Source organism: Bombina bombina, chromosome 2 (genome assembly GCF_027579735.1).
Source record: "Bombina bombina isolate aBomBom1 chromosome 2, aBomBom1.pri, whole genome shotgun sequence".
NCBI lineage: Eukaryota > Metazoa > Chordata > Amphibia > Anura > Bombinatoridae > Bombina > Bombina bombina.
Genome location: NC_069500.1, coordinates 597,240,177 through 597,516,360, shown reverse-complemented (window position 1 = coordinate 597,516,360; position 276,184 = coordinate 597,240,177). Strand labels below are relative to the sequence as shown.

The 276,184-nt window shown below is 40.9% G+C and overlaps 1 protein-coding gene across 1 annotated transcript; it reads left to right on the top strand.

The window, feature by feature from the left end:
- Positions 1-67,992: 67,992 nt before the first annotated feature.
- On the top strand, positions 67,993-248,668 carry C2H9orf85 (chromosome 2 C9orf85 homolog). Its single transcript, XM_053702506.1, has 4 exons — positions 67,993-68,119; positions 108,187-108,293; positions 188,155-188,268; positions 247,592-248,668. Exons 1-4 carry the CDS (start codon positions 68,015-68,017, stop codon positions 247,782-247,784), a joined length of 519 nt encoding a protein of 172 aa, XP_053558481.1. The 5' UTR covers positions 67,993-68,014; the 3' UTR covers positions 247,785-248,668.
- The last annotated feature ends 27,516 nt before the right edge of the window (positions 248,669-276,184 follow it).

Below are 276,184 nucleotides of genomic sequence, written 5' to 3'. Positions count from 1 at the left end.
TGCATCACTAGGTTTAAAAAATAGCAGATAAAATGTGAAAAAAAAGTGTTTTGTTTTTTTTACACGCCTGACTAATAGTATGTAATTTTATTTTTCTAAGCTTTATCATCAAAACATGAGTGGATAGATATTTGTAGTAGGGTAACCTCTCTGAAATAACCAAAAATTAACATTACACTGTTCCCCCCCCCCCCACACTGTTTTATTGCAGGCATGTCAATTTGATAAATTATCAAAAACAGCATCTTAAAATTTACTGTACTGTTATCAGCAATTAAAAAGTTCTAGCCAACTAAGAAATTAAAATGGGGTACACAAAGCACACATTTGCAGAAAGCACACCCCTTGGTGCATCAAATGAGGGGCTACAAGTATTTCTACCATGAACTTGGGGTGCACAGCAATTAATGGAATAAATTGAAAGGTTATTTCAAGATTGCCATGTCTGCAATTAAACAGTTCTAGCCACTTGGAAAATTAAAATATGGTACACAAAGCACACGTTTGTAGCAAGTACACCCTTTGGCGCATCAAATGAGGGGCTACATGTATCTCTAGCACATAATTGAGATATATATATATATTTTTAGCAAAGAGCCATATTCCACTTATTACATTGTCTAGCAATACATATGGCCCCTCAATTGATGCGGCTTGGTGTGTACTTTCTAGAAATATTTAGTTTATATACCATATGTATCATCAGTGAAGGAATCAGTGTCTGAGTTCATAGAGAACTCAGCTGCCTAATCAGCACTGAGACGCTTAACCAGAATTTTCTTCACAAAATAGATATTTTTGAAGGAATGATGTCACTAGAAAAACATAATTTCTGTAAGAACTTACCTGATAAATTCATTTCTTTCATATTAGCAAGAGTCCATGAGCTAGTGACGTATGGGATATACATTCCTACCAGGAGGGGCAAAGTTTCCCAAAACTTAAAATGCCTATAAATACACCTCTCACCACACCCACAATTTAGTTTAACGAATAGCCAAGAAGTGGGGTGATAAGAAAGGAGCGAATGCATCAAAAATAAGGAATTGGAATAATTGGCTAATATGAAAGAAATGAATTTATCAGGTAAGTTCTTACGTAAATTATGTTTTCTTTCATGTAATTAGCAAGAGTCCATGAGCTAGTGACGTATGGGATAGCAGATACCCAAGATGTGGAACTTCCACGCAAGAGTCACTAGAGAGGGAGGGATAAAATAAAGACAGCCAATTCCGCTGTAAAATTAATCCACTACCCAAATCAAAAGTTTCAATTTTTATAATGAAGAAAACTGAAGTTTTAAGCAGAAGAATCAAACTGAAACAGCTGCCTGAAGTACTATTCTACCAAAAACTGCTTCTGAAGAAGAGAAAACCTCAAAATGGTAGAATTTAGTAAAAGTATGCAAAGAAGACCAAGTCGTTGCTTTGCAAATCTGATCAACAGAAGCTTCATTCTTAAAAGTCCAGGAAGTAGAAACTGACCTAGTAGAATGAGCCGTAATCCTCTGAGGCGGGGAATAACCCGACTCCACATAAGCAAGATGAATCAAAAAGCTTTAACCAAGATGCCAAAGAAATGGCAGAAGCCTTCTGACCTTTCCTAAAACCAGAAAAGATAACAAATAGACTAGAAGTCTTTCTGAAATCTGAATAGCTTCAACATAATTTCAAAACTCTTACCACATCCATAGAATGTAAGAATCTCTCCAAAGAATTCTTAGTATTAGGACACAAGGAAGGGACAATAATTCCTCTACTAATGTTGTTAAAATTCACAACTTTAGGTAAAAATTGAAAAGAAGACAGCAAAACCACCTTATCCTGATGAAACATCAGAAAAAGGAGACTCACAAGAAAGAGCAGATAATTAAAAAACTGTTCTAGCTGAAGAGATGTCTAAAGGAACAATACTTTCCATGAAAGTAATTTAAATGTCCAAAGAAAGCATATGCTCAAACGGAAGAGCCTGTAAAGCCCTCAGAACCAAATTAAGACTCCAAGGAGGAGAAATTGGCTTAAATGACTGACTTGATACGACCCAAAGCCTGAACAAAACAATGAATAACAGAAAAATTAGCAATTTTTCCTATGAAAACAGCACAGAAAAAGCAGAGATTTATCCTTGCAAGGAACTTGCAGACAAAAACCCTTATCTAAACCATCCTGAAGAAAACCATAAAAACCTATGAATTTTAAAAGAATGCCAAGAGAATTTATGAAAAGAGCATCAAGAGATGTAAATCTTTCAAAATAGATAATAAATCTTACTAGACACAGATTTACGAGCCTGCAACATAGTATTAATCACTGAGTCAAAGAACTTCTATGACTAAGTACTAAGCGTTAAAACTCCATACCATCAAATTAATAATTTGAGTTCCTGATGGAAAAATGAATGTTAAGATATAAGGTCTGGCCATAATGGAAGTGACCAAGATTGGCAACTGGACAGCCGAACAAGAACCATATACCAAAACCTGTGCGGCCATGCTGGAGCCACAAGCAACACAAAAAATTGCTCCCTGATGATTTTGAAAATCACTCTAAAAAGAATAACCAGAGGCGAAAAAATATAGGCAGATTGATAACTCCAAGGAAGTGTCAATGCATACACTGCTTCCGCCAGAGGATCCCCGGACCTGAATAGGCCCCTGGGAAGTTCCTTGTTTAGATGAGATGCCATCAGATCTGTTTCTGGAAGCCCACATATCTGAACAATTTGAAAAAACACATCTAGGTAAAGACCATTCTCCCGGATGTAAAGCTTGATTGACAGAGATAATCCGTTTCCCAATTGTCTATACCTGGGAAATGGACCACAGAAATTAGACAGGAGCTGGATTTAGTCCAAGCAAGTATCCGAGATACTTCTTTCACAGCCTAAGGACTGAGAGTCACACCCTGATGATTGACATACGCCACAGTTGTGACATTGTCTGTCTGAAAAACAATAACGTCTCTCTCTTCAAAAAGAAGCCAAAACTGAAGAACTCTGAAAAATGCACGGAGTTCCAAAATATCGATTGGTAATCTCGCCTCCTGAGATTTCCAAACCCCTTGTGCTGACAGAGATCCCCAGACAGCCTTCCAACCTAAAAGACTCGCATCTGAAGTGATCATGGTCCAGGTTGAATGAACCGAAGAGACCCGTAGAACTATATGATGGTGATCTAACCACCAAATCAAAGATAGTTGAACATTGGGATTCAAAGATATAAAAAGTGAAATCCTAGAATCCCTGCACCTTTAATTCAGTATAAAAAACTGGAAAGGTTTCTTATGAAATTATGAAATGAATCTTATGAAATTATGAAAATGAGCAAAGGGAATTGAATCCAATGCTGCAGCCATAATACCAAAAACTTCCATGCATATAGCAACTGAAGGAAATAGAGACTGAAGGTTCCGACAAACGGAACCCAATAAAATTGTCACTTGTCTGCTAGAGACAAAGACATTGACACAATCTATCTGGTAACCTAAAAAAGGTGACCATTGTCTGAGGAATCAAAGAGCTTTAGATAAAAAGATAGTCTAACCATGTCTTGAAGAAACAACTAAAGTTGAATCGTATGAGATTCCTCAGAACGAAAAGACTGAGCCAGTACCACGAGACCGTCCAAATAAGGAAACACTGAGAACCTTGAAAAGATTTTTAGAGCTGTCGCTAGACCAGAAGGAAAAGCAACAAATTGGTAATGCTTGTCAAAAAAAGAGAATCTCAGAAAATGAAAACAGAAAATGAAGATATGCATCTATTATATCTATTGTAAACAAATAATGCCCTCACTGACCAAAAAGGCAGAATATACCATATAAACTCCATTCTAAAAGATGGTATACTTATATGACAATTCAAAAAGATTTTCTATCTTTGAAATAATGAATAGTTTTGAATAAAAACCCCAAATCCTGTTCCTAAAAAGGAACTGGTATAAATACCCCAGAAAACTCCAGGTCTGAGCAGCGCCTTGAGCCCCAACGGTGACCAGCCGCGCTTCACAAGTACCCAATGCACCTAAATGCAAATTTGGGGAGCTGACTTTGATTTTAAAAATGGCTTAAATTGAATGAAGAAAACTTCCAATTATAAACATGTTACTTGGGGAAGAATTTAGAATTCCGTTCCTTAGTAAGAAAAAAAAGCTTAATATTTAGCCTTAGAACTCAATCTTGCAGCCCAGAGTAACAGTTGAAGAATTGAATCCAATTGTGAACCAAATAATTGATTACCTTGGAAAAAAAGAAATATGGAATTTAGAAATCAAATTAGCATTCCAAGATTGAAATCATAAAGTTCTTCTAGCTAAAATAGCTAAAGACATAGATTAAACCTCATTTGCGAAAATATATATATAAAAAAAAAAAAAAAAAAATGATGACACAAATGAAATTAGCATGTTGATCAACTTAACAATGCTAAACAAATCATAATCCGATACTTGTTGCACTAAAGTATCCAACCAGAAATCTGAAGCAATATCAGCCAAATAAATTACAGGTCTAAGAAAAGTACCTGAAAATAAATAATTTTCCTTAAATAAGATACAAGTTTGCCAAGGAAAAAAAAAAAAAAAATAAAAAAAAATAAATAAAAATAAAATAAAAATAATATCTGTTATTGGAATAGTAGTATGTTAGCAAGAGTAGAGATAGTCCCATTAACTTGGGGGATCTTCCTCAAAACTTAAAACTAACTGCCGGCAAAGGATACAATTAAAAACCTTAAAGAAGGAATAAAAGAAATTCCCGGCCTATTCCATTCCCTAGTATCAGGAACTGGAAAAAAAATATCTGAAGAAACCACAGAAGGTTAATAAGTAGAATTTAAATGTTAGCTAGTCTTAATAAAAAGAACTAGTTACTTCAATATCCAAAATAATCAACACCTTTTCAACAAAAAACAAATGTACTCTATTTAAAAATAAAAAAGTAGATTTGTTAGTGTCAATATCTGATGAAGAATATTCTGAATGAAAAAATACACCATCAGAGAAGGATAATTCAGTATGTTGTTAGTCATTTGAAACTTCAACTAATTGAGAAGTTTAGAAAAGACATAAAAAAACAGAATTTATACTTACCTGATAAATTACTTTCTCTTACGGTGTATCCAGTCCACGGATTCATCCTTACTTGTGGGATATTCTCATTCCCTACAGGAAGTGGCAAATAGAGCACACAGCAGAGCTGTCCATATAGCTCCCCCTCAGGCTCCGCCCCCCCAGTCATTCGACCGACGGTTAGGAGAAAAAGGAGAAACCATAGGGTGCAGTGGTGACTGTAGTTTTAAACGAAACATTTTTTATCCAGAATTAAATGCCAGGGCGGGCCGTGGACTGGATACACCGTAAGAGAAAGTAATTTATCAGGTAAGCATAAATTCTGTTTTCTCTTGCAAGGTGTATCCAGTCCACGGATTCATCCTTACTTGTGGGATACCAATGCCAAAGCTTTAGGACACGGATGAAGGGAGGGAACAAGTCAGGTAACCTAAACGGAAGGCACCACTGCTTGCAAAACCTCTCTCCCAAAAATAGCCTCCGAAGAAGCAAAAGTATCGAATTTGTAAAATTTGGCAAAAGTATGCAGTGAAGACCAAGTTGCTGCCTTACAAATCTGTTCAACAGAAGCCTCATTCTTGAAAGCCCATGTGGAAGCCACAGCTCTGGTGGAATGAGCTGTAATTCGTTCAGGAGGCTGCTGTCCAGCAGTCTCATAAGCCAATCGGATGATGCTTTTCAGCCAGAAGGAAAGAGGTAGCAGTCGCTTCTGACCTCTCCTCTTACCAGAATAGACAACAAACAAGGATGATGTTTGTCTAAAATTCTATTTAAAAGCAACTAAAGATTTCAAAGCACGAACCACATCAAGATTGTGTAATAGTCGTTCCTTCTTAGAAACTGGATTAGGACACAGAGAAGGAACAATGATTTCCTGGTTAATATTCTTATTAGAAACCACTTTCGGAAGAAAACCAGGTTTGGTACGCAAAACAACCTTGTCTGCATGGAACACCAGATAGGGTGAATTATACTGCAAAGCAGACAATTCTGAAACTCTTCGAGCAGAAGAAATAGCTACCAAAAACAAAACTTTCCAAGATAATAACTTAATATCTATGGAATGTAAAGGTTCAAACGGAACCCCTTGAAGAACTGAAAGTACTAAATTAAGACTCCATGGAGGAGCCACAGGTTTATAGACAGGCTTAATTCTGACTAAAGCCTGTGCAAACGCTTGAACGTCTGTTACTTCTGCCAGACGCTTGTGTAACAGGATAGACAGAGCAGATATCTGTCCCTTTAAGGAACTAGCTGACAAACCTTTCTCCAATCCTTCTTGGAGAAAAGACAATATCCTGGGAATCCCTTGGGATTCACACCAACAAAGATATTTCCGCCATATCTTATGGTAAATCTTCTTGGTGACAGGCTTTCTAGCCTGGATCAGAGTATCTATAACCTATTCAGAGAACACACGCTTAGATAGAATTAAGCGGTCAATCTCCAAGCAATCAGTTGCAGAGAAACTAGATTTGGATGCTTGAATGGACCCTGAATTAGAAGATCCTGCCTCGATGGCATTGTCCAAGGTGGAACAGATGACATGTCCACTACGTCTGCATACCAAGTCCTGCGTGGCCACGCAGGCGCTATCAGAATTACCGAAGCCTTCTCCTGTTTGATTCTGGCTACCAGCCGAGGGAGAAGGGGAAACGGTGGAAAGACATAAGCCAGATTGAAGGACCAAGGCGCTACTAGAGCATCTATCAGTGCCGCCTTGGGGTCCCTGGAACTGGACTCGTAAAGAGGAAGTTTGGTGTTCTGATGGGACGCCATCAGATCCAATTCTGGAATGCCCCATAGCTGGGTCAACTGAGCAAAAACCTCCGGGTGGAGTTCCCACTCCCCCGGGTGAAAAGTCTGACTTAGAAAATCCGCTTCCCAGTTGTGAATTGCAGATAGGTGGCAGGAGTAATCCTCTGCCCATTTGATGATCTTGGTTACTTCCTTCATCGCTAGGGAGCTCTTTGTTCCTCCCTGATGATTGATGAACGCTACAGTCGTGATGTTGTCCGACTGAAATCTGATGAATTTGGCCGCCGCTAGTTGAGGCCATGCCTGGAGCGTGTTTAATATCGCTCTCAGTTCCAAAATGTTTATCAGAAGAGAGACTCTTCCCGAGACCATAGGCCCTGAGCTTTCAGGGAGTCCCAGACCGCACCCCAGCCTAACAGACTGGCATCGGTCGTGACAATGATCCACTCCGGTCTGCTGAAGCACATTCCCTGAAACGGGTGATCCTGAGACAACCACCAGAGAAGAGAATCTCTGGTTTTCTGGTCCAGTTGTATTTGAGGAGATAAATCTGCATAATCCCCATTCCACTGTTTGCAGTGGTCTGAGATGAATTCGGGCAAAAGGCACCACGTCCATTGCCGCAACCATTAATCCGATTACCTCCATGCACTGAGCTACAGAAGGCCGAGGAATGGAATGAAGAACTCGGCAAGTAGTTAAAAGCTTTAACTTCCTGACCTCCGTCAGAAATATTTTCATTTCTACCGAGTCTATTAGTGTTCCCAGGAAGGGAACCCTTGTGAACGGGGACAGAGAACTTTTTTCAACGTTCACCTTCCACCCGTGAGACCTTAGAAAGGCCAGAACAATGTTCGTATGAGCCTTGGCTCTGTGAAAAGACGCCTGTATTAAGATGTCGTCTAGGTAAGGTGCTACTGCAATGCCCCGTGGTCTTAGTACCGCTAGGAGGGACCCTAGCACCTTTGTAAAAATTCTGGGAGCAGTGGCCAACCCGAAAGGAAGGGCCACGAACTGGTAATGCTTGTCCAGAAAAGCGAACCTTAGGAACTGATGGTGATCTTTGTGGATAGGAATATGCAGGTACGCATCCTTTAGATCCACGGTAGTCATATATTGACCTTCCTGGATCATCGGCAAAATTGTCCGGATGGTCTCCATCTTGAATGATGGAACTCTGAGGAATTTGTTTAGAATTTTTAGATCCAGGATTGGCCTGAAAGTTCCTTCCTTTTTGGGAACTACAAACAGGTTTGAGTAAAAACCCAGTCCTTGTTCTGCAATTTGAACTGGATATATCACTCCCATCTTTAGTAGATCTTCTACACAGCGTAAGAACGCCTGTTTCTTTGTCTGGTCTGAAGACAAACGAGAAATGTGGAACCTTCCCCTTGGAGGAGAGTCCTTGAATTCTAGAGGATATCCCTGAGCAACGATTTCTAATGCCCAGGGATCTGGGACATCTCTTGCCCAAGCCTGAGCAAAGAGAGAGAGTCTGCCCCCTACCAGATCCAGTCCCGTATCGGGGGCCACCCCTTCATGCTGTCTTAGTAGCAGCAGCAGGCTTCTTGGCCTGTTTACCTGTGTTCCAGCCCTGCAAGGGTTTCCAGGTTGCTTTGGGCTGTGAAGAGTAACCCTCTTGCTTTGCGTTTGCAGAGGTTGAAGCAGGGCCGCTCCTGAAGTTGCGAAAGAAGCGAAAATTAGCCTTGTTTTTTGGCCTTAAGCGGTCCATCTTGCGGGAGGGCATGGCCCTTTCCCCAAGTGATATCCGAAATAATTTCTTTCAACTCGGGGCCGAAAAGGGTCTTTCCCTTGAAAGGAATATTTAGTAATTTTGTTTTGGACGACACGTCAGCCGACCATGATTTGAGCCAAAGCGCTCTCCGCGCCATAATGACAAAACCAGAATTGTTTTGCCGCTAACTTAGCTAATTGTAAAGCGGCATCTGTGATAAAAGAATTAGCCAGCTTTAGGGAATGAATTCTATCCATGACTTCGTCATATGAAGTCTCCCTCTGGAGCGACTCCTCCAGCGCCTCAAACCAAAAAGCTGCTGCAGTAGTTACAGGAATAAAGCAGGCAATCGGTTGAAGAAATATTTTCTTTAGTTAACCTTCTAATTTTTTATCCATAGGATCTTCGAAAGCACAACTGTCTTATATTGGTATGGTTGTGCGCTTGGCTAGTGTTGAAACATTTTCTTAAAGATGGGGGGGGAACAAAAGGTACACCTGGTCTCTCCCACTCCCTAGTTACAATATCCTCCACCCTCTTCGGGATCGGAAACGCATCAGTGTATACAGGGACTTCTAGAAACTTGTCCATTTTACATAATTTTTCTGGGACCACCATGGGGTCGCAATCATCCAGCGTAGCTAAAACCTCCTTAAGCAGTACGCAGAGGTGTTCCAGCTTAAATTTAAACGCTAAGGAATCTGATTCTGCCCGCTGAGAAACCTTTCCTGTGTCAGAAATTTCTCCCTCGGACAGCACATCCCTCACTGCCACTTCAGAGTGTTGTGAGGGTACAACGCATAAATCATCCAAAGCTTCTGATTGCTCATCCTCTGTTCTTAAAAATGAGCTATCACGCTTTTTAGGAAAAACTGGCAGTTTGGATAGAAAAGCCGCAAGGGAATTATCCATGACTGCTGCCAATTGTTGTAATGTAATAGGGGCCAATGCGCTAGAGGTACTAGGCATCGCTTGCGCGGGTGTAACTGGTGTCGACACATGGGGAGAGGAAGGTGGACTATCCTTATTACCTTCCGTTAAAGAATCATCTTGTGCAACATTTTTAAGTGTCACTGCATGGTCTTTAAAATGCTTAGATACCTTAGCACACTTTAAACACAAATGTAAAGGGGGTTCCGCCATGGCTATTAAACACATAGAACAACGTCTAACATGTCAGAGCCTACAGATAGACTTAGACAGCACTCAAATACAGAAAAATACAATTTTAGAAAAAAACAGTACTGTGCCTTTTAGTAAAAAAGTGTGCGCTTTTTATTATTTAATCTAAAAAAATAACCCAATCTTTATGAAATTTTCACCATATGATCCTAATGCTTTGAAATGATTGCACAGTGAATTTCAATTTAATTAACCCCTTAATGGCCAAACCGGAGCAAAGTAAAGCTGGCAACCGGTTAGCAAACTACAGCACCATGCCACAGCAATCTGCTGTGGCCCTACCTTCCTTGGGGATTAGTTTTGATCAAAAAATAGAATTTATGTTTACCTGATAAATTTCTTTCTCCAACGGTGTGTCCGGTCCACGGCGTCATCCTTACTTGTGGGATATTCTCCTCCCCAACAGGAAACGGCAAAGAGCCCAGCAAAGCTGGTCACATGATCCCTCCTAGGCTCCGCCTTCCCCAGTCATTCGACCGACGTAAAGGAGGAATATTTGCATAGGAGAAACCATATGATACCGTGGTGACTGTAGTTAAAGAAAATAAATTATCAGACCTGATTAAAAAAAAACCAGGGCGGGCCGTGGACCGGACACACCGTTGGAGAAAGTAATTTATCAGGTAAACATAAATTCTGTTTTCTCCAACATAGGTGTGTCCGGTCCACGGCGTCATCCTTACTTGTGGGAACCAATACCAAAGCTTTAGGACACGGATGAAGGGAGGGAGCAAATCAGGTCACCTAGATGGAAGGCACCACGGCTTGCAAAACCTTTCTCCCAAAAATAGCCTCAGAAGAAGCAAAAGTATCAAACTTGTAAAATTTAGTAAAAGTGTGCAGTGAAGACCAAGTCGCTGCCCTACATATCTGATCAACAGAAGCCTCGTTCTTGAAGGCCCATGTGGAAGCCACAGCCCTAGTGGAATGAGCTGTGATTCTTTCAGGAGGCTGCCGTCCGGCAGTCTCGTAAGCCAATCTGATGATGCTTTTAATCCAAAAAGAGAGAGAGGTAGAAGTTGCTTTTTGACCTCTCCTTTTACCAGAATAAACAACAAACAAGGACGATGTTTGTCTAAAATCCTTTGTAGCATCTAAATAGAATTTTAGAGCGCGAACAACATCCAAATTGTGCAACAAACGTTCCTTCTTTGAAACTGGATTCGGACACAAAGAAGGCACGACTAATCTCCTGGTTAATGTTTTTGTTAGAAACAACCTTCGGAAGAAAACCAGGTTTAGTACGTAAAACCACCTTATCTGCATGGAACACCAGATAAGGAGGAGAACACTGCAGAGCAGATAATTCTGAAACTCTTCTAGCAGAAGAAATTGCAACCAAAAACAAAACTTTCCAAGATAATAACTTAATATCAACGGAATGTAAGGGTTCAAACGGAACCCCCTGAAGAACTGAAAGAACTAAATTGAGACTCCAAGGAGGAGTCAAAGGTTTGTAAACAGGCTTGATTCTAACCAGAGCCTGAACAAAGGCTTGAACATCTGGCACAGCTGCCAGCTTTTTGTGAAGTAATACCGACAAGGCAGAAATCTGTCCCTTCAGGAACTTGCAGATAATCCTTTCTCCAAACCTTCTTGAAGGAAGGATAGAATCCTAGGAATCTTAACCTTGTCCCAAGGGAATCCTTTAGATTCACACCAACAGATATATTTTTTCCAAATTTTGTGGTAAATCTTTCTAGTCACAGGCTTTCTGGCCTGAACAAGAGTATCGATGACAGAATCTGAGAACCCTCGCTTCGATAAGATCAAGCGTTCAATCTCCAAGCAGTCAGCTGGAGTGAGAACCAGGTTCGGATGTTCGAACGGACCTTGAACAAGAAGGTCTCGTCTCAAAGGTAGCTTCCAAGGTGGAGCCGATGACATATTCACCAGGTCTGCATACCAAGTCCTGCGTGGCCACGCAGGAGCTATCAAGATCACCGATGCTCTCTCCTGATTGATCCTGGCTACCAGCCTGGGGATGAGAGGAAACGGCGGGAATAATTAAGCTAGTTTGAAGGTCCAAGGTGCTACTAGTGCATCTACTAGAGTCGCCTTGGGATCCCTGGATCTGGACCCGTAGCAAGGAACCTTGAAGTTCTGACGAGAGGCCATCAGATCCATGTCTGGAATGCCCCACAATTGAGTGATTTGGGCAAAGATTTCCGGATGGAGTTCCCACTCCCCCGGATGGAATGTCTGACGACTCAGAAAATCCGCTTCCCAATTTTCCACTCCTGGGATGTGGATTGCAGACAAGTGGCAGGAGTGAGTCTCCGCCCATTGAATGATTTTGGTCACTTCTTCCATCGCCAGGGAACTCCTTGTTCCCCCCTGATGGTTGATGTACGCAACAGTCGTCATGTTGTCTGATTGAAACCGTATGAACTTGGCCTTTGCTAGCTGAGGCCAAGCCTTGAGAGCATTGAGTATCGCTCTCAGTTCCAGAATATTTATCGGTAGAAGAGATTCTTCCCGAGACCAAAGACCCTGAGCTTTCAGGGGTCCCCAGACCGCGCCCCAGCCCACCAGACTGGCGTCGGTCGTGACAATGACCCACTCTGGTCTGCGGAAGCTCATCCCCTGTGACAGGTTGTCCAGGGACAGCCACCAACGGAGTGAATCTCTGGTCCTCTGATTTACTTGTATCGTCGGAGACAAGTCTGTATAGTCCCCATTCCACTGACTGAGCATGCACAGTTGTAATGGTCTTAGATGAATGCGTGCAAAAGGAACTATGTCCATTGCCGCTACCATCAAACCTATTACTTCCATGCACTGCGCTATGGAAGGAAGAGGAACAGAATGAAGTATTTGACAAGAGTTCAGAAGTTTTGATTTTCTGGCCTCTGTCAGAAAAATCCTCATTTCTAAGGAGTCTATTATTGTTCCCAAGAAGGGAACCCTTGTTGACGGAGACAGAGAACTTTTTTCTGCGTTCACTTTCCACCCGTGAGATCTGAGAAAGGCCAGGACAATGTCCGTGTGAGCCTTTGCTTGAGGAAGGGACGACGCTTGAATCAGAATGTCGTCCAAGTAAGGTACTACTGCAATGCCCCTTGGTCTTAGCACCGCTAGAAGGGACCCTAGTACCTTTGTGAAAATCCTTGGAGCAGTGGCTAATCCTAACGGAAGTGCCACAAACTGGTAATGCTTGTCCAGGAATGCGAACCTTAGGAACCGATGATGTTCCTTGTGGATAGGAATATGTAGATACGCATCCTTTAAATCCACCGTGGTCATGAATTGACCTTCCTGGATGGAAGGAAGAATAGTTCGAATGGTTTCCATTTTGAACGATGGAACCTTGAGAAACTTGTTTAGGATCTTGAGATCTAAGATTGGTCTGAATGTTCCCTCTTTTTTGGGAACTACGAACAGATTGGAGTAGAACCCCATCCCTTGTTCTCCTAATGGAACAGGATGAATCACTCCCATTTTTAACAGGTCTTCTACACAATGTAAGAATGCCTGTCTTTTTATGTGGTCTGAAGACAATTGAGACCTGTGGAACCTCCCCCTTGGGGGAAGCCCCTTGAATTCCAGAAGATAACCCTTGGGAGACTATTTCTAGCGCCCAAGGATCCAGAACATCTCTTGCCCAAGCCTGAGCGAAGAGAGAGAGTCTGCCCCCCACCAGATCCGGTCCCGGATCGGGGGCCAACATCTCATGCTGTCTTGGTAGCAGTGGCAGGTTTCTTGGCCTGCTTTCCTTTGTTCCAGCCTTGCATTGGTCTCCAGGCTGGCTTGGCTTGAGAAGTATTACCCTCTTGCTTAGAGGACGTAGCACTTGGGGCTGGTCCGTTTCTGCGAAAGGGACGAAAATTAGGTTTATTTTTGGCCTTGAAAGACCTATCCTGAGGAAGGGCGTGGCCCTTGCCCCCAGTGATATCAGAGATAATCTCTTTCAAGTCAGGGCCAAACAGTGTTTTCCCCTTGAAAGGAATGTTAAGCAATTTGTTCTTGGAAGACGCATCCGCTGACCAAGATTTTAACCAAAGCGCTCTGCGCGCCACAATAGCAAAACCAGAATTTTTCGCCGCTAACCTAGCCAATTGCAAAGTGGCGTCTAGGGTGAAAGAATTAGCCAATTTGAGAGAACGAATTCTGTCCATAATCTCCTCATAAGAAGAAGAATTATTATTGATCGCCTTTTCTAGCTCATCGAACCAGAAACACGCGGCTGTAGTGACAGGAACAATGCATGAAATTGGTTGTAGAAGGTAACCTTGCTGAACAAACATCTTTTTAAGCAAACCTTCTAATTTTTTATCCATAGGATCTTTGAAAGCACAACTATCTTCTATGGGTATAGTGGTGCGTTTGTTTAGAGTAGAAACCGCCCCCTCGACCTTGGGGACTGTCTGCCATAAGTCCTTTCTGGGGTCGACCATAGGAAACAATTTTTTAAATATGGGGGGAGGGACGAAAGGTATACCGGGCCTTTCCCATTCTTTATTTACAATGTCCGCCACCCGCTTGGGTATAGGAAAAGCTTCGGGGGGGCCCCGGGACCTCTAGGAACTTGTCCATTTTACATAGTTTCTCTGGAATGACCAAATTTTCACAATCATCCAGAGTGGATAACACCTCCTTAAGCAGAGCGCGGAGATGTTCCAATTTAAATTTAAATGTAATCACATCAGGTTCAGCTTGTTGAGAAATTTTCCCTGAATCTGAAATTTCTCCCTCAGACAAAACCTCCCTGGCCCCCTCAGACTGGTGTAGGGGCCCTTCAGAACCAATATCATCAGCGTCCTCATGCTCTTCAGTATTTTCTAAAACAGAGCAGTCGCGCTTTCGCTGATAAGTGGGCATTTTGGCTAAAATGTTTTTGATAGAATTATCAATTACAGCCGTTAATTGTTGCATAGTAAGGAGTATTGGCGCGCTAGATGTACTAGGGGCCTCCTGTGTGGGCAAGACTGGTGTAGACGAAGGAGGGGATGATGCAGTACCATGCTTACTCCCCTCACTTGAGGAATCATCTTGGGCATCATTTTCTCTAAATTTTGTGTCACATAAATCACATCTATTTAAATGAGAAGGAACCTTGGCTTCCCCACATTCAGAACACAGTCTATCTGGTAGTTCAGACATGTTAAACAGGCAAAAACTTGATAACAAAGTACAAAAAACGTTTTAAAATAAACCGTTACTGTCACTTTAAATTTTAAACTGAACACACTTTATTACTGCAATTGCGAAAAAGTATGAAGGAATTGTTCAAAATTCACCAAAATTTCACCACAGTGTCTTAAAGCCTTAAAAGTATTGCACACCAAATTTGGAAGCTTTAACCCTTAAAATAACGGAACCGGAGCCGTTTTTATATTTAACCCCTTTACAGTCCCTGGTATCTGCTTTGCTGAGACCCAACCAAGCCCAAAGGGGAATACGATACAAAATGACGCCTTCAGAAAGTCTTTTCTATGTATCAGAGCTCCTCACACATGCATCTGCATGTCATGCTTCTCAAAAACAAGTGCGCAATACAGGCGCGAAAATGAGACTCTGCCTATGATTAGGGAAAGCCCCTAGAGAATAAGGTGTCCAATACAGTGCCTGCCGGTTATTTTACATAATTCCCAAGATTAAAATAATTCCTCAAGGCTATGGAGTATAAAATATAAATCGATTTAGCCCAGAAAATGTCTACAGTCTTAGAAAGCCCTTGTGAAGCCCTTTTTTTCTTTCTGTAATAAAAATGGCTTACCGGATCCCATAGGGAAAATGACAGCTTCCAGCATTACATCGTCTTGTTAGAAATGTGTCATACCTCAAGCAGCAAAAGTCTGCTCACTGTTCCCCCAACTGAAGTTAATTCCTCTCAACAGTCCTGTGTGGAACAGCCATCGATTTTAGTAACGGTTGCTAAAATCATTTTCCTCTTACAGAAATCTTCATCTCTTTTCTGTTTCAGAGTAAATAGTACATACCAGCACTATTTTAAAATAACAAACTCTTGATTGAATAATAAAAACTACAGTTAAACACTAAAAAACTCTAAGCCATCTCCGTGGAGATGTTGCCTGTACAACGGCAAAGAGAATGACTGGGGAAGGCGGAGCCTAGGAGGGATCATGTGACCAGCTTTGCTGGGCTCTTTGCCATTTCCTGTTGGGGAGGAGAATATCCCACAAGTAAGGACGACGCCGTGGACCGGACACACCTATGTTGGAGAAATAAGCTTCTTTGCAGTAAAAATACAGAAGTTTTGAAAGCTGGAGAGAGCTGCGTAAAGAGGGTGTTTTACTCATCTTCCATGCACGCTAAAAGACAGATTATAAAAATATTTAGCGTTTTTTATTTTTTTTAAATAGCATTCCTCTACCATTTATTAATTTGTAACCACATAATCCAGGTGATCATAGGATCACAGATATAATAATATCGGTCTGTATTGTAAAAGGGAATGCAACATTTCTCAGATAGGTGATCACTGCGGTAACGCTGGTTACCACAGTGATCATTTAGCTGTAATACATAAACCAATACAGGTGGCCCTCATTTTACAACGGTTCAATTTACACCGTTTCAGAATAACAACCTTTTTTCCAGTCATGTGACTGCTATTGAAAGCATTGAGAAGCAGTGTATTTATTAAAATAGCCAGTATGTGGAGCTGTCCGCTTGTGTTGCAGCAAAGCCAAGCAAGCTGAAATTAATCAGTTTAACCAGACCTGAGCTATTGAGCAGATTTCAAAGGAACAAGATCTTCCTGTCTATAAATCAGTCCAGATTGGAATGCATAGAAAGAACTGTTTGTAGAAAAATGCAAGAGAAGTCTGTGTTATGTGATTATTTTATTAGGTTTATAACGCTGTTTAGCAAATGTTTTTGTTCATTTAACTTAGTTTAATTATATATTCTGTGTTGTGTGATTATTTTATTAGGTTTATAATGCTGTTTAGCATTTAAAGTCTTCATTTCAAAGCTTTTAAAATAATGTGTTAGGTGTTCCAGGCCCCTCTCAAAATTTTGAGAGGGGCCTGGAACCTATCTCCCTCACTTCCCATTGACTTACATTATACACTGGGTTTTAATTTACAACGGTTTCGATTTACAACCATTCCATCTGGAACCTAACCCCGGCGTAAACTGAGGGCTACCTGTATTTATTTTTAAAAAATAAACTAAAATTTATTTTTATAAAATGTATTTTGGGGGTCTCTAGGCAACTTTGATCTTTATTTGTGCATTTAGAGACCCCCAAATCCTTGTTTTCCCTTTTTTATGATACACCTAAAAGACTTACACCACTGGACAGGTTAGACCATTACCTTTCCAATAGTGGGTCTTGGAAGTCTGTAGCTGCTTAAATGCCTGAGATGCAGGCTTCTAAGCAGCATGCCCCCCATCTCCCTATAAGTGACAATTGTCAGTTTTAAATAAAGTTGCGCGGTGACGTCATCGTGCTTGACCTCACCTCGCAAAATGTGAAGTGGGAAACTTTGCGATGGCTCAGAGCCGTTGGCACTCAATGGGTTAAAGTTGCCTGCTCTATGCAATCAGTTTTAAAAAGGGACATTATACACTATTATTCTTTGCATAAATGTTTTGTAGATGATGCATTTATATAGCCCATACAGTTTTTTTTTTTAATGTATTGTTTTGCTTATTTTTAAATACTCTGCTGCTGCAGAACAGTAAGAAATAACAGGTTCATTAAACAAAAATATAAAGTACACCAATAAGGCAGTTGCAATAAAGACAGCAGTAAAGTAATGCTGCCCCCACCAGAGATACTGTGCAACTGAGAGGTCTTCACTGTTAAAGTTACAGTAGTAAAACATTAAGCAAATATTACTTACTTAGGGAATGCATCAAAACAGTAAGTCTTCTTTGTTTCTGGGAAAGCTACTCGCATCCCTGAGGTTAAAGGAGAGTGAAGAATGACAGCAGCACTTTCATATCGAGCAGCAAGATCCACTGAAGGAACAGTCCCTATACTCTGTCCGTATATAATGACATGCTCAGGACGTATCCCATACCTAGAAGAGATAAAGAAATCAATACAATTTTTTAATTTAAGATATGCTTTATGTAAAGTGTAAATGAGTGAATACACTATTGATCACGCAAAGCAATCCTTAACTTTATTCATAAATAGGAGGAAAATATTACATTTGTAACAGATAATACACTTTTTGTTAAAAAACAACAAAAAAACACAACACAATCATATGCTTGTTACAGAAAAGGTTCAGACATTTGTTCTGCTTCTTTATTTTGCATTCCATAAGAATTCTTGTCTCCTTGGTTGGTATGCCTCACCCAACCCGATAGACTACAAATATGTAACCCAACTGGATATTTAAATTTATATTAAAGGGCATAATTCAAATAGATCATGCTATTTTAAGCAACTTTCTAATTTACTCCTATTATCAAATTTTCTTCATTCTCTGTATCTTTATTTGAAAAGGCAAGAATGTAAGCTTAGGAGTCAGCACATTTTGGTTCAGAACCTGGGTAGCGCTTGCTGATTGGTGGCTACATTTAGGCACCAATCAGAAAGCGCTACCCAGGTGCTAAACCAAAAATGGGCCAGCTCCTATGCTTTATATGATGTCACAGACCCATTGAAAGAATATACAAAATTTAAACAAATCAATATTTCAGGGCGATATGTAGAGTTTGTATAATTTTAAGTACTAGTGTAAACCAATGGCAACAAATTCTTTTCCACACTGCTCTTATTTTCTAAACTTAAAGAGTTTTGAGAGCGTTTGTTAAAGGGAGTTTCAATACTTAATATATTTAATCCACGATAGATAGATGATAGATAATAGATAGATGATAGATAGATGATAGATAATAGATAGATGATAGATAGATGATAGATAATAGATAGATAATAGATAGATAATAGATAGATAATAGATAGATGATAGATAGAAGATAGATAGAAGATAGATGATAGATAGAAGATAGATGATAGATAGAAGATAGATGATAGATAGATATATATATATAGATATATATATATATATATATCATCTATCTATATATTATATCTAATATATCTCTCTCCATCTCTCTCTCTATATCTCTCTCTATATCTATACACACACACATATACACACACACTGTATTAGGACATGTGAATATTACCTAAATGACATAAGATATTGTTGTCCCACCCCTCCTCCAATTTTACAGATGGAAATATACAAATACTCCGAAATCTAAATCTATGTACATACATACAAATATAATATTAGCGACATAAGCATTACTCTTAAAGTCAATAAATAGTTAAATGGATTTGTCATATCCTGCCTTAACAATAGCCAAACATTTGTGTTGTTCATAAAAGGATAGGATATTATAATAATGATGTTCATTACTAATCATACACTCACGTTTGTGGGCAAGTTCACAAAAGAATGAGGCTTTCTAAGGCAGGACTTCACAAATCACTAGACCTTCACACAATGTGTGGCTCATGCTTTAAGAGTTGTTGAGCATTGTGTGTTCTAACAGAAAACACAAATATGATTCAGATATATAATTAAAAAAAAAAACAAAAAACAAGGATTATAGTGGGGCAATTAACGTCAGAACAATTTAACGGTAAACACATTTATTCTAATAAATCAGGGCACACGAAATTGAAGTTATGACTAGCAGTTTAAGTACTTGCCATTTAAATATGCATTCATCCATCATTTTACGTATATGAAAGGTATTTTCAATTTAATAAATTTATTTTCTTAACTGTTAAAACATTATGTAAAATTATAATTGGCTGATCTGAAAATACAATCAAGGTTATAACAAATACCAAATAAAGTTTTCCTAAATCAGCCAAGAATAGAAAGTAGCACAAAAAAGTAGGAGTTAAACGCTCTTTGAACATAGGAAAATTATTTAACAGTGTTATGAGATTATATACATATAAAAATATATTTATTAGATAAGATGTATTATATGTGCGCCACTACAGTGGAACAATGACACCAATTAGTTAGAGCATATTATTTTAGCACTAGAGACACTGTGACTAAGTGTTTAACCCCTGTAAAAGGGAAAGCATGTAGTTAAAATACAAATTGGGATTGGCAGAAAACCATCAGCAGCAGTCACATGGCCTTGATATATGATTAGCACTGCTGATTGGGTCACTAGCAGTTGCATCACATATGCCTATAGAAAATTGTCCCTGGCTTAATTTTTTAAGGGCTACTGGTCCAGAATGGTATTTAAAGTGATGGTAAATCCTAGCGTTTTTGAAATGCTAGCATTTACCAGTGCAACAAATAAAGGGGACTTTCAGTCATGAAGTATCAGGCCACCCGCAGCAGAATGCCATTTTTTAAATGAGGTAACATTTCCACCTCATGGCCAATAGCCATGCGGCCCAGCTGGCATTATGCCAGATAGCACGATATTGGCTAAGATCACCTTACTGAAAAATAGCGGTCTGCCGTGGCAGGCCTGAGGTGCTCTGCGTGCAAACACTGAAGACAAATAAAGGAACTTCCAGCATGAAGTCCCCTTTATTTGTTGCACTGGTAAGTCCTAGCGTTTCACAAACACTGGGATTTACCATCATATTAAAAGGACATGAAACCCAAAAATGTACTTCTATTGTCAATTGAAGGAGCAGCAATGAACTACTGAGAACCATCTGTACTCATGTGTAAGCCAATAAAAGGTGAAATATTTGCTGCTACAAATACACAGCTAGCCCGTAAGCCTACCTAGGTATGCTTTTCAACAAAGGATATCAATAGAACTAAGCAAATTAAATAATAGAAGTAAATTGGATATACACTACTGGATGAGGAAATAGGTTGATAGAAAAAAGAATAATGTATCCAGCTAACGACGAGGCAGCCTAGTCAAAGGATCGGAGGTGCACGGCCACTAGGGGGCGACACTCCCGGGGCGGGGACTGGAAAAAAAAACATAACAAAAGCAGGCAAAGATTGCAAAACAAGGTGTTTAGTGCCAAGATAGATGTAAGGCCTAAGCTACAAACACATTGCACAGCTCTACTGTAACAATCTTAATGATCTAGCAAATAAGAGACCACAAAGAGCAATGTGTATCAAAACAAACAACTGTAACCATGGCATTGCTAGCAAAGTGTTGAAAAAAGGCCATACAAATAGTAAGAAATGAAAAAAATAAAATAAAAGCTAGATCTCTACAGCAAAAATGCAATTTTTTACTTTTTACTTAGCACTGTGTAACCGATGGAAAAAAACATATTGAGAAACATATAGCTCAGAGACTCCAGAAACTTGAAAGAAGAAGGGAGAAGGTTTGTGCGAGATTGAGCGTTTGTTTCGACCAGGAGATTTAAGATGCAAGACAGAGCTTATTAGATTTTTCTGTTTATGCCACATTCCTGAGAAATGGCAGAAAAAAAAAAAAAAAAAAAAAAAAGGACTCTGGACTGAGCTATTGCAAGAGAGAATAAGGAATTTATAGAAATGCCTTAGTAGTAGTGATAGGAGCAAACACAAATAGGGGTAGCGATTGTAGAAAGCACTTATTTGTATTTGCTCCTATCATAAATCTTATACATTTACATTGTGTTATAAATAATGTTCAGATTAGCAGATTCTTTCTATTCTTTAATTCCCCCCCCCCTCTTTTCAAATCATCTCTAATATGTAGTTTAATATCTTAAAACAGTGTTTCTCAACTTCAGTCCTCGGGCCAGATTGTCATGATTCTCTTTATCAGGTGAAATAATCAGATGATCATTAACCATGGTTACTAACCTGCTCTGACCCATCAGCCAATTATTTCACCTGTGCTGTGCTTTAAATATCATGACAATCTGGCCTGTAAGGGGTACTTGAGGACTTTATTTGAGAACTACCGCTTTGACACTCGACATTGGAAACAACCATAATATTATTTTATTTCAAATACAGTCCAAACTAATAAAATACATATTGAATCTCTTGGGGTATTTTGAAGCTGTGTAAAAAAAAAAAAAAAAAAAAAAAAACACAAACTAAAAAAAGATTTATATGAAAAGTTGCTACTTAACGCTTTGTTTCCAAATAGACGTAGGTACTAGGTCACACAGTACTTTGCCCAGCATACCCTGTTGACGTAGTAGCTACACCCAACTAAGTTCACTGCCTGTATCAGATACTGCCATGGGTGGTCGGAGGTATGGGGCAGGTCTTTACATCTAAGAAATAGAGTTTTGGTGGAAGGGAGGCAAGTTTCCTACAATACTACATAGCTTTAAATAGGAACAGGTAGGGTGATTGTGGAAGGGATGGGGCGGCCCCTGCACTACAGAAAAAGGAGTTTTATGGTTGGAGGAAAATCCACTACGCCAGAGAATAAAATAATTCTAGCATTGGTTAGGGGGTGGGCAGGGACTCCCTACAGCGCAGAAAAAAAAAGTGATTGTGGGTGGTGGAAGGGATGAGGCGAGCCCCTACACTATGTAAGAGTTTGCCGGTGGGAGGGAGGGAAATCCACTATAAAAATAAGTAAAAATCACAACAGTGGGACAGACATTTCCAGTTAGTGGCCAGTAATTGGGCTCCTTACTAGGAAAAACAGACTTTTTTTTTTTATATAATGTAATTATTATTTTAGGACCTTTATAATAATTCATTTTACGAATAGAAAGAAAAAAAGAAAAAGAGAAAAAGAAAGAAAAAGAAAGAAAGAAAAAGAAAGAAAGAAAAAGAAAGAAAGAAAAAGAAAGAAAGAAAAAGAAAGAAAAAGAAAGAAAGAAAAAGAAAAAAAAAAGAGAAAGAAAGAAGTTTCTACATTTATATAAAATATCACAAAACGGTTTTTTAAAAAGCTTTTATTGTATAAAAAAAAAGCAAAAAAAAAAAAAAAAGCTTTTTTCATTAAGATTTTTTGCTGCCCAATGGGAAAAGCATAAAATCTTTTTTTGTAATTATAATTTTAGGACCTTTATTATAATTGTACTAATATATACAACGGGAGAGAGAGCAGAGATCTGTACTGTATGCTATCAGAACATGACTTTCCTTTTTACAAGAAAAATGGCACACAAACATTTTAGTCTTGAGGAGGCATATGGTGTTTCTTATGGTATTGACCCCTCTGGATCTGAATACCAACCTAATCCAGACACTAAGCAAAATGACACCGAAAATAAACCCCAAACCCACCCCGTTTAAAAAAAAAAATTAAGAGAAATCCCAATTAGATCAATGGCCCAACCTCCTCTAGAAAGGACTTTAATTTGGAATCCCGCAGAATCATACAGCCCAGAAATTCCTGATTTTGTGAAGTCTGCTGCTATAAATAATATAAATGCCAATAATTTCACCCCAGCAGAATTTGTCTACTTTTTTTTGCTTGAATTACTGGAGGAAATGGTTGTGCAAACAAATTTATGTGCACAGCAATGCTTGGCCCAAAAATCCCCCAGTCATGTAGATTGGACCCAGTGACGTGCACTCATTGGAGGCAGGTGAGGCAGTGCCGCACCTGCCATTTGGGCCAAAAGAAAAACAAATAGAGAATTTTATTTAAAAAAAAAAAAAAAGTTAAATTTTTTTTTTTTTACATGTCAAACTGTAATATTGCGTAATAGAGAGGCACTGGGTTCTGGTGTTTCTCTATTGCGCAATATTTGTAGTGTATTTTTATATCTAGCTGCTCTGCAGCATCACCCGGTGGTGATTTGCAGGAGCAGCGTGGCTGACAAAATTGCTATATGAGGCATCTCTCGACTGTTCCCTGGGAGACCGGCTCATCCAATCAACACCGGTGTTGACTCCCTGGCTCTGCTTAGGCTTACAGTGCACTCACTACTGACTGAGTGTCTGCGCATGCGCAAGGAAGGAGCAGCGCGGCAGCGGCGGGAACAACAGCCAGTGCCACTCATTCCTGCTTGACAGTGACACCGCCTGAGCCAAGTAGCGTGGAGTGGAGGAGGAGGCTGCCTGATCTGAGACTCGCACCGCATATCGCAGCTGCTGCCCGGCCCCTGCCCTGGTCCTGCCTGACTGTGACCTGTTGGCTGTCACCTGTGACCTCACCTGAAGGAAGGAGCCCGCGTCCAAGTGCACACAGTCCGTCACACAAGTAAGTCATCATCAGAATGACAAGCCATGCCGTGTGATAGTGTGATGCAGTACAGCCTGTAATATCATGATAATTATATATTTTTTATTGTGAGGCTTGGGGTTGTAACTTGTACTTGTAAGTTAATACGGGACCGGGTAGTAAGTGCCCCCCCCCTCTGCTTAAATTTGAAGTGCCTGTGTGTGTTGGAACTAGGAACTTGTGACGCAGTCTGATCCTCTTCTCTGCTTTTTTGCTTAGTAAATGTATTTTGTGTATGACCCGGTCAGTGTTGTAAGTACTTACAACACTGACCAGGTCATACACAAAATACATTTATTAAGCAAAAACTTGCAAGTTGCTGGCTATGCTATCTATGTTCCACTTCCCAACTTCTCTGGCAGCTTAATAAATATATTTTAATGAGCAGCCATCTTGTGAAAGTTGTGATTTTTAGTGCAAAATGTATTTTGTGTTAGACAAGGTCAGTATTGTGTAACTCAGTGATTTTTAACCTTTTTTTGCCGTGGCACACTTTTTTACATTAAAAAATCCTGTGGCACACCACCATCCCAAAAGTTTTAAAAAAAATCACACATTGTAGCCTAATACAGCGTGTGTATATATATATATATATATATATATATATATATATATATATATATATATATATATATATATATATATATATATATATATATATATATATATATATATATATATATATATATATATATATATATATATATACATACATACATACATACATACATATACACACATATACATATATACATACACACAAACATACTGTATGTATTGTGCTGTTATGCCATGCCTCCTACAAACTACCCCTGCACTAGGAGTAAAAAATAAGCAAAGTTTTAAAAATATGTCACACTGTTGTCAGTCTGCCGTGGCACACCTGAGGATCTCTCACGGCACACTAGTGTGCCACGGCACACTGGTTGAAAAACACTGGTGTAACTTACTATTACTAAATATATTAAAATAAGAAATATATTTTAATGAGCAGCCATTTTGTGATTTTGTGCTTATTTGCTTAATAAATGTAACTTACAACACTGACCAGGTCATACACAAAATACATTTATTAAGCAAAACTTGCAAGTTGCTATGCTATGGTATTTTTGTTGAAAATCAGATCTAAATATAATCATTAGCTACTGAGCATATTTAGATATTTTTCCAACAAAGGATATCTGATTTTCTTCATTCTTTTGATATCCTTTGTTGAAAAGCATATCTAAATACGCTCAGTAGCTAAGCATATTTAGATATGCTTTTCAACAAAGGATATCAAAAGAATGAAGAAAATCTGATATCCTTTGTTGAAAATCATATCTAAATATGCTCAGTAGATACTGATTGGTGGCTGCATATAGATACCTCATGCGATTGGCTCGCCCATGTGCATTGCTATTTCTTCAACAAAGGATATCTAAAGAATGAAGGCGTATCCGATTGCTAGCCACTGCCTCACCAGCCTCTGAAGTCACCGCACATCACTGAGAACAACCGCTACAGAACTAAACAGAACTTTGGGGTCTCACTCATTATGGGCACTATACATAAGCCATCTATACAATCACACCCTACATTCAACGCCTCTTATCAAAAGTAATGTCCAAAAAAAAATTTGATATGAATTCTCAGTTTTCTGTATTTAACAGATAACTCACAGGCCCTAACATCGAACCATCCAAAATATATGAGAACTCAGACCCCTAATTTAAATGGTCATAAAAAAACAATTCTTTTCTTTCATGATTCAGATAGAGCATAACATTTTGAAAAACAATACAATGTACTTATTTTATCTAATTTTATTTGTTTTCTTGTTATTCTTTGTTGAAAAGTAGAGATGTGAGCTCAACAGTTTTGAAACAATGTTATACATTAGCAAGAGCACTGGATGGCAGCACTATTTAGGCATGTGCACGCTGCCTAGATATTTCTTCAATAAAGAAGAAGAGAATGAAGGAAATTAGAAACTTTTTTTTAAAAATGCTATTCTCTATCTTAATAATGAATGAAATTTTTTGGATCTCATGCCCCTTTGACATTTGAATAAATAATTTACAGAAGTTTAAACCCAATCTAAGACTATTTATTGATAAGTTACTGATGCTATTCAAAGGCAAACATTTTAAACAGTATCCCCTCCAGAAGAGCACATTATGGCATTACATTTTATAAAATGTGTGAGTGTCACAGGATACATCCACAGTTTCAGTATTTATGAAGATTATAAACTGGATCCACCTGGCAGTCCACCTTATCTAAAGTATAAGTGAGAAAATTGTCTGGGACCTTGTTCAGCCTTTATTAGGCTATGGGTACCAGCTATATGTTGAAAACTATTAACATCAGCATCAAACTCTTTAAAATATTATACTGCTGTGACACTCTGGCCTGTGGAACCCCAGAGGCAGAAACTTTTTTTCACTTTCTGCAATGAAATGTTCTATGTGAAAAATTTTCTGCAGATCATTTTGAAATCTTAAATTAAGCAGTTACAGTAAAGCACCAGTTAAATTGCAATGTGTTTATTAACTGGAGAATAAAGTAATTTTTGAAGTTTTAGAATATGGTGCAGCAATTGAAAATTGCATTCCACATTAGCTGCAGAGAAAAAAAAAAAAAAAAAAAAAAAAAGTGTTACATCGAGTCAGTCAACAACAATAAATGCAGTGCTGCTTTGCAGCGATGCTCCATATTTGGCTGTTCTCTTCAAACAGCACTTTGTTCTGGATGCACTTTGTTAAGGAAAACATACACAGTGCAGCCAGAGCACAGTGCAGTTTGAAGACAACAGCCTGATGCAAAGTAGCACTGCAAAGCGAAAGAGCCAACAGTTCCTGCATGTGTCCCATTCTTTCTGCAGACATGCTGCATTTTCTGCAATGACATCTCAGATCACAGCATGTTCTGCCTTGGGTGTGGAACAATAAGAAAAATACAAAAAGCTTTGCCACAACAGCTAATCTCCAAAAAGCTAAAGGCTGGGGAATCAGTGGCTTTAAAGGGACACTAAACCCCAAATTTTTGTTTCATGATTCAGGTAGAGAATTAAATTTTAAACATTACAATTTATTTCTGTTACCTAATTTGCTTCATTCTTTAGATATTCCTTGTTGAAGAAACAGCAATGCACATAGGGTGAGCCAATCACATGAAGCATCTATGTGTAGCCACCAATCAGCAGCTACTGAGCCTATCTAGATATGCTTTTCAGCAAATGATATCACAAGAATGAAGGGAATTAGTTAATAGAAGTAAAATTAGAAAGTTGTTTAAAACTGCATGATCTTTCTAAATCATGAAAGAAAAAAAATTGGGTTTCATGTCCCTTTAAAGGAGAGAACTTTTAGCAGCAAAGTTTGGTGAAAAAGATGTGTATATGTTGTCAACAATACACAATAGGGGTACCCGGGAAGTTTCTTCAAGAGGTGGACAAGTCCAGGCAGCAAAACACAATTTCAATTATAGTCTTTAATAAGTACATGGGTCGAGTAGACCTTTCAGACCAAATAAACCATACCTTGCTACAGGAAATCCAAAATTTGGCATGAAAAAAAATTGCAGTCTATTTGATTCAAATAGCACTTTAATTCATTTGTACTGTACAGATCAGCTGCATCATCTCAAACTCTCATGTTTAATTTACCAGTTAGAAGTTTTAACCAAACTTTGCTTTGAAAATGCAGACACTTACAAAACTTTACAACTTTAAGTACATTATCTGACATTTTCCCAGGTCTCTTCCCCTTCAGCAAATAAGAGATGGACACAGAAATGCAGTAGTCTGTTACAAAAGGAGAGTGAGAAACAAAATTGCCATTATCACAATGTTTCAAGCCCTTCAAAACCTGGTCTAAACAAAGAGATTTGGTTAAAATAAAATCTGATCACTGCTGATTTCCTAAACAGCAGCCAAAATATATTTTTAGAACATTTAAAAACACGTGCAATTCCCTAAAATTTGCTTTTCCCCCCTTGCAGTTATATTGAAAGGAATCATGACTAAGGGATATGTCACTTCTTATGACTATTACCAATATAATTCTGGGACTTTAGCCAATAGCCATAAAGCTTGCAAAGGAAGCAAAATTTGTGGCAATAGCCCACTACAGATACATTCCTTGTTCAGCCTTTTCCCATGAACTCAAAACAAAGTATTGTACATTTTGTACACTCCCAATAAAGAATACTATACTGTAAAATATTAAGATCTGCTTGTTACCTTGTCCTAAGAGCAATCCAAGCAGCATCAATGTCAGCATACAAATTCTTCTCTGTTGGCTTTCCAGAACTGGACCCATACCCAGAATAGTCATAAGAGAATATGTTGCAATTAATCCGTGAACCCAGACCTATGTAAAAGCTGCTCATTTGACCAAGGTCCACAGCATTCCCATGAGAAAACAGCAGTGTGTACTTGGCGTTGGGAGAGCAGCGAACAAACATGCAGGCAATGCGGTTCCCTCGGGTTGTTCTAGTCATGAAACATTCAATTGCATCTTTTTCACGTGCGGAGTACTGCCAATCAGCTCGCTCAGATAGATGAAGTGTCCAGCGACTTCCACTCTCATCACAAATAAGAGTGTAAGTGGGATCAGGAGGTAAAAAAGCAAGTTTTGAGGCAATCTTCCCTGGACATGGCGGGCAACAGAATAGGCAACACAACTCGCTGAATGAAAGGTTATTCATCTTTGTTCCTAGAGGGCAAATGGATTTAAACAGAGATAAAACACAAGAGTTAGCCCAACAATAAAGGTCTAATATCCAACAATGTAAATCAATTACAACCAAAAAAAAGGGGTGAATGACTCCCAAAGAATACATTTACATCACTACTTGTATTTTTATTCAAGGGTCAAACAATACCATTTATGCATACATACAATTAAAATGGTCTAACATACCCTGTAATGTTAAATAACTCCATGAAATACAAAGTTATATTAATACTCCGTGACCCATTAGTTCTTTATATTAAGCCCCCCTTAACAGAGTGTGTGGGGAAATCTTAAAAATGTTTTTACCCACCGTCTTTAACATATGGGTCTAAGTTATTGTTGTATTTTTTAGATTTACAGTTATCAAATTTGCTTCATTCTCTTGGTATCCTTTGGAGAGCAATGCTCTAATGTAGCCGCCTAGCTGAACACATTGGGCGAGACAGTGACAAGCAGCTAGCTCACAGTTGTGCATAGATTCTGAGCCTACCCATGTATGATTTGCAACAATAGATACCAAGAAACCAAAGTAAATTGTTTAAAAACAGAATTTATGCTTACCTGATAAATTACTTTCTCCAACGGTGTGTCCGGTCCACGGCGTCATCCTTACTTGTGGGATATTCTCTTCCCCAACAGGAAATGGCAAAGAGCCCAGCAAAGCTGGTCATATGATCCCTCCTAGGCTCCGCCTACCCCAGTCATTCGACCGACGTACAGGAGGAAATATGCATAGGAGAAACCATATGATACCGTGGTGACTGTAATTAGAAAAAATAATTTATCAGACCTGATTAAAAAAACCAGGGCGGGCCGTGGACCGGACACACCGTTGGAGAAAGTAATTTATCAGGTAAGCATAAATTCTGTTTTCTCCAACATAGGTGTGTCCGGTCCACGGGGTCATCCTTACTTGTGGGAACCAATACCAAAGCTTTAGGACACGGATGAAGGGAGGGAGCAAATCAGGTCACCTAAATGGAAGGCACCACGGCTTGCAAAACCTGTCTCCCAAAAATAGCCTCTGAAGAAGCAAAAATATCAAATTTGTAAAATTTGGCAAAAGTGTGCAGTGAAGACCAAGTCGCTGCCTTACAAATCTGGTCAACAGAAGCCTCGTTCTTGAAGGCCCATGTGGAAGCCACAGCCCTAGTGGAGTGAGCTGTGATTCTTTCAGGAGGCTGCCGTCCGGCAGTCTCATAAGCCAAACGGATAATGCTTTTAAGCCAAAAGGAAAGAGAGGTAGAAGTTGCTTTTTGACCTCTCCTTTTACCAGAATAGACAACAAACAAAGAAGAAGTTTGTCTGAAATCTTTAGTGGCCTCTAAATAGAATTTTAGAGCACGGACTACGTCCAAATTGTGTAACAAACGTTCCTTCTTTGAAACTGGATTCGGGCACAAAGAAGGTACAACTATCTCCTGGTTAATATTCTTGTTGGAAACAACTTTCGGAAGAAAACCAGGCTTAGTACGTAAAACCACCTTATCTGCATGGAACACCAGATAGGGCGGAGAACACTGCAGCGCAGATAACTCAGAAACTCTTCTAGCAGAAGAAATTGCAACCAAAAACAAAAACTTTCCAAGATAATAACTTAATATCTACGGAATGTAAGGGTTCAAACGAAACCCCTTGAAGAACTGAAAGAACTAGATTAAGACTCCAGGGAGGAGTCAAAGGTCTGTAAACAGGCTTGATTCTAACCAGAGCCTGAACAAACGCTTGAACGTTTGGCACAGCTGCCAGCCTTTTGTGAAGTAAAACAGATAACGCAGAAATCTGTCCCTTCAGAGAACTTGCAGATAATCCCTTCTCCAAACCCTCTTGTAGAAAGGATAAAATCCTAGGAATTTTTATCTTGTTCCATGGGAATCCTTTAGATTCACACCAACAGATATATTTTTTCCATATCTTATGGTAAATTTTTCTAGTCACAGGCTTTCTAGCCTGAATCAGAGTATCAATTACAGAATCTGAAAACCCACGCTTTGATAAAATCAAGCGTTCAATCTCCAAGCAGTCAGTTGGAGAGAAACCAGATTCGGATGTTCGAATGGACCTTGAACAAGAAGGTCCTGTCTCAAAGGTAGCTTCCATGGTGGAGCCGATGACATATTCACCAGGTCTGCATACCAAGTCCTGCGTGGCCACGCAGGAGCTATCAAGATCACCGAAGCCCTCTCCTGGTTGATCCTGGCTACCAGCCTGGGAATGAGAGGAAACGGTGGGAAAACATAAGCTAGGTTGAAGGTCCAAGGTGCTACTAGTGCATCCACTAGAGTCGCCTTGGGATCCCTGGATCTGGACCCGTAACAAGGAACCTTGAAGTTCTGACGAGACGCCATCAGATCCATGTCTGGAATGCCCCATAATTGAGTTATTTGGGCAAAGATTTCCGGGTGGAGTTCCCACTCCCCCGGATGGAATGTCTGACGACTCAGAAAATCCGCTTCCCAATTTTCCACTCCTGGGATGTGGATTGCAGACAAGTGGCAGGAGTGATCCTCCGCCCATTGAATTATCTTGGTCACTTCCTCCATCACCAGGGAACTCCTTGTTCCCCCCTAATGGTTGATATATGCAACTGTCGTCATGTTGTCTGATTGAAACCTTATGAATTTGGCCTTTGCTAGATGAGGCCAAGCTTTAAATTCCAGAATGTTTATCGGGAGAAGAGATTCTTCCCGAGACCATAGACCCTGAGCTTTCAGGGGTTCCCAGACCGCGCCCCAGCCCACCAGACTGGCGTCGGTCGTGACAATGACCCACTCTGGTCTGCGGAAGCTCATTCCCTGTGACAGGTTGTCCAGGATTAGCCACCAACGGAGTGAATCTCTGGTCCTTTGATCTACTTGAATCGTCGGAGACAAGTCTGTATAATCCCCATTCCACTGTCTGAGCATGCACAGTTGTAATGGTCTTAGATGAATTCGTGCAAAAGGAACTATGTCCATTGCTGCAACCATCAATCCTATTACTTCCATGCACTGCGCTATGGAAGGACGAAGAACAGAATGAAGAACTTGACAAGAGCTTAGAAGTTTTGATTTTCTGACCTCTGTCAGAAAAATTCTCATTTCTAAGGAGTCTATTATTGTTCCCAAGAAGGGAACTCTTGTTGACGGGGAAAGAGAACTTTTTTCTATGTTTACTTTCCATCCGTGAGATCTGAGAAAGGCTAGGACGATGTCCGTATGAGCCTTTGCTTTTGACAGAGACGACGCTTGAATCAGGATGTCGTCCAAGTACGGTACTACTGCAATGCCCCTTGGTCTTAGAACCGCTAGAAGGGACCCTAGTACCTTTGTGAAAATTCTCGGAGCAGTGGCTAATCCGAATGGAAGTGCCACAAACTGGTAATGCTTGTCCAGAAAAGCGAACCTTAGGAACTGATGATGTTCCTTGTGGATAGGAATATGGAGGTACGCATCCTTTAAATCCACCGTGGTCATAAATTGACCTTCCTGGATCGTGGGAAGGATCGTTCGAATGGTTTCCATTTTGAACGATGGAACCCTGAGAAATTTGTTTAGGATCTTGAGATCTAGAATTGGTCTGAATGTTCCCTCTTTTTTGGGAACTATGAACAGGTTGGAGTAAAACCCCATCCCTTGTTCTCTTATTGGAACTGGATGAATTACTCCCATCCTTAACAGGTCTTCTACACAATGTAAGAATGCCTGTCTTTTTATTTGGTTTGAAGATAATTGAGACCTGTGGAACCTTCCCCTTGGGGGTAGTTCCTTGAATTCCAGGAGATAACCTTGAGAAACTATTTCTAGTGCCCAAGGATCCTGAACATCTCTTGCCCAGTCCTGAGCAAAGAGAGAAAGTCTGCCCCCCACCAGATCCGGTCCCGGATCGGGGGCCATCCCTTCATGCTGTTTTGGTAGCAGTGGCAGGCTTCTTGGCCTGCTTACCCTTGTTCCAGCCTTGCATCGGTCTCCAGGCTGGTTTGGGTTGAGAAGTATTACCCTCTTGCTTAGAGGATGTAGAAGTAGAGGCTGGTCCGTTTCTGCGAAAGGGACGAAAATTAGGCTTATTTCTAGCCTTAAAAGACCTATCCTGAGGAAGGGCGTGGCCCTTTCCTCCGGTGATGTCTGAAATAATCTCTTTCAAATCAGGACCAAACAGTGTTTTGCCCTTGAAAGGGATGTTAAGCAATTTTGTCTTGGAAGACACATCCGCTGACCAAGACTTTAGCCAGAGCGCTCTGCACGCCACGATAGCAAACCCTGAATTTTTCGCCGCTAATCTCGCTAATTGCAAAGCGGCATCTAGAATAAAAGAGTTAGCCAATTTAAGTGCATGAACTCTGTCCATAACCTCCTCATACGAAGATTCTTTATTGAGCTACTTTTCTAGTTCTTCGAACCAGAAACACGCTGCCGTAGTGACAGGAACAATGCATGAAATTGGTTGAAGAAGGTAACCTTGCTGAACAAACATTTTTTTAAGCAAACCCTCTAATTTTTTATCCATAGGATCTTTAAAAGCACAACTATCTTCTATGGGAATAGTAGTGCGTTTGTTTAGAGTAGAGACCGCCCCCTCGACCTTAGGGACTGTCTGCCATAAGTCCTTTCTGGGTTCGACTATAGGAAATAATTTCTTAAATATAGGGGGAGGCACAAATGGTATGCCGGGCCTTTCCCATTCCTTGTTTACTATGTCCGCCACCCGCTTGGGTATAGGAAAAACATCGGGGGGCACCGGAACCTCTAGGAACTTGTCCATCTTACATAATTTCTCTGGAATGACCAAATTGTCACAATCATCCAGAGTAGATAATACCTCCTTAAGCAGTGCGCGGAGATGTTCTAATTTAAATTTAAATGTTACAACATCAGGTTCAGCTTGTTGAGAAATTTTCCCTGAATCTGAAATTTCTCCCTCAGACAAAACCTCCCTCCTGGCCCCTTCAGATTGGTGTGAGGGTATGTCAGAAGCGTTATCATCAGCGTCCTCTTGCTCTTCAGTGTTTAAAACAGAGCAATCGCGCTTTCTTTGATAAGTAGGCATTTTAGATAAAATATTTGCAATAGAATTATCCATAACAGCCGTTAATTGTTGCATAGTAATAAGTATTGGCGCACTAGATGTACTAGGGGCCTCTTGTGTGGGCAAAACTGGTGTAGACACAGAAGGGGGTGATGCAGTACCATGCTTACTCCCCTCATCTGAAGAATCATCTTGGGCACTATTATTATCTGTGGCATCATTGTCCCTACTTTGTTTGGACACCATGTCACAATTATCACATATATTTAAATGGGGAGACACATTGGCTTTCATACATATAGAACATCGTTTATCTGATGGTTCAGACATGTTAAACAGGCTTAAACTTGTCAACAAAGCACAAAAAACGTTTTAAAATAAAACCGTTACTGTCACTTTAAATTTTAAACAGAACACACTTTATTACTGAATATGCGAAAAAGTATGAAGCAATTGTTCAAAATTCACCAAAATTTCACCACAGTGTCTTAAAGCCTTAAAAGTATTGCACACCAAATTTGAAAGCTTTAACCCTTAAAATAACGGAACCGGAGCCGTTTTTACATTTAACCCCTATACAGTCCCAGGAATCTGCTTTGCTGAGACCCAACCAAGCCCAGAGGGGAATACGATACCAAATGACGCCTTCTATAAGCTTTTTCAGTATATCTTAGCTCCTCACACATGCATCTGCATGCCTTGCCTTCCAAAAACAACTGCGCATTAGTGGCGCGAAAATGAGGCTCTGCCTATGACTAGAGAAGGCCCCCATCTGAAAAAGGTGTCCATACAGTGCCTGCCGTTTTTTTAACAACAATCCCCAAGATTATAATAACTATAAAGCGCTATAATCTGTCAAATATGCTTAGCAAGTAATCGTTTTAGCCCAGAAAAATGTCTACCAGTTTTTTAAGCCCTTATAAAGCCCTTATTCTTATACTTAATCTAAGAAAATGGCTTACCGGTCCCCATAGGGAAAATGACAGCCTTCCAGCATTACCAAGTCGTGTTAGAAATGTGGCCATCATACCTCAGGCAGAAAAGTCTGCCAACTGCTTCCCCCAACTGAAGTTACTTCATCTCAACAGTCCTGTGTGGAAACAGCAATCGATTTTAGTAACGTTTGCTAAAATCATCTTCCTCTCACAAACAGAAATCTTCTTCTCTTTTCTGTTTCAGAGTAAATAGTACATACCAGCACTATTTTAAAATAACAAACACTTGATTGAAGAATAAAAACTACATTTAAACACCAAAAAACTCTTAGCCATCTCCGTGGAGATGTTGCCTGTGCAACGGCAAAGAGAATGACTGGGGTAGGCGGAGCCTAGGAGGGATCATATGACCAGCTTTGCTGGGCTCTTTGCCATTTCCTGTTGGGGAAGAGAATATCCCACAAGTAAGGATGACGCCGTGGACCGGACACACCTATGTTGGAGAAATTGCGTGTTCTTTCCGAATCATGAAAGTTTTGACTTTACTGTCCCTTCCCTTGCAAATCTATGTACACAGAATCAACCCATACTAAGGGCAAAATTTATCAAGCCCCGAAAAAATGCGCCTAAAAAGTCACGATTATTTTCGCAATAGTTTGCAATGTGTGAAGTCAAAAATGTCACCAGTATTTATCAAAATTCTAGAGACATTTTTGGGGGAAAACTTTTTTGCGATGTCAAGCGAATGGCTGATCCTAGTTTTCTTGCGAAAATGTCATTTTCACTTTATTTATCAATCTTAATTTTAGACACCGGTAAATGGTTTATTATTTTAATCAAGTGATTGTTTAAAAGAAATTTATTTCTTATATATTAAAGTTATCTTTATTTTGCCCCTTCTTTGGCTCTCTTTCATTAAGGGAGGTTGCCTGTTTTTTGGAGCTCACTTATTTCAATTAAAATTATTTTATTTTACTTTTTTATATAAAATATTTATTATTCAGGATCTGCGCCTTGTTGTGGGCAATTTCTAACCCTAGATACAGCAAGAAAAAGACATATTTCCATTTTCCCTCCAGACAAACAACAATATCGGTCTTTATTTTTCACTCCTCGCAACCTACAAATTGGTGAGATTAAAAGCAGTGAATATTGCATGCACCACTTTTCATAAATATATGAGAACTGCGAATATATACAGGCATTTTAAAATGCCAATAGAGATTAATACAAGAATTAGGCATTTCCACACAACTTATTCGCATACACTTAAGACTTGCGAATGGTTATGAGTCAATTTGTTCGCACATATGAAAAGTTGTGACTTTATTGGCGCATAACCTTTCATAAATATGGTGATATCATTTGTGAGGTTTTTTTTTTGACGACAAAATGTGAGAATTTTCTTATTCTCACTTTGATAAATGTTGCCCTAAGTTTCAAGAAGCTCACTGAATAGAAGATTGTTTGGACTGAAATAGATCTACACAAGAACCTAAGTGTGAGGAGGGAGGGGTAAGCATTAAAAATGAAATATATTGTTTATCTTAATAAAAACTACCGGTAATTAATAAAAAGGAATCATTTTTCTACTTTCAATAAATTACAGCTGAAAAGTAGTTCACTTCTCAATAAATTGTATTCATTTCAATGATTTATCTATGCATATCCAATTATACATAACCAAATCATTAACAGTCTGATATAAATCGGAAAAGTTATTGTAAAAATGAAAAAAAGGATTTAAAATCAGTCTTATGGGATAAGTGATTTAAATAAATTTGATTTAAATCAAATCAAATTGACCCTGAAGGCACATAAAAACCCAATTTTATTCTTTCGTGATTAAGATAAAGCATGTGATTTTAAAAAGCTTTTCAATGTACTTTATCAAAATTTGCTTCGTTCTTAGTATCCTTTGTTGAAGAAGCAGCAATAGACTACTAGGAAATAGCTGAATACATCTGGTGAACCAATTAGAGGCATTTATGTGCAACCACCAATCAGTAGCTAGCTCCCAATAGTGCATAGCAGCTCCGGAACCTACCTAGACATGTTTTTCAACCAACGATGCCAAGAGAACTAAGCAAATTAAATAGTAAAATAGTAAGTAAATTGGAAAGTTGTTCAAAATCACATCTAAAAATCATGAAACATTTTTTGGTTTCATACCTCTTAATAGAATCCCATTAACACCCCACAACGTCCGTGATTAGCATAATTTTATAAATTTGTGGCTAATATTTATGTGCATTACCTGGTTCCTGTTGTACCTCAGGGCGTGTAGCGTTCCCTAGGCACAACTGCGCATGCACAAGAGTCCATACGGAAGCCCTAGAGGTTCAGATGAGTCACCAAGTCAAAAGTTAATAAAGTAAAAATAAAGCACAACAAACAATATACTTCAAATCCTGATTGGGTGCAATGTTAATGTAGTGTACGTGGTGTCGTTAAGGTATACCAATTGACTCATCACAGCCAGTTATTACAGAGTGTTCAGATGGATTTTTTTTATGTATGATACCCATAATAGATAACATGCCATGACTAGACAAACCATTACTATTAGAAATAGCCAGCAAGCACCAGCAATCATACGGGCTGGAATAACGCCAAATAAGTCCTAATTAGAGCAGAGTGCTCAAGTAGCTGTAAAATGCTTTAATAGACAATGTTCTAGTCCAAACATTAATTCACCAGCTAACTACCGTATGCACTGAAAATAAACAAAAATAGACTGATAGCTCTCTGAACCCATATCACTACTCACACCTTGCTGCATACATTATATTGAGACACAAGAAGTGTCCCTACTAATCTAGACTCTGCCCATGTCCATAGGGAACCGCGTTTCCAAAATAGTCCCTGTACCACAGTATCCTTCATATAACTCATAAGGACATGTAAGTGTCTATACAAGACCAAATACTATGTCTCTATCGATAAAAGACTATCCTCTCTAGTACACTCTGTAATGTGTCAGCCATAGGGGATAAACATAACTAAACTTCAAAGACTATCACTAGGGCCACCCTTCTCCATATATCGGAGTATTGGTAAGAATGATGGCATTATTGAAAAATTTAAGAAACAAAGCAAGTTTGACCCTAAATCAAGTAATGCCAGCATCAGTACGTATACACACACACACGATAAAGGATGACTTTGATGCTATTCCTGACACATCCAATGTGATTAGAAACAAACAATCTCAATAATGATGAATGGAAGGCATTAAGGGATTTGAAGGGGAACCACAATCTGGTCATAAGAAATGCCGATAAGGGAGGGGCATTGGTCCTACAGGACTATGTGGATTATAGAGCAGAAGTTCTGACACAGTTGAATGACTAAATTGTAGGATCATGGGGTAACAATCGATAAACTGTTACCCCATGATCCTACAATTGAGTTTAATAGTCCCAGATATTCATCTATGGGTTTTTTACTGTCAAGTAATATTCTGAGCAAGGCCTCCTATGAATTTTTGATTGTGGAATTCCCCATTACTCCAATCATTTATACCTTACCAAAAGGTTCACAAGGACCCTACAAAGCAAGGGGCTCTATCTTACAGACACTTGCCATTTTTATAGATGAGGTCCTTCAACCATTCGTCAGACAAATGGATTCCTTCCTACTCTACTCCATATAACTGGTGAAGCAACTACAAAGCTTGGAAGAGCTTAGTGGTGATAAATTGCTGGTTACACTGGATGCAACCAGCCTTTACACAGTCATACCACATGATGAAGGTATGTCTGCTATAAGGGAGACTTTGCTTAGTTTTCCTTATGTTGGTCCACCAGTGGACATGATCCTACAACTTCTGGAATATTGCCTAAAATTTAACTATTTTAGGTTTGAAACCAGTTTCTTCTTACAAATATCTGGCACAGCAATGGGGTCCAATGTGGCCCCATCCTATGCCAATCTCTATATGGCACGGTTTGAAACATGCGGTACCACACTCTTCTTTGAGCAAAGGATACTGATGTTTCGCAGGTATATAGATCTTTTTCTAATCTGGAAAGGTAACCAAAATGAATTGGATTTGTGGTTTGGTGAACTGAATAGTGCAAATAGCAATCTTAAGTTCAAAATCATTGTGACCAACAATCGATAGACTTTTTGGATTTAAAGGATTACTTTCTGTTATAATTTTTAAGCTAAACAACTAACATATTAATAAACATTAATTAAAACCTACTGACCTATATTTTCTCCAAAACGAAGTTTCATAACGTTCTAAAAGTTATATCTTTTATTCGCTGATGATGTCACGTTATCCTGCCTACTATTTTCAGCACTACGTGTTCAAAATACTTAAACAAATAACTGTGTTTAAAGCGCCATTTTGAAACCTAGGTATTGTAAACGGATTGGTACAGAGCAAAGGATACCCACGGAGTGGGTTTGGAAAACAATTAAATTTGCAGACAAGATTTCTGATATACGGTAGAGATATGTTAATGAAATGCTATTGATAAAAAGCGTATTTGGGGTAGTTAGTTAGTAGCAGGCATAGAAAATATTTACTTACAGTGGCCCTTTAAGGATCTACAAATCCTGAACAAGATTAAAAACATTGTTCCAAAAACCTACTGACAGAAACTCTATCCTACAAGGTACGAGTTGTCATCCGCCCTTTTTTAAGAAGGCTCTACCGAAATCGCAATTTAGGAGTGTCATCTGAAACAATAGTGATGGGAGCAACAAACAATTGCAATTGGAAGAAATGAACAAATTTGAATAGTGTGGTTACAATAAACAACATCTTACAAATGCATATACCGAAGGAGAAAATACATCACAGATGGAAGCACTTAAGAAGAAGGAACCTGAGGTACCTGGAAAAGATTGATTCTAATCACTACCTTTACTCCAGATAAGGTGCATCTCCCAAAAATCCTACGGGATCATTGGGACATTATTTCTACTAATAAAGGCCTACCTTGTGGGACGATGGACTTACCGATAATTGGATTTAGGAGGGCGGCCTCCTTACATGATCATTTGATGCACCCTGATAATAGACTTAGTTATAAGTCTAAAACATGGTTAGATACCACTAAAATGGGTGCTTCCGGTGCAGTGGATGCACAACATGTAGTGGAATGACGCAGAGCAAATGTTTTACACATGGACGAATAGAAAATTTGAAATAAAACATAGGGTCACATGCACTACCAAATATGTGCTTTACATGCTCCACTGCCCTTGCGTGAAGTTTTATGTTGGTAAGACCCAGGATGATGCCCGTACCAGAATGGACAACCACAGGTCGGCAATTAGAGCGGCCCTTAACAGTGGCAAATCAGAACAAACTGTGGCTTGACATTTTGTTCAAGGAAAACACAAAACCACAGACCTAAGATTCATCAATATTGACCACATCCCCCCCTCTCAAGAGGTGGTGATAGGGGTAGAATGTTATTACAGAGAGAGAGCCGTTGGATCTATACATTGGATACTCTGGCACCAAAGGGCCTCAATATCCATTTGGACATGCTTTGCTTCTTGTGATTTTTGTAGATTTTTTTGAACCTTTGAATCTCTGGGTTCTGGTAATGGCGTGTCCTCCTATATGTATGGTCACACATAGTAGAATATAATGAGTTGACAGTACTGTCCGTTATGCAGGTACTGATCTGGACTACAAAATAAGGTAACACTGAGCTATACAAGGTGGTTATTGTTTACATCTGACCATACTTTCCTAGCTTTGGTTAGCACCATGCTTAGATGTACAAATACTGTTCTACTTTGATATATGGAGAAGGGTGGCCCTAGTGATAGTCCTTGAAGTTTAGTTATGTTTATCCCCTATGGCTGACACATATTATAGAGTGTACTAGAGAGGATAGTCTTTTATTGATAGAGACATAGTATTTGGTCTTGTATAGACACTTACATGTCCTTATGAGTTATATGGAGGATACTGTGGTACAGGGACTATTTTGGAAACACGGTTCCCTATGGATATGGGCACAGAGTTTAGATTAGTAGGGACACTTATGTGTCTCTATATAATGTATGCAGCAAGGTGTGAGTAGTGATATAGGTTCAGAGAGCTATCCATCTATTTTTGTTTACTTTCAGTGCATACGGTAGATAGCTGGTGAATTAATGTTTGGACTAGAACATGGTCTATTAAAGCATTTTACAGCTACTAGAGCACTCTGCTCTAATTAGGACTTATTGGGCGTTATTCCAGCCCGTATGATTGCTGGTGCTTGCTGGCTATTTCTGATAGTAATGGTTTGTCTAGTCATGACATGTTATCTATTATGGGTATCATACATACAGTATCCATCTTAACACTCTGTAATAACTGCCTCTAATAACTGGCTGTGATGAGTCAATTGGTATACCTTACCGACACCACATACACTACATCAACATTGCACCCAGCATAGTGATACAACATGTACACTTTGTATTTTATTATGCTACAATTAGGATCAGGATTTGAAGTATATTGTTTGCTGTGCTTTATTTTTACTTTGTTTTTAACTTTTGACTTGGTGACTCATCTGAACATCTAGGGCTTCCGTACGGACTCTTCCTACACCAGGAACCAGGTAATGCACATAAATTGTCTTGTATTTTCACTTGCATGTAAGTCTGAGGACGGGGTAGCCCCGAAAACGTTCACACAGTAAAAAAGTTTTACTAAACAATTACGGAGCGTGCCTTTCTTCTATGCCTGTATATGGTAATATTACAATATTGATATGGATGTATAGTACAAATTAATAACTTCTATTGTATTTTTTATTGGGAAATTTCTGCACCTCATTAAATCCATTGATATCATAATGCTTTTATTCGCAAAATGCTTTAAATAAATATTTATGGGGTACTGTTTTTCAGCAGCATACACACATATGCTGGGACTTTGTGCACAAGCAAACACCAACCAGACTTTCCAAGTGTCATCAGTGGTTTGAATGACAACACATGCCACTGCCAGATTTCTGAACAGGTAGCGCATGTGCTGCTGAAACAATAGCTAATGGAAGTATTTTTGCAAAAATACTTCAATTTAAAACTGAATTGCATTTAAAGGGACACTGAACCCAAATGTTTTTCTTTCATGATTCAGATGAATCATTAAAGCATCATTAATGCATGAAATTTTAATCAACTTTCTAATTTACTCCTATTAATTTTTCTTCGTTCTCTTGCTATCTTTATTTTAAAAAGCAGGAATGTAAATCTTAGCAGCCAGCCCATTTTAGGTTCAGCACCATGGATAGCGCTTGCTTATTTGAAGCTTTCATTTACCCACCAATAAGCAAGCATAACCCAGGTTCTTAACCAAAAATGGGCCGGCTCCTATGCATCATATTCCTGCTTTTTAAATAAAAATAGCAAGAGAACAAAGAAAATTTGATAATAGGAGTAAATTAGAAAGTTGATTGAAATTGCATGCTCCATCTGAATCATGAAAGAAAAAAAATATTGGGTTTAGTGTCGCTTTAAGTACATTTTAATTTTGATCTTACTATCCCTTTAAAGTCATATTTCATATATTGTTTTCTGAAAATCCCTTACATAAAGGTTTTAAATTAAAACAATTTTGACTATTTTTTTTTTTTTTTTATATTTTGTAAAGGAGACTGCAAAAAAACAAAAAAAAACACCAGATTATTCAATACATACATAACACACACACACACATTATATATATATATATATATATATATATATACATATATATATATATATATATATATATATATATATATATATATATATATACACATATATACACATATATATACACATATATACATATATATATATACACACACACACACACATATATACACACAACCCCCCACACATACATACACACACACACACACACACAAAAACCCCCACACCTTTGCTTTTTCACTGTAGCTGAAACCAGTTTGCAATCTGTATAGTTTGAGTAACTCGTACCCTTTTCTTCAGTATTTTACTAAAATGTCAGCTATAAGTGGTGTCAAACAAAAGAAGAAAAAAAAATAAAAAATAAAAAAAATTACAAAACCGGTTTGTTCCCAACCCTTATTGATGTTGTGGGCCTGCTTCAGTATTTTTAAGCACTGTGCAAGCCAAACAAGTGTAAGATCAGAAAATATTTGCTGCAGGTAAACCCAAAATATAATACTCATACAATATTTAAAGAGAGACATAAAACAAGTTGGGATAGAGACACAATATAATATGTACTTTAATTACTTTAACTGCAAATTTATACTGCAGTGCCTCGCCATTAATCCCTTTTTAGTTTCTGAATTGTAAAGCTCTAACTCCCCCCACACATTTCCTTCTATGGCTGTATCTATTGTTTTGGTAGAGTGAAAAAGTGCATAGGGATTATCAACTGGAGCATGCCTAGAAGATGTGAACTCAGTTGAAATACCTGTGTCTAAACACTGATAAGGGGGGGGTGGTGGAGTTGGCTGCTCCAGGCAGCTAAGCTATGTAATTAATTTTGCTTACTTTCGGAAATTTTAAAATACTTGCAAGCAATTTTTTTATGCTATTTTTAATTAGCCCTTTTAGGATAGGCACAGATCTTAACCTGTTTATGTCCCTTTAAAGAACATATATTGCACTAAATGAATCAGGAACATGATTTTCAAGACCCTCCCTCTGTGTGTTTCTATTGCAGTATTTTAAAATATTTATTTTAGAATCACTATTTCTTTTTTGTTATGCGGTGCTTCAAAAAAACATTGTAATGCAAAAAAAAAAAAAAAAAAAAAAAATATTTTTTTTTTTTTGTTTAAAACCCAACGACGACATGCTCTTTATTAAAACGTGTGACTTTTGCAATACTGATCCTAGCTAACTATGGGTTCATAGACCTATAAAAGTGAAAAAGCAAAATGCTCATCTGAATAGTAATAAAATACTCCCATGGAAAGGGGTTACCCATATGGATAAAGGTAACTCCAGAGCAGCAATGCACATCTAGTGAGCCAATAAAAAGAGGAATATGTGTGTAGCCACCATTCACTAGCAGCGCCACCACTGAGCCTAGGTATGCTTGTCAAAGGATGCCAAAAGAAAGTTGTGAATTTGAGAATAGAAGTAAAATAGAAAAAAAGTCTCTTAAAAAAGGGACATAAAACCAAAATTTATCTCTCATGATTTATATAGAACATAATATTTTAAACAACTTTCCAATTTTCTTCTATTATCAAATTTTCTTAAATTTTATTGTCATCCTTCGTTGAAAAGCAGGAAGGTATGTTCAGGAGTGTGCACGTGTCTGTAGCACTGTATGGCAGCAGTTTTGCAACAATGTTATACATTAGCAAAAGCACTAGATGGCAGGCATGTGAATGCTACCTATCAAGATATCTTTTCAAACAAAGAACATAAGATCAAAGCAAATTTGATAATAGAAGTCAATTGGAAACTTTAAAAAAATTGTACGGTGTCTGAATAATGAAAGAAAAAATGTTGGGTTTCAAGCTCTTCCTAAATCATAAAGACATGAAAGCTAAAATTAAGTTTAGGGGGCGTGTCCTAGCCGTAGCCATGATGAGTCACAAATCTGAGAAGCTCTCCCGATAACTTAATAATTTGCAGAATCTCTCTTCTCTATCAAGATATATCTCTTCCTAAACCGTGAAACTAACAGAGAAGCAGTCAAGGATCTATTTGACACCAATATTGCCCTGTTCATACCGGCAGAAAAACCAACTTGAGCCTCCTAAGAATGACGGCTGCGGCCTCTTACCATCTTCACATCAAGCCCCCCCCCCCCCGGTTTGTTACAGCCGGGTAAAGTAGTCTCACGCTAATTAACATTTTATCTATTCTCTGGAACCCCATACCTAAATATGGAGAAGGATCTCTATTTACAGATGCAGATACTGCTTGAGGGGCTAAAGCAACAGATGATCCGCAACTTTGATAACTTATCCTGCAAGCGGCATGCGGCAAAGGAGTCCACAAGGCACCTGAAATGGCAGAGGTAAAAAGACATCACTACAAAGCTGGAGAAATCTAACCCAATGAAGCAGCACCTTTCCCCGGAGCTCACATGCGACCCTAATACAAGTCTAGATATGGAAAAGCTCGCTCCAGCTGATAGTTGTCTTCAGAGCGATGGTACAAGGGAGATACCGAAGACCACCCAACTCACAAGAGACGCCAAGATCATTTGCACCGGAGCTGCTTCTTACACTTCTGTCTGTCAGAAGGAAAGCTTCACTGTACCTCCCTTAACAGTCTCTCGGGAAGGTGCAGCCGGCCTCCGGGGACGCAATAGGGTCTCAGGAAAGAAGCATTGTAGTACGCTGGTGACTGTCTCCGCCAACGAGAAACGGGGTAGTGGTCAACAATCCTACAGAGAAGGTAAAGCGGAGATAGTCGTCACACTTAGCCCACATCTGAAGTTCTGCTTTGTACAGGATTATCAGACCCATGATCATCAAGTGAAATAACTGACTTTCCCATATGTAACTGGCTTGATCCGGACCAGCCATACAAGAGAGAAGTTGGCTAATCATAAGGACTTTCCTGCACAAAGTAATTGGACATCCCCGCTTCAATTTAAGACTCACACTTCTGCCCTCTTGTACATATGTTTTATTGCATTTTCTGACAATGTTGGTCCCTATATGCATGGTTTGGCACAGGCGAGCCTGACAGATCCAATTAATTAACCACATGGTTGCTCTTTGCTCGCATACCTGCACAACCATTCACACAGCCCCTGCTCTGATTCCACGGGCACTTAGACTGTCATAGGATAACCTCAATTATATTGCACCCGAACCCATTTGATGAGAACAGTTTTTCATTCCTGATGTACAAGTTTTAATGATGACTCTGCAGTCAGATGTATATAGGGGGTATATGCTATCCTACCGTAGGGATGGGATGTCTCGTTTTACTTACAGGGTTTCTATCAGGCCATATTATCAGTGAAATAAGATATATGTCTGCTAATCGCCCCTGTCTATGCTCTCCTTTCCTTTTTTAATAAACTTATTATACAAAACAGGTACACCCGAGAAGTACAAGAAGCAACATCACTATGGGGCAAGTACACTAGTTATTCATTTGATATCTGCCATCTTCCTCTTCATGCTCAATAGCCCTATATTACGTTGAATACTACCAGCTCAGCCAGCTACCCTAGTGACCCCTGGGGGATAGCTACTCATGAGATAGTGAGGATTTGTCAGTATAGCAAGGGTCCCCCTGCTATGATATCATACAAAGTGGGAAAGCGGAGTTCACCAATAAAAATTCACCAGCACTTTTTCCATAGAGTTAGGACTATATCTCCTTATGAAACGGAGTTAGCCCCTATTTTTTTTTAGCTAAATATATTAACCTTCTTACCCTACAGATATCTGCTATAGTTTTAGTTGGAGCTACCTTCTTGGTTGTGATGTAAAAATAGCTCCTTTCTTGGAACATTATAGTTCTTCATACTAATAAGCATATCATTTAGCCTGACCTTTTTGCTTGCTACCCACGATTTTACATTAGGACTAGGGCCTTACCTTCCCTGCACTTGGTTCACAGTTACCTCAAGTTTTATGCATTTGTACTTGATATTTCAGTCCCTCGCCAATACAAGTCCTATTTTAGCATTATATATATTAGGTCTACTTCTTTTTTTTTTTTTTTTTTTTTTTATTTTTTAAACAAGCTTTATTGGCAAAAAAGTTATGGAAACATACAATCCTGTCATGTTTAACATTAATACAAACAACCAGTTCCTCCGGACATTAGTAAATATATCTTAATACTTCTATCATCAATTTTTAGATATGTCAGAGAATCAGAATGTCCAGGAGAAGATAGACAGGCTATCTGCATAGTCCAAAGCTTGTAGTTTTTTTTTTTTTTTTTTATACAACCAATCAAATAACATTGAACAAAGGGAGAGAAAAGAAAAGTACAAAAAGGAAAAGAAGGCAAATAAAATAAAACATGTTACGTAACTCGTAATATTTTATGAGGTAAGAGTTGCATTATAGGGTATAGCGCAAGTCATGGGTCGTGGTATGTAGTGTCATCTAGAATCCTGGAATATAACAGGGATGGGGCTCATTCATGAGCGCAGCCCAGATATCTAAATGTCCCTCAGGACCTACCACCTAGTAAGAGTTATAAGGGGGCGAAATTACTCAATAAGTTGTCCCTTCAATCCCATGAATATAGGTCTCCCAATAGAAGGACATTGCACAGTAGAAGTCAAGTCTGTTGGTTTGAGTGTAGTGGTATTTTTCAAGGGATAGTAGAAGTGAAACCTGTTGTGCCCATTCTTTTGTAGTCGGGACAGCTTTCTGTTTCCATAGTCTCGGCACTAGTTGTTTTGCACTGCTAAGCATAATATATAGTAACTTGGATTTATATTTACATTTAATTCGTGGGGGTTTGTTGAATAGCAGAGTAAGAGGGTCAAAAGGGATCTCGTGTGCGAGGGCTTTTTGGATCTCAGAGTGTGTATTTTTCCAGAAGGGCTGGAGGACTGGGCAGTCCCACCATATATGATATAGTGATCCTACCTGTTCACAGCCTCTCCAGCACAGAGGGTCAGAGAGTCTGTAGATTTTGGCCAGCCTACTCGGGTATAGATACCACCTACATAGTAGTTTCATGTTTGTCTCGGTTATGCTCATTGAGGATGGCGCTTTCCCCATGTGTTGGAAAATACAGTCCCATGTCTCAGGTGAGATACTGAGACCTAGTTCTGTTTCCCAGGTTCGGGTGTATGATGGGAGGTTTCTAGAGTGGATGGTCGTTAAAATTTTATATGTCATAGAGAGTGCACCTTTCGTTGACTGCGTGGACCAGCATAGTGTTTCAAAAGGGTTTAAGCTCCTAACTATGTTAGTCCTGTCTACATGATGTGAGATAAAATGTGACATTTGAAAGTATTCAAACCATTTGTTGAAGTATGGAATGCTTCTCTCTACTAAAGTGGATCTAGGTAATACATTGCCCCCCTCCAGCAGGGAAAGACAGGGTAGTCCCGCTGAAATGCCATATGTGTCATTTGCCCAAACCTGTTGGCAAGGTGGGAAGGTCTTATTGTGACATAGGGGGGTTAATGGAGAAGGTATTGTGGACACCCCCTTCAGGGATTTTGTAAGGCAGTCCCATGTTAAAAAAGTGTCTTTTATCAGGGAGGTGGGGGATGTCAACATAGCTCTGTCGTGTTTGTGGAGCCAACATTGTGTGCCTAGACTTTTTGAGCCAGCTAAATCATGCTCAAGCTTCACCCATTCTTTGTCTTGCACATTTTTGCACCAGTCTATTAATCTGGTGAGAAAGGCCGCTTGTTGATAAAACAAGAGGTTGGGCATTCCAAGTCCTCCTCTGTGACGTGGCCTATAAAGTGTAGCTTTTGCTATCCTGGGGTGTTGATGTGCCCACAAAAAAGCATTGACTAATTTTTGTGCTGCACTTATATAATGCTGGGGGAGGTGGGTAGGGACCGTCTGAAATAAATAGAGGAAGCGGGGCAAGATACTCATCTTGAAAGCATGCGCTCTACCGAGCCAAGATAAGCATTTGCCCCGCCAACCTTTCAATTCTGCCTTCACCGAGTCGAAGAGGGAGAGATAATTCAAGTGGAATAAGGAATCGTGTGTGTGTGAGATTTGAATTCCCAGGTATTTGATAGAGGTATGCTCCTGTCGGAATAGATATTGCTCTGTGATTTGGGTAGCTTTTTGATCTGGAAGTCCCACACTTAAAAACTCTGACTTTAACATATTAATTTTAAAATTAGATAGGGAACTATATCTCTCTATTTCAGGTATTAAGAAGGAGAGCGATTCTAAGGGTGAGGTTAGGGTAAAAAGAACATCGTCAGCATACAACGTTGTTTTGTATTGAGTGTCACCTACTTGGAACCCCTTTACTCCTGAATTATTCCTAACGTTAGCAGCTAGAACCTCCATGGCCAATACGAATAGCAGAGGGGAAAGCGGGCAGCCCTGTCTTGTGCCGTTAAGGATGGGGAAAGGGTCTGATATAGAATCATTTAATACGGGCTTTAGGTGAATGATATAAGGCAAAAATTTTCCCTATAAGCTTATCTCCAATTCCAAATCGTGCTAATGTAAGTTTTAAGAATTGCCAATCTAGTCTATCGAACGCCTTTTCGGCATCGATGGCCAGGAAGATAGAAGGGATAGTATGAGTTTGAGCATATTCAAGGAGATTAAGAATCTTGGTAGTGTTGTCCCTCGCCTCTCGGCGAGGTACAAATCCCACCTGATTCAGGTGGATCAATTGGGGTAGCAGCTTGTTGATTCTTAGGGCGATGAGTTTTGCAAACAGCTTGATGTCAGTGTTTAAGAGCGAGATAGGGCGGAAATTGGCAGGGGAGTCAGTGGGTTTGCCCGGTTTAGGGATAACTGTGATATGGGCTTCTAACATTGAGGAGAGAAAAGGGTGTGCCTGGTCGGCTATATTGAATAATGTGCATAGGTGGTGGATTAGGAAGGGTGCAAATTTTTTATAATATGAGGTTGTGAACCCGTCAGGGCCTGGACTCTTACCCGTCGGTAATTGTTTAAGAGCCGCCATAATTTCTGCCGCCGAGAAAGGTGCCTCTAGGTCAGATGCCTGCTCTTCTGTTAACTGAGGTAAGGGGGTGCTTGAAAGGTATGTTTTGATGATATTTTCATCATCACCCGAGGTGTGGAATCTCGGGAGGTTATAAAGTTTTGAGTAATAGGCTAGGAATTGGGAGAGTATCTCGGGGGTTGTGTTGACCGTCTTATTTGTTGGTGTTTTAAGTGCATTAACAAAGGTTTTCAATTTTTTGAGTTTTAAGGATCGTGCGAGGAGTTTTCCTGCTCTATTGCTTTCAAAATAAAATTTTTGTTTTGTTTTTAGCGCTAGTGTGTTGGCCTCTTGCATTAGCTGTTCTTGTACCTTTTTCCTAGCCTTGTCTAAATTTTCTAGGGTGTGAGTGTCTGTAGGGTACAATTTATGTTGGTGTTCTAGTTTGGCTAAGAGATCAGTGGATGATTTGTAAAGTAACCGTGCTTTTTGCCTAATATGTGCCTTATACTTAATAAATTCACCTCTAATGTAACATTTGTGGGCCTCCCAAACTATGAAGGGGTCCGTCTCTGGTAATGAATTTAGCTGAAAATATTCCGGTAGCATTTTCTCTATTTTATTTTTGAAATCAGGATTGTTTAATAAGGTATCGTCTAACTTCCATTGAAAGGTGGTTTTTGGTGCTGAGGGCCATATTAGTTGTGTCAGCACTGCGGAGTGGTCTGACCAGACTGTGTGGGAGAGCTTAGAGGTGAGAACAAATGATAAGCCTTTTTGATTTGTCAGGAGGTAATCAATTCTACTGTATGAACGATGTGGGGAGGAGAAAAAGGTGTAGTCCCTTCTGGTTGGGTGTTTAAATCTCCATATATCGAATATCGTTTGTTCGTACATGAGTTTCCAAAATTGTTTAAGTGCATGTTTGGATGTAGAGGGCTTGGGATTTGTGGTGTCTATATCCGGGTGTATGGGCATGTTAAAGTCCCCCCCTATATAGAGCGTGCCTATAGTGTGATCTAGGATCTGTGCAAAATATTTTCTGAAAAAGGGGAACTGCTTCTTGTTCGGGGCGTATAGATTAACCAGTGTAACCGGTGAGCCGTACAGTAGACCAGTCACGCACAAAAACCTCCCTTCCGTGTCTGTATGTGTTTGGATCGGGGTGAAAGAGATGTGTCTGCTTATAAGAATGCTCACTCCGTTCCTTTTATGATCAAATGAACTATGGAAATGTTGTGTATAGTGTCCACCAAAATATTTCGGTTCTTTAAGTTTTAGGAAGTGCGTCTCCTGTAAGAATAAAATGTCACCTCCTTTCCGACGGAGGTCTAGCATAGCTATGGAGCGTTTCTGTGCTGAATTGAGACCTCTCGCGTTCTGGCTTATTAATGTAATGTTCTTGCTGTTAGTAGTCATGATTAGTCAGTGAGGGAATATCTGTCATTTTGTAAAAGTGTCTAGGTAGCAAAGTCTCGCTAGTAGTCTGTGCGTGCTTACACCCAGCCAGCTGCAACTCAAAATCTGCATTTCTCATACGTAACATAAACAATGTAAACAAATGATAACCAAAAAGTGAGTAGTACAATTTACATTTCAACAAGGAGTATCTTAATAAAAATAACGCCATAAAACGTTTGTTAGTTAGGAGGAGGCGATAGCCGGCTCCGCTTAGAGATATACAGTAAGTTCTAACAAATGCCTATAATTCACATTTACATAGCTGTAGTAAAATTAAACATACTAGTCTGGAACATTATGCATAAGACTCAAGTTGTACTGGTCTGCCCAGTGGAAGGGCTTCAGCATTTATAGTAATACAAACAGAAGAAAGAAAAGACCAAACAAAAAGGATACTTATCGGCATCTAGCAGGTCAGGACTCGGGAAGTCAAACAGGGACAATACTCAAGGTGTTGATGTCCAGGTAGATTTTACTAGAGTATTGACCCATACAATCGTCCCAGTCTCTCAGCTGAGGACCTTAAAAGTCGTATCAAGGAGAGGAGCTTGGGGACCTGACCGGTGGGCGTACACTGTGTTTAGGGGCCACTTTTTGCCAGCCTCCTCGATCTGTCCTAGCCGTTCTTTTCTTTGGGGGCTCCTGAGAGTCCTCTGTAGGTGATCCAGTGGGTGCTTCAATCTCTAAGGCCGAGCAGAAATCCCCGATATCTTCCATAGATTTACAGTTTAGTTTCCTGTTTCCGTGTAGAACGTATAAGTGGAAAGGAAAGCCCCATCTATATAGGATCCTCTTTTGTCGTAAAAGTGTGGTTAGTGGAGCTAATTCCCTTCGTCTTTGCAATGTCCTTTGTGATAGGTCTTGAAAAAATTGTAGAATAACCCCTCTAAACTTAACCGGCTGGTTCTTTCGGGAGAGGTTCAAAAGCTCCTCTTTTTCTCCGAAGTCCTTAAACTTCATGATGACATCCCTTGGGGGTGCTGTGTCAGGGGGTCTGGGCCTCAAAGCTCTATGGGCTCTAACCCAAGGGATATCTGTGGTCGGAGTAGTGCTCCTAAGATGTGCAAAGAGGGCTGGGAAGTAAGTCGGAAAGTCTTTCGGAAGCACCGCCTCAGGGATACCTCTTATTCTGACATTTTTCCTACGGCTGCGATTCTCAAGATCTTCTATCTTGTCGTGTAAGTCAGAGAGCAATTCAGCATGATGTTTTGTGGCACCCTGAGTCGTATTGATTTCTCCTTGTAGGTGGTCTGTAAATTCTTCTAATGCTTCAACTCTGTTGCCCATAGAGTGCAGGTCCTGTTTCATTTCTGCTATTTCCTCTCGGATACATGAGCGGATAATGTCCGCAATGTCTTGCTTGGATGCCAGTGTGGAGAGAATAGTGTTTGGCACAGAGGTGCTTTCCTCAAGGGTTTCCCCTATTTTTTGTGGTGTTGTCACCTTTTGTATAGGCGACCTGATCTTTTCAGAGATCATTGCTGCTTTAGTTCCTGTGGGGGAGAAAAATTGGTCCACCGCATTATCCCTATTGCTGTTTATTTTCTGTGGTTTAATGGGCTTTGTTGAGCGTTTAGGATTCATTATAGAATAATACTCGCTAGGCAGTTCAAAATTGTCGGTTAAGCTCTCAATTCCGCCTTAACAGCGCACTTTCTGTTTACCCCTTGCGGCCTCTGACTGCGTGTGGGGATGGCAAGATGGCGGCCTGTTACGGGAGGACCTCTAGGTCCGGCAGCCCGCGGGCAAGATATCTCTCTCGGGGAGGGTATGGGAGGGCTCCCTTCTATCACCGCTATTTACCTGCGGTCGTCCAAGTCTGTTAGGTCTGGGCCTCTCTCTCCCGGCACAGCTGGGGCCCTTCACTGTCTGTTGCGTTGCGGCGTCTCAGGGTTTACAGCGTGTGACACGGGCACTGCGAGTAGCGACGATCTTACCGCTGAGATGGCACTCCGGGGTCTCAAATTCAGCCTCCAACCTCCCTGGGCAAGTACTTATCAGTTCCTCATAGTTTAGGATGCGTAGTATCAGAAATGTGACTTAAATAGGCATAGCTGATGGAGCCGGTTAACGGAGCTATGGAGTTAAGCAGCCATCTTAGCTGCGGCCAGCTCCGCCCCCATATTAGGTCTACTTCTAACTAATAATTAGGTCTACTTCTGTACTGTATCCGTTCCTTGATCTGCTCAATGCTACACAACTATACCTTAGCCTCCCCAACATATCTTCATCCTGGGACATATACAACAGCTACCTCAACTCGGGACATGGAACAATATCCTAACACATCTGCGCTTATTTAGCTAATTCTTCATATGCCCCAGCCCTGTCTTTACCCATCATATTAGGTTGACTATCCCCCCAGAGGCAGAACTTCTCATCTTTCTGCGAAGTGATTTTTTAGTGAAACATTTTCTGCAGATAATTATAAAATAAAATTACATTTTAAATGAGGCAGTTACACTAAAGCACCAATTGAATATTGCAATTTATTGATTAACTGGAGAATAATGCAATTTTTAAAGTTTTATAATATAGTGCAGCAGTTGAAAATGGCATTGCAAATTATCTGCAAAGAAAAAAAAAAAAAAAAATTGTTAAACTTTTAAAATGTTTCGTTGGGGGGGGGGGGAAATAAAAAAAAAAAAAAAAAAAAAAAATCGCTGAGAAACAGTCAACAATAAATGCACTGCTGCTTAGCAGTGCCGCTCCATGTTTGACTTGTTTTCTTCAAACAGCACTTTGTTCTGGATGCACTGTGTTAAGGAAAGCTTATAGTGCAGCCAGAGCACAGCCTAATGCAGAGCAGCGCTGCAAAGTGAAAGAGCCAACAGTTCCTGCATGTGTCCCATTCTTTCTGCAGACATGCTGCATTTTCTGCGATTACATCTCAGATCACAGCATGTTCTGCCTTGGGGACTATCCCATTATCTGGTTAACAGGCGTGTGCTCCACAGCCCTCTCTCACCCTCAAATCTATAGCTCATACAACCCCATACACTATTATGTCCTCTCACCAACCCCCGTCATAACTGGTAAGAGTGTATACTCTCTCTTCCGCTAGTACCCATATTTCTCACCCTCGAGATGAACTCTAGTTCCTACCTCATATAATGCTCTATTCTTTCAGCTTACCCTCCTCCTATCCTACCTGATATAATTACGGACACCCCACCCTCTCTCGTCAATACTTACTACAGCATCCCACTTCCACAACTACACAGCAATATTCCAACAGGCCTATACTACTCCCCCTAAACAAACATACTCAGTGTCCTCGCCATATCATATTATACTCACTAGCCCAATTAGCTATTTTACTATATCCACCCCCCTCCACCCTCCCAACTTAAAGCAGCTCTCGCCTGCTGACCTACCCCATACAAAATTTACATTAACACTCTCATACTGTTAACATTCATCCATAAGTGTAGGTGCCCACATCTATTCCACCCCTGATCTCTTCATTACATGCTCCTACACCAGACCACTACTCACTATGACAAACAGTATGTTATAAATGGAAAATAATTTATACTTAAAACGAGATTTCTCAATAAAGTATCCGTATGCACTTCTGATGTACTCTTAACAATCTTCTAAAATGTAATGTTTCTCTGCATTTATTCCCATTGTAAACGGATATTCATTGCTTTGTTATTGTTTATGCTCTCAAATCTCAATTAAATTTTTTTTTTACTGAATAAGGGTTAAACACATAGGTGAATTAATGTTCAGGAGCCACAGAGGTTAAACATATAGAGTGTGTAAAGGTTGCTTTACTTATCTTAGCGAATACATTAGAAACTGTAATTTGCCTTAGAAATGCGAGTATATGCTATGCATATATAAAACATTGACTTGGAATACAATAACAAAATGCTTTAGCACAGTACTTTGTACCCAAAAGTGTGGGGCAATAAAGCAGCTACGCATACACACACTATTTCTGTAGATTCCTATCCCATGTAATGCTAAAGATCAGATTTTTTTTTTTTTTTTTTTTTTTTTTTTTTTAAATTTAACTAAAACCCCTGCTTTTGTGTATGTATGTATGTATGTATGTATGTATGTATGTATGTATGTATGTATGTATGTATGTATATATATATATATATATATATATAATCTCTATCATACTGTGTCAAACTAAAATACAGGATAACTATTTTATGGACATTGTTTAAATACAAAAATAGTTGATCACTTCACAAATTGCTCCTTGTGAGAGAGACAGAACAGTTAAAAACAGAGGCAATGGAAAAAAAAGGATTCTGTAACCCGAGTACCATCTGCTCCTTATACATATCATACAACAGTAGGAGGAGGGGATACAAAAAGGATATGTTGTCTCTCAATAATTGGAACAAACTGTCTACAAAACATCAAATACAAAGCGTGAATCAAATATGTATAAAGTCATGCAGACCCTTACTGTTAATGAATTATGAATAACTGGCGAAGCATGACTCAAGCTTATATACACACACACCATTGTACATATACCTATTTACAAGAAAAAATCATGGAGCCACAGATTCTAAACTGTACCTCTGGCTTCTAAAATGTGTATATCAATTGCCTGACTTCTCAGACAAACAACAAAAAATGAAAATAAAATAAAAACCTTCATTTCTTCTTCAGTGATCATGAATGGACTAGACTAAGTTAGCTCTTTAAACTTTTTTTTTATTTTTTTTTTTTTTTTAAATAGACTAAGCCCGATGCTGGTGAAAACCTACCCTGTTTATTTGCAGCTCATCACAAACCCAGGTGCCAGAGAGCTAATGGCACCTTAGATTTGTATTTCACAGAGTATTGGGGACTCTAAACAAACTGTGTAACATTGCTACAAACACGTCTACCAGAGTGCTAAAGACACATGCATGCTCCAGAGGTCCTATGAGTCTACCTAGGTTTTCCCTTCAACAAAAGGATACACAAAGAAAAAGCAAAATTTGATATCAGAGAGAAGTTAGAAAGTTGTTTAAAATTGAATGCTATCGGAATCATGAAAGTTTAAATTTTTACTTCACTGACTCTCCCCAAGGAAGAACATTGTGCAATCTCATTGCAGAAACTGTAGTGTGTCTGCACTTTAAATTTCTACTGCAGGTGTCACTGTTCCGTTCTCACGGTAAATATTTTCTACGTTCTTCCCTTTTCAATTCCTCCCCCTTCCTGAACTCCAGTGCGGTACAGGGTAACAGCACATTGCAGAAAAGGCAAGTCGGGGCTTAAAAGGGACACTCAGGGGGCGTGTCTCTGGGCAGCACCTTGAATGGTTGCAATATCGGTTGCTCCAAGGGGGTCACAGATAATCTACCTTTTATCAGTGACTAAGAAGACCATCCAACTCTCACAACTAGATATTTAGAACCTAGAGCTCAAGCTGATTCGGATGATATTATATTCTTGGACTTACCACCTTTGAGAACCGATCCGGAGTGTTGGGGCCTAAGGTAGCTACTTCTGTAAAAGGCTTCGAACACCCCCCCCCCCCCGGTATCTAGTAAGCCGGGTACACAGTGCACAGACACTGTCAAATTCTACACCTAAGGAGAATAGCTGGTAACATCTCCCAACAACAGAAATTCCGCTTCAATTATAACGAGACATACCATATATTTCAGTGTATTCACGCACTATCCTATCCAAAATGGCGCTGAACTCTAAGCTACTTCTGAGGGAAGTCAGAGCCTTACTGGAAGAACATCATAATAAGCTCTGCGCAGTACTCAATGAGGAATTTAGTTCCCTAAAAGCGTTATGTGCCAAAGGAAAGAAACAGCCTTTACAGGAGGAGCAGCACAAGTCTCTATTATACCCGATTCACCCTTCTACTATCAAAGTGGCTAGTGAACCCCTGCAACCATCACCTAAGGGAGAAACTCACTCAAATGGGGACTCCGGTTCAGGCAGACCTAGCCTGGAGACGCTAGAGAGACTGGAGCTGGGATTCCGGTTCAAACCACTCACGCTCCGGAGAGGCCACTTCCACAGGTCTGCCTCCTTGTACATGAAGGCAACGACTCATCCACTGAGCTCAGCAGTTTGAAGGACCCCCATATGCTGGCTGAGGACTGCCCCGGCAGCTTGAGAGGACCCAAGGTGCTTGGCAATCTGGAGGGCTGCACCTTAACCCTGCTAAGATATGACACCGGGTGGAAGAGGGCGAGCAGTCTGCGACAGGCAATACACACAACGGAGCATCTGATACCCCAAAGGGATCATGGAGAAGCGGTATCGACAGTCCAGATGAACAAGCAGCAAGTAGGTGAAGAGCCGAGGAAGATACCTCCGTTTTCATGCAGCCCTGCGCCCCGGCCATTGAGACAGTCACCAGAAAAATCAGGGGTGGGCTAGAGTATAAGCCGCTACTGCACTGAGCCCCGCTTACCCTGGGGACTTAATTCGCTCTGGACACTCTGATTTTGGCCAGCATGTTAGTAAAATGCATAATACTTGGTTTTTGAATAGCAACTTTTACTCTTTCATCTTTACAACCATATATGAGGCAAGTAACGATATCGACAACAGGTGTTATGCTATAATTTTGGCCCATAATATACTCCCAGTGACTTTAGTATACCAATGTTATTATTTCATCAGCTGCTCTTTGATTTGCCTGTGAAGTTGGTATAGACACTTATCGTTATAGGCTCTTATTAGGGACACAATTTGCTATGACTACTACCATGCTCATTTTCCTACCTGCTTGTTTTAACAAACTATTGCAGCATACTTGAATTGTCCTCCTTCTGGTCTATCTCTAACACTCCACATAGCAATTATCGGAGACATGACTGCCTATTTAGCTAAATAGCTCTGAGATTTATACTAGCTACTGTGCCTCATTCTGTTGTTGCCCAGGATTGCTGGGCATTGGGGAGAGAGTTAAAGAGTTGGCATACATGGTTTGTTTATTAAAACTGATCACAGGGCAATTACAGTTATATTCTATGTGTGTCCCATACTTACTAATAAGAACTAACAGACCCTCTCTGCCTGCAACCTTGGTCACCGACATTGATCTACATCTCTTCTTATATTTTAATTAATGTGTATAGCGGTAGGTTAACGACTTTTAAAGGTGGGTTTTCAATGCTGCAATGTATACACTTTATGCATGACTTATAGAAGGGAGTTATCCCTTTTTAAAATTAGATTAGTATTTACTATATAACTATATTTCCCACTTATGCCCCTCAACTCCCTCAGGTTAATTGTGTCATTGGCAGATAGGGTCACATTTGCCCCTTAGGGGTCAGAATTAATTAATTTTTAGGGCCCAACCTGGGAACCTGGGGCCTGCGGCTGGGACGCGAGTCTCCAGGAGCCCATGTTATGATGGCGTATTGAGGGTCAATCTCTAATTCCCGCCTATCAGCCGCTATAGGGCAATAATTAATTTTCATTCACATCTGCCCAGAATATAAAGAGGAACATGTAAGTCTAAAGATAGGAGCATCACTGTATATATGAGAATTATGACTAATTCAGCACTTCTCTTTATGAGACTTCTGCTTAAATGTCACCCCTGGACCACATAATCTTTGCCCTTGTCAGGAATAATTCCTACCATATGTACTTTGCCCCTATGTTAAACGGCAAGTTTACTACCTTACCAGGTCAGTGTCTGACTGCTGGCACTATGTGTCCTTCTATATCATTGGGAAATAACATAATAATTGACCTTAATGATTGTATTATTTTTTCTGAATATGCAAGGAGATATCACATGACTGGTATGTTGCTATTTCATATGTTGGGTTAGAGGTGCTCCCTTTGGTGTTATTTTTTTTTTTTTTTTATTATTGTACTTTCCATTTCTATCAGTATCTTACATTTGTTTTCCATGAAGTTATCATAATATTTCAATCCTTAGGCCCAAGAGTGGCCTACTTGTTATTTTTTTTTTTCTCCTTAAAGTCCCCCAGCTTGTCTACATTACACTCCAGGAGGTCCAAGAGAGGCCTCGTTAGTTCTTTGGGGAACACAATTTATTTCTATATCATACACTATTGTATTTCAGGAGATCACTCTATATCAGAAAAACTGAGGTTCAATGTTTAAATTCTATTTCTATCTCCAAGCAATCTGTGTGTTAATAGACAATATTTTATGGTGCATACCTAACTGTCAATGTTGTGCTTGGCTTTATGTTTTGTGTAATAACTTGCTTGTATCACTTATTTCAAAACCTCAATAAAAAAATAAAAAAAAAGGGACACTCAATCAAAATTAAACTTTCATGATTCAGATAGAGCATGCCATTTTAAAACAACTGTCCCATTTACTTCCATGAACAAAATGTGCAGTCTTTATCTTTAAACTTTTTGAGTCACCAGCTCCTACTGAGCATGTGCAAGAATAAGTGTGTATGCATTTGTGAACGGCTGATGGCTGTCACATGGTACGTGTATGCATTTGTGATTGGCTGATGGATGTCACATGGTACAGGGGGAGTGGAAAAAACATAACTTAAAATTGTCAGAAAAAAAAAAAAAAAAAAAAAAAATCTACTACTCATTTGAAGTTCAGACTAAGTGCTATTGCATTGTCTTGTTATCTTGCATTTGTTGATTATGCAAATCTACTGTGTTGATTGGTCCTTTAAATTTATTCTTGAAGTCTAGGAGCCAACCAATATATTTAGGAGTAGGAGCCAGATTTAGTTTTTTGTGAATAAATAATAATAATAATAATAATAATAATCTGTGGTGTTATGTGCTGGGCCTGATTTAGGACCGTGTATCGACAGGAGCTGGACTTTACATACACTCAAATGGGAAGCTTTGTGTACATCTCATTGTACACGCCCATTAGGATGGTTGGTGTAACACGGTACATGCCCGCCTGGGTAAGGTTAAGGGTGATTGGTTCGATACGTAATTTAATACTGTCTACTATGACAGCATGTTGAAGGTATAGGCCCTCCTGAGATATGACCAAGTTAATTGGACCATTAAGGAATTGGGTACTCCCTTACTATGACAATGATTAACATGAGAGTAGGGATGTACAGTGAAGTTTGGGGGAATATTTTTGAAGGACGATTGCTGCTTTGTAATAGTCTTGCGGTGTACTACTTGGCGGCTGAGACAGCGCTGTGGAGAATTTAAACTAGGAATCGCCATGCTCTGGATATATGTTCAATTGGCATGCCCACTGGGGGAGTGGTCAACATGGTTTGACACAAGTGGCTAGCTTGGCACAATTTTATTATTATCTGAAGGGGTAATGCAATGCTTTGATGTTGAGTGGTACTTTATATGCACTGCTAGATACCAATATTGCATTTCTGTGACTATGATTGCCATAAACTGCATTATGCAACCAGTGCAAAGAGGTTGCGATCCCCCAATTGAATAAAAAGGGGAGTGACCCAGTAGGTGTATTGACAACAAAGCTTAAGCTTATCGATTGGATAGTACAGAGGGGTGTGATGTTCCCCTGAGGTGGTAATTGGCTGAGCTTGTTCCTGTGAAGCCTCAATGAAGCAATTACAAAATCACAGATCAGGCCGTTTTTCTTTTCTAACTCCTTTAAGCCAGATCCCCTACAGGCCTTGGGATGTGTACGCAGAGACACACATCTTTCACAATGCAACATGTGGTTACACATCCAGTGACCCTGCAATATGCTCAACCCTGGGTGCTCAATGGCACTCACAGGAAGCTGTGCTGTCCCTAGAGTCACAGACAGTTAACCCCAGACAGGTTTGGGTGCAAGGCCCATAGGCAAAATTACAAAACAAATTAAAAAAACGCAGAGAAACTCCAGCACTCACAAGCTCTCAGCTAAGATTAAAAGCAAAAATGGAAGAAAGGGTTAGTTACCGCATCTGGCCAAATGGGACAAGCACAGGTACCACAACATTAGGGCCCCTTTCAAAACTTAAACCAGCCAAACAATGCAAGTGAAGGGTGCACAGTCTTATGTAATCACCCAGGGTCATGGGATGTGTACCCAGTCCAGTCTGAGAGTGCAGTCCCCTTCTGCGTTTTGTATATGTCTAGGGTGATTACATAAGCCTGTGCACCTAAGAGACATGGATGAAAGAAAGTGTTAACCCCTTCATGCCGACACAATAGTGTTCTGGTGTAAGCACTTGCAGTAAAAATGAAATCACGTAACTGTCAAAGTGATGACCCGATTTCAATGCCGGGATCGGATCATGGGGGTTGACTATGCTGCTAAACACCCCCCCTCCCGGCAAATTTTTGGTTGCATCAAAGAGGGAAGCTGCAGGACACCATATATGGTAGGACCTTCCATGCTGTTCTAACGGTTTTAAAGCCCAGGAATGTCCTAACGTCGTGAAGAGGTTAATTAATGGGTTTGTAACAAATTGCACACTATGTTTTTTGTAAAATATGTTGAGGTACCAAAAAAAAAAAAAAAAAAAAAAGTATTCTAAGTGGGAGAAATAATCTAAGGGATCTGGGAGGGGTGGGCTACACTACAGGAAAAAAACCCAAAAAAAAAAACCACAACAATCAATTATATTGTAAACTGGGTACTGCCAGTACCCAAGAAGGTAGAGGGGGAGGTTAGAGAGCTGTTTGGGTGGGGTTCCTACACACCAGCATATGTAAATATGCAAAGAAAAAAAAAAAAAGGATACCTTTTATTTTAGTACTGGCAGACTTTCTGCCAGCCCTTAAGATGGCGGGGACAATTGTGGGGTGAGGAGGTAAGAGCTGTTTGGGAGGAATCAGGAGGTCTAATGTTTCAGGTGGGAGGCTGATCTCAACACTAAAGCTAAAATTAAACCTGCAAGCTCCCTAATTAACCCCTTCACAGCTAGCCATAATACACGTGTGATGCGCAGCAGCATTTAACAGCCTAATTACCAAAAAGCAACGCCAAAGCCATATATGACTGCTATTTCTGAATAAAGGGGATCCCAGAGAAGCATTTACAACCATTTGTGCCATAATTGCACAAGCTGTTTGTAAATAATTTCAGTGACAAACCTAAAGTTTGTGAAAAAGTGGATTTTTTTTTTTTTTTTAATTTGATCGCATTTGTCGGTGAAATGGTGGCATGAAATATACCAAAATGGGCCTAGATCAATACTTGGGGTTGTCTATTAAACTACATTAAAGCTAAAATTAACCCTACAAGTCTGATCCTGACTTCACAGTACAGTCCAGCCCCGAAATACCAGACAATCCCTCTTTGAACAAGAGAAACCGCAAAACCCCAGACGTACGTTTCGGCCTAGTGTGGGCCTCGTCAGTGAGGAGCAGCCATATCCCTCTAGGCACACTGAGCAACGGGTCCACGTCTGGATTCCCGCATCACACTTAGAGAGGAATATGGCTACACCTCACCGACGAGGCCCAATGAAGGCCAAAACGATTGTCTGGGGTTGCCGTGTTCCTTGCTCAGAGAGGAATTGCCTGGTATTTTGGCGCTGGACTGACCGTAATAGGCAGGATCAGACTGATATACTACAGGAAAGTTCTTCTCTGTGAAAAGCATTACTAGGCTAAAATAAGCTGCACCCAGGTAGTAAAATCGCCATAGAACAGGCTAACAATAGTATTGAGCCAATTGTTCGTTCCTGTGAGTGTGCTTCTCTCTGTGTAAAAATTTAGAAACTATTTAGCATGGGTGTTTTTTGGTGGTTGTATATGTGTAACAGATTTTGGGGGTCAAAATTAGAAAAAGTGTGTTTTTCCTCATATTTTATAATTTTTTTTATAGCAAATGATAAGATATGATGAAAATAATGGTATCTTTAGAAAATCCATTTAAACAGCGAGAATATGGTATATAATGTGTGGGTACAGTAAATGAGTAAGAGGAAAATTACAGCTAAACACAAACACCGCAAAAATTTAAAAATAGCCTTGGTCCCAAACAGACAGAAAATGGAAAAGTGCTGTGGTCATTAAGGGGTTTAAGGGACACTGAATACAAATTTTCTTCTTTTCTGATTCAGATAGGAGCATGCAATTTTAAGCAACTTTCTAATTTACTCCTATTATCAATTTCTTTGTTCTCTTGGAATCTTTATTTGAAAAAGAAGTTATGTAAGCTAAGGAGCCACCCAATTTTTGGTTCAGACCCTGGACAGCACTTTATCCACCAATCAGCAAGGACAACCCAGGTTGTTCACCAAAAATGGGCCGACGTCTAAACTTACATTCTTGCTTTTCAAATAAAGATACTAAGAGAATGAATTAAATTTGATAATAGGAGTAAACTAGAAAGTTGCATGCTCTATCTGAATCATGAAAGAAAAAAAAATTTGAGTTCAGTGTCCCTTTAAGTAAATTTATGAATTTTACAGCTGATTATTTTAAAAAAAGTAAAGTAAAAAACACTTGGCTATATGAGTAATGAATATTAAGATGTTTGATGAATATTACAATAATTTCTAAGATGAAATATTAGATTTCAGTTCTGCTCATAATCAGAGATAATGAAGTATAATACCTCCTTTTAAACAAACAGCTTTAAGATTTCAGGGTAAAAAGGGTTAAAAAGGTCAGGCACTGAGTTGAGCAAGACGGTCTCGCTAGAAATTCAGAATTCCAATTCATCTCAAAAGGTGTTTAATGGGATTGAGGTCAGGGCTCTGTACAGGCCACTCCAGTGCCTTCACACATCTCATTTAATGCACAGGGGCACAGTCATGCTGGAACAGGAAAAGGGACTGTTGCCATAAAGTTGGAAGCACTCAATCTCTAAAATGTCTTTGTATCAAGGACCATTAGGATGAGCATATACCAAACCCTGAACTGCCCAGACCATTATCCACAGCTAAACTTTACAGAGGGCACTATGCATTCCCATAGGCAGCGTTCTTCTAGCATCCACCATACCCAGATTCTTCTATCAGACTCCCTGATAGTGAAGCGTGATCCACCATTTCAATTTCCTCAGAGAGCCTGCATGCTCTACACTACTTAAGACAACTATTAGCGTTGCAGATAACAAAGAGGCTTGTGTACAGCGGTCCGGCTGTGGAAACACCCGACGCACAGTTCTTGTGCCGATGTTGCTTACAGTTTGGAACTCTGTAGTGAGTGATGCAACAGATGATAGGCAACTTGCACGCGCTACACAAATCAGCACTCAGGGGGCCCACTCTGAGTTTTAATAGTCTACCACTTTGTGACTAGCTACTGTTGCTCCTAGATACTTGATTAATAGCCATTGCAGTTAGACAGGGCAGAAATGTCACAATCTGAGTTGGGGCAAAGGTCACATTTAGGAGACCCTGAGCTCTTTAGTGTAACCGATTGTACTGCCAATATTTGTCTATGGAGATATGCTGGATTTTATGCACCTGTTAGCAATGAGTGTAGCTAAAATAGATGAACTCAATAAAATTAGTAGGGGTGCTCAAATACTTCAGGCCATATGATATAAAATGTATCTCTCTACACATACATACATACACTTAGTGAACCCTGCCACAGGCAGGCACTGATCTCATTTATACACCAAGGTAGAAATTCATGAAACAGACATCATTAAAAGGGACACTGAACCCAAAAGTTCTCTTTTGTGATTCAGATAGAGCATGAAATTTTAAGCAACTTTCTAACTTACTCCTATTATCAAATTTCTTCATTCTCTTTGTATCTTTATTTGAAATGCAAGAATGTACGTTTAGATGCCGGCCCATTTTTGTTGAACAACCTGGGTTGTCCTTGCTGATTGATGGATAAATTCATCCACCAATACAAAAGTGCTGTCCAGAGTACTGAAACAAAAAAAGCTTAGATGCCTTCTTTTTAAAATAAAGATAGCAAGAGGACGAAGAAAAATTGATAATGAGTAAATTAGAAAATTGCTTAAAATTGAATGCTCTATCTGAATCACGAAAGAAAAAAAAAATTGGGTTCAGTGTCCCTTTAAGGACACACTCATATCAAATCATTCTTAACTTAACTTTTTAAAACCAATATAATAAAACGGATAAGATAGTAATGCATTTTACGTATCTAAATATGTAATATTTATGAAGGAACACAAAAAAATCCTTTTTGCAAAGTGTTTAATCTGTGATATAAAATGATTATTCCACTCTAGTTCAATGTAATTTAATAAACATCTGAGATTATATCTACATACCCAAGAAGACCAGCTTTTCATGCAATCAATCAATACACAGTGCTTGCACATCAGAGGGGCAAAAAAAGATTGGTAATGTGTCACCTGCTATCCTTAGTTTTGAGGCAAGGGGGAGTAGGGAAATAGGGCGGGAGTTGGATAGGGAGGCTGGATTGAGAGGGTTTTTTTTTTTTTAGGATAGTTGTGACTAGTGCATGTTTAAGAAATAAGGGAAATGTATCAGTGCTGAGGGAGAGGTTGAAAATGTTTTCATCATCCCCCAAGACACCCAATTGCCTTCTAAATGGTAGGTCTTGGGAGCCAATAGGACTCAAGGGATTAAAAATACCCCCCCATCCAGCACCCTTAAGACCTGTGCAACTACCTGGCACTTCCAGGTGGTGACATCACCGGAATCTCAGGATGACCACCATAGAGGAGCTCTGAAAGCATCCCCCTGTGCAAGCTTGGATGAGGATACATTGTCATCTGCATTTAACTCATTGCACTTAAAAGGGTTAAGTAGCATTTTTAAATAGAACACTTCTAGAATTACAAAGTATTACACTGCCCACACCCAGCAAATTCATGATGCCACCTGGCTGGCTGGTACCAAGCAGACATGGCTGGTGAGCCAATCAGAAGCCGCTTAGCTGGATTGTGTGACCGACGCTTTTGATGGACTCACTGGCTATGAATGTTTGGGATAAGCAGTTCTCTGCATCAAATTAGTATTTTAACCCCTCTGTGGGGGTTATTGGTAGCCATACACACAAGATACATATTATATGCATAAGTTTGACTATCTACTCCTTTATGCGATGTCATAAAATGGAAAAGTATCATCATCTGTGGATCGCCAAATATGAAAACGCTGTAAAAGGAATTACTAAGTGGCTGGATAGCGGCAGGGCAACCAAACACTATAAATAAAAGAAGACTTCAAATTCAGTCTGCTTTGGCTAAACAGTGCTAAACCAGTTTCATATATAATAAATGACTGTCTATACATCTATTATGTTAAGGTAATATGATTGCCCTAGGCTTAGCCAACAGAAAGTCATCTTATGACAATACTATGGTAAGCATTAACATGAATGAATACCATGAAACAATGTATAATATCCTAAAATTTCCAATGTATATTAAATGAAAAGCATCTTTAAAATACAGATGAAGCATATTTTAAATATGCCATATATGCAATGTATAGCCAATCGTATTAGTTGCTTGCAAAGAATTTTATTGTGTCATGCACCAAAAATGGAATGCATCTACTTAGGTCATCCATTTACTTCATCAAGAGAGTCAAAACAAATGTAAATACATTATAACAGTCATGCATCTTAGTAGATACTGTCATTCAAGACATAAAAAGGGTAGATGTATCAGACTGTGCCATTTAAATTCAGCAACCACATCTAAACTAACAGATTGAACCGTAGTGAAAGGAAGAATAAAGAAAGAAAATTAATGGAAATTATTTTTGACTGCACTTTCAGGCATTATATTCATTACCTTTATTTAGAAAACTATTTCCTGCTACTTATACATGACGTATGCTGCTAGTGCTATGGGAAATTCTTTGTTGCATTTGAGACTATAAAAAAAAAAGCACAAACAACTGTGCATTGTAGAAGATGGCTTGACCTGCAACAACCTCAGCCAAACACAAGGCCATCTGGATAAATGCCATGGATCACATGGGGTAACCCAGTTTCTGCAACGTCCTGTTACATTTATAAGAACAAGTGACACTTTAGAAGCTCTTGGTGTACAGAGCATGGCACCAAGGGATTGGGATGCATTCCCAATTCTCAGAGATGAAGAGGATTCTCTTTAACATGACAAAGACCACTTTTATGTGGGATGTTGCTAAGTCACTGATTTCCAGGATTAGCAGTGAACAGTAATAATGTGGGGGAGGGACTGCAGTACAAAGGAAAAAAAGGGGTTACTTCTAACAGTATACAAAATAAAGATGAGATGCCCACGCTTGGTATTGCTATATAGTGAAGAGAAGCAAGCCTTAAATATTTTAATTTCACCAGGCATGAATATATAAATGAAGGCACTTAAAGCATTATATTCAGTTTGTTTCTATTAAAAATGAAATCATTTATATATTTAAAAAAAAAACAAAAAACATCACATATTAAAAAATACAAAAAAGCCACAAACTGTCACGGGACATCCATATTTAAAACTATTTTATTAGTGTATAAAAACCATTAAAAAAGCCCCATTGTGAGCCTTTGCAAGGACAAATTAATTTTATAACACACATTTATTTGTAATTAACTTTTATGAGCCCTGGGGTATAAAATGTAAAAGGTTAGCAAGGATTAGAAAAAAGAAAAAAAAAGGAGAGGTTAGAAACAAATATAACACTGGGGATAAATATCAATTTCCTCTCAGTCTAAGCTGGGGCTATGGATCCTAAGGTTATTCTCTACACAAAACCAAAACATCCCAAGCATATAGACAGTCACTAGCTATGCGCTATACTATTACACTTTTCCTTTGGTAGGTGAAACTGATAAATTATGTGGCTATTAGAAAGCTTTAACTACATACTGAGTACTGCAGACCTATGGTAATCAAGGTTAGTGCTAACCTCACTTGGGATTGGGGCTACCTTCTACAAATATTTCACCTGACACCTTAATGCCACTAACACACATATAATAAACAGAGTAAAAAATGCACTTACTGACCAGTACTGGGACTGCTGAAGCAGCAGAACTGCACCACCGCCCTCGATGGGTACAACTGTCTGTCTCAGGGGGCCTGACGTGACGTCACTCTGCAGTCAGCCAATGACGTCACCACAGCCTTTCTCCCTGCTCAGTACACTCAGTACAGCACGTCATACCCCAGAGGCTTCACGCCACTACCGACCTTTCAGATCAAAAAGTCAAGGTGTATATCCAGCACCTGCTTCAGTCGTTCCCCTTATCCTGACCTCGCTGAATGTCAGAGCCACGAAATGACACTTGTGGGAAGAGGTGGAGCCGAGAACACGGGAGAACGAGAGTGAAAGCTAAATAGACACAGATAAAGCACCCGCCGAAAAGTGACCCGGAGGAACAGGGGAGAAGCTCAGCGGGGGGAGGAGAACCCAGATGCAGGCTCTGCTCTCGCTAGAAGGCGGGTTACTAGCGCCTGTATTAACCAATCGAATGTTTCGATTAGGCATCACGTCACCCAGTATTCAGGAGAGGCGGTGATTAGACGATGAGAAAGGAGGAGGTTAAGGAAGTGTTTATTAGATCCACTAATCACATGGTAGATAATATCTGCTTGTCCATTCAGTGTCGTACATGAGAGACAGGGTCTTCGTCCAATAGTTTGCTGCTCTAGTATAGAATTTAACAAATAAGAGTAAGTGGGCGTAACCTATAGTACGGCTACCCGTGCCAGACAAAAATTAAACTCGCCAAAAATGAGCTCACAGAAGGGAAACGTGTACCGTTCGCGACCCCAGAAACACAAAAACGTGACCAGTTTTAAAAACGACAAGTACAACAGTAGCAGTTCACGGATCAAGGTGATATATAACACAATTACTATTAGTAAATGATGATATATTGAGCTGCTATTTCAGAGTGAATCAATTTACGTTAAAGGGACAGTAGAAACCAATGTTCATATAACTGCATGTAATTCGCACTACTATAAAGAAAAATATGCACAGATACTGATCTAAAAATCCAGTTTAAAACCTTTTAAAAAGTTGCTTAGAAGCTCCCAGTTTAGCACTGTTGATTAGGTAGTCTGGGACACCCACTGAAAGGGGCTGTGAAAACAAGCAAAGCTATAGATAACAAACAGGAGCAGCATGAGTATGTAAACGCGTGTGTACAGCTAACGCTTTAGGGCTTAATTAGCACAATGTTATTAAAAACTCCCAGATGGGCTATATAAATGGATCATCTACTAAACCTAAGTGTTGTTGATGGCATCACATCAGTATATCATTAACCCCTTAATGACCATGACGTACCATGAAGACCGCACTATTAAGGCTGTGACACACTGCAAGTGATGCGGCGTGAGGCGAAGTAGCTGCGTCTCATCACTTCTGAAGTTCAAATCTTTTATCTCTGAGCGCTCAGCTACGCGTCCTGACGCAGCAGAGTGCTCAGAGATGAAAAGGCAGGACACACTGAGCGCACACAGCTGCATGTACACGCTGCGCGTTGCGCAGCTTGCAGTGTGTCACAGCCCTTAGTAGTGCAAATCCCATTAAAAGACCAGCAACGTACTGGGTATGCTGCTGTTATATTCTGTCCAAACGGCGCTGGGCTTTAGTGCTGTTAGGACGAAATACAATGTCATAGCCATTGGATGTCCTAAAGCCAACTGCGCTTCCTGGATTTGATCGCGGTCTGGAGGGCGTTCCTAGCGTCATAGGGACGCCCCCAGACCCGATCTCAAATTGAAATCTCATGATTGCGACATTGATGACCCTGTCATGAAAGGGTTAAGAAAAAGATTAAACAATAAAAATAATCTCTATACATTATCTGCTCTGACTTCCCATCACATCTCAATGCTTTATCTGTTTATGTGGCAATGTCATTATCTATGCACCATACACTGTAAGAATGCAAGCTTTATCCTAAATGGCTACTTGTTAGGTCAGTAATCCTTATTGTATATGTTTCATATGGCTAAATAAACCCCCAGTGATCCAGCTTCTGATGTTATGAGTATAACCAAGTCATTCTGCTTACATTTCACTGTCATTTTCTATTCCTTTACTTGTTTACCTCTCCCCACACTGTGCAATTGCTCCCTACTAGTTCTTTCTACATTTATAATTTTGTAAGCTAGTAACTAAAAAGAAGCAATCAGAAATAGTCAGGGGTGTTATGTTAAAGGGACATAAAAGGGCCAAAAGAAAGTTCTTTCATGTGTAAAAGCATTTCATTATTGCACATAAACTGGCTTTCAAAACTTTGAGGTAGTCACTTAGACATATTTCTTATACTCCATGAAAAGATACATGAAATTAGTTTCAATAGGAGGCTTTTCATTGACAAGTTTAGAAACAATTAACTTTAAGTAAAATAATAATTGTGTTTTTCAAACTTTGCTTGTGTCAAAGAATCCTTTATGCAAAGCAATTACAGCCTATTTGCATTCTGGTTGTCAATTTGCTGAGGTAATCTAGAGGTTTCACCCCATGCTTCCTGAAGCACCTCCCACAAGTTGGATTGGCTAGCTGCTCCCAAAACAGATCAATAGGTTAAGATCTGGTGACTGTGCTGGCCACCCTATTAAAGACAGAATACTAGCTGACTGCTTCTTCCATAAATAGTTCTTGCATAGTTTGGAGTTGTGCTTTGTGTTATTGTCCTGTTGTAGGAGGAAATTGGCTCTAATCAAGCACTGTCCAAAGTAAATGGCATTGAATTGCAAAATAGAGTGATAGCCTTCCTCCTTCAAGGTCCCTTTTACTCTGTATAAATATCCCACTTTACTACCACAAAAGCAACCCCAGACCATCACATGGAATTCGTCATGCTTGACAGATAGCGTCAAGAACTCCTCCAGCATCTTTTCATTTGGTCTGCATCTCGCAAATGTTCTTCTTTGTGATCCGAACACCTCAAGCTTAGATTTGTCTGTCCATTTTTCCCAATCTTCCTTTGTCCAGTGTCTGTGTCTAGTATTTGTTCCCTTGCTCAGTTGTTCACCAGACCTCCCACTCCTCTGTTCTATTCTGGTTAGAGCCAGTTTGTACTATTCTGTGAAGGGAGTAGTACACAGTGTTGTATGGTATGTCCAGTTTCTTGGACATTTTTTAGCATGGAATAGCCTTCATTTCTCAGAGCAAAAAACGACTAACGAGTTTCAGAAGAAAGTTCTTAGTTTCTGGCCGTCTTGAGCCTGTAATTGAACACACAATTGCTGATGCTCCAGATATTCAACTAGTAAAATGAAGGCCTGTTTCATTGCTTTGTTAATCAGCACAACAGTTTTCAGCTGTGCTAACATAATTGCAAAAGTGTTTTCTTATGATCAATTAACGAGAAAAAAAAAATACAGTCAACACACTATGCCGGTAGGTATGCAATCAAAAATGTCAACTCAAGTGGGTGTAAAGGTCAAACAAAACTTGATACCAGGGTAATAGATCCTTTGGCAAAAATTGCAGCTAAGCCTTGCTGTTAGCTATCTATATACATATATATGTACTTTGCAGGCACATTTTTTTTTATTGAGGCTTTGCTTAACATACAAGCAGCAATGATTGCCTTACAACGACAAAAATACAAATAAGATTGAAAAAAAAATACTTTGACAACAATAAGACAAACATTAGGCAGGCTTATGAAACCTCGATTTTGCAATAATATAGCATAAACGACTGACTAATTAGGCCATTTATAGGCCAAATGGTTTAGAAAAGTAAGAGATATCTGATAGTAGTATGGGGAGCCTCTTATGGGCTTTAAAAAGTGAGTATGATGTATGGTGAGGAGGGGGAATTGCTTAGTAAATAGAGGGGAGAAAGGGGGGGGGGCGGAGCAGTGTATATAATAAAAAATTTTTTTAAAAAAAAGATTGTCATAAGGGTTGCTGTTTGACATCCAATGTCATTGTCAAGAAGGCAGTTTTAGGGTAGCATAACGATGTGAGCAATATAATATTGGGTACCGAAAGATTTATGGGCATAAAAATGGGAGTATTCCACCAGGGGAGTTATGTTGAAAAAATCAGTAGATGTTATCTAGAGGGGTAATTCTTCACAGTATTAAAGCAAATCCAGGACATAACTGAATATTAAATATAAAGGTATTATATTGGGTAGAGATAAACATATCCTACTTTGACTGCTGATCTAGAGAGGGAAGGGGAACTTCATTATATTTATCAGTACTAGCTAGGAGGTAAATAGATGGTATGTGACGTAATTGGGTCATCATAGTGATTGACAAAAATCTCTGCAGAAAGGCATGTCTATTATAGTATAGGGTAGGGGAAAGGCGTATTATCATGCAATAAGACATATACATAAATAGCATACAAGTAATAAATATCAGTCATTTAGAGACCTAGTAGCTTATAAGACAACTCTTACTATAGTATATAATAACCTAAGCTTGTATATAAAAAAGTTTGCAAAGGTTTTCTTAAATTGGACCTTAAGATGAATATTATTATTAGGCATTAGTACAGTTTAACAAGACCGGTAAATCTATACTCAGTTAATTAACTTGTTGCATGCTCCCTAATCTACCGTCAGACAAAGTAAGTTGTAATGTGATAAAAGGCTTGAATGAGATTTAGGTGTTTCGTCATAGCAGGTGGAAGGTGTCAATATATAACTACTATACAATATAGTAAAGCATACTAGGAGGCCCAGTCTACATAATGCTAGGAAGCTTGGAGCCTGTCATGTACTCTCTGCGTAAGATCAGGTCCAGTAGGCTTAAATATGTTATAGTAACACTATGGGGGAAGTTCCCATTATACAGCTTTAGGTCCAGTATAATCAAGTAAAATATAAAATTGAAGGGAACTTAAATAATCAATAAACCGCAACAGTAAGCAAGCTTGCGCAGGGTAAGCAGCAAGATAGGGTGGTTGTCTGTATCGGAATTGCTACGACCGAATAATTCCATGATACTACCCATAAAATCCTAATACACAAATAATATCTACAAAAAAAGTTTCACCATATATACATCAGGCGTGATAACACAATACTAGACATTGCATAACAATATTTGAAATATGATAAAGGTTTTATATTTAACTAAACGCTTTTTAGTATATAGTAGTATTTAAAAGAGGTTTCAAAATTAAAGCAACCCTGGTGTGATACTTTCTGCTTATCCCATATATCTAATATATCGCAATATAATAGGTCAAACACAAACATCATATGGTAAAATAATCTATAAACAAAAGGGAACACAGATATTTCAAGTTATAATAGTCATTACCTAGTTCATTGCAGACTATATGGGCATCACTTGTAGTATTGCTAATATTCAGCATATGTGGAACCAAGTCAAAACATTAATAGAGCTACATATAGGCTAAGGAGTATATTAGTTACAAGAGGGTCGCTTCAAGTTGTAAAATGGGGCATCTATATACAGAAATCTCAGCTAGCAGGCAAAATATAAACTACTAAATAAACAAACATGCTTAAGAACTTGCATACAAAGAGAGAAGCGCTCTACCAGGAACGAACAACAGCTCAGTGGCTTGTTCTATGGCGATTTACCACCCGGAAGCAGCCTCTTTTAGACCAGTGTGCTTTTCACAGAAGAAAACTTTCCTGAAGTATATCAGTCTGATCCCGCCAAGTAAGGTCAGTCCAGCCCCGAAATACCAGGCAATTCTCCTCTGAACAAGGAACATGACAACCCCAGACGATCGTTTCGGCCTCCTATGGGCCTCGTCAGTGAGGTGCAGCCACATTCCTCTAAGCACACTGAGCAAGGAGTCCACGTCTGGTTTCCCCCATCACCCATAGGGAGACTTCCCCAGGGTCATAATAATTTGCATACAAAGAGAGAAGCGCTCTACCAGGAACGAACAACAGCTCAGTGGCTTGTTCTATGGCGATTTACCACCCGGAAGCAGCCTCTTTTAGACCAGTGTGCTTTTCACAGAAGAAAACTTTCCTGAAGTATATCAGTCTGATCCCGCCAAGTAAGGTCAGTCCAGCCCCGAAATACCAGGCAATTCTCCTCTGAACAAGGAACATGACAACCCCAGACGATCGTTTCGGCCTCCTATGGGCCTCGTCAGTGAGGTGCAGCCACATTCCTCTAAGCACACTGAGCAAGGAGTCCACGTCTGGTTTCCCCCATCACCCATAGGGAGACTTCCCCAGGGTCATAATAATTTGCGCTTCTCTCTTTGTATGCAAATTATTATGACCCTGGGGAAGTCTCCCTATGGGTGATGGGGGAAACCAGACGTGGACTCCTTGCCCAGTGTGCTTAGAGGAATGTGGCTGCACCTCACTGACGAGGCCCATAGGAGGCCGAAACGATCGTCTGGGGTTGTCATGTTCCTTGTTCAGAGGAGAATTGCCTGGTATTTCGGGGCTGGACTGACCTTACTTGGCGGGATCAGACTGATATACTTCAGGAAAGTTTTTTCTTCTGTGAAAAGCACACTGGTCTAAAAGAGGCTGCTTCCGGGTGGTAAATCGCCATAGAACAAGCCACTGTGCTGTTGTTCGTTCCTGGTAGAGCGCTTCTCTCTTTGTGTGCTTAAGAACTGTCAACAAACTTATAGAGTCAACTTGTGAAACCAGGTGGTGGCCTTCATACATTACATTGTTAGGATGAAGTACGATATATCAAAACGTCTCTAACTGCCATGCATCTGAACTTATATGATAAAAAATGTCTCAAATAATTATCCCACTCCGATGCGGCTCTGACTCTGTACATAGTCTGGTGGTAGTCCTTCCAACTCAGGATACTGAGGGTCAACAGGGCATAGTATGCCATCCATGCTTAGAAGCAACATCTCCGTTGCATATAGGAGCTTGCAGCGCTTGGGATTGATTACCGGTACCCGGTTTTCAAGAACTTTTACTGTGACGCTGGCAGTTAACTCAGCTGAGGATTTTTGCATGCCTGGGAGTCTGTCAGCTGCGCTCTCTCTAAGTCCCAAGCTGTACTTGTGTCTTCGATGATGCATTCGACAGGACTGTCTATAGAAGCGCTCAATCGCTTGCCCAACCCTGACACCATTGAGGAAGCAGTCGGATAGCGGATACTCAACTCCGCATCCCTGGTATTTCTGGCTACTCGCATATTAATGCTATCGATCTCCCATCTAATGTCAGCCACATTTTCCATAATTAGGACTGGAGTGGAGGGAACAGGATTTGTTGATGCGCTCCTCCTGGCAGGTGTAGGTTCATTCTCTCCTATAGATGTGTCCACATCCTGTTGAGCTCTCCTCCGCTGCTCCATGGCCATAGAATGCTTCTGTGTTGCAGATATGGCCTCTTCCACGTGTGCGCCTTTCACTATAGACATGAGGTCTTTGAATCCTGCAGACATCTTTTGAACTAGGTCTAATAAGAGTTTGAAAATGGCGATATTTGCTTTCTCCATGTTGGAAGATGCCAGGCGTGCCAGTAGGGTACAGGTTGTCGCTGTTACTCCCAAATCTTGTATGCTGATCCGGTACTGTTTAGTTGCGTCCTAAGGCCTGAAATGCTTAGAGTCTGGGTCCTTCTGTACCATCGATCAGGCACTGAGCTAAGTCATAGCCACCAAAACTGTCACCTACAGATAATCATAAGCTTAATAGGCATGAAGTTGTACTAAAATAATGGTTGTAATGCTTTTTTCCCCCTTTGTTGATACTAATTTACGGAGCAGCAGAGCAGAAACACGACCGCTCCTGTTGCTGTCTGACTCCGCCCCAATTTGATGTTTTTTTGCCTCCCACGGCTTTCTAGTGACACCAAAAACGAAAGTCTGTAACCTAGGTTTTAAATTGCTGACTAAACCAGATATTTGATTTACACTATTTGCAGGTTGAAGAATTTGATTTTTGGCTTTTTTATGGAGTGTAGCATAAGCACAATATTTATATAAAAGCAATAGGGGGTTAATGTTCTTTTTAATTTTATTTCCAAACCAACAATGCACTACAAGGACCTAGGTGAACATGTGATGAGTCATGTGTATGTAGCCACCAATCACCAGTTAGATCTAAGCAGTGCATTGTTGCTTCAGGGCCTTCCTATATATGCTTTTCAGCAAAGGATACCAAGAGAATGAGGTGGGTTTTGATAATGGAAGTAAATTGAAAAGTCTCTTAAAAATGTATGTGTGAAGCCTCTGCTGTAGCACACATTCCTAGGCTCAGAAACATTGCGTGAAGTCTCTCAAATTCTTTTGTCTGCAAACTAGACTCCCACGCTTCATCTATTTACTTTATTGCCCTCATGGTTTTTTTTTTTTTAATGCTTATTACCTATGCTTTCTGGTCCAGTTAAGATCTTATTTGTTGTCTGTGTAATTAAAGGGACACTCAATTCAAAATTAAACATTCATTATTCTGGTAGAGCATACAATTTTAAACAGCTTACCAATATATTTCCATTAACAAAAATTTACACTTTTTTGAGTCACCAGCTCCTACTGAGCATGTGCAAGAATTAACAGAATATACGTAGATTCATTTTAGATTGCTGATGTCTGTCACATGATACAGTGGGAGTGGAAATAGACATAACTTTAACATTTGTCAGAAAAAAATCTACTACTCCTTTTGAAGTTCATTCTAAGTTCTATTGCATTGTCTTTTTATCATGCATTTCTTGATTATGCAAATCTACTGTATTTACTTGTCTTTTAAGTACTGTTTTGGTATTGGTCTGGTTGCCTAGCAACCATTTTTGGCACTTTTTTTTTTGATTGTCTGATGACCTCAGAGGAGTATGCAATTGTGTAATGCAGCCAGCACACCAAACAATGCTAAATGAAAAGTACTCACACTGTTCAAGTGAAAATAGATACTTTATTGTTGGAAACCCAATCGAGCAATACCATGAAATCCAGCTTCTGCTACGTTAATAAAAAGATTTTAAAATGGTTCAACTGCCTTTATAAAGAGTAAAGTAAAAATAGCTCCAAAGAGCTATATTTACCACAGTACAATAACACATTTTATAGAGATAAAACCCCCTCCCACTAATTTCTGTGATACATCGGAAATATGTGTTTAAAAATGGCGTACATGAGGGGTATTCTTATCATTGGATATGAAAAATGTATATTCAAACTTTGCGACACTGATAGAATTTTATTTAATTTTATTTGTTTAATTTTTTTTATCTAGCAATCAATCAAAAGGTTTGCTACCAAAAAAGCAAAAATAAACTTCTTTTTTTTCTATACTAAATTAGAAATATTAAAGGTAAAGTAATTTCAAATATTAACATCACATTTCTTTTGTTCTCTTGCTATCCTTTGTTAAAGTTTAAGTTGAGGTAGAATGATAGAAGCGTGCACGTGTCTTTAGTAGTCTATGTCAGCAGTATTTGCAACATTGTTGCAAACACTGCTGCCGGGTGGCTAAAGACTCGTGCACACTCCTAAGCTTTCTCTTTAACAAGGATACCAAAAGAACTAAGGACAATTGATAATACAAGTAAATTGGAAAGTTGTTTGATATGTTATGCTTTGTCTAATACATTTAAGGTTCATTTTGACTTTACTGTCCTTTTTAAGATTTAAAAAAAAAAAAAAACAGACAAAGAAAAGTCATATTACAAAACTAACATAGGGAGCAAATTTACATCAAATTATTTACAAAGCAATAGAATTATAGAACATTTAGCAATATTGCAAACATCAATTTTCTTTAAAAGCTGTTTATTACCAGAGAATTTTTTCTTTCCATATAGAAGTCTTCAGAATCGTCTCCATTTCTGATGTGTCATTTAAATAAACATCTTCGGTGCAGATAAAATCAATATTAAAGTACTAAACACAAAAAATAAAAAAGAGCATAATAATGTTAATATTATATCCTAAATCAACTAGTCCAATTCTGAATAATATTTGTAATTTTATTAGGATTTATCATATGTGTCTGATAATTTTTAATATTGTGAATATATAACAAATCATTTTAATATCTATTTATAAAAAATGCATCTTTTCTAGTGTGTTTAATTAAACTCCATTCTCCATAGCTTTTCAAATTGAAAATCCACCAAATTTTCTTATTTTAATAAACATAATTGTTAGTTGCTCCATACCGATCCAATTGAAATCAATTTTCACTTTAACCCTTTAACTACTTTCTATTTAACTACTTTCTATTTAGTACTGTTTGGTGTGCTTGTTGTTTTACACAATTGCATGCTCCTTGTCTCTGAAGTCGTCGGATTGGAGAGCTATAGGGACACTAAACCCACATTTTTCTTTCATGATTCATATAGAGCATGCAATTTTTAGCAACTTTCTAATTTACTCCTATTATCAATTTTTCTTCGTTCTCTTGCTATCTTTATTTAAAAAGCAGTAATATGAAGCATTGGAGCCGGACCATTTTTGGTTGAGAACCTGGGTTATGCTTGCTTATTGGTGGGTAAATGTAAGCCTCCAATAAGCAAGCGCTATCCATGGTGCTGAACCTAAAACTAGCTGGCTGCTAAGATTTACATTCCTGCTTTTAAAAAAAGATAGCAAAAGAACGAAGAAAAATTGATAATAGGAGTAAATTAGAAAGTTAATTAAAATATCATGCTTTATCTGAATCATGAAAGAAAAAAATTGGGTTCAGTGTCCCTTTGATAGACCCAGAATTGATAGAGCTGAGAAAGACAGCGCTGCCATTTCTAAAGACAGAGACAGATACAGGGTCGAGGAGAAGCTGGGACAGGCAACATCTTCGCAAAGGAATTTAAACTGATATACTTAGCACATTTGTTTTCTATTTGTGTATGCATATTTTTTTTTCGATCACACTGCCGTCTACTTTTTGCTTGTAGGTTTTAATTTGTGACATTTAGTTCGGTTAGTTGTGTTCAGTTTTTTGTATAAAAACAAACAAACTCATATTCATGATTTATTTGAAGTATTGGCACTTTGAGATAAATTGGTTTCCTGTTATATTTCTGGGCTCAAAAAGGTTCTCCATCACTGCAATGTGAACCTCAAACATTTTTTTGCTTTCATGTTCCTTTGAAGGGTGACACGATGCTATCCCTGTTGAATTTCTACTCTTTCAAAGATGCCTTCAGAGGGGCTTCCTACTATTTGACCTACACGTAAATACATAAATCCATTGCTAACTACTTTTAAAGGGACATTATGCCCACATTTTCTTTTATTTCATGATTTAGATAGAACATACTTTTTTAAATCACTTTACAATCTATCAATTTTGCTTCATTTTCTTAGTATTCTTTATTGAAGTAGCAGTGATGCACTGCTGGGAGCTAGCTGAACACATTGGTAAGCCAATCGTAAGAGGCAAATATGTGCAGCCACCAATGAGCAGTCAGGTTCCAGCTACTCAGCCTACCTAGGTATGCTTTTTAGCAAAGGATACCAAGAGAGTGAAGGGAATTAGACAAACGAAGTACATTGAAAAGTTATTTAAAATGGTATGCTCTATCTAAATCATGAAATAAAAATTTAGGGAATAATAATGTCCCTTTTAACTTTTTCAACCATTTCTCACTGTTGCATACACATTATTATCTAAAGTAATGATGAAAATTAGTGATTTTACAAACTGTAATATTACACTATACAGTATAAGTTATATAACACATTGTTGTCCTGGGCTAACTTCAAAGAAATGCTCCGGCAACACTCTAGTGCTGTTACAAGTAAGGATGCAAATGTTTGTTGGAGCTTGAACACACATGCCTTCTCCTGCCTGGTTCACAGGCTGTATCCTTATTTGGATTGGCACATGAGAACAATATATTTAAAAATAAAATTCTCTAACAAATGGATCCATTTTATTTTTACACTTAGGTGTTCTTCTAATTCTTAGATACACATCTAGAATCCAGTACAATTAATCTAGAAATGTATTATCCATGTTAACATGTTGGTTTTTAACTTGCACGTGGGTGCAATAATGTATTTTTTGCACTTTGTTAGCATTTTCTCTGCTTTAATTTAATTGTGGCATATTCCTCAGCCTTCATTTAGCTCTGGCGCATGCGATACTCATTATTTTGGCATTAGCCTTACATACTAGCTAGTTGCAAGTGTATATTGATGGCGATGCAGAAGCATGTCTGAGATTGTATAATAACACATTGAAAAATAATGAGTACACCATTGTACATTTAGGGCAAGTCAAGCAGTGTTTAGTGATATTTTTATTAGATTCACTTTGACCATGAACATAATCCACTGGTGTGATTATATACAGGAATACCTCCGAGATATTGCGGGTTTGGTTCCAGACCACCGCAATAAAGCAAATATAGCAATAAAGTGAGTCACACTTATTTCTTTTTTATTTCCCAGTGCGTATAAAAGTTATATTTATACTTACTATACTGTAGGTTTTAGGGCTGCAACGAACGATTATTTTCATAATCGATTAATCGGCCAATTATTTTTTCGATTAATCGACTAATCGGATAAAAAGAGAATCAATAATAGTTTTCTATGTTTTAAATTAAAATGCACATAATGAGTGTTACAAATATAAACTTCAGACACAACTGTTTCTTCAATTTTTAAGCAGCAGAGCACAGTTTTATAATTGAACAAAACAAAACCACAAAATGTTTGAAAAGAGGTAGAACTAGAAAGAGTTAGACTATCACTGTTAATGACATTCTGTTATTCATTCTTTCAGAAACTTTGCATTGAAATGCAAAAATCTCAACATGTCCACATGCTTCTGGCTAAGGCTGGTTCTCTGTTTGCAGCTATATTTCCTGCAGCAGAGAAAAGGCTGTTGAGATGTATAAGTAGGGTTTTGCCAATTTCACCAAAGTGGGATATTTATCTTTGTTAGCTCTTCACCAATGCTAAGTGTTTTCTACCTTGGCAAGGGGCCTCTCAATAAAGTAACCCTTGACTTAATTCTAACATAAAAATATCTTGAATATCTATATGCAATGGTAAATAACCAGCTATAAGGTTAGGGGAAATATCTAGTCCGCTCTAAAAATAACGAAAATATACTTATAAAGGTTGAATCTGGTACATATTATCACAATTTATTAAAAATATAAAAAAACAATAAACAAAATCAAAAGCGCTAAGGACTGTATATCAATAACAGGACAAAGCCTTACACATTTATTTATACAGTACATATAATCAGCAATAGCAAGCAATACGCTAATAATTGTGCAAACAGATAATAGTGCACATCAATTTAAATAACTCCCATAAATCTAGGGTCAAGGTGTAAACAACAACCTTGGCACTATATCATGAAAAGCATAGTTCCAAATCACCAGATTTAATATAAACAATCCAAATGATGACTATTATATCTGGGTTGCACATAAGCCAGGGGTAGTTGTAAACGTATACTGTCCTGAAAAAGTTAAAAGTAGACGTCTGTAGACGTCCTTTAGGCTAAGGACATAACCCTAAAACACAATACCATATGCAGGAGTTCATTGGAGTGAAGCAGCTGGTGTTGTGCACAGACCCACTAATTGCAAACCAACTAATCGATTATGAGATTCGTTGACAACTATTTTCATAATCGATTATAGATTATGACGATTAGTTGTTGCAGCTCTAATAGGTTTTAAGTGTACAATAGCATTATGTCTAAAAAAACAAAAACAATACATACCTTAATTACTTTATTGCTAAAAAATGCTAACCATCATCTGAGCCTTCGGTGAGTCATAATCTTTTTGCTGGTGGTGTGTGTGTATATATGTGTATTCTTGTGTTTATATGTTGGAAAAATGGCACTGATAGATTTGCTTGACACCGGGTTGCTACAAACCATCAATGTGTAAAAAGAGCAATATTTGTGAAGCGCAATAAAACGAGATATGCCTGTGTGTGTATGTATATATAGTACAGGGAAGTGTTAGGTGGTTCCCGCCCCCCTCCCTCCAGAAACGTCTGACGAGGGAGTACAGGCACCAACAGCGGACGCAGTTTGAAAGCCACACCGGTCAGGCTGAAGGAGAAGAGCCACCGGCACACCGCGCATACCGCTTACAGGTTTCAGTGATCCTGCCCCCAGGACCGGATGTAACAGAGGTGAGAGGAGGGGGTCATAATTCCACCACTTACGACTGTTTGGTTATATTTCTACCGATTGGGTCTGTGAAGTTTCTGCTTACTACAGTGACTATAGCTCCTTTTTAACTCTCGACACACCGTACAGGGACATCTTCCTTTCTTGTATATGTATATATAGTATCCCACAGAAGTGAGTACACCCCTCACATTTCTGTAAATATTTTATTATATCTTTTCATGTGACAACACTGAAGAAATGACACTTTGCTACAATGTAAATAGTGAGTGTACAGCCTGTATAACAGTGTAACTTTGCTGTCCCCTCAAAATAACTCAACACACAGCCATTAATGTCTAAACCCTTGGCAACAAAAGTGAGTACACCCCTAAGTGGAAATGTCCAAATGGGGCCCAATTAGCCATTTTCCCTCCCCGGTGTCATGCGACTCTTTAGTGTTTTAAGGTCTCAGGTGTGAATGGGGAGCAGGTGTTAAATTTGGTGTTATCGCTTTCACACTCGCTCATACTGGTCACTGGAAGTTCAACATGGCACCTGTCAGTATATTTATGAAAATCTTAGTAGTGCTATCCAAATAATATATATAAGTTTATGGCAGGGTTATAAACACAATACAAAGAAATAGAAACCCTTATCAACCATGCACCTACTAGACCATACAATTAATATAAATATCTGAATTCTTTTATTTAGTTAATATCCATAAACATATTGAACTATATTTGCAGTAAAAGGAAACTAAATAAAAGTTTATATGCGTTAAAACCAACTCTTAAGATATGCTATCCTTCTTACAAAACCCAGAAAAATATACCTTCACAATTCAGCCTTTTATTTATTTAACACAATGGGACTAAAAACCTTTAACATCCAAGCAATACAATTCTAAACAGTGTTTATAAAACAATAGGATAATATATATATTCTGCTATTTAACTGCAATTTATCCTAATACAAAATTAACTGACAATATCAGAACTTGCATAGATGAGTTACTTGGTCAATCAGACGCAGATTTAAACAATATATATATAGGCTGTGAAATGCTAACTAAAACAGACTGTTTCTTTAAATCTATTAAATACAAATTGACTATGCATATAACTTATCTTATAATAAAACTTTTATATACATCACCCAAATAAACAGCAATCCGGTTCCCAATGTTTTGCAACAGATCCAATTCACCTCAGAAATTCAAAATTGGGGTAAAGCATATGGAGTCCATATGGTAGGTGTGTGCTTTTGATTAATAACTGCCGCAGTTACTCCTTTCTGGATCAAAATAACACAACCCTTTCTTAGTCTCTATGCTGGGGTTAAATCATCTCATCTCACCCCTCCCCTTTTTGATTATTTATCAGTCATTGGTGAATATTGGAAACGCCCACGGCCTTGTCTTGGATTAGTTCTTTGCAACTGAACATGGATTGGTTTATTTGGTAAATGTGTTGTCAAGGAAATGCATTCTTTGCAACAACCAATCATCTCATGGTTGCAATTCCGCATCATAACACTAGGTGGCAGCAGACGTACAAACAAACAAATACAACAAGACCATCTCTAACATTTTTAAGCAAGTTAAAAAAAAAATTTCTTTCATAAAATGGTTATTTAATCAGATCACACTCTCAGCATTAATCATATATAACCCCAATTACAGATGGTTAATATTAGGTTATTTTTTTCTGATTATTCTGATACCAAATATGTTATATTATTAACATTTTATTTTATTTAGGTCATTTAATACTGCTAATTATTAGTTTAAAATGCATTACAATGTTATCGGTATCCTGGCATTTATATGTGAATAATAGCTTATTTTTAATTCAGTATTGTACTGTATTCCAAGTGAATCCTGTCTATGTAGATCTGAAATAAAAATAAATGTTAATAATCACTTCTCTTCAGGTCCATAAACATCTATTCATGTTCTTAAACACACAGAGGCTAAGATATTCATGCTTTCAAAACATACACATATATATACACATATATATATATATATATATATATATATATATATATATATATATATATATATATACATCTCATATCCATTAAAATATATACAGTTGTTTTGAAATCATAATGTAAGTCATGGGCCTTCACTGTATTATCCTAACATTCTAACTTTTCAGTAACTTCAGTTGCCAGACTTTTTGTCTCATACTCACCACATGGGGTCAATCCACGAGTAGTTGTAAAAGTCTTAATGCAGCATATTTCCTGTTTAGCTAGTAGTGCAGATGTGTATTTGATGTTTAAGGATGATTAACACCTATGTGTATAAAAGCTGTATCTCTATGATTTTGATCAGTTCCAAGATGGGTATTTCAGACATTTCGTCTCCATATATTTTGTGTGGTGTTACCTATCTGACAATCTATCCTCTTAATTTGCCTTTTATGACTCATCCTGTTCTCTTTCAAAATTACTTCCCCCAACATTCCTCTAAGTGACTGTTCTGAAATTTGGCAGGCCAAATGTTCCATTGTCTCTCCCTGTGTGTTCAGCATAATTTTACATAATGAATGTGGGAGATCTCTTAGGAACAAACCTTTGTCTACAGACCATGTTCATATCCACAGATCTATTAAATAAAGACAAATATACCTCTATATATTATTTAATAATATTTCAAATACCTTGACATAAATCCCCCTTTCCAATTCAAAAATATGTAGGACACATGTATTTGAATTGGATCAAAGTTAGTGGTATTTGGTGAGGATGTTGACCGTACACATCATGGACAGTCTTCTATGTAGATAGTCGGTCAATTTTGAACCTTCATGTTTATCAGTTAGGCATCTTTAAACTATAGTATGTCTTTAGTTCATTTGGGGATATGACACTTCATTCTCCCTCTATGACTTGTAGTTGGGATCTGGGATGACACGCTCGCAATTGATTGATATGGACCCATTTATCTATGAAACTTTCATTTTTGGGGATCCGTATTTTATAGGCCACTGGAGATATTTTGTCAGTAATGACGAAAGGACCTTTCCATGAGGGAAGAAATTTCTTCTCCCTAACCTGATCTCTTCCAAAGTTATAAAGATAAACTTTATCATTTATTTCATATTCCTTTTTGGATGTTTTGAGATCATAATAGGTCTTAGTGGCAGTTGCGGCTCTTTCTAAATTCCTTTGAGCAAATGCAAAGGCATATTGCAGGTGCTTTCTTAAGTTTTCCACGTATTGATGTGTATTGGCAGCGTCTATCAAATTTTGGTCTGATGTACGGTACAGCAGATGCTGAGGTAGAACCATTCTTCTACCAGTCATCAGCTCAAAAGGCGACACCTTGGTAGCACTACTTGGAGTTGCTCTTAATGCCATTAAGACTAGAGGTAGTTTTACATCCCAGTCTTTACCTGTTTCACTCACAAACTTTTTGAGGATTTTAACAATAGACTGGTTGTAACGCTCTACACCACCACTTGAGGCAGCTCTATAAGCAATATGGAGCTTTCTTTTAACCCCTAGTATTTTCCACATTTTTGTCATTACTTCGCTAGTGAAGTGGGTCCCCCGATCTGATTCGATTCTTTGGGGCAAACCAAATCTGGAAAATACATGGTTGATGAGCAACGCTGCACATGTTTCAGCACTATTGTTAGGTGCACTAATGCACTCTACCCATTTAGTGAACAGGCATGTTACGGTTAACATGTATTTGTTACCTCTTGATGATCTTGTTACCGGGCCAATAAAATCAATTTGTATATCTGACCATGGCATTACCATCCCCCTTTTCTGCAATGGCGCTCTATGCGTTGGTGCAGTGGGTTGGAACTGTGGGCAGATTAAACACCCTTGACAGTAGGTTTGAACATCTTTCAACATGTGTGGCCAAAAAGCGTAGTCACGCAATATTTCGTACGTGAGTTTGACACCGCGATGACCAGATGTGGGAGCATCATGGGCATGTTGAAGCATTAGACCTCTGAACTTGGTGGGTACTACCCACTGTTGGATGCCAGTTTTGGAGGTTCTAATTAACAAACCATCCTGTAATCTGAATTGTGATCTAGATTTTATTAAGATTCTCAGATCTTCTTTGCCAATACAATCATCTTTTGAGATGGGGTTGCTTTCAGGATCTTCTATGTGTTTATAGAAGATGCCTACAATGGCATCTTCTTTTTGACTAGTGATCAGGTCCTCACTAGGAGAATCCTGACTCCATTGTACCAAGTTAGGCTCACTCTGTTGTTTTGCCTGGTTTCTGGTAATGGCTTCTACCTGAATTGCACCCATTAAATGGTCAATATTAAGGAGTTCTCCAGTTATGGCTCCTTGTTTGGCTAATGAATCCGCAAGGTCATTGCCTTCCTTATCAGGACCTAAAACTCTGGAATGACCCTTGGTCTTTTTCCAGTGTATGGTTAAATCATTGGATACTACCAGATTATCAATCTCGCAGAACAACTTGCCATGCTTGACTGGTTTGTTATTGCTTTTCTGCATGTCATTTCTTTTCCAAGTTGGCAGGTATTCAACAAAGCTGTCACGCACATAATTTGAGTCAGTTATGATCACAAATTCATTAATACTATGTTCAATAGCCATTTCAATGGTTTTGAAAACAGCAGTTAGTTCTGCAACCTGACTTGATCTTGGTCCAATGTTGAAACCTATAGATATATTTGGGAATCCATTTGCCCCAGTTATACCAATGCCAGCGACTAATCTGCGCTCATTATCAATAGTGGCATGGTAAGAACAACCATCAACATATACCCAAGGTAATGTTTGACAATGGTCCTCATTGTACATTTTATATGGGGAAAGCAATTGTTCCTCCAGAAAATCATCTTCTGATAATTCTTCCCCAGGATTTCTAGCAGTACAGTCGTGGAGCTCAGCAAGCCCTTGTGCGACTGGATTCTTTTTATTCTGCTTGTAGCGAATTTCTAAGGGCCAGCCTTGTAAGGAAAGAGTCCACGCTGTTATGCGGCTATTAGACAAATTCCCATCTCTTATTCTCTCACTTTGCAAATATAGCAAAGGCTGGTGGGCCGTTTCTACAATAATTTTCTCGCCCTGTATATAGCTGCGGAAATTTTGTAGAGCCCATACAGTAGATAAGAGGGCTTTTTCGCAATCGTTAAACTTTATTTCTACTGGGGATAGATTTTTGCTCGCATAAGCAATGGCTTTGTTCAAATTATCCTGCTTTTGGTATAACACAGCACTCATGCTTACATCTGTGTACCCTGTTTCTAAGTAGAAAGGTTTACCACCTTCAGGGTACGCTAAGCAAGGTGCTTGAGTGAGTTTTCTCTTCAGCTCTCTGATGGCTGTCTCTTGAGACTCACTCCAGTGCCATTTCACATCCTTCTTTAGAAGAAGTAGTAGTGGTTTAGCTAATTCCGCATAATTATCAATGAATTTGCGAGAATAATTCGTCATACCCAGGAATGATCTCAATTCCTTTAAGTTAGTTGGGTTTTTAGAATTCACTATAGCTTCCACCTTTTTCTTCTGGGGATTTAATCCGTCAGAGGTAACTTCATGCCCCAAGAAGTTTACACGAGTGCGGCACCATTGAGCTTTTTGCAGGGATAATTTGACACCTGCCCTTTTAAGTTGGCTGAGGACGTGTTTAAGTTCTGTGATGTGTTTTTCAAAGTCTGTGCTTTTGATTAAAACATCATCAACATAAGATAAGGTCCCCCTTTCCAGTGCGTCAGGCATAGCCTTATGCATGAATACAGCAAATTCATGTCCAGAATTTATGTATCCAAATGGAAGTCTCTGGAATGCATACTGAACCTTTTGGAAGGAGAATGCTAGCTTATATTGGTCCTCTTCATGTACCTTTATGGTCCAATATCCCTGTGCACAATCAATGGCAGTGAATATTTTGGATCCCTGCATTTGTGCTAGGCACTGGTCAATGTATGGTACAGGCCAGCCAGACATGTATACTCGTTTGTTTAGCTGTCTTAAGTCAGCACACAAACGCCATTGTCCATTGGGCTTAAGGACACCTAGAATAGGATTATTATAAGAGCTGTGCACCTGTCTGATAATACCTCTTTCTTCCAAATTCCTTATGATCTCTGCAAGAGAATCATATGAGGCTAAGGGAAGTCTGTATTGTTTGACAAATACAGGTGGCGCATTAGGATCTGTTTGTATTCTTGCAATGTGCAAGTCTGTGGTACCACAGTCATAAGAGTCCTTAGCGAAAATATCCTTGTATTCCATTAGGAGTTCTCGCAGCTGTTGGCGTTCATCATCGCTGGAACAGCCATTAGCTAAGGATATTTGCTCTTCGACTATTTGCTGAAATCCTGGAAAGATTTCAGGCTGTCCTATTTCATAGGCTTCTTCCAGTCTAGAGGTGAGATCCCCTTGATTATAATTTACGTTGCTCCCATGATTCTGGGTATTGGGGTAATCTTGCTGTTTGATTGGCTGATCAAACACTAGAGAGGCTTCTTCAATTTTACAGATGCCTTCCTCTGAGCTGAAGGGATAAATAGACTGAATATTAAATAGACCCTCTGGCATAGATGCAAAGGATTGTTCTATTAATTGTTCTTCAGTTAGGTATCCTTCAGGTATTAGCCCAATTACATTATTCTGGAATCCAAAAGTGTAATAACTTGATTCCAGTGCATATCCTATGGTAGTTCCCTTGGATAATGTTATATCCTGTGGGGTCATGTTATGCACAATAATATTTATTGGAACAGTTCCAATATTCACCATAGGATTGTAGGTTACTGAGACACCCAGATTTTGTATTCTATGGGAGAGGCAAATCAGTGTTTCAGAAGTTTTTAATTTCTGCCCTCTCTTTACCTGTAAGGGTAAAAGAAATTTATCAGCCCCAGCAGGAATTATGACATCGCTAGATACCTGCATATTCACAGCATATGGCAATTGCTGGTTTGATTTCAGGGCTGCATTTTCATCCTGAAATACTTCAGGGTCCCCCTTTAACCTGCTCCAGAGGCAAGAATTAATCAAATCTATTTGTATGGCATATCTATGTAAGATATCATTGCCAATGTATATTTGATTATGGGGAGTATTTAAAACTAAAAACAGGTGCTTCACTGACTTATTTCCTATAGAGATAGATAATAAGCACTTAGCGGTGATGTTATAGCTTTCAGACCTGTCATCCAGGTTGCTGACACTGTGGTCTTGGGGAGAAAGATATTTAATCACTTTAGGTTCAGCTATCTGCGCTAATAAACCTTCGCTTATATAGCTAGCTTCCTGTTTTAAGTTTATTTTAGCATACTCGGTTTTACCAAGGTCATGCACTTGTATAGGGATAAATAGATCCTCTTTAACTCTCTCAATCCCTGTGAGGTATTGAGTGTGGCCTCCCCCCTTAGGGATTTTATGATCCCCCTTGTGGAGTGATATGGTTAATATATCGCCATCTAGGGAGATATTCGCTATTTTTCCGGGCGAAATTTTAAAAGTATTACCATCAGAGCCACTAAAAGGAGTTTGATCATCTATTTGTAGAATAGTGATTTCAGGTACAGAGTTATTCCTGAAATGAATCTCCACAGCATCTGGTTTCTCTTCCACCACGTGACAGCTATGTCGGGTGCGAGAAATACCAGATTTTTCATAATTGATAGGCCGTTTAACTTGTGACCAAATTACATTATTTATGCAATCAATTATGGTGCTTAATCGTTTCAGGAGATCACTACCAATAATTAAACGATCAGTTGGCAGATCCACTATAATGACAGGGTGTCTTATGACCCTGTTCCCCAATTTAAATTTTAACCAGGCAGTACCGTAAACTTTTAGGGAGTCACCCCCAACACCTATTAGAGAACCGTCAAATTCTCTTATTTTGGGTTTGTGGGGTGTTAGCTCATTTAGCTGTGTGTAGTACCTGTGGGATAAGATAGTTGCCTGTGACCCAGTGTCAATTAATCCCCTGATAGGGTTGGAGACTGAATCTTGCAGCTCAACTAGTACATAATATCTTCCTGCAGTTTCTATCATTTCACACATAAAATTTGCATTCTTGTACATCTGTGGGCTTCGCCACGTTTTACCTGGATCCGCTGTGTCATTCGATGCAGAGGAAATTTCATACCTACCTGTTTCCCCTATGACAAGGTCAGCTGGGTTCTTGTGTACTGCATCTGTGGAAATAATGTTAAGAGAACACTGCAGAGGAAAAGTTTGGTTAATTTTTCCCGGCTGATGTCGCTCATTGTCACAGCTAATTTGTCCGTTTCCGGTCTGTGGGGAGATAACATGATTAGTATCATTGATATTTATTACTACATTTTGTATATCTCTCCCCTCCCCTTCAGGTGATACTGCAGTATTTATGACTGTGCCTGTGGTCCACTGCTGACCACTGGCTGTACCCCTAAAAAAGTATTGTTCGGTTGCTGAGCCGTAGATTTTTGACTCATATTAGCGATTTGTTCGCTCAACCGATTTAATTGGGTAAACAGCATATCTACCTGATTGTACAAGTTACCTCTACCCCTGGGCCTATCTCTTGGTGCCCCATTGTACTGATTCCTGGACCATTGGGTTCCCTCAGAATCAGGGCCACTATTTCTATTCTGGCGTGGTTGCCCCTGGGGTTCAGCTTGTTCAGTATTAATATTTTGGGAAGCATTATATACCTGGGGTGTCTGGTTACCCTGAGAATATCTTCGCCGTTTATTGTATCTACCCTTGCGCGGATACCAATTATTTGGTGAGTATTCTCTTTGTGAGTAATTATTCACCTGATTATGTCCCCCACTTTGGTTATAGTCTCCCTGCGCCTCAACCTGTGTAGGGGGAGGGGCAGAATTAAACCTCTGTGGAGATGGCCTGTTTTGACTGGCCACCTCTGCATAAGTCCTCTTGTTAGACTCCAAATTGAGGGGGCTAGGTGACACCCTAGTTTCTGCCACAATTTTGGGTTTTGACTCCTTTTTAACCCCCTGCTCACTGGACTGCTGAATAGAGTATAACTTCGTACTCTCTTTGATCAGCCATTCCAATGAGCAGTCCTCATCAAAATCTCTAGCTAAGTTGATTTTGATGGGTGTAGGCAATGCTTCAAAAAATAAATTTACAAATTCTGAGCCATCAAATCTGGGATTATCTTCAGCCATACTGTACGCATTTTTCAATACAGAAAGGAATTCGACTGGACTCTGATTCGCACGACACTTTAAACCATATACCGCTATTTTCGCGGCAGTTTTAGTGCGATATTGCCCGAATTCTTTTCTGCATTGTTGTTTTACCCCATTCCAGGAATGAATATTCATATCCTTTAGTGAAGCAAAGAATTTGTGATGCTTACTGTCAAATACCCAAGGCAGAAATTCAATTTTCAATTTCTCACTTGTAACATTCATTATAGATAACGCATTTTCAAAAGCCTGTAAATGATCAATTACAGATGTTGTTCCCTTATTGGAGAATATAGGTACTGCGCGTTGTACGAAGGTGATTATTTTATGGGAATCATAGACTTTATCAGACTTATTTTGGGATTCTCTGTTAGAGTTTCCCTCCCCCGCATCAGCTGCGCTACAGCTGTCCTCTGGATTTACATCCTGAGGGGATTGTCTATTTGGGAAATCTACTTCTGACCCGTTAGGGGTCATTTGTCTATGTTGTTCTATATATTTTCGTACCTCGTCCCTTATGCGTTCGCCAAAGGAGTTAGCATTATCTGTATTATTCTCACTGCTAATATAGGGGTTTTCATTATGGCGATATGACCTTTTTAAATCGCTTAATTCTCTCTGGCTTTGCGCAAGCTGTTTATTTAAATCTTGTATCTGCGCGATTAAGTCCATATTGTGCTTATCTAAGGTGGCTAGGTTTTGGGCAAATTCATCCATTTTATTTTTGGCTATTTTTAAACCCTCTTCGCGTCTGCGCGAGGAACGAATACTATTTTCTAGCTCCTGTATTTGCAATCGTTTGTCTGTGACACAAAACGACATTTCGTCAATTATGCATATTAAAAGGGGCCAGGATTTTAGTATTAGTTCGTCTCGCTTTTTGGGAGCTTCGCATTGATTAATCATTAATAATTCCTGGAAGAATTCATTCTCTTCATTCCACATATTATTATTAACGGTAATATTTTTAGCCCTAGTTTCAAGCATATCCATAAAATCATTTAATTCACCCGCAATATTAAACTTCCCTTTAAGGTAACTTAATATATCTTTCTTAAGGACCTGACCTTTAGTAATAGGTATGGTTATGGGACCAATTTCATTGCTATGTATAGAATTAAATGAGTCACTTCTGGCTACAGACATTATTATATTGGTTTAGTACTTAGTTAAACTAAAACGCTAATACAATTTTTGCCAATAAAAAGAGAGAAGGAAAATTTTTATATTTCAAAAAAAAATATTATTAATTTTGAAATATGAAAAATTAATATTCCAAAATATGAGAAATTAATATTTTTGATTAACTTTGAAAATATGAAAAATCAATATTTTTGATTAATTTTGAAATATGAAAAATTAATATTTTTATTAATTTTTCAAAATTAATCTTTAATAATATTTCAAGATATTAATGTCAATCTCGAAATATGAAAATTAATATTTCAACCTTTCAAAAAAAATATTATATCTTCAAAATATTAATATCGAAATATGATTTTTTTTTTTTTTTTTTTTTCTCTTTTATAATAATTTCTATTTACTTACAAATATATTATATCAATTATGATGGAATATTAATAAATCTCAGAAAAAGTGCCTCCAATTATTATGTCAGTATATTTATGAAAATCTTAGTAGTGCTATCCAAATAATATATATAAGTTTATGGCAGGGTTATAAACACAATACAAAGAAATAGAAACCCTTATCAACCATGCACCTACTAGACCATACAATTAATATAAATATCTGAATTCTTTTATTTAGTTAATATCCATAAACATATTGAACTATATTTGCAGTAAAAGGAAACTAAATAAAAGTTTATATGCGTTAAAACCAACTCTTAAGATATGCTATCCTTCTTACAAAACCCAGAAAAATATACCTTCACAATTCAGCCTTTTATTTATTTAACACAATGGGACTAAAAACCTTTAACATCCAAGCAATACAATTCTAAACAGTGTTTATAAAACAATAGGATAATATATATATTCTGCTATTTAACTGCAATTTATCCTAATACAAAATTAACTGACAATATCAGAACTTGCATAGATGAGTTACTTGGTCAATCAGACGCAGATTTAAACAATATATATATAGGCTGTGAAATGCTAACTAAAACAGACTGTTTCTTTAAATCTATTAAATACAAATTGACTATGCATATAACTTATCTTATAATAAAACTTTTATATACATCACCCAAATAAACAGCAATCCGGTTCCCAATGTTTTGCAACAGATCCAATTCACCTCAGAAATTCAAAATTGGGGTAAAGCATATGGAGTCCATATGGTAGGTGTGTGCTTTTGATTAATAACTGCCGCAGTTACTCCTTTCTGGATCAAAATAACACAACCCTTTCTTAGTCTCTATGCTGGGGTTAAATCATCTCATCTCACCCCTCCCCTTTTTGATTATTTATCAGTCATTGGTGAATATTGGAAACGCCCACGGCCTTGTCTTGGATTAGTTCTTTGCAACTGAACATGGATTGGTTTATTTGGTAAATGTGTTGTCAAGGAAATGCATTCTTTGCAACAACCAATCATCTCATGGTTGCAATTCCGCATCATAACACTAGGTGGCAGCAGACGTACAAACAAACAAATACAACAAGACCATCTCTAACATTTTTAAGCAAGTTAAAAAAAAAATTTCTTTCATAAAATGGTTATTTAATCAGATCACACTCTCAGCATTAATCATATATAACCCCAATTACAGATGGTTAATATTAGGTTATTTTTTTCTGATTATTCTGATACCAAATATGTTATATTATTAACATTTTATTTTATTTAGGTCATTTAATACTGCTAATTATTAGTTTAAAATGCATTACAATGTTATCGGTATCCTGGCATTTATATGTGAATAATAGCTTATTTTTAATTCAGTATTGTACTGTATTCCAAGTGAATCCTGTCTATGTAGATCTGAAATAAAAATAAATGTTAATAATCACTTCTCTTCAGGTCCATAAACATCTATTCATGTTCTTAAACACACAGAGGCTAAGATATTCATGCTTTCAAAACATACACATATATATACACATATATATATATATATATATATATATATATATATATATATATATATATATATATATATATATATATATACATCTCATATCCATTAAAATATATACAGTTGTTTTGAAATCATAATGTAAGTCATGGGCCTTCACTGTATTATCCTAACATTCTAACTTTTCAGTAACTTCAGTTGCCAGACTTTTTGTCTCATACTCACCACATGGGGTCAATCCACGAGTAGTTGTAAAAGTCTTAATGCAGCATATTTCCTGTTTAGCTAGTAGTGCAGATGTGTATTTGATGTTTAAGGATGATTAACACCTATGTGTATAAAAGCTGTATCTCTATGATTTTGATCAGTTCCAAGATGGGTATTTCAGACATTTCGTCTCCATATATTTTGTGTGGTGTTACCTATCTGACAATCTATCCTCTTAATTTGCCTTTTATGACTCATCCTGTTCTCTTTCAAAATTACTTCCCCCAACATTCCTCTAAGTGACTGTTCTGAAATTTGGCAGGCCAAATGTTCCATTGTCTCTCCCTGTGTGTTCAGCATAATTTTACATAATGAATGTGGGAGATCTCTTAGGAACAAACCTTTGTCTACAGACCATGTTCATATCCACAGATCTATTAAATAAAGACAAATATACCTCTATATATTATTTAATAATATTTCAAATACCTTGACACACCTCATGGCAAATAACTCTCTGAGGATCTAAAAAAAAGAATTGATGCTCTACATAAAGATGGCCTAGGCAATAAGAAGATTGACAAGTCCCTGAAACTGAGCTGAAGCACGGTGGGCAAGACCATACAGCGGTTTCACAGGACAGGTTTCACTCAGAACAGGCCTCTCCATGGTCGACCAAAGAAGTTGAGTGAACGTGCTCAGCATCATATCCAGAGTTTGTCTTTGGGAATATACGTATGAGTGCTGCCAGCATTGCTGCAGAGGTTGAAGGGGTGGGGGTTCAGCCTGTCAGTGCTCAGACCATACACCGCACACTGCGTCAAATTGGTCTGCATGGCTGTCATCCCAGAAGGAAACCTCTTCTAAAGATAATGCACAAGAAAGCCCGCAAACAGTTTGCTGAAGACAAGCAGACTAAGGACATGGATTACTGGAACCATGTCTTGTTGTCCGATGAGACCAAGATAAACTTATTTGGTTCAGATGGTGTCAAGCGTGTGTGGCAGCAACCAGGTGAGGAGTACAAAGACAAGTGTGTCTTGCCTACAGTCAAGCATGGTGGTTGGCGTGTAATGGTCTGGACCTGCATGAGTGCTGCCGGCACTGGGTAGCTACAGTTCATTGAGGGAACCATGAATGCCAACATGTACTGTGACATACTGAAGCAGAGATCCCCTCCTTTGGGAGACAGGGCCGCAGGGCAGTATTCCAACATGATAATGACCCCAAACACACCTCCCTGACGACCACTGCCTTGCTAAAGAAGCTGAGGGTAAAGGTGATGGACTGGCTAAGCATGTCTCCAGACTTAAACCCTATTGAGCATCTGTGGGGCATCCTCAAATGGAAGGTGGGGGAGCGCAAGGTCTCTAACATCCACCAGCTCTGTGTTGTCGTCATGGAGGAGTGAAAGAGGACTCCAGTGGCAACCTGTTAAGCTCTGGTGAACTCCATGCCCAAGAGGTTTAAGGCAATGCTGGAAAATAATGGTGACCACACAAAATATTGACACTTTAGGCCCAATTTGGACATTTCCACTTAGGGGTGTACTCACTTTTGTTGCCAACGGTTTAGACATTAAAGTGAAGGTAAACTTACCTTGATGCCGATCCAGTATGTCATTCTTTGTTGAAAATAAGTATGACTTTCATTCATCAAACATTATACCTTTTTAGTGTAAATCGAGTTATCAACATTGTAAATCAATTACTGTTGGTCCACAAATTCAACCCATTTTTTTTTTTGTCTCTATCACGTGTTTCGATTATCGAATTGATAATCTGGCTGTTAGGCGGCCGTCACTCCACGTCACCCGCCTCCCTTATCCTCTGCACATGCGCTATTCTTTTTTTATTCATATGGAATCCCTTGCGCGCTCCTCTTTTGCATTTGGATAACGGCTTTGCATGCGCAGTAGAGTTCAATCGCCATTTCGCGCAGGCGTGGTTGATCAGAGCATCTGATGTAATCATCGTGCACACGATTTTGAGAGACCTATAGAGCGGGTGGGACCACTCTATACGTCACAGACCATCGAAGCAGGAAATAGAGGTAGGGAGGAGTCACCATCGAAACTGTAGCGTTCGATAAATGTATATAAATTGAAAATTTTAAACGTAATAGAAACTTTAAGTTAGCGATTAGATTATGCTAAGATTAAAGGGACACTGAACCCAAATTTTCTTTTTCTTTTGTGATTCAGATAGAGCATGCAATTTTAACCAACTTTGTAATTTACTCCTATTATCAAATGTTCTTCATTCTCTTGGTATTTTTATTTGAAAAGCAAGAATGTTTAGATGCCGGCCCATTTTTGATGAACAACCTGGGTTGTTCTTGCTAATTGGTGGATAAATTCATCCACCAATAAACAAGTGCTGTCCAGGGTTCTAGACTTTTCCAAATAACGATAGCAAGAGAACAAAGAAAAATTGATAATAGGAGTCAATTAGAAAGTTGCTTAAAATTGCATGCTCTATCTGATTCACGAAAGAAAAAATTTGGGTTCAGTGTCCCTTTAAGTAATGAATTTATGTCTTCAAAAGCTTTAAACTTTACCTTCACTTTAATAACTGTGTGTTGAGTTATTTTGAGGGGACAGCAATTTTACACTGTTATACAGGCTGTACACTCACTACTTTACATTGTAGCAAAGTGCCATTTCTTCAGTGTTGTCACATGAAAAGATATAATAAAATACTTGTATTTACAGAAATGTGAGGGGTGTAATCACTTTTGTAGGACACTGTATGTATGTGTATGTATGTGTGTGTGTGTGTGTGTGTGTGTGTGTAGATATATTATATTATATATATTTTCTGTAGAGATAGGTGCACTCCCACTAACAAAATGTATATGCCAGCGTGCTAGGAGTGGTAAATAGAGCTAATAGACTAAGCCCTCTCTGGTCTTATCAAGTTTATAACACAATTTTATTACAGTGACGTTTCAGGGTATTCACCCCTTGATCAGACCAACAAGAGTGAGGAAAAACATGCAAGCTTATAAACACAATTAGATCCCTCCCCCAACAGAAATTGCGCCAAAAAAGGGGTTAACATAGTGATGCAAATGTTGATAAAAAAAACTTCACCCACCAAAATACAATCATTGTTGATATGTAAGAATACCAAAGTGCTTGTTATCAGACATTGATCAATCGTAACAGAAGTCAAATGCAAGTTACAAAATAGTTACAAAAAAGTGTTTACCAAAAAGTTGTATAAACTAACCTATATCAAACGATGTGTCTGTGTTGTTCAGTAAATCATAGATGTTCTAAATACAGACTTGCACAGGGACATATTGTATCCGAGTATCCTCTATCAAAACCGTGGCGAAGGGCAATCCTAATGTATATAATCTACTGCTTACCATAATCGTTGTCAACGATGCCAATAGTGTGTGGAACATAACTATTACCTCCAGTATGTCCTGGTAAGAGGCAGTGACTGTGTGGACACCGGAGCAAATTAGCCCCGCCCATATGGTGCATGTATTATAGTGTTAGGGAAATTGCTACGTGGAAATCTCAAAGCATGTACTACAGTGTTTAAGGCACCATCAGGAGTGATTCATGAACAACAATTCACAGGGGAAGACAGCACCTCACTTAGAGTTTTTTGGGGCACGTGAATAGGGTTAGCTAGACCCCAAATATTGCTTTATCAAAAGATTTCCAGCCTCCAAATAGTGACATTTAAAAAACCTTTATTCACACTGGGTCCATAATACAACAACATTTCAAACCAGCAATTGGTTCTTAGTCATTTCCTAAGAACCAATGACTAAGAACCAATTGCTGGTTTGAAATGTTGTTGTATTATGGACCCTGTGTGAATAAAGGTTTTTTAAATTTCAGTATTTGGAGGCTGGAAATCTTTTGATAAGGTGATTAATGAACAGGCATACGATCTGATTGCATGAATGGGTAGCATGTTCACAAGCATAATTACTAAAGGAACGATGGGCCAAGTAGTATACCTATCCATATGCTTGCATGCAAAACAAAGAGCATAGGATTAATATCGACATTATTGCAAGATCAATCCTATAGCCATTTGTAAACCCACAATTTGCAACATAAATATACGTAATGCGTACGATAGAGTATTAAAATATGTGGTGAAATAGTAGCAATATGTTATAGACAACATAACCGTTATATGATCAAAAAACGTGATATAAAATTGCAACCTCATTTTTGCTATTTCATCACCACAAAAAAATAACCGGCTGAGAATAGTAGGCAGAAAAAAATCGGCAAAAAATAACTGACACGATATAAACAGGCCAAGTTATATACCAATCTCTACTGTATCAAAATAGTGTGCATAATAGGGACATTGACATCACCATAAGATCAGTCCTATATCAATTTTTTAAGCCCATAATATCCAACACAGATATACCTAATACATATGATAATATATGAAGATATGCACCTACCCTCTGGAACACTCTCCCTTGTGCTGTCAGGCTTTGCCCTCATCTTTCTTCCTTTTAAATGCTCTCTGAAGACTTTTCTGTTCAGAGACGCCTACCACCCAACTCAATAATATTTCTCTTACCTAACAACATTTCCCTCCTCTAACTCTGTATTAACATCTTTCTCAATCTTGCAGTCCTCACCTCCTGTTTCTCAACCCCCTACCCTTCTAGATTGTAAGTTCCCACGGGAATAGGGCCCTCAATTCCTCCTGTATGTGTTTGTAAATTTTGTCCTGTGTACTCAAAGTTTTATATTGTTTTATTTAAATGAACTGTATCCATGGACAGCGCTGCGGAATATGATGGCACTTCATAAATAAAGTATAATAATAAAATAATATGTGGTGAAATTGTACAGGTATGTTATTAACATCATAACATTTATACTTACACAAAAAAATGTGATATACACCTGCAACCTCATTTTTGCTATTTCAACACCACAAATAAATAACTGGTGAAAATAATTGGCAAAAAATAACTGTCAAGAAAATATCTGGCAGGAGATATCCAGACATATGAGGCAAAACAAGACTGTTTGGGTAATCAAATATTGAAGTGGTTATGTTTTAGAAGCCTATAGATAAAAATAACGTCCATATAAAACACCTGTTACGTATGAAAGTTCGGGGACACAAAACCACATATGCGCAGACTAGCAGGCACCAAGGCATGATCTAAAAGGTAGAACAGACCAGAAGTAAAGGGGACTACATATTAGTATGTGCTATGTATATCTCGGGCAGGAACAGGGCAAAGATAAATAATGTAGGGACAAGGTGTTGAACCTATGTCTACACAGTTCCTACTGGCTCTATTCCATACAGAGTTAGAAAATCCTTCCTTAATTTAGCACCAATATAAGACAAAGGATCTGTCAACACCATTATCTAGCAATCTTTATACACATTCACAAAAAACAATGTGAATCGATACTATAAAGGGTGAGCAGTGAACATCACGGGCAGGAACGATCCGTCACGGAGTAACCCTTCCATGGTACAAGATGTTGCAGTTATACATGAAAAGAGAGAAGAGCTCAACCTGGGACTGAACAATAGCATAATAGCTTGTTCTATGGCTTGTTACCACCCAAGAAGCAACCTCTTTTTGCTCAACATGTGCCTTTCACAGAGAAGAACTTTCCTGAAGCATATCAGTCTGATCCTGACTTCAGTACAGTCCAGCCCCGAAATACCAGGGCACTTCTCTTTTTTATTTTTTTTATTTATGCAAGATATTGCAGTTGTCTGCGCCTGTATCTGGAGTCCAGGATCTTAGCAACCTCATATTCTGGGTCGCCATGGACCAGGAGTGGAGGAGGAGCTGCTCTGAGTTGGGTATATCTATTCTTGGTGTAAGGCTTGAGTAATGAGATATGGAAGACTGGGCGTATGCGCAGGGTTTTGGGCAGGGCCACTCTGTAGGCCACAGGAGACAGTCTTTTTAGGACTTTGTAAGGACCGATAAACCTAGGCCCTAATTTGTGACCGGGTTGATAAAGACAAATGTGTCGAGTAGAGACCCAAAAACGTTCACCGACCGAGATAGTATGTACAGAGGCTCTATGATGATCAGCAAACTTCTTGTATCTAGAGACAGCTGAACGTAACTGAGAGCGAATATGTTGCCAATGAGTGGCAAGTTCACTAACATGTCGGTCTGCAGCAGGAACCCCTGTGGACTGAGCAGAAAGAGGGAAGACATGAGGTTAATACCCTGCTGCGGCTTGAAATGGAGAACGTAGGGAAGAGTGCCAATGAGTGTTTCTCGCCAGCTAAGCTCAGCTAGGGGTAACAACTCAGACCAGTTGGTATCGAGAGAATTGACAAAGGCTCTAAGGTAGGCCTCGAGATCTTGGTTTACTCTCTGTTAGTCCATTGGTCTGAGGGTGGTAGCCAGAAGACAAGGAAACAGTGGTTCCAATCAATTTACAAAAGGTAGAAATGAATTGTGGGCCTCTGTCGGAAACAATATTCACGGGAATGCCATGAAGTCGTTCCATATGCAAGAGAGAAAGACGATAGGTCTTGAGCAGAAGGCAGTTTCTTAAGGGGTACATTTGAGCCAGTCTGGAAAACCGATCCACCACAACCCTAATAACCATATGATGGTCAGAAGGTGGAAGGTCCACAATGAAGTCCATAGTTATGTGTGTCCATGGTTGTTTGGGAATGGGCAATGGTTGGAGCAAGCCAGGAGGCAAGGATAGGGGAATTTTGTTGGCAGCAGAAGTCGTGCAGGCTTTCACATAATCCTGTGTGTCAGTCTTCATAGTAGGCCACGATACATGTTGGGAAATACGCTTAAAAATCCTGGTCAAGGCAGTATGTCCTGAGAGTTTACTATCATGAGCCCAGGATAGCACATGAGTGCGTAGATTCAGAGGTACACAGAGTTTATCAGAAGCCACAGGGGCTTTAGGAGGTTTTCTAGACTGGGCACATTGCAGTCTTTGAAGAAGGGAGGTATGATGTGTTCAATAGGATCGTCAGAGGAATCACTTGAGTGAGGAAACTGAAGGGAAAGGGCGTCCACCTTCTTGTTTTTGGGCCGGGGAAGATAAAAGACCACAAAGTTAAAACGGCAAAAGAACAAGGCTCACCTGGCCTGTCGAGGATTGAGTCGATGAGCAGTCTCTAGGTAAGTCAGATTCTTGTGGTCGGTGAGAATTTGAATGGGATTGGCGGTGCCCTCTAACAAATGACGCCATTCAGTCAAGGCCATCTTAATGGCTAAGAGTTCACGATTACCCACATCGTAATTCCTCTCTGCAGGAGTAAAGCGTTTAGAGAAAAAGACTACAGGGTGTGACTTGGAGGTTAAAGGATTTGGGTTAGAACTCCTCAAGCCCCTATCTCTGAGGCATCAACCTCTAAAGTGAACTGGAGGTCAGGATGAGGATAGCGGAGCACAGGAGCAGAACAGAAAGCCTTTTTTAGACGAGAGAATGCATTCATGGCTTCAAGTGGCCAATATTTACAGTCTTTGTTCCGTTTTGTCAATTCAGTGAGTGGAGCAACTGTTCTTTATAAACTTGCGGTAATAATTGGAGAACCCAAAGAATCTCTGTAATTCCTTTAATGAAGTGGGTTGAGGCCATTCTAAAACTACAGTGAGTTTAGCAGGATCCATGACAAAACCCTCCTTCGAGATGACATAACCAAGGAAATGGATCTGAGCTTGGCTATCAAAGAATTGTCTCTGAGACGTTGAAGTACCTGTCTCACGTGTTTATGATGCTCCTCCAAAGTGGAAGAGAAAACAAGGATGTCATCCAGGTAGACGATGACAGTGCGATTAAGGAGGTCATGAAAGACATCGTTGACAAATGCCTGGAAAACTGCTGGGGCGTTACACAGCCCAAAGGGCATTACAAGGTATTCGTAATGCCCTGTTCTTATGTTTAAAGGTGGTCTTCCATTCGTGGCCTGGGAAGATACGAATCAGATTGTATGCCCCACGTAGGTCCAGCTTGGTGAAGAAGCGAGCATCCTGGAGTGAGTCATACAGTTCAGTGATATAAGGAATGGGATAGCGATTCTTGATAGTTATGTTGTTAAAGGCCCTATAGTCGATACAGGGTCTGAGCTCACCATCCTTCTTACTGATGAAAAAGAAGCCTGCCACAGCAGGAGTGGAGGAAGGGCGAATGAATCCTTTAGCAAGATTCTCTTGGATATACTCCTCCATGGACTTGGTTTCAGCTTTGGAGAGTGGATAAGTCCTCCCTTTAGGAAGTGGGGCTCCGGCAAAGAGGTCTGTTTTACAGTCATAAGGACAGTGGGGTGGCAGCACGTCGGCTGCTTTCTTCTCAAACACATCTGTCAAGTCCGCGTATACTGAGGGAAGGCTTGAAGGAGTCTGAAGACTGGCTATGGGGATGCGGAGCAGAGGAGTGACTTTAGCAAGGCAGGAGTGGTAACCCAGGAGGCCTGTTGTCCTTCAGCCCAGTCGAACTGCTGATTATTTATATGAAGCCAAGGAAAACCAAGGATGACAGGTTGTGCTGGGGATTGAATGACCTCGAACTGCAGCTGTTCACAGTCAGGGTCAGGGGGGCTGACTCAAAATGTATCAACCCTGAACCAAGGGGGGTGCCATCCAGAGTAGTTTATTTTGAGAGAATATCTTTTCTGCCAAAGAGGTAAGCCAGCTTAAATCATTAAACGGTGATCCAAAACGTTTCCAGCTGCCCCCTAGTCAATGAAGACTTGAGTGTGGACAGAATTCTGAAGAATGGTAAGAGTAACAGGTCCCAGAATTTGCAAGGAGTGATGGGATTTAATTGTGATCATGCTTAGGGGTACCCCAGTGTTATCCCCTAAGCATTGGCTTTTCCTGGCCTACTGTCACAGTTCTTTAGTTGGTGGGAGTTGGAACCACAATAAAAGAATAGTCTCAATCTCCTCAGTCTTTCAGACTCTGAGGGTTTGAAGGAAGAAAGATCCATGGGTTCCTCTACTGGGGTGGCTGGAGAAGTTGAAGGGGTAGAGTACACTGCAGAAACCGGACGAATAGAAGGATGGTTGGGCAGGACTCGGCGAGTTCTGTGTCTCTTGGCTTGTCTCTCCTGGAAGCGATAGTCTAGACTGATGCAAAGTGATATAAAGTCATCCAAAGAGGAGGAAATATCACAATAAGTAAGTTCCCTTGATGCGTTCATGCAGACCTCTTTTAAAGGCTGCCTTGAGGGCACTGCCATCCCAACTGGTCTCTAGTGCCAAGGTGCGAAACTCGATGGCAAATTGTGCCACAGTTCTATTGCCCTGGCGGAGATCTAGGAGAGAAAATTCTGCAGCAGAAGTATGGCCAGAAGTCCCAAACACAGAAGTGCAGAAATGAACGCATCCGCATTGTTCAGGAGTGGAGCGTACTGTTTCAAAAGGGCAGAGACTCAGGCTAGGGCCTTGTCTTTCAGTAAGGAAATGACAAAGGTGACACTGAAAGGTGCAAGGATCATTGCGGAAGTGCAGCCTGCTTAGGTTAAGAAAACCCCTACAGTCAGTAGTACCTTCATACTTTATCAGGCAATGGTATCCGGGGTATACTTCAATAAGCCGCAGCAGTAGGAGCAGAGACTGGCGGTACAACAGGAGCGGTATTCCTCACTGCAACTAGTGAAGAGAGTTGAGCGGTTATAGCCTCTAGTTTGGAATCCATACCCTGCAACTGTGTGGTATAGGTTCCCAACATCTGTCCCTGAAGATAAACCGCTCTTGCTACCTCTTCTGGCTCCATGACCCAAGTATAATGTAATGCTCGTGGGATATTCCACTATCAGACCGAACTCTGCCAGTAGTCTTCTTATCCCGGTGTCGAGCCGGAATGATAGGGAATATCCCAGAGCAGAGAAAGTTTGCAAGATGAGGTAAGCGGCACTCACCACAGGCAGGATAGTCTTTCGGCGGCAACAGGCAGGGAATCAGAGAAAGGCAGTTCAGTGGTAAACTACAAGAAGGGTCAGGCAGGCAAGGTTTGGCAACAGTAAGGCAGTCCAAAAGGTAAACCACTGGAATGGTCAAGCAGGGTTTGGCAACGGTAAAGCAGTCCAAAGGTAAACCACTAGAATGGTCAGACATGCAGGTTTTGGCAACAGAGAATCAATCCAGAACAATAGGGGTTAATCAAGCAGAGTGGTCAGACAAGCAGAGTTCAGCAGCAGAATATATCAATCCAGTAGTTTAGGGGTTAACAGGCAGAGTGGTCAGACAAGCAGAAGTCAGCAACAAAATATCAATCCAGAAATCAGCAATCTATCACACCCAGGAGCACACAAAGTAACACCTATACTTGGGCAGTGATAGATTGCTGAATGGCAACTTACATAGGCGCAGGATTCGCGCCACAGGGGATCCCAGCCGGCATCAGAGCAGAGAGTGTGCGGCGATGACGTCAGCGCCGCACACAACAGGAGCCGACGCAGCCCCTGACAACGAGCAGGGAAGGAGGCGCGTCCCTAGCAACTTCTAGTGCGGCGCAGCGTGACACCTACTTTTACCATAAGTGTACAGCATACCTTGAGTACAGGTAAATAGCTCAATAGTAATAATAAAATATAAGTGAAGTACATGTTCTTTAATGTTATATCAGCAGTACATTTAGTATCATTATGTGACAGATGATGTAATTGTACAGTTTCTGGGAAAGGTTTGCAGTGTGTCCTGCAAACCTATCTGTGATATATTATAATACAGCTCATCCTTTTTGTAATCTTAAAATATATATAAATATATATATTTATTTATTTTTACCCATGTGGCATCTTATATATTTGCATCTATACAGGGCCTGTGCTTACCAAGGTAAAACACTCGTTTATATAATCACAGGATATGTGCCAACTTTGATGGTTTAATATCACTGATTCTCTGATGTTGAGTTAATTGTCTCTCTGATGTTTGATGAAGTGACTTCAAAGCAGCATAGTTGTGTAAAAACCTGTGTCATTCATTTTAATGTTGCAACTTTTTTTTATACCTTGTTTGGTTTCATTAAATCCTTTTTGTTCATGTGGAGAAAGGTGATGAATGTCTGTAAAATACTTAAATTGTTTGATTTTACTTTTCCTAAAAATCATATGTACACCTTACCATAAGCACAGCTCTGAAATCTGGAAGATTCTAGGGATGCAAAAATATTTGTGGCATCCGGTTTCACCAAGTTTCTTTTGTTTTTTTGTTTATTAAGTCTTTTGTAGCCCAAGTTTTCTAAATTATATTTTAAATATAGGAAACCACACATATAATGTAAATACACAAATGGTAGTAGCAGATTATGCTGTAAGTATTTAATCATTTTATTATCAATAAGTGGGGAGCGCAAAAGATTTCCCTCAGCTTTCAAGTAGCCCTTTCTGTAGGGTCATAATACTTTTTCAGGGGCAGTAAAGAATATCCAATTTTGTACTAGAAAATTCACGTCTCGGGGTGAGAAATAACGAGATGCTAGGAAGCTATAAACATGTCACTTCCAGTTCTATGAGCATGCTCAGTGCATGGGGCTTACATTTGCATGATCTCTGACCACATGTATAGTAAAAGTATAACTGAAATGGTGATAGTTTTTAGTAGAATCCATTTAGCCTATGTAAGCGTATTGTAAATCTGTGTTCAGAATTCAAATGCACTGATGGTTATTTCAGTGTTGACCCTAAAGGGCAATTTTAGTCTCTTTCGTTAGAGCATGTAATTTTAAGACTAGCAAAGGGGTACCTCTAGGGACCCACAACACACATACATATAAACTTTTTAATACTCCTAATCTTGTGATACTTAACATACCCACTTATCCAGAGCCCCAAAAGTTTGGCAGTGTTAATGCTAGAGCGTACGGTGTCTCTTCGATGGACAGCGAGTACTCCCTAACCAGTGTTGTTTTGTTTTGTTTTTTATAAGTTTTATTGTGTCTGTGTATAATTAAAAAAGTGCCAGAGAGTTGTCTCTGTCTCTTTGGGGTTTGTGAAAATATATGGTAGGTTACAACATAAGCTTCTGGTAATATCATATGTTGCTACAACTTCAAGCATTCTAAACCATTTAAAACTTTCCGATATACTTCCTTTATGAAAAAGGGCACATTGTTATATGCACCCTTTCTGAAACTCCCATCTTCTACTGAGCATTTGCAAAGGTACACAGTATATACGTATGTTTTGTGATTGGCTGATGGCTGTCATATGATACAGGGGGCAGGGAAATTGTATTAATTTTGAAATTTATCAGAAAATATTCTACTGCTTATTTCAAATTCAAGTGCGTGGTATTGCATTGCCTTTTTTTTATTGTGTTTTTTTTCAGTTCTTAGATTCTGTGGTATTTAGTGGTCCTTTTTAAAGGGGCATAAAACCCAAATGTTTTCTTTTCTGATTCAGACAGAACATGTGATTTTAAACAATTTTCCAATTAATTTCTATTATCTAATTTGTTTTGTTTTCTTGATATCCTTTGTTGAAAAGGATACCTAGGTAGACCCATGAACTGCTGATTGGTTGCTGCACATAAATGCCTCGTGTTATTGGCTCACACAATGCATTAACTAGCTCCCAGTAGTGCATTGCTGCTTCTTCAGCAAAGGATACCAAGAGAATGAAGTAAATAAGATGTTATAAGTAAATTGGAAAATTGTTTAAAATTATATTCTTTATCTTAATCCTAAAAGAAAATTATTGGGTTTCATATTCCTTTAATATGATATAAGCATTACTTTAATCTAATTAAATATAAGGTTTATTATACAGTATATACTGATTAATAATATTTGTGTTCAGACAAATTATAACATCAGCATAATGGATTTTTTTTTTCAATATATGACTAAATTGTATTTGACCCCAAGGTGTACACTTGTCACTTTTGAGATAACTTAAACAAGAAAGGCTACCTAAGTGACTGTTGCATCTTTATTGTTCTTCCGAGGCCCTTTTTAATACGCGCCTCACCCGCCTGATTTTAATATCTACTAAAAATTGTAGCCAAAAATAAGATATTGGCTCATTAACATTTTCAATGTTTACTTTATAATTCTACCCGGTTGGCAACGTTTTCTGTGGAGAACACTTATTTATCCAATAGTGTACATTTTTTTTGTTTTGTTTTTATAGCTTGAAAACTGATGCCTTTTTGGCAAATGTTTAGGCACCCCTGACAATTTCCGTGATATTTTTAGTTATAAATAATTTGGTGTTTGGATCAGCAATTTCATTTTGATCTATCAAATAACTGAAGGACACAGTAATATTTCAGTAGTGAAATGAGGTTTATTGGATTAACAGAAAATGTGCAATATGCATAAAAATGAAATTAGACAGGTGCATAAATTTGGGCACCCCAACAGAAATATTGCATCAATATTTAGTAGAGCCTCCTTTAGCAAAAATAACAGCCTCTAGATTCTTCCTATAGCCTTAAATGAGTCTCTGGATTCTGGATGAAGGTGTTTTGGACTATTCCTCCTTGCAAAACCTCTCCAGTTCAGTTAGGTTTGATTGTTGCCGAGCAATGATGGCCATTCCAGAACATTGTACTTGTTCCTCTGCATAAATGCCAGAATAGATTTTGAGCAGTTTTTTGGGTCGTTGTCTTGTTGAAATTTCCAGCTCCAGCGTAACTTCAACTTTGTGACTGATTCCTCAACATTATTCTCAAGTATCTGCTAATATTGAGTGGAATCCATGCAACCCTCAACTTTAACAAGATTCCCAGTACTGGCACTGGCCACTCAGCCCCACAGCATGATGGAACATCCAACAAATTTTACTGTGGCTAGCAAGTGTTTGTCTTGGAACGCTGTGTTTTTTTGCCGCCATGCATAACACCCGTTGTTATGACCAAATAACTCAATTTATTTATTTATTTATTTATTTTTTTTTTATAAAAATTAGGTGTTTGGATTAGCAATTTCATTTTGATCTATCAAAAAACTGTATGTATATATATATATATATATATATATATATATATATATATATATATATATATATATATATATATATATATATATATATATATATATATATATGTATGTGTATATATATATATATATATATGTGTATGTATATGTCTCTTTTTCTCTTTTTCTCTTTTTCTCTTTCTCTTTTTCTCTCTCTTTTTCTCTCTTTCTTTCTCTCACTCTCACTCTCTCTCTCTCACTCTCTCTCACTCTCTCTCACTCTCTCTCCTTCCTTTACCTCAGTGATGTTTTTTTTGACAAACTTACATTTTACCCAATCAAAGAATACCAAGCGAACAAAGCTAATTTGATGATAAAAGTAAATTGGAAATTTGTTGCATGCCCTAAATCATAAAAGTTTAATTTTGACTACATTTTTTAATAATTGATTTTTAGTGTGCATATTGAATATCCTTATTAAACTACTGTGGATTTGTGATGCACTGATGGTTTTTCACTATTTGCAATAGAAAACAAACAGAAAGCTGTAATGTGTTTTTAGTGAGAAATATTTAATTCAATTTCTTGATTATCTTTAAAATTCAGAAAATCAACTCAAAATTACATGATGGAGTTTGTCAGCGCTGCAAGGAGGTGCTAGAATGGAAAGTTAAATACAGCAAGTATAAGCCACTTTCTCAACCTAAAAAATGGTAAGTTTTGTTATCCACTGCAATATTTCTTAAATTAACCCCTTAATGACCACAGCACTTTTCCATTTTCTGTCCGTTTGGGACCAAGGCTATTTTTACATTTCTGCGGTGTTTGTGTTTAGCTGTAATTTTCCCCTTGCTCATTTAATGTACCCACACATATTATATACCGTTTTTCTCGCCATTAAATGGACTTTCAAAATATACCATTATTTTCCTCATATCTTATAACTTACTATAAAAAATTTTATAAAATATGAGGAAAAAAATAGAAAAAAACACACTTTTTCTAACTTTGACCCCCAAAATCTGTTATACATCTACAACCACCAAACAAAAACCATGCTAAATAGTTTCTAAATTTTGTCCTGAGTTTAGAAATACCCAATGTTTACATGTTCTTTGCTTTTTTTGCAAGTTATAGGGCCATAAATACAAGTAGCACTTTGCTATTTCCAAACCACTTTTTTTCAAAATTAGCGCTAGTTACATTAGAACACTGATATCTTTCAGGAATCCCTGAATATCCCCTGACATGTATATATATTTTTTTAGAAGACATCCCAAAGTATTGATCTAGGCCCATTTTGGTATATTTCATGCCACCATTTCACCGCCAAATGCGATCAAATAAAAAAAAATGTTCACTTTTTCACAATTTTTTTCACAAACTTTAGGTTTCTCACTGAAATTATTTACAAAAAACTTATGCAATTATAGCATACATGGTTGTAAATGCTTCTCTGGGATCCCCTTTGTTCATAAATAGCAGACATATATGGCTTTGGTTTTGCTTTTTACTAATTAGAAGGCTGCTAAATGCGACTGCGCACCACACGTGTATTATGCCCAGCAGTGAAGGGGTTAATTAGGGAGCATGTAGGGAGCTTCTAGGGTTAATTTTAGCTTCAGTGTAGTGTAGTAGACAACCCCAAGTATTGATCTAGGCCCATTTTGGTATATTTCATGCCACCATTTCACCGCCAAATGCAATCAAATTAAAAAAAACGCTAAATTTTTCACAATTTTAGGTTTCTCACTGAAATTATTTACAAACAGCATGTGCAATTATGGCACAAATAGTTGTAAATGCTTCTCTGGGATCCCCTTTGTTCAGAAATAGCAGACATATATGACTTTGGCGTTGCTTTTTGGTAATTAGAAGGCCGCAAAGTGCTGCTGCGCATCACACATGTATTATGGCTAGCAGTCAAGGGGTTAATTAGGTAGTTTGTAGGGAGCTTGCGGGGTTAATTTTAGCTTTAGTGTAGAGATCAGCCTCCCACCTGACACATCAGACCACCTGATATCTCCCAAACAGCTCCCTTCCCTCCCCCACCCCACAATTGTCCCCGCCATCTTAAGTACTGGCAGAAAGTCTGCCAGTACTAAAATAAAAGTTTTTTAAAAAAATAAAAAAAATACATCTTTAGCATATTTACATATGCTACTTTGTAGGATCCCCCCTTAGCCCCCAACCTCCCTGATCCCCCCCCCCAAAAACAGCTCTCTAACCCCCCCCTGCCTTATTGGGGGCCATCTTGGGTACTGGCAGCTGTCTGCCAGTACCCAGTTAACAATATTTTTTTCTCTTTTTTTTTTTTTTTTTTTTTTTACATTTTTCTGTAGTGTAGCTTCCCCACGACCAACCCCTACCCCCACCCCCTCCCAGATCCCTTAGATTACTTTTTGGGGGCATTTATTCCCCCTCTTCCTCCCACTTACTACATGATTATTTCTGTAGTGTAAGCGGTTCCCACCCGCTCCCTCCCGTGCACGCGCCCGTCCGCCGATCCCCCGTGCACGCGCGCGTGTCTGTGCGCGCCCCTGACTCTCCCGCCCCCGATCCCGCCCCCCTCTGTGTATCTGAAGCCATCGATGGCCGCCCACCCGCCTCCCACTGCAGCTCCCACCCACCAACGATTGCGGCCATCGATGTCCGGTGTAGAGAGGGCCACAGAGTGGCTCTCTCTGCACCGGAGGGGTACAAATTGTTATTGCAGGATGCCTCGATATTGAGGCATCCTGCAATAACCGGAAAGCAGCTGGAAGCGATGAGGATCGCTTCCAGCTGCTTTCCAAACCGAGGACGTACGCCACACGTCCTCAGGCGTTAACTGCCTTTTTTCTGAGGATGTATGGCGTACGTCCTCGGTCATTAAGGGGTTAAATTAAAGGGACACTGAACCCAAATTTTTTCTTTCGTGATTCAGATAGCGCATGCAATTTTAAGCAACTTATTAATTTACTCCTATTATCAATTTTTCTTTGTTCACTTGCTATCTTTATTTGAAAAAGAAGGCATCTAAGCTTTTTTGGTTCAGAACTCTGGACAGCACTTTTTATTGGTGGATTAATTTATCCACCAATAAGCAAGAATAAGCCAGGTTATTCACCAAAAATGGTCCGGCATCTAAACTTACATTCTTGCATTTCAAATAGAGATACCAAGAGAATGAAGACAATTTGATAATAGGAGTAAATAAGAAAGATGCTTAAAATTGAATGCTCTATCTGAATCACAAAAGAAACAATTTGGGTTCAGTGTCCCTTTAAGATTATTAGGTATCTCACAGCGCTCACAGATAGTTCCTACTAGCTCCTGGGTACAAAAGGGGACCTAGCTCACCCTTAGAAAAAGTAATTATAATATGGGAAGACCTAGGAGCGCCTAGCACAGGCCGAGGAAGTGATATTGATGCTAACTAGTATCTCTGCAGGTTAGCCAAGATTAAAAATAATGTATAACGGATAAACGTTCTAGAACGTCTCAAAAATCCTATTGACTAAATCGGATGTGAATTTAATACAGTTAAAGGCACAGAATTAGTACAGTAAAACACAATATGTAAATACAGTAAAAAAACACAATAGGTTAAAATCATGGATCCATGTTACATAACACGCAAATTGCTTAAAGCGATAACATATGATTAATAGGATAAAACAATGGTAATGCAATAATAAATGAAAATCGTTGGGAAATCAAAGGGAAATAATATTCCCTGCTAGTGGGATGTACAAAAAGGTGAAAGAAAATATGTATCTCTCAAAATATGACCAATGTGGAAGTTAAAAAAGTGATCGAAGATACAAAAAACATCAAAAAATATCAAAAAAATATCAAAAAAAATATAAAAAAAAAATAATAAAAATTATGTGTTCGTGATGAAAAGTTCCAATAAAAAACTCCAATAAAAAGCTGTGTTAGTTGATTCCAATAAAAAGGTGTGTGTCTGTGAATGAAACTTCCTTAAGTGTCCTCAAAAAATCCAACAAATATTGATGTGGTGGGTGAGGGGATGTCCGGTAAACCCTGGATTCAATCCCTATATCCAACCTGTAAAAGAAATCTAAAATAGTGCAATAATGCTAACAAATGAACATATATTGTAAGAAAAGTGCTAACCAATTTCTGCCAACGCGTTTTGGCCCTAAGTGTCCCTTTAAGTCCTGTCTATAGGATAGGGCTTATCTGTACGCCTCAATTGTAGATTCTTCAATTGTGATCTAAGAGTGTTGGACTTCCAAAGTAAACATAAAGCCACACTGTTACTTGACCATTACATGACAAATGGACTTCATAATACGTGTCTTCAAAGAAGATTGCATTTAGTAAAGTCACCCTAAAGTCAAAATGGTCTTTAGCATGTAAGAAACTGACATGACTCATTTGTGAAAAAAACTTTTGTTTTAAGATGGGCATATAAAGTAATATTTTTACACATTTTCAGTTTTGCAAAGCCTCTTTGTATACCATTCCACTAAACGTCAGATGCTTTGAGTTGTTCTTAAACATGGGATTTACTGGACAGTGTCAACTTTTATTGCTGATTTCCTGTCTTTTTTTCTATGTTGAGCTGGGTAAAGTCAGTTTCCTGACCTACTTAACTGTTATTGTCTCCATTATCCAGAGTTGCCCACTGAATTTATCATATATCTAGGGAGAGATACTTAGTTGGCAAGCACATTAAATAAGTACATTTACATGTTCATAATAAGAACATAATAATGCTACTGTAATTGTGTGAAATGGGAGTAAGGGTTGATCATTTAGATTCTTAAAGTAAGATAACCTAAAGATGCTATTCTGGGGATCAATAAATTTAATAAAGAATGCTGTCCTGTCAGAGAGATTTATATAGCCTGTTTAAATTTCGTCTTAAGTCTTCTCAACTTTAGTATGTATTTGGTATAAAGTTTGTGTATTGGATAATCATTGCTTGACGTCATGTTATTAGATTATGATTAGAGATGTGTCTCCTGTTTACAAACTCATGGATAAGCATTAAAGGGACAGGAAACCCCAAAAATGTCTTTAATGATTTGATTAGAACATACTCAATTTGCATTGTTCTCATTGTTATTTTTTGCTGAAGGAACAGCATTGCACTAATGTTCATCTAGCTGCCAGATCTTATCAGCCAATCACAAGAGACAGATGTGTGCAGGCACCAATCAGCAGCTAGCTCCCACTAGTGTAGGATATGTGCCTATTGTTTCAACAAAGGAGGTAGCAAGAGAACAAAGCACATTTTGAAAATAGAATGATTTTAAAAGTGTCATAAATTAACATGCTCTATCTTAATAATGCAAGTTTAATTTTTACTTATTGAGGATACTATTTGTATTGCATACATCTTATGATTTGCTTCCAGAATACACAGTGTTACAGTCTAGGAAATTGACTCTCATAAAAAGCATAGTATGTGCCCTCTGTGTTCTTATTTCTCTAAATTTAGGATGAATATATTTCATATTAACATTACTGTGCAAATCTTTCTAATAAATTTGTTGTGTATAATTTTTTTTTATTCTGATTTGAGGCTTACATTATTTTTTTTCTGGATTTCTTTATTTTTTTAATAGGATCCTCACATGACTTGTCTACTTACCCATAAGTATTTATAATCATTGTAGTCTTTAGTATATACAAGTGATGATAGAAATGTGTCAACCTTATGTTATGTTTAGGCATGCAGCTCATCAGGTAGAGAAAAATGTCCGGAAATCACTTTATATCTATAATTATATCACTAACTCTCTTGCTGCTGGCATTTCTGGCTTTCATAGTTAAAGTGACAGTCTAGATCCAATTTTTTTTTTTTATTGTTGCATACCAGACAAGCATCTTGCAACGAGTTCCACATCTATAAGCTTGTAAGAAGTACATGAAACTTTTAAATAATCGTTTGTTAGTGGCCAAAAATGGCCGCCAAGCTCCGTCCACAGCTTTCTTCTTGTCCAGTTAGCTGTTTTCTTGTATGACAGTTTAGCAGTGCACGTGTAATATTTTTCATCTATTACTTTCCTAAGATATGGAGAGTCCACAACGTCATTCAATTACTAGTCGGAATATCACTCCTGGCCAGTAGGAGGAGGCAAAGAGCACCACAGCAAAGCTGTTATGTCACTCCCCTACCCATAATCCGCAGTCATTCTCTTTGCCTCTGTCAATGGAGAAGGTGAAGTTTGGTGTCTATAGAAATTAATTCCTTTTTCGGGTACTTTTCCCTGCAAGCAAGGATTTGTTGAGTCCACGTCAATCTCTTCAGTAGAGTAGTGGTGACTTTTAAGCAGTTATGAAGTTGTGAGGTAGTCCTTGCTTTGTTTCCTAACACATTGCTGCCCATGGTACAGAAAGCCAGAGTTGGTTACTCTGTTCTTTTTTTATTTTCTACAGGTCTCTGTAAGGAGTATGTGTCCTTTCACGCCTTGTGAGCTGTCTTCCTGCCGGACAGCTAAACTGCAGTTAAGTGCTTTTTGTCTTCTAGGTCTTGGAGACTTGCACTTCAGAAGAATATGTCATATGCAGTAGATGGGGACATTTTTAAAATCCTTTATACTCGATTTTCATTGGCAGTGGGCAGGCACATTATGTATATTTTGGACTAGGGGTTAATCTTCCCTTTATTGGGACGTTTTTTCCTCTTTGGGTTAATTTTGTTGAAATACTTTTAGTATGTGTGTGGCTTATGTCTTATACAGGGATTTATGTATAAACTTTATAAGCCTTTTACTGGCTCGTAGTTTCCTCTCTCTGTTGGTCAATTGACTTCTATTTGCTATTGGATATTCACGAGCGGAGCGGCGTCATTGAATTTCAGTCTTTTCAGTGTCAATCTACTATATGATCGTTTTAGAGACTTCTGGCAGCCAAATTGTGTATATGTGTTACGGTAAAGCACCTCAGCCTGTCTGAGGTGTAGGGGGCCTGATTGGTTTATTATTTTATAGAATTTTTGCATAACGTTAAGCGGCTGCAGTATTAAATATTCTTAAAGTGACTGTGTATTTAAAAAAAATTTATATTTCGTATTATGGACATGGACCAAGACTGTGTCTTTTGACAAATACTTGTTATACCTTGAGGCACAAATTGTTTTGACTATGCAATTCTATGCTGCATGCTTAGCTAGAACACTTCAATTCAAAAATAAATTGTTGCCCTCTGAGCCCAATGTCTCTCAGGATGAGGCTGTTCAGGCAATACCACAGCTTTCTCCTCAAATGTCCCAAGTGCCCTGCAGTTCCTCTCAGCCTCCTGGAGGAGTTTATTTTCTTCATAAATGGAAAGAGTCCACAGCTGCATTCATTACTTTTGGGAAATATGAACCTGGCCACCAGGAGGAGGCAAAGACACCCCAGCCAAAGGCTTTAAATACTCCTTCCATTTCCCTCATCCCCCAGTCATTCTTTGCCTTTTGTCCCAGGAGGTTGGCAGAGAAGTGTCAGAAGTTGTTTTCGTCTCTTATGGAGGGTAGTACTCTTCGTCATGGGACTGGAGTTTTAAAGGGACAGTCTAGGCCAAAATAAACTTTCATGATTTAGATAGAGCATGTCATTTTAACAATTTTCCAATTTACTTTTATCACCAATTTTGCTTTGTTCTCTTGGTATTCTTAGTTGAAAGCTTAACCTAGGAGGTTCATATGCTAATTTCTTAGACCTTAAAGCCCACCTCTTTCAGATTGCATTTTAACAGTTTTTCACCACTAGAGGGTATTCATGTATTTCATATAGATAACACTGTGCTCATGCACGAGAAGTTATCTGGGAACAGGCACTGATTGGCTAGACTGCAAGTCTGTCAAAAGAACTGAAAAAAGGGGCAGTTTGCAGAGGCTTAGATAAAAGATAATCACAGAGGTTAAAAGTATATTAATATAACTGTGTTGGTTATGCAAAACTGGGGAATGGGTAATAAAGGGATTATCTATCTTTTAAAACAATAAAAATTCTGGTGTAGACTGTCCCTTTAAGTTATCCTGTCAGTCTCTCAATGAGGGCTTGGATGAAGGTTAGAGTCTGGAGATGCAAGAAGAGTCTTTCTGTGAAACCATCCCGACTCATTTTAACAACTCCACAAGCAATCGGCGTTGTCGAGCTTCGCTGCCTGCTTTCTTCTCTCAAGTCCATTGCGGAGATGAGGCTACTATCCGTCACACTTGAAGGGCCATGTTACTGTTCCACGGCGTAGATTCCGGTAAGATCGTTTCATTTTACTTCTTCACTGTAACTCATTTGTTTCTGCGAACTCACATGAAAAATTCAAGGTCTCAGTGGGACTCCTTTAGTATCTTGGAATCAAGGGTTAATATCTCCTGAGGGGGATTATTGAACATGGTTTTTTAATCATGTTTATGTGATTCAATCTGCTTATGTGTAATGTTAAGTAGGCTCGTGGCCTTTTGGAACATAACGGCCTTTTGAAGTGACGCAACCTTATGGTTTGGTGCATTTTTCTTGGACTGTACGGTTCACCTTGTAAACGGGTGTGTTTACGTTCTGGTCTCCCATTTCCGCATTCCTGACACTGTGATGACGGCTTATTCTAGTCCGCTGGTGTCTGGTTCATAGGAGGTGGTGAGTGCCCCAGGCATTGTGGGTGTCAGGTGCCGTTAAAATAGTTTTGTATATAGTCCATTTTTTGATATCCTTTATCCAGTTATAGAGGATGGTGATGTTGAGATTGTTCAACTTTGTGATTCAGATTCTTCGTCCTGTGACAAATGCAAATTGGCCCCATTGACTCAGGTCAGTTATGTTCTTCAGGCAGTCCTAGAGCGCCTTGTTCCTCGGGCTCGGGGATTCAAGGGACTGCTGAGCCATCCTCCTCGGGGGGGGGGGGGGCTGTCCTCCGAAAGGCGAGTTCCCTACCGCTCCCTCCTACTACACAGGTGGGTAACCCAAGTAATGTTTTTTCCTCCTCGAATGGTGGATTGTTCCCCCAGGAGGTTGTGGCACGTTTTTGCTTTTACATACTTTTGGCACTTGCTCGTGTACAAAGTCCAGATGTTTATTTGCGATTGTGCTCGTGCCCGATTGCCCAGGTCTCTCGGCCACAGGAGGGTATGTGCAGTTCCCTGCGGGTGTAACTGTTCCTGAGTGTTGTGCCTTTCGTTACAGGCTGGCTCGCCTTCATCTTCTACTCACACGTTTTTGAGCTGTTTGGGGACCCTATCCTTCTCGGATATGGGATTCATCAGTCTCCTCCTTCGAGTGGCTCACTTCGTTAGACATGGGGGGATGACGTAATCTCCTTTAAGTCTTGTTATTGAGATCCTTCCCAGTTTTGTTGGAGGAACAGGGTTTACGTTTGGCTGGTCCTGCGGATCTTTCTGTTCTTCTTGGGCATTAACCCTCGGGTTGCCTGTCATTTTATTTTATCCATTTAGGATGAATTTTCTTTTCTTTTTCATACTATGTTTCCTGCGGGAACTTTCTCTAAGATCGATACTCGCTGTTTGCTTCTACAGAAGTTGTTCGGGACACGTTAGTCCTATGTTTGTCTGTTTTTTCTTCCTCCGAATCCTCCCTCTCTGAGGGCGGATTTAGCCAGCTTGGCATTTATGACCCTGGTTGCAGGCTGCTCCTGCTTGGGTTCAGATCTTCTGTCTTGCGGCTTATTCAGACATGTGGCGCCTATTATACCTTGCTGGTCAGGTTGGGGTGCCGAGTGCTCTCAATAGTATTTGTTTCTTGTTACTTGTTTTACAAGTTTCAGCTAAGCATTCTCAACAGGACTTGCGGGTCTGTGCGGCTCTCAGGATTGTTTCAGTCCTTAAATAGCTGTCTCTAGTGACGACTGGGTCAGTGAATTTTGCTGCATCATTCTCTGTTGCTTCTGATACCCTCGGAACCTAGAGTATTCCTTTCGATGTGGTGGGAAGGTTAGAGGGTTTAACGCCTCTTTTCCACCGGTCGGGTGGTTTTGCCTTAAGGAGGCCCTGGGAATTGTCCTTTTTGGACTTGTTCCTTTAGTGGTTCTCTTCTTCATTTCGACTTTGTCCATTTCTCCTTGTGGATTTGGTCATCTTTGGGGGACTTGGAGTCCCTTCAGTAGTTGGTTGTTCCTTTTTCGGGACATTAGACAGTGAGGTTTTTTTGGGCTCCGGTTATTGGTCCTTCCCGGGTGTTGGAAATGCTCTGCATCTTCTTCTTGGGATAGAAGAGTTCCTAGTGGTTTTCCACTCATATGATTCAGGTATTGCTATCCAGGTGGCATCCAAACCCATGTTTTACTGTCCTCTGACTTCGAATCTGAGGTTATGTGGAGGCTTGCTGTTGCTCTGTTCGGGTGACTTGTCCTCACTGTTCCCCTTGTGTCTGGAGCTTGTGGCTAGCTGGGCAGCTAGCTCAGCAAACTAATGCTCTGTGGCTACTCTGTACTGTAGCAAACCGATCGTTGCTAGTTCGATCCCTGGAGAGGTCTACTCAGCCTTTCCTCCTTTCGAGGTTGATGAAATGTGCAGCGCCTTGTGTCCCCTAAGGGGGATTAGCCTCGCTTTTCAAGCACAATCAGGTTAATGTTGCTTGGACGCCTGTTAGCTCTAGTGTCCTTTTATGGCCTTGGGAGGCCTTGGCTCTTTGGAGTGTTGGGCTCCTGCAAGGGGTGGTCTCTTCCCTTTGGGTCGGGACTTGCAAGGGCTTCTTGCTCGTTATCCTGGTTATTCTGGATTTTTCCCTGGGAGGTCTGTTTTTTCTATATCAGACGAGGGTTTTCTGTTCCTGGAAGTTTGTTTAATTTAAATATTTGTGGGGCCCGGGCTTCTTGTCCTGATCTTCTAGTTGTCGAGGGTTTTACTCTGCATTTTCTCTTTGTGGATCCCGCTGTGGGATGTTACCGGACCTTATGATCCTAGGACTGGCCTGGGGGTACCAGTTTCCAGGGTACTTGGGCTTAGCCTTTGTTCTGACTGTTCTACAACTTGGCCAGATTTATTGAGAGCCCGGGCTCCTTGGGGCTTGTCTTGTGCCGGGCGATATGGTTCCCTTGGGACAGCCAACTAATGTGACCTGATGGTGGGCTTTCCTGCCTAGCAAGCGGAAGGTTTGCGGTTGCACAGCTGTCACTCTTGCACCTGGTATGCGTGCTAGCACGATGGTGTTTTTAAGGGGTTCTTTCTGTTTTCGTCAGTGACGTGGCCTTGTGTTCTCTCGGTTCCTATGGCTTCCTGTCTTATGGGCAGGTGTTTATCGATGCTCTCCTCTTCAGGGGGCTCGTTGTACTCCTTACGGAGGTGTGGTTCCTTTTTTTTTAGGGGCCTCTCCTGTGTTCGGGAGGTTGGAACAGATGTTTTTATCTGGTTCAGGGACTGGTCTGCTCTATGACTTGTTCCTTTCCATCTGGGGAGCTGCTGGCTCCGTATTGAGACTTTAGTTGGGTGGCTTTGCTAGATCTCCTTGGGTCTAACGCCTGCTCGATCGTCTCTAGGTTAAAGTGGCTGTGTCCATTCTTCCGCCCTTTTGGGGGCCGGTCTTGGGGTTCCTTTCTGTTCCCTTGCTTTCAGATCTGCTGTTGCTTGGGCTGGTCCGGCTAGGTGTCGGATCTGAGATCTGTTGTTCATCCTCAGGTCTTGGGAGTGCCAATGGACCTTTTTTTTTATAGGTTCTGTGCCTCTTCCCCTTTGAGATCTGTGAGTAGGCCTGGCGGCCTGGATTGCCTTTAGTGTGTCCTCTGTCTTGGAGGTTGGACAATCTGCTATTTGTTCGGCTGCTTTTTCCTTACGTCTCCGTGACTTCCTACGGATAGCAGCGTGTTTCTGGACTCAGATGTTTATCTTTCTGAGTTTGCTACTTGTAATTTCTCCTGTTAAGTGTAGTCAGTCCACGGGTCATCCATTACTTATGGGATATTAACTCCTCCCTAACAGGAAGTGCAAGAGGATCACCCAAGCAGAGCTGCTATATAGCTCCTCCCCTCTACGTCATACCCAGTCATTCTCTTGCACCTAACTAATAGATAGGACGTGTGAGAGGACTGTGGTTGTTAAACTTAGTTTTTATTTCTTCAATCAAAAGTTTGTTATTTTAAACGGCACCGGAGTGTGTTGTTTTTTCTCAGGCAGCATTAGAAGAAGAATCTACCTGAGTTTGTGTATGATCTTAGCGGACGTAACTATGATCCGTTTGCTGTTCTCGGCCATTCTGAGGAGCGAGGTAACTTCAGAACAGGGGACAGCGGGCAGGTTCACCTGCAAGGAGGTATGTTGCAGTGTATTATTTTCTAAGGAATGGAATTGACTGAGAAAATACTGCTAATACCGATGTAATGTAAGTACAGCCTTAAATGCAGTAGTAGTAACTGGTATCAGGCTGATATGTATGTATGTTTACACTGAAGTATTTCTGGGGAATGGCACTTCACTAAGAAAATACTGTATACATATAACTTTTAGCCTATTCTGCAGTGAGAGCGGCTAGCAGCAGGCTTTTTAATAACATTTCATAATTTATATTTAAAACGTTTACTGGCATGTTAATCGTTTATTTATCTGAGGTACTTGGTGAAAAATTTTTTGGGCGTTATTTTCCACATGGCTGTCGTTTGTTTTGAATTAATTCAGTTTACTGAGCTTCCCCTACTGTTGTATTATGAGTGGGAGGGACCTATTTTGGCACTTTATTGCGCAGTAGAAATTCAGTCAGTCTGCCTTTTTCTCCTTGCATGATCCAGGACGTCTCTACAGAGCTCAGTGGTCTCCAAAACTAGTTTTGAGGGAGGTAATCAATCACAGCAGACCTGTGAGACTGTGCTTTGACTGTGATAAAAACGCTTATATTTTGAATTGTTATCCGTTTTTTGGTATTAGGGGTTAATCATCCATTTGCTAGTGGGTGCAATCCTTTGCTAACTTAATGTATTTACTGTGAAAATTTGGCATAGTTCCCTTTGCACGCCTGCATCTCAGACCACTGCAATTGTGCATGCTAAGTCAGTGGAATGGGGATTACTCAGATTTGTCCCCTATGCTGAATCTGGATCAAGAGACCAGAAATTCTCTTCTATGGTGGCTCTCTCGGCCACATCTGTCCAAGGGGATGCCCTTCAGCAGACCAGATTGTAACAACAGACGCCAGCCTGCTAGGTTGGGGCGCTGTCTGGAATTCCCTGAAGACTCAGGGATCATGGACTCAGGAGGAGAGTCTCCTTCCCATAAACATTCTGGAATTAAGAGCAGTTTTCAATGCCCTTCTAGCTTGGCCTCAGCTAGCAACTCTGAGGTTCATCAGGTTTCAGTCGGACAACATCACGACTGTGGCTTACATCAACCATCAAGGAGGGACAAGGAGTTCCCTAGCGATGATGGAAGTATCAAAGATCATTCTCTGGGCAGAGTCTCACTCTTGCCACCTATCAGCGATCCACATCCCAGGCGTGGAGAACTGGGAGGCGGATTTCCTAAGTCGCCAGACTTTTCATCCGGGGGAGTGGGAACTTCATCCGGAGGTCTTTGCCCAAATACTTCGGCGTTGGGGCAAACCAGATATGGATCTCATGGCGTCTCGCCAGAACGCCAAGCTTCCTTGTTACGGGTCCAGGTCCAGGGACCCGGGAGCGGTTCTGATAGATGCTCTGACAGCACCTTGGACCTTCAAGATGGCTTATGTGTTTCCACCCTTCCCGATACTTCCTCGATTGATTGCCAGGATCAAACAGGAGAGAGCATCGGTGATTCTAATAGCGCCTGCGTGGCCACGCAGGACCTGGTATGCAGATCTAGTGGACATGTCATCCTGTCCACCTTGGTCTCTGCCTCTGAGACAGGACCTTCTAATTCAGGGTCCTTTCAAACATCAAAATCTAATTTCTCTGAAGCTGACTGCATGGAGATTGAACGCTTGATTCTATCAAAGCGTGGATTTTCGGAGTCAGTAATTGATACCTTAATACAGGCTAGGAAACCTGTTACCAGGAAAATTTACCATAAAATATGGCGTAAATACTTACATTGGTGCGAATCCAAGAGTTACTCATGGTGTAAGGTTAGGATTCCTAGGATATTGTCTTTTCTACAAGAAGGTTTAGAAAAGGGTTTATCTGCAAGTTCTTTAAAGGGACAGATCTCAGCTCTGTCCATTCTTTTACACAGACGTCTGTCAGAAGTTCCAGACGTTCAGGCTTTTTGTCAGGCTTTGGCCAGGATTAAGCCTGTGTTTGACTATTACTCCACCGTGGAGCTTAAACTTAGTTCTTAACGTTTTACAGGGTGTTCCGTTTGAACCCCTTCATTCCATTGATATCAAGCTGTTATCTTGGAAAGTTCTGTTTCTAATGGCTATTTCCTCGGCTCGAAGAGTCTCTGAGTTATCGGCCTTACATTGTGATTCTCCTTATCTGATTTTTCATTCAGACAAGGTAGTTCTGCGTACTAAACTTGGGTTCTTACCTAAGGTAGTCACTAACAAGAATATAAATCAAGAGATTGTTGTTCCATCATTGTGCCCCAATCCTTCTTCAAAGAAGGAACGTCTTCTACACAATCTAGACGTAGTCCGTGCCCTGAAATTTTATTTACAGGCAACTAAAGATTTTCGCCAAACTTCTTCCCTGTTTGTCGTTTATTCTGGACAGAGGAGAGGTCAAAAAGCTTCTGCTACCTCTCTCTCTTTCTGGCTTCGTAGCATAATACGTTTAGCCTATGAGACTGCTGGACAGCAGCCTCCTGAAAGAATTACAGCTCATTCTACGAGAGCTGTGGCTTCCACGTGGGCCTTTAAGAATGAGGCCTCTGTTGAACAGATTTGCAAGGCTGCAACTTGGTCTTCTCTTCATACTTTTTCCAAATTTTACAAATTTGACACTTTTGCTTCTTCTGAGGCTGTTTTTGGGAGAAAGGTTCTTCAGGCAGTGGTTCCTTCCGTGTAAAGAGCCTGCCTGTCTCTCCCGTCATCCGTGTACTTTTAGCTTTGGTATTGGTATCCCATAAGTAATGGATGACCCGTGGACTGACTACACTTAACAGGAGAAAGCATAATTTATGCTTACCTGATAAATTCCTTTCTCCTGTAGTGTAGTCAGTCCACGGCCCGCCCTGTTTTTTATGGCAGGTCTAAATTTTAAATTAAACTCCAGTCACCACTGCACCCTATAGTTTCTCCTTTCTCGTTTGGTTTTGGTCGAAAGACTGGGTATGACGTAGAGGGGAGGAGCTATATAGCAGCTCTGCTTGGGTGATCCTCTTGCACTTCCTGTTAGGGAGGAGTTAATATCCCATAAGTAATGGATGACCCGTGGACTGACTACACTACAGGAGAAAGGAATTTATCAGGTAAGCATAAATTATGTTTTTCTGTTTGCTCAGTCTCTGAGTTCTGACGTTTTAAGGACTTTGTCGTCAGCTGATTTTTTCTGTGCTTTTGCACGATGGCTGGGAGATGTTTCTTCTCCTTGATGATGCCCGGTTGCTCCTTGTGGGTTGGGCGTCGTCTCCCCTTATTCTTAGGATCCATTCGGGTCTCTGTGGACTTGGCCTTCTTTTAAAGGGTTTTTTCCTTTATTGGATCTTGCTGTACCTTTTTGGGTATAACGTTGGCTCCCCCTTGTCCTCTCGTGTTTTTTATCCCCCTTGTCCTCTCGTGTTTTTTATCCCCCTTGTCCTCTCGTTTTTTATCCCCCTTGTCATCTCCTTTTTATCCCCCTTGTCATTTCCTTTTTGGGGATTTTGGTACTGTACTAGTAAGGGTTGTGTGGGGACCGACTGCTGGGCGATGGTTCTCCTGGAGGAGTGTTGGCTAAGTGAGTCTGCTTTGCGGTCTCTAGTTAGGCTTTCGGACTATCTGCGGGTCAGTGTCTTTGGGGCCTTTTCCTTCTAATTTATTTTGCCCTGCTCCGACGAAGCAGGGTTTGATTGGGTTGTGTTTTTTTTTTTTTTCAGGCATGGTGCCCTCAGAATGGGCCGCCTATTGTACCCTCCCATTTTTGCATTCAGTGTCCTCTATGGCTTGGGTATTGTTTTCCCAAAAGTAATGAATGCAGCTGTGGGCTCTTTCCATTTATGAAGAAAAATTATGCTTTTAAGTCCACAGCTCCCCACCCGTATTTTTTCTTTGTGGCGTATTTTATTCTTCTGGCACCTTTTCACCCTGGTATTTCTTCTACTGTTCCTTGTTCCTCGGCAGAATAACTGGGGGATGAGGGAAGTGGCAGGAGTATTTTTAAAGCCTTTGGCTGGGGTGTCTTTGCCTCCTCCTGGTGGCCAGGTTCTTATTTCCCAAAAGTAATGAATGCAGCTGGGGACTCTTTCCATCTGAAGAAAAGAAAATTAGCAGGTAAGCTTAATTTAAGTTTTGCCTGCAGATTTTGCTGCACAGGTATCTGCGGCATTATCTGCTTTTCCTATGCTGGGAAACGGAAGAGGAAAATTAGACATTTAGATAGTAGTAAGGTTTCTGTTCCACATACTGCTACGCAGGTTGCCCTCCCTCAGAACTCTGATGAGGATATGTCGGTAGCCTCTGAGGGCGAAATCTTAGATTCGGACAGTATTATTCCTTAATCTGATACTGAAGCAGTATACTTCAGATTTAAGCTTGAACATCTTCGTGTACGGTTAAAGAGGTATTGGCTACTTTGGATGACTCCGATACTTCTGTCGTTGTCAACCCTAAGAACTCTCCCAGACCGTGTGACAGAGATTATTTCACAGGAATGGGAAAAGCCAGGGGTTCCTTTCTCCACGTCTCCTGTATTTAAAAATATGTTTCCTGTTGCTGACTCCATTAAAGATTCTTGGCGCACGGGGCTATTTCTACTCTGGCTAAGAGAACTACTATTCCTATAGAGGATAGCTGCTCCTTTAAATATCCCATGGACAAAAAGCTGGAAGCTTATTTGAAGATGTATGTTCATCAAGGTCTTCAATGGCAACCTGTAATTTGTATTGCCACAGTAGCAAGTGCAACATCTTATTGGTGCAATGCCTTGTCTGAATCAGTTTTAGTAGAGACCACATTGGAGGAGATTCAAGATGGGATTAAGGCTCTCAAACTAGCCAATTCCTTTATTTCTGATGCTTACATGCAAGTTATTAGACTGGGAGCCAAGATTTCTGGCTTCACTGTCCTAGCCCATAGGGCATTGTGGCTAAAATCTTGGTCTGCTGATGTTACCTCTAAGTCCAAGCTTCTGGCGCTTCCTTACAAGGGTAAGACCTTGTTCAGACCAGGTCTGGCAGAAATAATTTCTGATATTTCGGGTGGAAAATGGTCTTTTCTACCGCAAGACAAGAAGAACAGACTCAAAGGGTGTCAAAGTAATTTTCGTTCCTTTCGTAACTTCAAAGGTCAAAAGTCTTCCTCTTTTTCTTCCAAGCAGGAGCAGTCCAAGTCCTCTTGGAAGCCCAATCAGTCTTGGAATAAGGGGAAGCAATCAAATAAACCCTCAGCATGAAGGATCGGCCCCCGGTCCGGGATCGGATCAAGTGGGGTCAGACTTTTCCTGTTTGGTCAAGCGTGGAGACAAGATGTCCCAGATCCTTGGACTGTGGACATAGTATCTCAGGGTTACAAAATAGAATTCAAAACTTTCCCTCCCAGGGGCAGATTCCGCCTCTCAAGATTATTCTCGGACCAGGTAAAAAAAGAGATGCATTCTTGAACTGCATTCAGAGGAAACTTTTCTACCTATTTTAGATCTAAAGTGCCTCAACAAGTTTTTCAGGGTACCGTCCTTTAAAATGGAAATCATTCATTCCATTCTTCCTTTGGTCCAAGAGGGTCAGTTCATGACAACCATAGACCTGAACGAAGCGTATCTTCATGTTCCCATCCACAGGGATCATCACAAATTCCTGAGATTCACCTTTCTAGACAAACACTTTCAGTTTGTGGCTCTTCCGTTTGGACTTGACACAGCTCCCAGAATTTTCTCAAAGGTTCTGGGGGCTCTCTTGGCAGTGATCAGGTCTTGGGGGAATTGCAGTGGCGCCATACCTGGACGACATATTGATTAAGGCGCCATCTTTTCAACAAGCAAACTCATACAGAGATCTTGTTGTCTTTTCTACGTTCCCACAGTTGGAAAGTGAATCTGGAAAAGAGTTCTCTTGTTCCAGCTACAAGGGTGGTTTTCTTAGGGACCATAATAGATTCCCTTTCTATGAAAATTTTTCTGACTGAGGTCAGAAAGTCCAAAATGCTCTCCTCTTTTCAGTCTACTGTTTGGCCATCAGTGGCTCAATGTTTGGAGGTAATTGGTCTGATGGTCGCTTCGATGGACATCATTCCCGTTGCTTGATTCCATTTGAGACCTCTGCAATTATTCATGCTCAGACAACGGAACGGAGACCATTCAGATCTTTCTCAGAGGATAGATCTAGACCAATCAACAGGAGACTCTCTCCCATGGTGGCTTTCTCAGGACCATCTGTCTCAGAGCACATGCTTCTGGAGACCTTCCTGGGTAATTGTGACCACGGACACCAGCCTGCTAGGCTGGGGAGCAGTCTGGGACTCATTAAAGGCTCAGTGACTATGGACTCGGGAGGAGTCTGCTCTCCCCATAAACGTCTTGGAGTTGAGAGTTACAATGCTCTGATTGCTTGGCCTCAATTGTCTTTAGCCCGATTTATCAGGTTTCAGTTGGACAACCTCACCTCAGTGGCCTACATCAACCACCTGGAACTCTGAGTTCCTTAGCAATGAAGGAGGTGGGCGGAAGCTCACAATTGTTGTCTATCTGCTATCCACATTCCTGGAGTGGACAACTGGGAAGCGGGCTTCCTGAGCAAACCGACATTTCATCCCGGGGAGTGGGCTCTCCATCTGGAGGTGTTCTCCAGGTTAATCCTCCAATGGGGGATGCCGGAGTTGTATCTGATGGCGTCTCGGCAGAACGACAAGCTTCCAAGGTACGGTTCAAGGTCAGGAGATCCTCAGGCCGCTCTGATAGATGCTCTGGAGGTTCCTTGGGATTTCGGTCTAGCATTCCTATTTCCTCAGTTTGCGCTCTTCCACGATTTATAGCTTGTATCAAACAAGAGAGAGCATCAGTAATTCTAATAGCTCCTGCATGGCCTCACATGATCTGGTATGCAGACCTAGTGAAGATGTCATCTCGGCCGCCATGGAGGTTGCCTCTGAGGAAGGAACTTCTTACTCAAGGTCCATTCCTCCATCCAAATCTCATTTCTCTGAAGCTGACTGCTTGGAGATTGAACGCTTAGTTCTGTCTAAGCGTGGATTTTCATTGAGACCATAATCCAGGCTTGCAAGACTGTTACTCGAAAAAATTACCATAAGGTATGGCGTAAATAACTTTTTATTGATGTGAATCTAAAGGCTACTTTTGGAGTAGGGACAGGATTCCTGGAATTTGTCTTTTCTCCAGGAAGGTCTGTGTCCTCTAGGGTTGTCAGTCCTCTGAAAGGTCAGATTTATGCATTATATATTTTGTTACACAAGCGTCTGGTGGATGTGCCAGATGTTCAATCTTTTTGTCAGGCCCTGGTCAGAATCAGGACTGTGTTTAAACCTGTTGCTCCTCCTTGGAGCCTTAATCATGCTCTTAAAGTTTTGCAGCAGGCTCAGTTTGAGCCAATGCATTCCATAGATATTAAGTTGCTATCTTGGAAGGTTTTGTTTCTTATTGTGATCTCTTCTGCTCAGAGATTTTCAGAACTCTCAGCTTTGCAGTGTGATTCACCTTACCTTTCATGCAGATAAGGCAGTTCTTCGTACTAAATTGGGGTTTCTTCCTAAAGTGGTTTTGGATAGAAATAATAATAAGGAAATAGTTTTTCGTTCTCTTTGTCCCAATCCTCCTCCTCATAAAGAACGTCTTTTGCAAAACTTGGATGTTGTGCATGCTCTAAAATTCTACCTACAGACAACCATTGATTTTCGCCAGTCTTTTGCCCTGTTTGTTTCTCAGGAAAGCGTAAGGGTCAGAAGGCTACTTCTACTTTTCTTTCCCTCTGGTTGAGAAGTATGATTATTTTGCTTATGAGACTGCTGGCCAGCAGCCTCCTGAGAGAATTACAGCTCATTCCACTAGGGCTGTCTCCTCTTCTTGGGCTTTTTAAAAATGAAGCTTCTGTGCAACAGATTTGCAAGGCTGCCACTTGGTCCTCTCTGCATACTTTTTCCAAATTTTCCAAATTTGATACTTTTGCCTCGGCTATGGCCTCTTTTGGGAGGAAGGTTCTTCAAGCGGTGGTGCCTTCCGTTTAGGTCTGCCTGTCTTGTTCTCCCAATGACGTTGTGGACTCTCCATATCTGGAAAGAGAGAAATCTATCAGGTAAGCATACATTTTGTTTTTTAGCTATTTCAAATTGCACGTGCAGAAATCAACATGTGCAAGTATGAAAACTTTATTTAAGAGTTGATCGTGATTACAAAAACTTAACATACCAAACTAAACAACAATAGGTGGGCAGAGCTTAGTGGCCATTTTTGACTCCTAACAAATGAATATTTAAATTTTTCATGTACTTCTTACAAGCTTTTAGATGTGGGGCCAGTTGCAGGATGCTTCTCTGGTATGTAACAATAAGTAATCAAAATTATGTATTGGGTCAAGACTGTCCCTTTAAGTTAGGAAAAATGTTGTCCCTTTCATAACTTTAAGGGACAGAAGTCCTCCTCTTCCAAACCTGACCAATCCAGGTCCACTTGGAAATCCAGCCAGCCATCGAACAAGGGAAAACAAAGCAAAAAGCTGACTCTAAATCAGCATGAAGGGTCCGCCCCCGATCCGAGTTTGGATCAGGTGGGGGTTAGGCTTTCTCTTTTTCGGCAGCCTTTGATACGCAATGTCACAGATCCATGGGCTGTGGACATAGTATCCCAGGATTACAGAATTGGATTCAAGTCTTGCCCTCAAAGGGGCAGATTTCTCCTGACAAGATTATCCTCAAACCAGGTAAAGAGGGAGGCCTTCTTAAATTGCGTAAAGGACCTATCCTCCCTGGTTATTTTACCAGTCCCTCTAAAGGAACAAGGTCTAGGATTCTATTCAAATCTATTTGTAGTTCCCAAAAAGGAGGGAACTTTTCGTCCCATTCTAGATCTCAAGTGTCTCAACAAATTCCTCAGGGTTCCGTCCTTCAAGATGGAAACTGTTCGTTCCATTCTTCCATTAGTCCAGGAAGGTCAGTTCATGACGACCATAGACCTGAAGGACGGGTACTTGCATGTTCCCATTCTCAGGGATCATCACCAGTTTCTCAGGTTTTCCTTTCTGGACAAGCATTCCAATTTGTTTCCCTTCCGTTTGGTCTGGCTATGGCTCCCAGAATATTCACTAAGGTTCTGGGGGTGCTATTGGCAGTAGTCAGATCCCAGTTAATTGCTGTGGCGCATTATCTAGACGACATCCTGGTTCAGGCGTCATCTTTTCAGCTAGCAAAATCTCATACAGAGATGTTGTTGTCTCTTCTACGTTCCCACGGGTGTAAAGTGAATCTGGAAAAGAGTTCCCTACAAGAGTCTGTTTCCTAGGGACAATTAAAGATTCCCTGTCCATGAAGATTTTCCAAACTTTTTGCTGCTTGCCTTTCTCTCTAGTCTGCCTTTCATCCAACAGTGGCTTAATGCATGGAGGTGATTGGTTTGATGGTGGCTTCCATGGACATCATTCCCTTTGCTCGGTTCCATCTGCGACCACTGCAGCTTTGTATGCTCAATCAATGGAACGGAGACCATTCAGACTTGGCACAGAGGATGAATATGGACTCCCTGACAAGAGACTTTCTTTCTTGCTGGATTTTGCAGGAGAACCTGGCTCCGGGCACTTGCTTCCTGAGGCCCTCCTGGGTGATTGTGACTACGGATGCCAGCCTTTTAGGCTGGGGAGCAGTTTGGGGCTCTCTAAAAGCTCAGGGCCTGTGGACTCTTCTCTCCACATAAACATCTTGGAGTTGAGCGCAATCTTCAATGTCTTGGTAGCTTGGCCTAAATTATCTTTAGTCCGGTTTATCAGATTCCAATCGGACAACATCACTGTCATGAACCAAGCCTCCAGACTAAAAATAAAATAAAAAGAAAAGGTCTGGGAGGCATTTTGCTAGAAAGGGCTGTGCAGGGATTTGAAACTGTGACTCTGTGTTTACTACTCTGCTTGTATGTTGAGCCACTGCCAGTTCTAGCAGTTTAGGAGTTTCAAGTGCAATAGCATGCAACTTAAAAGATCTGTGAAATGAGTACTTGTCTTACTTGTAATTACACCTGTGCAAAACACAGGTGCTCTCAATTTTGGATTTACTAAGAACCAATCCTGTTCAAAACCTCCCTATTTAAGGCTTGCTGTTAGGCTGCATATTGTCTTGACATTGTTTCTGTTTTGTCACAAGCCAGGACCTGTTTCCTGTACTTCAGTACATATTTGGAGGAAGACTTCACCTTTGCACCTGTTTACAAGTTTGTTTCCTGCTTTGTGCAAATCCTGCACTTCAGTTATTACCAGGAGAAAGACTTTCCTTTTGAATCTGCATCTGTGCTTACTTGTTTGTTCCTTTCTACTCCTGGTGTATGTGGACATAACATACCTGCATAGTATATTAAAAATACCCTGCAAGTATTTGCTTAATCAAAGTATTTTGTTATTTAAATAAATCTGATATATTTTCAATCTATATGGCTTCTACTAATCTTTCTTTAAAGCAACTGTTCCAGACAATGAGGCTCTCACAAAATATCCTGAGACAGAACATGAGAATCACCTCAGTGGCTTACATCAACCACCAGGGAGGAACTCTGAGTTCCTTGGCGATAAAGGAGGTGACTTGCAATCTGCACTTGGCGGAAGCTCACGATGGTGTCCTATCTGCCATCCACATTCCAGAAGTGGACAATTGGGAGGCGGATTTTCTAAGCAGGCAAACTTTTCATCCAGGGGAAGTGGGCTCTCCATCCAGAAGTGTTCTCTCAGCTAACCCTTGGGTGGGGGGTTCCAGAGTTGGATCTGATGGCGACTTGTCAAATGCCAAGGTTTGGTTCAAGATCAAGAGATTCTCAGGCAGATCTAATAGATGCTCTGGCGGGTACTTGGACTTTCTCTCTGGCATACCTGTTTCCTCCGTTTGCTCTCCTTCCACGAGTCATTGCTTGTATCAAGCAGGAGAGAGCATCGGTAATTCTTATACCTCCTGCATGGCCTCTCAGGATCTGGTTTGCGGGTCTGGTAAGGATGTCATCTTTACCTCCTTTGGAGGTTACCTCTAAGGAAGGACCTTCTAATTCAGGGTCCTTTCCTCCATTCAAACCTTGATTTTCTGAAGCTGACTGCTTGAACACCTAGTTCTGTCTAGACCAGGGGTCAGCAACCTTCGGCTCCCAGATGTTTTGTAACTACATTTTCCGTGATGCTCAGATAGCCTAAAGAGTGTCTCAGCATTGTGGGAAATGTAGTTCCAAAACATCTGGGAGCCGAAAGTTGCTGACCCCTGGTCTAAACATTGTTTTTCTGAAGCAGTCATTGATACTTTGCTTCAGGCTCGCAAACCTGTTACTTGCAAAATTTACCATAAGGTATGGCGTAAATATCTTTATTTTTGCAAATCTAAGGTTTTCTCCTGGAGCCGGGTGAGGATTCCCTGGATCTTGTCTTTTCTTCAGAATGGCCTGGAGAAGGGTTTGTCGGTCAGTGAAGGGTCATATTTCGGCATTATCTATTCTTTTGCACAAACGTCTGGCAGACTTAACAGATGTTCAAACCTTTGTTCAGGCCCTGGTTAGAATCAGGCCTGTGTTTAAACCTGTTGCTCCTCCGTGGAGCCTTAATCTAGTTCTTAAAGTTTTGCAGCAGGCTCTGTTTGAGCCGATGCATGTTGTTGACATAAAATTGTTATCTTGGAAAATTTTGTTTGTTTCTTGCTATTTATTTCTTCCGCTCGCAGAGTTTATGAGCTTTCAGCTCTGCAGTGTGATTCCCTGTATCTTATTTTTTTATGCAGATAAGGCAGTTCTTCGTACTAAATTGGGTTTTCTCCCTAAGGTGGTGTTGGATCGAAACATTAATCAGGAAATTGTTGTTCCTTCTTTTTGTCCTAATCCTTCTTCTCATAAGGAACGTCTTTTGCATAACTTTGATGTTGTGCGTGCTCTGAAATTTTACTTACAAGCTACTAAAGATTTTTTGTCAATCTTCTGCCCGGTTTATTTTCTCTGGAAAGCGTATGGGTCAGAAGGCCACTTCTACTACTCTGTCTCTCTGGTTGAGAAGTTTGAATCTTTTGACTTTGCTGGATAGTAGCCTCCTGAGAAAATTACGACTCATTCCACTAGGGCTGTCTCCTCTTCTTGGGCTTTTAAAAATGAAGCTTCTGTGGAACAGATTTGCAAGGCGGCTACATGGTCCTCTCTGCATACTTTTTCCAAATTTGATACTTTTGCATCGGCTGAGGCTTCTTTTGGGAGAAAGGTTCTTCAAGCTGTGGAGCCTTCTGTTTCAGTCCTCCTGCCTTTTTCTCCCTCCCTGTTCATTCTGTGTCCTCTAGCTTTGGTATTGGTTCCCACTAGTAATTGGAATGACGTTGTGGACTCTCCATGTCATAGGAAAGAAAACAAAATGTATGCTTACCTGATAAATATCTTTCTTTCCGGACATGGAGAGTCCACGACCAAGCCCTCTTTTTAATTATAATTCGCCAGTTTTTTTTTTTTAGTAAACTTCATGCACCTCTATACCCTTGTGTTTTCTTCTTTCTCCATTTTCCTTTGGCTGAATAACTGGGGATTATGGGTAAGGGAAGTTACACTTATCAGCTTTGCTGGGGTGCTCTTTCCCTCCTCCTGCTTGCTAGTAGTTGAATATCCCATTAGTTGTGGACTCTCCATGTCCCGAAAGAAAGAAATTTATCAGGTAAGCATACATTTTGTTTTTACCTCTGTGATTACCTTGTATCTAAGCCTGTGCACACTCCCCCCTTATCTCAGTGCTGGTTCTTGTATAATCATTATCATTCTCCACAAGAGTGAGCACAATGTTATCTATATGGCACACATGAACTTGCACTGGATGTTGTGCAACATATAAAAAGCTCTGAGAAAAGGGATGGCCTGCAGGGGCTTATAAACAGGCAAACTTACAGGTGATAAAGTATATTAATATAACAGTATTGGTTATGTAAAACTAGGGGAATGGGTAGTAAAGTAGTTATGTATATTTTTAAAACGATACAAAAAAATAATCAGGTATACATTTCCTTTAATGATAATACTTGAATGTAAACAAGCCTGTGTTACACTTGTCCCTAAAGGCTAGGAGTGTGCAGCTGTATATCCATTTGCTGAGTAAACTGACAAATGTATCCAGGCTGTATTTTGTAAGGGTGTGACCTGTCTTAAAATTCAAGCAAAGTTTGCTTTCTGATCTAGTAATGTGCCAGTGAGTCACTTGTCAACCTGCATTTTAAGAAATCCCTGTTTGATTTTGTCTCTGTAATCTGTGTCAACTATAATCAAATGGGGTAAAATATTGTTTGTGTAGATGTGTTTTTTTTTTCTTCCCCCCCCCCCCCCACTTATATCCAAATAGTTTCTTTTTTTTGCATCTCTTGCGATTTCCCATATTTCTGTTTGAAAATGGAAAAATGGAAAATCTTGCCATTACTTAATCTATAATAGGGCGTAGTCATATTAGCTTACCTTTTAAAGTACATGAATTTTTAATAATCAGTATTGATCAGACGCATGTCAGTCACTATCAAGTTTCACAGCTGGGCAAAATGTACTTATGGTTCTTGTGATTAGTTTCTGAAAATGTTTATATTATGTGATAAAGGCAACTTAAATCATAGAGCAGAAGTCGGAGTTCACAGTAGCAAAAGAGAACATTTTCTTATGAAGTGTCTGTAAACTTTTTTTATTTTTTGTCTTTCATATTCGAAGAGTTGTCTTGCTATTTGTCCTACGATCCAGTTCACAGTAAATCTATAGTTGAAAGGAAATTAACCCCTTAATGACCACAGCACTTTTCCATTTTCTGTCCGTTTGGGACCAAGGCTATTTTTACATTTTTGCGGTGTTTGTGTTTAGCTGTAATTTTCCTCTTTCTCATTTACTGTACCCACACATATTATATACCGTTTTTCTCGCCACTAAATGGACTTTCTAAAGATACCATTATTTTCATCATATCTTATAATTTACTATAAAAAAAAATATAAAATATGAGGAAAAATTGAAAAAAACACACTTTTTCTAACTTTGACCCCCAAAATCTGTTACATATCTACAACCACCAAAAAACACCCATGCTAAATAGTTTCAAAATTTTGTCCTGAGTTTAGAAATACCCAATGTTTACATGTTCTTTGCTTTTTGTGCAAGTTATAGGGCCATAAATACAAGTAGCACTTTGCTATTTCCAAACCACTTTTTTCCAAAATTAGCGCTAGTTACATTAGAACACTAATATCTTTCAGGAATCCCTGAATATCCCTTGACATGTATATATTTTTTTTTAGTAGACATCCCAAAGTATTGATCTAGGACAATTTTGGTATATTTCATACCACCATTTCACCGCCAAATGCGATCAAATACAAAAAATCGTTCACTTTTTCACAAATTTTTTCACAAACTTTTGGTTTCTCACTGAAATTATTTACAAACAACTTGTGCAATTATGGCATAAATGGTTGTAAATTCTTCTCTGGGATCCCCTTTGTTCAGAAATAGCAGACATATATGGCTTTGGCGTTGCTTTTTGGTAATTAGAAGGCCGCTAAATGCCACTGCGCACCACAAGTGTATTATGCCCAGCAGTTAAGGGGTTAATTAGGGAGCTTTTAGGGAGCTTGTAGGGTTAATTTTAGCTTTAGTGTAGTATAGTAGACAACCCCAAGTATTGATCTAGGCACATTTTGGTATATTTCATGCCACCATTTCACCGCCAAAAGCGATCAAATTGAAAAAAAAGTTAAATTTTTCACAATTTTAGGTTTCTCACTGAAATAATTTACAAACAGCTTGTGCAATTATGGCACAAATGGTTGTAAATACTTGTCTGGGATCCCCTTTGTTCAGAAATAGAAGACATATATGACTTTGGCGTTGCTTTCTGGTAATTAGAAGGCCGCTAAATCCTGCTGCGCCTCACACGTGTATTCTGGCTAGCAGTGAAGGGGTTAATTAGGGAGTTTGTAGGGAGCTTGCAGGATTAATTTTAGCTTTAGTGTAGAGATCAGCCTCCCACCTGACACATCCCACCCCCTGATCCCTCCCAAACAGCTCCCTTCCCTCCCCCACCCCACAATTGTCCCCGCCATCTTAAGTACTGGCAGAAAGTCTGCCAGTACTAAAATAAAAGGGTTTTTTAAAAAAATAAATAATTTTTTTTAGCATATTTACATATGCTAGGGTGTAGGATCCCCCCCTTAGCCCCCAACCTCCCTGATCCCCCCCAAAACCGCTCTCTGACCATCCCCTCTGCCTCATTGGGGGCCATCTTGGGTACTGGCAGCTGTCTGCCAGTACCCAGTTTGCAAAAAAAAAGGGCTTTTTTATATTTATTTGTGTTTTTTCTGTAGTGTAGCTTCCCCCCCCACACAGACAAACCCCCACCACCTTGCTGATCTTTTTTATTTTAACAAATATTAGGGCATTTAAACATTTTTGCTAACACATTTTCTGTAGTGTAGCGGTTCCCACCCGCTCCCTCCCCGTGCACGTGCCCGCCCCCGCCCCCCCGTGCACGCGCGCGCGCCCGTGCGCGCCCACGATCCCGCCCCCCCTGCACATAACCAGGGCCATCGATGGCCGCCACCCGCCTCCCGGTCCGGCTCCCACCCACCAACGCAGGGAACCACCGATCTCCGGTGCAGAGAGGGCCACAGAGTGGCTCTCTCTGCACCGGATGGCTTAAAAAAGTTATTGCAGGATGCCTCCATATCGAGGCATCACTGCAATAACCGTAAAGCAGCTGGAAGCGAGCAGGATCGCTTCCAGCTGCTTTCCAAACAGAGGACGTGCAGGGTACGTTCTCAGGCATTAACTGCCTTTTTTTTGAGGACGTACCCTGCACGTCCTCGGTCGTTAAGGGGTTAAATAAAAAAGCAGCACATCATTTATATAACCCCTTAGCTGCTGGAGAAGGATGTACTCAATTAGTTAAAATGGAGAATACTTGCATGAATGTGATCAAAAAGTGATGAGTAATGCTCGTATGCTGTTTCACTCAGGTTAACAACCAGAGGCGCTTCCGGTGCAGGATATCTTGTCATCTCACTCAACCTGTTCTTTTCACTAGAAGAGTTTTCTCACAGGGCATTGTTTCTCCGTCATACTTTTGATTTTTAATTTATAATGCATTCTAGAATGGGTAGTGAGCAATTTACAGTCATGTGTAATACAGGGCAACATTATTTTTGCTTGTGACATCACAAGATTTACCCAATGTGTGGAACGACATATGTGTCACAATTCTTTCAAAATACGGGCTGTTCATATTAACATATATTAATATATATATTTTAGCAGGCAAACTTATTTAGTGAACATACTGAAATAGTTTTAAATAGTAGATGACTATGATGGTTGTCATTTTAAGAGCTGTTCCCTTTTTGGACTGGTGTCATTTTAATGATCACCTATTATTCCACCTTATAGCTGGTTGTAATAAAAAGCTTTGTAAAGAGCATTGAATGCTAGCTACAGTAAGCCCTGGTATATACACTGCTTAGTTTTCAGTGTTACTGCCCAGTAAGCCTGCACTACAACCAACTCCATGACCCCCAACTGCAATTATCCTTTACAGTAACTTCCACATTGTAATAAATCCTAATATTCTAGCTACACTAGAAATCCCCCCCCCCCCCCCACATTAGTGTTTTATTATGCAACTGTTTGCATATAACTGTGTGCTTTAAGGGGCATTGTACTGTAACATTTTCTTCTCCTTAATGTGTTCCCAATGGTCCATTTTAACTGCTGAAGTGTTTTAAATAGTTTACAAATAGCTCCTTTAACTCAGGGCTTGACAAACCCAGGAGCCAAGGAGATACTGGCTCCTATAATTTTACTCCTGGCTCATAATTTTTTAGGTTACTTTAAAATTACCACTGTCTGGATTCTAAATAATCATACTGGCTCCTTAATTTTAAACAGATTTACCCTTGGGTTCAACCTATCATATCCTAGGGTTACCGGATAAGAAGATTCCATCTGTCTCATGTCCCCAAAAATCTTAGTTCAATGGCCCCGATGATCGAAAGTGCTATGAGGCGGCAAATATTCCAAGGGATCAGCCGCTATGTTGAGTGAGCCTGTTTAAATATTCCAAGCTCCTGACATAGTGGCTAACAGGTGGCTTCGCCAAGAGGTGTTTACAGTACATGCCGTTGGTCGGCGATGCTGGCTATATATAACACCCAGCATCGCTTGCCCATATTGACAATGTATAGTATAGGATACACTTTGGAATAGAACTGCTGGGCCTAACCACTAATCCTAATAACTCTAAACCAAAGTACCCCACGATCACAATCGCTACACTTATAAATATCTAAACCGCCACATACCCACCTCAAATACCTATCCTATTAACCCCTAAACCGTCATGTACCTTACACTATTAACCCTAAAATGCCTAGTGTAGTGTGTAAAATAAAATAAAAATAAGCACATAGGAATATATTTGTAGATGGCGGCAAAGTTTGATGACATTAAAGAAGCTTTGTTAAAATGATTTGCAAATGCACTGTCAGAAAATATACCTATAAACGGGCCGCTTATAATTGAAAAGGGAGAATAGTTGGCAAAAAACAACTTAAACATAACTAGACATCTCCAGCATGGTGGATGGACAGATTTAACAAAGAAAAAAGAAAAAAAAAATGTGCTTAATGGGATTTTAAAGGATTACAATACACAGGATACACACATTCCAAAAAAAATTGGCATTTTTTGGAGGTGCCTGCCAAATTGAGCAATTTCTTATAAATGAGAAGTCTGTCATGATGCAAGAAAGATGAAGGGTAGACTGACTGTACTATGTGGTACAAACATGGGTAGTTCTGAAAAACTTTCTCTTCTGGTAGTTGGGAATAGCAGGCAGCCTAGATGTTTTAAAAATGTGTCTTCTCTTTAATATCAATACGAATGGCAAAGCAAAGCTTTGATCACTGGCAACATCTACACTTAAAGTGAAGGTCATTTTCGATGAATTAGTGCACGGTTTTTAATAATCCTATTAAAAACAAGGGCACTTTAATTTATCAAAATTGACATTTCACTCGTTTTATTAAAAAAACGTACCTTTTAATCCTGACAGCCGCTGCAGCGCTTCCTCCGCCTGTCGCAAGCCCTCTTCGTGGGTCCAAAATGACTAATCCGGCTTCCTCCAATCACAGTGTTGCCTCAGGCCATGATTCCCCCTGGGGGGAAGCCGTGATTGGAGGAAGCCAGATTCGTCATTTCTGACGTATGAAGAGGCTTCCGACCGCCGGGGGAAGAGCTGGAGCGGCTGTCAGGATTAAAAGGTACCTTTTTGAAGAAAACGAGTGGAATGTCAATTTTGATGAATTAAAGTGACCTTGTTTTAAATAGGATTATTAAAAACTGGGCACTAATTCATCAAAATTGACCTTCACTTTAATCTGTAAAGAAGATGCCTACTTCTTCAGAAGCACAAGGTAGCTCTGATTGTTGACAACTGCAGAGCACACCCAGTTGTAAAGGGCTTCAATGCTTTAACCCTCTAAAAGCTTTAACCATCTACATTCTACCCCCAAACACCACATGTAAAACACAGCCCATGGACCAGGGCAGCATACATGCATTTAAAGTTGTTTCTCTTGTTAAGTGTGTTCAGTCCACGGGTCATCCATTACTTATGGGATATATTCTCCTTCCCAACAGGAAGTTGCAAGAGGATCACCCAAGCAGAGCTGCTATATAGCTCCTCCCCTCACATGTCATATTCAGTCATTCTCTTGCAACCCTCAACAAAGAAGGAGGTCGCGAGAGGAGTTGGAGTTTTTACTTAATTATTCTTCAATCAAAAGTTTGTTATTTTAAATGGCACCGGAGTGTGCTGTTTTTCTATCTCAGGCAGTATTTGGAAGAAGAAACTGCCTGCGTTTTCTATGGTCTTAGCAGGCGTAACTAAGATCCACTGGCTGTTCTCGACATTCTGAGGAGTGGGGTAACTTCAGAAAATGGGAATAGCATGCGGGGTCCCCCGCAAATGAGGTATGTGCAGTACAATATTTTCTGGGAATGGAATTGACTAAGAAAACACTGCTGTTACCCGTATGATGTAAGTACAGCCTTAAATGCAGTAGTAGTGACTGGTATCAGGCTGATAAATGTATGCACAGTAGAGTTATTTTCTAGGGACTAGAATTTGACTGAGAAAATACTGTTAATACTGAAATAATGCTTAAGCCTTATCTGCAGTGGAAGCGACTGGTAGCAGGCTTAGTGATAACTTTGCATGACATTAAAAAAAAAAAAAAAAAAGTTTGTTTTTAAAACGTTTACTGACATGTTATTCGTTTTGTGAGGTACTTTGGTGATAAATCCTTTTGGGCATGATTTTTTTCCACATGGCTAATGTATATTTCTGCATAGAAACCGTTATATCAGGTCTCCCACTGTTGTAAATGAGTGGGAGGGACCTTTTTTAGAGCCTTGTTGCGCAGTTAAAATTCTAGCACAGTCTTCCTGCTTCTTCCTCCTTGATCCAGGACGTCTCTAGAGAGCTCAGGGGTCTTCAAAATTCGTTTTTGAGGGAGGTAATCAGTCACAGCAGACCTGTGACAGTGTGTTTGACTGTGATAAAAGCGTTAAATCTTAATTTGATATCCGTTTTTGGGTACTGAGGGGTTAATCATCCTTTTGCTTATGGGTGCAATCCTCTGCTAATTGATACATTTAAAGAATTGTTGACTATAACTGAATTAGTTCTTTGTTATTCAACTGTGTTTTTTTCAAAGCGCTGCAGCGTTTTTTATATTGCTTGTAAACTTATTGAAAGTAATTTCCAAGCTTGCTAGCTTCATTGCTAGTCTGTTTTAACATGTCTGATACAGAGGAATCTGCTTGTTCATTATGTTTAAAAGCCGATGTGGAGCCCAATAGAAATATGTTTACCAATTGTATTGATATTACTTTGAATAAAAGTCAATCTGTACCGATAAAGAAATTATCACCAGACAACGAGGGGGAAGTTATGCCTTCTAACTCTCCTCATGTGTCAGTACTTTCGTCTCCCGCTCGGGAGGTGCGTGAGATTGAGGCGCCAAGTACATCAAGGCCCTTACAAATCACTTTACATGATATGGCTAATGTTATGAAAGAAGTATTATACAATATGCCCGAGTTAAGAGGCAAGCGCGACAGCTCTGGGTTAAGGACAGAGCGCGCCGATGACACGAGAGCCATGTCTGATACTGCGTCACAATTTGCAGAACATGAGGACGGAGAGCTTCATTCTGTGGGTGACGGTTCTGATTCGGGGAGACCGGATTCAGAAATTTCAAATTTTAAATTTAAGCTTGAGAACCTCAGTGTGTTGCTAGGGGAGGTGTTAGCGGCTCTGAATGATTGTGACACCGTGGCAATCCCAGAGATATTATGTAGGCTGGATAAATACTATGCGGTACCGGTGTGTACTGATGTTTTGCCTATACCAAAGAGGCTTACAGAGATTATTAGCAAGGAGTGGGATAGACCCGGTGTGCCTTTTTCCCCTCCTCCGATATTTAGAAAAATGTTCCCTATAGACGCCACCACACGAGACTTATGGCAGACGGTCCCTAAGGTGGAGGGAGCAGTTTCTACTTTAGCCAAGCGTACCACTATCCCGGTGGAGGATAGCTGTGCTTTCTCAGATCCAATGGATAAAAAATTTGAGGGTTACCTTAAGAAAATGTTTGTTCAACAAGGTTTTATATTACAGCCTCTTGCATGCATTGCGCCTGTCACTGCTGCAGCGGCATTCTGGTTTGAGTCTCTGGAAGAGGCGATTCGCACAGCACCATTGGATGAGTCTTTGAGCAAGATTAGAACCCTTAAGCTGGCTAATGCGTTTGTTTCGGATGCCGTAGTGCATTTAACCAAACTTACGGCTAAGAATTCCGGATTCGCCATACAGGCGCGCAGAGCGCTATGGCTTAAATCCTGGTCAGCAGATGTAACTTCTAAGTCTAAACTACTGAACATTCCTTTCAAAGGGCAGACCTTATTCGGGCCCGGCTTGAAGGAAATTATTGCTGACATTACTGGAGGTAAGGGCCACACCCTTCCTCAGGACAGGGCCAAATCAAAGGCCAAACAGTCTAATTTTCGTGCCTTTCGTAATCTCAAGGCAGGAGCAGCATCAACTTCCTCCGCTCCAAAACAGGAAGGAACTACTGCTCGTTACAGACAGGGTTGGAAAGGCAACCAGTCATGGAACAAGGGCAAGCAGGCCAGAAAGCCTACTTCCGCCCCTAAGACAGCATGAAGACAGGGCCCCCTTTCCGGAGACGGATCTAGTGGGGGGCAGACTTTCTCTCTTCGCCCAGGCTTGGGCAAGAGATGTCCAGGATCCCTGGACGTTGGAGATTATATCTCAGGGATACCTTCTGGATTTCAAAGCTTCTCCTCCACAAGGGAGGTTTCATCTGTCAAGGTTATCAACAAACCTAGTAAAGAAAGAGGCATTTCTACAATGTGTACAAGACCTCTTAGTGATGGGAGTGATCCACCCAGTTCCGCGAACGGAACAGGGGCAAGGGTTTTATTCAAATCTGTTTGTGGTTCCCAAAAAAGAGGGAACCTTCAGACCAATCTTAGACTTAAAAATCTTAAAGGGACACTGTACCCAAAAATTTTCTTTCGTGATTCAGATTGAGCATTAAATTTTAAGCAACTTTCTAATTTACTCCTATTATCAAATTTTCTTCATTCTCTAGGTATCTTTATTTGAAATGCAAGAATGTAAGTTTAGATGCCGGCCCATTTTATGTGAACAACCTGGGTTGTCCTTGCTGATTGGTGGATAAATCCATCCACCAATAAAAAAGTGCTGTCCAGAGTACTGAAACCAAAAATAAGCTTAGATGCCTTCTTTTTCAAATAATGATAGCAAGAGAACAAAGAAAATTTGATAATAGGAGTAAATTAGAAAGTTGCTTAAAATTGCATGCTCTTTCTGAATTACAAAAGAAAAAATGTGGGTACAGTGTCCCTTTAAACAAGTTCCTAAGGGTTCCATCGTTCAAGATGGAAACCATTCGGACCATCCTACCCATGATCCAAGAGAGTCAATATATGACCACAGTGGACTTAAAGGATGCCTACCTTCACATACTGATTCACAAAGATCATTATCGGTACCTAAGGTTTGCCTTTCTAGACAGGCATTACCAGTTTGTAGCTCTTCCCTTCGGGTTAGCTACGGCCCCGAGAATTTTTACAAAGGTTCTGGGCTCACTTCTGGCGGTGCTAAGACCACGAGGCATAGCGGTGGCTCCGTACCTAGACATTCTGATACAAGCGTCAAGTTTTCAAAATGCAAAGTCTCATACAGAGATAGTTCTAGCATTTCTGAGGTCGCATGGGTGGAAAGTGAACGTGGAAAAGAGTTCTCTGTTACCACTCACAAGGGTCCCTTTTCTAGGGACTCTTTTATAGATTCTGTAGAGATGAAAATTTACCTGACGGAGTCCAGGTTATCAAAGATTCTCAATGCTTGCCGTGTCCTTCACTCCATTCCAAGCCCATCAGTAGCTCAGTGCATGGAAGTAATCGGCTTAATGGTCGCGGCAATGGACATAGTGCCATTTGCGCGCCTACATCTCAGACCGCTGCAACTATGCATGGTAAGTCAATGGAACGGGGATTACTTAGATCTGTCCCCTTTGCTAAATCTGGACCAGGAGACCAGAGATTCTCTTCTCTGGTGGTTGTCACGGGTTCATCTGTCCAAAGGAATGACTTTTCGCAGACCAGATTGGACGATTGTAACAACAGATGCCAGCCTACTAGGCTGGGGAGCAGTCTGGAACTCCCTGAAGGCTCAGGGATCGTGGACTCAGGAGGAGAAACTCCTCCCAATCAACATTCTGGAATTAAGAGCAATATTCAATGCTCTTCTAGCTTGGCCTCAGTTAGCAACACTGAGGTTCATCAGATTTCAGTCGGACAATATCACGACTGTGGCTTACATCAATCATCAAGGGGGAACCAGGAGTTCCCTAGTGATGTTGGAAGTCTCGAAGATAATTCGCTGGGCAGAGTCTCACTCTTGCCACCTGTCAGCGATCTACATCCCAGGCGTGGAGAACTGGGAGGCGGATTTTCTAAGTCACCAGACTTTTCATCCGGGGGAGTGGGAACTTCACCCGGAGGTATTTGCTCAACTGATTCGTCATTGGGGCAAGCCGGATCTGGATCTCATGGCATCTCGCCAGAACGCCAAGCTTCCTTGTTACGGATCCAGGTCCAGGGACCCGGGAGCGGTGCTGGTAGATGCACTAGCAGCCCCTTGGGGTTTCAACATAGCTTATGTGTTTCCACCTTTTCCGTTGCTACCTTGACTGATTGCCAGGATCAAACAGGAGAGAGCATCGGTGATTCTGATAGCGCCTGCGTGGCCACGCAGGACCTGGTATGCAGACCTAGTGGACATGTCGTCCTGTCCACCATGGTCTCTACCCCTGAGGCAGGACCTTCTAATTCAGGGTCCTTTCAACCATCCAAACCTAATTTCTCTGAGGCTGACTGCTTGGAAATTGAACGCTTGATTCTATCAAAGCGTGGGTTTTCGGATTCGGTTATTGATACATTAATACAGGCTCGGAAACCTGTTACCAGAAAAATTTACCACAAGATATGGCTTAAATATTTATATTGGTGTGAATCCAAGAGTTACTCATGGAGTAAGGTTAGGATTCCTAGGATATTGTCTTTTCTACAAGAGGGTTTAGAAAAGGGCTTATCCGTTAGTTCACTAAAGGGACAGATTTCTGCTCTGTCTATTCTTTTACACAAGCGTCTGGCAGAGAATCCAGACGTCCAGGCTTTTTGTCAGGCTTTGGCTAGGATTAAGCCTGTGTTTAAAACTGATGCTCCTCCGTGGAGCTTAAACTTGGTTCTTAAAGTTCTTCAGGGTGTTCCGTTTGAACCCCTTCATTCCATTGATATTAAGCTTTTATCTTGGAAAGTTTTGTTTTTGATGGCTATTTCCTCGGCTCGAAGAGTCTGAGTTATCTGCCTTACATTGTGATTCTCCTTATCTGATCTTTCATTCAGACAAGGTAGTACTGTGTACTAAACCTGGGTTTTTACCTAAGGTTGTTTCTAACAGGAATATCAATCAAGAGATTGTTGTTCCATCATTATGTCCTAATCCTTCCTCAAAGAAGGAACGTCTTTTGCTTAATCTAGACTTGGTCCATGCCCTGAAGTTCTACTTACAGGCAACTAAAGATTTTCGACAAACTTCTTCTCTGTTTGTCGTTTACTCTGGACAGAGGAAAGGTCAAAAGGCTTCGGCTACCTCTCTCTCTTTTTGGCTTCGTAGCATAATACGCTTAGCCTACGAGACTGCTGGACAGCAGCCTCCTGAAAAAATTACAGCTCATTCCACTAGAGCTGTGGCTTCCACCTGGGCCTTTAAGAATGAGGCCTCTGTTGAACAGATTTGCAAGGCTGCAACTTGGTCTTCACTTCATACTTTTTCCAAATTTTACAAATTTGACACTTTTGCTTCTTCGGAGGCTGTTTTTGGGAGAAAGGTTCTACAGGCAGTGGTTCCTTCTGTTTAATGTTCCTGCCTTGTCCCTCCCATCATCCGTGTACTTTAGCTTTGGTATTGGTATCCCATAAGTAATGGATGACCCGTGGACTGAACACACTTAACAAGAGAAAACATAATTTATGCTTACCTGATAAATTTATTTCTCTTGTAGTGTGTTCAGTCCACGGCCCGCCCTGTCTTTTTGAGGCAGGTTCTAAATTTTAAATTATAACTCCAGTCACCACTGCACCCTATAGTTTCTCCTTTCTCGTCTTGTTTCGGTCGAATGACTGGATATGACATGTGAGGGGAGGAGCTATATAGCAGCTCTGCTTGGGTGATCCTCTTGCAACTTCCTGTTGGGAAGGAGAATATATCCCATAAGTAATGGATGACCCGTGGACTGAACACACTACAAGAGAAATAAATTTATCAGGTAAGCATAAATTATGTTTTTTTTTTTACAGAAAGTTCATTGTATGCAAATTTTTGCTTTGGATAATGGCAAGGAATATTGTCCGGCAATCCTCTAAAATATCTTCTAACAGATGTTTGGAACCAAGTATCCCAGGCTTTAAAACTGCTGGTTCCATTGCATCCCTCCAGATGTACCAGATGAGCCATTTGCTCTGCAATGAAGAGCAGCAGCAGAAGAAACAAAAGAAAGTCTATTGAGAGATTAGGAGAAGAAGCTGCTACTGATGTTGGTATGACCAATGAAGATTGTGAAGCTCTTGCTAAGATTCATGAGTCAGCTGACATCTACAGTAAACTTACAGATAATGAGATCATATCCTCACTATGGATTACTGTTGAAGCAGGTGATGAATCTTATGAAAACATTTTTGAGCAGAATTCAACTTAGCCCCTGTTTCACCTTTGTTTGCTTGCAGAAGTTTCATAAATTTGCCAAAAGATAAAAAAATTTCAGCAGTCCAGTAATGCCTGCAATATGCATGGCCATCTGGACATTTATATAGAACATTATTAAAGACGGACGCCTCAAACTCTATTGCCAGACGTTAGTTTGTTAAGTTTCTTAAAGATTCCAGAGATGATTAAGTAGCTCAACGTGCATTGTTTATTTGTGTGTTGTTTTGTTTTTTTTTAACTGTACAGTAGTGTAGTGTATTTACAGAGGTTGCAGCAACATACAAAATGTCTCTTTATACTTTTGGCATGTGTTTTACTTTCCCTTGGATTCCCATGGTGCAAAGACACAAAGGTCGACCCAATGCCTTTATGCACTTTTTGGAAGTTTGTAACATGGATTTAAAATATTGTTTTTATAGGGACACTAAAGTCAAAATTAAACTTTAATGATTCAAATAGCGCACACAACTTTCTAATTCACCCCCTTTATCTAAATGTCCGCAATCTTTTAATTTGCACACTTTTGGAGGCACCAGCCGCTACAGAGCATGTGAAAGAATATACGTATATGCATTTTGTAATTGGCTGATGCCTATCACATGATGCAGAAGGAAGGAAAATAGAATTAACTTTAAAGGGACACTGTACCCAAATTTTTTCTTTCATGATTCAGATAGAGCATGCAATTTTAAGCAACTTTCTAATTTACTCCTATTATCACATTTTCTTAATTCTCTTGCTATCTTTATTTGAAAAAGCGAGAATGTAAGTTTAGATGCTGGCCCATTTTTGGGAAACAACCAGGAAACACCAATAAACAAATGCTTTCCAGGGTCCTGAACCAAAAATGAGCTTAGATGCCTTTTTCAAATAAAGATAACAAGAGAACGAAGAAAAATTGATAATAGGAGTAAATGAGAAAGTTGCTTAAAATTGCATGCAGAAACAAATTGAGTTCAGTGTCCCTTTAACATTTGTCGGAAATCTACTACCCATTTGAAATTAAAACCAAGTGTTTCTGCATTGTCGTTTATGGATTTGCTTATTTATGCTAGTTTTCTGTGTTTAGTGGTCCTTTAAGGTGTTTTTTTTTTTTAAATTAAACCAATGAACAGACTGAGCATTGTATATGTTGCTGCCTGTTGAAAGCATGTGACAGATGTGCCATTACATAGGGAAGAGGTGTCGCACTCCCTTACCCTTTGAATTTACATTGGTGTATTTGTTTATGCCTCTTATCACATAATGTATTTAACTTTTGTGGATCTGAATAGCAGCATTAGTACTGTAGTGTATGTGATTGACCAAGAACTACTGTACAGTAATCCAGTACTATTTTGTGTTTATTGAGCAATGTTTTTTTGTAAACTGCTGTTAACTTATAATAAATACTTATACTGCATACTTTATATTGTAGTTTTCATTTAACTGTACTGCAATGTACTGTATATAATTCCAGTAATGTGCTGTATCTTCAAAGCACAAATTTAAATATTGATGGTCTTTTTTTTTGGGGGGGGGGGGGGTTAGTTTGGAAAAGAAAACTACATTCAAATGCATTAGGGAGATATTATCAATAATGTATTAATTATTCAACTTTTTATAAGGTTAAATAGTTCAAGTTCTGTTAAAGGGATACTAAACCCAATTTTAAGCAACTTTTTAATTTACTCCTATTATCAATATTTCTTCGTTCTCTTGGTATCTTTATTTAAGAAGCGGTAATGAAAACTTAGGAACCAGCCCATTTTAGGTTCAGCACCTTGGTTACGCTTGCTTATTGGTGCCTAAATGTAGTGGTAAAAGACTTCAACACCCAACAAGTTGCGCAAATCAGATGCGTTTACTCAAGTGCATTAACCCGACAGTCCAATGTTCTTCACATTGCTGATCGAACAAATTCTGCGAACGCTATCCAGGGTGCTGAGCCAAAAATGGGCCGGATCCTAAGCTTTCATTCTTGCTTTTTCAAATAAAGATAATAGGAGTATAATAGAAAGTTGAATAAAATTGCATGCTCTATCTGAATCATAAAAGACAAATTTTGTGTTTAGCGTCCCTTCTTATGGAGCACGGTTTTCTATAATTCCATGGGTCTTATTCTTTTAAGCCTTAATTTAAATATTCTTAAATAATTCATAAAATATATCAAATAAAATACCAAAGCCATTCCACCCATAGCTGCTATATTTAATCTATTGATTAAATACTACTACATTCAGTACCAAAATCCCTTCACTTCTGCCGACCTTTTTTTTTCAGATTTTTATGAACACATTATTTATTATTATTATTTCTTTCATGAAATTGGCAAAAGTATATGAGCTAGTGACGTATGGGATATACAATCCTACCAGGAGGGACAAAGTTTCCCAAACCTCAAAATGCCTATTAATACACCCCTCACCACACCCACAATTCAGTTTTACAAACTTTGCCTCCTATGGAGGAGGTGAAGTAAGTTTGTGCTTGATTTCTATGGTTTCTTCTGTGATAAGCGCTTCTAAGCATTTTGAAGCCCAATTCCTCTGAGTACAGTGTTTGTCAGAGGGATGTGAAGGGAGTATCGCCTATTGATTTTATGGTTTTCCTTGCGGGAAATCTTTTCAAAGGTTCTCTGTTATCGGTCGTAGGGATTCATCTCCTACCTCCCTTTTCAGATCGATGATATACTCTTATATACCATTACCTCTGCTGATTCTTTTCAGTACTGGTTTGGCTATCTGCTATATGTGGATGGGTGTCTTTCGGTAAGTATGTTTTTTTCTTATTTAAGACACTCTCAGCTATGGTTTGGCTCTTTATGTAGTAATATAAAGTTTTAAATATATGTATTGTACTTATATTTGCCATGAGTCAGGTCTATGTATATTTTCTTTTGCAGACTGTCAATTTCAGTTTGGGAAGCATGTTTAGGAAGTTATTTGTCTTACCTGGGGTATAGTCCTTTTTTCAGATTGACTGGTTTTTTTTTTTTTAAATTTGCGGGCAAAATTAGGCTTGCGAGGGCGCAAAATGCTGTTATTTATTGCGTCATTCTTGTCGCGAGAATTTTTTTACTGCAAAGGTACGTCTTTGATGATGCAAGTTCGTCATTTCCGGCGTCTTAGTTGTTGCCAGGTTTCCTTGCATGAGGTATGATGCGAGTTGCATCATTTCCGGATGTTACTGGCGCCAAAAAAGATGCTATTTCTGATGTGATTGCTAAGGAATAGATTAAGCCTGGTACTTCTTTCATTCCTTCTTTTAGGTTTCAAAGGTTATACCCTTTGCCAGGGGCTAGATTAGAGTTTTGGGAAAAGTCCCCAAAGTTGATGGGGCTATTTCTAATCTTGCCAAATGTACTACTATCCCTATGGAAGACACTACAAAACAGAACAACATTTTTCAATGCACAACCAGAATAAACCTACAAGGACAGCTCTTGTTCCTATGATAACTTATACATTTAGTAAAAAAAATAAAAAAAATTTGCCTAATAGTCTGTATTCTGTATACCCCCCTGATAACACATGAGGTCACTCTTGGGCCTCTTAAGTTTGTGAAGAATGCAAAACTAAGGGGGCAATCTGAAATAAAAGGAGACCACTTTTGGGTCCCAATTGGTGAACCCCCTTTTTTTTTTATCTTTATAGAACTTAAAGAAAAGAAAAGTCTTTAGCTACCAATCAGTATTTGGTCTTTCAAACATAATACATTTACAAGTGATGATTAAGGATACTAAAATTGGAGATGTAAGGTTGGCCAGGTCACATGTTTAACTCAAGTACTCTGCATATTGAGCTTAATACACAAGGATATGGGCACAGTAACACCGTCATCTTGCTTGACTCTTATCTGTCAACAAAGCAGCATGAAATATTTATACTTGCATTATTTGTTATAATTTGGGTATATTAGCTAAGAGTTGTGGGGTGCGAAGGTCTAATGTATATGGGGCTGGCTGCAGTCACCAGAAGTGGACATTATTTCTAACTGGGAGGCTTTTTGGTAGTAGGCAGACATTTGGCATTACATAAATACTACATAATACGTGTATAGCTGAAATCTTTACATTACTAGAATTCTTAAATTGCGTCGCTCCGGCTGCGGGCAGCACCCTTACAAAGCTAATGGGTAGAGGAAAGTGATCTATATCCAAGGCGTTGCCAAAGCAAAATATGGGTACATTGCTATGATGTACGACTAGAATCAAACTGGAATTAGGTCATTTGGGGATACTGGTAGCTGCCAGAGAAAAAGTGAAGAATTCCCAGCTAGTATCACTATCAGCAGTATAGTGTCTAAAGGGTAATGAGAACTCCAGCAACTGCCCTAATAATGAAGGAAACATAACACCTTAAGGAACCTTTACATTAAAAAGTAAGAAGAACAAGAACAGGTGTCAAAATGTTCAGATAATTGCAGTACCTCTATAAAACACTTTCACACATAGGCATAGTAACAGAGGGATGTGTAATACATTTGCTGCATGTGAGCCCTTAAAGAGAGTAAGCACATACATTCCAGCACTGTAGGGGAAGATTGCCTACATAGCACTCATCTAGCTGTGTATGGACAATAATTTTGGAGACTAAAAACTAAATTAAACAATTGGCATATCACAAAATAATATAAAGGTGATAGATTTCACATATCACAGCTTCTGCCATTTCTTTGGCATCTTAGTTAAAGCTTTTGATTCATAAAGCTTATTTGGAGGCGGGTCAGTCCCCACCTCAGAGGATCACAGCTCATTCTACTGGATCAGTCTCCACTTCTTGGGCTTTTATGAATGAAGCTTCAGTTGATCAGATTTGCAAAGCAGCAACTTGGTCTTCTTTGTATACATTTACTAAATTTTACCATTTTGATGTATTTGCTTCTTCTGTAGCAGTCGTTGGTAGAAAAGTTATTCAGGCAGCTGTTTCAGTTCGATTCTTCTGCTAATGTTAAGTGTTTTTCTTTCAATTTATGAGAAAAACTAATTTCTTTTTTAAGACACGATGAGACCATGGATCATCCTAATTACTAATGGGATATTCGCCTCCTGGTCAGCAGGAGGATGCAAAGAGCACCACAACAGAGCTGTTAAATAGCTCCTCCCTTCCCTCCCACTCCAGTCATTTTCTTTACCTACGTTAGTGATAGGAAGAGGTAAAGTGAGGTGAAAAGATTCTTCTATCAAGAGTTTATTATTTTTAAAGTAGTGCAAGATTGTGCTGCTTTGTTCTAGGGTGTAGCCGTAGTCCATATCAGTCTCTACAGATGAGCTTTGGTGGCTTTAGAGCAATGGGAACTTGTGGGACATAATTCTCACTGTGTCTCCCATGTAATTTTTGCTGCCCTTACCAAGAAAATCTGAGGGATATTTACTCAGGACTTTCATTTTAAATTACAGTTCCATGTGAGGGAGAGGACTTTGCAAACCTGGGAACTGCCTTACTGTCCGGCTGAAGATAATGAGGTAAGTGCTGACTTTATTCTGGGGGTTGAAGTAAGGAGACTCAGAAGAAAGTTGGGCACTTAACTTTTATTTATTCCTCATTGGATTTAGCTTCTTTATCAGAGGCTTACAGATAGATTCCCTCAGAGTTTTAGGGGACACTTTGGGACAGTTAGACGCAGGCACTGGGGCTGTATGGGACATAGGCTCTCATTTCATAACTAATGAGCTATACATCAGGACAAGCTCAGTGTGAAGTGATGTATGGGACTTGTGTGTTTTTTCATCTCCTGGCGGTTTAATAGTAGCTGACCGGGAGATCACATATTGCCATAACGGATGAATTGCCATCACTGAAGAGCTATACATCAGATAAGCTCAGTGTGAGGCAAGGCATGAGACTTCTCGTGTTCTTATCTCCTGGCGGTTTAATAATAGCCGACCGGGAGATCTCATATTGCCATAATTGATGATTTGACATAACCATTGAGCTATACAACAGATAAGCTCAGTTGTGAACGTTGCTGATAGGCGATGCATGGGACTTACGTTCTTATCTCCCGGCGGTTTAATAAAGCCGACCGGGAGATCTCATATTGCCATAATTGATGATTTGACATAACCATTGAGCTATACAACAGATAAGCTCAGTTGTGAACGTTGCTGATAGGCGATGCATGGGACTTACGTTCTTATCTCCCGGCGGTTTAATAAAGCCGACCGGGAGATCTTCTTGCTACAACTAATGAGCTATGCTATAGCGAGCTCAGTGTAGGTGATTGCACGTTAGCTTTTTTTCGGACTAGAAGCTGATCAGTCAGTTATTATACTCCCGGCCGTTTTATTTAGTAAAGATATTGATGGCGACTGGGAGAGGATCATGTTGACGCCCACGATGGGCAGAGTTATGTGTGGTGCCAATTTAGTTGTACATCACTTTGTTTGTTCTTCCTGGTATCGGAAGAATTAGTGGAGAGTGTTTTTCTCGTTAAGGTGAATGTATTGCACCGGACAGTGTTTCAAAAGGGCTTAGTCCAGGATGTCTAACTATTTATTTTTGTGTGCACACAAAAATAAATAGTTAGAGTTTAAACTTTAAAGAGACAGTAACGTTTTTTATGTGTTACTTTTATTAAAGGAATTTCAGCTGTTTATTTGTTTAATTCATTCTTTGTGACTTAGAATTGAACAAGAGCACACAAAAAATAGTTACTTTTAAAAATTTAAAGAGACAGTAACGTTTTTTATGTGTCAATTTTTATTAAAAAACTCTTTTTCTGAACCTACTCCTTCTAAGGCGTTTGCTGTTTAGGAGTCTGTTGACAATGGTCAAATTATGCCAAAAATTTCTCCTATAGTCCTTACAAAATGTTATGGCCCACATGCAGTGCCCTGGGCTTCCTCTCACACTCCACCCGGAGTTACTCTGCATTTCATGCATTATGTTTTTCCCACTTGGTAGAAAACATTACTAGAGGAATTATTTTCAACCATTGGGGTTATTCCAAATGGTTCTTCCCTGTTACCTGAAATAGGAAGATACTTCAGGATTATCTGAGAGAGAATTCTCAGACTCAGGTGAATAATATCTTTATTTGATCCTGAGGTTGTTTTTCTTTCAGTTTTTTAGCTTGATCACCTCCTTTTGTTACTTTAGGAGGTTTTAGCTACCCTGGGCGGCTCTGACACTACCGGTGTAATCTATCCTAGTGCGTCCAGTAAGCTATAAGGAATGGATGAGACCACATTCCCTATATTTAAAAAGGTGTTTCCCTTAGCCGGCTCAGCTAAGGAGGCTGGGCAAACCTTCCCTAGTGTGGAAGGAGTATTTTCCAGCTTAGCTAAGAGAACTACTCTTAGAGGATAGTTGGGTTGTTCAAAGGTTCTATGGACAAAAATTAGAAAAGGAATGTACATCAGGGCTTACAATGGCTACCGTCACTAGTGCGACGGCATATTGGTTTGATGCGTTGTCTGATGCTACTAAGTCAGAAAATCCCATGGATAAAATCCGGTATAGGATAAAAGCTTTCAATGTGGCTAATTCCTTTATTTTTAAATTCTTCCCTTCAAATTATCAAACTGGGAGCATAGGTTTCTCTGTTCCAGCTCAGAGCCTTATGGTTAGAGCCTTGTTCTACGGATGTATGCTCTAAGTCTAAACTTTTAGTGATTCCTTACAAAAGAAGACCTTGTTGGGACCTGGCTTGACGGAAATAATTTCTTTTGAAATTTAAAGAATTAAAAAAAACAAAAAACAAATAGCCTGCTGTTGAATAAAAGACATCATGAAGGACATGCCCCTGATCCGGAATCAGATCTTGTAGGGGGCATGCTTTCCATCTTCGCTCAAGCTTGGGTTCAAGATCGAAAGTTTTCCTCCCAGAGGCAGGTTTCTGCTTTCAAAATTATCTGCAGATCAGACAAAAGGAGAGGCGTTCTTACACTGCGTAGGAGACCTCTCAGACCTGGAAGTTATTATTCCAGTTCTAATACAGGTACAGGGTCTGGGTTTTTTATCCCAATCGGTTTGTGGTTCCAAAAAAAGGAGGGAACCTTCAGACTACTTTTTAGATCTCAAGAGTCTAAATAAATTTCTTAGTGTGCCGTCCTTCAAGATGGAATCTATTTGTTCCATTCTTCCATTGATCCAAGAGGGTCAATTTATGACAACAGTGGATTTAAAGGACGTGTACCTTCCTGTGTCATTCACAAGGATAGTCTCAAGTTCTAAGGTTTGCCTTTATGGACAAACGCTTCCAGTTCGTGGCTCTTCCTCTCTCTTTCCACAGCTCTCAAAGGCTCTGGGATCGCTGTTGGCGGTGTTTCGGTTACGGGGCATTACAGTGGCGTCCTATCTGGACGACATCCTAGTCCAGGCGCCATCCTTACAGCAAGCAAGAATCACAGGACATGGTGTTATACTTCCTGCGATCTCACGGGTGGAAGGTAGATTTGGAAAGGGGATCCTTTGTCCCAAGCACAAGGGTAACTTTCTTGGGAAACGTAATAGATTCCATATCAATGAAAATTTTTCTGACAGAATGACAGGAAATCAGAGATTATCGATACTGGTCTAGTCATTCAGTCCACTCCTCGGCCTGATGGTGGCGGCAATGGACATCATCCCGTTTGCTCGGTTCCATCTCAGACCTCTGCAGTTAAGCATGCTCGGATAATGGATCGGAGATTATACAGCTTTGTCTCCTCAAATGCTACTGGAGCAGGAGACAAAGGATTCTCTTCAATGGTGGTTGTCTCTGGATCATCTCTCCCAGGGAACCTGTTTTTCACAGACCATTGTGGGTGTTTGTGACATCAGACACCAGATCTCTAGGGTGGGGAGCAGTCTGGGACTCCCTAAGGGCTCGGGGTTTGGACTCAGCCAGAGTCTGTTTGTCCTATAAACATTCTGGATCCGAGAGCGATCTACAATGTTCTTCTGGCCTGACCTCAGTTAGCCTCGGTCCAGTTTATCAAGTTCTAGTCGAACAAAATTACTTCAGTGTCTTACATCAATCATCAGGGAGGAACAAGGAGTTCCTTAGCGATTACAGAGGTATCCAAAATAATTCAGTGGGCGGAGGCCCAATTTTTGCTGCCGGTCGGTGATCCGCATACCAGGGGTGGACTACTGGGAGGCGGATTTCCTGAGCAGGCAGACCTTTCTTCTGGGGGAGTGGGAACTCCATCCGGAAGTGTTCTCCAGTTTTTTCCTCCATTTGCTTTTCTTCCTCAGGTCATTGCTCGAATCAAGCAGGAGAGGGTATCGGTGATCCTCATAACACCGGTTTCGCCTCGCAGGATTTGGTATGCAAATCTGGTGGACATGTCATCTCTGCCACCTTGGAGACTACTTGGAGATTGAATGCTTATTATTATCTAAGCGGGGTTTTTCTGACTTGATCATTGAGACCATGATTCAGGCTCGTAAGCCTGTCATTAGAAAAATTTATCATAAGATATGGCGTAAATATCTCTATTGGTGTGAATCCATGGGCTACTCATGGAGTAGAGTTAGGATTCCTAGAAATGTTGTCTTTTCTCCAAGAGGGTCCTTGGTCAGGCCTGTGTTCAAACCAATTGCTTCTCCATAGAGTCCATAGAGATTGAATTTAGTTCTCAGAGTTCTTCAAGGGGCTCCGTTTGAGCCTATGCATTCCTTAGATATTAAGTTTTTATCTTGGAAGGTTTTTATTTCTTGTTGCTACTTCATCTGTTCGGAGAGTGTCAGAGCTCTCGGCATTACAGTATGAGTCACCTTATCTTGCTTTCCATTCAGATAAGGTAGGTTTACGTACTAAATTAGGATTTCTTCCTAAGGTTGTTTCTGATCGGAACATTAATCAGGAGAGTGTTGTTCTTTTCCTGTGTCCTAATCCTCCTTCTCAGAAGGAAAGACTTCTGCACAATTTGGACGGGGTCCGTGTTTCAAAGTTTTACCTGCAGGCGACTAAGGACTGTCGTCTGTCTTTTTTTTCTTTGTTTGTAGTTTTCTCAGGAAAACGCAAGGGACAGAGAACTACGGCTACTTCTCTTTCTTTTTTGCTGAAGAGTATCATACGTTTTGCATATGAGACAGCTGGACAGCAGCCTCCCGGCAGAGTTACGGCTCATTCCACGAGGGCTGTTGCTTCCTTGTGGGCGTTTCAAGATGAAGCTTATGTGGAACAGATTTGCAAGGCTGCAACTTGGTCCTCTCCACACTTTTTCCAAGTTCTACAAATTTGACACTTTTGCCTCGGCTGAGGCCACTTTTGGGAGAAAGGTTCTTCAAGCAGTGGTGCCTTCCGTTTAGGTTCCCTGTCTTGTCCCTCCCGTATCATCTGTGTACTCTAGCTTGGGTATTGAATTCCATTAGTAATTAAGATGATCCGTGGACTCATCGTGTCTTAAAAAAGAAAAGAAATTTATGCTTACCTGATAAATTTATTTATTTTTTGGCACGATGAGTCCACGGCCCACCCTGTTCTTTTAGACAGGTTGTGGTTTATTATAAACTTCAGACACCTCTGCACCTTGGCTTTTCCTTTCTCTTCTTAACTTCGGTCGAAATGACTGGAGTGGGAGGGAAGGGAGGAGCTATTTAACAGCTCTGCTGTGGTGCTCTTTGCCTCCTCCTGCTGACTAGGAGGTGAATATTCCATTAGTAATTAAGATGATCCATGGACTCATCGTGTCAAAAAAGAAATACATTTATCAGGTAAGCATAAATTTTCTTTTTTTGTGGATTTAATTTTTTCAGAGGAAAATTGCTGTTTTTATTTTATCCCTCCCTTTCTAGTGACTCTTTTGTGGACTTCCACATCTTGGGTATTTCTATCCCATACGTCACTAGCTCATGGACTCTTGCCAATTACATGAACGAAAACATCATTTATGTAAGACCTTACCTGATAAATTAATTTCTTTCATATTGGCAAGAGTCCATGAGACCCACCCTTTTTCTGGTGGTTTATGATTTTTTTTGTATAAAGCACAATTATATTTCCAGTTCCTCTTTTTTTTGTATGCTTTTTTACAACTTTTTCTATCACCCCACTACTTGGTTATTTGTTAAACTGAATTGTGGGTGTGGTGAGGGGTGCATTTATAGGCATTTTGAGGTTTGGGAAACTTTGCCCCTCCTGGTAGGATTGTATATCCCATATGTCACTAGCTCATGGACTCTTGCCAATATGAAAGAAATTAATTTATCAGGTAAGTTCTTACATAAATTATGTTTTTTTTTTATTATATTAAACTTAATTTTAGGTACTTAATACATTCTTACATTCTATTGTTTAAAGTGAATGTAAAAAAGTTTACATTGCAGCGTATTTTACAATTATCTTTTTCTTCACCAAAGCCAGATCGGCAGTCTCCCGCCTGCTTCTTCCTCCTGTACTTACACAGCAATGACGAAACAGACTTCCTCCAATCACAGCGTGGCCTCACGAGATGGACGCTCTGGGAGGGGGCAGCCATGATTGGAGGAAGCTAGTTTCATCATTAGTGACGTTAGGACAGAGGAACTGCGGGCGGGGGAATGGCGATCTGGCTTTACTGAAGAAAAAGGTAAGTATTTCTAAAATACGCTGCAATATAAACTTTCATGAATGAAAGTGCCACTGTTTTTAATAGTATTTTAAAAAACCGGGCACTGATTCATGAAAATTTACATTCACTTTAAATATCAAATATTTTTACTATTTACATAAAAAAAAAAAAATAGATTTAGAAAGTAAAACCTTGTCTAAATTACTCATCCAAGTTTAGTAGAACAAACTGCTCTATCCCAAACAATTCTTTTGTTTAATTCTGAAGCCATGCTTTTCTTCCCTTGTGTTGTACAACAGCTAGTGTGTTAACTCATGGGGACCACAAATCCATTATTAAAGGGACAGTAAAGTCAAAATTAAACTTTCAATATTTGAATAAAGCATAACATTTTAAAATTCCAATTTACTTTGATCAAATTTGCATTTTCTCTCAGCACTCTTTAGGATCCTATCTAGATAGACTTATGAGCAGCAATGTGCTGATAGGAGCTAGCTGGTGATTGGTGGCTGAGCACATCTGTCTCTTGTCATTGGCTCACTAGATATGTTCAGTTAGCTCCCGGTAGTGCATTTTGGTTACTTAGCCTACTCTTCAACAAAGGATACTAATAAAGCAAAGCACATTTGACAATACAAGTAAACTGTAAAGTAATTTCAAATTGCATGCTCTGTATGAATCATGAAAGTTTGTTTTATTTTAATGTCCCTGTAAACACACAGATATTTCCAGAGGCACAATGCCATATAGGTAAGGTTTGCAGGGTAACCTCAGTCAGCTGTTTCCCACTCCTTGTTACAAGCAGGCTTGTTTGCCCACGCGCAAGTAGTCCTCAAAGCATATATCTTTATTTACGCCTTCTCCCAGGGCACAGAAACTATTTCATGCATTATTAGCTCTGAGTTTATTTCTGGGGGGCATCAAAACGAATGTTAATGGTCACATGCATCCAACATGCCTATAGTTGGCTATCACTGCTCTACAAAATCTGTGTACTAAGTTCTGATTAACCAGAGCTGTACTCTCCTTTGTTGATCAGTGAGTACTGTTTTTAATTCAGCCATAAGAACTTGTCAGTGTTTTAATGTGTTCATTGCTAAAATGGATAGTGAACAAAGGCCCCTTTAAAGGGAAAGTCTACACCAGAATTGTTTTTGTTTTAAAAGATAGATAATCCCTTTATTACTCATTCCCCAGTTTTGCATACCCAACACAGTTATATTAATGTACTTTACCTCTGTAATTACCTTGTATCTAAGCCTCTGCAGACTGCCCCCTTATTTCATTTCTTTTGACAGACTTGCATTTTAGCTAACAGTACTGACTCCTAGGTAACTTCATGGGCATGAGCAAATGTTATCTATATGGCACACATGAACTAACGCCCTCTAGTTGTGAAAAATGTTGAAATGCATTCAGATAAGAGGCAGCCTTCAAGGGCTAAGAAAATTGCATATGCGCCTCCTAGGTTTAGCTTTCAACTAAGAATACCTAGAATACAAAGCAAAATTTATCATAACAGTAAATTGGAATGTTGTTTAAAATTACATGCCCTATTTGAATCATGAGTTTATTTTTGACTAGACTGTCCCTTTTAATAATAGCCATATACTCATCATTAATTATTATTATTATTATTATTATATTTATGAAGTGCCAACATATTTCACAGAGCTGTCCATGGATACAATTCATTTAAATAAAACAATGTAAATGTTGTCCTGTCTTTTACAAGTTTTATATCAAACACATTCAGGAGGAATTGAGGGCCCTATTCCCGTGGGAACTTACAATCTAGAAGGGTAGAAGGTTGAGAAACAGGAGGTGAGGACTGCAAGATTGAGAAAGATGTTAATGCAGAGTTAGATGAGGGGAATGTTAGGTAAGTGAAATTAATTTATTATTGAGTTGGGTGGTAGGCTTCCCTGAACAGAAAAGTCTTCAGGGAGCATTTAAAGGAAGAAAGATTAGGGCATAGCTTGACAGCATGAGGGTGTGTTCCAGAGGGGGTAGGTGCTGCAGTCTTGCTTTAGAGGAGGTTATAGTCGTGGATGCAAGGAGCAGGTCATTGTTGGATCTTAGTGGGCGGGCTGGAGTATACTGGTTTATTAGAGAGGATAGGTAGAGGGGAGTGGCGTTGGTGAGAGCTTTGTATGTAAGGGTGAGAATTTTGAATTTAATTCTGCTGTGAATGGGGAGCCAATAAAGGGACTCGCAGAGAGGTGCAGCAGATACAGAGCGACGGGAAAGGTGAATCTGCCTGGCAGAAGCATTTAGGATGGATTGAAGGGGGAGAGGTGGGAAAGAGGAAGGCCAGCAAGTAGGTTATTGCAGTAGTCAGGAAATAACAAAGGAGTGGATTATTTGCTTTGTGGTGTTAGCGCTCAGAAAAGGCCGAATCTTGGAAATATTGCGTAGATGGTTGCAGCAGGATGTAGAAAGCAATTCGATATGGGGGACTAAGGATAGATTTGAGTCAAGTGTAACTCCGAGGCAGCGGACTTGGGCAATGGGGAAATGGTGATGCCGTCAACAGGGATAGAGAAGTCAGAAGTCGGCGTAGAGCTTGAGGGGGGGGGGGGATAAGAAGGAGCTCAGTCTTGGACATGTTAATCTTTAGGTGGTGAGAGGCGATCCAGGAAGAAATACCAGATAAGCAGTCGCTGACATGAGAAAGGACAGACAGAGGGAGAGAGAGCAGGGGTGGACCAGTAGAGGTGATATTTGAAGCCATCATAGACTTAGTGTGCCACCCATAGCATAGTGTGTTGGTTTAGAACCAGAATCAGTTTCCTTGAGGAGAAGTAGGCAAATGGTCTATCTGAAAGCTTTATTTAATAAGGGGGCATTTTGCTGTTACAGTATTGTTGACCTCCCTCTAAAGAATTTTTAGGCTTGTGAATACTATAAAAGTCAAATCAGACAAAGCACAGGCAAAAAACTTCCACACAAGTAAAAATGTAGCATTTTAAATATTAACAACTTTTTCTTCTGGTCTCTTGATGTTAAAAGATTAGAAAATCTAATCCATCTCTAATTAGAAAGTCTTGTTTTGGCGTTTCTATTGTACTTTATGCTGTGTGCGTACTATAATTAAACTGTCATCTGGCACCAAGAGATTGTGAATCAAAGCATTGTACTTTTAGTGACTGGAATAATTTCAAAGCACATTTGTACAAACTTCTCATGTATCTTCTTAGCATTGCAATTTTATTCTAACATGGAAGATGACCGCTGCATTGTTTCAGCAACTGCATAAAATCCCTTTTATTGCAGTCACCTTTTTCATTTACGTTATATTTTTAATGTGAGCTTTGTATTGTCACAAGAGCATTTTTAGACAAACATATATAGCTCTGAAATCATTGTATGAAATAAAATTGTGTTTCTTCTGTTATGTGTGATCAGTCCACGGGTCATCATTACTTCTGGGATATAACTCCTCCCCAACAGGAAATGCAAGAGGATTCACCCAGCAGAGCTGCATATAGCTCCTCCCCTCTACGTCAGTCCCAGTCATTCTCTTGCACCCAACGACTAGATAGGATGTGTGAGAGGACTATGGTGATTATACTTAGTTTTTATGACTTCAATCAAAAGTTTGTTATTTTACAATAGCACCGGAGCGTGTTATTACTTCTCTGGCAGAGTTTGAAGAAGAATCTACCAGAGTTTTTTACTATGATTTTAACCGGAGTAGTTAAGATCATATTGCTGTTCTCGGCCATCTGAGGGAGGTAAAAGCTTCAGATCAGGGGACAGCGGGCAGATGAATCTGCATTGAGGTATGTAGCAGTTTTTATTTTCTGAATGGAATTGATGAGAAAATCCTGCCATACCGTTATAATGACATGTATGTATACACTTCAGTATTCTGGGGATGGTATTTCACCGGAACTACTTTGTTAAAGGTCACTAATCCTTTTAATAAGTATTTATCATGTTAAACGTTTTTGCTGGAATGTAGAATCGTTTACATTGCTGAGGTACTGAGTGAATAAATATTTGGGCATTATTTTCCACTTGGCAGTTGTTTGCTTTTAATTGTGACAGTTTCGTTTCTCTTCACTGCTGTGTATGAGAGGGAGGGGCCGTTTTTGGCGCTCTTTGCTACGCATCAAAAATTTCCAGTCAGCTACTCTTATATTTCCTGCATGATCCGGTTCATCTCTGACAGATCTCAGGGGTCTTCAAACTTCTTTCGAGGGAGGTATATTCTCTCAGCAGAGCTGTGAGAATTTTATATTGACTGTGAATAAAAACGTTGCTCTGTAATTTTTATGTCAAATTTAATTATTGTTATTTTACTAATGGGAACAAACCTTTGCTAAAAGTTGTGTTGTTTTAAAGTTTGATGCTATAACTGTTTTTCAGTTCATTATCTCAACTGTCATTTAATCGTTTAGTACCTCCTTGAGGCACAGTACGTTTTTGCTAAAAAAGATTATAACCAGGTTGCAAGTTATTGCTAGTGTGTTAAACATGTCTGACTCAGAGGAAGATATCTGTGTCATTTGTTCCAATGCCAAGGTGGAGCCCAATAGAAATTTATGTACTAACTGTATTGATGCTACTTTAAATAAAAGTCAATCTGTACAATGTGAACAAATTTCACCAAACTGCGAGGGGAGAGTTATGCCGACTAACTCGCCTCACGCGGCAGTACCTGCATCTCCCGCCCGGGAGGTGCGTGATATTATGGCGCCTAGTACATCTGGGCGGCCATTACAGATAACATTACATGATATGGCTACTGTTATGACTGAAGTTTTGTCTAAATTACCAGAACTAAGAGGCAAGCGTGATCACTCTGGGGTGAGAACAGAGTGCGCTGACAATACTAGGGCCATGTCTGATACTGCGTCACAGCTTGCAGAGCATGAGGACGGAGAGCTTCATTCTGTGGGTGACGGTTCTGATCCAAACAGATTGGATTCAGATATTTCAAATTTTAAATTTAAATTGGAGAACCTCCGTGTATTACTAGGGGAGGTCTTAGCAGCTCTCAATGATTGTAACACCGTTGCAATACCAGAGAAACTGTGTAGGTTGGATAAATACTTTGCGGTACCGGCGAGTACTGACGTTTTTCCTATACCTAAGAGATTAACTGAAATTGTTACTAAGGAGTGGGATAGACCCGGTGTGCCGTTCTCACCCCCTCCAATATTTAGAAAGATGTTTCCAATAGACGCCACCACGCGGGACTTATGGCAAACGGTCCCTAAGGTGGAGGGAGCAGTTTCTACTTTAGCTAAGCGTACCACTATCCCGGTGGAGGATAGCTGTGCTTTTTCAGATCCAATGGATAAAAAATTAGAGGGTTACCTTAAGAAAATGTTTGTTCAACAAGGTTTTATATTGCAACCCCTTGCATGTATCGCGCCGATTACGGCTGCGGCAGCATTTTGGATTGAGTCTCTGGAAGAGAACCTTAGTTCATCTACGCTAGACGACATTATGGACAGGCTTAGAGTCCTTAAACTAGCTAATTCATTCATTTCGGAGGCCGTAGTACATTTAACCAAACTTACGGCTAAGAACTCAGGATTCGCCATACAGGCACGTAGGGCGCTGTGGCTAAAATCCTGGTCAGCTGATGTTACTTCTAAGTCCAAATTACTTAATATACCTTTCAAGGGGCAGTCTTTATTTGGGCCCGGTTTGAAAGAAATTATCGCTGACATTACAGGAGGTAAGGGCCACGCCCTACCTCAAGACAAAGCCAAAGCTAAGGCTAGACAGTCTAATTTTCGTCCCTTTCGGAATTTCAAAACAGGAGCAGCATCAACCTCCACTGCACCAAAACAGGAAGGAGCTGTTGCTCGTTACAGGCAAGGCTGGAAGCCTAACCAGTCCTGGAACAAGGGCAAACAGGCCAGGAAACCTGCTGCTGCCCCAAAGACAGCATGAACCGAGAGCCCCCGATCCGGGACCGGATCTAGTGGGGGGCAGACTTTCTCTCTTCGCCCAGGCCTGGGCAAGAGATGTTCAGGATCCCTGGGCGCTAGAGATCATATCTCAGGGATACCTTCTAGACTTCAAATTATCTCCCCCAAGAGGGAGATTTCATCTGTCAAGGTTGTCAACAAACCAGATAAAGAAAGAAGCGTTTCTACGCTGTGTACAAGATCTGTTATTAATGGGAGTGATCCATCCGGTTCCGCGGTCGGAACAAGGACAAGGGTTCTACTCAAACCTGTTTGTGGTTCCCAAAAAAGAGGGAACTTTCAGGCCAATCTTAGATTTAAAGATTCTAAACAAATTCCTAAGAGTTCCATCGTTCAAAATGGAAACTATTCGGACAATCTTACCCATGATCCAAAAGGGTCAGTACATGACCACAGTGGATTTAAAAGATGCTTACCTTCACATACCGATTCACAAAGATCATCACCGGTACCTACGGTTTGCCTTCCTAGACAGGCACTACCAGTTTGTAGCTCTTCCATTCGGATTGGCTACGGCCCCAAGAATCTTCACAAAGGTTCTGGGTGCCCTTCTGGCGGTACTAAGACCGCGAGGGATTTCGGTAGCTCCGTACCTAGACGACATTCTAATACAAGCTTCAAGCTTTCAAACTGCCAAGTCTCATACAGAGTTAGTTCTGGCATTTCTAAGGTCGCATGGATGGAAAGTGAACGAAAAGAAGAGTTCTCTTTTTCCTCTCACAAGGGTTCCATTCTTGGGGACTCTTATAGATTCTGTAGAAATGAAGATTTACCTGACAGAAGACAGGTTAACAAAGCTTCAAGATGCATGCCGTGTCCTTCATTCCATTCAACACCCGTCAGTAGCTCAATGCATGGAGGTGATCGGCTTAATGGTAGCGGCAATGGACATAGTACCTTTTGCACGCCTACACCTCAGACCGCTGCAATTGTGCATGCTAAGTCAGTGGAATGGGGATTACTCAGATTTGTCCCCTACTCTGAATCTGAATCAAGAGACCAGAAATTCTCTTCTATGGTGGCTTTATCGGCCACACCTGTCCAGGGGGATGCCATTCAGCAGGCCAGACTGGACAATTGTAACAACAGACGCCAGCCTACTAGGTTGGGGCGCTGTCTGGAATTCTCTGAAGGCTCAGGGATTATGGAATCAGGAGGAGACTCTCCTTCCAATAAACATTCTGGAATTGAGAGCAGTTCTCAATGCCCTTCTGGCTTGGCCCCAATTAACAACTCGGGGGTTCATCAGGTTTCAGTCGGACAATATCACGACTGTAGCTTACATCAACCATCAGGGAGGGACAAGAAGCTCCCTAGCAATGATGGAAGTATCAAAGATAATTCGCTGGGCAGAGTCTCACTCTTGCCACCTGTCAGCAATCCACATCCCGGGAGTGGAGAACTGGGAGGCGGATTTCTTGAGTCGCCAGACTTTTCATCCGGGAGAGTGGGAACTTCATCCGGAGGTCTTTGCCCAAATACTTCGACGTTGGGGCAAACCAGAGATAGATCTCATGGCGTCTCGCCAGAACGCCAAACTTCCTCACTACGGGTCCAGATCCAGGGATCCGGGAGCGGTTCTGATAGATGCTTTGACAGCACCTTGGAACTTCGGGATGGCTTATGTGTTTCCACCCTTCCCGCTGCTTCCTCGATTGATTGCCAAAATCAAACAGGAGAGAGCATCAGTGATTCTAATAGCGCCTGCATGGCCACGCAGGACTTGGTATGCAGATCTAGTGGACATGTCATCCTGTCCGCCTTGGTCTCTACCTCTAAGACAGGACCTTCTGATACAGGGTCCATTCAAACATCAAAATCTAACTTCTCTGAAACTGACTGCTTGGAAATTGAACGCTTGATTTTATCAAAACGTGGTTTTTCTGAGTCGGTTATTGATACCCTGATACAGGCTAGGAAGCCTGTTACCAGAAAGATTTACCATAAAATATGGCGTAAATACCTATACTGGTGCGAATCCAAACGTTACTCCTGGAGTAAGGTTAGGATCACTAGAATATTGTCCTTTCTACAAGAAGGTTTAGAAAAGGGTTTATCAGCTAGTTCATTAAAGGGACAGATTTCAGCTCTGTCCATCTTGTTACACAGGCGTCTGTCAGAAAATCCAGACGTCCAGGCTTTTTGTCAGGCTTTAGCTAGGATCAAGCCTGTGTTTAAAGCTGTTGCTCCGCCATGGAGTTTAAACTTAGTTCTTAACGTTTTACAGGGTGTTCCGTTTGAACCCCTTCATTCCATTGATATAAAATTGTTATCTTGGAAAGTTCTCTTTTTAATGGCTATTTCCTCGGCTCGAAGAGTCTCTGAGTTATCAGCATTACATTGTGATTCTCCTTATCTGATTTTTCACTCAGACAAGGTAGTTCTGCGTACTAAACCTGGGTTCTTACCTAAGGTAGTCACTAACAGGAATATCAATCAAGAGATTGTTGTTCCATCCTTGTGTCCAAATCCTTCTTCAAAGAAGGAACGTCTTCTACACAATCTGGATGTAGTTCGTGCCCTCAAGTTCTACTTGCAGGCAACTAAAGATTTTCGCCAAACTTCTTCCCTGTTTGTCGTTTATTCTGGACAGAGGAGAGGTCAAAAAGCTTCTGCTACCTCTCTCTCTTTTTGGCTTCGTAGCATAATACGTTTAGCCTATGAGACTGCTGGACAGCAGCCTCCTGAAAGAATTACAGCTCACTCCACTAGAGCTGTGGCTTCCACTTGGGCCTTTAAGAATGAGGCCTCTGTTGAACAGATTTGCAAGGCTGCAACTTGGTCTTCGCTTCATACTTTTTCCAAATTTTACAAATTTGACACTTTTGCTTCTTCGGAGGCTATTTTTGGGAGAAAGGTTCTTCAGGCAGTGGTTCCTTCTGTATAATGAGCCTGCCTATCCCTCCCGTCATCCGTGTACTTTTGCTTTGGTATTGGTATCCCAGAAGTAATGATGACCCGTGGACTGATCACACATAACAGAAGAAAACATAATTTATGCTTACCTGATAAATTCCTTTCTTCTGTTGTGTGATCAGTCCACGGCCCGCCCTGTTTTTAAGGCAGGTAAATATCTTTTAAATTATACTCCAGTCACCACTTCACCCTTGGTTACTCCTTTCTCGTTGATTCTTGGTCGAATGACTGGGACTGACGTAGAGGGGAGGAGCTATATGCAGCTCTGCTGGGTGAATCCTCTTGCATTTCCTGTTGGGGAGGAGTTATATCCCAGAAGTAATGATGACCCGTGGACTGATCACACAACAGAAGAAAGGAATTTATCAGGTAAGCATAAATTATGTTTTTTAATCACAATGCTACACACACATTTACCTTTACTGTTCTGAGACTTGAAGGATTAATTATATTCTTTGAAGGACATACGCTCTAATTTGGGCTACTGGCCGTGAAATGCTATGCTTTTAAACACAAAAGGTGCTAAACACAAAGTCCTGTGTGTGAGCTGCTGCTGGTCGATGGCAAGTAAAATATTTTAGAGCATGTCATTTTTACACTACAATGTCCCTTTCAGAGGATTTTAAATGGATATATTAAATGAATAGTCTAGTCAAAATTAAACTTTCATGATTCAGATAGACTATGCAATTTTAAGCAACTTTCTAATTTACTCCTATTAATTTTTTTTTTGTTCTCTTCTTCGTTATAATAGGAGTAAATTAGAAAGTTGCTTAAAATTGCATAGTCTATCTGAATCATGAAAGTTTAATTTTGACTAGACTAATCCTTTAGGTTTAATGTACTGCTTTTGTTAGATGTCCTCTTAAATTTGCATCTTTCATTTTTGCTTATTTTAAATTGAACTTGGCCCATTTTTGCACCTTTTACCCTACCCTTACTCCTGAGTGTGATACAGATAGAGGCTGCATTGCTAAGGAACTCCCAGATGCACATTGTTACAAGGGGAAATAGGGCACATTGATATGATTGCAAGTAAACAGTACTACTCCTGAAATAGGGATTTTTTTTTTTATATGCAAAAATGAAGACACCCTATGAATACAGTACTTTCACGGGGGCGGGGGATTGACAATCCTGGGAACTGGGTAGTCGCAACTTCTTGAATTTTAACCCTCGTTTCTTATGTTTCAGATTTTCTGTCTGGCTTCTAAGTTTAATTTGTCAAGCTGTTCTCCAAAGGGGTCTGGAAGTAGTATATTCAATTTAATTTATCTCTCCCAAATCACTTTAAACAATTTTTACACAATGAATCTGAACTGCTTTTGGTGTTCTGAACATCTCTCTTTTGTATATTTTACAGATCAGAAGGAGACTAGCTAACATAGGTATAACTACTAGGGGGGCATTTGCTGTCAGGCTCACAGCCAAGGTGCACTTGTTTTTCTCCTATAAATATTTTATTTATGTATTCATGCCTTCATATTTGGGTAAATATGTGTATTAGTAAGTTTTGTATATGAAAACAAGGCTTTTTTTTAGAAGGGGCCCTGTTTCAAATTTAGCCCCTGGGCTCAGTGGTTTGATGTCATGCCTCTGCCAGTTAGTTAGTTGAGTAAGAGGTGGTGTGCCGGAGAAGGGCAGGCAGCTTGAGCAAGAGGTGGTGTGCCAGAAAAGGGCAGGCAGCATGAGCAAGAGGTGGTGTGCCAGAGAGGGGCAGGCAGCATGAGCAAGAGGTGGTGTGCCAGAGAGGGGCAGGCAGCATGAGCAAGAGGTGGTGTGCCGGAGAAGGGCAGGCAGCATGAGCAAGAGGTGGTGTGCCGGAGAGGGGCAGACAGCATGAGCAATAGATGGTGTGCCGGAGAGGGGCAGGCAGCATAAACAAGAGCTGGTGTGCCAGAAAAGGGAAGGCAGCATGAGCAAGAGGTGGTGTGCCAGAAAAGGGAAGGCAGCATGAGTAAGAGGTGGTGTGCCGGAGAGGGGCAGGCAGCATGAGCAAGAGGTGGTGTGCCAGAGAGGGGCAGGCAGCATGAGCAAGAGGTGGTGTGCCAGAGAGGGGCAGGCAGCATGAGCAAGAGGTGGTGTGCCAGAGAGGGGCAGGCAGCATGAGCAAGAGGTGGTGTGCCAGAGAGGGGCAGGCAGCATGAGCAAGAGGTGGTGTGCCAGAGAGGGGCAGGCAGCATGAGCAAGAGGTGGTGTGCCAGAGAGGGGCAGGCAGCATGAGCAAGAGGTGGTGTGCCAGAGAGGGGCAGGCAGCATGAGCAAGAGGTGGTGTGCCAGAGAGGGGCAGGCAGCATGAGCAAAAGGTGGTGTGCCAGAGAGGGGCAGGCAGCATGAGCAAGAGGTGGTGTGCCAGAGAGGGGCAGGCAGCATGAGCAAGAGGTGGTGTGCCGGAGAAGGGCAGGCAGCATGAGCAAGAGGTGGTGTGCCGGAGAGGGGCAGACAGCATGAGCAATAGATGGTGTGCCGGAGAGGGGCAGGCAGCATAAACAAGAGCTGGTGTGCCAGAAAAGGGAAGGCAGCATGAGCAAGAGGTGGTGTGCCAGAAAAGGGAAGGCAGCATGAGTAAGAGGTGGTGTGCCGGAGAGGGGCAGGCAGCATGAGCAAGAGGTGGTGTGCCAGAGAGGGGCAGGCAGCATGAGCAAGAGGTGGTGTGCCAGAGAGGGGCAGGCAGCATGAGCAAGAGGTGGTGTGCCAGAGAGGGGCAGGCAGCATGAGCAAGAGGTGGTGTGCCAGAGAGGGGCAGGCAGCATGAGCAAGAGGTGGTGTGCCAGAGAGGGGCAGGCAGCATGAGCAAGAGGTGGTGTGCCAGAGAGGGGCAGGCAGCATGAGCAAGAGGTGGTGTGCCAGAGAGGGGCAGGCAGCATGAGCAAGAGGTGGTGTAATGGAGAGGGGCAGGCAGCATGAGCAAGAGGTGGTGTGCCAGAGAGGGGCAGGCAGCATGAGCAAGAGGTGGTGTGCCAGAGAGGGGCAGGCAGCATGAGCAAGAGGTGGTGTGCCGGAGAGGGGCAGGCAGCATGAGCAATAGATGGTGTGCTGGAGAGGGGCAGGCAGCATGAGCAATAGATGGTGTGCCGGAGAGGGGCAGGCAGCATGAGCAAGAGGTGGTGTGCCGGAGAGGGGCAGGCAGCATGAGCAATAGATGGTGTGCCGGAGAGGGGCAGGCAGCATGAGCAAGAGGTGGTGTGCCGGAGAGGGGCAGGCAGCATGAGCAATAGATGGTGTGCCGGAGAGGGACAGGCAGCATGAGCAAGAGGTGGTGTAACGGAGAGGGGCAGGCAGCATGAACAATAGATGGTGTGCCGGAGATGGGCAGGCAGCATGAACAAGAGGTGGTGTGCCAGAGAGGGGCAGGCAGCATGACCAAGAGGTGGTGTGCCAGAGAGGGGCAGGCAGCATGAGCAAGAGGTGGTGTGCCAGAGAGGGGCAGGCATCATGAGCAAGAGGTGGTGTGCCAGAAAAGGGCAGGCAGCATGAGCAAGAGGTGGTGTTTCGGAGAGGGACAGGCAGCATGAGCAAGAGGTGGTAGTGTGATGGAGAGGGGCAGACGGTATGAGCAGAAGGTGGTGTGATGAAGAGGGGCAGGAGCAAGGGGTGGTGTATCAGAGGGGCAGACAGCAATGGGAAGAGGTGGTGTGATTTGAGAGGGGCAAACAGTATGAGCTTAAAGGGACAGTCTAGTCTAAAATAAACTTTCATGATTCAGATAGAGCATGTCATTTTAAACCACTTTCCAAGAAGGGGCCCTGTTTCAAATTTAGCCCCTGGGCTCAGTGGTTTGAAGTCATGCCTCTGTCAGTTAGCATCCCTTACTGAATGACAGGTGTTTTAAAAAAATCTCAATAAATGTTTTTAATGTTGATTAGTTTAATCACATAGCTGTATGCGTGTTGTGGCTGACATCACAAGCCTACAAACCTGGGTTAAAAAATCCTCATTTCTCCTGTTAAGTGTAGTCAGTCCACGGGTCATCCATTACTTATGGGATATTAACTCCTCCCTAACAGGAAGTGCAAGAGGATCACCCAAGCAGAGCTGCTATATAGCTCCTCCCCTCTACGTCACACCCAGTCATTCTCTTGCACCTAACTAATAGATAGGATGTGTGAGAGGAGTGTGGTTATTAAATTTAGTTTTTTTTATTACTTCAATCAAAAGTTTGTTATTTTAAACAGCACCGGAGTGTGTTGTTTCTTCTCAGGCAGTATTAGAAGAAGAATCTACCTGAGTTTGTGTATGATCTTAGCGGACGTAACTAAGATCCATTTGCTGTTCTCGGCCATTCTGAGGAGCGAGGTAACTTCAGAACAGGGGACAGCGGGCAGGTTCACCTGCAAAGAGGTATGTTGCAGTATATTATTTTCTAAGGAATGGAATTGACTGAGAAAATACTGCTAATACCGATATAATGTAAGTACAGCCTTAAATGCAGTAGTAGTAACTGGTATCAGGCTGTTATGTATGTATGTTGGCACCAAAGTATTTCTGGGGAATGGCACTTCACTAAGAAAATACTGTTTACATATAACTCTAGCCTCTCTGCAGTGATAGCGACTAGCAACAGGCTTTTATTCTTATTCATATATTTAAAACGTTTACTGTCAGGTTAATCGTTTTTTTCTCTGAGGTACTTGGTGAAAATTTATGGGCATTATTTTCCACTTGGCTGTCGTTTATTTTGCATAAAATCAGTTACTGAGCTTCCCCACTGCTGTATTAAGAGTGGGATGGGCCTATTTTTGGCGCTTTTACTACGCATTAAAAATTCAGTCACAGTCTTCCTTATTCTCCCTGCATGATCCAGGACGTCTCTACAGAGCTCAGGGGTCTCCAAAACTAGTTTGACGGAGGTAATCACTCACAGCAGACCTGTGAGACTGTGCTTTGACTGTGATAAAAAACGTTTTTATTTGTCAATCGTTTTTGGTATTAAGGGGTTAATAATCCATTTGCTGATGGGTGCTATCCTTTGCTAAATTAATGCATTTCATATGAAAAATTGATTGCTATAACTAAACCGGTTCATTGTTATATCAAAGTGACAGTTTTTTTGTGTGCTTCTTAAAGGCACAGTAACGTTTTGCATATTGCTTGTAAATTCAGTTGAAAAGTATTTCCAAGCTTGCTAGTCTAATTGCTAGTTTGTTTAAACATGTCTGACACAGAGGAATCTCTTTGTGCAATATGTTCAAAAGCCAAGGTGGAGCCCAATAGAAATTTATGTACTAATTGCATTGATGCTACTTTAAATAAAAGCCAATCTGTACATGTTAAGCAACATTCACCAGACAACGAGGGGGAAGTTATGCCGACTATCTTGCCTCACGTGTCAGTACCTGCATCTCCCGCTCAGGAGGTGCGTGATATTGTAACGCCAAGTACATCAGGGCGGCCATTACAAATCACTTTACAAGACATGGCTAATGTTATGACTGAAGTTTTGTCTAAATTGCCAGAACTTAGGGGTAAACGAGATCACTCTGGGGTGAGAACAGAGTGCGCTGATAATGCTAGGGCCATGTCTGACACTGCGTCGCAATTTGCAGAACATGAGGACGGAGAGCTTCATTCTGCGGGTGACGGATCTGATCCAAATAAACTGGATTCAGACATTTCAAATTTTAAGTTTAAGCTGGAAAACCTCCGTGTATTACTAGGGGAGGTGTTAGCGGCTCTGAATGATTGTAACACAGTTGCAATCCCAGAGAAAATGTGTAGGTTGGATAAATATTTTGCGGTACCGACGAGTACTGACGTTTTTCCTATACCTAAGAGACTTACTGAAATTGTTACTAAGGAGTGGGATAGACCCGGTGTGCCTTTCTCACCCCCTCCTATATTCAGAAAAATGTTTCCAATAGACGCCACCACACGGGACTTATGGCAAACGGTCCCTAAGGTGGAGGGAGCAGTTTCTACTTTAGCTAAGCGTACCACTATCCCGGTGGAGGATAGCTGTGCCTTTTCAGATCCAATGGATAAAAAGTTAGAGGGTTACCTTAAGAAAATGTTTGTTCAACAAGGTTTTATATTGCAACCCCTTGCATGCATTGCGCCTGTCACGGCTGCGGCAGCATTTTGGTTTGAGTCTCTGGAAGAGACCCTTGACTCAGCTCCATTAGATGAGATTACACACAAGCTTAAAACCCTTAAGCTAGCTAATTCATTTATTTCTGATGCCGTAGTACATTTAACTAAACTTACGGCTAAGAATTCCGGATTCGCCATTCAGGCGCGCAGAGCGCTGTGGCTAAAATCCTGGTCAGCTGATGTAACTTCTAAATCTAAATTGCTTAACATACCTTTCAAGGGGCAGACATTATTCGGGCCCGGTTTGAAAGAAATTATCGCTGATATTACGGGAGGTAAAGGCCATGCCCTGCCTCAAGACAGAGCCAAGCCAAGGGCTAGGCAGTCTAATTTTCGTGCCTTTCGTAACTTCAAGGCAGGAGCAGCATCAACTTCCTCTGCTCCAAAACAGGAAGGAGCTGTTGCTCGCTACAGACAAGGCTGGAAACCTAACCAGACCTGGAACAAGGGCAAGCAGGCCAGAAAACCTGCTGCTGCCCCTAAGACAGCATGAAGTGAGGGCCCCCGATCCGGAAACGGATCTAGTGGGGGGCAGACTCTCTCTCTTCGCCCAGGCTTGGGCAAGAGATGTCCAGGATCCCTGGGCGTTGGAGATCATATCTCAGGGATATCTTCTGGACTTCAAAGCTTCTCCTCCACAAGGGAGATTTCATCTTTCAAGGTTGTCAACAAACCAGATAAAGAAAGAGGCGTTTCTACGCTGTGTACAAGACCTCTTACTAATGGGAGTGATCCACCCAGTTCCGCGGTCGGAACACGGACAAGGGTTTTACTCAAATCTGTTTGTGGTTCCCAAAAAAGAGGGAACCTTCAGACCAATATTGGATTTAAAGATCCTAAACAAATTCCTAAGAGTTCCATCGTTCAAAATGGAAACTATTCGGACAATCTTACCCATGATCCAAAGAGGTCAGTACATGACCACAGTGGATTTAAAGGATGCCTACCTTCACATACCGATTCACAAGGAACATTACCGGTATCTAAGGTTTGCCTTCCTAGACAGGCATTACCAGTTTGTAGCTCTTCCCTTCGGGTTGGCTACGGCTCCAAGAATCTTTACAAAGGTTCTGGGCTCTCTTCTGGCGGTACTAAGACCGCGAGGAATAGCGGTAGCTCCGTACCTAGACGACATTCTGATACAAGCGTCAAGCTTCCAAACTGCCAAGTCTCATACAGAGTTAGTACTGGCATTTCTAAGGTCGCATGGGTGGAAAGTGAACGAAGAGAAGAGTTCTCTCTTACCACTCACAAGAGTTCCCTTCTTGGGGACTCTTATAGATTCTGTAGAAATGAAAATTTACCTGACAGAGGACAGGTTAACAAAACTTCTAAATGCTTGCCGTGTCCTTCATTCCATTCAACACCCATCAGTGGCTCAATGCATGGAGGTAATCGGCTTAATGGTAGCGGCAATGGACATAGTACCTTTTGCACGCCTACATCTCAGACCGCTGCAATTGTGCATGCTAAGTCAGTGGAATGGGGATTACTCAGATTTGTCCCCTATGCTGAATCTGGATCAAGAGACCAGAGATTCTCTTCTATGGTGGCTTTCTCGGCCACATCTGTCCAGGGGGATGACCTTCAGCAGGCCAGACTGGACAATTGTAACAACAGACGCCAGCCTACTAGGTTGGGGCGCTGTCTGGAATTCCCTGAAGGCTCAGGGATCATGGACTCAGGAGGAGAGTCTCCTTCCAATAAACATTCTGGAATTGAGAGCAGTTCTCAATGCCCTTCTGGCCTGGCCTCAGTTAGCAACTCTGAGGTTCATCAGGTTTCAGTCGGACAACATCACGACTGTGGCTTACATCAACCATCAGGGAGGGACAAGGAGTTCCCTAGCGATGATGGAAGTATCAAAGATAATTCGCTGGGCAGAGTCTCACTCTTGCCACCTGTCAGCGATCCACATCCCAGGCTTGGAGAACTGGGAGGCGGATTTCCTAAGTCGCCAGACTTTTCATCCGGGGGAGTGGGAACTTCATCCGGAGGTCTTTGCCCAAATACTTCGACGTTGGGGCAAACCAGATATGGATCTCATGGCGTCTCGCCAGAACGCCAAGCTTCCTTGTTACGGGTCCAGGTCCAGGGACCCGGGAGCGGTCCTGATAGATGCTTTGACAGCACCTTGGACCTTCAGGATGGCTTATGTGTTTCCACCCTTCCCGATGCTTCCTCGTTTGATTGCCAGGATCAAACAGGAGAAAGCATCAGTGATTCTAATAGCGCCTGCGTGGCCACGCTGGACCTGGTATGCAGATCTAGTGGACATGTCATCCTGTCCACCTTGGTCTCTGCCTCTGAGACAGGACCTTCTAATTCAGGGTCCTTTCAAGCATCAAAATCTAATTTCTCTGAAGCTGACTGCTTGGAAATTGAACGATTGATTTTATCAAAGCGTGGATTTTCGGAGTCAGTAATTGATACCTTAATACAGGCTAGGAAACCTGTTACCAGGAAAATTTACCATAAGATATGGCGTAAATACTTACACTGGTGCGAATCCAAGAGTTACTCATGGAGTAAGGTTAGGATTCCTAGGATATTGTCTTTTCTACAAGAAGGTTTAGAAAAGGGTTTATCTGCAAGTTCTTTAAAGGGACAGATCTCAGCTCTGTCCATCCTTTTACACAAACGTCTGTCAGAAGTTCCAGACGCTCAGGCTTTTTGTCAGGCTTTGGCTAGGATTAAGCCTGTGTTTAAGACTGTAGCTCCACCGTGGAGCTTAAACTTAGTTCTTAACGTTTTACAGGGTGTTCCGTTTGAACCCCTTCATTCCATTGATATCAAGCTGTTATCTTGGAAAGTTCTGTTTTTAATGGCTATTTCCTCGGCTCGTAGAGTCTCTGAGTTATCAGCCTTACATTGTGATTCTCCTTATCTGATTTTTCATTCAGATAAGGTAGTTCTGCGTACTAAACCTGGGTTCTTACCTAAGGTAGTCACTAACAAGAATATCAATCAAGAGATTGTTGTTCCATCATTGTGCCCTAACCCTTCTTCAAAGAAGGAATGACTTCTGCACAATCTAGACATAGTCCGTGCCCTGAAATTTTATTTACAGGCAACTAAAGATTTTCGCCAAACTTCTTCCCTGTTTGTCGTTTATTCTGGACAGAGGAGAGGTCAAAAAGCATCTGCTACCTCTCTCTCTTTTTGGCTTCGTAGCATAATACGTTTAGCCTATGAGACTGCTGGACAGCAACCTCCTGAAAGGATTACAGCTCATTCTACTAGAGCTGTGGCTTCCACTTGGGCCTTTAAGAATGAGGCCTCTGTTGAACAGATTTGCAAGGCTGCAACTTGGTCTTCTCTTCATACTTTTTCCAAATTTTACAAATTTGACACTTTTGCTTCTTCGGAGGCTGTTTTTGGGAGAAAGGTTCTTCAGGCAGTGGTTCCTTCCGTATAAAGATCCTGCCTGTCCCTCCCGTCATCCATGTATTTTAGCTTTGGTATTGGTATCCCATAAGTAATGGATGACCCGTGGACTGACTACACTTAACAGGAGAAAACATAATTTATGCTTACCTGATAAATTCCTTTCTCCTGTAGTGTAGTCAGTCCACGGCCCGCCCTGTTTTTTATGGCAGGTCTAAATTTTAAATTATACTCCAGTCACCACTGCACCCTATAGTTTCTCCTTTCTCGTTTGGTTTTCGGTCGAATGACTGCGTGTGACGTAGAGGGGAGGAGCTATATAGCAGCTCTGCTTGGGTGATCCTCTTGCACTTCCTGTTAGGGAGGAGTTAATATCCCATAAGTAATGGATGACCCGTGGACTGACTACACTACAGGAGAAAGGAATTTATCAGGTAAGCATAAATTATGTTTTCTTTCCTAGTGTTTTATTTGAAACTAGTCCTGAAGCCTGTGTACATGGGCCATTTTCAGTGCAGCTGTCCCAATCCTGCCGGCCACGCCCCAGATTCACCTGCTCCCGCCCACACTCTCTGCTGTCTGATCCTCATGGTCAGGTATGTTTGTCTCGCACTACAGTCTCTCCAGCGCATGACTGCATAGGACAAACATACCTGGCCTTTTATAATATAGGATAAGATTTACTGCATTCTGAGTAACTTAAAGGGACACTCAAGTCAAAATAAACTTTTATGATTCAGAAAGAGCAGCCATTTTAAGACACCTTTTTTTAAATTTACTTCCATTATCAAATTTTGCACAGTCTTTTTAAATTCACACTTTCTTGGGAACAAGATCCTACTGAGCATGTGCACAAGCTCACCGGGTATTTGTATACTACATATGCAAAACAGAAAGAGAAGCAGTGTGCCAGGAACAAACATCAGCATCAATAGCTTGTTCTATGGCCCGGTTGCCACCTAGGAGTAGCTTCTTTCTGCCCAATTGTGCTTTTCACAAAGGAAAACTTTCCTGAAGTATATCAGTCTGATCCCACCAACATGGTCAGTCCAGCCCCGAAATATCAGGCAATTCTCCTCTTAACAAGGAACATGACAACCTCAAACATAAGTCTGGGGTTTTGCTGTTTCTCTTGTTCAGAGAAGGATTGCCTGGTATTTCGGGGCTGGACTGTACTGTGAAGTCAGGATCAGACTGATATGCTTCAGGAAAGTTCTTCTCTGTGAAAGGCACAAAAATAGGCTGCTTCTTGGGTGGTAACTAGCCATATAACAAGCTATTATGCTATTGTTCGTTCCCAGGTTGAGCGCTTCTCTCTTTTTATTTATACGTATACTAGTCTGTGATTGGCTGATGTCTGTTCCATAATACAGGGGGCTGGAAAATCTGGAAAAAAAAAACAAATTTGTCAGAAAAAAATCTACTGCTTATTTGAAATTCAGAATAGGTGTTATTGCATTGTCTTTTTATTATGCACTAGTTAATTATGCAATTCTACTGCATGGAGTGGTCCATTAATAATACTGTAACTACCGAATGGGAACAGGGAACTGGCAAATGTGGTCTAAAAGTTCCAGTCTTACAGGTAGGTCATTTTTTCAGATCAGAAGGCAAATTCCAATTCCCTGATGGTTGGAAGTGGGCTCTCACAATTTGGTTTTATTACTTTAAACACCAGGTAACAGTTTTGTTATAAGCAGAGATACCACTGAGCAGTAACTTTAAAGCACCTTTTATCTCGCACGAACCATTACAACCTCGCTTCCAGCCAGTTAAATGTTCATATCACATAAGGTGATTTCTTTGGACAATGATGTTTATAGACTTATAACCATATATTTTATTTTATCAACATGTTGTCTGCAGTTTAAAGGTTTATAACTTGAATGCAGCAACTCGGCTATAATGATTAGTAATGCCATTAATGATTGTAAGTGTAATATAACTAATAATGGAATGTATGATGTAGTTGATGATATCATTAAGAATTTCCAAGGGTGTAGAGATAATGTTTTAATTTATTATCTTTCATATGCATCACGTATTTAGCTTTGCTGTGGTATTGTAAACATGAGTGTGCTATGCTGGGTGAGTCACCTTTTTTAAAACATGCTTTTTTTCCCTTTAGGTTTGTTTAGTGTTTATGTTCTCTTTGGGTAAAGGGATTTGTTAGAAAGCCTGTGTAACTCCCAAAGACTTAAAAAAAGGATATAGCTATTGCCTGACACAAAGCAGTATACTACAGACTTCATTATTTAATGCCTTTCTCGTGTCATTTATCATAGAATAGGTGAGCTTGGATTTTAGTTTTATGAAACGCTAGAACTTTTTGTAATTTATGGTTATGAGAACAGTGCATGTTTCTCCTAGCCCCAAGGAATCTGACGGAAGTTATTGCTACGTGAGTAATGCGTTTTCTTAGTCATTTATCCATTTGTATAGGATTGCATTGCTTCTATATAATGTGTACATGTGGTGTTTTAGTAACTTTTTTTTTCATATGTATGCTCTTGACATTTTTTCTTAAAAAAAAAAAAATGTTTTTGCTTTTTTTTTTTAATTTCACATGGAAACTTTTTTATTATTATTAATTTTAACTAAACTACACTTTTTACTACATAATAGGACAACAAATTCACTGGGTGTGGAGGAGCTGATTACAGTTCATGTGAGGCAGAGGGGAGTATAGGACAAACATGAGCTGTGTGAACTTGCGGCAAGTGAGCAGATGTGCAGGGAGCGAGTGCAAAAGCTAAGAAAGGACTGCTGTGAGAGGGGCAAGTAGCATGAGCAAGAGGTGGTGTAATGGAGAGGGGCAGACAGCATGAGCAAGAGGTGGTGTAATGGAGAGGGGCAAACAGCATGAGCAAGAGGTGGTGTAATGGAGAGGGGCAGACAGCATGAGCAAGAGGTGGTGTAATGGAGAGGGGCAGACAGCATGAGCAAGAGGTGGTGTAATGGAGAGGGGCAGACAGCATGAGCAAGAGGTGGTGTGCCAGAGAGGGGCAGGCAGCATGAGCAAGAGGTGGTGTAATGGAGAGGGGCAGACAGCATGAGCAAGAGGTGGTGTAATGGAGAGGGGCAGACAGCATGAGCAAGAGGTGGTGTAATGGAGAGGGGCAGACAGCATGAGCAAGAGGTGGTGTAATGGAGAGGGGCAGGCAGCATGAGCAAGAGGTGGTGTGCCGGAGAGGGGCAGGCAGCATGAGCAAGAGGTGGTGTGCCGGAGAGGGGCAGGCAGCATGAGTAAGAGGTGGTGTGCCGGAGAGGGGCAGGCAGCATGAGTAGGAGGTGGTGTAATGGAGACGGGCAGACAGCATGAGCAACAGGTGGTGTAATGGAGAGGGGCAGACAGCATGAGCAAGAGGTGGTGTAATGGAGAGGGGCAGACAGCATGAGCAAGAGGTGGTGTAATGGAGAGGGGCAGACATCATGAGCAAGAGGTGGTGTAATGGAGACGGGCAGACAGCATGAGCAAGAGGTGGTGTAATGGAGACGGGCAGACAGCATGAGCAAGAGGTGGTGTAATGGAGAGGGGCAGACAGCATGAGCAAGAGGTGGTGTAATGGAGAGGGGCAGACAGCATGAGCAAGAGATGGTGTGCCAGAGAGGGGCAGACAGCATGAGCAAGAGGTGGTGTGACAGAGAGGGGCAGGCAGCATGAGCAAGAGGTGGTGTGACAGAGAGGGGCAGGCAGCATGAGCAAGAGGTGGTGTGACAGAGAGGGGCAGGCAGCATGAGCAAGAGGTGGTGTGCCGGAGAGGGGCAGGCAGCATGAGCAAGAGGTGGTGTGCCGGAGAGGGGCAGACAGCATGAGCAAGAGGTGGTGTAATGGAGAGGGGCAGACAGCATGAGCAAGAGGTGGTGTAATGGAGAGGGGCAGACAGCATGAGCAAGAGGTGGTGTAATGGAGAGGGGCAGACAGCATGAGCAAGAGGTGGTGTAATGGAGAGGGGCAGACAGCATGAGCAAGAGGTGGTGTAATGGAGAGGGGCAGGCAGCATGAGCAAGAGGTGGTGTAATGGAGAGGGGCAGGCAGCATGAGCAAGAGGTGGTGTGCCGGAGAGGGGCAGGCAGCATGAGCAAGAGGTGGTGTGCCGGAGAGGGGCAGGCAGCATGAGCAAGAGGTGGTGTGCCGGAGAGGGGCAGGCAGCATGAGTAAGAGGTGGTGTGCCGGAGAGGGGCAGGCAGCATGAGTAAGAGGTGGTGTGCCAGGAAAGGGCAGGCAGCATGAGCAAGAAGTGGTGTGACAGAGAGGGGCAGGCAGCATGAGCAAGAGGTGGTGTGCCAGAGAGGGGCAGGCAGCATGAGCAAGAGGTGGTGTGCCAGAGAGGGGCAGGCAGCATGAGCAAGAGGTGGTGTGACAGAGAGGGGCAGGCAGCATGAGCAAGAAGTGGTGTTTCGGAGAGGGGCAGGCAGCATGAGCAAGAGCTGGTGGTGTGATGGAGAGGGGCAGACAGTATGAGCAGGAGGTGGTGTGATGGAGAGGGGTGGTGTATCAGAGTGGCAGACAGCATGGGGAAGAGGGGGTGTGATTTGAGAGGGGCAGACAGTATGAGCTTAAAGGGGCAGTGTAGTCTAAAATAAACTTTCATGATTCAGATAGGAGATGTAATTTTAAACCACTTTCCAATTTACTTTTATCACCAATTTTGCTTTGTTCTCTTGGTATTCTTAGTTGAATGCTAAATCTAGGTAGGCTCATATGCTAATTCCAGCCCTTGAAGGCCGCGTCTTATCTGAATACATTTTGACAGTTTTTCACCACTAGAGGGCATTAGTTCATGTGTGTCATATAGATAAAATTGTTCTCGTGGACGTGGAGTTACCTAGGAGCCAGCACCGATTGGCTAAAATGCAAGTCTGTCAAAAGAACCAGAAATAAGGGGGCAGTTTGCAGAGGCTTAGATACAAGGTAATCACAGAGGTAAAAAGTTAAAATTAATATAATTGTGTTGGTTATGGAAAACTAGGGAATGGGTAATTAAGGGATTATCTATCTTTTAAAACAATAACAATTCTGGTGTAGACTGTCCCTTTAACTGTAGGCAGAGTGTTCTTTTCAGCGTATGCTTTATTCTTCTTCCTCCAGACATACTGCTGATCCATCAGGTCAAAAAGTTCCAGTTTTGTTTCACTGTTCCAAAGAACAGAATCCGATTTTGAGCATATTGGAGCCATCTTTTCTTGTGCTTTTGGGTCAGTAGTGCTGTATGTCTTGGAGTTCTGTAATGCAAACCTTCTGCGTTTAGTACGCGCCTTACTGTGCAAACTGAAACCTCAGTGCCTGTTGCCACCATGTCTTGCTGCAGGTCTTTTGCAGTCACTCAAGGGTTTTTTCCCAACCTGCCTTATCAGAAATCTGGTTGCATTTTCAGTTAATTTGGGGAACCACTTGAAGCATTCGTTGTGTTGAGCTATTTTAATTGCTTTTGTTTGATTTGTTCATTTCAAACAACTGAAAGTCTGTAAATTTTAACAATAAATGTGATTTGCAATGGGGGTTGAATCATTTTGATTACAATTGTATATATTCATATACATATATACTTTAACTTTGCTGCCCATCGCTGCACAGCTTACGCGCTAGGTTCTCATGTCGTGTCTGACAGCATCAGAATGAGGCTACTATTGGAGCCTATAGAAGCATGCTCGTGTGCACCTAACTTGTAATACCAGTGTGTGCTGGTATTACTGAGTGGAACACAAATATCGTGCTTGTGTAAGCGATATTTTGTGCTCCACTTGTAGTCTGGCCCAAAATGTTTAATTAAACATAATTGAAAAACTTTGCAATCAACTTTTATTATTTATTTTGCATGCTTTTTTAACTCTAAAACTTTTAGTGTTTCCACTCCCCCTATACAGGCCGGAGTACAATCTGTGGAAATCAGAACCTTGACACTCCTGTCAGCTGCACAGTGGCTGGAATCTCTTTACATCTATCTCCAATTGGCCAAAAACAAAGGAAGCAACTTTCAAGAGGCCTTTCTAGGGGTGTGTCCCTAGGTCTGCAAAATAATGCGTGTGTTGTAAAAGCATTTAAAACTGTCATTCCATACCATAACATTTATTTTGCATACAGGCCTTTTGCAGTAATGTAATAACATTTTTAATCCATAAATAAAAAAATGGGGAAAAAAATACTTTAATGCCTCTCAATTGAACTTCATTAAAGTTGTTTAGTTCTTTTGGTATCCTTTGTTGACAAACATACCTAGGTAGACTCAGGAGCTAGATGCTAATTGGTGACTCTATATGTATGCCTCTTTTCATTGGCTTACCGATAGGTTCAGCTAGCTCCCATTGGTGCACTGCCACCCCTTCAACAAACAATACCAAGAGAATAAAGCGAATTTGATAATAGAAGTAAATTGGAAAGTTTTTTTAAACATGTATGCTCTATCTGAATTGTGTGAGAAAATGTTTGGGTTTCATGTCCCTTTAAAGAGATAGGTTAACTTAGATCTTTGTATGGACACATTGCAATTTTAAATAGAAGCATTTTTGCGATATACTTACTTTAACAAAAATGCTTCAAGTAAAAGTTCTTAAAGTGAAGGTAAAGTTAAGTATATCTCACAATATACTAACACTTATCACCCAAATTTAATATGAGTTTCTCCAACATAGGTGTGTCCGGTCCACGGCGTCATCCTTACTTGTGGGATATTCTCTTCCCCAACAGGAAATGGCAAAGAGCCCAGCAAAGCTGGTCACATGATCCCTCCTAGGCTCCGCCTACCCCAGTCATTCTCTTTGCCGTTGTACAGGCAACATCTCCACGGAGATGGCTTAGAGTTTTTTAGTGTTTAACTGTAGTTTTTATTATTCAATCAAGAGTTTGTTATTTTAAAATAGTGCTGGTATGTACTATTTACTCTGAAACAGAAAAGAGATGAAGATTTCTGTTTGTAAGAGGAAAATGATTTTAGCAACCGTTACTAAAATCCATGGCTGTTCCACACAGGACTGTTGAGAGGAATTAACTTCAGTTGGGGGAACAGTGAGCAGTCTTTTGCTGCTTGAGGTATGACACATTCTAACAAGACGATGTAATGCTGGAAGCTGTCATTTTCCCTATGGGATCCGGTAAGCCATTTTTATTCAGACAGTAAATAAGGGCTTCACAAGGGCTTATTAAGACTGTAGACATTTTCTGGGCTAAATCGATTCATATATAACACATATTTAGCCTTGAGGAATCATTTAATCTGGGTTTTTTTGTAAAATAATATCGGCAGGCACTGTTTTAGACACCTTATTCTCTAGGGGCTTTCCCTAATCATAGGCAGAGCCTCATTTTCGCGCCGGTATTGCGCACTTGTTTTTGAGAAGCATGACATGCAGTCGCATGTGTGAGGAGCTCTGATACATAGAAAAGACTTTCTGAAGGCGTCATTTGGTATCGTATTCCCCTTTGGGCTTGGTTGGGTCTCAGCAAAGCAGATACCAGGGACTGTAAAGGGGTTAAAGTTAAAAACGGCTCCGGTTCCGTTATTTTAAGGGTTAAAGCTTCCAAATTTGGTGTGCAATACTTTTAAGGCTTTAAGACACTGTGGTGAAATTTTGGTGAATTTTGAACAATTCCTTCATACTTTTTCGCAATTGCAGTAATAAAGTGTGTTCAGTTTAAAATTTAAAGTGACAGTAACGGTTTTATTTTAAAACGTTTTTTGTACTTTGTTATCAAGTTTATGCCTGTTTAACATGTCTGAACTACCAGATAGACTGTGTTCTGAATGTGGGGAAGCCAAGGTTCCTTCTCATTTAAATAAATGTGATTTATGTGATGATGCCCAAGATGATTCCTCAAGTGAGGGGAGTAAGCATGGTACTGCATCATTCCCTCCTTCGTCTACACGAGTCTTGCCCACTCAGGAGGCCCCTAGTACATCTAGCGCGCCAATACTCCTTACTATGCAACAATTAACGGCTGTAATGGATAATTCTATCAAAAACATTTTAGCCAAAATGCCCACTTATCAGCGTAAGCGCGACTGCTCTGTTTTAGATACTGAAGAGCATGAGGACGCTGATGATAATGGTTCTGAAATGCCCCTGCACCAGTCTGAGGGGGCCAGGGAGGTTTTGTCTGAGGGAGAAATTTCAGATTCAGGGAAAATTTCTCAACAAGCTGAACCCGATGTGATTACATTTAAATTTAAGTTGGAACATCTCCGCGCTCTGCTTAAGGAGGTATTATCCACTCTGGATGATTGTGAGAATTTGATCATCCCAGAGAAACTATGTAAAATGGACAAGTTCCTAGAGGTCCCGGGGCTCCCAGAAGCTTTTCCTATACCCAAGCGGGTGGCGGACATTGTAAATAAAGAATGGGAAAGGCCCGGTATACCTTTCGTCCCTCCCCCCATATTTAAAAAATTGTTTCCTATGGTCGACCCCAGAAAGGACTTATGGCAGACAGTCCCCAAGGTCGAGGGAGCGGTTTCTACTTTCAACAAACGCACCACTATACCCATAGAAGATAGTTGTGCTTTCAAAGATCCTATGGATAAAAAATTAGAAGGTTTGCTTAAAAAGATGTTTGTTCAGCAAGCTTACCTTCTACAACCAATTTCATGCATTGTCCCTGTCACTACAGCCGCGTGTTTCTGGTTCGATGAGCTAGTAAAGGCGATCGATAGTGATTCTCCTCCTTATGAGGAGATTATGGACAGAATCCGTGCTCTCAAATTGGCTAATTCTTTCACCCTAGACGCCACTTTGCAATTGGCTAGGTTAGCGGCGAAGAATTCTGGGTTTGCTATTGTGGCGCGCAGAGCGCTTTGGTTGAAATCTTGGTCAGCGGATGCGTCTTCCAAGAACAAACTCCTTAACATTCCTTTCAAGGGGAAAACGCTGTTTGGCCCTGACTTGAAAGAGATTATCTCTGATATCACTGGGGGTAAGGGCCACGCCCTTCCTCAGGATAGGTCTTTCAAGGCCAAAAATAAACCTAATTTTCGTCCCTTTCGTAGAAACGGACCAGCCCCAAGTGCTACGTCCTCTAAGCAAGAGGGTAATACTTCTCAAGCCAAGCCAGCCTGGAGACCAATGCAAGGCTGGAACAAGGGAAAGCAGGCCAAGAAACCTGCCACTGCTACCAAGACAGCATGAAATGTTGGCCCCCGATCCGGGACCGGATCTGGTGGGGGGCAGACTCTCTCTCTTCGCTCAGGCTTGGGCAAGAGATGTTCTGGATCCTTGGGCACTAGAAATAGTCTCCCAAGGTTATCTTCTGGAATTCAAGGGGCTCCCCCCAAGGGGGAGGTTCCACAGGTCTCAATTGTCTTCAGACCACATAAAGAGACAGGCATTCTTACATTGTGTAGAAGACCTGTTAAAAATGGGAGTGATTCATCCTGTTCCATTAGGAGAACAAGGGATGGGGTTCTACTCCAATCTGTTCATAGTTCCCAAAAAAGAGGGAACGTTCAGACCAATCTTAGATCTCAAGATCTTAAACAAGTTTCTCAAGGTTCCATCGTTCAAAATGGAAACCATTCGAACAATTCTTCCTTCCATCCAGGAAGGTCAATTCATGACCACGGTGGATTTAAAGGATGCGTATCTACATATTCCTATCCACAAGGAACATCATCGGTTCCTAAGGTTCGCATTCCTGGACAAGCATTACCAGTTCGTGGCGCTTCCTTTCGGATTAGCCACTGCTCCAAGGATTTTCACAAAGGTACTAGGGTCCCTTCTAGCGGTGCTAAGACCAAGGGGCATTGCAGTAGTACCTTACTTGGACGACATTCTGATTCAAGCGTCGTCCCTTCCTCAAGCAAAGGCTCACACGGACATAGTCCTGGCCTTTCTCAGATCTTTGGGAACAATAATAGTCTCCTTAGAAATGAGGATTTTTCTGACAGAGGCCAGAAAAACAAAACTTCTAAACTCTTGTCAAACACTTCATTCCGTTCCTCTTCCTTCCATAGTGCAGTGCATGGAAGTAATAGGTTTGATGGTAGCGGCAATGGACATAGTTCCTTTTGCGCGCATTCATCTAAGACCATTACAACTGTGCATGCTCAGTCAGTGGAATGGGGACTATACAGACTTGTCTCCGAAGATACAAGTAAATCAGAGGACCAGAGACTCACTCCGTTGGTGGCTGTCCCTGGACAACCTGTCACAAGGGATGACCTTCCGCAGACCAGAGTGGGTCATTGTCACGACCGACGCCAGTCTGATGGGCTGGGGCGCGGTCTGGGGATCCCTGAAAGCTCAGGGTCTTTGGTCTCGGGAAGAATCTCTTCTACCGATAAATATTCTGGAACTGAGAGCGATATTCCATGCTCTCAAGGCTTGGCCTCAGCTAGCAAAGGCCAAGTTCATACGGTTTCAATCAGACAACATGACGACTGTTGCGTACATCAACCATCAGGGGGGAACAAGGAGTTCCCTGGCGATGGAAGAAGTGACCAAAATCATTCAATGGGCGGAGACTCACTCCTGCCACCTGTCTGCAATCCACATCCCAGGAGTGGAAAATTGGGAAGCGGATTTCCTGAGCCGTCAGACATTGCATCCGGGGGAGTGGGAACTCCATCCGGAAATCTTTGCCCAAATTACTCAACTGTGGGGCTTTCCAGACATGGATCTCATGGCCTCTCGTCAGAACTTCAAGGTTCCTTGCTACGGGTCCAGATCCAGGGATCCCAAGGCGACTCTAGTAGATGCACTAGTAGCACCTTGGACCTTCAAACTAGCTTATGTATTCCCGCCGTTTCCTCTCATCCCCAGGCTGGTAGCCAGGATCAATCAGGAGAGGGCGTCGGTGATCTTGATAGCTCCTGCGTGGCCACGCAGGACTTGGTATGCAGATCTGGTGAATATGTCATCGGCTCCACCATGGAAGCTACCTTTGAGACGAGACCTTCTTGTTCAAGGTCCGTTCGAACATCCGAATCTGGTCTCACTCCAGCTGACTGCTTGGAGATTGAACGCTTGATCTTATCAAAACGAGGGTTCTCAGATTCTGTTATTGATACTCTTGTTCAGGCCAGAAAGCCTGTAACTAGAGAAATTTACCACAAAATATGGAAAAAATATATCTGTTGGTGTGAATCTAAAGGATTCCCTTGGGACAAGGTTAAGATTCCTAAGATTCTATCCTTTCTTCAAGAAGGATTGGAGAAAGGATTATCTGCAAGTTCCTTGAAGGGACAGATTTCTGCCTTGTCTGTGTTACTTCACAAAAAGCTGGCAGCTGTGCCAGATGTTCAAGCCTTTGTTCAGGCTCTGGTTAGAATCAAGCCTGTTTACAAACCTTTGACTCCTCCTTGGAGTCTCAACTTAGTTCTTTCAGTTCTTCAGGGGGTTCCGTTTGAACCCTTACATTCCGTTGATATTAAGTTATTATCTTGGAAAGTTTTGTTTTTGGTTGCAATTTCTTCTGCTAGAAGAGTTTCAGAATTATCTGCTCTGCAGTGTTCTCCTCCTTATCTGGTGTTCCATGCAGATAAGGTGGTTTTACGTACTAAACCTGGTTTTCTTCCAAAAGTTGTTTCTAACAAAAACATTAACCAGGAGATAGTCGTGCCTTCTTTGTGTCCGAAACCAGTTTCGAAGAAGGAACGTTTGTTGCACAATTTGGATGTTGTTCGCGCTCTAAAATTCTATTTAGATGCTACAAAGGATTTTAGACAAACATCTTCCTTGTTTGTTGTTGATTCTGGTAAAAGGAGAGGTCAAAAAGCAACTTCTACCTCTCTCTCTTTTTGGATTAAAAGCATCATCAGATTGGCTTACGAGACTGCCGGACGGCAGCCTCCTGAAAGAATCACAGCTCATTCCACTAGGGCTGTGGCTTCCACATGGGCCTTCAAGAACGAGGCTTCTGTTGATCAGATATGTAGGGCAGCGACTTGGTCTTCACTGCACACTTTTACCAAATTTTACAAGTTTGATACTTTTGCTTCTTCTGAGGCTATTTTTGGGAGAAAGGTTTTGCAAGCCGTGGTGCCTTCCATTTAGGTGACCTGATTTGCTCCCTCCCTTCATCCGTGTCCTAAAGCTTTGGTATTGGTTCCCACAAGTAAGGATGACGCCGTGGACCGGACACACCTATGTTGGAGAAAACAGAATTTATGTTTACCTGATAAATTACTTTCTCCAACGGTGTGTCCGGTCCACGGCCCGCCCTGGTTTTTTAATCAGGTCTGATAATTTATTTTCTTTAACTACAGTCACCACGGTATCATATGGTTTCTCCTATGCAAATATTCCTCCTTAACGTCGGTCGAATGACTGGGGTAGGCGGAGCCTAGGAGGGATCATGTGACCAGCTTTGCTGGGCTCTTTGCCATTTCCTGTTGGGGAAGAGAATATCCCACAAGTAAGGATGACGCCGTGGACCGGACACACCGTTGGAGAAAGTAATTTATCAGGTAAACATAAATTCTGTTTTCATTCATCAATTTTTGAAATTTTAATTATAAAGCAAGTTATTGCAGTTTTTAATCACAAGTTTTATCTATTGATATTCAACCCGTAAAATATTTTTTTTTTCCCCCTATGGTCACGTTTTTTTGCAAGCCTATTGAAATGCTGGCCGTTAGGCGGCCGTCAAATAACGTCATCCGCCTCATATGGTATGCGCATGCGTTACTCATCTGTTGGACTTCATGCCCCAGAAGTCTGTGCAGTTGCCGAGCCTCTGAGCAGACCTCAGAAATACACGCTGACAGCTGCTCAGCACTATGCCGATGGCACGGAGAGGCAACAAGTGAATTAAAAATAAAAGTAGGAGCCGCGGTGAGCTAAAGGGAAAGCGGCTAACAATTATAAGCCCGGGGAATTTAGAGACAAGTGGCTGGAGATTTGTGAATGTGTTAACACATATGCACATGCGCAGTGCAAGGGATACTCGTGAACGCGCATTGTTGGTTGTCTATGCCATCAACACAGTAAAACAAGGAAATGGCTGTTGGGAGGAGTCAGGGACCAAACGGTAGGGAAAAATAAAATTTATTTATTATATATCCTGGGGAGGCACAGCAGATTGTTGTTTACAGGGCAAGCTCTGGTGGGTTTTTGTTTACAAAGTTTATATGTTTGTTGTTAAATTAATAAATAAGCTGCTGCCTTTTATATCCCATATTGGTGTATGTGTTTTATTTTGGGTTTATTGTGGTAGTCGAAATGACTGGACAATGTGGGGTCAAGTCTCCCTGCATATTTATTATTAATCTTTTTTTTTTTTTATTCCCCAACAGTGTCAAATGTCTACAGAAGACTGTTAAGGATTCATACCACATAATATGCAAACCGTGTGCCGTAAAACTAGACATCTGTGCCAAGTGTGGAAAAAATGAAGAAATTGTTCTTCCGTAAGTAAAGATTGAAATTTGACGGATATTAAACACCAAAAATGTTATTGTTTAAAAAGATAAATAATCCCTTTATTTACCATTCCCCAGTTTTGCATAACCAACACTGGTATATATAACTTTTTAGATGTGCAATAACAACTGAAAGCCAGCTACTTTAAACTATTTAAAGAAACAGCACTGCAACCATTGCTGGTCTGCAAACTTCATAAATACTCAGCAAATATTCACTAGAATCTTATCATTATTGTCACTATTAAGAGTTTGTGTTATTTTACACAATTTAGCCTATACAAATATATCTAGTGGGTATACTCACACTTATTTTAATCAATAATAAATATTTATACTCCAACAAAGGTCATTCATATACAAAGAAGTGACTTAATACTTGTCTCTGGGTTTGTAATATTAACCCATGACTATCCCGCCGCATATCAGATCACTTGAGGGAATAAGATGATACATATGCTTGCTTGCTGCAACTGGTTTTAATATTTGTTACCCATTTTAATATTTGAATCAAAGTGTGAGTTTAAATCCTACATGTACCACACCTCCATATAAGAGGGAAAGAGTGCTTTTCATGGTATCCTGTCCAGTTTCTATGCTGAAACCTGTCCTTACAATTATTGAATTTTGATACACTGCACCTCCACCACAACAGTTATAAGCATGTATAAGTTTGTTATTTTACTCAATTACTAATATAGTGTTCCCTCTATTATAATAAGAGTAGTGCCATTTGGTTTCTTTTCAGCTATACAGTATAAAATTAACAAATGCCTACGAACTACAAAAGTTTTAAACAAGCCAGTTTGAGCAATACTGCTAACTAAACATAGGAAACCAGAAATCCCAAGAAAAGGATGCACAACAAAGATAGTATACTCAGCAAGTTCAGTTCTCCAACTTGCACTCCCTCTACAACATCAGTTGCCCCCAGGAAGTGGGGAAGGAAAAGAATGCATGTTGGTAAGTGGTTGACCCCCATTATATACTTAATACACTAGGGTGTGTCTTATTAGTCACCAATCAAAAACTACACGGCAGTGTCCTTACTAGTCAAAGGCTAAGCCAAAGTCTCTTCTATAGTTCCTGCATATGCTTGTATAATAAAAATGCAGGCTGAATGTTTTGCACTTTTATATTTACAGTATATTTTTGTATTGCAGCCAGTCTGTGTGTGTTCAGTTATGGACTGGACAGTACCCAAAACTATTCTTGTGAAATATAATGAAGTTGAATTACTGAAAAAATTGTGAGCTGTTAATGGTAAATAATAAAAAAAAAAATCTGTATAAAAATGTAAGTTGCTATTGTGAAGATTTATATTTCTCTTACTTGGTGTATCCAGTCCACGGATTCATCCTTACTTGTGGGATATTCTCATTCCCTACAGGAAGTGGCAAAAAGAGCACACAGCAGAGCAGTCCATATAGCTCCCCCTCAGGCTCCGCCCCCCCAGTCATTCTCTTTGCCGCTCTAACAAGTAGCATCTCCACGGGAGGGTAAAGTGAATGTGGTGTTAGATTTGTAATTTTTATTTCTTCAATCAAGATTTTGTTATTTTAAAATAGTGCCGGTTTGTACTATTTACTCTGTGGCAGAAAGTGATGAAGATTTCTGCTGAGAGGAAAACGATTTTAGCATGTTGTAACTAAAATCCATTGCTGTTCCCACACAGGACTGTTGAGTACCGGAGAACTTCAGTTGGGGGGAACAGTTTGCAGGCTTAACTGCTATAAGGTATGCTCAGTCACTTTTTTTCTAGTCAAGACCTGGTAATGCTAGAAGACTGACAAGAATCCCCATGTGGGGAAGGTAAGCCATATTCTGAGACTTAGTATAGAAGGATGGCTTAGTTAAAAGGGCTTAAAACGCTGGTGGACACTGTTAAGGGGAAATCAATTATTTTATTACAATAATCTGATATTGGTACAAGTGTTTATTACATTTGGAACACTTTTTTGGGGTTTTATTCCGCCTGGCATATCTTTAGACACCTATTTTGGCTTGGGAAGGCCCCACAACTCCGGAGTGAAGAGGGAGGGGGCCTAAATTTCGCGCCTCAGTTGCGCAGTTCATTTGAAAGACAGCTTCATGCAGCTTCACGTGTAGAGTCCAGAGATTGCTGGAGGACTCCAGAGAGGCTTATTTTTTGTTCAAAACTTATCCCCAAGGAAGGTAGGGCCACAGCAGAGGCTGTGGCATGGTGCTGTAGTTTGTTAAACCGGTGGCCTGCTTTAATTTGCTCCGGTTTGGGCAATAAGGGGTTAATTGTCTTGAAATTTACTGTGCAATCATTTCAAAGCATTAGGATCTTATGGTGAAAATTTCATAAAGATTGGATTTTGTTTGAGGTTTAGTAAAAAAAGTGTGCGCTTTTTATTATTTAAAGGCACAATACAGTTTTTTCAAAAATTGTATTTTACTGTATTTGAGTGCTGTCTAAGTCTGTTTAACATGTCTGAGCCTACAGATAGACCCTGTTCTATGTGTTTAATAGCCATGGCGGTACCCCCTTTACATTTGTGTTTAAAGTGTGCTAAGGTATCTAAACATTTTAAAGACCATGCAGTGACACTTAAAAATGTAGCCCAAGATGATTCTTTGACGGAAGGTAACGAGGTTAGTCCTCCTTCCTCTCCCCATGTGTCGACACCAGTTAAGCCCGCGCAAGCGTTGCCTAGTACCTCTAGCTCATTGGGCCCTATTACATTACAACAATTAGCAGCAGTCATGGATAATTCCCTTGCGGCATTTCTATCCAAACTGCCAGTTTTTCCTAAGAAGCGTGATAGCTCAGTTTTAAGAACAGAGGATGAGCAATCAGAAGCTTTGGATGATTTATCCATTGTACCCTCACAACACTCTGAAGTGGCTGTGAGGGATGTGCTGTCCGAGGGAGAAATTTCTGACACAGGAAAAGTTTCTCAGCGGGCAGAATCAAATTCCTTAGCGTTTAAATTTAAGCTGGAACACCTCCGCGTACTGCTTAAGGAGGTTTTAGCTACGCTGGATGATTGTGACCCCATGGTGGTCCCAGAAAAATTGTGTAAAATGGACAGGTTTCTAGAAGTCCCTGTATACACTGATGCGTTTCCGATCCCGAAGAGGGTGGCTGATATTGTGACTAGGGAGTGGGAGAGACCAGGTGTACCTTTTTGTTCCCCCCCTATCTTTAAGAAAATGTTCCCCATAAATGACCCCAGGCGGGACGCGTGGCAGACGGTCCCTAAGGTAGAGGGAGCAGTTTCAACACTAGCCAAGCGCACAACCATTCCAAAAGAAGACAGTTGTGCTTTCAAAGATCCTATGGATAAAAAATTGGAAGGTTTACTGAAGAAAATGTTTGTTCAGCAAGGTTTCCTTCTTCAACCAATTGCCTGCATTATTCCTGTAACTACTGTAGCGGCTTTTTGGTTTGAGTTGCTCCAGAGGGAGACTTCATATGACGAAGTCATGGATAGAATTCATGCTCTAAAGCTGGCTAATTCTTTTTTCACAGATGCCGCTTTCCAATTAGCTAAGTTAGCGGCGAAAAATTCTGGTTTTGCCATTATGGCGCAAAGAGCGCTTTGGCTCAAATCATGGTCGGCTGACGTGTCGTCCAAAACAAAGTTACTAAACATTCCTTTCAAAGGAAAGACCCTTTTCGGTCCCGAGTTGAAAGAAATTATTGTGGATATCACTGGGGGAAAGGGCCATGCCCTTCCGCAGGATAGACCGTTTAAGGCCAAAAACAAGGCTAATTTTCGCTCCTTTCGCAACTTCAGGAGCGGACCTGCTTCAACCTCTGCTGCCGCAAAGCAAGAGGGTAACGCTTCACAGCCCAAAGCAACCTGGAAACCCTTGCAGGGCTGGAACAAGGGTAAACAGGCCAAGAAGCCTGCGCTGCTACCAAGACAGCATGAAGGGGTAGCCCCCAATCTAGTAGGGGGCAGACTTTCTCTCTTTGCTCAGGCTTGGGCAAGAGATGTTCCAGATCCTTGGGCATTAGAAATTGTTGCTCAGGGGTATCTTCTAGAATTCAAGGACTCTCCTCCAAGGGGAAGGTTCCACAGATGGGAGTGATACACCCAGTTCCAATTGCAGAACAAGGACTGGGTTTTTACTCAAACCTGTTTGTAGTTCCCAAAAAAGAAGGAACTTTCAGGCCAATTCTGGATCTAAAAATTCTAAACAAATTCCTCAGAGTTCCATCATTCAAAATGGAAACCATTCGGACAATTTTGCCGACGATCCAGGAAGGTCAATATATGACTACTGTGGATCTAAAGGATGCGTACCTACATATTCCCATCCACAAAAATCACCATCAGTTCCTAAGGTTCGCTTTTCTGGACAAGCATTACCAGTTCGTGGCCCTTCCTTTCGGGTTGGCCACTGCTCCCAGAATTTTTACAAAGGTGCTAGGGTCCCTCCTAGCGGTACTAAGACCGCGGGGCATTGCAGTAGCACCTTACCTAGACGACATCTTAATACAGGCGTCGTCTTTTCACAGAGCCAAGGCTCATACGGACATTGTGCTGGCCTTTCTAAGGTCTCACGGGTGGAAGGTGAACGTCGAAAAAAGTTCTCTGTCCCCGCTCACAAGGGTTCCCTTCCTGGGAACACTAATAGACTCGGTAGAAATGAAGATATTTCTGACGGAGGTCAGGAAGTTGAAGCTTTTAACTACTTGCCGAGTTCTTCATTCCATTCTTTGGCCTTCTGTAGCTCAGTGTATGGAGGTAATCGGATTAATGGTCGCGGCAATGGACGTGGTCCCTTTTGCCCGAATTCATCTCAGACCACTGCAACTGTGCATGCTCAAACAGTGGAATGGGGATTATGCAGATTTGTCTCCTCAAATACAACTGGACCAGAAAACCAGGGATTCTCTTCTCTGGTGGTTGTCTCAGGATCACCTGTCTCAGGGAATGTGCTTCCGCAGACCGGAGTGGATCATTGTCACGACCGATGCCAGTCTGTTAGGCTGGGGTGCGGTCTGGGACTCCCTGAAAGCTCAGGGCCTATGGTCTCGGGAAGAATCTCTTCTCCCGATAAACATTTTGGAACTGAGAGCGATATTCAACACGCTCCAGGCATGGCCTCAACTAGTGGAGGCCAAATTCATCAGATTTCAGTCGGACAACATCATGACTGTAGCGTACATCAATCATCAGGGAGGAACAAAGAGTTCCCTAGCAATGAAGGAAGTAGCCAAGATCATCAAATGGGCGGAGGATCACTCCTGCCATCTCTCAGCAATTCACATCCCAGGAGTCAGACTTTTCACCCGGGGGAGTGGGAACTCCAACCGGAGGTTTTTGCTCAGTTGACCCAGCTATGGGGCATTCCGGAATTGGATCTGATGGCGTCCCGTCAGAACACCAAACTTCCTCTTTACGGATCGAGGTCCAGGGACCCCAAGGCGACATTGATAGATGCTCTAGTAGCGCCTTGTTCCTTCAGTCTAGCTTATGTGTTTCCACCGTTTCCTCTTCTCCCTCGGCTGGTAGCCAGAATCAAACAGGAGAAGGCTTCGGTAATTTTGATAGCGCCTGCGTGGCCACGCAGGACTTGGTATGCAGACCTAGTGGACATGTCATCTGTTCCACCATGGAAGCTGCCATTGAGGCAGGATCTTCTAATACAGGGTCAATTCAAGCATCCAAATCTAGTTTCTCTACAACCGACTGCTTGGAGATTGAACGCTTAATTCTAGCTAAGCGTGGGTTCTCTGAATCAGTTATTGATACTCTGATCCAAGCCAGAAAGCCTGTCACCAGGAAAATTTACCATAAGATATGGCGGAAATATCTTTGTTGGTGTGAATCCAAGGGTTACTCGTGGAGTAAAGTTAGGATTCCCAGGATTTTCTCTTTTCTCCAAGAAGGATTGGAGAAAGAATTGTCAGCTAGTTCCTTAAAGGGATAGATATCTGCTCTGTCTATCCTGTTACACAAGCGGCTGGCAGCAGTACCAGACATTCAGGCGTTTGCACAGGCTTTAGTTAGAATCACGCCTGTCTATAAACCTGTGGCTCCTCCATGGAGTCTTTAATTTGGTTCTTTTAGTTCTTCAAGGGGTTCAGTTTGAACCTTTACATTCCATAGATATTAAAGGGACATTATACACTCATTTTTTCTTTGCATAAATGTTTTGTAGATAATCTATTTATATAGCCCATAAAGTTTTTTTTTTAAATTAATGTATAGTTTTGCTTATTTTTAAATAACATTGCTCTGATTTTCAGACTCCTAACCAAGCCCCAAAGTTTTATGTGAATACGCTTGACTACCTACTCCAGCTTGCTCCTGTTTGTGTAAAGGGTCTTTTCATATGCAAAAGAAGGGGGAGGGGGGGGAGTGTCTTATTTGCCACTTGCAGTGGGCTTTCCAGCTACCTTTTCAACAGAGCCAAACTGACAGATTCTAAGTAAGTTTTTAAACAGTTTTATACTGGATTTTTATATCAGTATCTGTGCATATTATTCTTTATAGTAGTGTCTATTACATGCAGTTATATGAAAATGAGTGTATACTGTCCATTTATGTTATTATCTTGGAAGGTTTTGTTTTTGGTAGCTATCTCTTCTGCTCGGAGAGTTTCAGAATTGTCTGCTTTGCAGTGTAATTCACCCTATCTGGTGTTTCATGCAGATAAGGTTGTTTTGCGTACTAAGCCTGGTTTTCTTCCGAAAGTTGTTTCTAATAAGAATATTAACCAGGAAATCATTGTTCCTTCTCTGTGTCCTAATCCAGTTTCTAAGAAGGAACGACTTTTGCACAATCTTGATGTGGTTCAGGCTTTAAAATTCTATTTAAAAGCAACTGAAGATTTCAGACAAACATCATCCTTGTTTGTTGTCTATTCTGGTAAGAGGAGAGGTCAGAAAGCAACTGCTACCTCTCTTTCCTTTTGGCTGAAAAGCATCATCCGATTGGCTTATGAGACTGCTGGACAGCAGCCTCCTGAACAAATTACAGCTCATTCCACCAGAGCTGTGGCTTCCACATGGGCTTTCAGGAATGAGGCTTCTGTAGAACAGATTTGTAAGGCAGCGACTTGGTCTTCACTGCATACTTTTGCCAAATTTTACAAATTCGATACTTTTGCTTCTTTGGAGGCTATTTTTGGGAGAAAGGTTTTGCAAGCACTGGTGCCTTCCGTTTAGGTTACCTGACTTGTTCCCTCCCTTCATCCGTGTCCTAAAGCTTTGGTATTGGTATCCCACAAGTAAGGATGAATTCGTGGACTGGATACACCAAGTAAGAGAAAACAGAATTTATGCTTACCTGATAAATTACTTTCTCTTACGGTGTATCCAGTCCACGGCCCGCCCTGTCATTTAAGTCAGGTTCAAATTTATCTTTGTAAAACTACAGTCACCACTGCACCCTATGGTTTCTCCTTTTTCTCCTAACCGTCGGTCGAATGACTGGGGGGGGGCGGAGCCTGAGGGGGAGCTATATGGACAGCTCTGCTGTGTGCTCTCTCTGCCACTTCCTGTAGGGAATGAGAATATCCCACAAGTAAGGATGAATCCGTGGACTGGATACACCATAAGGGAAAGTAATTTATCAGGTAAGCATAAATTCTGTTTTTATGAAATATAAAGCTACACCGCCCAATCCATCTTAAATTTCATAACTCCTCGTACAGTAGATTTTATGACAAGACAGGAGGCTTCATATTTTGCATCAAATCTTTACTGATTCAAAACGGCAGCAATGGAAAAAATACAGAGAAAAAATAACATAGTAACAAGACTGTACCAATCAGGTACAGTAGATTTTGCTGTAACTCTGGCTTCATTTAAGTATTAGACCTATAAAACCTACTGAATCAAATCTATTGCGCTGTTTTAAGATTCTTAAACTTTTTTAATTCATAATGCTCAATTGACCTTAATCTACAACAGAACTTTCATGCTTTCATAATATATAATTAGCTTTTATGTATGTATGTGTATATTTATTGCAGATAGTATTGCGTCACAGTGTATTCCCTACATCAAGGGGTACTACAAGTTAATGCAAACTGTTATAAATAGGGAGAAAATAAGGAGAAGTAGTCCTTATAAAAAGATAGGGAATTCAGCACTCTCATATACACATTTAAAGGGACAGAGATATAAATATCTCAAGGTATCAGCCTAAGTATTAAGATAAATAGAGCTAAGTGTGGAGCCAGGTGGAAACCCAGAATAAAGACTTGACAACTAGCATGCTTGCAAGGCACTCATAATTTTATTATTTACAAAAAGCAACAAAATTCTTAGTAAAGGTCATGTGACCATAAAGGTAATTTTGAAACAAAATTGAATCAAAAATATGAGCTGAAAAGCTAAGTGAGACGTCTCATAGGAAAATAGTGTCTAAAAAATGAGTGGCTAAATATAATAGTGATAATGCAACACCTCTATTAGAGGACAACCCCAAAAGAAAGAGTAATATGAGGGTAATGTTGTCATAATAATATAATGAGGATCTATGCAATTCACATAAACATTGAGCCAGAATAATACAATCACAAGAATACTTTAGAATGCATATTTTTCAATTTGGAGTGAAATATAAACACAGGAAAAAGCTTTGCACAATCAATATGCAGCAGTCTTAAAACACAACACCAACATCAGAGGACAGTCTCAAAGTTAAGGGTCAATACTGTCATGATATAAATATAGGATCTATGTGTTTTAAAGATGGGTATTGTATAGTAAATTTTGCATAACTTCTGACAAACAGGATATTAGTAAAGCAGCGGCATTTAGCATGAACACATCACAATTTAAAGGAAGTCCTTCCAAATCTGTTGAAAACAGGCATCCACTTGTATTGCGGGAGGAAAATACGTTTCCACTGCCTGTAAAGAACAACACAGTCATAGCATGCACTCACAGCCTTTGCGATGTAAATCAAGAACAGAATCCTTGGTAAGAATCTGCAAATCCGGTGAATGTTCCTGTGTTGCACAAGATGCAAAACAAAGTAATAAGTCACTCCAGCAAGCTGCAATTCTTTGAGGTGTAGTAGGATTTTCCAAAAGACAGGTGTCTCATCAAAGCAATCAGCTGTTACAACTTCCTACACGTGTTTCATCCCAATGAGTATCAGGGACTCCTCAGGGCTAACCTCATCAACCTAAAATCTGATGTACCCTCACAACACTCTGAAGTAGGGGCGAGGGATGTGATGTCTGAAGGAGAAATTCTGACTCAGGAAAGGTTTCTCAGCGGGCAGAATCAGATTCACTAGCGTTTAAATTTAAATTGGAACACCTCCGCGTATTGCTTAGGGAGGTTTTATCAACTCTGGATGATTGTGACCCTATGGTGGTCCCAGAGAAATTGTGTAAAATGGACAAATATCTAGAAGTCCCTGTATACACTGATGCGTTTCCGATCCCTAAGAGGGTGGCGGATATTGTTGCTAGGGAGTGGGAGAGACCAGGTGTACCTTTTGTTCCCCCCCCCCCCTATCTTTAAGAAAATGTTCCCCATAACTGTTCCTCCAAGGGGAAGGTTCCACATTTCTCGTCTGTCTACAGACCAGACAAAGAAAGAGGCGTTCTTACGCTGTGTAGAAGATCTACTCAAGATGGGAGTGATATATCCAGTTCCAATTGCAGAACAAGGACTGGGTTTTTACTCAAACCTGTTTGTGGTTCCCAAAAAAGAAGGAACTTTCAGGCCAATCCTGGATCTAAAAATTCTAAACAAATTCCTCAGAGTTCCATCATTCAAGATGGAGACCATCCGGACAATCTTAACTATGATCCAGGAAGGTCAATATATGACTACCGTGGATCTAAAGGATGCGTACCTACATATTCCTATCCACAAAGATCATCATCAGTTCCTAAGGTTCGCCTTTCTGGACAAGCATTACCAGTTTGTGGCCCTTCCCTTCGGGTTGGCCACCGCTCCCAGAATTTTCACAAAAGTGCTAGGGTCCCTTCTGGCGGTATTAAGACCGCGGGGCATTGCAGTAGCACCTTATTTGGACGACATCTTAATACAGGCGTCGTCTTTTCCCAGAGCCAAGGCTCATACGGAGATTGTTCTGGCCATTCTAAGGTCTCACGGGTGGAAGGTGAACATCGGAAAAAGTTCTCTGTCCCCGCTCACAAGGGTTCCCTTCCTGGGAACATTAATAGACTCTGTAGAAATGAAGATATTTCTGACGGAGGTCAGAAAGTTAAAGCTTTTAACTACTTGCCGAGTTCTTCATTCCATTCCTCGGCCGTCTGTAGCTCAGTGCATGGAGGTAATCGGATTAATGGTAGCGGCAATGGACGTAGTCCCTTTTGCTCGAATACATCTCAGACCACTGCAACTGTGCATGCTCAAACAGTGGAATGGAGATTATGCAGATTTGTCTCCTCAGATACAACTGGACCAGAAAACCAGAGATTCTCTTCTCTGGTGGTTGTCTCAGGATCACCTGTCTCAGGGAGTGTTCTTCCGCAGACCGGAGTGGATCATTGTCACGACCGACGCCAGTCTGTTAGGCTGGGGCGCGGTCTGGGACTCCCTGAAAGCTCAGGGTCTATGGTCTCGGGAAGAGTCTCTTCTCCCGATAAACATTTTGGAGCTGAGAGCGTTATTCAACACGCTTCAGGCATGGCCTCAACTTGCGGCGGCCAAATTAATCAGATTTCAGTCTGACAACATCACGACTGTGGCATACATCAACCATCAGGGGGGAACAAAGAGTACCCTAGCGATGAAGGAAGTAACCAAAATAATCAGGTGGGCGGAGGATCACTCCTGCCATCTATCTGCAATTCACATCCCAGGTGTAGACAACTGGGAGGCGGATTTTCTAAGTCGTCAGACTTTTCACCCGGGGGAGTGGGAACTCCACCCGGAGGTTTTTGCTCAGCTGACCCAGCTATGGGGCATTCCAGAATTGGATCTGATGGCGTCCCGTCAGAACTCCAAACTTCCTCTCTACGGATCCAGGTCCAGGGACTCCAAGGCAGCATTGATAGATGCTCTAGTAGCGCCTTGGTCCTTCAATCTGGCTTATGTCTTTCCACCTGTTTGTGTAAAGGGTCTTTTCATATGCAAAAGAAGGGGGAGGGGGGGGAGTGTCTTATTTGCCACTTGCAGTGGGCTTTCCAGCTACCTTTTCAACAGAGCCAAACTGACAGATTCTAAGTAAGTTTTTAAACAGTTTTATACTGGATTTTTATATCAGTATCTGTGCATATTATTCTTTATAGTAGTGTCTATTACATGCAGTTATATGAAAATGAGTGTATACTGTCCCTTTAAGTTATTATCTTGGAAGGTTTTGTTTTTGGTAGCTATATCTTCTGCTCAAAGAGTTTCAGAATTGTCTGCTTTGCAGTGTAATTCACCCTATCTGGTGTTCCATGCAGATAAGGTAGTTTTGCGTACCAAACCTGGTTTTCTTCCTAAAGTCGTTTCTAATAAGAATATTAACCAGGAAATCATTGTTCCTTCCCTGTGTCCTAATCCAGCTTCAAAGAAAGAACGGCTATTACACAATCTTGATGTGGTTCGTGCTTTGAAATTCTATTTGCAAGCAACCAAGGATTTCAGACAAACATCATCCTTGTTTGTTGTCTATTCTGGTAAGAGGAGAGGTCAGAAAGCAACTGCTACCTCTCTTTCCTTCTGGCTGAAAAGCATCATCCGATTGGCTTATGAGACTGCTGGACAGCAGCCTCCTGAACGAATTACAGCTCATTCCACCAGAGCTGTGGCTTCTACATGGTCTTTCAAGAATGAGGCTTCTGTAGAACAGATTTGTAAGGCAGCAACTTGGTCTTCACTGCATACTTTTGCCAAATTTTACAAATTCGATACTTTTGCTTCTTCGGAGGCTATTTTTGGGAGAAAGGTTTTGCAAGCAGTCGTGCCTTCCGTTTAGGTTACCTGTCTTGTTCCTCCCTTCATCCGTGTCCTAAAGCTTTGGTATTTGTATCCCACAAATAAGGATGAATCCGTGGACTGGATACACCTTGCAAGAGAAAACAGAATTTATGCTTACCTGATAAATTACTTTCTCTTGCAGTGTATCCAGTCCACGGCCCGCCCTGGCAATTAAGTCAGGTTAATAAAAAATTTTTGTTTAAACTACAGTCACCACTGCACCCTATGGTTTTTCCTTTTCTCCTAACCTTCGGTCGAATGACTGGGGGGTGGAGCTAGGGGGGAGCTATATGGACAGCTCTGCTGTGTGCTCTCTTTGCCACTTCCTGTAGGGAATGAGAATATCCCACAAGTAAGGATGAATCCGTGGACTGGATACACCGCAAGAGAAAGTAATTTATCAGGTAAGCATAAATTCTGGGTTTTTTTTATTTTTTTTCTTACCTGAGGTTTCAGTTCTTTAAATTTGAGTTTGTTTTTCTAAGTTTTCGCGGGCAAACTAGGCTCACGAGAACGCAAAATGCCGTTTTCTTTTTAAAGACACGATGAGTCCACGGGTTTCATCCTTGTGGGATATTCACCTCCTGGTCAGCAGGAGGAGGCAAAGAGCACCACAGCAGAGCTGTATATATAGCTCCTCCCTTCCCTCCCACTCCAGTCATTCTCTTTGTCTACGTTAGTGATAGGAAGAGGTAAAGTGAGGTGTTAGATTAGATTCTTCAATCAAGAGTTTCTTATTTTTAAAGTAGTGCCAGAGTGTGCTGCTTTGTTCTAGGGTGTAGCAGTAGTCCATATCAGTCTCTTCAGCAGGACATTGGTGGCTTTAGAGCAATGGAAACTTGTGGGACATAATTCTCACTGTGCCTCCCATATAATTTGTGCTGCCCTTACCAAGAAAATCTGAGGGATATTACTCAGGACTTTCATTTATTTACAGGTCCATGAGAGGGAGAGGACCTCTCAAACCTGGGAATTGCCTTGATTGTCAGGCAGAAGATGAGGTAATTGCTGACTTTTTCTGGGAGATGTATAGTAACTCAGAAGAAAGGATAGACACTTTATAGTTTATTTATACTTCATCAAAATTTGATCTCTCTGTTAGAGGGTTACAAGTTAGATTTCCCTAGAGTTTTTAGGGGACACCTTGGACAGTCTGGACGCAGGCACTGGGGCTGGACAGGACCTATTATTAAAGACCTTGATGATTTTCTCTATAGAACAAGGGTTCAGTTTTGTGTTCAGTGTGAGGGGTTTGAAATGTAAATTTTTTTATTCTCAGACTAGCGGCTGCTCAGTACAAATTAGAAGCTGATCCGCCCGTTTTTAGGCTCCCAGTGTTTCGCCTAGTACTGATTTCAATGGCGACCGGGAAATGTCTATGTTAACGCCCACGATGTGCGGAGTTTGTTGTGGTGCCAATCTAGTGGCGCAACACTTTGAAGGTTTTTCCGGGAATCGGAAGGCATAGATTGGATTGTTAAATCGTTTATTCTCAGACCAGCAGCTGCTCAGTACAAATTAGAAGCTGCTCCGTCCGTTATTAGGCTCCCAGCGTTTCGCCTAGTACTGATTTCAGTTTCGACCAGGAGATGATTATGTTAACGCCCACGATGGGCGGAGGTTGTTGTGACGCCAATTTAGTTGCGTAACACTTTAAAGACAGAGTTATCCCTGAGTGTTGACTCTTGAAGAGAACGGACCGCACAGTGCTTCAGCTGAGTCCGGAATATTTACTGTGTAGATCGGCTAACAGGCTTCTCAGTTAGGAAACACTTGAGATAATGTTTATGTTCAAGAGGTTTACAGTAACATGCACCTCTATAGTTAACACACGTAAATAAAGCCGTTGCATTTGTGAACAGTAACATAAATGTAAGGGTTCCGTTTTTAAAGATTAATGAGACAGTAACAATGTTTTTACTGTGTTAATTTTTATTTGTTTATTCCCCCATATGTGAGCAAGAGTGGTCCTAGAGACTTTACAAAGTGCCTCCTCAGGGGTTGGGTCGAATGCGGAACCACCTATATCCTTCTCTTCCCCTATGTTGTGAGAGATTTTTAATATAGGAATAAAATATAAAAATAATAAAAGAAAGTAATTTTTCCATGAGTGTCCTAAAAATGTTGTAGACTACACATGCAATGTCCTGCGCTTCCCATCATACTCCATCTGGAGTTAGTTGGCAGGACATCGCTTCCTAGATTCATTGAAGCGATTTCTGATGCTTTGTCTGTTCTTGTCCCACATTACAGGGAAAACGCTGAAGTAAATGTTGCTGATATAGCAGTAGCTATTCCGAATTTTCTTCCCTGAAGTGGAGGATACTTCGGTAGTTTATAAGGGAGAATTCTCAGACTCTGTATATTCCATTATTTTATGCTGAGGTGTTTTCTTTGAACACCTCCAAAATGGGAGAGACCAGGCATTCCTTTTTTTCCTGTCTCCTATTTTTAAGACAAAGTTGCCAATTGCTGACTCTTTCAAAGAGGCTTGGCAAACAGTTCCTATGGTGGAAAGGGCTGTTTCCACCTTAGCCAAGAGAACTACTATTCCCATAGAGAATAGTTGGGCATTCAAAGATCCTATGGACAAGAAGTAAGAAGATTTATGTTCACTAGGGTCTGCAATGTCATCCAGATGCGTGCATTGCTACCATTAATAGTGCAGCATATTGGTTTGATGCGCTGTCTGATCTTCCTTAGACTCAAGACAGGATAAAAGCTCTGAAACTAGCTAATGTTTTTATTACGGACATTTCCCTTTTAAATTATTAAGCAGGGACTAAGAATTCTGGTTTCTCTTTTACTGCCCGCAGAGCCTTATGGTTAAAACCTTGGTCTGAGGATGTGTCCTCTGAGTCTAGGTAGGTAGGGGTCATCTTCTTCCTCAGGATAAGAGAAACAAACAAAAGGGACGACAAAGTAATTTTTTGTTCCTTTCGTAATTTCAAGGGAAACTCCTTTCTCTTTTTTTCCTCTAAACAAAAAGGAAACTATTCGCAAGCTAAGCCTACTTGTAGACCCAACCAGCCTTGGAACAAGGGTAAATAGTCCAAGAAGCCTGCTGCTGACTCCAAAACAGCATGAAGGGCATGCCCCCGATCCGGGACCGGATCTGGTGGGGGGCAGACACTCTTTCTTCATTCAGGCTTGGGTGCGAGACGTTCAGTATCCCTGGGCTATAGAGATAGTGTCCCAGGGATACAAACTGGAGTTCAAGAATTGTCCTCCCAGGGGAAGATTTGTTTCTTTCAAGATTATCTGCAAGCCAGATAAGAAAAAAAAAAAAAAAAAGAGGTATTTTTACATTGTGTAAGAGACCTCTTCTCCCTGGGAGTAATTGTTCCCATTCCAGCACAGGGGCAGGGGTTTTATTCAAATCTGTTTGTAGTTCCAAAAATAGAGGGAACCTTCAGACCTATATTAGATCTCAAGAGTCTGAATAAGTTTCTCAGAGTTCCATCATTCTAGATTGAAACTACTCGGACCATTCTTCCATTGATCAGGAGGGTCAATTTATGACGACAGTGGATTTGAAGGATGCATACCTTCATATTCCTATCCACAGAGATCATCACAAGTTCCTAAGGTTTGCTTTTCTGGACCAGCACTTTCAGTTTGTGGCTCTTCCTTTCGGGCTGGCCACGGCACCCAGAATTTTCAGAAAGGTTCTGGGGTCTTTGTTAGTGGTTCTAAGACCACGGGGCATTGCGGTGGCGCCTTATCTGGACGATATTCTGATTCAGGCGCCATCTTGTCAACAAGCAGGGTCCCATACCGACATTGTACTGTTCTTCCTGAGGACTCACGGGTGGAAAGTAAATCTGGGAAAGAGTTCTTTAAACCCGAAAGCAAGGGTGACTGACTTGGGAACTGTAATCAATTCTATATCCATGAAGATTTTTCTGACAGAGGTCAGGAAATCAAAGATTCTAGACACCTGTCGAACCCTTCAGTCCAATCCTCGGCCGTCAGTGGTCCAGTGCATGGAAGAAATCGGACTGATGGTGGCGGCAATGGACATCATCCAGTTTGCTCAGTTTCACCTCAGACCTCTGCAGTTAAACATGCTCAGGCTATGGAATGGAGATTATGCAGACTTGTCTGCTCGAATAACCCTGGAGCAGGAGACAAGGGATTCACTTCAATGGTGGTTGTCTCTTGATCATCTATCCCAGGGGACATGCTTTCGCAGACCATCCTGGGTGATTGTGACAACAGATGCCAGCCTTCTAGGATGGGGAGCTGTCTGGGGTCCTCTAAAGGCTCAGGGAGTGTGGACATCCTGGAACTGAGAGCGATCTTAAATGCTCTTCTAACCTTGCCTCAGTTGGCTTTGGCTCAGTTCATCAGATTCCAGACGGACAACATAACGACAGTGGCTTACATCAATCAAGGAGGCACAAGGAGTTCCTTGGCGATGAACGAGGTAGCCAAGATAATCCGGTGTGCGGAGGCCCATTCTTGCCATCTGTCAGCGATCCATATCCCAGGGGTGGACAACTGGGATGTGGATTTTCTGAGCAGGCAGACTTTTCATTCGGGGGAGTGGGAACTCCACCCGGAAGTGTTCTCCAACCTGATTCTCAAATGGGGTCGGCCCGAGTTGGATCTCATGGCATCTCGTCAGAATGCCAAGCTTCCAAGATACGGGTCGAGGTCCAGGGATCCCCAGACAGAACTGATAGATGCTTTGGCAGTTCCTTGGTCCTTCAATCTTGCATACCTATTTCCTCAGTGTGCGCTTCTTCCTCGAGTCATTGCTCGAATCAAACAGGAGAGGGCATCAATGATCTTGGCCTCGCAGGATTTGGTATGCAGCTCTGGTGGACATGTCATCTCTGCCACCTTGGAGACTTCCGTTGAGGAAGAACCTTCTCATTCAAGGGCCCTTCTTTCACCCAAATCTAGTTTCTCTGAAGCTGACTGCTTGGAGATTGAACGATTAATCCTATCCAAGCGGGGGATTTCTGATTCGGTCGTAGAGACCATGATCCAAGCTCGTAAACCTGTGACTAGGAAGATTTACCATAAGATATGGCGTAAATATCTTTATTGGTGTGATTCCAAGGGCTACTCATGGAGTAGAGTTAGGATTCCTAGGATTTTGTTTTTTCTCCAAGAAGGATTGGAGAAAGGTTTATCAGCGAGTTCCCTAAAGGGTCAGATCTCTGCCTTATCTATTTTGTTACACAAGCGTCTGGCAGATGTCCCAGATATTCAATCCTTTTATCAGGTTTTGATTAGAATCAGGCCTGTGTTGAAACCATTTGCTCCTTCAAGGGGTTTCGTTTGAGCCTATGCATTCCATAGATATTAAGTTATCTTGGGAAAGTTTTATTTCTTGTTGCCATTTCTTCTGCTCGAAGAGTGTCTGAGCTTTCGGCATTGCAATATAATTCACCTTACCTTATTTTTCATTTGGATAAGGTGGTTTTACGTACTAAACTTGGTTTTCTTCCTAAGGTTTTTTCAGACAAGAACATTAATCAGGAGATTGTTGTTCCTTCCTTGTGTCCTAATCTTTCCTCTCACAATTTGGACATAGTCCATGCTTTAAAATTTTACTTACAAGCGACTAAGGACTTTCGTCATTTGTCTTCTCTATTTGTCATTTTTTTCTGGAAAAACGTAAGGGTCAGAAAGCTACATCTACCTCTCTTTCTTTTTTGCTGAAGAGTATCATTCGTTTTATTTATGAGACTGCTGGGCAGCAGCCTCCTGAAAGAGTTACGGCTCATTCCACCAGGGCTGTTGCTTCCTCATGGGCAAATTATGCTTCTGTTGAACAGATTTGCAGGGTTACAACTTGGTCCTCTCTTCACACTTTTTCTAAATTTTACAAATTTGATACCTGTGCCTCGTCTGAGGCTGCTTTTGGGAGAAAGGTTCTTCAAGCAGTGGTGCCTTCCATTTAGGTTCCCTGTCTTGTCCCTCCCTTATCATCCATTTACTCTAGCTTTGGTATTGTATCCCACAAGTAAGGATGAAATCCGTGGACTCATCGTGTCTTTAAAAATAAAAGAAAATTTATGCTTGCCTGATAAATTTGTTTCTTTTTAGACACGATGAGTCCACAGCCCGCCCTGTTCTATGAGACAGGTTATTAATTTTTGTAAACTTCAGACACCTCTGCACCTTGGCTTTTCCTTTCTCTTCCTAACTTTGGTCGAATGACTGGAGTGGGAGGGAAGGGAGGAGCTATATATACAGCTCTGCTGTGGTGCTCTTTGCCTCCTCCTGCTGACCAGGAGGTAAATATCCCACAAGTAAGGATGAAATCCGTGGACTCATCGTGTCTAAAAAGAAACCAATTTATCAGGTAAGCATAAATTTTCTTTTTTATGGCGCCATTCTCTGCGCGCAAAAATAAATTTTAGGCGAGGAATTGTGTCTAGGGTGATGCAAGTTTCGTCATTTCCTGCATCTTTTTTTTTCGTTAGTTGTTTTGGCGCGAAGTCGCGCTTGTTATGACGCGAGTTGCGTCAATTCCTGATGTTCGCTTTGGTGCCCCAAAATATTTTACTTCCTTTTGCGTCATGCGTCATACTTTGCGTCAAAAAAGGTTTTTGTATATTACCCCTCTTCCTTTAATGCTTCTGGTTCTCCTCATATTGTTAAGAGCTATGATGCCTATTTTCTCTTGTTAAGTGTGTTCAGTCCACGGGTCATCCATTACTTATGGGATATATTCTCCTTCCCAACAGGAAGTTGCAAGAGGATCACCCAAGCAGAGCTGCTATATAGCTCCTCCCCTCACATGTCATATCCAGTCATTCTCTTGCAACCCTCAACAAAGAAGGAGGTCGCGAGAGGAGCTGGAGTTTTTACTTATCTATTCTTCAATCAAAAGTTTGTTATTTTAAATGGCACCGGAGTGTGCTGTTTTTCTATCTCAGGCAGTATTTGGAAGAAGAAACTGCCTGCGTTTTTTTTTCTATGATCTTAGCAGGCGTAACTAAGATCCACTGGCTGTTCTCGACATTCTGAGGAGTGGGGTAACTTCAGAAACTGGGAATAGCATGCGGGGTCCTCCGCAAATGAGGTATGTGCAGTACTTTATTTTCTGGGAATGGAATTGACTAAGAAAATACTGCTGTTACCGTATGATGCAAGTACAGCCTTAAATGCAGCAGTGGCAACTGGTATCAGGCTGATAAACGTATGCGCAGTCAAGTTATTTTCTAGGGACTAGAATTTGACTGAGAAAATACTGTTAAAACTGAAATAATACTTAAGCCTTATCTGCAGTTGTAGCGACTGGTAGCAGGCTTAGTGATAACTTTGCATGACATTGGAAAATGTTGTTTTTTTAATAAAACGTTTACTGGCATGTTATTCGTTTTTGTGAGGTACTTTGGTGATAAATCTCTTTGGGCATGATTTTTTTCCACATGGCTAACATATTTTTCTGCATGGAAACCGTTATATCAGGGCTCCCACTGTTGTGATAGGAGTGGGAGGGACCTTGTTTTAGCGCCTTGTTGCGCAGTTAAAATTCTAGCACAGTCTTCCTGCTTCTTCCTCCTTGATCCAGGACGTCTCTAGAGAGCTCAGGGGTCTGCAAAATTCATTTGTGAGGGAGGTAATCAGTCACAGCAGATCTGTGACAGTGTGCTTGACTGTGATTAAAAGCGTTAAATCTTAATTGATATCTGTTTTATCCGTTTTGGGTATTGAGGGGTTAATCATCCTTTTGCTAATGGGTGCAATCCTCTGCTAATAATACACTTCTTGTTAAGAATTGTTTAATTATATCTGTATTTTTGAAGCGCTGCAGCGTTTTTTATATTGCTTGTAAACTTATTGAAAGTGATTTCCAAGCTTGCTAGTTTCATTACTAAGTCTGTTTAAACATGTCTGATTCAGAGGAAACTGTTTGTTCATCATGTTCAAAAGCCAATGTGGAGCCCAATAGAACGATGTGTACCAATTGTATTGATATTGCTTTGAATAAAAGTCAATCTGTACCGATAAAGAAACTATCACCAGACAACGAGGGGGAAGTTATGCCGCCTAACTCTCCTCACGTGTCAGTACCTGCGTCTCCCGCTCGGGAGATGCGTAGGATTGAGACGCCAAGTACATCTAGGCCCTTATAAATCACTTTACATGATATGGCTAATGTTATGAAAGAAGTATTATATAATATGCCCGAATTAAGTGGCAAACGCGATAGCTCTGGGTTAAGGACAGAGCGCGCTGATGACACGAGAGCCATGTCTGATACTGCGTCACAATTTGCAGAACATGAGGACGGTGAGCTTCATTCTGTCGGTGACGGTTCTGATCCGGATTCAGAAATCTAGTGGGTAGCGCTACTATAAGATCGGTGTGTACTCCTACAGAGGTGTGATATATACCTTGTTCATCCGGTCAAATTATTTTATCTGGCAAGCACCAATTTAGGATTGTTCCCCGATTATGTTCATTTCCATTTATTAACAATTTTATATTCAGCCTTCGGAGGATTTCAAGTTATCAAACTTAAGGGATTCACTTTTTAACATACCTAAGGATTTCATATAACATAGATAAAAAAACAGATAGCTTTTGGTATTGTTGTATTATTACAAGGCATTTTTATTCTCATCAAGTATTGTGTACAACCAAACCACTCTTTATACTATATATGCACCAAGTTTAGATACGTATGCTTCAAAACAATCCTGAAAGTATTGTCAAGAATTTATGTTTTTAAATTTGTTTTTAAATTTGTTTTTAAATTTGTAATAAATCATTTGTTTAACCCACATTGTAAAGGAATTGGTTGTCACCGGTTCATCTGTCCAAAGGAATGACCTTTCGCAGACCAGATTGGACAATTGTAACAATGGATGCCAGCCTTCTAGGCTGGGGAGCAGTCTGGAATTCCCTGAAGGCTCAGGGATCGTGGACTCACGAGGAGAAACTCCTTCCAATAAACATTCTAGAATTAAGAGCAATATTCAATGCTCTTCTAGCTTGGCCTCAGTTAGCAAAACTGAGGTTCATCAGATTTCAGTCGGACAATATCACGACTGTGGCTTACATCAATCATCAAGGGGGAACCAGGAGTTCCCTAGCGATGTTGGAAGTCTCGAAGATAATTCGCTGGGCAGAGTCTCACTCTTGGCACCTGTAAGCGATTTACATCCCGGGCGTAGAGAACTGGGAGGCGGATTTCCTAAGTCGCCAGACTTTTCATCCGGGAGAGTGGGAACTTCACCCGGGGGTATTTGCTCAACTGATTCGTCGTTGGGGCAAACCGGATCTGGATCTCATGGCATCTCGCCAGAACGCAAAGCTTCCTTGTTACGGATCCAGGTCCAGGGACCCGGGAGCGGTGCTGGTAGATGCATTAGCAGCCCCTTGGGTTTTCAACATAGCTTATGTGTTTCCACCATTTCCGTTGCTACCTCGACTGATTGCCAGGATCAAACAGGAGAGGGCATCAGTAATTCTGATAGCGCCTGCGTGGCCACGCAGGACCTGGTATGCAGACCTAGTGGACATGTCGTCCTGTCCACCATGGTCTCTTCCTCTGAGGCAGGACCTTCTAATTCAGGGTCCTTTCAACCATCCAAACCTAATTTCTCTGAGGCTGACTGCCTGGAAATTGAACGCTTGATTCTATCAAAGCGTGGGTTTTCGGATTCGGTTATTGATACATTAATACAGGCTCGGGAAACCTGTGACCAGAAAAATTTACCATAAGATATGGCGTAAATATTTATATTGGTGCGAATCCAAGAGTTACTCATGGAGTAAGGTTAGGATTCCTAGGATATTGGCTTTTCTACAAGAGGGTTTAGAAAAGGGTTTATCCGCTAGTTCGCTAAAGGGACAGATTTCAGCTCTGTCTATTCTTTTACACAAACGTCTGGCAGAGAATCCAGACGTCCAGGCCTTTTGTCAGGCTTTGGCTAGAATTAAGCCTGTGTTTAAAGCTGCTGCTCCTCCGTGGAGCTTAAACTTGGTTCTTAAAGTTCTTCAGGGTGTTCAGTTTGAACCCCTTCATTCCATTGATATTAAGCTTTTATCTTGGAAAGTTTTGTTTTTGATGGCTATTTCCTCGGCTCGAAGAGTCTCTGAGTTATCTGTCTTACATTGTGATTCTCCTTATCTGATCTTTCATTCAGACAAGGTAGTACTGCGTACTAAACCTGGGTTTTTGCCTAAGGTTGTTTCTAACAGGAATATCAATCAAGAGATTGTTGTTCCATCATTATGTCCTAATCCTTCTTCAAAGAAGGAACATCTTTTGCATAATCTAGACGTGGTCCGTGCTCTGAAGTTCTACTTACAGGCAACTAAAGATTTTAGACAAACTTCTTCTCTGTTTGTAGTTTACTCTGGACAGAGGAGAGGTTTTTATTTAGACAGTTTAGCTCATCAGGTAGAAGATCATGATTTGTCTAGCATTATTCTTCTGCTTCAACATGCTAATCATTTTATTTGTGATGCTATATTTGACATTATTAAGATCGATGTTAAATCAATGTCTTTAGCTAAAAGAGCTTTATGGCTTAAATCTTGCAATGCTGACATGGTGTCTAAATCTAGATTATTATCTCTATCTTTCCAGGGTAAGAATGTATTTGGTTCTCAATTGGACTCTATTATTTCCACTATTACTGTGGGGAAAGGAGTTTTTGTTTTACCTCAAGATAAAGTCTAAGAGTAAATTTAAGGCTCCTAATAATTTTCATTCCTTTCGTCAGAATAAGGAACAAAAGTCTACTCCTTCCCCTAAGGCCTCTGGTTCCAATTAGAGACCATCTTCAAATTGCAATAAAACCAAGCCTTATAAGAAACCAAATCCAGCCCCCAAGACTGCATGAAGGTGCGGCCCTCAATCCAGTTCAGCTTGTGGGGGATTCAGTCTCAATCGTTCCCTTCAGTGGCTATGTGCATGAAAGTTTTAGGTCTTATGACTGCAGCGATCCCCTTTGCTCATTTTCTCTGCTTTGCATGCTGAATCAATGGTGCAGGGATTATACTCGGATATCACAACTGATATACTTAAATTCCAACATTAAACTCTCTCTGTCATGGTGGTTGGTCCATCATCGGAATGTTTGAGGGGCCTCTTTTGTTCCTGGACTGTAGTCTTGACAAATGCAAGTCTTTCAGGTTGGGGAGCTGTCTGGGGGTCTCTGACAGCACAAGGGGTCTGGAATCCTCTAGAGGCGAGGTTACCAATCAATATTTTAGAACTCCCATGCTATTTTCAGAGCTCTTCAGACTTGGCCTCTATTAAAGAGAGAACTTTTCATTCGCTTTCAGACAGACAATATCACAACTGTGGCATATGTCAATCATTAGGGAGGGACTTGCAGTCCTTTAGCAATGAAAGAAGTATCACGGATACTTTCTTGGGCGGAATCCAACTGCTGTCTAATTACTGCGATTCATATCCCAGGTGTAGACGAATTATCTCAGCCGTCAGACTTTACATCCGGGGGAGTGGTCTCTCCATCTCTTCCAGAAATAGATCTGATGACTTCCCATCTAAACAGGAAACTTCCCAGATACCTTTCCAGGTTCAGGGATCCTCATGCGGAGATGGTGTATGCGTTACCAACTTGCTTATATTTTTCAGCCTCTAGTTCTTCTTCCAAGGGTGATCTCCAAGATCATAATGGAACAATCGCATGTATTTCTGATAGCACTAGCATGGCCTCACAGGTTTTGGTATGCGGATCTTGTCCGGATGTCCAGTTGCCATCCTTGGTCGCTTCCTTTAAGGCTAGACCTTGTGTCTCAAGGGCCGTTTATCAGAATCTCAAATCGCTAAATTTGAAGGTATGGAAATTGAACGTTTAGTGCTTAGTCATAGAGTTTTCTCTGACTCCGTGATTAATACTATGTTGCAGGCTTGTAAGTCTGTTTCAAGGAAGATTTATTATCGGGTTTGGAAAACCTATATTTCATGGTGTTCTCATAAATTCTCTTGGCATTCTTTTAGAATTCATAGAATTTTATAGTTTCTTCAGGACGGTTTGGATAAAGGTTTGTCTGCAAGTTCTTTTAAAGGGACAAATTTCTGCTCTTTCTGTTTTATTTCATAGAAATAAAGTTATTAAGTCTATTATTAAGTCTATTTCTCCTCCATGGAGTCTTAATTTGGTTTTGAAGGTTTTGCGGGCTCCTCCTTTTGAGCCTATGCATTCTCTGGATATTAAACTACTTTCTTGGAAAGTATTGTGCCTTTTGGCTATCTCTTCTGCTAGAAGAGTTTCTGAATTATTTGCTCTCTCTTGTGAGTCTCCTTTTCTGATTTTCCATCAGGATAAAGCTTTTTTGTGGACTTTGTTTAAATTTCTTCGTAAGGTTGTGAATTCTAACATTAGTAGGGAAATTGTTGTTCCTTCCTTGTGTCCGAATCCTAAGAATTCTCTTGAAAAATCGTTACACTCTTTGGATGTTGTAAGAGCTTTGAAATACTATGTTGATGCTACTAAGTATTTCAGGAAGACTTCTATTCTATTTGTTGTTGTCTTTTCTGGTTCTAGGAAAGGTTAGAAAGCCTCTGCCATTTCTTTGGCATCTTGGTTAAAGCTTTTGATTCACAAGACTTACTTGGTGGCGGGGCAGTCTCCGACTCAGAGAATTACGGCTCATTCTACTAGATCAGTTGCCACTTCTTGGACTTTTAAGAATGAAGCTTCAGTTGATCAGATTTGCAAAGCAGCAACTTGGTCTTCTTTGCATACATTTACTAAATTTTACCATTTCGATGTATTTGCTTCTTCTGAAGCAGTTTTTGGTAGAAAAGTTCTTTAGGTAGTTGTCTCAGTTTGATTCTTTTATTTATAAGAACTTTTTTTTTTTACATGAAAGAAAACATAATTTATGTAAGAACTTACCTGATAAATTAATTTATTTCATAATGGCAAGAGTCCATGAAGCCAACCCTGTTTTTTGTGGTTATATTTTTTTTTGTATAAAAGCACAATATTATTTTCCAGTTCCTCTTTTTTTGTATGCTTTTTTACTCCTTTTTACACCTCACTACTTGGCTATACGTTAAACTAAGGTGTGAGCGTGGTGGGTGTATTTATAGGCATTTTGAGGTTTGGGAAACTTTACCCCCTCCTGGTAGGAATGTATATCACATACGTCACTAGCTCATGGATTTTTTACCATTATGAAAGAAATGAATTTATCAGGTAAGTTCTTACATAAATTATGTTTTTTTCCCAATTCCTCTTTTTGTATGCTTTTTTTACTCCTTTTTACACCTCACTACTTGGCTATGCATCAAAACTGAGGTATGTGTGTGGTGGGAGGTATATTTATAGGCATTTTGGGGTGTGGGAAACTTTGCCCCCTCCTGGTAAGAATGTATTTCCCATATGTCACTAGCTCATGGACTCTTGCCACTATGAAAGAAATGAATTTATCAGGTAAGTTCTTACATAAATTATGTTTTCCTAACAATCGCTGCCCTAGTTTAGAAAGCCACAGTTGGCTACTCTGATCTTTCTTTTTCAAAGGTCTCTGTGAAGAACTGTGTCTTCTTGTAACTGTCTACATGCCGGACAGCGGAGCAGGTAAGTGCTTTTTCTTTCAGTTGGGGAGACCATGCACTTAACAAATTAAAAGACACTGCTTTTTTTATTGGGACATAGATAATTATGTTGTTTGGGTTACACTGGGTCATGAAGTAGGCACTGTAGCATGTGTGAGACAAAAATGTAAACTCTTGTAAAAAGAAAGGGTTAAATGTTTTTATTAGGCTTTATTTTCTGACACATATTTACTTGATAAAACAATACAAGTTTAAACTGAAAGTGAGGCTGAATTTTCTATTTCAGCAGCTTAATAATTTCCCCTTTGCTTTAAAATAAACCGATGCAACATTTTAAACTGTCCGGTTTAAAAATAAAACGGTTATTTCCGGTACTCAGTGTACCAGGAAGCTATTTTTAGTGCCTCTCTGTGTCGCAGCAGTAATTTAAAGGGTCAGTAAACCTTAAAATTAATGTTATATAATAACACATAGTGCAGAATTATATAACATTATATTAGCCAACCATTATTTAACATAATATTGCCTTTTTATTTTTAGCAAAAAACGCTGTTTTACAGACCCGCTCTCTGGGCTCTGCTGAGCGGGTCTGTTTTTTTTCCTCAGCGCATCGGGCCAGCTGTATAGTCACAGCCTGGCCCGACCGCGCCATAAGACTAAGTACAGCTCGCTCCCGCTGAGGAAAAAAAACAGACCCGCTCAGCAGAGTCCAGAGAGCGGGTCTGTAAAACAGCGTTTTTTGCTAAAAATAAAAAGGCAATATTATGTTAAATAATGGTTGGCTAATATAATGTTATATAATTCTGCACTATGTGCAGAATTATATAACATTAATTTTAAGGTTTACTGTCCCTTTAAGCTCGGCAGCTTCATAACATTTCTGAGGAAAAAGTTGTTTATTAAATGTTTTTCTTAACTTTTCTCACATAATTTTAGCTGGGCATCGATCCTAATTTGGGATAAAATTTAAAGTGAAATTTTTCCTTGGCTTATTTTAATTGAATATTAAAATCTTTGAAACTTATCTGTAGAAGTTTATTTACTGTTTCACAAGATGTCTGATATGGAGCAAGAGCCTGCTCTCATGAATTCATGCTTATTATGTTTAGATGCACAAATTACAGCTCCTATGCAATTTTGTTCTTCATGTGTCAAGAAAACCTTGCAAAATAAAGGTAAAATTTTTGAGCCTAATGTCTCTCAGGATGATGCTGTTAAAATAATACCTCCGTTTTCTCCTGCTACTTCCCAAGCCTCAATGGCGTCACATGCAGTGCCCTGCTGTTCCTATATAACTCCTAGTGGAGTTTATTTAAAAGCAGAAATTGCTGCCCAGGTATCTTCAGCGGTATCTGCAGCATTTACTGCCATTCTCAGATTATAGGGAAAACGCAAGAGGAAATTCAATGTAAGGTGCCTGTCCTCAGTTCTGCTTCCCAAGTTGCCCTTTCTCATAAGTCTGATGAGGAAGATACATCGGGACTTTCTGAGGGTGAAATCTCAGATTCGGACAGTATAATTCCTTCTTCTGAGACTGAGGTGGTATCCTTCAGATTTAAGCTTGAACACCTTCGTGTATTGTTAAAGGAGGTTTTAGCTACTTTAGATGACTCCGATACCCCTGTCGTTGTCACTCCTAAAAATCTAGTAAACTTAATTATTTCTTTGATGAACCTTCCACTTCGGAGGTTTTTCCTGTCCCGGACCGTGCTAGGGAGATTATCTCACAGGAATGGGAGAAACCAGGGGTGTCTTTTTCCCTGTCTCCCATTTTTAAGAAAATGTTTCTTGTCGAGTACTCCATTAAAGACTCTTGGTATACTGTACCCAAAGTTGAAGGGGCCATTTCCACTCTGGCTAAGAGAACCACTATTCCTATTGAGGATAGCTGCTCTTTTAAGGATCCGATGAACAAGAAGCTGGAGGCTTATTTGAAAGAGATTAGTCTCCAATGGCAACCTGCAGTGTGTATTGCCACCTTGACTAGTGCGGCATCTTATTGGTTCGACGCTTTGTCTGATTCTCTTCAATTAGAGACTTCCTTGGATGAAATTCATATAGGATTAAAGCTCCTAAGGTTGCCAATTCCTTTATTGGAGATGCCATTTTACAGGTTGTTAGACTAGGAGCTAAAAATTCTAGCTTTGCTGTCCTAGCCCGCAGGGCGTTATGGTTGAAATCCTGGTCTGCAGACTTTTCCTCTAAAGTCAAGCTTCTGACGATTCCTTACAAGGGAAAACCTTGTTTGGACCCGGTTTGGCAGAAATTATCTCTGATATTACAGGTGGAAAAGGGTCTTTTCTACCCCAAGATAAGATGAAAAGGCCTAAAGGACATCAGAGTAATTTTTGTTCCTTTCGTAACTTCAGGGGAAAGTCTTCCCCTTCTTCTTCCAAGCAGGAACAATCTAAGTCTTCTTGGAAACCCAATCAGTCTTGAAACAAGGGGAAACAATCAAAGAAACATGCAGCTGATTCCAAATCAGCATGAAGGGTTTGCCCCCGATCTGGGATCGGATAATGTGGGGGGCAGACTTTCTCAGTTCTCTCAAGCCTGGATACGAGATGTCACAGATCCCTGGACTGTGAACATAGTATCCCAGGTTTACAAATTGGAATTCAAGACTTTTCCTGCCAGAGTCAGATTCCTTCTATCAAGATTATCTGCATACTAGATAAAGAGAGAGGCATTCTTGAAATGTATACAACATCTTTCCTCGCTGTGAGTGATAGTTCCAGTGCAGGAACAGGGTCTCAGGTTCTACTCCAACCTATTTGTGGTTCCCAAAAAAGAGGGAACTTTCCGTAACATTCTAGACTTGAAGTGTCTCTAAACAAGTTTCTCAAAGTTTCATCCTCTAAGATGGAGACTATACGCTCCATTCTTCCTTTAGTACAAGAGGGTCAGTTCATGACAACCATAGACCTAAAGGATACGTGTCTTCATGTTCCTATTCACAGGGACCATCACAGATTCCTGAGATTTGCCTTTCTGGACAAACATTTCCAGTTCATGACCCTTCCATTTGGTCTAGCCACGGCTCCCAGAATTTTTTCAAAGGTTCTGGGGGCTCTTTTGGCAGTGATCCGTTCTCGTGGAATTGCTGTTGCACCCTACCTGGACGACATATTGTTTCAGGCGCCATCTTTTCAACTAGCGAAATCTCACACAGAGATATTGTTGTCTTTTCTTCATTGCCAGGGATGGAATGTGAATCTGGAAAAAAGCTCCCTTTCCCCTGCTACAAGAGTAGTGTTCTTAGGGACCATAATAGATTCTCTATTGATGAAGATTTTTCTGACAGAGGTCAGGAAAAACAAAATAATTTCCTCTTGCCTCTCTTTTCAGGTTTCTGCTCATCCTTCAGTGGCTCAATGTATGGAGGTAATCGGTCTGATGGTGGCTTCCATGGACATCATTCCTTTTGCTCTATTCCATTTGAGAGCTCTCCAGTTGTGCATGCTCAGACAATGGAATGGCTACCATGTGGATCTATCTCAGAGAATAGAGTTAGATCAGTCATCAAAGGATTCTCTCCCATGGTGGATTTCTCAGGAACATCTTTCTCAGGGCACATGCTTTTGGAGACCTTCCTGGGTGATCGTGACCACGGACGCCAGCCTGCTGGGCAGTCGTTAAAAGCTCAGGGCCTTTGGACTCGGGAGGAGTATGCTCTTCCCATCATTTACAATGCTCTATTGGCTTGGCCTCAGTTGTCCTCAGCCCAGTTTATCAGGTTCCAGTCAGACAGCATAACCTCTCTGGCTTACATCAATCACCAGCAACTCGGAGTTCCATAGCCATGAAGGAGGTTACTCGGATTGTTCAGTGGGCAAAGACCCACAATTGCTGTCTGCCATCCACATTCCAGGAGTAGACAACTGGGAAGCGGATTTTCTGAGCAGACAGACTTTTCATCCCAGGGAGTGGGAACTCCATCTGGAGGTGTTTTCCAGCTTAGTCCTCAAATGTGGGGGTGCTGGAGTTAGATTTGATGGCGTCCCATCAGAACTCCAAGGTACGGTTCAAGGTCAAGAGATCTGCAGGCCGTTCTGATAGATGCTCTGGCGGTTCCTTGGGTTTTCAGGTTGGCATACCAATTTCCTCCATTTGCTCTCCTTCCATGAATCATTGCTCTTATGAAACAGGAGAGGGCGTTAATGATTCTAATAGCCCCTGCGTGGCCTCGCAGGATGTGGTTTGCAGACCTAGTGGAGATGTCATCTTTCCCAACTTGGAGCCTACCTCTGAGGAAGGACTTCCTGATTCAGGGTCCCTTCCTTCATCCAAATCTCGTTTATCTGAAGCTGACTGCTTGAAGATTGAACACTTAATTTTGTCTAAGCATGGGTTTTCTGAGTCGGTCATTGAGACCATGATTCAGGCTTGCAAGCCTGTTACTAGAAAGATATGGTGTAAATATCTTAATTAGTGTTAATCCAAGGGCTACTCTTTTCTTCAGGAAGGCCTGGAGAAGGGATTGTCAGTCAGTACCTTGAAGGGTCAGATTTCTGCTTTATCAGTTTTACTACATAAACGTTTGGCAGATGTGCCACATGTGCAATCTTTTTGTCAGGCCTTGGTCAAAATCTGGCCTGTCTTTAAGCCTGTTGCTCCTCCTTGGAGCCTTAACTTTGTTCTTAAAGTTTTACAGCTGGCTCCATTTTGAGCCGTTCCATAGACATTAAGTTGTTATCTTGGAAGGTTTTGTTTCTTGTTGCTATCTCTTCTGCTCGAAGAGTCTCAGAACTCTCATCTCTGCAGTGTGATTCCCCTGGTCTTATTTTATTTTACAAGATATGACGAGTCCACGAATTTCATCCTTACTTATGGAATATCACCTCCTGGTCAGCAGGAGGAGGCAAAGAGCACCACAGCAGAGCTGTATATATAGCGCCTCTTAAAGTGAGGTGTTAGTTTAGATTCTTCAATCAAGATTTTATTGTTTTTAAAGGGTGCCAGTGAGTACTATTTTTCTCAGGGTAGAGCATTAGTTGTTTTTAACAATGGGAACTGAGGAGATTCTATTCTCTGTTCACTCCCCATGCTGGTGCTGCCCTGCTGATGGTCTTATCAGATAACACATAAGACCCTGTTTGTCCACACAGAGCTACAGGAAGTGATGACAGGAGACCTCTTCTGCGTGTGGGACAAGTTCACATCGTGATCAACCCTACGGTATGTACAGTCTTTTTTGTTTCTGGGGAAAAGTGTAGCTCAGAACAGACTGGCCGTTAGTGACTACAACACAAAGGGGGTAATCTGAAGAGTGACAAATTTCCCTCTTATTTTACTGTGTATATTGTTGTGGGTGGTGTTAACATGATCCGGTTTGAGAACCGGTGCAGTTTTCACTGCAGGCTGACGCTGGGAGATTGAATAGGAAGCTGTTTGCGGAGTTATTACTCCGGGGCTGACATTGTTTGTGACATACATTTCTCCAACATAGGTGTGTCCGGTCCACGGCGTCATCCTTACTTGTGGGATATTCTCTTCCCCAACAGGAAATGGCAAAGAGCCCAGCAAAGCTGGTCACATGATCCCTCCTAGGCTCCGCCTACCCCAGTCATTCTCTTTGCCGTTGTACAGGCAACATCTCCACGGAGATGGCTTAGAGTTTTTTAGTGTTTAACTGTAGTTTTTCATTATTCAATCAAGAGTTTGTTATTTTCAAATAGTGCTGGTACGTACTATTTACTCAGAAACAGAAAAGAGATGAAGAATTCTGTTTGTATGAGGAAAATGATTTTAGCAACCGTAACTAAAATCCATGGCTGTTCCACACAGGACTGTTGAGAGCATTAACTTCAGTTGGGGGAACAGTTTGCAGTCTTTGCTGCTTGAGGTATGACACATTCTAACAAGACGATGTAATGCTGGAAGCTGTCATTTTCCCTATGGGATCCGGTAAGCCATGTTTATTACGATTGTAAATAAGGGCTTCACAAGGGCTTATTTAGACTGTAGACATTTTTTGGGCTAAATCGATTGATATTAACACTTATTTAGCCTTGAGGAATCATTTATTCTGGGTATTTTGATATAATAATATCGGCAGGCACTGTTTTAGACACCTTATTCTTTAGGGGCTTTCCCAAAGCATAGGCAGAGTCTCATTTTCGCGCCGGTGTTGCGCACTTGTTTTTGAGAGGCATGGCATGCAGTCGCATGTGAGAGGAGCTCTGATACTTAAAAAAGACTTCTGAAGGCATCATTTGGTATCGTATTCCCCTTGGGGTTGGTTGGGTCTCAGCAAGGCAGATACCAGGGACTGTAAAGGGGTTAAAGCTTAAAACGGCTCCGGTTCCGTTATTTTAAGGGTTAAAGCTTCCAAATTTGGTGTGCAATATTTTCAAGGCTTTAAGACACTGTGGTGAAAGTTTGGTGAATTTTGAACAATTCCTTCATGTTTTTTCGCAATTGCAGTAATAAAGTGTGTTCAGTTTAAAATTTAAAGTGACAGTAACGGTTTTATTTCAAAACGTTTTTTGTACTTTCTTATCAAGTTTATGCCTGTTTAACATGTCTGAACTACCAGATAGACTGTGTTCTGAATGTGGGGAAGCCAGAATTCCTATTCATTTAAATAAATGTGATTTATGTGATAATGACAATGATGCCCAAGATGATTCCTCAAGTGAGGGGAGTAAGCATGGTACTGCATCATTCCCTCCTTCGTCTACACGAGTCTTGCCCACTCAGGAGGCCCCTAGTACATCTAGCGCGCCAATACTCCTTACTATGCAACAATTAACGGCTGTAATGGATAATTCTGTCAAAAACATTTTAGCCAAAATGAACCCTGTTCAGCGTAAGCGTGGATGCTCTGTTTTAGTTACTGAAGAGCATGACGACGCTGATATTAATATCTCTGAAGGGCCCCTAACCCAATCTGAGGGGGCCAGGGAGGTTTTGTCTGAGGGAGAAATTACTGATTTAGGGAATATTTCTCAGCAGGCTGAATCTGATGTGATTACTTTTAAATTTAAATTGGAACATCTCCGCATTTTGCTTAAGGAGGTATTATCCACTCTGGATGATTGTGAAAATTTGGTCATCCCAGAGAAACTATGTAAAATGGACAAGTTCCTAGAGGTGCCGGGGCTCCCAGAAGCTTTTCCTATACCCAAGCGGGTGGCGGACATTGTTAATAAAGAATGGGAAAGGCCCGGTATTCCTTTCGTCCCTCCCCCCATATTTAAAAAATTGTTTCCTATGGTCGACCCCAGAAAGGACTTATGGCAGTCAGTCCCCAAGGTCGAGGGAGCGGTTTCTACTTTAAACAAACGCACCACTATTCCCATAGAGGATAGTTGTGCTTTCAAAGATCCTATGGATAAAAAATTAGAAGGTTTGCTTAAAAAGATGTTTGTTCAGCAGGGTTACCTTCTACAACCCATTTCATGCATTGTCCCTGTCACTACAGCCGCATATTTCTGGTTTGATGAACTGATTAAGGTGCTCGATAGTGACTCGCCTCCTTATGAGGAGATTATGGACAGAGTCAATGCTCTCAAATTGGCTAATTCTTTCACTCTTGACGCCTCTTTGCAATTGGCTAAGTTAGCGGCTAAGAATTCTGGGTTTGCTATTGTGGCGCGCAGAGCGCTTTGGTTGAAATCTTGGTCGGCTGATGCGTCTTCCAAGAACAAGCTACTAAACATTCCTTTCAAGGGGAAAACGCTGTTTGGTCCTGACTTGAAAGAGATTATCTCTGATATCACTGGGGGTAAGGGCCATGCCCTTCCTCAGGATCGGCCTTTCAAGGCAAAAAATAGACCTAATTTTCGTCCCTTTCGTAAAAACGGACCAGCCCAAGGTGCTACGTCCTCTAAGCAAGAAGGTAATACTTCTCAGGCCAAGCCAGCTTGGAGACCAATGCAAGGCTGGAACAAGGGAAAGCAGGCAAAGAAACCTGCCACTGCTACCAAGACAGCATGAAATATCGGCCCCCGATCCGGGACCGGATCTGGTGGGGGGCAGACTCTCTCTCTTCGCTCAGGCTTGGGCAAGAGATGTTCTGGATCCTTGGGCGCTAGAAATAGTCTCCCAGGGTTATCTTCTGGAATTCAAGGGACTTCCCCCAAGGGGAAGGTTCCACAGGTCTCAGTTGTCTTCAGACCACATAAAAAGACAGGCGTTCTTACTGTGCGTAGAAGACCTGTTAAAAATGGGAGTGATTCATCCTGTTCCATTGAGAGAACAAGGGATGGGGTTCTACTCCAATCTGTTCATAGTTCCCAAAAAAGAGGGAACATTCAGACCAATCCTAGATCTCAAGATCTTAAACAAATTTCTCAAGGTCCCATCTTTCAAGATGGAAACCATTCGAACTATCCTTCCTTCCATCCAGGAAGGTCAATTCATGACCACGGTGGATTTAAAGGATGCGTATCTACATATTCCTATCCACAAGGAACATCATCGGTTCCTAAGGTTTGCATTCCTGGACAAACATTACCAGTTCGTGGCGCTTCCTTTCGGATTAGCCACTGCTCCAAGGATTTTCACAAAGGTACTAGGGTCCCTTCTAGCTGTGCTAAGACCAAGGGGCATTGCAGTAGTACCTTACCTGGACGACATTCTAATTCAAGCGTCGTCCCTCCCTCGAGCAAAGGCTCACACGGACATCGTCCTGGCCTTTCTCAGATCGCACGGCTGGAAAGTGAACGTGGAAAAGAGTTCTCTATCCCCGTCAACAAGGGTTCCCTTCTTGGGAACAATTATAGACTCCTCAGAAATGAGGATTTTTCTAACAGAGGCCAGAAAGACAAAGCTCCTGGACTCTTGTCGAATACTTCATTCCGTTCCTCTTCCTTCCGTAGCTCAGTGCATGGAAGTGATCGGGTTGATGGTAGCGGCAATGGACATAGTTCCTTTTGCGCGCATTCATCTAAGACCGTTACAACTGTGCATGCTCAGTCAGTGGAATGGGGACTATACAGACTTGTCTCCAAAGATACAAGTAAATCAGAGGACCAGAGACTCACTCCGTTGGTGGCTGTCCCTGGACAACCTGTCACGAGGGATGACATTCCACAGACCAGAGTGGGTCATTGTCACGACCGACGCCAGTCTGATGGGCTGGGGCGCGGTCTGGGGATCCCTGAAAGCTCAGGGTCTTTGGTCTCGGGAAGAATCTCTTCTACCGATAAATATTCTGGAACTGAGAGCGATATTCAATGCTCTCAAGGCTTGGCCTCAGCTAGCGAGGACCAAGTTCATACGGTTTCAATCAGACAACATGACGACTGTTGCGTATATCAACCATCAGGGGGGAACAAGGAGTTCCCTAGCGATGGAAGAAGTGACCAAGATCATTCTATGGGCGGAGTCTCACTCCTGCCACCTGTCTGCTATCCACATCCCGGGAGTGGAAAATTGGGAAGCGGATTTTCTGAGTCGTCAGACATTGCATCCGGGGGAGTGGGAACTCCATCCGGAAATCTTTGCCCAAGTCACTCAACTTTGGGGCATTCCAGACATGGATCTGATGGCCTCTCGTCAGAACTTCAAAGTTCCTTGCTACGGGTCCAGATCCAGGGATCCCAAGGCGGCTCTAGTGGATGCACTAGTAGCACCTTGGACCTTCAAACTAGCTTATGTGTTCCCGCCATTTCCTCTCATCCCCAGGCTGGTAGCCAGGATCAATCATGAGAGGGCGTCGGTGATCTTGATAGCTCCTGCGTGGCCACGCAGGACTTGGTATGCAGATCTGGTGAATATGTCATCGGCTCCACCTTGGAAGCTACCTTTGAGACGAGACCTTCTTGTTCAGGGTCCGTTCGAACATCCGAATCTGGTTTCACTCCAGCTGACTGCTTGGAGATTGAACGCTTGATTTTATCGAAGCGAGGTTTCTCAGATTCTGTTATCGATACTCTTGTTCAGGCCAGAAAGCCTGTAACTAGAAAGATTTACCATAAAATTTGGAAAAAATATATCTGTTGGTGTGAATCTAAAGGATTCCCTTGGGACAAGGTTAAGATTCCTAGGATTCTATCCTTCCTTCAAGAAGGATTGGAAAAAGGATTATCGGCAAGTTCCCTGAAGGGACAGATTTCTGCCTTGTCGGTGTTACTTCACAAAAAACTGGCAGCTGTGCCAGATGTTCAAGTCTTTGTTCAGGCTCTGGTTAGAATCAAGCCTGTTTACAAACCTTTGACTCCTCCTTGGAGTCTCAATTTAGTTCTTTCAGTTCTTCAGGGGGTTCCGTTTGAACCCTTACATTCCGTTGATATTAAGTTATTATCTTGGAAAGTTTTGTTTTTAGTTGCAATTTCTTCTGCTAGAAGAGTTTCAGAATTATCTGCTCTGCAGTGTTCTCCTCCTTATCTGGTGTTCCATGCAGATAAGGTGGTTTTACGTACTAAACCTGGTTTTCTTCCAAAAGTTGTTTCTAACAAAAACATTAACCAGGAGATTATCGTACCTTCTCTGTGTCCGAAACCAGTTTCAAAGAAGGAACGCTTGTTGCACAATTTGGATGTTGTTCGCGCTCTAAAATTCTATTTAGATGCTACAAAGGATTTTAGACAAACATCTTCCCTGTTTGTTGTTTATTCAGGTAAAAGGAGAGGTCAAAAAGCAACTTCTACCTCTCTCTCTTTTTGGATTAAAAGCATCATCAGATTGGCTTACGAGACTGCCGGACGGCAGCCTCCCGAAAGAATCACGGCTCATTCCACTAGGGCTGTGGCTTCCACATGGGCCTTCAAGAACGAGGCTTCTGTTGATCAGATATGTAGGGCAGCGACTTGGTCTTCACTGCACACTTTTACCAAATTTTACAAGTTTGATACTTTTGCTTCTTCTGAGGCTATTTTTGGGAGAAAGGTTTTGCAAGCCGTGGTGCCTTCCATTTAGGTGACCTGATTTGCTCCCTCCCTTCATCCGTGTCCTAAAGCTTTGGTATTGGTTCCCACAAGTAAGGATGACGCCGTGGACCGGACACACCTATGTTGGAGAAAACAGAATTTATGTTTACCTGATAAATTTCTTTCTCCAACGGTGTGTCCGGTCCACGGCCCGCCCTGGTTTTTTAATCAGGTCTGATAATTTATTTTCTTTAACTACAGTCACCACGGTACCATATGGTTTCTCCTATGCTATTATTCCTCCTTAACGTCGGTCGAATGACTGGGGTAGGCGGAGCCTAGGAGGGATCATGTGACCAGCTTTGCTGGGCTCTTTGCCATTTCCTGTTGGGGAAGAGAATATCCCACAAGTAAGGATGACGCCGTGGACCGGACACACCGTTGGAGAAAGAAATTTATCAGGTAAACATAAATTCTGTTTTTTTTATGGGGGCACATTGGTGTTGCGGTCGGGTCTACCCGACATTTATTTTTACCCATGCGGTTGGTTTCTGTGGAAGTTTTCCTATACCACCCATGAAGGGCGGGGCTTAAGTTCGCGCGGTTTGTTGCGCACTTGTTCCCGGCCTCCAACAGTATACGGAGGACTTGGGCAGTGGTTTCTTCATGTTCCAGTGTTGTCCGGTGGACGCTTGGCGAACCTAGGCAGCAGTTATCGAAGGGCCTCTTAGTTGGTAGAGAATTGCAATAAATAAGTTATTATCTGAACGCTGGCAGTAAAATTTTAGCGTTTTTTTCTAGGCATTGCAATAAAGAAGCTATTATCTTTTATCGAATGTGAATATACTCTGGTGCAAAAACTTATTATTATTAGAACGCTTGCAATAAAAATTTTAGGGTTTTTTAAAATTTAAAGGCACAGCACATTTTATTTTTGTTAATTCAATTTCTGTACCATGACCTGTTTGCACTTTGTTTTTCTAACCTACTGGAACATACTTTTTCTATGTGTTTAGCTACCAATGTGGAACCCCCTCTTACATTTTGTCCCACATGTACTGAGAGGGCTTTAAGTTTTAAAGATCAGATTTTCTTTAAAGATAACCTATCTAAGGATGATTCTCAGCCTGATGAGACTCGGGGTATGCCGCAAATTTCTCCCCAAGTGTCACAGCCTTTAACACCCGCTCAGGCGCCATCAAATGCATCCTCCTCTTTTACCCTACAGGATATGGCGGCAGTTATGTCATCTACTCTTACAGAGGTTTTGTCTAAGTTGACAGCATTGCAATGCAAGCGTGGTAGAAGAGAGGACCAGGTGGTCCAGGCAACTTCTGACTCTCTGATGGCGATCTCCGACATACACTCCCAGGGCTCTGAAGTGGGAGGTAGGGAGACTCTATCTGAAGGGGAATTGTCTGACTCAGGAATTGCATTGCCCCAGACAGATTCAGACGTGATGTCATTTAGATTTAAGCTTGAACACCTCCGTCTGTTGTTGCGGGAGATTTTGCTGACTCTGGACGACTGTGACTCTATTGTGGTGCCGCCAGAGAAACTGTGTAAGATGGACAAATAACAAGAGGTCCCTTCTTACTCTGATGTTTTTCCGGTTCCTAAGAGAATTTCGAAGATTATTACATGGGAATGGGAGAGGCCGGGTATTCCGTTTTCACCTTCCCCTACTTTTAAGAAAATGTATCCTATAGCTGACACCGTTCGGGATTCTTGGCAGACGGTCCCTAAGGTGGAGGGAGCTATTTCTAACCTGGCTAAACGTACGACTATCCCTATTGAGGACAGTTGTGCTTTCAAAGACCCTATGGACAAAAAGTTAGAGGGCCTTCTGAAGAAGCTATATATTCATCAAGGGTTTCTATTACAACCGACGGCCTGCATTGTACCGGTCACAATACATGCCGAGCCCTTCAGTCTAATCCTCTGCCATCAGTGGCTCAGTGCATGGAAGTAATTGGATTGATGGTGGCGGCAATGGACATCATTCCGTTTGCTCGTTTTCATCTCAGACCTCTACAACTGAGCATGCTCAGACAGTGGAATGGAGATTATGCAGATTTGTCTCCTCAGATAGATCTGGATCAGGAGACAAGAGACTCTCTTCTTTGGTGGTTGTCGCCGGATCATCTGTCCCAAGGGACCTGCTTCCGCAGACCCTCATGGGTGATAGTGACAACGGACGCCAGTCTACTAGGTTGGTGTGCAGTCTGGAATTCCCTGAAGGCTCAGGGTGTGTGGACTTGGTCGGAGTCTCTACTTCCAATCAATATTCTGGAATTGAGAGCAATATTCAATGCGCTTCAGGCTTGGCCTCAGTTGGCTTTGGCCAAGTTCTTCCGGTTTCAGTCGGACAATATCACGACTGTGGCTTACATCAATCATCAGGGAGGAACAAGGAGTTCCTTAGGGATGACAGAAGTATCCAAAATAATTCGGTGGGCGGAGGCTCACTCTTGTTATCTGTCTGCAATCTACATCCCAGGAGTGAACAACTGGGAAGTGGATTTTTTGAGCAGACAGACGTTTCATCCGGGGGAATGGGAACTCCATCCGGAGGTCTTTGCCACCCTGATTCTCAGATGGGGCAGACCGGAGCTGGATCTTACGGCATCTCGTCAGAATGCCAAGCTCCCGAGATACGGATCCAGGTCAAGGGTTCCTCAGGCCGTACTGATAGATGCCTTGGCAGTGCCTTGGTCGTTCAACCTAGCTTATGTGTTTCCACCGTTTGCTCTCCTTCCCCTGGTTATTGCTCGGATCAAACAGGAGAGGGCTTCAGTGATTCTCATCGCTCCTGCGTGGTCTCGCAGGACTTGGTATGCCAATCTGGTGGACATGTCCTCTCTGCCACCGTGGAAGCTTCCATTGAGGCAGGATCTTCTCATTCAGGGACCCTTCCATCATCCGAATCTAGTTTCTCTGCAGCTGACTGCTTGGAGATTGAAAGCTTGATTTTATCTAATCGAGGGTTCTCTGGTTCGGTCATTGATACCTTGATTCAGGCACGTAAGCCTGTTACTAGAAAAATTTACCATAAGATATGGCGTAAATATCTTTATTGGTGCGAATCCAAGGGCTACTCATGGAGAAGGGTTAGGATTCCCAGGATTTTATCTTTTCTCCAAGAAGGATTGGAGAAAGGGTTGTCAGCAAGTTCCTTAAAGGGACAGATTTCTGCTTTGTCTATTTTGCTACACAAACGTCTGTCAGATGTTCAATCTTTTTGTCAGGCTCTGACTAGAATCAGGCCTGTGTTTAGATCAATTGCTCCTCCTTGGAGTTTGAATTTAGTTCTTAATGTTCTTCAAGGGGTTCCGTTTGAACCCATGCATTCCATAGATATTAAGTTATCTTGGAAAGTTTTATTTTTGGTTGCTATTTCTTCTGAGCTTTCAGCTTTACAATGTGATTCTCCTAATCTTAATTTCCATTCTGATAAGGTGGTGTTACGTACCAAACCTGGTTTTCTTCCTAAGGTTGTTTCTAATAAGAATATTAATTAGGAAATTGTTGTTCCTTCTTTGTGTCCTAATCCTTCTTCTAAGAAGGAGTGTCTGTTACATAACTTGGACGTGGTCCATGCCTTGAAGTTTTACTTACAGGTGACTAAGGAATTTCGTCAATCATCTTCATTATTTGTTGTTTTTTCTGGAAAACGTAGGGGTCAGAAAGGTACGGCTACCTCTCTTTCTTTTTGGCTGAAGAGTATCATCCGTTTGGCATATGAGACTGCTGGACAGCAGCCTCCTGAAAGAATTATGGCTCATTCTATTAGGGCTGTGGCTTCCTCATGGGCATTTAAAAATTATGCTTCTGTTGAACAGATTTGCAAGCTGCAACTTGGTCTTCTCTTAACACTTTTTACAAATTTGACACTTTTGCCTCGTCCGAGGCTGTTTTTGGGAGAAAGGTTCTTCAAGCAGTGGTGCCTTCCGTTTAGGTTCCTGTCTTGTTCTCTCCCTTTCATCCGTGTCCTATAGCTTTGGTATTGTATCCCACAAGTAAGGATGAAATCCGTGGACTCGTCATATCTTGTAAAAGAAAAGGAAATTTATGCTTACCTGATAAATGTATTTCTTCTACAAGATATGACAAGTCCACGGATTTCATCCTTGTGGTATTTATCCTCCTGCTAACAGGAAGTGGCAAAGAGCACCACAGCAGAGCTGTATATATAGCTCCTCCCTTCCCTCCACCTCCAGTCATTCTCTTTGCCTGTGTTAGTAATAGGAAGAGGTAAAGTGAGGTGTTAGTGTGGATTCTTCAATCAAGAAGTTTTTTTATTTTAAAATGGTGCCAGTGAGTACTATTTTTCTCAGGGAGAAATCGTCAGTCTATTACTTCCCAAAAGAAGTGGAGACATCTTATTTTCTGCCCTGATGTTTATGATCTTAGCAAACATTATCTAAGATCCATGATGGTTCCCACAGTGCAGCTGAAGGTAGTGTATGGAAAATCTTCAGTGTGGAGAACGGTGTCTTGCTACAAGCAGCATTGAGGTATGTTCAGTCTTTTGTTTCTGGGGAGACTTGATGCATCAGAACAGGCTGACATTTTGTCCCTATATGGGGAGGGGTAAGCAGTATGCACTATATGAAAGGATTGGTGTACCTGGAATCCCTTTATACTGATTGCCAAAGTGTGTAAATATATCTTTGTCTTATCAGTGGCTGGACGCTGGGAGCTGCGGTTTTGATTAAGGGCTGTAAAATCACTGTCCTGAGGGAAGAGTACAGTGTGACGATGTTTTTTTAAGTGTTTATAAGAGGGCACATGGCTAATTTTTCAGTCGTCGGTTTGTGTTACTTGCGACCCATGCGGGTCTTATTCAGATTAGAGTTACGCCCACGGTGGGCGGGGCCTATTTTCGCGCGCTCAGGACGCGCAGTTCATCCAGATCGCATCAGAGGCAGCTTCTAGGGCTCCGGTGGGGCTTAAATTGTATCGGCCTTTGAAGGGTCTTTTTGACCAAAGCTGTGTATTCCGGGGGCAGGTAGGCGCCACAGCAGAGCTGTGGCGTGGTGCAGGGGCCAAATTAAGTTACTAGATAAATAACTGTTATAAATCGAATTTTATTGTGTATTACGTATCTCAGTAAGTGGATGCAATACTTATAGAGTATTTTGGGCACAGTAAATTAACTTTATTGCCACAAACACGTGTTTTTTTTTGTTTTTTTTTTAACATATCAGAAAAATAGTTGCGCTTTTAAAATTTAAAGGCGCAGTACAGTTTTTTTTTTTTTACATTATCATTTTTACCTATAATTGAACTCAGAACTCAAAATTTAAGCAAAGAACGACTTGTTATTATTGCTAGTCTGTTTAACATGTCTGATACTGAGGAGGAAACTCCTTGTTCTATATGTTTAGATGCCACTGTGGAACCCCTCTGACTTTTTGTCCCTCGTGTACTGAGAGGGCCTTACAATGTAAAGCACAGATTTTATGTAAAGAAAATGTGTCTAAGGATGATTCTCAATCTGAGGAGAATCAGGGTATACAGCTAACTTCTCCCCAAGTGTCACAGCCTTTAACGCCCACCCAAGCGACGCATGGTTCTTCAACCGCGTCTAATTCCTTTTCTCTGCAGGATATGGCTGCAGTTATGTCAACTACCCTTACAGAGGTATTATCTAAGTTGCCAGTGTTACAGGGTAAACGCAGTAGGACAGAAGTCAATGTGAATACTGAGTCCTCTGCTGCTTTATTAGCTATTTCCGATGTACCCTCACAGGGATCTGATTTTGGGGTCAGGGAACTAATGTCTGAGGGGGAACTTTCCGATTCAGGAAGTGCGCTACCTCAGACGGACTCGGACGTCATGTCCTTTAGATTTAAGCTTGAACACCTCTGCCTGTTCGGGAGGTTTTAGCGACTCTGGATGACTGTGACTCTATTGTGGTACCCAAAACCAAAAGCAAAGTGAGGGAACCAGTCACACAAACAACAAAGTATGATGCAAAGAATCCTGTTAATCACACACCGCAAATAAATAATTACGGTGTACCCAGAGTATGTGTATAGGTATCGGAAGTATACATGCAGTATGAACACGTTGTATGATACGATACAGTCTCACCTCTAATAGCTTCAACTCGGAGAGCTCAAGGGCTCAGCGGGAATCCTGGAGGGAGAGCCGTTAGGTACATTTACTTCCTCCGTACTCTGTATCTTCGTGTCTCGTCCGACACAATCATAGCTACCCGGCACTTTTCCAGAGGCACTGTGTTTTCAAGCCCACCAGGGGGCGTATCCAACTTACAGCAGATGATTCTCCAACCGGATAGTTAGAATGGCACCACAACCGCCGTCGTTCAAAGTCTTCACTAGGAATCCTCCAATCCTCAGACTGCACCGTGGCTCCATAGGATTTATTGAATTCAGCGTTTAAGTGTTGCTGGATACTCCGGGGATAATTGCAGGAAACAAGGCAGGGGCACTAGCGCTCTTAGGGCATAAAAGTCCACCACACAGAAAAAGTATAAGAGCGCTAGTATAAATAAAACGTAACCTTTATTGGTTATTAAAACAGGACATACAGTCAAATCAAAGCAGATAGAGATGGGATACCTCTGGCTGGCAGGCTTACGCGTTTCGGCATAGCCGTAATCATAGCATACTGTTGCCAGCCACATGTGTGCATTATATACATAATTAGAAACAACACCATTGGTTAAAAGTGACATATCGTTAAAAACAACACGCCCAGAGTAAATCTAAATTTAACTCCACATATCCTGGGGGTGAGCGGTGCTATTCTTCTAACAACATATTGAGCCTATATCATGTAGTTAAGAAACACATACGTTAACGGCACATAAATTACCAAACACAAACTTTGCATAAGTCATTATTATCTTTTAACAACGATCTTTTGTGGGAGTCAGTAGTGTTATTACATACACAAGTCTAACTTTTGCAGAGGGGAATAGAGAGTAAAAGTTCAAAACCCCAGGGTATATCAGATTGTGATATTGTACAAAATATGATAACTAGAAAAGGACTAATGCGTTACCCTATAAGTCTATATGTCGATATATAAGAGAATATGTATGTATATAGCATATAGTAAATACATAATAAATACACACATACTATGAATTATACCCAACACATTGTTCTTTCTGACCTTAATATTATAATAACACACGTAAACACAGTATTAGGTAATAGGTTATGGTCATTGTCCTAGTACATAACGTATACCACTATACTGTTTTTCTAGCAGGACAATAACATGATAGTTAGGGTATCAAGTACGTGTGTATATAAATATACATACATATATATTAGGCTTATGGAGGACACTGGCATGTGTATATTATTGCCTAAAAGCATATACAGATAAGGGATAACAATATTTATATACCAGAATCTATAGGTCTACATATTCACTTCAGGGTTTATCTCCCAAACTAGATATAAATTAAAAATTATTTGTTTAGAGATTGTGTTATTAGATTTAATTCTAATTTCTAGTATATCAGATGGAACAATAATTAAATGAAGCAGTAATAGGGGACTATCATTGCCAATAGTTTATAAGGTCGAACTCCGAGTTCAAACCTCTTGGTATCTAGTATCCATTTTTAGAATCCCCAACATCTCTCTTTTTGATAGGGCTACTTCACGATCACCCCCTCTTTTTGGTCTAGGTACCATATCTATTGGTTGCCAGGAAAAGCAGGTTAGATCCTTCTTATGGATTTGGGCAAAGTGATATATCACAGGAGTAGTCGCTTTGCCTACTCTAATGGTGGACAAATGCTCAATAATCCTCGTTCTAATATCCCTGGTGGTGAGCCCAATGTACTGTTTTCCACATGCTGTGCAAGTTATACAGTAGATGACAAAAGTAGATGTGCAGTTGAGACAAAAGTTAATCTCATAGATCTTTCCTGTTGTTGTGGAGGTAAAGTGTTATGACACAGTTAAGTAGTCACATGCTCCACATCTAGAATTACCACATCTATAGGAGCCTTTGCAACTAAGCCAGGCACTCCCTTGAGAGGTAGTCTTTGGCAGAACCGTGGGGGACAATATGTTTCCTAAACTCCTGTTTCGTCGATATGAACATCTAAGCCCTTCCTTCACACACTGTATAAGTCTATCGTCTGCTATTAACATACCAAAATGGTATTTGACGATTTTACAGACTTCCTCATATTGCGCACTATATTCAGTGACAAATGTGACTCCTTTTTGTATCTTTTTGTCCTTTTGTGGCTGCTTATCTTTGAGCAGATCATGTCTGTCTACTCAATCCACCACTTTTTGTGCCCTATTTACCACCTTCCTATTGTGGTACCACCAGAGAAATTGTGTAAAATAGACAAATACTTGGAGGTACCTGCTTACACTGATGTTTTTCCGGTTCCTAAGAGAATCTCAGAGATTTTTAAGAGGGAATGGGACAGACCGGGTATCCCGTTCTCCCCTTTGCCTAATTTCAAGAAGATGTATCCTATATTTGACACTGTTCGGGACTCTTGGCAAACAGTCCTTAAAGTGGAAGGAGCTATACCTACCCTGGCGAAGCGTACAACTATTCCTATTGAGGACAGTTGTTCTTTTAAAGACCCTATGGATAAGAAATTGGAGTGTCTTCTAAAGAAATTGTTTATTCATCAGGGTTTCCTCTTACAACCAACGGCCTGCATTGTACCAGTTACCACTGCGGCGGCCTTCTGGTTTGATGCTTTAGAAGAGTCTCTTAAGACTGAGACTCCTTTAGAGGATATTTTAGATAGAATTAAGGCTCTTAAGCTGGCTAATTCTTTTATTACAGATGCCGCCTATCAGATTGCCAAAATGGTGGCTAAGAATGCCGGATTTGCTATTTTAGCGCGTTTAGCGTTATGGTTAAAATCTTGGTCTGCTGATGTGTCATCTAAGTCAAAGCTTTTGACTATTCCTTTCAAGGGGAAAACCCTATTCGGGCCGGACTTGAAAGAGATAATTTCTGACATTACGGGAGGTAAGGGTAATCTCCTACCTCAGGATAGAACTGCTAAGCTGAGGGATAAACAAAATAATTTTCGTTCCTTTCGGAACTTTAACCCCTTAATGACCAACGACGTATGGGGTACGTCCTGCAAAAAAATGCAGTTAATGACCAAGGACGTACCCCATACGTCGTTGGTCTTTGAAAGCAGTGGAAGCGATCCTGATAGCTTCCAGCTGCTTTCATGTTATTGCAGTGATGCCTCAATATTGAGGCATCCTGCAATAACTGTTTTTAGCCATCCAATGCAGAGAGAGCCACTCTGTGGCCCTCTCTGCATCGGCTATCAATGGCCGTTATCGTTGGTGGGTGGGAGCTCATCCAGGGAGGCGGGTGGGCAGTCATTGGTGGAGGAGGGGGGAGGGATCTAGTGCGGGTGCGCGCGCGTGCACGAGAGCTGTGCACTGGTGCGTGCACGAGAGCTGTGCACTGGCGCGTGCACGAGAGCTCTCTAAAAACAGCATCAATATGCTGTAGATCTGGAGGGTGGGAGAGAGGACTGGGGAGGGTGGGATTTTAAAATCAAGGCATCTGGGAGAGGGTGGGGGGTTGGATGTTGAGGGGGGGGCAGCTACACTACAGAAATAAATACAATATTTAATAAAATAAAAAAATAAAAATACATTATTATTTTTAAAACTGGGTACTGGCAGACAGCTGCCAGTACCCAATATGGTACCCAATAAAGGCAGAGGGGGGGGTTAAAGAGCTGTTTGGGGGGATCAGGGAGGTTGGGGGCTAAGGGGGGTCCTACACAGCAGAAGAATTTTTTTTTAAAAACTAAAAACCCCCAAAAAACTTTTATTTTAGTGCTGGCAGACTTTCTGCCAGTACTTAAGATGGCGGGGACAATTGTGGGGTGGGGAGGAAATTGAGCTGTTTGGGAGGGATCAGGGGGTGGGATGTGTCAGGTGGGAGGCTGATCTCTACACTAAAGCTAAAATTAACCCTGCAAGCTCCCTACAAGCTACCTAATTAACTCCTTCACTGCTAGACATAATATACGTGTGATGCGCAGCGGCATTTAGCGACCTTCTAACTACCAAAAAGCAACACCAAAGCCATATATGTCTGCTATTTCTGAACAAAGGGGATACCAGAGAAGCATTTACAACAATTTGTGCCATAATTGCACAAGCTGTTTGTAAATAATTTCAGTGAGAAACCTAAAATTGTGAAATATTTAAAGTTTTTTTTAATTTGATCGCATTTGGCGGTGAAATGGTGGCATGAAATATACCAAAATGGGCCTAGATCAATACTTGGGGTTGTTTACTACACTACACTAAAGCTAAAATTAACCATACAAGCTCCCTACATGCTTCCTAATTAACCCCTTCACTGCTGCGCATAATACACTTGTGGTGCGCAGTGGCATTTAGCGGCCTTCTAATTACCAAAAAGCAACGTAAAAGCCATATATGTCTGCTATTTCTGAACAAAGGGGATCCCAGAGAAGCATTTAAAACCATTTGTGCAATAATTGCACAAGCTGTTTGTAAATAATTTCAGTGAGAAACCTAAAGTTTGTGAAAAAATTTGTGAAAAAGTGAACATTTTTTTTTATTTGATCGCATTTGGCGGTGAAATGGTGGCATGAAATATACCAAAATGGGCCTAGATCAATACTTTGGGATGTCTTCTAAAAATATATATATACATGTTAAAGGATATTCAGGGATTCCTGACAGATATCAGTGTCCCAATGTAACTAGCGCTAATTTTGAAAAAAAGTGGTTTGGAAATAGCAAAGTGCTACTTTTATTTAGTGCCCTATAACTTGCAAAAAAAGCAAAGAGCATGTAAACATTGGGTATTTCTAAACTCAGGACAAAATTTAGAAACTATTTAGCATGGGTGTTTTTTGGTGGTTGTAGATGTGCAACATATTTTGGGGGTCAAAGTTTGAAAAAATTGATTTTTTTTCCATTTTTTCCTCATATTTTATAATTTTTTTAATAGTAAATTATTAGATATGATGAAAATAATGGTATCTTTAGAAAGTCCATTTAATGGCGAGAAAAACGGTATATAATATGTGTGGGTACAGTAAATGAGTAAGAGGAAAATTACAGCTAAACACAAACACCGCAGAAATGTAAAAATAGCCTTGGTCCCAAACGGTCAACAAATGGAAAAGTGCTCTGGTCACTAAGGGGTTAAAGGAGTCCCCTCTTCTTCCTCGTCTTCCGCCAAGCAGGAAGGGAATTTTGCTCAGGCCAAGTCCGTCTGGAGACCCAACCAGACTTGGAACAAGGGTAAACAACCCAAGAAGCCCGCTGCTGCTACCAAAAAAGCATGAAGGGACGGCCCCCGATCCGGGACCGGATCTCGTAGGGGGCAGACTCTCTCTCTTTGCCCAGGCTTGGGTAAGGGATGTTCAGGATCCTTGGACACTGGAGATCGTGTACCAAGGGTATCAGCTGGAATTCAAAAGTTCTCTCCCAAGGGGGAGGTTTCTTCTTTCACGATTGTCTGCAGACCATACAAAAAGAGAGGCGTTCTTACGTTGTGTAAAAGACCTCTCTACTATGGGAGTAATTTGTCCCGTTCCAAGACTGGAACAGGGACAAGGGTTTTAATCAAATCTTTTCGTGGTCCCCAAAAAAGAGGGCACGTTTCGACCCATTTTAGATTTCAAGAGTCTAAACAAGTTTCTCAGAGTTCCATCCTTCAAAATGGAGACTATTCGAACAATTCTTCCATTGATCCAGGAGGATCAATATATGACTACCGTGGACTTAAAGAATGCATACCTTCATATTCCTATCCACAAGGATCATCATCAGTTCCTAAGGTTTGCCTTCCTGGACAAACATTCTCTTCCCTTCGGGTTGGCCACAGCACCCAGGATCTTCACGAAGGTTCTAGGGTCCCTTCTGGCGGTTCTCAGGCCGCGGGGTATTGCAGTGGCGCATTATCTGGACGATATTCTGATCCAGGCGTCATCTTACCATCTGACAAAGTTTCATACAGACGTTCTGTCCTTTCTGAGGACTCACGGGTGGAAGGTGAATCTAGAAAAGAGTTCATTGATTCCATAGACCAAGGTTCCCTTCCTGGGAACTCTAATAGATTCCATATCCATGAAAATTTTCTTGACAGAGGTCAGAAAGTTAAAGATTCTGAATACATGCCGAGCCCTTCTGTCCAATCCTCGGCCATCAGTGTGGCTCAGTGCATGGAGGTAATTGGATTGATGGTGGCATCAATGGACATCATTCTGTTTGCTCGTTTTCATCTCGGGCCACTACAGCTGAGCATGCTCAGACAGTGGAATGGAGATTATGCAAATTTCTCTCCTGAGATAGATCTGGATCAGGAGACAAGAGACTCTCTTCTTTGGTGGTTGTCTCAGGATCATCTGCCCAAGGGACGTGTTTTCGCAGACCCTCATGGGTGATAGTGACGACGGACGCCAGCCTTCTAGGTTGGGGTACAGTCTGGAATTCCCTGAAGGCTCAGGGTGTGTGGACTCAGTCGGAGTCCCTTCTTCCAATCAATATTCTGGAAATTTTCAATGCGCTTCAGGCGTGGCTTCAGTTGGCTTCGGCCAAGTTCATTCGCTTTCAGTCAGACAACATCACGACTGTGGCTTACATCAATCATCAGGGAGGAACAAGGAGTTCCCTAGCGATGACAGAGGTATCCAAGATAATTTTGGTGGGCGGAGGCCCACTCTTGTTATCTGTCAGCAATCTAGATCCCAGGAGTGGACAACTGGGAAGCGGACTTTTTAAGCAGACAGACGTTTCATCCGGGAGAGTGGGAATGCCATCCAGAGGTCTTTGCCACTATGATTCTCAGATGGGGCAGACCGGAGTTGGATCTGATGGCATCTCGTCAGAATGCCAAGCTTCCAAGATACGGATCCAGGTCAAGGGATCCTCAGGCCGTATTGATAGATGCCTTGGCAGTGCCTTGGTCGTTCAACCTAGCTTATGTGTTTCCACCGTTTGCTCTCCTGCCTCGGGTGATTGCTCGGATCAAACAGGAGAGGGCTTCAGTAATTCTAATGGCATCTGCGTGGACTCGCAGGACTTTGTATGCCGATCTAGTGGACATGTCCTCTCTGCCACCGTGGAAGCTTTCATTGAGGCAGGACCTTCTCATTCAGGGACCCTTCCAACACCCAAATCTAGTTTCTCTGCAACCGACTGCTTGGAGATTGAACGCTTCATTTTATCTAAGCGGGGGTTCTCTGATTCAGTCATTGATATGTTGATTCAGGCACGTAAGCCTGTCACTAGAAAGATCTATCATAAGATATGGCGTAAATATCTTTTTTGGTGTGAATCCAAGGGCTACTCATGGAGTAGAGTTAGGATTCCCAGGATTCTGTCTTTTCTCCAAGAAGGTTTGGAGAAAGGGTTATCAGTGAGTTCCTTAAAGGGACAAATCTCTGCTTTGTCAATTTTGCTACACAAACGTTTGGCAGATGTCCCAGACGTTCAGTCTTTTTGTCAGGCTCTAACCAGAATTATGCCTGTGTTTAGACCAATTGCTCCACTCTGGAGTTTGAATTTAGTTCTTAATGTTCTTCAAGGGGTTCTGTTTGAACCCATGCATTCCATAAATATTAAGTTGTTATCTTGGAAAGTTTTATTTTTGGTTGCTATTTCTTCTGCTCATAGAGTTTCGGAGCTTTCAGCATTACAATGTGATTCGCCTTATCTTATCTTTCATTCTGATAAGGTGGTTTTACGTACCAAACCTGGTTTCCTTCCTAAGGTTGTTTCTAATAAGAATATTAATCAGGAAATTGTTGTTCCTTCATTGTGTCCTAATCCTTTTTCTAAAAAGAAGCGTATGTTGCATAACTTGGACGTGGTCCGTGCCCTGAAGTTTTACTTGCAGGCGACTAAGGATTTCCGTCAATCATCTTCATTATTCATTGTCTTTTCTGGAAAGCGTAGGGGTCAGAAAGCTACGGCTACCTCTTTCTTTTTGGCTGAAGAGTATCATCCGTCTGGCGTATGAGACTGCTGGACATCAGCCTCCTGAAAGAATTACGGCTCATTCTACTAGGGCTGTGGCTTCCTCATGGGCATTTAAAAATGATGCTTCTCTTGAACAGATTTCCAAGGCTGCAACTTGGTTGTCTCTTCATACCTTTTCAACATTTTACAAATTTGATACTTTTGCTTCTTCTGAGGCTGGTTTTGGGAGAAAGGTTCTTCAAGCAGTGGTGCCTTCCATTTAGATTACCTGTCTTGTCCCTCCCGTTTCATCCGTGTCCTGTAGCTTTGATATTGTATCCCACAAGTAAGGATGAAATCCGTGGACTCGTCATATTTTGTAGAAGAAAAGGAAATTTATGCTTACCTGATAAATTTATTTCTTCTACGATATGACGAGTCCACGGCCCTCCCTGTCATTTTTTTAGACAGGTATATATTATATTTTTGTTAAACTTTAGTCACCTCTGCACCTTTGGCTTTTCCTTTCTCTTCCTAACTTCAGTCGAATGACTGAAGGTGGAGGGAAGGGAGGAGCTATATATACAGCTCTGCTGTGGTGCTCTTTGCCACTTCCTGTTAGCAGGAGGATAAATCCCACAAGTAAGGATGAAATCCGTGGACTCATCATATCGTAGAATAAATAAATGTATCAGGTAAGCATAAATTTCCTTTTCTTTTACGATATGACGAGTCCACGGCCCATCCTGTTGTGTTTTTTAGACAGGTCTGTATTTTTATTAAACTTCAGTCACCTCTGCACCTTGGCTTTTCCTTTCTCTTCCTAACTTCGGTCGAATGACTGGAGTGGGAGGAACGGGAGGAGCTATATATACAGCTCTGCTGTGGTGCTCTTTGCCTCCTCCTGCTGACCAGGAGGTTATATCCCATAAGTAAGGATGAAATCCGTGGACTCATCATATCGTAAAAGAAATAAATTTATCAAGTAAGCATAAATTTCCTTTTTCATGCTGATAAGGCAGTTCTCCATACTAAGTTAGGTTTCCTTCCTAAGGTTGTTTCTAATAGAAATATCAATCAGGAAATTGTTGTTCCCTCTCTGTGTCCTACTCCTTCTTCCAAAGAATGTTTGTTACACAATTTGGATTTTGTACGTGCTCTTAAATTCTACTTACAGGCAGCTAAGGATTTTCGCATAGAGGATAGCTGTTCTTTTAAGGATCCCATGGATAAGAAGTTGGAAAGATTACTTAAAAAGATGTACGTACACCAGGGTTTACAATGGCAACCTGCGGTGTGTATTGCTACCGTAACCAGCGTGGCAGCTTACTGGTTTGATGCGTTATCTGACTTTATTCAGATGGATACTCCACTTGAAGAGATCCAGGACTGGAGCAAGGCTCTTAAGTTGGCCAATTCCTTTATCACAGATGCTTTGTTACAAGCCATAAAGTTGGGAGCACAGATTTCTGGCTTTGCTGTTCTGGCTCGTAGAGCCTTATGATTAAAATCCTGGTCTGTGGATGTGTCATCCAAGTCTAAGCTCTTGGCAATTCCTTACAAGGGTAAGACCATGTATGGGCCGAGGTTGGCTTAAATCATTTCGGATATTACGGGAGGAAAGGGGCACTTCCTCCCTCAGTATAAGAGAAATCAAACAGAAAGGACGTCAGAGTAATTTTTGTTCCTTTCGAAACTTTAAGGGTAAGCCTTTCCCCCCCTCTTCCAATCAGGAACAGTCCAAGTCCTCCTGGAAGCCCACTCAGTCTTGGAACACGGGGAAGCAATCCGAGAAACCCATTAGTGATTCAAAATCAGCATGAAGGGTCTGCCCACCGGTCTGGAAGCGCATCTTGTTGGGGGCTCAAGCATGGTTTCAGGATGTTCTGAATCCCTGGGCAGTGGACATTGTGTCCCAGGGATACAAACTGGAATTCAAGGCTTATCCTCCCAGAGGCAGGTTCCTTCTCTCAAGGTTATCTGTAGGCCAGATAAATAGAGAGGCATTCTTACATTGTGTACACGATCTTTCCATCCTGGGAGTGATAGTTCCAGTTCCAATACAAGTACCTTCCTTCCATTCTTCACTTGATTCAAGAGGGTCAATTCATGACAACAGTAGATTTAAAGGATGCGTACCTGCACATTCCCATTCACAGGGACCATCACAAGTTTCTAAGGTTCGTGTTTTTGGACAAACACTTCCAGTTTGTGGCCCTTCCATTCGGCCTTGCCACAGCTCCCAGGATTTTCTCAAAGGTTCTGGGAGCGTTGTTGACGGGACTTCGGTTGTGGGGCATTGCAGTGGCGCCTTATCTGGACGATATTCTCGTTCAGGCGCCATCTTTTCAACAGGCAAGCTCCCACACAGAGATGTTCTCTTTTCTGCGCTCTCACGGATAGTAGGTGAATTTGGGAAAGAGTTCCTTAATTCCAGCCACAAATGTGGTGTTCTTGGGAACCATAATGGATTCTCTATCAATGAAAATTTTTCTGACAGAGGTCAGAAAAACAAAGATTTTTAACTCTTGTCTTGCCCTTCAGTCCTCTCCTTGGCCATCAGGGGCCCAATGTATGGAGGTAATTGGTCTGATGGTGTCTGCCATGGACATCATTCAGTTTGCTCGGTTCCATCTCAGACCTCTGCAGTTATGCATCCTCAGTCAATGGAACGGGGATTATGCGGATCTGTTTTCGCGATTAGAACTGGATTAGGCGACAAGAGATTCTCTTCCGTGGTGATTGTCTCAGGAACATCTCTCTCAGGGTACCTGCTTCCACAGGCCTACCTGGGTGATCGTGATCACGGATGCAAGCCTGCTGAGATGGGGAGCAGTCTGGGGCTCGTTAAAGGCTCAGGGTCTATGGACTCGGGAGGAGTCAGGTCTCCCCATAAACATTCTAGAGCTGAGGGCAATTTTCAATGCTCTTCTTGCCTGGCCTCCGTTAGTTTCAGCCCAGCTCTTTGCTTACTTTAGAGGTTAAAGATCCTAAAATAGCTGAGGATGTCTGTAAATTGCTTAGACGTAAATTTTACACCAATGGTTGATTCCAAGGTTTTTCCTGTCCCTGATGTTGTTTCTGAGAGAGCCTTCTTAGAATGGGCTAAGCCAGGTATTCCTGTAAATTATTCAGCAAGGTTTAAGAAAATGTATCATTTACCGATCTCTAACATTTGGGAAACTGTTCCTAAAATGGGTGTGGCCATTTCTACTTTGACTAAACGTACTACTGTTCCTTTGGAAGATAGTTCTTCCTTTAAAAGACCCTTTAGATAGGAAGTTAGAATCCTTCCATAGGATGTTTTTTTCAGCAAGCAGGTTATCTTTTTAGACCAGTAGTTTCTATTACTGATGTGGCTGCTGCTTCTTTCATTTGGCTAAAAAGTCTTTTTGGGCAGTTTTCTGATTATTCTGATAGTGACAATTTTTTAAAACATTTTGCAGTTGCTTAAATATGCTAGTGCTTTCATTTGTGTTGCTGTTTTTGACATCATTAATATTAATTCTTAAAGTATGTCCTTGGCAGTACTTTCTAGAAGGGCTTTCTGATTAAAGTCTTGGTCTGCTGATATGGTTTCTAAATCCAGGCTTTTATCTCTCTCTTTCCAGGGGTAGATGTTGTTTGGGTTCTATTATCTCTACTGTGACTGGAGGTAAGAGGATCTGGTAGGCGACAGGTTGTTTGTGGCAATGTACCTATAATTTTACCTTGGATTAAATAAAGATTCTTTTCTTTCTAATAACACTGTGAGTCCACGGATCATCTCTAATTACTATTGGGAATATCACTCCTGGCCAGCAGGAGGAGGCAAATAGCACCACCGCAAAGCTGTTAAGTATCGCCTCCCTTCCCTCAAACCCCAGTCATTCTCTTTGCCTACATTAAAAGCAAGGAGGTGGTAAAGTTTAGGTGTCTGAAAGAAATTTCTTCAATCAAGAGTTTATTTTAAAGCAGAGCAGGTTTGCCCTGATCTTTCTGGGGTCTAGCCGTAGTCCATGTCAGTCTCTTCAGTAGAGCAGTGGTGGCTTTTAAGCAATTGGGAACTTGTGGGGTATAATCCCCACTGCGCCTCTCAAATAGTTTGTTGCTGCCCTATCCGGAAAGCCTGAGTAAGATTACTCAGTCTCTCTTTTGTTCCACAGGTATATGTCTATGAAGGAAAAAATATTGGCACTTTAACAGTTAGCTCTGTATGGGACATTAGATACATTAATCCTATTATGGGTTAATAGGATAATGTGAGGCAGTTGGTGCAGGCACTGGGGACGAGAGGACTTATTTTTTATTAAGGCTCAGTTAGTTTTTGTCTCCGGTGTGTTCCAGTCAGGGTAGTTGGCAAAATATTGTGTGTTTTGCCTGGTATTATTCTCTGCGGCTTTTCTTTCAAAGAGAGGTTAATGCCGGCCGGGAAGTTCAGTTAGGTATGCCCACGATGGGTGGGTCTTCTCTAAAGCGGCAAGGGAGTTTTTGCACGCTTTTTTTCTTCCTTAGTGCAGGAAGGGTGACGTACTTAGTTGCGGCTCTGCATTCTCAGAGGGAGCGGTCGTCTGATACCCGGTGGAAGCAGCTCTGGATTGAGTCTGGATGTTTAACTACTATTGACTCCGGCAACCAGCAGGACAGGTAGGCACCTCAGCAGAGCTTGCTGAGGTGTAGAGGCTGTCTGGGTTTCTATAGAGCTGCTGCTCTGCTGCTAGAAAATAAAAAGTTACTTTAAAATTTAAAGGTACAGTAAAGTTTTTGACATAAAGTTTCAAAGTTAAATAAAAGTATTTTATTTTTTGTTTGTCCATATTTTGGGTAAAGATGGACCAAGAGGCCCTACTTGTACTTTGTGTTTTGATGCTAATGTGGAACCACCAATCCCTTTTTGTTCCTCATGTATTGAAAGAACATTACATTACAAGGATAGACTTTTTGATACTGAGCCATCATTTTCTAAGGCGGAGGTTGTTCATGAGTCTCCTGTTCAAGACATGCCACAGCTTTCTCCTTAAGTGTCCCAAACCTTATCGTCTACACATGCAGTGCCCTGCGTTTCCTCTCACACTCTGGTTGGAGTTACTTTGCAAGATATTGCTACCCACATATCCTCTGCGGTAACTGTTGCACTGTCTGCTTTCCCCATGTTGCAGGGGAAGCGCAAGCGGAAAGGGAAAGAATCAGTGAGTAAGGTTTCTGATACAGTCGTGGCTATTCCGAATTCTCCCTCTCAGAAGTCTGAGGAGGAAGATACTTCAGTAGCATCTGAGGGTGAAGACTCAGACAGTGTAATTCCTTCTGCTGACGCTGAAGTTGTATCCTTCAGGTTTAAGATAGAACACCTCCAGTTGTTGCTTAAGGAGATTTTGGCCACGCTGGTCGACTCCGACATGACTGTCGTAGTCAATCCTAAGAAGTCAAGTAAGTTAAACAAATACTTTGACGTTCCTTCTGTGTTGGAGGTTTTTCCGGTTCCAGACCGGGCTACAGAGATTATTGCACAGGAATGGGAGAGACCTGGTATTCCATTTTCTCCATCCCCAATTTTTAAGAAGATGTTTCCAATAGCTGACTCTATAAAGGAGTCTTGGCAAATGATCCACAAGGTAGAAGGGGCAATTTCCACCTTGGCTAAGAGAACCACTATTCCAATAGAGGATAGCTGTTCTTTTAAGGATCCCATGGATAAGAAGTTGGAAGGATTACTTAAAAAGATGTACGTACATCAGGGTTTACAATGGCAACCTGCGGTGTGTATTGCTACCGTCACCAGTGCGGCAGCTTACTGGTTTGATGCGTTATCTGACTCTATTTAGATGGATACTCCTCTTGAAGAGATCCAGGACAGGATCAAGGCTCTTAAGTTGGCCAATTCCTTTATCACGTATTCTTCATTACAAGTCATAAAGTTGGGAGCAAAGATTTCTGGCTATGCTGTTCTGGCTCGTAGAGCCTTTTGATAAAAATCCTGGTCTGCGGATGAGTCATCAAGTCTAAGCTCTTGGCAATTCCTTACAAGGGTAAGACCTTGTTTGGGCCGGGGTTGGCCAAAATCATTTCAGATATTACGGGAGGAAAGGGGCACTTCCTCCCTCAGGATAAGAGGAACAAACAGAAAGGACGTCAGAGTAATTTTCGTTCCTTTCGAAACGTTAAGGGTAAGCCTTTCCCCCCCTCTTCCAAGCAGGAACAGTCCTTCTGGAAGCCCAATCAGTCTTGAAACAAGCGGAAGCAATTCAAGAAACCCTTTAGTGATTCAAAATCAAAATGTACGCGATCTATCAAACCTGGGAGTGATAGTTCCTGTTCCAATACAGGAACAGGGCCTGGGATTCTATTCCAATCTGTTTGTGGTTCCCAAAAAAGAGGGAACCTTCAGACCAATTCTAGACCTCAATAGTCTGCACATTCCCATTCACAGGGACCATCACAAGTTTCTAAGGTTCGCGTTTTTGGACCTTGCCACAGCTCCCAGGATTCTGGGAGTGTTGTTGGCGGTACTTCGGTTGTGGGGCATTGCAGTGGCGCCTTATCTGGACGACATTCTCGTTCAGGCGCCATCTTTTTATCAGGCAAGCTCCCACACGGAGATGTTATCTTTTTTGCACTCTCATGGAAGGATGGAAGGTGAATTAGGGAAAGAGTTCCTTAATTCCAGCCACAAGGGTGGTGTTCTTGGGAACTATAATAGATTCTCGATCAATGAACATTTTTCTGACAGAGGTCAGAAAAAAGATCTTCAACTCTTGTCTTGCCCTTCAGTCCTATCCTCGGCCGTCAGTGGCCCAATGTATGGAGGTAATTGATCTGATGGTGTCTGCCATGGACATCATTCAGTTTGCTTGGTTCCATCTCAGACCTCTGCAGTTATGCATGCTCTGTCTCCGCGATTAGAACTGGATCAGGCGACAAGAGATCCTCTTCCATGGTGGTTGTCTCAGGAACATCTCTCCGAGTGTACCTGCTTCCTCAGGCCTACCTGGGTGATCGTGACCACTAATGCAAGCCTGCTGGGATGGGGAGCAGTCTGGGGCTTGTTAAAGGCTCAGGGTCTATGGACTCGGGAGGAGTCAGGTCTCCCCATAAACATTCTAGAGCTGAGGGCAATTTTCAATGCTCTTCTAGCCTGGCCTCAGTTAGTTTCAGCCCAGTTTATCAGGTTCCAGTCGGACAACATAACTTCTGTGGCTTATATCAGCCATCAGGGAGGAACTCGGAGTTCCTTGGCAATGACAGAGGTAACCAAGATTATTCAGTGGGCAGAGACCCACAACTGCTGCCTGTCGGCAATCCACATCCCAGGGGTGGACAACTCAGAAGCAGACTTTTTGAGCAGACAGACTTTTCACCCGGGGGTCTCGCAGAGTTTGGTATACAAATCCTGGTTCAGATGTTCAGTTGCCCATCTTGGCCACTTCCTCTGTGCCCAGACCCTCTCTCTCAAGGTCTCTTGTTCCATCCAGATCTCACGTCTTTCTAAGCTTGATGGCATGGAAATTGTATGGTTGGTTCTTAGGCACAGAGTTTTTTCTGATTCTGTTATTGAGACTTTGATACAGGCCCGTAAGCCTGTGACCAGGAAGATTTATCATAAGGTCTGGAGGGCCTTTATTTCTTGGTGTATGGATCATGGTTTTTCCCGGCATTCTTTTAGAATTCCTAGGATTTTGCCATTTTTGCAGGTTGGTGTAGATAAGGGATTATCTGCCAGTTGTCTGAAAGGTCCGATTTTTGCTCTTTCAGTTTTGTTCCACAAGAAGAAAACTCTTCTTCCTGACATTCATGGTTTTGTTCAGGCTTTGGCTTGGGTTAAGCCCGTTAGTAAACCAATTTCTGCTCCTTTTACTCTAAATTTGTTTTTAAGGTTCTGCAGGCCACTCCATTTGAGCCTATGTATAAGGTGGATATTAATATTCTATTTTGTGAGAGTCTGAGTTATCTGTTCTTTCATGTGATCCTCATCTTAATTTTCATCAGGATAAATTCATTCGCACAGGCTTCTCTGTAATTTGGATTTTGTTAGCGCATTGAAGTATTAAGTAGACACTACTACAGATTTCAGACAAACTTCTAGTTTGTCCACTTTTCTGGTTCCAAAAATCTTCTGCTGTCTGTCTGGCGTCTTGGCTAAAACTTTTGATCCATTAGGTGGAGGATGTCCTGCCTCCATGTAAGCCTTAATGGGTTACTGCTTATTCCACCAGATAAATTGTCATTTATTTGGCTTTTAAGAATGAGACTTCAGTTTACCAAATTTTCAATTCAGCTACTTGGTAGAATTTTGTAGAAGTATGCAAAGAAGACCATTATATAAAAAATGAGTTATACCCTGTTTTTTCTTTGGGTTCTATTTGAGTTGTGCAATTAGTTTCAATGTGAAAAAATATTGGTTTCTTTTTATATCTCATTCTTTCTCATTACTCGTAAATTCCACAGCTTGGGTTTTAGTTTACAGGATTAATGAATCTAGGACTCTCACCACCTGTTATTTATCTGGTGAGGCTTTATTTCTCTTTTTGCACATTTTTTTTCCGTGCTCATATTCTTTTCCTATTTTTTTTTTTGGGCCTAGCTATACGTCAGACTATTTTCCAGTAAGGTCGGAGGCGTTTAAAAGAGCTCTTGGGGTTTGGGAATCTTTGCCTCCTCCTAGTGGCGGGGAAGAGTAATGGATAGTGGACTTTCACCACCATGAAAATTTTTTTTTTTTTATCAGGTAAGCATAAATTATTATTTTTTTGGTTCACTGTTATTGATTGGTTACAAAGTATAACACAGGTAGATTTACTTCAGCGTCCAATTATTTGATAGAGAATGAAGTATTAGTCTCTGTTGAGTTGAGTTTGAGTACTTTGTTTTTCAATTTAGTTACAGTACCAGTAAAGAGTAAGTTGTAGGGTTCTAGTGATGAGGTGTGTTAATGAAGGGTATTAGTGCGGTATATGATGGATTTGATGCACAATGTTAGGTCTATAATGAGATCAAAATTTTGAAATCCACTTTTGAAAAATGTCCATAATACGACTAAAATATTTGAAATTCGTTTTACTTTATTACTTAAATAAGGACAAATGTAGCTTTTTGGTTTATGATGTGGGATTATTGTTTTATTCACTTTGCCAGAATGCTGTATATGTTTAGTTTTTTTTCTTTTTCTTTTTAGAATTACAAAAGAATCACAAGCACCACCTACTGAATCCCCAGCTCCTGATTCAGAAAACAATGAGGGGGAGGATTCAGAAAACAATGAGGAGGATGATCTAGATTTTAAAATTGATATGCATTCTTCTGATGAGGAGTTCACTGAAGACCAAACCAGCAAGAAGAAAATGTGTCAACAAAAGTGTAAAAAATAGACTCTAAAGTGCTGCTAACATTATATTATGTTATAATGTTGTAACAATATAAGAATAACACATTTATATCCAAATATCTTTTTTCCCCCCACAAACCATCAAATGTAGCTTTATTAAACAAAAAAGCCAGTGTTTTTTCTTTAGTTTGATCTCACAATCATAGTGAAGCAATTCTATAGAAACCTTTCAGGCCATCCAAGTTTCTATGTATGTATGGAAAATAATGTGTTTTTGAAGCATATTTTTTTTGTTCTTTTGTTTCTTGATGTGGATTATTAGTCGCATGACCAAAAAATAATATAATACATTTAAAAATATATAATCCAGCCTGTCATTTTCCTAGTTAAAGGGACACTGTACCCAAATTTTTGTGATTCAAATAGAGCATGCAATTTTAAGCAACTTTCTAATTTACTCCTATTATTATATTTTCTTCATTCTCTTGGTATCTTTATTTGAAAAGCAAGAATGTATGTTTAGATGCTGGCCCATTTTTGGTGAACAACCTGGGTTGTTCTTGCTGATTGATGGATAAATTCACCCACCAATAAACAAGTGCTGTCCAGGTTACTGAACCAAAAATGGCAAGCTCTATAGCTTAGATGCCTTCTTTTTAAAATAAAGATAGCAAGAGAACGAAGAAAAATTCATAATAGGGGTAAATTAGAAAGTTGCTTAAAATTGCATGCTCTATCTGAATCACGAAAGAGAAAATTTGGGTTGTGTCCCTTTAAATAAACAGATTGCATTTGGTCTTGTGTATAGTTCCTAACAGGTTTTTTTTTTTTTTGTGACACAGGTTATTAACCATTTCTCAATTTGTGTTAATTTATTAAAAAAAAAATTAATAAAGTAAAATCACAAACAAATGTAATATTTAATAATGCTCAATATTTAATTTTTTTATGAAATCAAGAAAACATTGTGTTTAAATGGGAACTGATCGTGCACAAAATGTACAGCCCAAAAATACAACAAGGGTAAACATTGCAATACGTGGCCGAAAGTTAAAGGTCTTGCTTGTAATAATATTTAAAGAAAAGATGATTTAATAAAGAAAAGTATGATTAACCCAATATACCGGTATATGGATCACATAACAATATCCTGAAAAATCTACATCTTGTACTTATCCCATTAGAGAGAGAATGACTTTGACTAAAGGTATGTAAATTATGGATAATAAGAATCAAGGCGGCCATAGAAACAGCACCCCCATCACTGGAGACGAGAAGTTTGTCTATTTGGTAGTAATCTCAGTATGCCTCGCCGGGTCATTCTCCCTGTATGATTTAATCTGAAGAATATATGTTTTAGAGTTTGGCCATTGGTTCCAAAAAAATCTAAAAAGAAATCTAATTTTCTATTCAACTTCTAATAGATCTTTTCTACGCTGAGAGTATAAAAAACCAGATTGGGTACCTCTGATCTCCTCCAGTACCACAGCACTAAATGCTTGGCCCAGTTTGTCATTTATCTGAAGAGTGCTTATTTCAGTTTAAAAGAAATCTGGATTTTACCATGCATAACTATTGTGTCATGTTGAATTGAGCATTTTAGTATTGTCTGCATTGCGTCTATTACAGAGGAGCAAAAAGTTATGATGATCTTGCTTTCCCATCAGATGTGTAAGAGGGAGCCCTCCTCCCCACAACCTCTTCAGCATCTATCTGAACATGTCGGGTAAATGTGTTTCTATCTTTGCGGAGTGAGGTTCCACCTTGTCATAAATTTAATATTGGTTTCCACAACTGTTGCAGAGATTAAGGATTCATGCATGGAATATCTTACTCCATGTTTTTTATTTATAAAAAGCTTTATTGAATGAACGTAAACATGCTTACAAAAAGAAACAATTTACAGGAGTCCAATAGCATCATGTTTGCATACAGAAATAGCTGCACCGTCATTGCAATCAACAATATATATTATGCATTTACTCTTTAGTTAGACACATCATTCACTGTTATCAATCTACAGCTTGATGTTGTATAGTACAACCTTGACCATTAGCAAATCATTCAGTTATAAATCTACCTGGACATTCACCCATGTCCAGGTTTATTCCAGTACCTATAAACCTATAGCCAGGTTAGAGGAGAAGAAAGGAAAGAGAGAGGGAAAAAAAGGGGTGGGGGAAGAGGGATCATCCTTTAGGGGGGAGAAGGGGGAGGGAGGGGAGTAGAGGGGTGCTCATTTAGGCATCTGGATCTAGGGACCAAAGATCTCTCACAGTCTATGCCAGGGGCCACGGCAGTTGCGCGCGTATGTCCGCATCTCCAGGAGATGAGAGACCAGGGTAGATGCATTTCTTTCATGTAATTAGCAAGAGTCCATGAGCTAGTGACGTATGGGATATACATTCCTACCAGGAGGGGCAAAGTTTCCCAAACCTTAAAATGTCTATAAATACACCCCTCACCACACCCACAATTCAGTTTTACAAACTTTGCCTCCTATGGAGGTGGTGAAGTAAGTTTGTGCTAGATTCTACGTTGATATGCGCTCCGCAGCAGGTTGGAGCCCGGTTTTCCTCTCAGCGTGCAGTGAATGTCAGAGGGATGTGAGGAGAGTATTGCCTATTTTGAATGCAGTGATCTCCTTCTACGGGGTCTATTTCATAGGTTCTCTGTTATCGGTCGTAGAGATTCATCTCTTACCTCCCTTTTCAGATCGACGATATACTCTTATTTATATACCATTACCTCTGCTGATTCTCGTTTCAGTACTGGTTTGGCTTTCTACAAACATGTAGATGAGTGTCCTGGGGTAAGTAAGTCTTATTTTCTGTGACACTCTAAGCTATGGTTGGGCACTTTGTTTATAAAGTTCTAAATATATGTATTCAAACATTTATTTGCCTTGACTCAGGATGTTCAACATTCCTTATTTTCAGACAGTCAGTTTCATATTTGGGATAATGCACTTGAATCAATTATTTTTCTTACCTTAAAAATTTGACTTTTTTTCCCTGTGGGCTGTTAGGCTTGCGGGGGCTGAAAATGCTTCATTTTATTGCGTCATTCTTGGCGCAGACTTTTTTGGCGCAAAAAATCTTTTCTGTTCCCGGCGTCATACGTGTCGCCGGAAGTTGCGTCATTTTTGACGTTCTTTTGCGCCAAAGATGTCGGCGTTCCGGATGTGGCGTCATTTTTGGCGCCAAAAAGCATTTAGGCGCCAAATAATGTGGGCGTCTTATTTGGCGCTAAAAAATATGGGCGTCGCTTTTGTCTCCACATTATTTAAGTTTCATTTTTTCTTTGCTTCTGGTTGCTAGAAGCTTGTTCATTGGCATTTTTTCCCATTCCTGAAACTGTCATTTAAGGAATTTGATCAATTTTGCTTTATATGTTGTTTTTTCTCTTACATATTGCAAGATGTCTCACGTTGCATCTGAGTCAGAAGATACTTCAGGAAAATCGTTGTCTGGTGCTGGAACTACCAAAGCTAAGTGTATCTGCTGTAAACTTTTGGTAGCTATTCCTCCAGCTGTTGTTTGTATTAATTGTCATGACAAACTTGTTAATGCAGATAATATTTCCTTTAGTAATGTACCATTACCTGTTGCAGTTCCATCAACATCTAATGTTCAGAATGTTCCTGATAACATAAGAGATTTTGTTTCTGAATCCATCAAGAAGGCTATGTCTGTTATTCCTCCTTCTAGTAAACATAAAAAATCTTTTAAAACTTCTCTTTATACAGATGAATTTTTAAATGAACATCATCATTCTGATTCTGATGACTCTTCTGGTTCAGAGGATTCTGTTTCAGAGATTGATGCTGATAAATCTTCATATTTATTTAAAATGGAATTTATTCGTTCTTTACTTAAAGAAGTACTAATTGCTTTAGAAATTGAGGATTCTGGTCCTCTTGATACTAATTCTAAACGTTTAGATAAGGTCTTTAAATCTCCTGTGGTTATTCCAGAGGTTTTTCCTGTTCCTAGTGCTATTTCTGAAGTAATTTCCAGAGAATGGGATAAATTGGGTAATTCATTTACTCCTTCTAAACGTTTTAAGCAATTATATCCTGTGCCGTCTGACAGATTAGAATTTTGGGACAAAATCCCTAGAGTTGATGGGGCTATTTCTACCCTTGCTAAACGTACTACTATTCCTACGTCAGATGGTACTTCGTTTAAGGATCCTTTAGATAGGAAAATTGAATCCTTTCTAAGAAAAGCTTATCTGTGTTCAGGTAATCTTCTTAGACCTGCTATATCATTGGCTGATGTTGCTGCAGCTTCAACTTTTTGGTTGGAAACTTTAGCGCAACAAGTAACAGATCATGATTCTCATAATATTATTATTCTTCTTCAACATGCTAATAATTTTATCTGATGCCATTTTTGATATTATCAGAGTTGATGTCAGGTTTATGTCTCTAGCTATTTTAGCTAGAAGAGCTTTATGGCTTAAAACTTGGAATGCTGATATGGCTTCTAAATCAACTCTACTTTCCATTTCTTTCCAGGGTAACAAATTATTTGGTTCTCAGTTGGATTCTATTATCTCAACTGTTACTGGTGGAAAAGGAACTTTTTTACCACAGGATAAAAAATCTAAGGGTAAAAACAGGGCTAATAATCGTTTTCGTTTCAACAAAGAACAAAAGCCTGATCCTTCATCCTCAGGAGCAGTTTCAGTTTGGAAACCATCTCCAGTCTGGAATAAATCCAAGCCTTCTAGAAAAGCAAAGCCAGCTTCTAAGTCCACATGAAGGTGTGGCCCTCATTCCAGCTCAGCTGGTAGGGGGCAGGTTACGTTTTTTCAAAGAAATTTGGATCAATTCTGTTCACAATCTTTGGATTCAGAACATTGTTTCAGAAGGGTACAGAATTGGTTTCAAGATGAGACCTCCTGCAAAGAGATTTTTTCTTTCCCGTGTCCCAGTAAATCCAGTGAAAGCTCAAGCATTTCTGAATTGTGTTTCAGATCTAGAGTTGGCTGGAGTAATTATGCCAGTTCCAGTTCTGGAACAGGGGATGGGGTTTTATTCAAATCTCTTCATTGTACCAAAGAAGGAGAATTCCTTCAGACCAGTTCTGGATCTAAAAATATTGAATCGTTATGTAAGGATACCAACGTTCAAAATGGTAACTGTAAGGACTATCTTGCCTTTTGTTCAGCAAGGGCATTATATGTCCACAATAGATTTACAGGATGCATATCTGCATATTCCGATTCATCCAGATCATTATCAGTTCCTGAGATTCTCTTTTCTGGACAAGCATTACCAGTTTGTGGCTCTGCCGTTTGGCCTAGCTACAGCTCCAAGAATTTTTACAAAGGTTCTCGGTGCCCTTCTGTCTGTAATCAGAGAACAGGGTATTGTGGTATTTGCTTATTTGGACGATATCTTGGTACTTGCTCAGTCTTTACATTTAGCAGAATCTCATACGAATCGACTTGTGTTGTTTCTTCAAGATCATGGTTGGAGGATCAATTCACTAAAAAGTTCATTGATTCCTCAGACAAGGGTAACCTTTCTGGGTTTCCAGATAGATTCAGTGTCCATGACTCTGTCTTTAACAGACAAGAGACGTCTAAAATTGATTTCAGCTTGTCGAAACCTTCAGTCACAATCATTCCCTTCGGTAGCCTTATGCATGGAAATTCTAGGTCTTATGACTGCTGCATCGGACGCGATCCCCTTTGCTCGTTTTCACATGCGACCTCTTCAGCTCTGTATGCTGAATCAATGGTGCAGGGATTACACAAAGATATCTCAATTAATATCTTTAAAACCGATTGTACGACACTCTCTAACGTGGTGGACAGATCACCATCGTTTAATTCAGGGGGCTTCTTTTGTGCTTCCGACCTGGACTGTAATTTCAACAGATGCAAGTCTCACAGGTTGGGGAGCTGTGTGGGGATCTCTGACGGCACAAGGAGTTTGGGAATCTCAGGAGGTGAGATTACCGATCAATATTTTGGAACTCCGTGCAATTTTCAGAGCTCTTCAGTCTTGGCCTCTTCTGAAGAGAGAATCGTTCATTTGTTTTCAGACAGACAATGTCACAACTGTGGCATACATCAATCATCAAGGAGGGACTCACAGTCCTCTGGCTATGATAGAAGTATCTCAAATTCTGGTTTGGGCGGAATCCAGCTCCTGTCTAATTTCTGCGGTTCATATCCCAGGTATAGACAATTGGGAAGCGGATTATCTCAGTCGCCAAACGTTGCATCCGGGCGAAAGGTCTCTTCACCCAGAGGTATTTCTTCAGATTGTTCAAATGTGGGAGCTTCCAGAAATAGATCTGATGGCGTCTCATCTAAACAAGAAACTTCCCAGGTATCTGTCCAGATCCCGGGATCCTCAGGCGGAAGCAGTGGATACATTATCACTTCCTTGGAAGTATCATCCTGCCTATATCTTTCCGCCTCTAGTTCTTCTTCCAAGAGTAATCTCCAAGATTCTGAAGGAATGCTCGTTTGTTCTGCTGATAGCTCCGGCATGGCCTCACAGGTTTTGGTATGCGGATCTTGTCCGGATGGCCTCTTGCCATCCGTGGACTCTTCCGCTAAGACCAGACCTTCTGTCGCAAGGTCCTTTTTTCCATCAGGATCTCAAATCCTTAAATTTAAAGGTATGGAGATTGAACGCTTGATTCTTGGTCAAAGAGGTTTCTCTGACTCTGTGATTACTACTATGTTACAGGCTCGTAAATCTGTATCCAGAGAGATATATTATAGAGTCTGGAAGACTTATATTTCTTGGTGTCTTTTCATCATTTTTCTTGGCATTCTTTTAGAATTCCGAGAATTTTACAGTTTCTTCAGTATGGTTTAGATAAAGGTTTGTCCGCAAGTTCCTTGAAAGGACAAATCTCTGCTCTTTCTGTTCTTTTTCACAGAAAGATTGCTATTCTTCCTGATATTCATTGTTTTGTACAAGCTTTGGTTCGTATAAAACCTGTCATTAAGTCAATTTCTCCTCCTTGGAGTTTGAATTTGGTTCTGGGGGCTCTTCAAGCTCCTCCGTTTGAACCTATGCATTCATTGGACATTAAATTACTTTCTTGGAAAGTTTTGTTCCTTTTGGCGATCTCTTCTGCCAGAAGAGTCTCTGAATTATCTGCTCTTTCTTGTGAGTCTCCTTTTCTGATTTTTCATCAGGATAAGGCGGTGTTGCGAACTTCTTTTGAATTTTTACCTAAAGTTGTGAATTCCAACAACATTAGTAGAGAAATTGTGGTTCCTTCATTATGTCCTAATCCTAAGAATTCTAAGGAGAAATCGTTGCATTCTTTGGATGTTGTTAGAGCTTTGAAATAGTATGTTGAAGCTACTAAGTCTTTCCGAAAGACTTCTAGTCTATTTGTTATCTTTTCCGGTTCTAGAAAAGGCCAGAAAGCTTCTGCCATTTCTTTGGCATCTTGGTTGAAATCTTTAATTCATCATGCCTATGTCGAGTCGGGTAAAACTCCGCCTCAAAGGATTACAGCTCATTCTACTAGGTCAGTTTCTACTTCCTGGGCGTTTAGGAATGAAGCTTCGGTTGATCAGATTTGCAAAGCAGCAACTTGGTCCTCTTTGCATACTTTTACTAAATTCTACCATTTTGATGTATTTTCTTCTTCTGAAGCAGTTTTTGGTAGAAAAGTACTTCAGGCAGCGGTTTCAGTTTGAATCTTCTGTTTATGTTTTTCATTAAACTTTATTTTGGGTGTGGATTATTTTCAGCAGGAATTGGCTGTCTTTATTTTGCGTGGAAAGATCCACATCTTGGGTAGTCATTATCCCATACGTCACTAGCTCATGGACTCTTGCTAATTACATGAAAGAAAACATAATTTATGTAAGAACTTACCTGATAAATTCATTTCTTTCATATTAGCAAGAGTCCATGAGGCCCGCCCTTTTTTGTGGTGGTTATGATTTTTTTGTATAAAGCACAATTATTCCAATTCCTTATTTTATATGCTTTCGCACTTTTTTCTTATCACCCCACTTCTTGGCTATTCGTTAAACTGAATTGTGGGTGTGGTGAGGGGTGTATTTATAGGCATTTTAAGGTTTGGGAAACTTTGCCCCTCCTGGTAGGAATGTATATCCCATACGTCACTAGCTCATGGGCTCTTGCTAATATGAAAGAAATGAATTTATCAGGTAAGTTCTTACATAAATTATGTTTTTCCTCCCTACTGACAGACGTTGCTAAAGACCTTTTCCCTCCCATATCAAGGTCATGTGATCATGTGTTGCTAGTTTCCCTGCTTTAAGAGAGTGGTACCTCTCCAGGCCAAGCAGGTCTCAGACTCCATTTCTCCATTCCCCAAAACTCAGTACTCTCGCTGACTTCCAATATCTTGGAATCAGACCCTTAGTGCAATTCAGCATCAAGAGAAACAGTCTCTGTTTTGCTTCCTCCGCTATTTTTGGAAGATCATGATATATCAAGTAGAGCAGGCTCGGAGGCAGGATCATATTAAGGAGTCTACTGCTTTCCGCAAGTATTCTCTCCCAGAAGGGCTGTATGTGTGGGCACGTCTACCATATGTGCAGGAATGATCCCTCCTCCCCACAATCCCTCCAGCACTCTCCTCTCATATGCGGGTCCATTTTTTTTCAATCTCTGTGACGTCAAGTACCACCTGCTCAGAAACTTATAATGCATTTCCTGTAATGTAATTGAGACCAATGCTTTCTTGGCTTTATTAAAGATTTTTAACCATGCTTTTGCATCAATATCAGAACCAAATTCTTTATGCCATGCGTCTACATATGAAGGCAACGTGCTATCCCTCTCTGCTAGGAGCAATTTCTACAAGCGGGAGATCAAGTGCCTCGGGGGGTTAGTGATCATGCAGATTGATTCAAAATGCGTCCTGTCATTGACATGACTAAGGACTAGAGGTCCGAAACGTCTTCTTTTTCTTTGAAGTCTCAATAAAGATGGAAGTTTTTGCATAAGTGGTGAGTGCTGCGGTTTCTTTCGGACTGTGCTGTTAAGGGGATTTGTGTGGTACCCCTACAGCTTGCACCACCCACTACCACTGTGCTGTACCGCATGGACTTTGTTCCTAATGAAAGGGGCCCCACCTTCATGCCCATTTACGTAGTGATTAAGCTGCGCGACCCTAAACCAGGAAGAGAACAGCCAGTGATCCCAGTTCATCAGGTTCTCCTGGATCTGGAGCTTCTCCTTGTGGAAAGCGTTGTATATGGCTACCTCAGCCAAAGTATATGTATGTCCTGGGATTGGAGCTTTGTTTGCCAGGCCATTGTCTGGGTTCTCATGCACTGGTGTAACTGGCGAGTAAATAGCTGAAATGTGGTTGTCGGCTTTGATTAGTTTATCCCACATATGGAAGGCATCCTCCATCAGGGGATACTGTCTAATCAATGGGAGCCGGTTCTGTGTTACCCATGCAAGTGAGCCCACGTTACCCCTTTGCAGTATTTCGCAATCAAGACCTGTCCATCTGCAGTGTTATGACACCAGTTGACCAGGCGCTGAAGGCTTATTGCTTTATGGTATTCCTTCAACAATGGGACCCCTGCGTCCCCCCTGTCTCTGGGCAGATATATAGTTATTTTCCTAATTCTTGGCCTTATGCCATTCCAAATATATGATTCAATCTCAGATTGGATCTTACGGACAAGATGCAATGCCGACGTGAGAGGAACCGTCTGCATCACATAAAACACTCTGAGCAAGATGTTCATCTTGACCACGTGTATCTACCCCATCCATGATATGGACTTGTTTTTATCTAACTCCATGTTTTATCTAAGATGGACGTGTTTAAGTCTCTTTCCATTTAGTAACATAGGAAGAATTGTTTGGGAATTAAGCTAACGTTAACAATTTGTAACAGACTGACAGGATACCATGGGTTGGGGAGTTATTGGTGGAAAGATTCTGAAATTAAGTTAAGGGTCGAATGAGGTACTGTTTATCTGTAGGTGTCATAAGGAAATTCCTTACTTGAAAATATGATAGCCAGTGGTTACATGGTAAGAGATTATCAGCCCCAAGAGAATTAAAGTTTTTCAAACTATCATCACACAAAATTAGACAGATTGGTATGTTACAAGTTGAGCCATTGACTTCTGTTAGTGCTGAAGGTGGTCCAAATCGAAGTAGGAGATTGATTAGTAAGGGCATTAAGGGGAATGGAGTAGTGGAAATTTGTGCTTTAGATTTGATTATTTTGTCCCAAATGGATAGGGTCTTCTTGACCAGGAGATTTTTTTATTTGTAAATGCTAACTTCCTATGTTGCTTGTCTAACCTGCATTAGTCTGTTAGTTTGTTTGATGTCATTCTCTAGTTGAACCCATTGCTTGCTGCTGGTTCCTCAGTACCAATTAACTATTCTCCCCAAGTGTTTTGCATAGTAATAAAGTAACATATTTATCGTTCCCAAGCCCCCCTGTCCCTACAATTGTACATTATTTGTTTTGCCTTTCCAAATGAATTTGTCCAATAGGCCCTGTAGATTTATGATGTGTCTAGTGGGGACTGGTCCTGGGATGGTTTGGGAGTAATTAAGGATTTTTGGCAGTATGGCCATATTGGTGGCAAGTATGCATCCTGTCCATGATATTTGGGAATCTGAGTTTCAGTAGCTAAGTACCCATTGGTATTTCTCTGAATATATGAGTATAATTAGCATTAAAGAGCGACAGAGGAGATTTGGGTATTTTAATCCCTAAATATAGAATTTCTTTCTGAGCAGTTTGGTATTCTGAAGCACGAGATAATTGCATTTGGGTTTCAGGGGGTAGATACATTTGCATCATTTCAGATTTAGATTTTTTTATTAGTATTTTTGACCATTTACCATGCCTGTCTAGTTCCTGCTCTAGGTGGTTAATAGATAGTAAAGGTAAGGATAGAGTAAGTAAGATATCATCTGCAAAGAGGAATAGTTTGTACTCATTTGCAGAAATTTTGATACCTTTATTTTTGTCATTAGTTTTGATTCTACTGGCCAGGATCTCAACAGAGAGTGCATATTGTATGGGGGATAGGGGCATCCTTACTGTGTGCCATTATTAAAATTTAAACAGATCACAGAGCTCCCCATTCACCCGCATACTAGCCTTCTAGTTTATTATTTAATGCAAAATTGTGTGCCGTGAACTCCGGACTGAACCCGAACCTAGACAAGGTAGATGCCAAGAATTGCAAGTCCTCTCTGTCAAAGGCTTTCTCAGTATCCAACAAAAGTACCTCAGAAGGTGTCTTTTTTACTCTTGCAATAAAAATATATGACAAATATGTGCAGTGCAGAGTTATTTTCAAACCACTAGAAAAACTGATGAATATCTTTGAATTTCAAAATGTCTTCTTACAGATTGGAATATAAATTATATGAAAATTATATGAAAATGGAGACTGTGTTTCATTGTTAAAGAAAAAGCATTTAAACCAACATTTACATTTTTACTTATACCCACAATATAATTGAATACTGCGGCATTGTTGGAGAAAGGTGATTTTTTTTTTTTAATTAGAAGTTTAACCCCTTGAGTGCTAACGACTGCTCTGAGCCGTCGCAAAGTTTCCCACTCAGGTGCTAACGACCGCACTGAACCGACCTTGCTATTTAAAAAATTTTTTTTTTTTTATAATCAGTCTTTTAGCGTGTGTGGAAGATGAGTAAAACATCCTCTTTATGCAGCTCTCTCCATCTATCAAAACTTCTGTATAGAAGCGTATTTTTTTCAATAAAAATGTATATATTTTCTAGCGACATAATTCTTTTAAAAATATCTATTTTAAGAGAATTATGGCTAAGCCTCTCAGTGCTGAGGAAGCAGCTGAGTTCTCTATGAACTCAGACTCTGATTCCTTCACTGATGATGCATATGGTATATAAACTAAATATTTCTAGAAAGTGCACCCCAAGCTGCATCAAATGAGGGGCCACATATATTTCTAGCATGAAATAGCAATGTGCAGCAAATAACTAAACATGTTGCTTTCTTTCCAATGGCATGGAGAGTCCACAAATCCATTCTAATTACTAGTGGGAATTCAACTCCTGGCCACCAGGAGGAGGCAAAGAACACCACAGAGAAGGTTAAATATCACTCCCATTTCCCATAAACACCCAGTCATTCTATGCCTTGTACATCAGGAGGATGTTTAAAGATGGTGTCTGATGATAGAATTCTTTTATGGGTACTTTTCCCTTCAAACAAGGATTCGTTATATGCTGTGTCCATGTAATCCTCTTTAGTAAGAGTAATGGTGGCTTTTAGCAGGTGGAAGACGGTGAGGTAGTCCTTCCTTACGTTCTAACATTTTTGCTACCCTCTATAGAAAACTAGGGTTGGTTACTCTGCTTTTCTTTTTCTACATGTCCCTGTCAGAGGTTGGTTGAGTCTGTTATACCTGAGAAGCTGTTTTCTCCAACATTGGTGTGTCCGGTCCACGGCGTCATCCTTACTTGTGGGAATATCTCTTCCCCAACAGGAAATGGCAAAGAGTCCCAGCAAAAGCTGGCCATATAGTCCCTCCTAGGCTCCGCCCACCCCAGTCATTCTCTTTGCCGTTGCACAGGCAACATCTCCACGGAGATGGTTAAGAGTATGTGGTGTTTAGTTGTAGTTTTTTATTCTACTATCAAGAGTTTGTTATTTTAAAATAGTGCTGGTATGTACTATTTCTCTTGTTAAGTGTATCCAGTCCACGGATCATCCATTACTTATGGAATATATTCTCCTTCCCAACAGGAAGCTGCAAGAGTCCACCCACAGCAAAGCTGCTATATAGCTCCTCCCCTAACTGCCATATTCAGTCATTCTCTTGCAAGCCTCAACATAGATAGGAGGTTGTGAGAGTCTGTGGTGCTTTCTACTTAGTTTATTCTTCAATCAAAAGTTTGTTATTTTTAAATGGCACCGGAGTGTGCTGTTTATCTCAGGCAGTATTTGGAAGAAGAATCTGCCTGCGTTTTTCTATGATCTTAGCAGACGTAACTAAGATCCATTTGCTGTTCTCACACATTCTGAGGAGTGAGGTACTTCAGAGGGGGAATGGCGTGCAGGTTTTCCTGCAGATAAGGTATGTGCAGTAAAATATTTTTCTAGGAATGGAATTGACTAAGAAAATACTGCTGATACCGAAGTAATGTAAGTAAAGCCTTAAATGCAGCGATAGCGACTGGTATCAGGCTTATTAATAGAGATACATACTCTTGTAAAAATGTGTTTTAAAACGTTTGCTGGCATGTTTAATCGTTTTTTAACATATGTTTGGTGATAAAACTTATTGGGGCCTAAGTTTTTTCCACATGGCTGGCTTAAATTTTGCATAGAAACAGTTAACTGAAGCTTCCCACTGTTGGCTGTGGCAGTTTGTTGTGTCTGTTTTTAAAAAACGTCTATGTCATTTTTTTTTATTTTTTTTTTATCTGTTTTTTGCATTAAGGGGTTAATCATCCATTTGCAAGTGGGTGCAATGCTCTGTTACCTTATTACATGTACTGTAAAAATTTTGTTTGTTTTACTGCCTTTTTTTCACTGTTTTTCAAATTTTGACAAAATTTGTTTCTCTTAAAGGCACAGTAACGTTTTATATATTTGCTTGTTAACTTGATTTAAAGTGTTTTCCAAGCTTACTAGTCTCATTATTAGTCTGTTTTAACATGTCTGACATAGAGGAAGCTCTGTGTTCATTATGTTTTAAAGCCATGGTGGAACCCCATCTTAGAATGTGTACCAGATGTACTGATTTCATGTTAAACAATAAAGATCATTTTTTGTCTATAAAAACATTATCACCAGAGGATTCTGTCGTGGGGGTAGTTATGCCGACTAACTCTCCCCACGTGTCAGACCTTTTGACTCCCGCTTTAGGGACTCACGCTCAAATGGCGCCAAGTACATCAAGGGCACCCATAGCGTTTCTTTTACCAGGGGATTCTGTCGAGGGGAAAGTTATGCCGACTAACTCTCCCCACGTGTCAGACCCTTCGACTCCCGCTTCAGGGACTCACGCTCAAATGGCGCCAAGTACATCAAGGGCGCCCATAGCGTTTATTTTACAAGACATGGCAAAGGTGGTGAATAATATTCTGGCAGAAGTATTAGTCAGACTACCTGAAATTAAAGGAAAGCAGTTAGCTCTGGCGGTAGATACAGAGCATACAGACGCTTTAAGAACCATGTATGATACTACCTCACAATATGCTTAGTCTGTGGGTGATTTTTTTTGACTCAGGGAAGATGATTTAACCTGATTCTGATATTTCTACATTTAAAATTTATGCTTGAGAACCTCCACTTGTTGCTCAGGGAAGCTTTGGCTGCTCTGAATGAATGTGTACAATCGCAGGGCCAGAGAAATTGTGTAGACTGGATAAATAATATGCAGTGCCGGTGTGTACTGATGTTTTTCCAATACCTAAAGAGGTTTACTAAAAAATTTTTAATAAGGAATGGGATAGACCAGGTGTGCCGTTCTCTTCCCCTCCTATTTTTTAGAAGAATGTTTTCTAATAGTTACCACCACACGGGACTTCTGGCAGACAGTTCCTAAGGTGGAGAGAAGAGTTTCTACTCTAGCTAAGCGTACCACTACCTCTGACAAGGACAGTTGTGCTTTTTAGATCCAATGGATAAAAAATGTTTATTCAACAGGGTTTTATCCTGCAGCCCCTTGCATACATTGCTTCTGTCACTGCTGCTGCGGCGTTCTGGGTTGAGTCTCTTGATGAGGCTTTACAGTTAAGCGACTCCATTGGATGAATATATTTGACAAGCTTATGCTAGCCAATTCCTTTGTTTTCTGATGCCTTGTTCATTTGACTAGACTAACGGCTAAGAATTCTGTTTTTTACTATGCTGGCGCGCAGAGCGCTATGGCTTATATCATGGTCAGCTGTCATGACTTTAATAAATAAGCTACTTAACTTCCCTTCAAGGGGCAGACCCTATTCGGGCCTGGTTTGAAGGAGATTATTGCTTATATCACTGGAGGAAAAGGTCATGCCCTTCCTCAGGATAGGTCTAAATCAAGGGCAAAAAAAAAAAAAAGTCTAATTTTCGTACCTTTTAAAAACTTCAGGGCAGGTGTGGCATCCTCTTCCTCTAAGGCAAAACAAGAGGGAATTTTTGCTCAGTCCAAGGCGGTCTGGAGACAATCGGACCTGGAACAAAGATAAGCAGGCCAAGGAGCCTGCTGCTGCCTCTAAGGCAGCATGAAGGAATGGACCCCAATCCGGTAACGGATCCTATAGGGGGCAGACTTTCATTCTTTGCCCAGGCGTGGGCAAGAGATGCCCAGGATCCCTAGGCATTGGAATTTATATCCCAGAGATATCTTCTGGATTTCAAAGATTCCCCCCCAAAAAAAGGGGAGATTTCGCCTTTCACAATTATCTGCAAACCAGATAAAGAAGGAGGCATTCTTACATTGTGTACGAGATCCATCCAGTTCCAAGAGAGGAACAGGGACAGAGTTTTTACTCAAATCTGTTTGTGGTTCCCAAGGAGAGGGAACCTTCAGACCTATTTTGGATCTAAAGATCTTAAACAAATTCCTCAGAATTCCGTCATTTAAGATGGAAACTATTCGTACCATCTTAACTATGATCCAGGAGAGTCAATAGAGGACTACAATGGATTTGAAGGATGCTTATCCTCACATTGTGATGCATAAAGATCACCATCGTTTTTCAGGTTTGCCTTTCTAGACAGGCATTACCAGTTTGTAGCTCTTTCCTTTGGGATAGCTACAGCCCCAAGAATCTTTATGGAGGTTCTGGGGTCGCTTTGGCGGTCCTTAGACCGCGGGGCATAGAAGTGGCCCCTTATTTAGACGACATCCTGATACAGGCGTCAAACATCCAAATTGCCCAGTCTCATACGGACGTAGTACTGGCATTTCTGAGATCACATGGGTGGAAAGTGAACAAGGAAAGAGTTCTCTATCCCCAATCTCAAGGGTTTCCCTCCTAGGGACTCTGATAGATTCTGTAGAAATGAAAATTTACCTGACGGAGTCCAGGTTGTCAAAGTTTCTAAATTTCTGCCGTGTTTTTTTTTTCTTCATCCCATCCGCGCCCTTCGGTGGCTCAGTACATGAATGAAATCGGCTTAATGGTAGCGGCAAGGGACATAGTACCATTTGCACGTCTACATTTCAGACCGCTGCAACTATGCATGCTCAGTCAGAGGAACGGGGATTACACAGATTTGTCCCCCTGTTAAACCTGGACCAAGAGACCAGAGATTCTCTTCTCTGGTGACTATGTCGGGTCCATCTGTCCAAGGGTATGACCTTCCGCAGGTCAGATGGGACAATTGTTACAATAGATGCCAGCCTTTTAGGTTGGGATGCAGTCTGGAACTCCCTGAAGGCTCAGGGATAGTGGACTTAGGAGGAGACCCTCCTTCTAATAAATATTCCAGAACTGGGAGTGATATTCCATGCTCTTCAGACTTGGCCTCAGTTAGCAACTCTGAGGTACATCATACTCAGTCAGACAATATACACGACTGTGGCTTACATCAGCCATCAAGGGGGAACAGAAGTTCCCTAGCAATGTTAGAAGTCTTACAATAATTCACTGGACAGAGACTCACTCTTGTCTATCAGCTATCCATATCCCAGGTGTTGAGAACTGGGAGGTGGATTTTCTAAGTCGTCAGACTTTTCTTCCGGGGGAGTGGGATTTCCTCCGGAGGTCAAGACCAAGCAGGAGAGGGCTTTGGTGTTTTTGACAGCGCCTGCGTAGCCACGCAGGACCTGGTATGCAGATCTGGTGGACATGTCATCCTTTCCATCACGGTCTCTGCTTCTGAGACAGGTCCCTCTACCTCAGGGTCCTTTCAACCATCTAAATAGAATCAATCTGAGATGGACTGCCTGGAGACTGAACGCTTGATGTTATCAAAGCATGGCTTCTCCGAGTCAGTCATTGATACCTTAATACAGACATGAAAGCCTGTCTCTAGGAAAATTGAACATAGATATGGTGTAAATATCTGATTGTTATGAATCCAAGGGTTACTCATGGAGTAAAGTCTGGATTCCCAGGATATTATCTTTTCTCCAAGATGTTTTTGAGAAAAGGGTTGTCAGCTAATTCCTTAAAAGGGGACAGATTTTTACTCTGTCTATTTTTTTGCACAAGCGTCTGGCAGGTATTCTAGACGTTCAGGCATTTGGTCAGGCTTTGGTTAGATCCAAGCCTGTGTTTAAAACTGTTGCTCCGCCATGGAGCTTAAACCTGATTCTTAAGGTTCTTCAAGAAGTTCCGTTTGAACCTTTTTTGTTCCATAGATATCAATCTTTATCTTGGAAAGTTCCTTTTGGGTAGCTAATTCCTCGACTCGTAGAGTCTCCAAGTTATCTGTGTTACAATGTGATTCTCCTTATCTGGTCCTTCGTACGGATAAGGTAGTCCTGCGTACCAACCTGGGTTTTTTCCTAAGGTGGTATCTAACAAGTACATCACTCAAGAGATAGTTGTTCCATGCTTGTATCCTAATCCTTCCTCAAAGAAGGAACGTCTATTACACAATATTGGACGTGGTTTGTGCTTTAAAGTTTTACTTACAAGCTACTACAGTGTTCATCAAACGTTCACCTTGTTTGTTGTCTATTCTGGACAGAGGAGAGGTCAAAAGACTTCAGCAGCCTCTCTGTCTTTTTGGTTAAAAAGCATAATTCATTTAGCTTATGAGACTGCTGGACAGCAGCCTCCTGAAGGGATTACAGCTCATTCTACTAGCGCTGTGGTTTTCACTTGGGCCTTTTTTAAATGTGGCTTCTGTTGAACAGATTTACAAGACGGAGTCTTGGTCTGCGCTTCATACTTTTCAAATTTAACAAATTTGATACCTTGCTTCTTCGGAGGCTATTTTTGGGAGAAAGGGTTTTTTACAGGCAGTGGTAACTTCCGTTTAAGTACCTGCCTTGTCCCTCCCATCATCCGTGTACTTTAGCTTTGGTATTGGTATTCCATAAGTAATGGATGATCCGTGGACTGGATACACTTAACAAGAGAAAACATAATTTATGCTTACCTGATAAATTTATTTCTCTTGTAGTGTATCCAGTCCACGGCCCGCCCTGTCACTTTAAGGCAGGTAATTTTTTCATTTGAACTACAGTCACCACTGCACCCTATGGTTTTTCCTTTCTCTGCATGTTTTCGGTCGAATGACTGAATATGGCAGTTAGGGGAGGAGCTATATAGCAGCTTTGCTGTGGGTGGACTCTTGCAGCTTCCTGTTGGGAAGGAGAATATATTCTATAAGTAATGGATGATCCGTGGACTGGATACACTACAAGAGAAATAAATTTATCAGGTAAGCATAAATTATGTTTTACTCTGAAACAGAAAAAGATGAAGAGTTCTGTTTGTGAGAGGAAGATGATTTTAGCAGCAGTAACTAAAATCGTTTGCTGTTTCCACATAGGACTGTTGAGATGAAGTAACTTCAGTTGGGGGAAACAGTTAGCAGAATTTTCTGCTTAAGTTATGACTAGCCATATTTCTAACAAGACTGTGTAATGCTGGAAGGCTGTCATTTCCCCTCATGGGGACCGGTAAGCCATTTTCTTAGTCTCAAACAGAATAAAGGGCTTAATATGGGCTGTAAAACTGGTAGACACTTTTATGGGCAAAATCGATTGCTTTATTTGAGCATTTTATACATGTTTATGCTTGAAATTCACACTTATAAGCTTGGGGAACGTTTTTTAACGTCAGGCACTGAGTTAGACACCTTTCCAGTCAGGAAGGGCCTTCCCAGTTGTAGGCTGAGCCTCATTTTCGCGCCATTACTGCGCAGTTACTTTTGAGAGCAAGACATGCAGATGCATGTGTGTGGATCTGAAAGTAGTTGGAAAGGTTCCTAGAAGGCTTCATTTGGTATCGTATTCCCCCCTGGGTTTGGTAAAGTCGCAGCAAAGGCTGTAGCTGGGACTGTAGAGGGGTTAAAACTGTAACCGGCTCCGGTTTTGTTATTTTAAGGGTTAAAGCTGAAATTTGGTGTGCAATACTTTTAATGCTTTAAGACACTGTGGTGAAAATTTGGTAAATTTTGAACAATTCCTTCATACTTTTTCACATATTCAGTAATAAAGTGTGCACTGTTTAAAATTTAAAGAGACAGTAACGTTTTTGTTTTAAAACGTTTTTTTGTGCTTTTTTGACAAGTTTAAGCCTGTTTAACATGTCTGTACCTTCAGATAAGCTATGTTCTATATGTATGAAAGTCAATGTGTCTCCCCCTTCAAAATTGTGTGATAATTGTGCCATAGCGTCCAAACAAAGTAAGGACAGTGCTGCCACAGATAGTAAAATTGCCCAAGATGTTTCATCAGATGAAGGGAGTAGACATAGTTCTACATCATCTCCTTCTGTGTCTACGCCAGTTTTGCCCACGCAGGAGGCCCCTAGTACTTCTAGCGCGCCAATGCTTATTACTATGCAACAATTGACGGCAGTAATGGATAACTCCATAGCAAATATTTTATCCAAAATGCCTACATATCAGAGAGAGCGCGATTGCTCTGTTTTAAACACTGAAGAGCAGGAGGGCGCTGATGATAATTGCTCTGTCATACCCTCACACCAATCTGAAGGGGCCATGAGGGAGGTTTTGTCAGATGGGGAAATTTCAGATTCAGGAAAAATTTCTCAACAAGCTGAACCTGATGTTGTGACATTTAAATTTAAATTAGAGCATCTCCGCGCACTGCTTAAGGAGGTGTTATCTACGCTGGATGATTGTGACAACCTGGTCATTCCAGAAAAATTATGCAAGATGGACAAGTTCCTAGAGGTTCCGGTGCACCCCGACGCTTTTCCTATACCCAAGCGGGTGGCGGACATAGTGAATAAGGAGTGGGAGAAGCCCGGCATACCTTTTGTCCCCCCTCCTATATTTAAGAAATTATTTCCTATGGTCGACCCCAGAAAGGACTTATGGCAGACAGTCCCTAAGGTCGAGGGGGCAGTTTCTACTCTAAACAAGCGCACTACTATTCCTATCGAGGATAATTGTGCTTTCAAAGATCCTATGGATAAAAAATTGGAGGGTTTGCTTAAAAAGATTTTTGTACAGCAAGGTTACCTCCTGCAACCCATTTCGTGCATTGTTCCTGTCACTACAGCAGCGTGGTTCTGGTTCGAGGAACTAGAAAAGTCGCTCAGTAGAGAGACTCCGTATGAGGAGGTTATGGACAGAGTTCACGCACTCAAGTTGGCTAATTCTTTTATTTTAGATGCCACTTTGCAATTAGCTAGATTAGCGGCGAAAAATTCAGGGTTTGCAATTGTGGCGCGCAGAGCGCTTTGGCTAAAGTCTTGGTCAGCGGATGTATCTTCCAAGACAAAATTGCTTAATATCCCCTTCAAGGGTAAAACTCTCTTTGGGCCAGAATTGAAAGAGATTATCTCAGACATCACTGGGGGAAAGGGCCACGCCCTCCTACAAGATAGGCCTTTCAAAGCCAAGAATAAGTCTAATTTTGGGTCCTTTCACAATTTCAGGAACGGACCGGCCTCTAATTCCGCATCCTCTAAACAAGAGGGTAATGCTTCACAAACCAAACCAGCCTGGAAACCGATGCAAGGCTGGAATAAGGGTAAGCAGGCCAAGAAGCCTGCTGCTGCTGCTAACAAAACAGCATGAAGGAGTAGCCCCCGATCCGGGACCGGATCTAGTAATGGGCAGACTCTCTCTCTTTGCTCAGGCTTGTGCAAGAGATGTTCAGGATCCCTGGGCACTAGAAATAGTCTCTCAGGGTTATCTTCTGGAATTCAAGGAACTACCCCCAAGGGGAAGGTTCCACATGTCTCACTTATCCTCAAACCAAATAAAGAGACAGGCATTCTTACATTGTGTAGAAGACCTGTTAAAAATGGGAGTGATACACCCAGTTCCAACGGCGGAACAGGGAATGGGATTTTACTCAAATCTGTTTGTAGTTCCCAAAAAAGAGGGAACTTTCAGACCAATTCTGGATTTAAAGATCCTAAACAAATTTCTCAGGGTTCCATCGTTCAAAATGGAGACCATTCGAACGATTCTACCTACAATCCAGGAAGGTCAATTTATGACTACCGTGGACCTAAAGGATGCGTATCTACATATTCCTATCCACAAGGATCATCATCAGTTCCTAAGGTTCGCCTTTCTGGACAAACATTACCAGTTTGTGGCCCTCCCATTCGGGTTAGCCACTGCTCCAAGGATTTTCACAAAGGTACTCGGGTCCCTTCTAGCGGTTCTAAGACCAAGGGGCATTGCAGTAGTACCTTACTTGGACGACATTCTGATACAAGCGTCGTCGCTCTCAAAGGCAAAGGCTCACACAGACATCGTTCTGGCCTTTCTCAGATCTCACGGATGGAAGGTGAACATAGAAAAAAGTTCCCTGTCTCCGTCGACAAGAGTTCCTTTCTTGGGAACAATAATAGATTCTTTAGAAATGAGGATTTTCCTGACAGAAGTCAGAAAGTCAAAACTTCTAAACGCTTGTCAAGTTCTTCATTCTATTCCTCGTCCTTCCGTAGCTCAGTGTATGGAAGTAGTAGGGTTGATGGTTGCAGCAATGGACATAGTTCCTTTTGCGCGAATTCATCTAAGACAATTACAACTGTGCATGCTGAAACAGTGGAATGGGGACTATACAGACTTGTCTCCAGTGATTCAAGTAGATCAGAAGACCAGAGACTCACTCCGTTGGTGGCTAACCCTGGACCACCTGTCCCAGGGAATGAGCTTCCGCAGACCGGAGTGGGTCATCGTCACGACCGACGCCAGTCTAGCGGGCTGGGGCGCGGTCTGGGAATCCCTGAAAGCTCAGGGACTATGGTCTCGGGAAGAGTCTCTTCTCCCGATAAACATTCTGGAACTGAGAGCAATATTCAATGCTCTCAGGGCTTGCATTCAACTAGCAAAGGCCAGATTTATAAGATTCCAATCAGACAACATGACGACTGTTGCTTATATCAATCATCAGGGGGGAACAAGGAGTTCCCTGGCGATGAGAGAAGTGACCAAGATAATAGAATGGGCAGAGGATCACTCCTGCCACCTATCTGCGATCCACATCCCAGGAGTGGAAAACTGGGAGGCGGATTATCTGAGTCGTCAGACATTCCATCCGGGGGAGTGGGAACTTCAGCCGGAAATCTTTACCCAATTAACTCAATTATGGGGCATTCCAGACATGGATCTGATGGCGTCTCGTCAGAACTTCAAGGTTCCTTGCTACGGGTCCAGATCCAGGGATCCCAAGGCGACTCTAGTGGATGCACTAGTAGCGCCTTGGACCTTCAACCTAGCTTATGTGTTTCCACCGTTTTCTCTCATTCCCAGGCTGGTAGCCAGGATCATGCAGGAGAGGGCCTCGGTGATCTTGATAGCTCCTGCGTGGCCACGCAGGACTTGGTATGCAGACCTGGTGAATATGTCATCGGTTCCACCATGGAAGCTACCTTTGAGACAGGACATTCTTGTACAGGGTCCATTCGAACATCCAAATCTGGTCTCCCTCCAGCTGACGGCTTGGAAATTGAACGCTTGATTCTATCAAAGCGTGGGTTTTCAGATTCTGTGATAGATACTCTGGTTCAAGCCAGAAAACCGGTAACTAGAAAAATTTACCATAAAATATGGAAAAGATATATCTGCTGGTGTGAATCCAAGGGATTCCCATGGAATAAGATCAAAATTCCTAAGATCCTTTCCTTTCTACAAGAAGGTTTGGATAAAAGATTATCAGCGAGTTCTCTAAAGGGACAGATTTCTGCTTTATCTGTCTTACTACACAAACGACTTTCATCTGTGCCAGATGTTCAAGCATTTGTTCAGGCTCTGGTTAGGATCAAGCCTGTTTACAGACCTTTGACTCCTCCCTGGAGTTTAAATCTAGTTCTTTCAGTTCTCCAAGGGGTTCCATTTGAACCTTTACATTCCATAGATATTAAGTTGTTATCTTGGAAAGTTTTGTTTTTGGTTGCTATTTCTTCTGCTAGAAGAGTTTCTGAGTTATCTGCTCTGCAGTGTACTCCGCCCTATCTGGTGTTCCATTCAGATAAGGTTGTTTTGCGTACTAAGCCTGGTTTTCTTCCAAAGGTTGTTTCCAACAAAAATATTAACCAGGAGATAGTTGTACCTTCTTTGTGTCTGAATCCAGTTTCAAAGAAGGAACGTTTGCTACACAATTTAGATGTAGTCCATGCTCTAAAATTCTATTTAGAAGCTACAAAAGAGTTCAGACAAACATCTTCTCTGTTTGTCATCTATTCTGGTAAAAGGAGAGGTCAAAAAGCGACTTCTACCTCTCTTTCCTTTTGGCTTAAAAGCATCATCCGATTGGCTTACGAGACTGCCGGACGGCAGCCTCCTGAAAGAATCACAGCTCACTCTACTAGGGCTGTGGCTTCCACATGGGCCTTCAAGAACGAGGCTTCTGTTGATCAGATATGTAAGGCAGCGACTTGGTCTTCCCTGCACACTTTTGCCAAATTTTACAAATTTGATACTTTTGCTTCTTCGGAGGCTATTTTTGGGAGAAAGGTTTTGCAAGCCGTGGTGCCTTCTGTTTAGGTAACCTGATTTGCTCCCTCCCTTCATCCGTGTCCTAAAGCTTTGGTATTGGTTCCCACAAGTAAGGATGACGCCGTGGACCGGACACACCAATGTTGGAGAAAACAGAATTTATGCTTACCTGATAAATTACTTTCTCCAACGGTGTGTCCGGTCCACGGCCCGCCCTGGTTTTTTAATCAGGTTTGGTGAATTATTTTCTCTAACTACAGTCACCACGGCACCCTATAGTTTCTCCTGTTTTTTCCTCCTGTCCGTCGGTCGAATGACTGGGGTGGGCGGAGCCTAGGAGGGACTATATGGCCAGCTTTTGCTGGGACTCTTTGCCATTTCCTGTTGGGGAAGATATATTCCCACAAGTAAGGATGACGCCGTGGACCGGACACACCATTGGAGAAAGTAATTTATCAGGTAAGCATAAATTCTGTTTCCTGCCCTGTAGCTAGATCCACAGGTAAGTGCTCTCCCTTCTAGGTTTGAAGGATTCAGCACTTTGGAGGTTAATTCCTCAGTGGACATAACATGGGACCTATTTATCTTGATTATTTGGGGATCTTATGTAAGGGCACACTGACGGGGCACTGTATCTGCTAGGAGGTGAAGGGGTTAATGGACTTGAGGCTGGCAATTAGTGGGACATCACTTTTGGGCTGCATGATTATTTGCCCTTATAGATAATTTTTGTGTGGGGTATGTATTTGAGCTAGATTGCTCTACGGACATCTTTGTACTTTATTTATTTTCCGGTTGGCTACAGCGCAGCGTAACTCGCACACTTTTTCTCTGTGGCGCAGTTAATTTTCCTTGCGGTCTCATGGTCTCACCGCTTTTCCCCTCTACGGTTTTCCTTCTCAGCCGACTTGGAGAACAGAGCGTCCTACAGAGCTAGCTTTGAGCTTACTACCACACTACGGAGCTAGCTTTGATTCGGACTATGACGATCCTTGTTTTGAGTTGTTGCAGATCAGTGAGCAGAGTCTAACGATCAATAAAACTTATTCAGACTCTTTAGTGGGATTTGTCTTCTGGTCACCAGAGTGGTAAGTCCTCAGCAAGGCTGAGGTATAGCGGTGCCATTAGTTTTTTTTCTGTTCATATTATTCCATTTGCTTGACATTTATCTAATACATTTTAAGCAATTTTTTGTTTTGTAAAATATAAGGGATAATTTTATAGATCTTTCCTGAGGTGTTAGATCTTGAAAATTTTACTTTTGGGAACCTATTTCTATCATTATGGACCCTGATACAAATTTAGCTTTGTCTTTTGACAAATGTTTATATTGCTTGGAGACTCAGATTATTCATCCTGTGCAGTTTTGCTCCACATGTGTAAATAAAATGTTATTGTCTAAAAATAAGGCTACCCTCTTAGAGCCATCTGTCTCCCAGGATAATGTTGTCCGTACTAAGCCTCCACTTTCACCTCAGATGTCCCAAGCTTTAGCAGTTTCACAAGCAGTGCCCTGTGGTTCCTCTCATCCTGTATATTTACCAAGTGATTTTGCTGCGCAACGGACTTCTGCAATCTCTGCAGCTTTGAGTGCTTTACCTATTGCTGGTAAGAGAAAAAGAAAATCTAAGAACATCTCTAAAGATGTTAGTTTGGATTCCGCCCAGGCTTCCTTGGTCAGTCTATCTCAGTTATCTTAGCAGGATCACTCCTCTGAGGGTGAGATTTCTGATTCTGAATCTGCTGTTGCTAGTACAGAGGAATCAGGGGAGGTAAATTTTAGATTTAAGCTTGAGCACCTCCGTTTACTTTTTAAAGAGGTTCTAGCTACTTTGGAGGACTCCCGAGTCTACTGTCGCAGAGACTCCTAAGAAGGCTAATAAACTTAACAGAGTATTTGATGTCAAACCCAAATCTGTGGAAGTATTTCCTATTCCAGATCGCATGTCTGACATATCTCAGGAATTTGAGAAGCCGGGTGTTCCTTTTTCCCCGTCTCCTGTTTTTAAAAAGAATTTTCCTGTTGCTGACTGTTTCTAGAGTGGAGGGCGCTATATCCACCCTAGCCAAGAGAACCGCTATCCCTGTAGCTGATAGTTCCTCCTTTAAGGACCCTATAGATAGGAAACTTGAAGGTTACTTAAGAAAGATGTTCCTACACCAGGGTTTACAATGGCAACCTGTTGCTAGTATTGCTACAGTTGCTGGTGTGGCCTCTTATTGGTGCGACTCCTTGTCTGATCTAATTTCAGAGGAGACTACAATAGAGGAGATCCAGGATAGGATCAAAGCTTTAAAGCTGGCTAATACCTTTATCTGTGATGCCAGCATGCAAGTAGTTTGTTTGGTAGCAAAGATTTCTAGCTTTGCTGTTCTATCTCACAGAGCCCTGTGGCCAAAGTCTTGGTCTGCTGATGTGACATCCAAGTCTTAGCTTCTATCTCTGTTCTTTAAGGGCAAGACTTTATTTGTTCCCGGGCCTGGCTGGAATCATTTCCATGGTTGCTGGTGGAAAGGGGGCTTTTCTGCCATAGGACAAAAATGGACGAGCCAAGGGTAGCCAGAATTCTGTTTTTTGTTCCTTTCGTAACTTCAAGGTACAGAAATCCTCCTCTTCTTCCAAACCTGAGCAAGCCAATACCTCTTGGAGATCTATCCAGCCTTGGAATAAGGGTAAACAATCCAAGAAACCTTCCTCTGAGTCTGTCAGCATGAAGGGACCGCCCCCGATCCAGTTCTAAGTCAAGTGGGGGGGGGGCTGGCTTTCCTTTCAGCAGGCTTGGATTTGCGATGTCTCAGATCCTTGGGCAGTGGAGGTAGTCTCCCAGGGATATAGAATAGGATTCAAACCGTATCCTCCCAGGGGCAGATTCCTCCTGTCAAGATTATCTGTAAACCAGGTAGAGAGAAGCTGTCTTAAACTGTGTAAAGGATCTCGCTTCTCTGGGAGTGATTGTCCCAGTTCCTCTCACTACAAGGTCAAGGATTCTATTCCAACCTTTTTGTGATTGACAAGAAAGAGGGAACTTTTCGACCTATTTTGTACCTCAAGTTTCTCAACAAATTGCTCAAGGTTCCATCCTTCAAAATGGAGACTATCCATTCTGTCCTCCCTTTAGTTCAGGAGGGTCACTTCATTACTACCATCGATCTAAAGGACTTTTATCTTCATGTTTCTATTCACAAGGACCATTTCCAATACCTTCAGTTTGCCTTTTTAGACAAAAACTTCCAATTTGTAGCACTTCCTTTCGGCCTTGCCACTGCCCCTCAAATCTTTATGAAGGTTCTAGGGGCTCTTCTGGCAGTGGCCAGATCTCAGGGAATCGAGGTGGCTCTGTACCTGGACAATATCTTGGTTCAGGCGCCCTCTTTTCATTTAGCAAGATCTCATACGGATAATCTGTCGATTCTCCGATCCCACGGGTGGACGGTGAATCTGGAAAAAAGTTCCTTGGTGCCAAATACCAGGGTATGTTTTTTGGGGACGATCATAGATTCAATCTCCATGAAGATTTTCTTGATAGTGGTCAGAAAATCCAGGCTTCTTGCTGCTTGTCTTTCCATTCAGTCCTCTATACGCAGTCAGTGGCTCAGTATATGGAAGTAATTGGTCTAATGGTAGCTTCCATTGACATTATTCCTTTTGCTTGTTTCCATCTGAGACCTCTACAGTTATGCATGCTCAGACAATGGAACAGAGACCACTCTGATCTCTTTGAGGATAGTCCTGGACAATCAGACAAGAGACTCTCTGTCCTGGTGGATCTCCTAGGACCATCTGTTCCAGGGCACATGCTTCCTGAGACTGGGAGATTGTAACCACGGATGCCAACCTGTTGTGCTGGAGAGCAGTTTGGGGTTCCCTAAGATCTCAGGGACTTTGGACTCAGGATTCTTCCCTCCCAATAAATATCCTAGAGTTGAGAGCAATATTCAATGCTCTGACAGCTTGGACTCAACTGAGATTGGTCCAGTTTATCAGATTCCAATCGGACAACATCACTTCGGTGGCGTGTATAAACCACCAGGGAGGAACTCTGAGCTCATTAGCTATGAAGGAGGTGACTTGCATTCTTCAGTGGATGGAGTCTCACAATTGTCACCTTTCTGCCATCCACATCCCAGGAGTGGACAACTGGGAAGCAGATTATCTGAGCAGGCAGACATTTCATCCAGGGGAGTGGGCCCTCCATCCGGAAGTATTCTCAATGATCAAGGGATCCGCAAGCAGCTCTGGTCGATGCTCTGCTGTTCCATGGGACTTCGGCCTAATTTACCTGTTTCCTCCATTTGCCCTCCTTCCTTGGGTGATAGCTCATATCAAACAGAAGCAGGCTTTGGTGATTCTGTTTGCTCCAGCTTGGTTTTGCGGACCTGGTGAAGATGTCGTCCTTTCCCCTATGGAAATTGCCTCTGAGGAAGGACCATCTAATTCAGGGTCCTTTCCTGCATCCAAACCTAGATTATCTTAAGCTGACTGCTTGGGGATTGAACACCTAGTCTTGTCTAGACAAGGTTTTTTAGAAAAGTTTATTGATACCATGCTTCAGGCTCGTAAGCCGGTAACTCGCAAGATTTACCATAAGGTGTGGCGTAAATACCTTTTTTGGTGTGAATCTAGGGGTTTCTCTTGGAGTCAGGTGAGAGTTCCCCGCATCCTGTCCTTTCTTCAGGAAGGCCTGAAGAAAGGCTTGTCAGTCAGTACTCTGAAGGGTCAGATTTCTGCTTTGTTGATTCTTTTGCATAATAGTCTGGCAGACTTACCAGATGTTCAATCCTTTGTTCAGGCCTTGGTCAGAATCAGGCCTGTGCTCCTCCATAGAGCCTTAATCTTGTTCTTAGGGTCCTGCAGCAGGCTCCGTTTGAGCCTATGCACTCTGTTGATATAAAATTATTA

Bases quoted from the DNA above. Each gene is read 5' to 3' on its own strand.
- C2H9orf85 (XM_053702506.1), top strand. From the start codon at position 68,015: ATGAGCTCACAGAAGGGAAACGTGTACCGTTCGCGACCCCAGAAACAC. The intron at 68,120-108,186 runs GTGATATATAAC...TTTAAAATTCAG, and splicing joins GTAGCAGTTCACGGATCAAG to AAAATCAACTCAAAATTACA. The intron at 188,269-247,591 runs GTAAGTAAAGAT...TTTTCTTTTTAG, and splicing joins AATGAAGAAATTGTTCTTCC to AATTACAAAAGAATCACAAG.